The sequence below is a fragment of the Epinephelus fuscoguttatus genome, linkage group LG15 (assembly GCF_011397635.1).
Source record: "Epinephelus fuscoguttatus linkage group LG15, E.fuscoguttatus.final_Chr_v1".
Classification (NCBI taxonomy): domain Eukaryota; kingdom Metazoa; phylum Chordata; class Actinopteri; order Perciformes; family Serranidae; genus Epinephelus; species Epinephelus fuscoguttatus.
The window spans coordinates 38,265,466-38,500,689 of NC_064766.1; the positions used below are offsets into that span (position 1 = coordinate 38,265,466).

At 41.6% G+C, this 235,224-nt stretch overlaps 7 protein-coding genes and 1 pseudogene across 11 annotated transcripts; 5 read left to right on the plus strand and 3 right to left on the minus strand.

Annotated features, from left to right (window-relative positions):
• The first annotated feature begins 79,132 nt into the window (after positions 1 to 79,132).
• LOC125902359 (aquaporin FA-CHIP-like) lies at positions 79,133 to 81,629 on the plus strand. Its single transcript, XM_049598630.1, has 4 exons — positions 79,133 to 79,567; positions 80,284 to 80,445; positions 80,668 to 80,748; positions 81,047 to 81,629. Exons 1-4 carry the CDS (start codon positions 79,205 to 79,207, stop codon positions 81,224 to 81,226), a joined length of 786 nt encoding a protein of 261 aa, XP_049454587.1. The 5' UTR covers positions 79,133 to 79,204; the 3' UTR covers positions 81,227 to 81,629.
• A 5,430-nt stretch (positions 81,630 to 87,059) lies between these two features.
• On the plus strand, positions 87,060 to 88,769 carry LOC125901923 (aquaporin-1-like). Its single transcript, XM_049597942.1, has 4 exons — positions 87,060 to 87,519; positions 88,039 to 88,197; positions 88,375 to 88,455; positions 88,559 to 88,769. Exons 1-4 carry the CDS (start codon positions 87,157 to 87,159, stop codon positions 88,721 to 88,723), a joined length of 768 nt encoding a protein of 255 aa, XP_049453899.1. The 5' UTR covers positions 87,060 to 87,156; the 3' UTR covers positions 88,724 to 88,769.
• A 2,467-nt stretch (positions 88,770 to 91,236) lies between these two features.
• Positions 91,237 to 93,194, plus strand: LOC125902685 (aquaporin-1-like; annotated as a pseudogene).
• A 6,983-nt stretch (positions 93,195 to 100,177) lies between these two features.
• thoc1 (THO complex 1) lies at positions 100,178 to 108,363 on the plus strand. Its single transcript, XM_049597995.1, has 21 exons — positions 100,178 to 100,271; positions 100,505 to 100,578; positions 100,691 to 100,751; positions 100,845 to 100,914; positions 101,537 to 101,655; positions 101,735 to 101,783; positions 101,876 to 101,971; positions 102,135 to 102,217; positions 102,305 to 102,378; positions 102,493 to 102,601; positions 102,716 to 102,850; positions 103,440 to 103,540; positions 103,664 to 103,730; positions 103,831 to 103,881; positions 103,996 to 104,066; positions 104,235 to 104,330; positions 104,773 to 104,838; positions 104,949 to 105,032; positions 106,036 to 106,183; positions 106,292 to 106,376; positions 107,939 to 108,363. Exons 1-21 carry the CDS (start codon positions 100,224 to 100,226, stop codon positions 108,214 to 108,216), a joined length of 1,965 nt encoding a protein of 654 aa, XP_049453952.1. The 5' UTR covers positions 100,178 to 100,223; the 3' UTR covers positions 108,217 to 108,363.
• Positions 108,364 to 108,426: 63 nt separating this feature from the next.
• On the minus strand, positions 108,427 to 117,065 carry usp14 (ubiquitin specific peptidase 14 (tRNA-guanine transglycosylase)). Its single transcript, XM_049597996.1, has 16 exons — positions 116,911 to 117,065; positions 115,859 to 116,004; positions 114,484 to 114,516; positions 114,277 to 114,381; positions 113,119 to 113,222; positions 112,879 to 112,937; positions 112,626 to 112,756; positions 112,432 to 112,512; positions 112,239 to 112,321; positions 111,948 to 112,062; positions 111,668 to 111,733; positions 111,467 to 111,559; positions 111,251 to 111,379; positions 111,043 to 111,106; positions 109,648 to 109,755; positions 108,427 to 109,495 (listed from the first exon to the last, which is right to left on the minus strand). Exons 1-16 carry the CDS (start codon positions 116,924 to 116,926, stop codon positions 109,350 to 109,352), a joined length of 1,479 nt encoding a protein of 492 aa, XP_049453953.1. The 5' UTR covers positions 116,927 to 117,065; the 3' UTR covers positions 108,427 to 109,349.
• A 1,150-nt stretch (positions 117,066 to 118,215) lies between these two features.
• On the minus strand, positions 118,216 to 153,553 carry rock1 (Rho-associated, coiled-coil containing protein kinase 1). 2 transcript variants are annotated; one of them, XM_049597742.1, is made up of 33 exons: positions 152,676 to 153,553; positions 141,112 to 141,193; positions 139,072 to 139,172; positions 138,771 to 138,908; positions 138,443 to 138,618; positions 137,352 to 137,436; positions 137,010 to 137,154; positions 136,062 to 136,200; positions 135,715 to 135,806; positions 134,133 to 134,292; positions 133,647 to 133,722; positions 133,400 to 133,488; positions 132,395 to 132,443; positions 132,005 to 132,140; positions 131,535 to 131,626; positions 131,182 to 131,428; positions 129,887 to 129,993; positions 129,639 to 129,789; positions 128,734 to 128,894; positions 128,436 to 128,620; positions 127,621 to 127,690; positions 127,429 to 127,532; positions 127,122 to 127,287; positions 126,904 to 126,997; positions 126,731 to 126,819; positions 126,434 to 126,625; positions 126,176 to 126,341; positions 123,092 to 123,162; positions 122,868 to 122,956; positions 122,685 to 122,763; positions 122,239 to 122,500; positions 120,496 to 120,703; positions 118,216 to 119,835 (listed from the first exon to the last, which is right to left on the minus strand). In XM_049597742.1, the coding sequence occupies exons 1-33, from the start codon at positions 152,766 to 152,768 to the stop codon at positions 119,832 to 119,834; spliced, it is 4,098 nt and encodes a 1,365-aa protein (XP_049453699.1). In that variant the 5' UTR covers positions 152,769 to 153,553; the 3' UTR covers positions 118,216 to 119,831. The 2 variants fall into 2 exon arrangements, with proteins under 2 accessions (XP_049453699.1, XP_049453698.1); XM_049597741.1 differs by having other exon boundaries at positions 118,216 to 120,302.
• Positions 153,554 to 158,543: 4,990 nt separating this feature from the next.
• greb1l (GREB1 like retinoic acid receptor coactivator) lies at positions 158,544 to 210,068 on the plus strand. 4 transcript variants are annotated; one of them, XM_049598469.1, is made up of 35 exons: positions 178,779 to 179,001; positions 183,578 to 183,689; positions 186,284 to 186,387; positions 186,466 to 186,625; positions 188,414 to 188,587; positions 188,727 to 188,903; positions 189,078 to 189,254; positions 189,332 to 189,454; positions 190,750 to 190,872; positions 192,836 to 192,973; positions 193,094 to 193,219; positions 193,705 to 193,842; positions 194,011 to 194,196; positions 194,406 to 194,705; positions 194,835 to 194,963; positions 195,239 to 195,373; positions 195,732 to 195,932; positions 196,108 to 196,288; positions 196,834 to 197,023; positions 198,071 to 198,207; positions 198,427 to 198,769; positions 199,286 to 199,401; positions 199,792 to 200,024; positions 201,047 to 201,612; positions 201,707 to 201,812; positions 201,937 to 202,083; positions 202,194 to 202,333; positions 202,564 to 202,725; positions 202,895 to 203,099; positions 203,868 to 204,030; positions 204,246 to 204,461; positions 204,556 to 204,697; positions 205,385 to 205,585; positions 206,132 to 206,270; positions 206,605 to 210,068. In XM_049598469.1, exons 4-35 carry the CDS (start codon positions 186,469 to 186,471, stop codon positions 206,766 to 206,768), a joined length of 5,835 nt encoding a protein of 1,944 aa, XP_049454426.1. In that variant the 5' UTR covers positions 178,779 to 179,001; positions 183,578 to 183,689; positions 186,284 to 186,387; positions 186,466 to 186,468; the 3' UTR covers positions 206,769 to 210,068. The 4 variants fall into 4 exon arrangements, with proteins under 4 accessions (XP_049454425.1, XP_049454426.1, XP_049454424.1 ...); XM_049598468.1 differs by lacking the exons at positions 178,779 to 179,001; positions 186,284 to 186,387 and adding an exon at positions 158,544 to 158,694; XM_049598467.1 differs by lacking the exon at positions 186,284 to 186,387.
• Positions 210,069 to 214,304: 4,236 nt separating this feature from the next.
• abhd3 (abhydrolase domain containing 3, phospholipase) lies at positions 214,305 to 233,026 on the minus strand. The gene is made up of 9 exons (XM_049598538.1): positions 232,701 to 233,026; positions 230,491 to 230,654; positions 228,328 to 228,510; positions 226,996 to 227,041; positions 222,607 to 222,719; positions 220,308 to 220,481; positions 219,856 to 219,904; positions 219,599 to 219,764; positions 214,305 to 218,077 (listed from the first exon to the last, which is right to left on the minus strand). The coding sequence occupies exons 1-9, from the start codon at positions 232,860 to 232,862 to the stop codon at positions 217,896 to 217,898; spliced, it is 1,239 nt and encodes a 412-aa protein (XP_049454495.1). The 5' UTR covers positions 232,863 to 233,026; the 3' UTR covers positions 214,305 to 217,895.
• Positions 233,027 to 235,224: the final 2,198 nt, after the last annotated feature.

Here is a 235,224-nt window from a genome sequence, read left to right on the forward strand (position 1 = left end):
AGTTTCAGGCTAAATTGAAACTGTGTTGAGCGCCAATTTTGGTTCTCACTAACTTACTGACCCCATCACTGGCATTTATATTCCAACAGGTGTGTCTTGCAAATAAATATATAAATAAATAGCATAACTCCTGAAATCCAATCTCACTGACCTCCCCAAGAAGCACTCCCATTCTCCATCATCGCCTGGATTTACCACAGCACCTTAATGAAGAACTGACTGGATGAAACTGAGGTCCTCGCCATCTAAATCATGGATAATAGAGGTGATACTTTTGCCACAAGCTGTCATATGACGAGCAAAGCAATTCTGTCTTCCCAATACCTTTGACCAGATGTCATTATTCAGGAGATTCCTCTCCTCGCTTGTCTCAGAATTGAAGACACGCAGGCCAGGGTGCAGAGGAAGTTTTAAAGAGGATTGCTGATAGGAGCACTTCTGGGTGTCTGAGTGGCTGAACAAGTGGAGGAGATGTTAAAAACATAGCGGTGCCATCTGAGCAGAGTTTAAGATGCTAAATCTCCTCACTATTTCTATTATCACCAGAATGATGAAATCTAAATTAGCATGCGTGCAATTGATTTGCATTGTGTTCAGTGAAATTCTTCCCTGCTGAGTGCTATTGTTACTAATTTCCTCTTGTTGAGGCTGTTAGACATTTGATTAAGCAGGTTTTGTTTTGCTACGTGTTCAATTTATGCAGCATTCTTTAAATTGCCCTGCTGTACAATAAGCAAGCAGAAAGAGGCTTTAATCAGAATGTATTCTTGGATCTTGAGTGTTTATCAGCCTGCACCTCTCAGCTAAATACCCTGTCTCCACCCCCACTGTCCTTGATCCTCTCCTGTGCTGTAGATTTAATATTTTTAAGAGCTTCATGGCTACATTGAATTCATTGTGAAGCTTTTTAATATCTCTTCATTCAAACTGTTCAATTATAGATTTCATTAAACACTATGATTAAGCTGGGTATTATTTTATGGCAGGATATTTCATCAGAATGTCAGTACTGAATGTGTTTTTCTATACAAAACATATATCCTAAAATATGGATCATATTCGTCATATAATCAAATTCAAAGGAGTACAATGCATCACTGCACAACCTTGCAATTGTCTGGATCAAACACTATATATAAACCTGTGAAATTTCCCTCAAGCACCATCTATATAGTGTTGGCTTTGACCAACAAGAAAATAGATCTTGTGACAGCCCTCAAGCTAACAAAGCTGGTTTCACATCTCAACTGGGATTTAATCTGTGGCGTGTTTTGTGTGGGATGTGGATGACATCTCAGTGAAGTCTCTAATCTGTTAAAGACTTAGGATAGCAGCCGTTTGTGCTACTCATTTCCACCTTGTATCCAGGGATTGCAAAGAACACAAAGCTCAAGCTGGAAAAAGCTGTCCTCACTAAAACGATCAGGGTCTAAGACAACAATGAAACTATCATACCTGACTCTATCTTTGGCTGTAAAACAGTTTAGAAGTTATCAGTTCAGTTTTTGTAAATCATAAAAGGAAGCCCAAATACAATTGAGACCCTGATATGCAGTGTATCGGACTGTGATCCCTTGCCGTCTGCCCTGTGCTGTTTTGAATGTACTGTAGGTACCACAAGAACAAAAACTCTCTGCCTTCAGGCTTCCGCCTCCCTTGAGATGTCAGGCTCATGTCGGAGAGAGGCTATGTGAACAGAATGCAGCAAAAGGACATATAGTACTGAACTGCTTCCCTCAGGAAGTGTAACATGCTCAACGCAGACTTTTTCCTCTGCAAATAACCACATAATCTCGAATGTGGTTTCCAATATTGTTTGCATTTTTTTTTACATAAATATGTTCTATTAATGGAATTCTGACAGTAAATAAGGCTGTTTTATGTTTGGGGGCAAAATGCAAACAAAAAGAGAAGGCTGTTAGGGATAGGGTCTTTAATTTTTCTTGCCCCAGAAAATTTTATTCAACATGATCTCATCCTACTTGTCATATGTGACACTGAGGCAGAGCCTTATACCCACTGGTATAATGACACTGGGGGCATCGTATCCTAATGCAGAGGGGGTCAGCAGATAGGGATGCAGAAGGAGTCAGAGGAAAAATGCCTGTTTAGGAGGAGATCGTGGCCCTGCATAGATCCGATCCGCCTATCCCACAACCTCCCCCCTTTTTGTTTTCTTTATCTATTCCCATCCTTCCCCAAGGCGTAGTTGTTCTCATCCCTTTAGGAATTTCAAGGTCTGTAGTTTCCTTTTAGATGTTAATCTTTGTTGTTCGACCTATGTCCTCCCTTCCCGCCCACCCTGAGCAGACTACCGTGCTCTTTATACTACTAATGCTGCTTTGAATGTCTAATGATGACGTGGAGGGGTTAACATTGGAGATGGTTGAAAGCCCAGTGCATCTAATACACATGTATTAGATGCACTGGGGGTGGGGGTCTCTGGTTCTGCCTTAACTGGTTTTCATCATACTTATCAAACAGATCCTTCAGTGTTTCCATCAGTGACTCATCTTCTCCCTCAGCTCCCATTTTCTGTGGTATTCCCCAGGGTTCCATTCTCGGTCCAATCCTCTTCTCCATTTACTTGCTTCCGTTAGGCCAAATTATCCAAAAACACAATATTTATTTCTATTGCTACGCAGACGATACTCAGATCTACCTCCCCCTAGAGCCTAACTACCATAACAAACTCACAGACCTCACTAACTGTCTTGCAGATATCAAGTCCTGGATGTCCACAAACTTTCTCCAGCTCAGTGAAAATAAAACTGAGGTTATGTTATTTGGTCCACAGCATCTAACAAACAGTATTTCACCCGATCTTGGTCCATTAGCTCCATCTGTCAAATCACATGCAAAAAATCTTGGGATCATATTCGACCCAGCATTGAAATTTGATAAACAAATCAACCAAGTAGTAAAATCAAGCTTCATACATCTCCGCACCATCTCCAAATTCAAATCATTTCTCAGTTCCGCTGACCTGGAGAAAGTCATCCATGCCTTCATATCATCCCGTCTTGATTACTGCAACTCACTATATCTTGGTATACCTCAATCATCCCTATCCCGTCTTCAGTTAGTTCAAAATGCAGCAGCAAGACTACTAACAAAGTCAAAAAAGCCTCCCTACACTGGTTGCCTGTCACCTACAGGGTTAATTTTAAAATTTTGTTGTTTGTTTTTAAGACATTAAATGGTCTCACCCCCCCTTATATCACCAAACTCCTATCCCCTTATCACACTGCCAGAGCACTGAGGTCTTCTGACCAACAATTACTCTCTGTCCACAGAACAAGGACAAAGTGCTATGGGGGCAGGGCATTCTCAATAGCTGCCCCAAAGCTGTGGAATTCCCTTCCTCCCCTTATCTGTTTCTCCCCCACTATAGACACTTTAAAGAGTAACCTTAAAACATATTTCTTTTCTTTAGCTTTTAACTGTATATAGTGTTTACTTGTTTGTTTGTTTGTTTGTTTGTTTTTCCTTTGTATGTAGTGTAAAGCACTTTGAATCAACCTTGTTGTGTGTAATGTGCTATATAAATAAAGTTGAACTTGAACTTGAACATGCTAAAGGGGGCTCCCGGCATCATTTTAATGATACTGCCCAAGTGGTGTATTGGTGCCCTGGGAGTGAGACCAGGCTGTACAATATAAACATGCCTTTTGTGTGTACTCTTTTGCCATATGCAGAGGACGACAACTGTGACTCAACTCATCACCGAAAGTTATTAGAATCCATCTTCTGGGTACCGTGCATATTTGTACAAATATTGTGCCAATCCATATAATATTTGTTGAAACACTTTACTGCATAAGTGAGCACTCAGGGGATCAACAAAGTCGTTAGAATTCATCCTCAGGGAGCCATGACTATCTGCTGCAAATTTCCCAGACGTCCATCTAATAGTTGTAAAGATATTTCACTCTGAACAACAAATGTCACCCTCATGGTAGCAGCAGGAAAAAACAGTCAGAGGATCACTAAAGTCAGTAGGATTGATTCTCTGGGCATCACGAATGTTTATACCAAATTTTACAGCGATCCATTCTGTAGCTGTTGACATATCTCACCCTGGACCAAAGTGGTGGATGAACAGATGCACTGCTGTAGCTGGCGAGCTAACCTCTGGCAGTCATGATAGCTTCCTGGCATTGTGTTCTATAAAAAGTTACTGAAAAGGGAAAAAAAACACTCCCAGAGCTGGTGAGTTGTTTGCTAACGGTCTATTAACAAGCTTGGAACGCTTCTGGATAATTGCGACCATATGATTGGAATGAATTGATTTTAAAAAGTCAAATAGAAGGTTTGCCCCCTCCTCTTCCCAAATAACATGAACCTATTCCCTTCACTCCTAATTTACTCTGAATCAGGAGTTCATGTAATCTCGCACTGCATCATACTCAAATGTGACTGTTAAAGCATCATTACATCATGATTACCCGACTCTTACTAACCACTTTTGTGTCACCTAAAGAAATGCATCATTAGTTTGTGAATGACACAAGCCACAGACAGCGGTATTCCCCCCTTTCCAACAAGACATATGCCGTATTTGCAGAACGCATTTACATTCAGTTCTTCATCCTTATTCACTTTCATATGTCATGTTGTATTACCGGACTGTGCTGTCCTTTGGAATTCAATCTAGTAGCCTACATTATACGATGACAAGACGTGACACACACAGCAACAATGGAGCATGCTCTTCTTCTTTCTCCTAAGACGTCTATTGAATTTATGATGCTGCAGAGGAAAGCGTAGAAATGATTTTTTCAGGGGAAATTTGGTTCCAGTGTGCACACATTTAATTGAAGAGACCGCAAATACAGTCACACGTTGATTACATAGGAAATTAGTAAACATGGACAATTTTCTTGGTGAATAGCTGAATCAATGAGGCTTGAAGCACTTTGAGAGCTGACTGAAGTTAGCTTTTATTCATTTTTTTCTTCTGGCTTTTTGTTTGTTTCTTTAAACAGCTGTCTCAATTCTATTTTTATCTGTGCGTTGGGGAATACTACAATGTGTAGTAGTAACCAATCTTGTAAATCTGACAGGAAAATCTATACACCATAGCACATCAGCAGCTGAAGTAGGGAAAGTGAATTTCAAATCCAATTATACTGCCCTTAAGAAAACAGTGACGTATGAATACGGGAAGATTGGTGTCACAGAGGTGCATCAAATCCATTGTTTTTAAGGAGGAAGATGATAGTGTTTCAGAAATAGCTTTAATGGACAAGTGTGGAACACTAACCTCACTATAATTTCATGCACTGGAAAAGAGAAACATGAGAAATTCCTCTCAAGATTTTCTCAGAGTCCAGTGAAGACACATGAGAGGATTCTGGGGTTGTTCTACACACCAGATTCTTTTTTTTTTTTTAAGCCAAAGACTGCAACCAAAAAGTGCAAAGCAACAACAGATACATATTGTATTGGGCCAACCTCTTGTAAAAGATTTGTTTCTTGTTTAACTTCATCTTTTGCTGAAAATTCACATAAGTGCCCTCAAATATTCAAGCTGCCACACAACATTAGCTCAGGCTTGGGTTTCCAGTTGCTTTTTAAAAGGCAGTAAACTGCAGGTACATTATTCTGCATGAGGAGAGAGAGAGAAACACATTTTCCACTACAAAAGCATCACATAGGCGACCACAAGCAGGTGGTCCGTGGTGATGGCCGCACATGACAGACTTCAGAGAAACACAGCTATCTGTGACATCACTCTCTTGCTGAAGTGACATTTTGCAGCCTTAAATTTGCACCTTTTGGAGCCAGGTGTCGCCTCAACCTGTCACACAAGGGTAGGATTCCTTTTGATCACCCACAAACTAGAACAAGTTTATATATAAGCTTAAAATGCTGAGAGTTAGATGAGAAGATTTATACCACTCTTAGATGACTTTATGGAACTGCAGCCAGGGGATAGTTATCTTAGCTTAAAATAAAGACTGGAAACTGATGGATATTTCTGTTTGCTTTTGACAGAATTTGGGCCAGCTGTTTGCCCCTGTTTCCAGTCTTAATGCAAAGCTAAGACAACCATCCTGGCTCCAGCTTCATATTGAAATAATAATAATAACTAGTCCATAGCCATTGGTGGCTTTGTCACCTTCTACCTATGCCAATCCTCAATGCCTACGTGGAGTTTCACATAGATTGACCACGTCAGTGAGTAGAAAAACGTGGGACAGACAGAATGACTGACTGACAGAATGACACACTGACAGTTTCCGTGATTATATACTGCATACCATACCATGACTTAGTCATACCAAAAATTTGAAACAAACAACATTGGTCCACAGGGGGAGCCACAGCGATCGGTCGCATTTTAGCCATTTTGAAGCATTTTTCTGTTGTTATAGCGCCACCCAGTTGCCAATTAGAGTTAAATTTGCCTTATAGAAGCTCATTTTGAGTAAGTTTTCCAACTTTTGCCAAGAGGGAACTTTAGATATTGCTCCCTAGATTATGTTCACCCAGTTTCATGCAGATCGCTCAAACTTCCTAGGAAGAGATCCATTTGAAGTGTTTTTCAAAAAATTCAAAATGGCGGAAAATCTATATAAGCGGAAGTTATGGGTTCTTGAGGCAAATGTGTTCCTCATGAGGAGAGGCATCTCTGTGCAAGGTTTCATGTCTCTACGACATACGGGGCATGAGATATGCCCATTCAAAGTTTGACATTTCAGTTGGTTGCTATAGCGCCCCCCTTTGGCCAATTGATGTAATATTGCTTCATTGGCATCCTCCCATGACCCTCTACCACTGTGCCAAATTTCACATGGATTGATCAAGTCAGTGAGGAGAAAAACGTGGAACACACACACACACACACACACACACACACACACACACACACACACACACACAGAGCTTTCGTCATTATATAGTAAGATAATGTATTTGCGGTACGGTGGTGTGGTGGTTAGCACTGTCGCCTCACAGCAAGAGGGTTCCTGGTTCGAACCCAGGGTGGGTGAGCCCTTCTGTGCAGAGTCTGCATGTTCTCCCCGTGTCAGCGTAGGTTTCCTCCAGGTGCTCCAGCTTCCTCCCACAGTCCAAAGACATGCAGGTTAATTGGTGACTCTAAATTGTCCGTAGGTGTGAATGTGAGTGTGAATGGTTGTCTGTCTCTATGTGTCAGCCCTGTGATAGTCTGGTGACCTGTCCAGGGTGTACCCTGCCTCTCACCCAGTGTCAGCTGGGATAGGCTGCAGCCCCCCCACGACCCTCAAGAGGATAAGCGGTTAAGAAAATGGATGGATAATGTATTTCATTTATAGGCTGCTTTCAAAGCACTCAAGGACACTTTACAAGACACAGTTGAAAAACAAGCAGCAATGTATCCATAGATCATAAAATCAAACAATCCCATAATATACAATAAAAGTTAATAAAATGTCCAGAAAACCTCATCCATCGTCTCGTCTCAATCACCATTAAATCCAACCAAAAATGCCAGTTTGGAAAGGTGTATTTTCAAACAGGAGTTGAACATGGAAAGGGAGTCAGTATTGTGAATGAGGCAGTGGCAGAACGGCCGAAAGCTCTCGAACGCGTGATAGTCAAGCAGGCAGATGGTGATGTGAGTTGGATTGCAGAAGAGGATCTGGGAGTACAGGAGGGTGTGAAGATATGAAGGAGGTCAGACAGACAGGAAGGGCCTTAAAGGTGAGAAGCAGAACTTTGAAATCTGTGTGTTATCTAACAGGAAGCCAGTGAAGCTGCTGGAGAACAGGAGTGATGTGATCTGCAGAGAGGGCTCCGGTAATGATACGGGTGGCTGACAAATAACAGATGTGAGAGTGGTTTGAAAGCAAACAAGCACATTTCCTTTTTCCTAATGACTATTTTTAAATTGACACACATTCGAAAATGAAAATTGGCATATTTTGGAAATAGTATCTGCTTTGAGAAAATTCCGCAGGAGTTTTATTGTTGTTGTTGTTGATTCAGGTGGCAACATCTACCACACACTGCTGGCACACAAATCTCAAGACTGCTCAGTATTGTCTTTGGGTTTTAGCCACACAGGTTGGCACTTCTTCCTTCCACTCTCACTGTAACTAAGTTGTTTACCTGCCAGCACCTAACCATCAGCTAACAACTGCAACACTGAATCTGCAACCCTTAGTTTGCTTGTACCAACTGTAAACAATCTCCGAACAGTTAAGAAAAAGCAGATCCACGTGCATTTTAAAGTGGACACGAACTGACAAAAAATGTCTCACACAATATATGCATTATGTTGAATCTAAATGAGAACGGGCTGGTTGAATGGGCAGCAATTCAGCAGCCTCAGTAATTGTTTCTCTGCCTACTTATCTGAGTTCCTGCTTCACGACACACGACACATTGCAGAGAAAATGCAAAACTCCACCAATCTCTTGAAACCTTTTTATCACCCAATAGCTGAATTTGTGTTCAAATCATCACACGTTGCATTCTATGAATAAATCTTTGTAAGAACCAGCTGTAAAGGCTGATCTGCTAAAATAAAAATCTGATAAGAGGCTTATACATTTTACATTTTCACTTAAACACAGAGATGATGCTGGTTTGTTTTCCTCCATATTACAGACAAGGCTCTATCAGTCTGAGCAGCAGGGACATATTCCCTGACATGACTGATACAACCCAGGGTACTCTTTGTCTTCCTTCTATTCATCCTCCCCCTCTATCTCTCACTGCAATGCAGCCATTGATTCATCTCTGAAACAGGAGAGACACCTTTGGCCCTCTGCTCTGGCTCATAATTGAACAATTTAGCAACTAGTGTTTGCACCTGTGAGTAGCCAGTGCAGCCAAATGGTAATTAATTCCTTTTGCATTTTGGAAGGTGGCGCTTTCCAAGTGAACTCAAGAGATGTAAGTCACAAGGGAAGAAAAGGTTGCCGTTGCTTTAACTGCATCTGTTGAGTCATGACATGAAAGATGTTTTCTTTAATACATGAGATGTTTTTTTCAGTCTCAGCTATTTTTATGCCTCTATGCCAGCGGCAGCCGCAGCCTGAAGCATTATGTTTTCTTGTTGTCCATCCGTCCATCCATCTATCCATCCTTCAGCTCCATTTTCACGACCGTGACATCTCGGGAATTCTTCTAATTTGGCACAACCTGGACTCAACAGTGAAATGATTAGGATTTGTTTTTGGCCATATCTCAAGAATTCACACACTAATTCTGACAGTATTTAATTTAATTTCTAATAGAATTCAATTATAAAGTGATGACATTTTAAATCCAAAAGGTCAACACATTCTCCCTCTGACCTCGCAACATATTGACGTTTGGTCATGGGCTTTCCATGTTGCGATATGGCCTGCAAGGTACCCTGGGTGCGTTGGCTGTTGACGTTTTCTTTCAAAATACACTTCCATTTTTACAGGAAATGTACAGTTTGAATAAAGTCTCTATTGGCAACTGGTCGCGTATCATGCTGATGTGATAGGACGGCTTTTCTCATAAGTGTCTGATGCCCAAAGTCACTGACCAAGCGTCCGATTTCAGAGTGAGACTGGGTTAACAAGGTTGATCGTCAACTTCATTGTGACGTCCTGTTCTGCAAAATCACTTTCTGCTACAACTCAAGGACAGAAGGGGAGACAGATACTGAACTGGTGACACTAATCTTGGGTGTCCACCTTGAAACTGAGCTGACTGAATAGATCTTCTGTGCTGCTGGGTTGTAGATGCGTGTGAAACATCCATGTTTTGGAATACTTTCATATCTGAAGCACTGAGTTTGTTTACATGCACACAAATATTCAACTATGATTCAGAATATGACAATATTGTGAATTTGATAGGGGTCGTGTCAGCAGCATATTCCATCTAAATCTTCTGAATAAGGCCTTTTCCCGAATATAGCATTTTCTGATTAAATGTGTGATGTGGGATGTGACGGTGTTATTCAGGTTTTAGGAGCATTCTCTGGGCATGTATACAGCGCATTCAGAATGTGCATCCCAACTGGCATTTTAACAGCATGCCGCCCCGTCTGTGTATGGTCAGCTCTGTGCATTGTACACAAACCATCTAGCCAACAGTTTGTAAGGCTGAGTAGACATGCATGCCAAAAAGAAAATCCCACATTTCTACCAATACTTTTAAACTTAAAAAAAAGACTTGGTTATCAACAGGTTTTTGGGTACGCACAAATATCACAACACCAAGAAGCAAAATGAAAAGCAGCTCCAGCCGTTCCACTTTTCTGTTTTCTGACATTATAAACAACACGTTCGAGCACATTAATCGGTGAATGCACGGCTGCATGTAAACGTTAATATTAATGGAATATTCATTTTCATGAGACGTGTAAACAGCTTAGTAGGAATACCCTCTTCTTTGTATTAAGGGCAAAAATCAGACTGTTTTGTGCATACCCACGTAGCCGCCGTCTTCTATAATATATACAACTTTGTGTTTTGTCCTATTCCCCACAGGCTCATTGGTGTTACTGGTATGGAGCTTCAGGTGATTGTTGTTGCACCATGTGACGAAGTCTGCTCTCCTCTGTAAAATTAAGTCCCTTACACTGCCAGATTTTCCACGAATGTTGGGCCGTTTTGCCGGCAAGCTGCGAGCGTTTATACACACAGAGCCGGATTGGCGAGTTGATCTGAGCTGCCCAATTTTTTGGATAAACAGGAAACAGCTGATAGCAGGAATTAGCAAGCAGCTAGTAGAAAGAGGGAAACACAAACCTGACAGACACTGTAAAGATGAGCAACTGGGGAGACAAGGAATTGCGCGCCCTCCTTGCCCTCACAAACGAAGAGGCCATTAATCATCAGATGACGGGGACGGTGAAGAACGAGCCAACTTATGAGAGAATCGCCAAAGGACTGACCAGCCGTGGCTTCCCTCCCACGTCACTGTTTACGTCACACGCTGAGCTAAACGTTTTGTTACTTGCTCACGCCCCCCATTGCCCCGAAAAAGGCGCATTCTGTATGAACAAAAGTAGGTAGGCGGCATTTTGCCGCACTCCCCGATTTTGTTTTTATACTGCCAATGCTGAAAAAAGACTGATTGGGCTTTCCTGCAGATTTGCACAATTCCTGTCTAAAAAGGGTTTATGTCTCCAAGTGAAGACAGTATGTATCCCACTGGAATCATACATGTCAATGTAGTGACAACCAAAAAGAAAAATGCCAAAATATACACTTAATACTTTTTTAAATAATTACCTTAAAGTCTTCACTACATATGAGTCTGGACAGACATATATACAAATTAGGTGGTTGGCGGAGGCATTCAGCCATGATGCAGTAATTCTACTTCAGATAGCAATCAGTGTGCTGAATGCATATGTCTGTTCCCTTTATGTTTTCATTTCCTGTTGCCTCTTTTGTCTCAGAAGAAACCACCTCTCACTGTGCATATCTTGTACAATGAGAGGTGGGCCACTGATTATGAAGGATATGCAGCTCAGTCCAGTGCAGAATTTTGTTGTACAAATTGAAAATGTAAAGCCCATTTTATAATCATTCTTCCTCATGCATGGATTAAGTGGGTCATCTCCGAAGCCTTCACCTAACCTATGACCTGTCACATTTTAATGGTTATTAGCAGCAAATCCTCCATTAACCTGCAGATGTACATTTTATTTCCCGCCGTGAATTCAATTTTCCCGACTCTTAATCTGTAATCTGACTCTATTAATAATCAGCAAACATGAAAAGCTGTCCAATAATGTTATGCAAATCCAAATTTAAACAGTGTTTGTGTAAAGGTCTTACAGCAATGAATTAGTACAAAAGCTTGTGCATGTAAAAGTAAAGCTATTATTGTAATTGAATTGTTTAATTTGTGCACATGCACTCTAGTGATCATTCTTCGTCGAGATTAATCCCCATATCATGGACCTCAAAGGGGATCTGTGAATCCGCCATATGCCATCTATACTGTACTGAATGTCCCTCTGTCAGGACATGTTTGAGTCATAAAGAGATCACTGTAAAATGCCTCTCAGGCTTGTATTACTTTCAAATGGTTTGAAATCTGTTCCTCTCTTGTGGGTTTAGATAGTATCTTATATCAGTGGTTCCCAACTGGAGGGTCGTGGTCCAAATGTGGGTCACAGGTCCTTTCTGAATGGAGCAGAACAAAACCAAATCCAAACTAAAACCAACCAGGAAAAGACATGAAGACCAGGGATGGATGCATGATGATGGCAGGAATGATGAACACAGACGGTACGCAGAGATACAGAGACAGACTGACAAAGGACAAAGGAAAACACGGGTATATATACGTAGAAGACTAATCGCCAGGACGAGACACAGCTGGAGAAGGAAGACAAGGGCAAAAGGAGTGAAAAAGGGATTGGCTGACAACAAGGGTGGAGCAGACAAGACTGATACTAAACAGGTGTGGCCATAGGCAACAGGCAAGGATTAACGAGAGAGGTGTGACAAAAAACAGGCAGGAAAACACACAAAGACAGGAAGTGAAACCAGACATGACACATGAGGAGAGAATCTACAAAATAAAACAGGAAGCAGATTAAATGAGCTAAACAATATGAAGCAGGGGACACAAACAGAAAACCTCAGAAACAAAGTCCACAGAATATGAAAACAAAACCCAGGATCATGACACTTCCCCTAAAATTAATCATGTGTGGATGAGGTAAAGCTGCTCTAATCATTGCTTTAAACCAACAACGGTTGAAATCAGTACTTATAATGTTGAAAGGAAATGAGCTGATAAACCCATTTACCTGTTGCCCAGATCCGAAAGACCAACTGACGGAGTTAGCGACTAGCTGGTTGACACGGTGGATCATTTAGCACTTTTTCTGAGGAGTTGGTGGAGAGCAAAACGGAAAGTGAAATTGGACTTACATTCCACACCACAACAGCTTTATACTGTAGGGTAATATTATGCCAGTGTTAAAAGACACCTTACTCACAAAATGATCATTTGCATTTCAATTACTCAGCCCATTATTATGTGCATATTAAGGCAGTACAGGAGGAGGTGCACATTAATAATCCTCCAGGACTGTAACATGCTCATGTTTAACCCAAACAATGTGTCATGTGACTGCAAGATAAACTGTGTGGTTGCAATAATAAATAAAATGTGTACAAAATATTATCGCTTTTAAAAACTGTTTTTAATCAACTCCTTAACATCAGTGTTTGAAAACACTTTCTGGTCCTTAACCAATATTTATATTACTGTGTATACTGTGCGCTCTCATGTTTGCTCACCTTACAGGCGTCACTATCAATAATTCAGTACCCTCTCATACACCTCTCCCCCGTCTACAAGTATTAGATGCCATGCTTTAGTATTAATGAGGCCAAGCACTTGATGTTTCCTGTGTCCCCTTCTGACATGACTTGGTTTTGACATCCATGAAATTCTTCTCTTTTCCGTTGCGTGTCACTCTCATACTTAAATCGTCCATCTTCCTGCCTTCTCCCCGCTCCCTGGTTGATCTAAGACAGAGCCCCTGTCCATTAACACTCAGCCATCATCCCTCTAATCTACCTCAGCACCTGTTTCAGATGCCTCTTCTCTTTGAGTGAAGCTTGAAGACACGATTCAAAAGGGTCAATCAAGCAATTGAATGTCACTCTGCTAGTTTTAGGAGTGGAACTGCTGTCTGATCGTTCGTAAATACACTCACATACTCTGCGAGAGTCTTGTGCTTCAGCAGGTGTTATTGAGGTATTATTCTTACAATGACTTTCTCAGCTTTGCTCCGAGAGCAAAAAGACAGCCCCACTGAGATCTGATGGGGGGGAGGAGCACGGATAAGAAAGCGGCTCAATTTACACCCACAGCTTCATTTTAGCCAGTTTAAATTCATTTAGGATCTTTTTGTAAAGCATACAAAGACCATGCTCAAAAGAAAAAAAAAAAGTTTTAATTGGAATTTTATCATGCAGGCTTTCTAATTCCTTCTTGTCGGTAGCCTACTGATAGACTTCTCTCCCTGACTGTGTAATGTTTGTCTTTGAGCTAATCTGCTTCATTCTGAATCCCTAATTTATGTTACTTATGCCCTTACACTGCCACCGTCTCTCATTTGTCAAAGGCTCTCTTCAGCATTACCAGTCCACCTCCACTAATATACACTATTAATCCCTGGCATGTAGCCACGGCAACAGATGCCTCAGAAGTACTGACATTAATCTGGATATTACTGCATGTCTCCCTGCCCCTGCAACTCAAACAAGCATGCACATATATAAGCACACAGCACATACACACACACGTGAGGGGCAATCAGTTATTGTCATTATTTTTTGTTCTTTCTTCCAATTAGTTTCCCTCCTCACATTACATCCATTTTGTTATTTACGTTAAAGACATTTATGTGTCTCTGTCTCTGAGGGCAGCATAATGCACGCCCCGATAATGGATGCTACGTACTGTGACTACAGCAACGTATTTAAGAGCCCTGAAATTAGTGTTTGCACATTCAACTCATGGATAAGAGTTAATGCATTTTTAATATTCGCCGTGAGGAGCTTAAAGAAGTGGTAGAACACAGCGAGTACATAAACACTGGGACTGACCATTATTCAAACGACAAATCCAACATGCCAAGAACATATTTATTATTATTTATTTTATGTTACTGTATTTTATTATCACTATCATTCTCAATTTCTATTTCCCTTTTTAATCGACTGTTTTTATTGTTTTAAATTGTGTCTTGTTGCTTTTAATGTCTCTGTAAAGCACTTTGAATTACCTTGTGTTGAATTGTGCTACACAAATAAACTTGCCTTGCTTTGCCTTGCCATATTTACACATTTACATTTAAACACATGACGGAAATATGGGAATTGATCATAAGTATTATAAACATTTAATAAATGTGTATAAACATTTAATGAACGATTAACATATATGAAATGTATACAAAAAAGCTGGTTAGGCAATGCACCTGCTGAGGTATTTGTAGACCCGAGGAGTTAAGATGAGTTCATGGACTGAACCAGCAGCATGGATTTTTGTAGTGAAAATGTCAACTAGGGCACTGACAGGTCAAAAATGTGCCTGCAGAAAACTGGCTTTAATAGCAAAGTAAATAAAGAATGGCAATGGTTTTCTGCATTTTTAAATAACAAGGTGAAATACATGTAATCTCTGACTTTACGCTTCATCAGAACAATGAGCAGTTTGATGTGTACAGTCTCTCAAAATATCCTCCTACAACGGTCTGTATGATATCTAACGCAGTGGTTCCCAACGAGTCCGGCCACAAGGTCCAAATTTCTCCTTAGTCATTACGTCAAGGTCCACACAGTTTAACACATTCATCGTCATACTTGGGTTCGGCCATGCTGTTGAGCTAGTTTGCTGTCTGTGTCAAGTAGCTGTCCATTAGTCACTTTACAGCAGGAAACGGTACTTCAAAATAAACTTCAAAAATAAGAAATTCACTGTACTAATAAATAGTGTCTTTTATAAACTTGACACGTTTGCAAGTCACTTTCGGTGCGTTCAGAATCAACCCACAACCCATTTTTTTGACCGCAGCCCACCAGTTGGGAACCACTGATTTAACAAATTAGCACCACATGAATGATGTTACGTGCCAGGGCCGATTGCTCTGAGACAACAAGGGAGGCTGAACTTCCCCTAAAATTCCATAGAAGAAATGGTCAAATATGCACTATTGAATTTACATTAAAATAAAAATTAACATTGCATTAAACGTGCGCTAGGATGCGTTTCACATCATGACTATGATGTTCAAACGTCAGCTGTTTATCACCAGTTTTCAAACGCGACCTCCCTGTCATACATTCTCGTGTCAGCACGGTGGACGCAGAGCCTCCAAGAATTCCTATGAGACAGTGCTGAGCAGGTTTTTTTCATGCAGCAAAGCGAGACGGTCATTGGATAAATGCGACAAAATCATCACTTCCAGGGAGGCTCAGCTTCCCTGGGACCTAATGGAGCGGTAGGCGGGAGAGGACGTTCGGTGTCTGCATGATGATTGGAGGAATTGTCTAAAAGGCTGAACCCCTTTGTGACTGACAGCGCTTTCAAAATACACACCGGCATTGTCGCATTTTGAGCTCAGTCCCATGCGGATATTTGTGAGTGGAGTCTTCTGACAGAGTGCCATCCAGAGTTCCTTATTTCCATAAGCGATATAGCTCATTTTCACCGTTTGTACACAGTTCAGCTGTTTAAAGACCATCTGAAAATCTTTGGTGTGTTTTGCTGTGGTTCTATGGCATGAGTGTGGATGATAAATGGTTCAATTAAATGTTCCTTTTATAAGTTACTGCCTCGCTACAATATGACAAATTTTATGATGTAAACTTAAAGTGAGCTTCCCCTGTTTGACAGACAAGCAGCCACCACTGTTACGTAAAGCTACATACTTAATGTAAAGCTACACAGATGAGGTTTACATGAAGTTACTTTGGTTAAGTTTAGGAAAAGAAACATGGTGACAACACACCTGACAATGATTCACTTGGTCTCACACACCGGTCTCCTGGGGGAAAGTCCTGCCTTGAAAAGTCTTGTGACCCTTTCACCATTCCAATCTGCATGTCTACATTGACTACATCCTTCTTGCTACCATCAGCGCATTTATCACATGATTGCAGCCTTCAAAATTATGTGGACTTTGCACAAATAACCGGCTCATGATTTCGTGAGATACATACAAATTGTGGTGGATTCATTTTTGTGGGTATATGCACAAACAGTGCATGAGAACAGTCTTTAGAGTAATTGGTGTGTATTGCCTCTAATGGGAGTGTAGTTGTGTGCATTTTCGGTGTACCGAGGCAAGTGTCCTACCCAGAAGACCTGGACCCATTGGCCACGAGTAAAGTTGGATGCAAGCTGACCTGATGTAGCCTGGTTTCTGAATACCATGGCCTGCATGCGACACTTGGTGATTCATGGGGTCTGCCGCTGCACTTCTCCTATTTGACATGATTTATTGGTCAACGTTAAACCAGTCACAACAACACAGAAATCTCATTTAGAAACAGTCACAAACAAAGATATGAATTAAACTTTTAATTACGGACTTTAGACTGATCAGTAGCTCTTTTAAAATATCAATGCTGTTACATTTCTGAACAAATCCCAAAATTGAACTTGCAGGGCAATTTCTCCGTGCAGCGCTATCATTTTAGTGACTTTTAATGATATGGAGGTGGACTCCAGTACATACATAAAAACTGAATAAGTCTAGAGGGAAAGAGAAGAAAACTAACAAAAACATTCCACTCATATGTCCTCATACATCACTTTACAGAGTCAGATAATCACAGAGCAAGTTCATAATTATGTAGGCTTATCTAACATTTTGATATGAGTCCATAACCAGTCCCAAGGAGGTACTTATGTCTCCTGATTGCCATTTATTCCACTGAGCAAACATTCACAAGATGCTTTTTCCACCATTGCATTAACCCATTCTTTCAGTACTGGGGCCTTTGTTGTCTTTCAGTGTCTTAGAAAAACTCGGCAGACAGTAATTAGACATAAGTAATAACAAAAAATGCACTCTTTGATACGTTTGGTATTTGCAGCTGATCCCCCAGTAAACACAACTTTGGACTTAAAGGGAATCTGAACCAAACCAACAACTTAAAATTTCAAATTTTCTAATCCAGAGCGGTCTGACCAAACGGCATTCCCATATATAGTGCAGGAAAATTCCTATTTCAGTTTTACATTTCCAACAGCTACTGTAATTAAACAACTTCACTCTAGAGTTGTAACAGTGTATGATAATATCTATGCAGTACCTTATATTGCTTCTTTCACATATTTACCACATCCTGACACAGTTTTAGACCATCTGTCACCATCAGTGTTTTCCCCGAGGTCCCTTTCCCAAAATCAATTTCACATTAAGAGACATGTCACACAGGAGGGAGTTACTTACTTTATAAAATTTTGAAACCTTGAGGTTTTCCGGTGGTAATTTGAGATAGTTTATAATTATGTTATCAGCTATATTGTATCTGTTTCTGCCGACCATCATCAACCAGTCAATGATCTCATCCAAAGCATTACTGATGTCAGATATTGGATGGCCAGAAACCAAACGAGAACAAGACAGAGATTTTATTAACAGGTCCAAAGGCTCTTAGACACCAAATTAGCACTTTGTTGTCTCCCCTACTGGCGAAACCCTGTGAGCATGTCAAAAATGTAGGTGTATAATTATTGATGCTGATCTTAACTTTCAAAAACACATTTGTAATATCTCCAAAACAGCTTTTAATCATCTTAGAAATATTTCTAAATTTATATCCTTCCTTACACTCTCAGATCCTGAAAAGTTGGTTCATGCATTTGTTTCCAGTCGGCTTGATTATTGTAAGGGACTTTTTGCTTCACTAGCAAAGCAATCACTCACTAAACTTCATCTTATTCAGAACACTGCAGCCGGAGTACTAACCAGAACCAAAAGACATGAACACATCTCTCCTTTTTTTGGCTTCTCTTGACTGGCTTCCTATAAAACAAAGAATTGATTTTAGAATTTTACTTATTGTTTTTAAAGCCATGAATGGCCTAGCACCCTCCTACATCTCTAGCATGCTCACTGAATATATACCGGAAAGACCTCTGAGATCATCAAGTAAAGGTTTCCTCACTATACCCAGAATTCATCTAAGGTCTGCTGCAACAATATCTTCTTTTAAAAGCAAACTAAAAACATATCTTTTTTCACAAGCTTTTAATCAGATCTAGTGTTTGTTTTATATATTGTCCTATTTTATATGTATAAAATGTTCTTGTTTATTGTTTGAGTTTACACTTGTCGTATGAAATGTGCTATATAAATAAACTTGACTTGACTTGACTATTGTAGGACATAATACAACTTCTTATCTGTAAGTAATTATTTAAAAATGTCCTTTTCCTCACAAATTAAATCGCTCAACCAGATTACTGTATGAAAGGAATAAACCATCCTCAAAAAATCACCAATGGTGGAAAAGCCCTTCTTAATTGTTTTTGTTTTATTTTTTAATCATCTAATCAGAAGTACCCTGGTAGCCCACTCATTTTTATTTCACATCCATTTATCCATGCGTACAACATCTCTAATGGAAGTCTTTTTAACCTTTGCCGCTATTTTTAACACCAAAGCCATAAATACACAGAACTTTACCCAGCTACGTCTATACAAAGCTAAAAGTTCCCTCGGTGCTCCAGTTGGATCCAAACGGAGAGCTGGGGCTAGCTGGGAGGCTAGCGGAGCGTTAGCCGTAGCATGACCGGAGGGAAGCACAACCAGTTAGCCTCCACTAACTCTGGTTTGTTGGGCATCTGAATGAAGTGGAGCCTGCAGAGGATGTAGTAGTATGTGGAAGTGCTGAGATGCTTGGCTGCACTGATAAGAAGTCCCTCGGCTGACAGGATGTACCACTCTCTTTGAAAAAACTTTTTCTTCTTCTTCTTTTTGGTTTATAACAGCAGTAGGCAACCACTACTTTGTTTATCTCATCTCTTCCTCGGATTTCCGGTTTCCCTTTTTGAGTTATTTCCTCTCACGCAGGCCCAGAACGTACGTGCTACTTGGCCGTCGGATGTAGTCTTTGTAGTGTGTTCAAATGCAACTGACACAGGGTGACGTGAGGTGACGTAGACGACGCAACAGTTGGCTTTTGTCGCCGCTAGTTCTTTGATGTCGGTTTGGTGTGTCAGCACGTTTGCAGTCGTTTGTTCCGAGTGTTCTTGAGTTTTTTGATCAGATATCTTGCATTTTTGCATTTTGCTTAAGCTTCAAGCTTTTGGAAACATTGTTAATTTTGGGCTGTGTTTCTGTTCACCGACCTTCATTAAAGTCCTCTTCTGCAGTCTCTTTACTGTCTAAATCTGCACATTTTTTTCAGAAATTCGAGTAACCTTTTTCTATTTCACCATAAGTTTCTAATCGAGACATTTCATCAGTGCTGGATGTGGACTTTCATCAACATCTGTCCCTTCAGCTTTTCAGTGATTTCCTGATAGGACACAAGTGGGCGAAGAAACCAGCAGGAGGCAGGACAAACAGATCACAGTGCAAGGAGCAGCGTGGTCACCTACTGTATGCTTGCAATGATCAGAAAAGAAAAAATAGCGCTGCAATCTTTTTTGAAACACAACAGAGGAAAAACAAGACAAATGCAATATTTTTCATCCTATTTTTAAAACAGAATTAGGTGTTTCCATTGGGCTGCTATACATCCTTCTGAACATCCTCCAAATGGGTCATGCAAACTGAGCTTACTGGGAAAACCAGCTTCCTGGAGGCTTTAATCAAACTATGCCATCAATCAAATTTTTCTCAGTAATCAGGTTGCATGTTGAGTCCATGCTTCGCTTTAATTTAAATGTATTGATCTACCTTCTGAAAAAATCGGACCGCTTTCTCTGATGATGCTGGAGAGTGGAGAGTGCTTTGTGTGCCAGTTCTTTCTGAACAATAGACATGCTGCTTGATTTGCATAGGCTATTTACACTTATCATTCAGCTTGGCAAGCAGCCTTTTTGTTCACGGTTCTGCTGTAGACATTGTTGCCATATGCACCCTGTTGAGCGGGAGGCGGGTAGGTCTCTGCTGCCTTTTCTTACCAAACAGGCCATTCTGATGTTCTAATGATTACCTCCATCGCCCCCACAGAGGGGTGATTGCGCACCCTGCCACGTTACCACTTTAGAGAATCTTCCATGCTGAAGTAAATTCCACTGTAGAGATGTTGTCTATGAAATTTGGCACCATGCAGCCTCAACAGAGCCACTGTTTGGCTGCATATTGCATAGCTGACATTTTAAAACAGATTTATCTTTGGTCATATGTGTACGAGTGTGAATAATATGCATTCAGCTGATGCATTCATGAACGTTGTCCTTGAAATCTCCAAAGCATGTTTTGTATGCAGAGATGCACCTTGGCATTGGCAATTCAATTAAGAGCGTATACTTGTTTATGCTAAATCTATAATTGTGGCAAACAGCAGTCACAAGTGTTTTTGCTAATCAGCTTTCGTGCCTTCAAGAGACAACATGTCAATCAGATTCTTTCTCTAAATTAAATTACGCAGAGGTGAGTCATGTGGGGTAAACCTGAGGCACACACAGGACAGCGCTCTACAACTCATTTTGTGCACTGTACTTGGAGTATCTGCCAGAAGTTTTTTATGCATTTACAGCCCATGGTGAACAAAGTCGGAGCCAATTAAAAACTTTCAGAAGCTGACTGTTTCTCAAATACACTTGGAGCATGGATACATTTTCTGGGAAGCTGCTCGAAAGTGCCGCAAAGAGGATGTGATTACATCTTAAGCTCATTTTCTTTGATCTGAAACACAGAAAATGAACTTTAAATTAAAGTTTACTTTGTATTTGCATTTGGTTTTAGTTCAAATTCACAGCATCAAGCCCAGCAGTAACCACACAGACTCACAAATAGCTCCACTGGAGGCTGGTAGCCTGTCATTCTGCCAGGTTAGAGACATCAGTGGCAAATTATTTCTCACTTCTAACACACTGGACTACGATTAAGGAGTGTGAGGACAGACACCAGCATTTTCAGACATCTTAGAGGAGTTCTTTGGTCCATGGTGGACTTTGATTGGCATTGATCTCCCCTGCCAGCCGCCAAAGGAAAGAACATAAAAAAGGATAAACACTCAAAGGCTGAAATAAAACTCGAAATAGTTATAAATGTGCCCTCAGATCAACTTTCTGCTGCCCTGCACGTAGACACCATGGATTCAGTGAGAAGTATCAGCACAGAGGTTATTTCATCTTTTGTGGAAGTGTTATTTTGTTTTCAAGGTGTTTACAGTCCAATTTTCAAGCCTTTGCAAGCCTCAAGTCACACAGAGCCCAGCATGCCATCCAGCAGTACCTGCATTTTAAAGAGGCAGTCTCCACACAAAGGGCTTGTAATAAAATGTATGGGGATGAGGAATAAATAACAGTGAATGAGAATTTGGCTGCGGGCAACTGGTGGATCAGTTTGAAACATGTGTGTTTGTCTATCTGATTTTATTATGCAACCTGCTCATTACAACCCTCCTCATTCCATTGTCACAGCCAAAAACCAGATAAAGATATGAGTGGATTAGCATAATGAAGTTCTCTCTAATAATTGACTTGTTGTGTGTTAGTACTTGTCTTATCGACGCACAACTGTGTGAAGGCCTGGATAAAGATTAAGGAGATAGTGAAAGATACCTTATCTGAGGGGAAAGTGAAAAAGTCCATTCAAACCCCAGAGAAAATGGCACAAAAACTGGTCCTCTCACTAACCTATCAGCTCCATCTCTAATTAATATGCTAACAAGCCTCGATAAGTTGATCTAATCTCTTTTTAGGTCGCACTGATAGTGGAATTGACCCAGAATCAGGACGTTTCAGGTCATTTAAGCTCCATTGATGCACTGCTCTACAGGGGCAGCAATAATGGGATGGTAAGTAGTCTCCAGAATAATGTGGAGAGTGCTAACACTTGGAGCTGAAAAATTCCATATAGCCATCTAATTTATTCTGCTCTGTAAGAAGAGTACAAGATGTGGGTGAAAGCTCCAGATTAAGCTAATAAGAGAACACTGGAGGAAGATATTTGTCATTATCCTACTGACTAGAAATAAAATGTGATGTTATCTGTCAATCTTAAAAGAGCACTGTATGATATTCAGAGTGCATCTATGATTCAGAGTCGGGGCCAGGATTGCCTGCACACAGCTCTCAGTGTGGAGGTGGCTGAGCCAGCGGCTAGCAGCTAATGACGCTAACAGCATGAACAGCACTAAAGGGAAATTTCGGTTTATTTCAACCTGTCTCCTATCGTCCTAAATTTGTTTCAAGTCACTAGTGACATAGAAATAATAGTTAGCATGTTAGCCGTTAGCCTAGATACAGCCGTAGCGTCAGACCTGTTAAAACGTAATTGAACGGGCATCCTTTCAAGTGCAAAGTTAGTCCACTAAACAAGCTTTTTTTCCACAAAGACCGCCTCATATCGTTAGGATAAATGTCAGAGAACATATAGAAAACGACATGTAAACGTGTTGTCTTACCTTACCGGTGTGCTGCCATGTTTGTTTACCATCTAGCTCTGCTTTCCAAAGCGCGGCCGAAATATATCTGGCAAGCTCTAGATAAAGCCCAGCTGGATACTACTCCAGGTGGAGGTGTCTCGTCCTCCAGACCTTGAAAATAAGGCTGCAACCGGTCCCATTCCTTGCAACAGAGGCATTCCTCTTCTGTGGGCACTGGGGCACAGCATTCACAGGTACACCACCAATCTCCAGAGCTACGCAGCCTTGCAGCAGCCATTCCTCCTCTCTCGTCCTCTACCTGTTGCGCCTCTCTCTCTCTCCTCCTCCTCCGTTCTTCAATTTCACGAAGCTCTTCGTCAGTGTATTCTGGCTCAAGTTCACTTACGTTTTAACAGGTCTGACGCTACGGCTGTATCTAGGCTAACGGCTAACATGCTAACTATTATTTCTATGTCATTAGTGACTTGAAACAAATTTAGGACGATAGGAGACAGGTTGAAATAAACCGAAATTTCCCTTTAAAGGTGATAACGGTGTTAACCGGGGGGAACCAGAGGGTGGGAGATATACTTCCGTGACAACATTGTTCCGATATCAGCAGTAACCAATGTATGAGCACAGTGTAGACCAACGCCGTGTAGCTAGCCATGGGGACACATACATGACGCTGACATGCACACACTAACGTCCAAAACACACCGGCGGTGTGTCATTGACGCAAGTCAAGTGCTGCCCCCAACACACACACGCTGTGTCACGCTGTGGGGCGTCAACCTAAATTCTATTGCACACTCCACTCCGCTAGGTGGCGGTAATATGACTAGCTGGTTGCAAACTGTCAATTAGAATAAAAGACGAGGAAGAAGATGCAGGAAGAGAAAGAAAACACACAAAGGACGACAACCAGACCAGACCAAACAATGACAGCAAAACAAACGATAGATGGCACCAGTGCTTAATTTGAGCCGGAACATACTGGAACGCATACCAGGATCTTTTCAGAAAAGGCCCTGGTGCGTTCCAGAACTAATTTGCATGGGTCTAGAACTTTTCACATCTAAAAACTACATACAGTATTAGCTGATGTCACTAGTGTTGCAGGGTGGAGTACCGTAGTACTACGGTGCCTCATGTACCACTACTGTGGGATAAGTTCAAAGTCCAATCACAAGAGGGTGAGTGTCCATGCGCTGTCCAATAACAGCACGCGCTGGTCAATAACAGCGTGCTGGCCACCTGGCACTCAATATGCTGCTGTAGTGGTTTGTTTTCCAGACGCGAGTATCTTTGAGCAGTGAAAGTTATTATTTATTTCATTTTACTTGTCGGCAGTGATTAGTTTTCCACAGAGCTCTACGTGCGAGCATTTTACTCGCATTTGCAACTAAAAATAGTTTTGTGTGAGCAAAATAAATCATTCAGCACACTGTGCGAGTACAGATTTCAACCAGCAGCAGATACGAAAGGCGAATCCTTTGTGGGTTGAACGGCGGTCACACACAGGAATACAGTGGTCAAATAGCCTACGGTGGCTCCGCGGCGCAAAATAACAGCTTACCGGCGACAGAGAAGTCTGACTCCAGGTCCAGTAGCCTAATTTCCTCTTTCGTTGGCGTCATGACTGCCCAGTGGTACCTGGACAACCAAGCCGTGGCAGCACACAGGTATGTGGCGTGTCAGAGGAGAAACGAGCCGTTCACATTTGTCTTTTTGTGGCAGGTAACAGTCCACAAACCTCACCGCACTTTAGGGACTGTTCTTTACTTGTCAGGGGAGGAGGGTGGCTGGTTGATTTTTATTTTATTTATTTATTTTATTTTGATCCCCCCTATGTTAATCACTTATTGATGCTTAAATTACAGAAAAGTGATTTATCTTTTTATAAATGACAAAAGGCACATCTGCCTCATTTTTGCTGTGGTATCGTGATACTACTCAGAACTTTCACTGGTATCGTACCATGGGTCCCAATTTTGGTACCGTGACAACACTAGATGTCACAACCATTCCATTCGGAGTTGTGCAGTGAGGCGGCTCGGGTGCCGCTTAAAAAACTGTTCCCCCACTTTTGGGAGTGGGGGAACACTGCTCTCTCAGAGGCCCAAAGTGTTCCCCTACTTCTAATTTTACAAAGCACTGGATGGCGCCAAAGTTCTTCTTCTCTGCTCTTCAACAGAGCTGCTACTACGGGAGCTGGGAAGTACAAAATAGGCTTTTCTCTGAAAAAGAAGTGCTTTTTCGAGGGCGGCGATGCTGGAAAATAGGATAATACCGAGAGGTGCCACAGCCATCCCGTCGATGCGCGTCGACACGCCGCCGGTGTGGGTTTGTAAGTAGAGAATAATGGGGGCGTCTGTTTAGATGCACATTGTATGGCGCCGGTGTGTTTTGGCCTTGAGAGGGAGCATGACTTCATTTTGTGCTCAGGATGCCATTACTCCACAATATCTTCAGCACATCGTGGTTTACTGCTTCATTAATGCTCTGAAAATTTTATAGCCTTCAACAGTAACCAACGTAAAAAAAATATATATATATATATTTACCAAACACATAAAATAAATCTTGACCTCTTGACTTACATACATATAAGATACATGAACTTGTAGATAAGTCAAACACATCAAACACCCTTTAAACTATTGTGTATAGTGTATGTATGTGTGCATATAGACTGATGGGTTTTAAACATCCACTCTTAATATCTATGATAACCATAACCAAATGTTGTGAATTTTGCAACAGTCCCAAGAAAACTCTACGTTATTAACTTTATCTCTCACATATGAAGAGTCTGTGCATAATATGATTTTAGAATAATTATAATGTTGCATTAACTGTGATATACTTTGGTAAATTGCAACCTTTCCTCCATCAGGGACTGACATTAGTGTGAGCGTATTTTCTTTTCAGTGATGAATGAGAATATTCAGATCAGATTTGATTTTGGGATGAGGAAGGACAAACACTTACAGACTGTTACACCTCATCGCTTTACAAATTTGTCATCACAGTTGATGACAAATTTAAGCAGCGGGTCACGCTAATGCTCTAATCCTTCATTTAATTGGAAGCTGCTCTTCAAAATTCCTGCAGTCAGATGAAAAATGAAGCAGCGTGAGAGGAGAGGAGCGGAGAGGAGAGGAGAGGAGCGGAGGGGGAGACACTTGTTGCAGGACACAGCTTGGATACGGGCTGCTATTTCACAACTTACGGTTATTAGTTTTTATATTTTGCACTTTTTTATGTTATTTTAGTCTTTTGTTAACTGTTTTGTATCTGCACTCATTGAACTTTGTATTGCAGCTGCTGCATCGCAGTTTCTCTCTGGATAAATAAAGCTCTATCATATTTTTTTCATGCTTGCAATACATGCATTTTTAAACGTGTAAACTGTTTCCAGCCTTTTGCCGTATCCACTTATGATAAAACTGATAACACCTTTTATTCTGTTTAAAATCTGCAGTAGCTGAAAGAACACTGGTGGATTTACAAATGAAAGATTGGCTGGTGTCAGGCAATTACAAATCCATTGTCATCATAATCCCTGGAGAGAACGCATCCTTTATTAGATGCTGGTTTACGATCCATTTAATTATCTTCCTTTTGAAATGAGATCACCGGGGGGCAGTCGCCTCTGACCATTTTTGCATGTTTCTACTCTGTGATAATCAGAACTCATGTTGAGCAATCAACATTTTGACAAATGATCAATCAGCTGAGGACTCCATTCTGTCTACAGCACCCATGAGGGCTGAGACCTGCTCATCTGGCCGAGCCTTTGACTCTGGAACATCGCAAATAATTTGCTTTCATCAGTCATGTGCAATGCTGCTTTGTTTACTTCATAGTAATGTTCAGTGGCCAATGCACCACCTGCAGTTCAGCCTCTCCTCTGAAGTGTCTGTGTTCTATATTCTGACTATATTCACAAAGAGATTTGTTTGATTCAGGGAGAAATCACAGGCTCAGCTGGGAGACAACAGAGCACCCAGCACACTTCAGGGGATGATAAGCTGATTAACTCTGCTTTCTGACCACAAGCAATCCACTTGAGATACGTCAAGAGCACAAAATGTGAGTGGGGACGTGGGTTCAATATTTGCAATAATGTTGCGGTTTGGCATTATACAGATTTGAATTTTAAAAACACTCCCAAAAGCCTGGAGTAACAGCATGGTTATTAATTTAATCATAATACTGTCACTCAGATTTTTAATGCATGTGGCATATTTGTGCTGAACATGTTCCGGTGTTAAAGTTACCTGTTGTCTGAATAGGTATCAAATTTTTACACAAGATGGAAATGTTAGTCAGTCAGTCTGTCCACCACTCCCGTCCAGACTGACATATCTCGACCAGCAACTGTTGTGTAGACTGTAGGGTTGGCCAGTGAAAAAAATTTCAGACATCTTACATACGCATACAATAAAGCCAACAGTAAGTAGCTTGCTAGCGATGATCATTTACCAAAAATGTTCAGCTTCCTGGCGATCTCCTTCCAGTTAGCTGCCTCTGCAGTGACAGAAGGAGGCATATATAAATAATTCTCATTTCAAATTCATGAATCAGCCATTCTTCATCCACTGTGGTCCATTCAAAGTGAGCAACAGGAATAAATACAAGCAGAGTTTCCAACAAAGGATATCTCCTTTGTCAACTTCAAATCCAAAATGTTGCGTTGTGTTGGTGCAGTTTTAATTTTCTTCAGCACTCACTCTGCCTTGTCCCATCTCGTCACCCCAAAAAACACATGAATTTTCTAATTAACCTCCTAAGCCCTATGATAAGCTATTATGGCAAGGTTTAACTATACAGACCAGCAGTGATATTTAACACATCTTTGGGGTCATTAGATGGGAACCTCCTTTCACCAGTGTTTCGTCTGGTTGGTCCCACAACACCTCCAGGAGGCTAGACAGTGATCTCTGGCGTCCCAGAGACACTCCCCTAATGCCAGGTCTCGCTGCTTCCCACACCAACCCAACAACCTCCTTTACCTTACTTACACATGGCTTTCTCAGCCCAAACAGCACTGCCACCTTCAACAAACCCAAGCTCCGTTTATGCGAGCTCCAGGTAGTGACTGTGCTGATACTACCTTTCCTAGCACATTCACCATACTCTATTTCACATGCTACATAGCATAACTCCAATATGAGCTAAAGTTAAAGGAGCTAGAGAAGATAAACTCACAGCCTCTCTCAGCCCAAACAGCACTGCCACTTTCAACAAACCCAGGCTTCATTTATGCGAGCTCCAGGTAGTGACAGTGTCGATACTACCTTTCCTAGCACATTCACCATACTCTATTTCTCACGCTACATAACTCCAATATAAGCTAAAGTTAAAGAAGATAGAGAAGATAAACTCACAGGATCAGCAAACACACTCACCTTGCAGCATGGTCTCAAACAAAAGGAATTCAAATAGGCCACTCCCATACTTAATATATATCACTTAATATACTTAACATATTAATCACATCGTCATACTGCTTTTTACTAATGCAAAACAACTTGGATTTAGCACCATGATGCCATCGGCACAGGTTTCTGATATAGGCTACTTTTAATTTGCCAGACTGTGTCGTAAAGATAAATGGTGGTTCAGCTAGTTTAGATCATATCAAACTGGATTAAACTTATAACAGACCAACAAAACTGGAAATCAACCCAACTCTAATGGACTGGCATAAAAATGTGTACAGATAGTGATGGTACCCAGAGGATGAATCCTTGTGGCTTTGGTGTTCCTGATTGGTTACGTACTGCCAGCAGGAGTGAAATGTCTCAACAACTATTGGATGGATTGTCACGGCACATAAGTCATGTTCCTGGCAGAATTTTTTGAGATTCAGCGGGGGGGAAAAAATCAGGTGACAATTTCACTTTGCTTAATACTTTTGTTTATGACCAAATGCTTGCAAATTCAGTTACATTCAAATCAGCTGCATGTGCACATTGTATTTTGCATTAGTTAGCATATGTTAGCAGGCCAAAATGCTAAAATAAGAAATTTGTAAAAAAAAAAAAAAAAAAAAATTTCACAAACATGATTGTAGGCTCTTAGTTTTGTTACAAACTAATATCTTTTCGTGCATGCATCCTACTATATCACTGCACTTTGACACCTTTATGAGCCAATATGCTTTCTAGTAACACTGGAGAGTCCAGATGTGAATGCTGTGACAACAGCATGTTATACTTTATGTGCTGTGTGATCAGTGGTAAAATGAATTTAAGTTATTTTATAATAAAGATGATCAGATTCATCCACGAAGAGCCCTAAAAGGCTTTGTAACAACCTGCTGAACAGGATTAGATGAGCCAGCTTAGTGCCTGCAGGGAAACTCCATTTTATTTGAACTCTATGTTTTGATTTCATTTGAGTTTTATTAGCTCTCCTGCGTGTTGGCCTGGGGAACTGATAAAAACTACTTTAAGCAGAGCCACGTGTGAGTTGAAGTGAAATAGTAGTTGAAAAATGATTTCCATTACTTTCATCAATACTACGTGTTTCCAGCTGTAAAGATGAGCAGCACGACCAGTTATAATAGAAAATCATGTTCAGTGTGATATCAGATAACACTGTAATTTTCAGAGGGACTATTTTCAGTAATGGAGCTGCTGAGAAAAAAAAATCTAATATTCAGAGAACTGCTCATCACCCAGTGTGATGAAGCTGTTAAACTGTGTGAAAGGCTGTGTCCTCTGTGGGTATGTGATGATTGTTATTTAATACTGGAACGTTATTACAGAGCATTTTGATAATGAATATTTTTATTTGATGTAAATAACTGTACACCATTAAATAAACTGATCTAATGTGCACTTAATGTGAGTTTTATATGGCCTTTGCTAACCTGTTATCATTTCAAGGGCATCAAATACTAATGCTCTGTCATGCCCCTTGGCCTCTCATAGCGACACAGACGCTTAAAGGGGAACTAACGTTTTTTTCAACCTGGGCTGGAAGCTGGAGCACCTGGAGGAAACCCACGCTGACATGGGGAGAACATGCAAACTCTGCACAGAAGCCCCCCACCGGTTCGAACCACGAACACTCTTGCTGTGAGGCGACAAAACTAACCACTGCACCACCATGCTGCCCTGGTGTGTCTCACATAGAGGCTAAAGGGTTCCTTTGCCATCGATATTACATGCTGAGGGGTGTGGAAAAAAAAATCAGTATTTGACAACCTGGGAATGAGAATGGGCTGTCTTTGCACATTGTGTGTGTGTGTGTGTGTGTGTGTTATAATTGTTGGGCTTGTTATAGCTGTTATTTGGAGCATGGTGGACTGAGAGGGCATTCAGTAGATAAAATCCCGCAGTGTGTGTTTTTATGAACAATATAGTCCCATATAGTTATCCCCACTCATTTCCATGAACATTATTTAAAATGTGTTTAGTTTTTCCACCTGGGAGTGGATCTGCCAACATCACAGGTGTGAGCGAGAATAAAATAATAATCATTACAAACCTGGCCAAACACAGCAAACAAAAATTTCAGTGGAGGGCCATGAGTGAGAGTATTATGTCATAATCCAGTTTATCCAGGTTTTAGAGCAAAGCCACAGTTCAGCTGAAGTCAAGCCTCACTCATCTTCGGTCCCTGCTGCCAACATCCGTCCACCGAATCACCCAAACTTAATCTTTTTTTTTCTTTTGCACATATTTCCTTCGCCTCCTCTGTGTGAAATGTAGCATGGATGTTTATTTCTGCTTTGGTGTAATCACTCGTAAGAATTTGTAAACTCACGAAATTCAAGGTGTTGCTTAGAAGCACGACTTTAGACCACATTTATTCATCGATTTAAAATGTGATCCTTTCTGACTGTAAACACTGAAAGATCTGTGTACTGTACGTTGGTGAAAATAGGTTATTTTGTGTTAGGCATCCTGTCTCTGTAGGTGTCAACACACATCCGATCATCTTTTCCCTCTCACAATGCACAATTGTGCGTCTGCGATTCACTATTTGACATTTTTACAAGTACTTTACAAGCCCGATAACTGAATCAGGTCCTGACATGAAGTCTCCCTGAAATAACAGCTGTATTTTTACCGAACAATAACACTATGTTCCCTGCCACATTGTGAACTAACACTAAGTGATTATTAAATGTGTGACATTTCCATTAATCATGCTTGCCACTTGTGTTTTCTGACGCCATTTCCCCTATATTGTGAGTGAAGAACCTCTCATGCATCTGTTTAACGCCACTGGATCCATCCTTGGTGTCCGTGAAGTGCCTTTTTAGAGCTTTTAAATGCATTACAAACAATGATCAAAGAGAGATGGAGTTCACAAAGCTCTGTAGTATGACTTCACATGGAACAAGTAGTTAGCAAGCTGACGTTAGCATTTAATTCAAAGCGCCACTGTGTCTGAGTGCAGACACACAGAGCTGTTGGTAGACTGTAAAAGAAACAGCTCACTAAATCAAAAATACATATTTTCCCTCTTACCTGCAGGGCTGTTTATCAGTCTAGACTTTTTTGGTGTGAGCTGCTTAGTGTTGGAGATGTCGGCCGTAAAGATGTCGGCCTTCTCTCATATATCTGCACTTCATTGTGAATATCGCCTGAAACTTTTAAGTAAAATATTTAGTGGATTAATGAACTATCTACATAAAGAGTGAGCCTGTATTTGGATGTTCAGCCTCACAAGATATCTATATCTGTGTATATAAGATTATACTGCAAATCAAATGCAACATGGGATTCAGTTGTTAATATGACACTAGGGTAGAGACAGATCAAATAATACTGTAGCATAACAAAACTTTTGCCATAGCACTGCTTAAAAAGTGTTTACAGTAGAATTTAAAAAAAAATGTATGTAATTAATTACATTCTTGGTGATTAATCAGTCTAAATTAATCACATACATCAATTTTTGCTGTAAAAGCATTTTTAAAAATTCAAATCAAATGAATTTTGGCATGTGTCGTAGTAAAGCTGCTGGATTTTAGACACAACCCTGTCCTCTACCACCGACACTGGTGTGTAGTCCATTGCAATCCATTTTGTAATAAAGTTAAGTGCAACACACACCATGGCCATACACTGCGCGTCAAACCATCTTCATTATATTCTATGAACAAACCCACACCTGCGCCGGCCGACGCGCTGCGCCACTCTGCTTCATCCCACTGCTCTATTTCCAGCGCGGCTGGCACTGCGAGAAAAGCCTATTATGTACGTCTCGGCCGCTGTAGTATCAACTCCAGTTGCTAGGAATTGCTTCAAATTTTTTAATAAAATGATTTTGCTAAGAAACTCACCCATGAAATCCAAGTTGTTGTTGCCTCAAAGTTTTTCCTCTTCTTCTTCCGTTACTAGCAGTTGGCAACCGTTGGCAACTAGTGTAGGTACAGCCACCTAGCGGGCTGGGGTGAGATATACACTTTAATGTCGACGGTGCCGCTGCGTGCCGCTGGCGATGTGTGTTGGGGGGCAGCACTTGACGCCACACACGTAGATTTATTCAGTTGGCGTGACGAGGCTGACCGCTAGCGCTAGCATCAGAGGCTGTGCTAGCTTGGACCTCCGTCTTCGCTGCTCAATGCTTTGTGTTGAGGTGATATTTCAGGCTTGAAGTACTGATAGTACGAAAATTCCCTACTGCAGAAATTGAAGCGAACAGTGCTCTTATCAACAGTCCCATGCATCGCAGCGTTTTTTAAATGTAAACCTTCCTTTCACAGGGTGAAGCAGCGTCGTCTTGTCTGCCTCCATCATGTGACAAAGCCACTGTGGCCTTCAATGATGCGCCAGGTCAAAGGGCACCACATTAAGTGATTAATCTTTAGAACCCGTTATTTTTTTCTGTGATAAATTAATCAAAATCAATGCATGATTCTGACATGATAGAAGATAAGAATGCAGCCTCCTCTACTAAAAACGCTGTAATTACTTTGTACAAATATCTGATTTGTCGACTTGGCGATCACTACAAATTGCTGGATGATGAATCAGAGTCCTCAGTGAGAGTATAAATGTCAAAACTGACTGTGGATGATCTCCTGTAGTTTATGTATTTCTCATTCACATCCTGCAGACACTGTGGAGAACATCCCCTCTGCCCACAGAGGAGCTGCCACTTTAGTATTTGACTGCATGGTGAATGTGCGTGTGTGCGTGTGTGTGTGCACATGTACGTGTGTCTAATTGCAGCAGTCTGCCGAGCGTGGAAGAAATTAATCTGTTCAGCCGTGTTGTACAATTCTTTAGGTATGGCAACAAATTGGATCAGCATATGATGCAGATTACCTCAGTCATCACTAAAGGCAGATTGGTGTGAAAGTGGTTGACAGACAGAAGCCGACAGTGGGTTGTGATGGAGTCAGACATATTTCAAACTGATTAGGAGTGCAATAAACCAGAGCTGAACTGCAATAAACTGCAGGCTCAATGTGGGATTGAACTTTAAATCTTAGCTAAGACCTAGAAAGAGTAAAAGAGGGAGAAAGTTGGATTAACATGTGCTACAGATTATCCTGTCATCACAATGGAAGTGTTTCATGATGTTTGCCTCCAGTGTTAAACAGAGTTAGGGCTTAGATACATGTAATCCAGCAGCTGCATCACATCACGCACACCAAACATCTCGCAATTAACCTGATACCCCCCTGGTGTTTTGGATGGTCTTCAAGTCTCTTTCAAAGCTATACAGCCCCTTTAGGATTTCACAGGCTTTTTTGGGGATTATTGCGGCCTAAAATGTCTGATTTCATACAAGCTTTTACAAATAATTGCATGGCATGCTGCAGTGTTTATAGGTGTTGTTTTTGTTTGTTTGTTGTTTGTTTTTGCAATAAAAAATTCTGATGCAAGTGTATTTATTAATTTTTATATATAAATAATTTAAAATCAAAAGCAACTTGTTCCAGAGAAAATACAACTGCACTATTCTGAGTTTGGGATTTATCCTACGCTAACATCACTACTGACCATGCAGATTTAATCTAACTCACTTTGATTCTTTTAGCGTGTGCAACACATGTGGATGATTTGTCTTGTCTGTGTCCACATGTTTCAGCCATTCTCCAGGTGTGTTTTGCGGTAAACCGAGTGTCAGTCGCTGTTATTTCCATTTCACAACAAGAGTGCAGAACTGCTTTCCCCTGTTTTCATGCGGAAGATCAGGGAACTACCTTGTACAGTCTGTGACAACATTATTTGCTGGTAAATGTGAAACCTTCAGATCTCACATGTCTGCATCTTCACGTAACAAGGAAGTGAGTTTGGTGATGTTATGCTGGGAACTGCTATGATTAGAAAAGTTGCAGTGTTGGGACAAAGTTGCAAAGTCGTGCAGAAATCACAGGGATTGGTTGAATTTGCATTAGCTGTTGCTATTGCAACATCGCAACATCCTGGAGGGACTAGATATGGAGCGCAGTCTCACTCTGAAGTTGTCAAAATCCAGCACTTGGGTAATGACTTGAGCCGTGAGACACTGATGAAAAAAGACGTCCTTTAAAGGGAAATTTCGGTTTATTTCAACCTGTCTCCTATCGTCCTAAATTTGTTTCAAGTGACTAGTGACATATAATAGTGACAAATAATAGTAATAATAAAATAATAGTTAGCATGTTAGTAGTTAGCCTAGATACAGCCGGGGCGCATAGTAGCGACAGACCTGTTAAAACGTAAGTGAACGGGCAACCTTCAAGTGCAAAGTTAGTCCACTAAACAAGCTTTTTTTCCACAAAGACCGCCTCATATCGTTAGGATAAATGTCAGAGAACATATAGAAAACGACATGTAAACGTGTTGTCTTACCTTACCGGTGTGCTGCCATGATTGTTTACCATTTAGCTCTGCTTTCCAAAGCGCGGCCGAAATATCGCGAGAACAAGCAGCGATCTCATACCGTGCCTGAAATCTCACGAGAACAAGCAGCAACAGCTGGAAGGCAGAACCGGACAGTAGCCTGAAAAGTTCATTCATTTATTTTATGAAAGATTTATAGAATAATGGAATTGGAATGGAATTTGATTTTGCAGAGTTTGATGGCCGCCCTTATTTATTTGAGCCAGAATACACTGACGAAGAGCTTCGTGAAATTGATGAACGGTTCTCGTGATATGTCGGCTGCGCTTTGGAAAGCAGAGCTAAATGGTAAACAAACATGGCAGCACACCGGTAAGGTAAGACAACACGTTTACATGTCGTTTTCTATATGTTCTCTGACATTTATCCTAACGATATGAGGCGGTCTTTGTGGAAAAAAAAGCTTGTTTAGTGGACTAACTTTGCGCTTGAAGGTTGCCCGTTCTCTTACGTTTTAACAGGTCTGACGCTACTATGCGCCCCCCGGCTGTATCTAGGCTAACGGCTAACATGCTAACTATTATTTCTATGTCACTAGTCACTTGAAACAAATGTAGGACGATAGGAGACAGGTTGAAATAAACTGAAATTTCCCTTTAACGTTGGCATTATATGCGGCTGGTCACTGTTGTGATTTAACAGCGCTTGGCGGCATCAGGAGGAAACGTGGTGGGACAAGAATGAAAGTTAAGGCGGCAAAGGTCTGAGTATGATGGGCGGCAGGGGTGGAGGATGGGTCCAACAAACAGACTTTCACACAGGAGAGTGGTGTTCGCATCCTGTAAGATTATAAAGCCCAGCCCTGTTCCTTTTTTCCTAAATCCAACCATGTGTGTTAGTTGTTAGAGGAAAATTTGTGTTGTTGTGCTGACGTAGTGCTTTTATTTTGAAGGAGACTGTATGTAAACAGTAAATTTCCTGTGAGAAAAGAAGTGTTTTTTGAAAGAGGACAATGCATGTAACAGGCATAACTTGACATGGCATCCCAGAACATCAACAACCAATGCACCTGGGGTACCTTTCACTTTGTATTTGGATGTGGAAAGTCCATGACCAAACGTTAATATGTGACAAGGTCGCAGTCAGACTGTGTTGGGCTATGAAAGTCTTCTACTCAGTGCAATATGCTGGTAATAAACAAAAGCTAAATGGGTAGTTTGTCTTTTTTGAGGATAATTATACGACAATGCAGACCCAAAACACCCCCTGCATACACAGTGATGACAGGCTGAATTTTTACAATGTTAATATTACAGTATGTCCTCTGTAGCTTTGGGCACCAACTCTGCTGCTGTGAGTTCGCCAAGCATGTGGCAACAACGCTCTGATCAGCTTGACAGCTTGTGGAATAAACATCATTTTCATTGGGAATATTTGAGACCCACATTAAAAGCTAAAGCATCACAAACTTGTGAAAGGCTATGCATCATTTCATTTTTTTGATAGGCGGATTGAATAGCATTTTGAAGAGTGAGAAAGGCAAGCTGTTGAGCTGTTGCTTCCTGCCTTTGGATAAGCATTGGATATGCTTTTTACAGATCTGTAGACTGGATGTTTTTGCTCTCCCACTTTTGGAGGGTCATGAGGAGGTTGTATATTGTAGGTGCTGCAGTCTGACATCATTGATACAGCTGATGAAGAGGATAAGATAAAGCGGGACTGCACTGTATGCACAAAGACATATTTCATTTGCCTGGAGGGCAGGAGACAGAGCTTTAATTTGATATGATATGATAGGCACAGATATGCACACACCCCACTTAAGCTTCAAATAAATCCTTCACCTAAAGTTCAAATGAATCCATGATGGGATTTGGATTAATAGCTGTACCTGTGTGTTTTATAAACACCCACTCTCACACAGGTGCTTAAATCAAGTTCTTAAAAACCTCTACAAGTCTACGAGCTCTCCATTCCTAAGAGGAGGAGGAAATTGCTAATCTGACCTCTATTTCAAATGTTAAGTCAATTAAAAACTGAGTTTTATTCATGCTGAAGGTCCAGAAAGAGTAGAGATGGGGAATTGGGGGCAAAAACTGGCAAAAGCAGATAGACAAGACAAGAATGCTTGTTGCTGGCAGGAGGCAGCAGGAAATAGAATCAGTAAAGTAGACAGAGATAATAAAGTAGGAGACAGAGGCAGCAAACAGTGTACAGATAACAAGAAATATATGCAAGAACACATGCAAACACATTCATGTAAAGGTCGTGCAAAGGGTAAGAGCAACATTTTGAATGTGGAGAAGAATTTTAAAAGAAAAATGTTGATCCATTATTGCCCTCTGCTGGACGCTGGTCTCTCTCAGTGAAAGGTCCCTGTGTTATTTCATTCATACGTCACAAGACAAAATGGTTAATTGAATTCCTTTCTCCAGTTGACTCTTTTATGTGTATTGAATTTATGTATGCCTTTATTCTTTTATTTTGTCATCCTTATGATTTTGTGTCAGTATTTCTCTTGGGATAAGGAAATCATTGGTGTCCTGTGCTGTGTTATGTGTCATGTCTTGTCCCTGAAATATGTTTTAAGCCCCAAAATGGAGTTGAATTACAGTGAAATACTATTCTAGTAAATATATGCAGTGTTGTGAACTTTCATAATGAAGAAAATTATGCAAAAGCTAAACAACTACAATAGAACAGACAGAAATGAAGGCCATGGCCTCTGTGATTAAAGGTCTAGTGTGTAGGAATTAGTGGCATCTAGTGGTGACGTTACAGAACTGAAAAGTCTCCTGTGTGTCAGCGTGAAAACACAAATGACCCTATCTAAATTTTTCCATACTAGGCTACTGCAGAACCTGTGCTAATTTCATTGATGAAAACTATGACAAAAATTTCAAGTCAACAACCTTTTTCCATGACAAAAACGAGATGACGACGAGCTAAATATAGATCTTGAGAATAAAAAAAAATTGTAAATGTTCGTGGTCAGCTATTGGACATTGAAAGCCAAGAACAGCTCATAGCTATCTTCAAATGCTGCATGAGCGACAGGCTGGTAAAAAGTCTGCGCCAGGATGTTTCAGTAGCCAGCAAAAACACTCACACTGGAGCAGCGTCAGCCGTCGGTGCGAGTTGTAAGCTGTAATTCAGCAGTAGATACTCAGCTGTGCGTGTCTGAAGCTCCTTTTACACTGCCAGATTTTCCACTAATGTTGGGCCAATTTGCCGGCCAATTGCGAGCGTTTATACGTTTAGACACACAGAGGCGGAAAGGCGGGTTGCTCTGAGGTGCCCAATTTTCTGCCTCGTAGGGTAGACATATTGGCGGAACCCTTTACGTTTAAACAGACCGAGGCGGCCTTCCGCAACGGGAGGGGCTGTTGAAGACTTGTGGGAGGAGCTGTTGATGACGCTGTGTGTGCGAGCCACTGGCGTAAGATAAACAGGAAACAGCTGATAGCAGGAATTAGCGAGCAGCTAGTGGCAAGAGGGAAACACAAACCTGACAGACACTGTAAAGATGAGCAACTGGGGAGACAAGGAATTGCGCGCCCTCCTTGTTCTCGCAAACGAAGAAGCCATTAACCGTCAGATGACGGGGACGGGGAAGAACGGGCCGATTTACGACAGAATCGCCGCCTGACCAGCTGAGGCTTCCCTCCCACGTCACTGTTTACGTCACACGCTGAGCTACACGTTTTGTTACTTGCTCACGCCCCCCATTGCCCCGAAAAAGGTGCATTCTGTATAAACAAAAGTAGGCAGGCGGCATTTTGCTGCACTACCCGATTTTGTTTGTATACTGCCAATGCTGAAAAAAGACTGATTGGGCTTTCCTGCAAATTTGCACAATTCCTGTCTCAAAAAGGGCTTGACTGTGGATGGTGGAGCTGCTGAATGACTTTGTGGAGTTTGTTAGTCTCAACTGTGGCTGTTAGTTGCTGTATGGCAGCGGAGCAAGCAGCCACTGGCCGCTGGACTTCACAGCTTCACCCCACAGGACTCCACTCAGTCCGGACTGGAGAAGGTTTCTGGGTTGATGGTGTTTGACAGGCAGGTAGGAGGCTCAGTTATCTGTGAGTGTAGCTGTGCTGTAAGTAAACAGTCTGAACTCAGACCAGTTTTTTCTGACAGCTGAAAGTTAAGTTTTAATCACCAACTCTGTGAGATGACACGACTTTAACCCTCCAGACTAACATGTTGCAGAATTCAGAGAATTCAGGCTTTAATTATTTTTCTGCTTCTTGACAGAGAGATCAATAAATCAGAATTTACAATGAACCTGGGGACAAATCATAGCTGTCTCAGATTAGTAATTTGTGGTGTCAAAGTTTTTGAGAGCATAAATAGAGAGCTGTTGAGCTTTTCAAATGATGATTAGTAAGTCTGAGCTCATAAATCAGCCCTTAAACCTGTCAAACACTTTGTTAGTGTGAGGAAATTATTTGTTGTTGCAGTTAAATATTGTCAAAATGAATTTTTTTATACAACCTGTCACCTTGATTCTAATATCTGATACATGACGTAAGATATTAATTTTTGTTGACTAAAACTAGACAAAAACTATGAAGGATAACAATGAACCAATAAGCATTTTCATCTCAAGACTGAGACTAAGTCTAAAATAGCTGTCATAATTAACACTGTAGGGGCGTCGGTGGCTTAGTGGTAGAGCAGGTGCCCCATGTACAAGGCTGTTGCCGCAGCAGCCCGGGTTCGAGTCCAGCCTGTGGCCCTTTGCTGCATGTCACTCCCCCTCTCTCACTTAACTGTCCTGTCCATTAAAGGCAAAAAATGCCCCAAAAAAATTAACACTGTAGAGCAACATGGTGGATCACATAAAAAAGGACTTGCTCCGTATGTAGATACACACGGCTCATTCCAAGGTAACAAAAACACAACCATTCTTATCTTCAGATCGTTATAAACTAATCAAACATATTCATGATTCTGATAAATCATTTCTGCCAACAGATGCCCCTTAATCCAACACAAACTGCACTATTGTAATGCAAGATTCTCCCAGGAAAAGCAGGAGAAGCATCACTTTTACTTTATATCCCTCATTTTCTGTCAGTGCCTGTGTTCATTAAGAACAGAGAGATGTGGATTTCAATGCAGCCCACCTTCACTCAAAACATTTTCAACAGGGCTGGAGGCGAGTGAATAGTTAGTGAGCTATGCAGCTAAGAAAGAATGCTTTTTAGTAATCACAGCATCAGCAGGGGGACAGACATTTTGTCTCCATCATTGATCTCGCCTCGGTTGTTTGTTTCATTTCTGTTTCCAGCTTTCAAGCAGACTTCTGTCTCATTACAACTCTCAACGACTTGAAACCCCCGTCACTTAAAATCTATGCAGACGCGCTGAAGTCAAGAGAAATCAATTTCACAGTGAGCCGATACAAAACGATACTGTTGGAATGACTCAGCTCAACTTGTGGCAGTGAGATAAACTCAGATTGAGAGCCGTGCAGAGATGTGTGATTAGATCATCCATTTTCCCCTCCTGCTCTGGTTATTCATGCTATTTTTTAAGAACAATGTGGTGGAAATGAAATTTGCATACTTAAAACATAGCAGCAACTGTATTCAAACTAAATAAGTCAATATGTCAGAGAAAGGGTGGGATAGAGACTGTGTGCATGTTTTTAGAGTCATGCTTGCCAGTAATGCATATTAGAAACATCAGGAGCTGAGATAAACATGTCCAAACATCTTCACTGTCACCAGGAGCAGTGAGGCAAAGGGCACTGTGGGACAGGAAGTGCGTAGACGGGGACTTCGACTGCTTGGCATGCTGTTACAAAAATTTCAAAACAGATGAGTTGAATTTGATGAGTTGACATTTTATTTGTCGGACTCACCATTCGTGACATCACTAACTTTAGCCACAAATGAGTGATATTTATGGTTGCTGTATTGCCACATCAGTTCAGCAAAATATTGCATTTGCTCAACATTTAGCCACACCCAGCTACAGTTCCCTCAATGACTGTTGTCTTGCAAGTTGTTTGCAACTTTATGGTACCTCAGGTGTAGGTGCTGTCAGAGCTGATAGCTTACTATGCAAACTGTCTGACCTTTGCTACAGTAAACAGCGCAGCCCAGTTGCCATTTTATGTTTCTGTGGATATGTTACATTTGTACATATCATATCAACGTTTCTTAAGTGAGTATTTGAGCTGACTTCATCTGGACATGAAGGGAATTATGGATGACATGACTCTTAGGCGAGACAGCTGCCCAGCTACAGACACTTTATAAGACCAGCTACCAACACTGGCTGCTTTTAAGCGAGACATTGCAGAGTTTCCAGCAGAATTTGTATCACCAAACATGAGTGTTGTAAGGCAAAACATGATATTTTCTAACTATAACCAAGTGTTTTTTGTGCCTAAACATAACCACACGTTAACCACAATGGTGTTGAAATGCAAAGTTTCAGAGTATCCATTGTATAATAACGTACAAATGTAACAGGCAGGTGATTTGAAGGGGGATGAGGGAGCATTGTTAGCATAATGACCAAAATGTGTCCAACTTGTTAAAGGGATAGTGCACCCAAAAATGAAAATTCAGCCATTATCTACTCACCCATATGCCGAGGGAGGCTCAGGTGAAGTTTTAGAGTCCTCACATCCCTTGCGGAGAGCCAAGGGGAGAGGGGGTAGCAACAGCGAAAGCACGTGAACACACATGAACACGGTGCCCATGTCTCACAGTCTCACGCAAGCGCACACACGTGATCGTGGTGCACAGAGAGGCAGTTAGAGCTGCAGGCTACAATGAGGCTAAAAACAGAGTTCAAATGACGTTTTTCCAAACAACTTTTCATGTCGGGGCTTCAGGACACTTGGATCACTACGGACGAGCAGTATGGAGATATTTTGTGGTTTCAATTATGTGTTTTTGGACGTTTGAATCTGGGGCGCCGTCAGCCTCCATTAGGTGGAGTTGTGTTGCTACCTCCTCTCCCCTTGGATCTCCACAAGTGTTGTGAGGACTCTAAAACTTCATATACGGCATATGGGTGAGTAGATAATGGCTGAATTTTCATTTTTGGGTGCACTATCCCTTTAACCTCCCAAATATATAATAAATAAATTATAGAGGACATTTGAATTTTGATGGAGTGTTTCAGTTTTAATCAGTGCAGCAGTGTAACACTGGTTTACTGGACTCACAGACCAATCGCATGCATTGAATCATCTCAAATCATTTGATGCCAATTAAGTCTATGCATTCCAATAAGCGTTGCAACTCAAGAGAGTGAGATACAGAAGACAGAAGACAACAGCCAGAGATAAGAGATTCAGAGAAAAGTGATTTCACATGGAGTGTTCTAAATAGAGGAAAGTAGACAGCAAACGCTCATATATCCAAACTGAGAGCACAGAAAACAAGTTATTATTGATGGTGAAGAATCACTGAATCACAACGCAAGTTATCATCAGGCCATTAGTCCATCCCTACATTACAAATGAACAAAAATCATCCATTAAATGTTATATATCCCTGGCCACATGTAACAACACCAGCAGAGTGGTTAATGTTAAAAAGTAGCACAGCAGTGGCATGAAGCAAGTCAGTTAGCTGGCTCAGAAATGGCTTCATGGTGGCTTCATTAGCCACCATAAACAATTGGTCAGTTCAGACCAGGGGCGCCGCCAGGAAGTTTGGGCCCCATGAAAAAAAATCACATTGGGCCCCCCCTGCGCAGCTGTTGTCACCACATCTCTAGGACCTAACTGACCCATTAAAAGCTTCACATAACTCTAACTTTGAAGGCTTGCAACTGTCTTGCTTCTTGTAGTTCAATACTACCAATACAATACTTACTGCTAGTTAGTTGTACATGCAACAGTCTGCATACAGTATGCAATTCACTATTTGATGCAAGATTAAAAGCCGCCATAAAAAATGTCCCAAGGGCCATCTTTTACAGTCTAAATGTAATTTTCATTGTAAAATCCCAAAATGGAAAATTCTCTTAACATTAAAAAAAAATAACTTAAATATACATTAACTTTTCAATCAAAATAAATTAAGATCATCACCTCAAAATAATAAAAACAGCAGATTTTTGAACTTAGCTGCACATATGTGCCAACAAGAAATCTAACTGGATTATTTTAATATTGCCTGTAACATTAATACAGGCTGAGTTAGGCTACTTAATGTTTCCAGCTGTCCAGCATACAGTACAGACAGTTGTAGGCTGGTTTTTATTACATAATAATCATTATGCGGAAAAATAATTTGTTTGAATTTCTGTCATAAAAAATATTTCGTTTTCTTTTTTGTAACGGTAAAAAAGAGCAAGAGAGAGAGAGAAATTGCCACAGACTCCCTGCAGTGATGCTAACTGGCATGTCATTCAACACAATGTTGCTCACCTTCTTCACTGGGACGGGGAGGGGTAAAGTTATGGGGAGACAGGGCTGCTGCTGCTGACTCATCTGTTGTTGAGTCTGGTAAAAGGGGCAGGGACAACTGATTTAATATGAATATCCTGCCAAACATTTACCTGCACTGATTAAATGTAGGTTAAAAAGGAGTGAAGTGTAGGCTAACGCTAGTCTGTAGCTAGCTTATTTCACTATGGACATTAAGCTAACAGGTTCATTTCTACCACTCACAGACTATAGGCTACCCACCTTTCTTGGAGAAAAACTGGCTCACATTGACACCCTTTCTTTGGCCTCTCCTCTCTCTCCTTTCTCTCTTTATGTTTTTGAAAACAGGATTTTCTTTTGGTGCTAGCCTAGGTAGCATGATGACTGTCGCGTTCTTGCGCAGCTGTGGCTGACTGCTGCTAAGCACCATCACCGTCAGTGCGCTAAGGCAGGACCAAACCATTTCATGTGGATACAGGGGGGTGGTCAGTCAATATGCATGTTTACTTTTTGGTCAGTGGGGATATTAAACTTTTACTGCCAAACACAAGTAAAAACGAGACCATTTTATTACTATATTTGAGAAAATATATATGCTTAATGATGATGGTTTAATAATTTTATATTAATTTTTTACCTATTTTTGGGCCCCTGTCAGTCAGGGGTTTGGTTCAGACTAAATAAGGCTGTAGCAGCAAAACTCCTGAGTTCTCTGATCAGAGTAACGCCAGGGCCACACTGCCCGCGGAAGCGCAGCGCACCGAAATTCTCGCATGCGCCGGAGCACCTCTGTTCACATCAGACGCGCATTTCTCCATGCCGTCGACAAGCGATTCTGCTCCCAGCTCTTGTTTTTCACTGCCTGGCTTGTCAGATTAGCTCGCGGCTCGCGCAGAAAATAGACCAGACGCCGAACTGATCGCTGCAAATCGTGAGCCTGCCGCGGAGCTTCCCGGCGCGGCGCGGCCAGTGTGGACGACACAGTCGGTTAACATGGGCGCCGAAAGGAAACTGCCTTCTCTTCTCGGCGCTTCAAGGCTATTTGCGGCGCTTCTGCGGGCGGTGTGGCCCTGGCGTAAGGGCTCATTTATGCTCCCTTTACGTACGAAAATGTATACGTCCGTTTGAAATGATGTTACCGTCACTGCCCACATACTTCCACGCGCCCTTTACATTGGCATGGATGTTAACCAGTATATCCACCAGGAGGCAGCCCAGCGTCAAAAGTTTATGACAACAACAAACTCAAAAACAAACATGGCGACTGTGGAGGAGATATTGATAATGTACCTCTTGCATAAAAGACAAAAACAGAGGCAGTGTTGTAGGAGGCGGTGGTGGGTGAGGCCATTAAATACATCGCGACTGGAGGACGGAGAATTCTTTTCTCTAGTACTGCCGATGAGAGAAATTGAATTGTTATTTCTTCTGCGTGTCTCACTAGAGCTACGTATCGGGTAGTGACAGCAACGCTGCCCCCACGGTTCCTGGTGGTACTGCTCCGTTTGGCCCGTATCCGTAAGCTTTATGGAAACGTGCAGAAATACGGACGAAATGAACGCAGAGCACGGACAGAAGGCTCTGTCCGTATCCGGATCCGTATTTAACGTTGAGCATAAATGAGCCCTAAGGGAGCAATCACACCGAGATGAAATGCTAGAAACGTGACGCCAGTAAAACCATTGTTTTCCTATGATACAGCGCGTCTGACCGGCGTTCAGGCATCTTTTTAGAGAGCCATTTTTCCGGCGTCTTTTTAGACACGAGTTTTTAGACACGTGTAGATGCTGAAAAGTTAAAATATTTTCAACTTTTTGAGCGTCAGACACCAGTAGTTAGCACGCATTGAATAAGCGCTTCCAGCGTTTCAAGCGTCTTTGAAGCGTCTCATTTCTGTGTGATCACCCGCTAAGTGTGTTTTATTGCTTATGAATTCAAGTGTCCATTTGTAAGAGGAGTTTGTGTTTAGTCAGTACATTTACATGCACAGTTGAGTTGAGCTACAGTTATAGCTCCACTAGGCCATTTAATTGGACTACTGTCCTTGTCCCAGTATACAAGTACGGGAGAAGAATCAATTTATTGACCAAAGTTTGTCTGACTCCACTGTGGAGATATGCCCCCTTTCATCTTGTTAGTATTGGACCTCTTTCCTGTTGACCTATTGCATCACAGACCAAACAATCAACCAACAAGTTAGCTAGAGGCAAACTGGTACTGGACTTTACAGCTCTGTACATTTCATCCTTCCAAAAAATGCTTGGCTCTGTGTGTTGATTTTGCCATGTTGTTACCAGCTTCTTCTTCTGTTACGCACTAAATGCTTTCGATGCTTTCATAGCCAGGGATCGACACTTTGGAGCATGTGCCAAGCACCTAGGCCAGTTTGGGTCTGATTGACTGTTTACATGCAGGAGGAATTCGACTCCCAATCACATTATCAGGGCATGTTAGTCCAGCTTTGAGAAATTTGATTTAGTACAATTTCATTTGCATTAGCATGTATTTTAAAAGTCTGGTTTTAGCAGACTAGCACAATAAATTGATTTTCTTTAATGTCATGTAAACAAACAAAACATATAGAGTTTTAAGCAACAAAAAAAACATAGTTGAAGAGATTGTGTCTTTGCTGTTTCTGTGTCCGCTTGCTGCTGTTAAATGTTAAGTGTTTCACTGATTGCACCTTTAAGTTGCAGGCACAGCTATGGTGATAGTGTCATTATTTCTTCATGCTAAGAGACCCAAAAGGGAATACATGTGTTGTTTAAGATGCTGGTACTATTGTTAGGGTAGCAGTAACTGACTGTTCCAGCCTAATTATGAAATCAATTCAAGCACCTGAAGAGTTTGTGCATTTGTTCGTAGTTTTGCTTGTTCCCTGATTTTGTGTAATTAAATAAGAACATGTGGCGAGCTCAGTGGGTAGAGTGTGTGCCCCATGTAGGCTGAGCCCTTTGCTGCATGTCATCCCCATTCTTTCTGTCCAGCTGTCGTCTACTAAAGGCAAAAAAGCCGTAAAATATATTTAATTAAGTAAGAACATCACAAGGAAACTAATCATCTCAAGGCTTGAGACTTAAAATGAAGTGTTTCTGATGTTGGTTCGTGCACCAGAGGTAATGTGTTGTCTGCTTTTATAGTAAGAGTTTGGTGGACCTGAATGCTGCAGAGTTTTTCATTTGTTTCTGGAGCTAAAATATGACAGATGCCTGAACTGACAGCCTACAAATTGACCAGACTTTTCTCGTTTATTGTTCACTAGAGGGCAATGATGAGGTGAGGAGATGAGATTCAGAGCAGTGACCCTGAGGTTCAAGTGCTGATCCTTTATCTCATGTTGCAGGAACAAAGTGCATATTTTGTATCTCAGGCTGAATCTGGAATGAGTGGAATTCAGATGGAAATCGAGCAGTCTTGTAATAGCTATGTTGTCCACACTGAAGAAAAGCCCATTGGGAAATATCTATGGATATGTTATGAAGTCGGATGCAATCACAAAGCATAATGCAAAGGAAGTTCAAGCGCACTGCTATTTAAAGTTTTTGCACCACGGTAAACAATGAGATCTATTCAGAGGAAATTGTTTGGGGCATTATGTTGATTTCAGTGGTGATGGGAGTCAATCTGACCTGTGTCACGTGGAGTATGTGACTTCAGGAGTATTGTATCCCAACAGTCTCCCGCTGTGGTCGCACGTTAGACCCCACCTTGTTGCTATAAATGCCTCCATGCACTCCAATGGCTACACCATCTGGTGGAGTGGGGGAACAAATCCCTCCTGCTTACTCCCCTGAGTGCCATTTAAGAAGGTCAAGGAACTGTACATTTCCCTCAGGCTGAAAAAAGAAATAAATTAAGAGAGTATTATATGCATCAGTCCTTCATAATTTGACTTACTTTGCTTTTCAACCAAACCAAGGACAGATACAGCATGTGGGCAGAGGCAGATTCATGTCAGGACAGAATATACAGCACACATGAACTCCTACACAAGGTTGCAATAAAGCAAGTGTGAGGCTTTCTCCCAGCTCCTTTTCGCTTGCATTAGCAGACTATGATGAGGACTCTCGTATCAACACATCTCAAGCAATTCATACCAGTGAAACATTCTTCAAGCTTTAGAGACGAGTCTATTTTGTCAGGTTGTTCTGACCACCCTTGAGAGATATTCAGAGTTGGGAAAACTCCTGTGCACAGAGACCTGTACTCCCACTAGACCTATCAAGCCATAGTTGATAGACCCTACCCAGCAATGTGTGGAATTAAGAAGGTCCACCGACAACACAAGTTTGCAAGTTTGCAATTTAATCTTCTCTTGCCTAATCTGTGTTTGTTTTTCTCCCCTCATCATTTGCAGAGGGGTTTGATTTTTAACTGCACTATGAATGATAAAATATGTTGGCTGTTTTCGCCCTTTGTCAGCTGTCATATAATCTATTCCATCAGTGCAGGATTATTAAGAGCCTTGTCATTAGAAAACAAGCTTACATCAGCCGCTAATAATTACCAGAACGTCCTCATTTGTTTTTTCTTTTCAAACACTGAACCTGTTTTCTGATTGAAAACAACAACAGGGTGATGACTGAGCGTTTCCATTTCATCTTAGGCAGTGATAAACAGCAAACAGCATCCATGCGATACAACAAACCCCAAAATTCCATTAATGAGAACTTCATGGGTGGCCTGTCGGGCCTCTGGTGAATGCAAGGTATGCCCTGATACCAACACAGATAAAGTGATACCTATATGGAGCGCTTGACCTTTGAGGCAGACCTTAAAGGCCCTCCAGAATGTCACAGTTGATATGTAATGGTATATATTTACACTTAATGACTCTGGAGATCATTAAAACTGATACGGGGGATCTACATGAAGCTCTCAGTGATCACAAGGATGTCTTTCTTCCCTCAAATGATCACAGGTTTACCAAAGTTCACAAACCCCAGTCGTTCTGTCCCAGTTGAGTGTGATCTACCAGAGCGCAGATCCAGTAGAAAATATTATTGAATCAGAAAGTATTTGAAAGAAGATTTGTGGTTTTTATGGAGCTTTTTTCCCATCCTATCCCATCTTACAATGGCAGGATACTGAGTTGAAATAACATGCGGCCCATACCTTCCTTATTTTGAGTTCAGCAGAGTGTTATCCTAATATTTGTACAAGTTCTTTGTCAATACTGATGTTTCCTGTCCTCCCATTTTACTTTCCCCAAATAATCTTCATCATGAGACATTTGTAACCAAATCTGAACTACAATGCTCCAGTCAAAGCCACTCTGAGGGCATCGCTTAGGTCAGGGCAGATGCAAAAAGCAGCAATTAACGTCCTACACAAAATGAAAAGTTTGGTTAATCTTTGCTTTTTTGCAGACGTTTTGTCTCGATTGCTAAGACATGCCAAGTGAAACTGGGATCCACTTGATCTTCATCATCCCCTCCTTAGCACAGCAGAAGTCTTCTTTTGCCAATGTGTAAGGATAATTTTCACACCCTTTTTCAAAAATAGTCAACACAGACACACATTTATTCACAGCTGATATTAATTACTTGCATAATAATGAATCTCTAATTCACCTGTGCAGGGTACAAAATAAACAACCATCCACTGGCAAAATGCTGATAAAATATGCAGCCAAAATTGCAGTAGTAATGTATTGTAGTGGCTGGTAAAATCTAAATATTCACTGTACAACCCTTCAATCAGCATCCCTCCTTATCCACTCGTATGGTAAAAAAATGTCACCTCCATGTTGCTTTTGGATGCAGCATGGATCAAAGAGGCCAAAGGAATGAGAAAATGAATAATGAAAGTCATTATATGAGTGATGAAAACTTTCTAAGAAAATATCTCCTTAGTTTTTACAGTATTCCAATAGAACATCTAAAGAAGTGCAAGTGCAGAGTGTAGCAGGGTTTGTTATTTGTTTCAAGTCATGCTGTCTGCTTGCTTGACTTTTCTGACACGGCACAGGGGTCACGGGGGCAGCAGGCCAAGTAAAGTACTCCAGACATCCCTATCCCCAACAACACTTTCCAGCTCCTCCTGGGGGACCCCAAGGCGTTCCCAGGCTAGATGAGCTATGTAATCCCTCCAGCTTGTTCTGGATCATCCAGAGGGATGTGCCCACAACACCTCCAACAGGAGGTGCCCAGGAGGATCCTCATCAGATGCCTGAACCACCTCAACTGACCCCTTTTGACACGAAGGAGCAGCAGCTCTACTCCGAGCTCCCTCCGGATGTCCGTGCTCCTTTCCCTATCTCTAAGGCTGAGCCCAGCCGACCCATGGAGGAAACTCATTTCATCTGCTTGTATACATGATCCCATTCTTTCAGTCACTACCCAGAGCTCATGACCATAGGTGAGGGTTGGGATGTAGATGGACCAGAAAATCAAAAGCTTCACCCTCCAGCTCAGCTCCCTCTTCACCAAAATGGTCCGGTGTATTGCCCGCATCACTGCAGAGGCTGCACCAAACTGCAGATCCATCTCATGCTCCATTCTTCCTTCACTCGTGAACAAGACCCTGAGATACTTGAACTCCTTCTCTTGAGGCAGTAACTCTCTCCCAACCCAGAGGGGGCAATCCACCAGTTTCCAACAAAAAACCATGGCCTCAGATTTGGTGTAATGACGCCAACAGAGCCACATCATCTACGAAAAGCAGAGATGCAATTCTGAAGGAAATCTGTGAAGGCTGGCCAAGCAGGGACCTTGACCAGTCCTAAATCTGTTCAAGGTGGACCACTGTCTCCTTGGGAGGTTGGTGCCAGAGACTGGTTGAGTCGGGTCTGACACTAGATGTTTGTTTGGGATGTCTTTGGATTCCCATTCAGTCACCTAAGCAGACAGGGCATCAAAGCCAGTGGGTGGGGGGTCCTTCCAAATTGGACGTCTAAATCGGAGACAAGCAGGTGGTGGGTTGAAGATGTCGGCGTGGATTGGTAAATGGGGGGAGTCTTTGACCTTTTGGAGCATCCTATAGGTGAGTTCAGTTCGTCTAATGTTGGGGGGGAGTATGTTAGATAGGACAGGGAGCCAGGGGAGCGGTGTTGAACAAATAGTTCCAGTTATGATTCGTAGTTTATATTGAAAGCTGTATTTTGTGTTTTGTTGACCATTGTGTAATGACTGTGTGTTCGAGCATTTTGCAAACAAAACGTGTCATTTCAGCCACCAACTTTCAGTTTAGACTGAACTGTTTTGAAAATGTACAACAGAAAAATGTGTTAAAGCAAATGAGAAAAACCGTAGACAGGCTGAAGAAAAACTGGGAAAAAGGTGACAGACTCATTGAGCAGCAGTTTTACACACATAACTCTATAACAGGTGATAAAAATGGTTCTAGATGGCCGAAAATGAACCCGGTAGACCGAGCTGTTCCCCACTCCGCATATGAAGTCACATTAGGCGAGTCCATTATAGCTTATTCCATTTAATTTATATTGGGCACCATGAATACATAATTTATTCAGAATTACCCAGACTGAGTTGATTTGGTTTCTCAAGCTTCTGAGCATGTTCTTGGGAAGCAGAATAATCAGGAGCAGTGCACTATGGGTAGAAATCAGTTCCTCTGTGTGAAAATGGCCGCATTATCTGATGTGAAGGGATTGTTTTGAGTCTGTTATGGTTGGCCCGGTGCAATAGTGTTGTGTAAGAAAACATGATAATGTTTTATCTGTCGCCTGGATACAAAAGAGTGGAATTGGTTGAACAAGGCCTATAGTTTGTGAGAGAATGTTTCAGCATATCTCTGTATTACAGACCTTTACGTGTTCAGCAATCAAATCCTCACCAAGTTTTCGATGGGTTTAGTAACAACACCTCAGCTGAGTAAGTTGATCTTTTTTTCTTGCAGAAATTTATAAAAACAATTTGTGGATTCTGCACAGGAAGCTTTTCTGTAAAATACACAAGTTCCAAATAAACGCCGACTGGGCTGTGTGCTTGTGAATGGAGCTCACCAGCTACCCACTGGGACAGGATGCATCGAACATATCAGACTTTCCAAAAGAAAACAAGCCAGCCAGTCCAGTCTGGAAGGCATGTTTTCAACTTGGCAAAAGTCTGTCACAATGACTGGCCCTATGCCTGATAGGCCCTGATTTATAGACGACATCTGCTCTGTTGCTACTTTAACTGATTGTGTAAAATTCTCCACGGAATAAGAAAACCACTGCACATGCATGCACACATCCTCAACATGTATGCATAATTTATTGTGAGAGCTCTGCAGTCAGGTTTTGGCATTTAGTGACATTCTCACAGCCTACAGCATGATCTACTGGTCTTTTGTTTAACAGGAAGTGAGCCCAGTCACTATTTAGTGCACTGATTGACTGAGATGTTGCTTAAACCAAATCAGTCTAATTTATTCTGTGTACATAGGGTAAATGGAGAAGTGTATACTGCATGCTCTGAATCAGAATGCCTCTCGCCTCTTGTAGTGACTTTTCATTTTCGCAGACATACGTCACTGAAATATGACAGGGAAATTACAAAATGCTCTAACTGCCCAGAAAGACGGATCATTTCCAGACAATTTGTGGTGACTAATAGGACTTTAATGCTGAAACAGCTGATGATTTTCACACTTATGCCAGCCATGCTGCTGTGCTCATGCATTATCGATGTGTGAAACTGCAACATAGGAATAGACAAAAACGTTTATGCTGTCTGTTCTCCAAGGTTAGTGACGAATGTTTATGTGCTTGGTTTAGTCTTCAGTCTCGTTCACATCCTGAGTCAGAGCTGCTTCAGCAACGGCCTCTTGGCAGTGCTCTCTCATTAACATATAGGTCTGAAACAGCCTTCTGCTCACACATTTGATCCCTTTTCAACAGAGGGGCCTTACACCCGAGTTGCCTCAATAGCTTTTTTATTCCTCACTATGGGGGGTTTGGTAGGAAACTGCATTAAAAACGGTAGCAGATCCTTTCAGTGCTGTGTAGCTGGAGAGAAAGAGCCAGCATCCCATCAGTGGTTTCAATAAAAAAGTAGAAGCGACCTTTTCAAATACCAGGGATTTTGTAATTACACTTTGTGATATTTATATTCTGACCTGCTCTCATTCAAAGAGGGAGAGCGCAAAGGTGGCCTGTAGAGGTCAAAGTATTTTATTCCCTCAGGTCTATTCCAATTGCAGTTTCGTAACCTTGTTCTCTGCAACTTGAAATTAGCACATATCATTTCCACCAATGAGTGCTGTGATTACACGAGAGGCTTTACATCTGAGGGGGTTGATCTGCATCAAGTGATGTGACATTCAAAGTAATGGCTTGAAAACTGCACCTCTCTAACCCCATTAAGCAGGTGGGCAGAGATGAAGATGTGACTATTTATTCATCCGGGGGAAAGATTTGGCATGTGGCTCTCTTACTGCTATGTTTGCTACTTTTTTTGGTGCGACAGTATGTTTTAATGGACAGCTCACAAGTGGTACTGTGGTACTTGAGATTGGTCTTTATCAAGATGAGGATCTTGGTCCCGTCTTGGAGTCAACTGTGTTTTTCATTTGCTGTCTGTGGGTGGTTTTATGGGAATCAGGATCTCTGAGATCAGTTTGAGAAGTGCCTATGGTTTGCATGTTCCATATATTATCTTAGGGTAGTGTGGGACTCGCACTGGTCTGGTCTGGTCTGGTCTTGAGTCAGTCTCAGTGCTAAAAGTCTTGGTCTTATATTGGTCTTGATGACGTAATCTTGTTTTTGGTGATCATGAAACTGCTGTTTTTGTCTTTCTCATCAGGAACCTGGGCTCAGATCTGAGTACACTTTAGCCAAAGTCGAGATTGTGCGATTAGTGTGAACACTGTGTACTGTATCCTGGCACGGTAAGCTGATCTGTGCCTGGGTCCACTTAAAAAGGTGGTCTTGAGTTGGATAGACACAGAGTTGGACTGCTGTTTAAGGTGAATACAACCAGTAATGAAAAAGCCTCAATTTAACACTGATGCCTCTATATCAGATGTCAATGCAGCCCGCTGCAGACAGGCCCGGATCTGGCTCTGCTGCCGCCTTCGACCTCCTGTCCATCGGGAGGCTGAGAGCTCCGCACCCAACAGCAGCTGTTCCTCCTCCAGCCAGGAGCACAGCTTCATCTTGCTGCTACACCAGTCCTTGCCGATGACCGTCCCCAGGGCAGCAATGTCCGTCTGCAGCACCCTTTTCTACACTGTAGCATTGCAAGCAAAATTACCACATAGATGATGCCATAAAGGTACTCAGGTATGGAACAACAATATTAATGTGAAGCTCAATGGTGAGGGAGTAAAGAAGAGGGGCAATTGTACTCGGACACTAAAATGAAAACGCCCTTAGTTATTGGCACTACGCGTGCCAAGCTTTTCACTCTTGCACGTCAGGAAATTTTGAGCTGAATGAACTCCAAACTCTGCAGCCACATACAAAGTATTGCTCATACAACAGTCCCATGCACACAGCTTCACCATGTGGGGAAATCCAAAGCATGACAGGCCTGCTGTCCCCTTGAGAGAAAGGGTTTGAGACTGATGTGGTTGCTGACTGATCACTAGAGAATAATGAGAGGGCACCAGATTTAAGTCCTGGCCAGGTGATAAGAATATCAGCAATAACCTTCAGATGGCTTTAAACAAGCACCACTAATTTGACAATCTAGAAGCATGAGGGAGGGCTGGAGTCTTTCAAAAGATAAATCTAATAAAGTGCACCATTCCCAAGAGAGAAGTCCCCTAAACTCCTTGTGACTGATGGATTCAGCTTGGGTGAACTAGCGTTAAGGGGAAAGTGTTGGTCGTGTTACAAGTCTCTTTTGTAACAAGGCCTAGCTGAACAGCCGCCCATGATTTCATTGAGCTGAGAACATTAATACAGCGTTCACTGTTCAACCTGTCAGCAGCCCTCCCAACATCCTAGCAAAGTCTACTGCTCAGCTCCAAACATTGCTGCGCATGATCAGATATTCAGTCATCCATCTGTTCTCACACTTTTAAAAATTGGACTGAGTGGCGTAGCAGTGAGGCCGTATGTGACAGATAGCATAAGAGGAAAGTGGTGGTTAAAAGTGTCAATGTTGTGATAATGTGGATGTGGTCCAAGAAATGGAAAAGGACATCCTCTGTTCTTCTACCAAGTTGGCATAGTGTGTTTTTTGGCAGGGTTGTTTGCCAGAGGAAGTGAATGGATGGGGCTCTTACTATGCAGCTGCACAACTCAGCTGTTAAATGGATTTCAGGTGGAGGGACAGTCACTATTAGTTGGAGGATAAAAGCTCACCCAGGGATTTTTAAGAGCACCAAATGTGGCAACTCTGTTTTGATGAGTGTGTAGGAAGATACGTCCAAAGAAGGGAGGACTGAACTTCTCATCCATGCACTCCCAATTTAGGGAGCTGTCTTTTGTATTTACACTGACTGTTCTCACCTATAGTTTATAACTAAATACCAGCTTCTTTATAATCTCCGAGGTTCCTCTGTTTGTTTCCTATTAGTCCAAACAATTGATATTCCTAGAGAGCACAAACAAACTTACCTTGAGCCACCCGTAAGCATTATCTCCCTCCTGCTGACTTATGCAGCCTCCTCTCACTAGGGGGAACAATAACACACAATGCAGGGAAACAGCTCTCAAATTATTTCCTTCCCTTGATAAGGCAGTGGCTACTACAGAATCGGAGACAGGAGAGTCCATTCGGCACCCTGGGGACCAGCACTGTGTGAGAAGATCCTGTGACTTTGGAGCCAACACCTGCCCTATTGCCACCCATGAACTCCTGCTTCGGTTCCCAGTCGACCTCCCGCTGATTATCAGCCCTCGCTGCTTTCCACCACACAATGCTGTGCATGTCATATTTAGCACTGACACTCAGGCATCTAGGAAATGCTTGCAATGTGGTATTATTGTCTGTCTGTGGTTTTGGGAGGAGCACACAGAGTGTACATAATTGCTTTGTTTTTTATGCAATCAAGATTGGTCACTTGGTAAGCGCCCAGGTTTCGTAATGAAAGAATAAATTCAAGTGTACTGCTGACGGCCATGTGGACTGAGTTGTGTAGCCTCAGCCTGTCACAACTTAAAGAAATAATGGGCAATACATTTTATATATTTTATTAAAGCAGTGAACACATTCACCCTCAGAGATGCTGCAAAGTTTGCTCAGCATCTCCGAGGTTTGAAATGTTTCCTCATTGACTGATGTCCATAAAATCCTCTGGTCCTGTGCCAAGTTCGTTGCATGCACCTACACTGGAGTTTGGTGAAATCACAGCTAAATATGCTTCCGCCAGATCTTAGGGTGAAGTCAAAATATACAATGGAGTCGCTGTAAATAATAGCTAACTGTGATATATATTTGTTTGCACTTACGTCAGCCCGGGAGCTGGCAGGGATACTGTGCCTTGTTTAAAACCACTTGAGCTTATTAACGTGGATGCTAAAGCCACTTTCCCCGTGCAGTTCAAGGACAGTTCCTCTGCCCGCAAGGCCACTCAGAGGAACCTGAATCCCTAATGTGACTCTCTCCCTCACCCAGGAGCTTCTACTCACAATACTGTCATTTATCATTAACACAAAACTACTTGGACAGTTTGGGACATTGTCCAACTCGCTCAGCGTTCCCCCCACATTGTTCTAGCCACTGATTTTTTAACCACATCAAAGACCCCGACACCCATCACCACTGACTCTCACAGAGACAGGATTTCTTGGAGAAGGTGGTGAATATGGGAAGGGAAAGAGGAGTGCTTTCTCAGTTCCCAGCATGCAGAATTGTCCCCGTGTAGTTAGGAAGACCTCAGTGGAGTCGTGCCGACAAAGGATTTTATCACTTTAACACAGATATAATTACAGCTGCAGCTTCTTTTAAACGTTGCCCGTCATAATGCACAAAATACTTTTTTACAAATTATCAACAGCAGCCACAAAGGTCAACCTGAGGTCAGCCTCACTGTTTTCTGACAGTCAGTATTCCTCATACTTTACCATTAATCATCATAGTCACTGGACATACTCTAACAGTGAGTGACACTGTGTCATATTAGTGAGTCCAGGGGGGAAACCACAGCCCTGTCCAAACATCAACAGTCTGCTAAGTTTAATCTGCATCCTGGCTGACACGACTGACATTTCACTCCATCCTTTCCCCAGATAGCATTCTTTTGTCTTGCTCAGTCTATTTGTCTTGGGTGAGGCTGAGGCAGGGGGTCCCTTCCAACTCTGTTCCTTTTCTTTAAAAAAAAGTACAATCCTGATGCATTTCCACTCAGAGGAAAAAGAGAAACTGATGATGGGATAAACCTGTCATGTAACTTTCTATTGTACTATCTGATCTCTCGCTGCTACAAAGATCACATGGCAGATTGTGCACATCTGCAATTCCTTGTATTGTTAGGGGGCTGAGGTCCTCTCCAACTACCTTCGCACTGACCAACAATAATAAGAGACGTAAAAGCAGCCCTGGCAACAAATTGTTCCAGCTCCCTTTTCTATCCCAAAAAAACATGAGGATGCTTTTTCATTTACTCATGCACCCCTCCTGTGTGCCGTGTCCATAAAAACAGAGATACTGCACATTGCAATTATGAGAAGAAAGAAAAAAGTGGTGAAAATTAAAAAAGCAGACATCAAATCAGCACTAAACAAATCCAGTAAATGCTTGGTAATGGTGTAAGAGGATGATTAGAATTGAATTATGAAGAGCTGAGTGCTGAGGAAAAAAAGAGACCTTGAAAAGCACATTGTTCAGTTTTTTATTACCACATCAGGAAGAAAAACAATCTAATCAAGCACATTACACAATGAACAAAATAATAGCAACTATCAGTCACATAGTCATCACTAAATAGCAGCGTCTGAGAACTGCAAGACTTATGGTTTCTCATAAGATAACAAAAGAAGTTTTCCTAAACTGCCTATTAAATAATAATGATGATAATAGTATCTTTCTTTGTAGAGCACTTTTTGAGCTGAAACCACAAAGTACTTTCCAATGTAAAGAAAATACAAAGCAAAAGTGATACTAATAAAACATAAGCATATACATACCCGAACATCAGAGGTGGGTAGAGTAGCCAAATATTGTACTCAAGTAAGAGTACTGATACTTTAGAACAATATTACTCAAGTAAAAGTAAAAAGTAGTCATCCAAATGATTACTTGAGTAAGAGTAAAAGAGTATTTGGTGAAAAAATTACTCAAGTACTGAGTAACTGTTGAGTAACGTCTGATTTATTCGTAAAATAAGAAAATGAACGTGATCAATCAAAAATAATAATCTGCAAATTCATGTATTTTAAACGATACCCCTTTAACTAAAAATAAATAAATTAAATCTTTACAAACATAACATAAAACAAGGCACAAGAAACACAAATATATTCTTATATATACTGTACATATATATATATATAGAGGTGGGTAGAGTAGCCAAATATTGTACTAAGAGTATTGTTGCTTTAAAACAATATAACTCAAGTAAAAGTAAAAAGTATTTTGCATTAAAACTACTCTGAAAAGTACAATTTATCCAAAAAGTTACTTAAGTAAATGTAACTGAGTAAATGTAACTAGTTACTACCCACCTCTGCCGAACATATACACTTAAACACATATATACCTGTAAGCATGCATACAGGCCCGAGACGAGATTTAAAGACGTAAACGGAGTCAGCTGATCTGACGCTCAGTGGGAGGCTCTTCCAAAGCCGAGGAACAAGAACTGAAAAGGCTCCATCACCCTTTGTCTTTAACCTGGACTCTGGAAGAGTTAAGGTGTGGACACACTAAACTGACATCAAAGAACTAGTGGCAACAAAAGCCAACTGTTGCGTCGTCTACGTCGCCTCACGTCGCCCTGTGTCAGTTGCATTCGAACACACTACATGGACTACATCCGATGGCCAAGTGGCACGTACGTTCTGCGCCTGCGTGAGAGAGAGCGGTGTGAGAGAGTGGTACATCCTGTCAGCCGAGGGGTTTCCTATCTGTGCAGCCGAGCACCGCAGCACCTCCACAGACTATTACATCCAGACGGTCCCGGTGTTTCCTCCGCAGGCTCCACTTCACTCAGCTGCCCGATAAACCCGCTGCTTCTTCCCACTTTAACCTGAATAACAAACCAGGGCTTGGTGCTCCGGTTGGATCCAAACGGAGAGCCGGGGCTAGCTCAGAGACTAGCGGAGGCTAACTGGCTGTGCTTCCCTCCGGTCATGCTGCGGCTAACACTCCGCTAGCTGCTCCCAGCTAGCCCAGGTCTGTTATTCAGGTTAAAGTGTGAAGAAGCAGCGGGTCTGTGGGGCAGCTGAGTGAAGTGGAGCCTGAGGAGGAAGCACCGGTTAGCCCCGGTTTCACTACAGACAGATTCACTCACTACAGGGGCGAGGAAATAAAACCTGAACAACCAATCAGAGTGATCTCTCTCAGCGACAAGCTCCGCCGCTGATTCAACATGCTCAATCGGCCAAAAAGCCTCCGAAGTGCCGACGGTGCAGGACACACCACAAAAACTATGGCGACAGATGCTCACCAACGGCTGACTTTGGTCGACGGCCGACTGTCAGCTTAGTGTGTCAGGGCCTTTAGAAAACCCAGACTAACAGACCTGAGGGGCCTGTTTGAGCAGTACGGTGTAAGGAGCTACATACTCTGGTGCCAGATCTTTGAGAGCCTTGTATGTGTTATGTGTGTTTTTTTTGTTTTTGTTTTTTTCTTGGTCATTTTGCCTTTAATGGACAGGACAGCCAAGTGTGAAAGGGGGAGAGAGAGAGAGAGAGAGAGAGAGAGAGGGGATGACATGCAGCAAAGGGCCACAGGCTGGATTCAAACCTGGGCCGCTGCGGCAACAGCCTTATACATTGGGTGCGTGCTCTTTCCGCTAAGCCACCGATGCCCCATGTGTGTTATTATTATTATTATGCTGTGAATATTCAATATAAGTGTGCTCTCCAACTGTGTGAAATGTGAAACACTCAGCCCACTGTTGGCTTAAAGTGAAAAGATTTGTAGCTTGCTTCAAAACATGCAGATTTACACCAGTTCTGAGACCACTTTGTGGAGGAGTCGTTGCTCTTTCCTCCCAATTTATACAAAGTTTTTAGTGCTTTCCCCCGCAATAAATATAATTCAGGGACAGAGTTTAGGTACTCGAAGTCCCTGACCCAAACCAGGCAGCCTCCATGAAGAAGAAAACTACAAATGTTTAACAACCGTCTTCCAAGTTCAGGAGATCAGTGTTTCAAATGTACAGTTTGCACACAGTCTCTTTCAAAATAAACACACTTCATCGGCACTACACTGCAAATTGATGTTGTTTCCCTTCAACAAAAAACACTAGTGGTTACATTCGGCCAAAACTTGCATGTGGTTGGGTTTAGAAAAAAATAACGGGCTTTACAATCACATGGGAGGCGAACACTGGCCTCCCCGGTGCTGTTAAGCAATAACAATAAGTATGATGCCAACGTAAAAACGCTAACATGTACCTAAGTCCATTTACACCACTGTGACGACAAAAAAAACCGATCTTGTATGAAATCATAATGAGAAACTCTCTCAAAACAATGACTCTGACAGTTTCTTACTAGTTAAGATGCTAACTCATTATTTTGAAAATCTTTTTATTTTCAGATCCAAAGTCAGTGTTTCACGTTTCTCATTATTTTGAGAAATTTTCTCTTTATTTTGAGATGCTAAATTATCATTTTGGGAATGTTTCGCATTATTATGACTTACAGGATGTATTTATATACTTCTTAAACCTTTCTAGAAGAAAGTCATCAATGTGTAGAAGGGGATTCAATGATATAATTTGCTGAAGCATGTTGAGTATATTGTAACAAAGATGTATTATTAATTTATTACAGTATTATATTTCATTCTGTACCTATCTGGCTGGTAGCTGCTTTATCAATGCAATGATCTGTCTTCATCTGTCACTGACTGGCCTCTCTGCTCTGCCTTTATTTCCCTTAAGCGCTCCAGTCATGTTTTATAGCTCTTTCATGTTTCCACAGGCCGTGGCTTCCTCTGCTTCTACCTTTGTCCGTCTTTTGTCCTCTTTCTTCGCAGACTCTTGCCTCCCCGTGGGCTTGCATACACTCTGCCACCATGTGCTGACTCTGTCACTGGTCTTGCGTAGTCGTTTGTTCACCGCTTCCTTTCCCTTTTGTCGTATCTCGATCTTCTGTGTGGGTTCTGCTGATAGCCATTCCTTCTGTTGTTGTTTCCTTGTACCCGGCACTTGTTGATAGGTGAAACCTACTTTACATCCTGCCAGAGGGCATCAAGGTGGTTCTCCTCCTCATATAGCTCCTGATGTGGCTGGAATATGAGGCTGAGTGCCAACCTGTAATCTATCCGGATCTCTGGGTCTTTCAGGAGCTATACATTCAACTTCTGCCTTTTGTTTTACCTCATTGTGAAGTTCTCTGACAGTTTCCTGCTCAGTCTTGCGGTTAGTACAGGGTGGTCTCTTTTTACCACAATGATCTCTTTTAATCACCACTGGATTCTGGTTACCCATTCATTCATGTTTCTGTCACTGAGCTTGACTGAGCTAAGACAGCGGCCAAGCTGCAGACCTCTGATCGAGACCCAACACTGGTTGATTTTCAGCGAGACATGGCTACGTTTCCAGCAGGGACTTTTTGGCAAGTCATCCCTGAGTTTCCAGCTTTTGCCATATTGCCACTTCTAGAAATGCCTTGGCTTCAGAACCAGGTGTTTCAATCCAAGACACAGTCTTTTCCTAACCATAGTCAAGTGGTTTTCATGCCCAGATATAACCACATGTTAATCACAGCGTTGTTAAAACGTTCGCTAAGTTTCAAAATATAATATAGACGTGCAATACCAACATGGGTTTTGTCCAAAGCAGAGGAGTTTTTCTCTTATTCATTTCAAACGTGGTCATTATTGTTGACCTTGGGCCTTTTGTGAACTGCACCTACTGTCAACATAAGTCCTATACTCCATGTTCAGGGTGTTATCACTCTCATGTCCAGAGTACAACGACACCTCTGCAGTTTTCAGCCTGTGTTGGTCTGACTTCAGCCATCTGGTCTGTCCCATAAAAAAACACTAAAGGTGGACGCAGGTACAGCTCAAATGCCTTTCATTAGCACCATTTGCTAGCATATTACAGCACCCTTTCTTGCAAGTCAATCTTTGTACCACTGCTATTTATGCCTTAAAACTTATTAACCCCATGTCACAAAATATGCAGTGAGAGCTGTGCTGGAAGGATGTGGTTTCTCATCAGTTTGACACTGCTGCCAAATGATCCCAGGTTTCTGTGGTGGTTTAGCAAGTGTGTTTTTTTCTCCATGATTAAAGTGCCACTCAGTGTGCGACCTAAACCACCTTTAGAAACTTCACTTTTGATACAGGTGCACATCTGTTCCTTAAAATCAGAGACCACTCTTTACCTTATTGATGGATGGAAAGTTTCTGGGGTTATGAAAAATGTACTTATTGGTACAAAAATGCCCTTTTCCCTTATTTTTTTCTTTTAGTATGTATGTGAGAGAGCACTAAAGGATGGGAAGATAAGATATCTTATCAAGATGTCAGTGGAGGGTGCCTTTAACCTTTTGAAAATCTACAAAGGTATTGCACTACTGGCGGTCCAAGGAAAGGTTATTCGGAGAACTTTGTCGGAGGGATGAAAGACTTCGGTGTGAGACCAGAAGATGAGAGACGAATGCTTTTCTGAGGACAGTCTTGCATAAGATCCTTCCACTTCACATAATCATACCAATCACTGGAGTACAATTCTTCTTCATACGTTAACTATATGTAGACGAATAGACCAGCTATTTAGAAACTTGCAGGCATGGCATGTGGCCATTTGGCAAGAAGTTTTAGGGTTAAAGGATAGACAGGGGTGCCTGCCTGTCACCATTTCTGTTTCTAACCACCACTGATTGGTGAAGACAGTATTCACTATAGAAGAGAGAAGGAATCCAGAACCCTGTGGACACAGTTAAATGACCTGCACTGAGATGTAGGTGAACTTGTCTACACTTTCTCAAAGACACCGATAGATGCAGATGATCTGTAAATCAGTACCACCAATAAGGAGCCAGTCGTGTTAGAGACAACATCCCTGGTATTTATCAGAGTGCAATTGTGATAAGACACTGATGCAGACATGAGGGCAAATGTTTGTTAGAAAACATTAGAAAGTCTAATACGATCAGGCTGCAAACAAAGATATAACCACCTCATTCACACATAAAGGCAGTCTTATCATCCAGCCCAAGATAGTGAAGAATCTCCACCTTAATCTTCTTTAACTGATATGTTTAAATCAGCACAATCAACCAGAGGCTGGCTCACTCTTTAAGTCAGAATCAGTCATGTGAGGTTCATGTCCAGGCTTTTAGCTCATACAGAGCTGGTGACTGCCAGCCTGTAAGAAAATACAAACCTCTATAATAGCTGCCTTTGACTGATTCTACATATCCATTATTTTTACATGCCCTCTGAAACCACACAGAGAGGTGTTTTCCTCTATGAAATCATTTGTCTGTGCCTTCCAAAGCTGTTGTGCTATGACAGGATAACTGTGCAATCAGCAAACACAACACATTTAATGATACTGGGGAAAATGGCATTTAGAGTATTTTCATTTTGAGGATGATGGGTAAAATGTGCGCCAGTGTAATGCCTCCTACAGAGGGAAACTCTTCTTTCCTAGTATCATTGTTCAGTATTGATGAACACCTTAAGGCCCTGACACACGTTTTTGTGGTGTGTCCCGCACCGTGGGCACTTCGCCGTTGGCGGCTTTTCGGCCGATTGAGCATGTTGAATCAGCGGCAGAGCTTGTCGGTGAGAGAGATCACTCTGATTGGCTGTTCAGGTTTTATTTCCTCGCCCCTGTAGCGAGTGAATCTGCCTGTAGTGAAACCACTTCACTCAGCTGCCCGACAGACCCGCAGCTTCTTCCCACTTTAACCTGAATAACAAACCGGAGCTAGCTGGGAGCGGCTAGCGGAGCGTTAGCCGCAGCATGACCGGAGGGAAGCACAGCCAGTTAGCCTCCGCTAGTCTCTGAGCTAGCCCCGGCTCTCCGTTTGGATCCAACCGGAGCACCGAGCCCTGGTTTGTTATTCAGGTTAAAGTGGGAAGAAGCAGCGGGTTTATCGGGCAGCTGAGTGAAGTGGAGCCTGCGGAGGAAACACCGGGACCGTCTGGATGTAATAGTCCGTGGAGGTGCTGCGGTGCTCGGCTGCACAGACAGGAAACCCCTCGGCTGATAGGATGTACCACTCTCTCACTCCACTCTCTCTCACGCAGGCGCAGAACATATGTGCCACTTGGCCGTCGGATGTAGTCCATGTAGTGTGTTCAAATGCAGCTGACACAGGGCGACGTGAGGCGACGTAGAGGACGCAACAGTTGGCTTTCGTCACCGCTAGTTCTTTGATGTCGGTTTGGTGTGTCCGCACCTTTAGATATTAGGTTGCACATTTTACCAACAATGATATTTCTTCATTTAGCCTACTTGTAAGTAAAGTTAACTAAAATCACAATATCAGAAAAAAATGTATGGTGTTTTAGTTCTATTACAAAATGTATATTATCAATCAATCAATCAATCAATCATTTATTGTACTTTAGTCCTTTTTGCCTCCTCTTACTTTGCAGGCTGCTGCTTTATAACTGTCCATGTTTTCGGAGGGTTCTGGTAATCCATGGTTTTTGGATGCTGAATGACTGAAGTGTAGTTTTGGGAACAGTTCCTTGTGTTGTTTCACAAATTAAATCCACCACTGAATCAGTCAATTCATTGATGTCATCGGGGATGTTGACAGTGGTGTCCTGAACGTGCTCCAGACTCTGATTGGCTCCAACTCACTCGTCACTGCGGCATGCACTGTACTTTGTTTACATATCTTGACCTCAACAAGATGGTCACATGGTCGCCCCTGCCGAACGCATGCAGCGCCTCAACTCTGGAGCCGACACTAAACAGCATATAGCAGTGATATAAGGTGTTTATTCCCATTGTGGTGCAGGCGAGCAGGAACAGGACAGCACCTCACATTCCCACTGTCACACATGCCTCCTCCCCTTCTCTCGGCAGAGTCCTCTTCTCTGTCAGATTAGTATAGAAAAAGGGGCACCTGTTCAAATGCTGTCCGGTGTTTCAGGATTTGGCCAAGTTTCTGTGAAACAAAAGCTCCTGGTGTCCGGTTGGAAACAAATGGGGGCACAGAGGTTGTTCACTTTGTCCAACGCTTGTGCAATGGCTGGCAGGATGCTGAAGTCATGACCCCTCTTAATTTGTTTAATATCCTTTTATTTTATTCATAAAAGGGTTGCACAATCATAAATTCACACATACTAAGCATACTGTATAAGAAAGGATCCATTTTGATATTAAAAGAAATCACTACTTAATCAAAATCAATAAACCATATTTATTTTATATAATATATTATATTATATTATATTTTTTGATGATGTTTTGTCCTCTTATAAATATTTGAGGGCAGTCTGAGTTTTGGAAAGAGCACAGCAGGACTTTTGTTGCTCTTTCTCAATCTCAGTTTCGTCAGACGATAACTGCTACATGGGACCATTTTGTTTTCAACTTTGGAACCACAAGGAGGGAAAATTTATGGACCCTACGTGATGGGTGGGACTCCAGTTTGAGCTTCAGACACTCTCTGTGAAATTAAAAATATTTGAGGATCCGTCCTCCCCTGACTGCCGACCATATTTGCAACCATTGTCCTCCGACTACTCTCCCATGAAAACATGGTGTGAACATGTACGCGGGGACCATATGTAGCGTCATATGTGTTCCTCCTTGATTACGTAAACACAGAGTTGTACACTGAGCACAATGACTCGCCCACTGCCTTGTGCAATATAATGCAACTTACTATATGATAAGGAAGTCCGTTTTGTTGTCATCATTTCTGGCCTCCAATTGCTTGTCTCTTAGGACATAGTCTAATTTGGCTTCATTGTTTCCCTTCAGTATGAAAACAGATGGCCTTACACACCCATACACACGCCCACACCAACTCTCTTGTGCATCTACACACAGATGTACTGTATATACAGTAATGTCGCACTGAATGACCCCCCTTTATTCAGACAGGGGAATGAATTTGTCTTCACCTTGTCAGTGGTGGTAATCATACGAATAAGTTGTAGCTGTATCTTTTCTTTTAAACCCGTCGTTGTCGTTGGAGACACAAAATATAAAATGAGTGTAGTGATACTACATTTAAGTAACAGCGGTTGACAAATACAGATGACCTTTTACTCAAAACAAGCTCTAAAGATGTTGCAGCAAGAGGTTAAGTAAGAAGGGAGTCTGCACCACAAAGTCCATAGGGTCAACCGCCCATGACGGCAAGTATCCACCCTCATGTAAGAACACTCTCACTCTTTCAGTGTTGCCAAACGAGATAAAGTGAATAATACTGATGATGTTTTTAGTATCCAATGAGCCTCTGTTACAACATCGCTGGCTCCTTTGTTTAGCATGACGGAGTTAATTGATAGGCATTCTGTGAAATGTTTATCTACATGTGTTAAGCTGACGAGAGAGAGTTTTTTGCAGACTCCGCTGAAGAAGACATCAGTGTTTGGGATCAGTGAGACGCTCCTTTTTTTAGAACCATGAAATTTTACCTTAGATGACACTCACGATGTGTTCACTTTGATTAGATCTTTTCACATTTTCCTCAGTTTGCATCTTCTCTTTAGTTTTATTGGGAAGCACCCAGCCTGGATATCAAATTGTTACGGATATTTTTGTCTCAGTGGGTATGCTTGTAAAATCCGAGCTGATTTGTAAAAGATAATCATTTGATTAGTTCTGCCTGAATAGTATGAAATAACTCAGCCGAGACAGTGGTACCACTGCTTACCCCTGTTTCTTATCTTGAGCATTTTAGAGCTGCTGAGATGGTTTAAAAGAATGAATGTTGTAATGATATATTATATATCACCACTAAGATTTACTATGGTATATGGAAAGGGTCTTTCCACAATTTATCTATGTATATACATGTCGTCATAAATAACTGGTAGTGCTGCTCTCTTTGGAGAAGAAGGATCGCCCTGATAGCGCTGTTTTATTACAAGCAAACCTCACCAGAGTTTATCTGCCATGAAAGCAGCTTAGCATCTGATGAAATAGTGCTTGTTCTAGGAGAGAGATATATTTTTGTCCATAGAATGTACAACACTGTTTTTTTTAATTATTCCCCTAAAAAAGATCCTTTAAGTATTTTCTGTAGTTTCATATTGGATCAAATGACTATGTGTAATGTGACACTCATAGTGACGCACCTACAGACAGTTATCAACATTTCTTTCCTTCTCATTTTAGCATCTTTCAGCTCATTGTTTTGTTTTTACAGCCTGCAGCTTAACTATTTTGGTTCAGTCTCATGGCCCTCATCAGCCTCATTTCCAGCAGCTGTTAGCAACTACCTTTTGGAAATAGTGAAGCACGTCAGCAGCTGCAGAACCATATTTTTTGCTCAGGAGTTGGTGGAGACCAAAACAGTTAAAAGAAGAGATGACTCACGACCGCCAGGTGGACAGAAACACAAACGAAAATGAGTGCTAATGTTGCATTCAATGTCGATTTAAGGGGGGATCAGGAGGGGACGCCATCCTTCTTGTTAGCAAATGACCTAAATGCGTCCCCCTTTGCTAACCGGCCATCCCTCTCCATCCCCCAGGTCCAGACCCAGACATCGTTCTATCAGAACCTGGAGCAATAACTATTGAATTATGGACAAGATTTGACAAAGCATTTCTATTTTATCCTCCTGAGACCTGAACTTTTGTTTGGTATGCATTTGTAATTTCTCCTAGCTATTTGGGATCAGCAGGACCCGATAAGTATAAAAAACTAAACATTGTCAACGATAACAAAGTCCCAATGTCTTAAAACGAGTACTTCCTAATTAACAGCATCTTATCTTTTTACTGTTGCTAAAATCGGCCAGTTTTGTTGTCATATCAAACTACAAACATTATTAATCGTAAATAAACAAGTTTAAACTATAAAATGTTTAAACTTTTGTACCGGGATCATCTGCAGACTGACTCTGCAGAGATGGCCGCCATCTTGTTTTTACATGGATTAGTATATCTAGGTTTCACTACTGTGGAAGCGTATTGCGTTCACTTGACAAATAAAAAAAAAAAAATCTGTTTTATTGAGTCATTTTTTCTGTTTATCGGAGTATTTTTTTTCAGAGCATTTTTTTTTCTGAGTTAAAAGAACAATAGTAAGGTGCCTGCGTAAAGTCGACAAACTAATGATAACACCATCTATATGACTTAAAGACAAGAGTGTCTCCCAGTGTCTCAAACCCAAAACAAAGTAAAACTGGATTAAACTAAACAAGCGGGTCATGTTTGCTTCCATTATATCGAGCTCTCAAGAAGAGAATGAAAGCGTCTATTGTTCTATTGCTCTCTTAACTCAGACAAAAACACTCAGAAAAACAGAAAAAATTACACTGAAAAACAGAAAAATAAAAAAATTACTCTGATAAACGGAAAAAAATTACTCAATAAAACAGATTTTTTTCATTTGTCAAGTGAATGCAATACGCTTCCGTACACCACCACTAGGTGCGACAAAAAAGTGTTCACTAACGAGGACTACAAGTCTAATATAAGTAGAATTTAGCATAAGGTCAAGTAAACCCAAACTGTGATGTCATCATATGAGCACATAGGGTCTCAGGAGGTTAACCAGCGTGGTGTTCATAGCACTGGTTAGCAACCAGGAAACTCACAGATCAATTACATGCGTTGAATTATCTTACGTGATGCTACTCAGCTACTCAGATCTGTGCATTAAGCATTGTGACCCAAGTGTGTGAAATACACACAAGAGAGAGAGACGAAAGACAACAGTCAGGGAAATAAGAGAGTCAGAGAAAAGTAGACAGTGAAAACAGAGCTTCTTATCAAGAATGGACAGACTACTACATGCATACATACGTACATACGTGCATTCTTCTGATAAGCAGTTCAAAACCAGCATGTCTCATCATGCGTTACGAAACTGTGACAATTACTAAAAGCGGCAATGTAAAGCATCACTATGAGACAAAGCACAAAGCATTTTTTGAGCATATACTCTCACTCCAATTTAAACTGAGATGAACAAAAAATGTTTTTTTTATGTGTCACTGAATCACTGACTCATAACCCATGTGAGACATTAGTAGGTGTGTGTGTGTCCGTGTTCAAATCATGCTGGCTGCAATAATAACAAAACAAAAAGTTGGGATTGAATGGAGACACGCTGGAGTGGAGAGCAGTAAGTTATGTGAACCACTGTAAAAACAGAAGAAGTAATATTATCACTCTGGTCTCCCCCTAAATCACAGGAAAATGGTTGCTCCCAGCTGTGTTAACACCTCTATTGCTTACATGCATGCTGAACCTGGTGGCTCGCATTAGTATGCCAAGGCATTCACCCTAACAGAACAAGAGTGTGACAGCTTGTTTCTCTGCCCACAAATGTTATCATTAATGATTTAAATGAAACATGTACATGTAGTGTTTGTGATCTTTGGACTGGAGAGATGTTTGGACGGATATGCACTTCCATATAAATCAATGAAAACAATTTCTTCTCTCCCTGAACACTGTTCCAGCTGTTACAGGGAATGTAAATAAACACATCAAATCAAATTGGCCTCACGGGGGAGTTTAGTGCTAATACTGTATCATTATCCCTTTTGGATTAAAGCCAGAGATGAGCTCGCCGACAGTACGAAGTCCATCCTTATCGGCTGGCACACTAAATTTTATTATTCTATAAACTTGTTTTCATGCCAGAGAAGTTAATGTTATCCGAAGGCATCCAGGATGGCAGCTCGCCATAAAGTCCTAATAAAGTCTCGTGTTATCTGAGAGGAAAAAAAGGTTTTACTGGGAGACAGCTCCACTTTACAGGACACTGTTATTCTACAACGTGTGAAGCCATTGTAAAATAATCACGTATTTTACCCATAATTGAGGGCAAATATTGTGTGTCATTTGTGCCATTAGTTCATCAATCAAAGCTTCAATGATGCCAGATTTCTCACATCACAGTTTTCCTGTTCACAGCGATCAATGTTCAGCAGCAATCCACAGAACTGCTCCTCTGTGCCAAAATCCCAATGTGTTTAGTCATAAAGGTCTCCTTGGTGATCTCGCCACAGAGATGCGTAAAACATGATATGGTCTCCGAAGCGGGAAAGAAGTCTATAATGTTGGAGCTGTTGTCATGGCATCAGAGACCCCCGACTAAGCCTTTCAGAAATGTTTTTGTATAGGTTCTGTTGAGGTGGGGGACACAGGCGAGGGCCTTTACAATGGTAATAAATAGGCAAAGAGCCACATGTAACAATTGAGGGGAACTGATCCTTCTCATAAAAGGCCCCCTGTGTGTTTGTGAGTCTGCTGGTCTTCAGAGGATAGAGTGGAAATATAAATCTCAGACGTATGTAAGCATCAGCCCAGGACCAAATTGCAGAGGCTGGTTGGACGCACTTTATATCAAAGAAACTTGTTACCGAACAAAAATAATTGTTTACATCTGAAATAAATCTTAAAATTCACCACAGTTGCCTCATTTGGAAACTAAAGGAAGCTGCATTTCATCTAGCGAGCTCAAAATCTCCTCAAAGACTAATCGGTTAATGTGTAAAGTTTATGAACCCACTACAGATAAGAGTCTTTGATGCTCTCGCAGCGATATTGTAAAACAATCCGAGGGTGTTGGCAAAGTTATTTGTGGCACTGAGGAGGTTTAAACTCCTTCCCTTCACTGAGATGAAGTAGAAACACAACCCAGGTGTTGGCATGAGCTTATTACATTGATTTATTCACACAGCTGTTACACCAAAATCAATTTCATGAGCTGCTCAGTTTGCCTCAAGGCACTCACAAGCTGACGTCCTGCCAGAATCGCTCATCAATGGCGAGGAGGGACATAGAAAATGTACTACTGTTCCTCTGTCACGAGACACGTGCTGAATAAGAGGATATCCTATGATGGTTGTTGCAAAAATAAACAGTTTCACCTTATAACTCGCTAATTGCATTCCCACTGTGGAAGTCAGATAAGCCAAAAACCATTAAAGCGACATTAGACCTGCTAATGCTTCCTCTCCTGAGCAACCACACCAAACATTACACCTTGGATATTTTATAAACAAATAAAATGACGCAGAGGCAGCATGGAATTTGGGATGTCATAACTCACCTGTCTTTTCTAACAATATCTGGACGTAGCGCTCTTTCACCAGGTTGGCATTGTTGAGAAAATGTGATCAATCATGAAGCAAACAAGCTTAAAAATAGCCTGTTAATGCAACCTGCCTGAGAATCTGAAGGAATTTGTGCACACATTTCTGATCGTGACATTTGAATATAGCAACAACGAGAGGCTAATTTGATCCTCTTTATTTTAAATGCTTAATGTTGGTTACATAACTGAGCGTCCAGTCTGCAGCTCACCAGCGCACTGACCCGGACACACTGCAGTCTCATGATTGTGATTTGCTAAGAAGCTGCTCACCGGTGATGATTTCAGAGTGTGTGTAGGGGTGTGAGAGGAGTGTGTATCTGGAGGTTTTCACATCATAACATTCAAGCACATGGTGAGGAATAAGAGTCCTAGCCAATCATTTAATTTGGCTCTTTTGTCTCTGTCGGCTTGCAGCTAAATTCCTCTCCATGTCAGAGTGAGGTCATCGTGAAGAATGACCTCTCTATTCTCAACCTTACCAAGTGTTTTTTTTTGTTTTTGTTTCTGTTGTTGCCTTCACAAAATGTTTAATCTTTTGTTTTTCTGTCAGAGGAAATGATGCAAGCTGAGATGTGTTTTTGTTTTGCTGTGACGACTTTTTTCCTTTGGACACAAAATACCTTGTGAGCAAACTGTAATTAGATAAGTTTGAGCAATTAGTAAAATGAGTTCCTGACTGTCACAGGCAGTTTCGCGGGTCACTGGATTTTCCGCGTTGTCCGTGGTCCCCCACCTTTAACCCATCGGCCTGTTTGTTCAGCCCACAGTTTTCCCGACAAACACTCGGAGCACGATTTGATTTCATCTGTCTGTTTTTTAAGCACATTGTACCACTTTGAATTGCTGTGGGAGAAACGGTGTGGCAGGAAAGAGAGATTGATGTCTCAAAGTGATAAAGTGGGCCAAAACATGATGACTCTTTCTTGTCAAGCTTTAACTAAATTTGTTTTGTTATTCATTGTGATCCGACAATTACGACCGTGAAAAATGGCTTGAAGCAGATCCAATATTTGGAATGGCATTTCCTAAACTGCAATTCATTCATCATGTACCGCTTTCAGTCACGACTCAGGAGATCATTTATCTATGTGCATCTGTCTTTTGCAGAAAAATTACAAACAAGAACAAGAGCTAATGAGACATCAACATAAATAAAGAACTTAGCTAACAAGCAATAATAATAGATAAACAATAAGAGCAAATTTCATCTTCTTTTTTATATTATTTTATTATATTTTATTTTATTTTATTTCATTTACAGCATGGTGATTCCGTAGACGAGGGCCCTCTTCCTATGTAGATATAAAGTGCTCATTCGAAAGAAACAAAAACACAATTCATATTTTCATTTTATTTTATTTTATTTTATTTTATTTTATCTTATTTTTATTTTATTTCATTTTCATTTTTATTTTTATTTTTATTTCATTTATTTTGTATAGTGCCCCAGACGGCTTTTGCCTTTTCATTTTCTCTTAGTCTTATTCACTCCTATAATGGAGGACCTAATCGGCCATCTATGTCGTCTGCAGAAACAATCACCACTTCTCTTTTGAATAGTGTTTTTACATATTTAGCACATTTTCTTTAACACATTTCTCCATGTTTAACTTTCTTTTCTGTGATAGTGAATAGTGATATTGTATTAATAGGTAAGTGAGCTATTTAAATTAACCGGTGCACTCTTGCATAACTCCATCCTCACACACCCTCACCTCCACCCAACACTACATTTCAGCAGCTATCAGCTGGCAGCAGATTAAAAATTTTGCAGCATTGAAGCAAACAGCAATGTCCTGGAAAACGGCACCATTTCTATACAACCATTTTCGTTTTGAATAAGAAGCAGTTCCACTTGAGTACACCTCACTTTCCAGAAAATGAAAAATGATTTTCCAAAAAGTCGGAGAGAGTTTCAATTTGCTGTTCTTTGCAACTTTTTAATCAATATACAGACTTTTGCTACCTTTGTACCATAATTTATGGCTGTATGTACAATCTGCGTGCATGGTTGGATCTTTGAGTCTTAATAGGAGCAACCTCTGTGCATAGTATGCGTCACCTTTGAACCTAAATACCAAACCAACTCATGTGATAATGAGGCCAACATGATCTTGACCTTCCCTTGACATCTGCTTTCTGCTGTTGTTATGGTTCCATTAGCTGGAAATTTAAAAGGTTTTCTTTTTTCTGAACATTTATTTAAACTCTTACATAAATTACTCACACACAGCTTCTCAGTGTGTTTATACTTTGTGTGTTTTTAAGCATTCTCCGCATTCCTCTACTCTGAGCACCTCACCAGTGGCGTCTCTCCATGAGCTCCAGCAAAGGGATGGTGCAGAGAAAATATCAAAAGCCTAAGTGCTCGAGGAGACTGATAGCATCCAGAGATTATCTGTTGGACGGTAAACTGTGAAATATTTGTGCAAACACTTATTATATGTGTAATGTGGCACTTCAGGCCACACCTGATGGTTGTTGATGTTCATGTTTTGCACTACAAAACTGAGACGATAAGCATGAAAATTACAATAGCAAAGTTTGTAATGTTCATGTGAATGGTTCAGTTGAGTCAAACTGTTGTTGTGTTTTATTTCTGTTTTCTCCAGCATTGTTTTGGTCACACTTAACTTCAGATTGAAGTAATGATAAAATGAGTATTGGAATTATAGAAATGAAATTCACTTTTTATGATTGAAATAAAGTTGAATATAATGGGTACAGGGCTAGAATACAATTGATATGGCATTTTTATTTTATAAGACTTAGCTAACTCACACTTCTACATGAACCATATATAAATAATGCACATAGCCACAGCGATGTCACCCTTTGGTTTGTGCACTGCCGTTTCAACATTCAGCTGTCACCATCTTAGTTTTTTGGAGCCAGAAGTGACGATATTTGGACAAGAGGGTGGAGCTGTGGAGGAGTGGGGGTGGATCTGACTCACAGACTGTGACAATGCCTCACAGACAGCCTGTCACTCAAGCGGCCCCACCCTTGATTATGCATAACTTTGAGCCTTATTAAAATGTAAACAGGTGAGTGAAACAAAAATGTACTTCTCGTACAGTTGGCATTTCAACCATGGATGTATAAAGAGAACTGGATACAGTGTTGGAGACGACACCCGTTCTTTATGAACGTTGCTCAGTGGTGAATGAAGCCAAAAAGCTTGACTTCCATGGTTTTAAATGACCTTATATTATCTTTGACATTGTGGCCCCGTGGAGCAAGAACACTGGAGACTTACAGCAGCCAAGCAGCTAACTTCAGGTTCAGCCCTCCACTAACTTGAATAGGGATAAATTGATTTCATCGTGCAGCTCTTCTAGGCTTTCGAAATGCTATCAGACCTAATGCACCAAATCCAGATAATGAAACTAGTCATTTCAGTCATGTATCCACTGATTTACAGATTTCTTTTTCACAATGTAAGTCAATGGGAAAAAGGCTCTTTGGGCCCCAGAGCATCACGTGATGGACTCGGACCTTGTAATTCTATATTAGGCCACTATTAGCAACCAATCGCCCAGGGTACCATGGAAGTTCCATGACCAAATGTCAATATACGACGAGGTCTGAGTGAGAATGTGCTGTCGAAACCCAGCACTGTTCCCGGGGGCTTAATTTTATCATGGATGTCAATGGGGATTTACTTGCTTCTGGAGCCAGCTTGATCAAACTGCAGTTTTTGGTACTTCCATGGTGGCTTAATGTTTCAGTCCAGGAAGTTGCTGCTTGACATAAACACATATATGCTTTTTTTCAGCAGGACAGTAAAGTGCCTTCGTCAAAGGAAACATGGTTTGTGTTTTTACACTTCTGGGGTTTCTTCTTCTTGGTTACCACAGGTTTTAGCTGCTTGAAATTAAAATTAAGTTTCCATAACCTAGCTCATGACAAAGCTGCAGAAACTTACACTAGTGCTGTCACAGATGAGTCCCAGCCGCTCCTTGAATATATTAAAGCGTACTGTAAGTTACACACTAGTACATTATGTAAGCACACACTTGACATTTTCCAACTTAAATCAGATCCATATTCTCTGACATTGTTGGTATGACCTCAGATGCTGAGTGTTGCCAGCATCTGCCTGATCACTTTTAGATAGCTCGCTTTGCAAATCTGCTCAAAATTCATTTCATTCTTTATAAATTCATATCAGAAAATTCAAGTCGGGTTGCACATAAAAGACTTATCAGATGTGACTGATGAAATGTGAAGTATGCTGATTAATAAATCATTTATTAGCTCTTTTATCAGCCATCAAGTTTTCTCTTTTAAACATTAGCAAGTCATTACCTTTAAACCTTCTCTCCACTGCTTTCAGGTCACCCTGTCGCACACTGGAGCACATCGCTTTTAAAGGGACTGAGAGGACTTGTTTGATTGACAGATTATCTTATGGCTCTAAATCCCAGCTCATTTTGACTGTGCTGTTTGTGTACTGCATTGTAAACGTTCACCCCTCCAGCATACACGCACTGTATTCAGTGTTTCCATTATAACACCATATTCCTCGACCTGGTCCTCGGGCTACACCTGTCCTGGAACTTTTTGCTCCAGTGCCACTCCTGCACGCTAGATCCAGTGAAGGAGTCATGAACACGTGTAGCACTTAACTGCATCAAGTATGCAGGAAAGGACCTGGAACGAAATGTGCACAAAACAAATTTTATCTCAAGAGCTGATCTGAGAAATGTTCCTCTATCCAACCACATCGACCTCTGCAGGTCAGGATTTCACTCTAACATGAATGTCCATGTTTCCAGTTTGAGTGTCGCTGCAAGTAACAGATAAGAGGCAGCTCACTTATGAATCTGTGGCAAAATAGGGTTCGAATTATTGTAGAGTTTATTTACCTTAATCTAATTTCTTGCACTATTTAATTCCCGGCATGCTCCAGTCAGGCCAGACAACAATATGGACTATTTTTTGTTTGTTTGTGTTTTTTTGTTTTTTTTCCCCCCCAGTTTGTTTGTTATTTACTACATTTTTACATAACATCTTCGCTCACAGTGGAGGAAAGTTTAAGTGATGCCAAAAATAAAATTCCGTTTTCCGTCTTCTATTTTGTCGCAGTAATAAAATGCTTCCTGTTGGTTACCACACATCCTGCCGGACATTAACTTACTATCAAAAAATCAGGTAAAACTCGGGTCACTGTGGAAGTCAAACTATCAGCTCCAGCCGTTCTCACAGTAACCACATGCACTGTCTAAACATCTGTAGACTCATCTGCTGTTCGTCAGGCTCTGCTGGATCAGTGCTATCATTAGCACGCTCGTGTTAGCACTGCCATGTTAGCACTGACTTCTCTTGCATTAATATTGATGCTGTCTCAAAGTGCAGACTGATATATGAAAGAAATGTGTAGAGCAGCACTCAACTATACTAATTAAAGGAGCAGTGTGTAAGATGTCAGTTGTTGAGGAGGTTGGTACCAGAAGCCGAATTATCCACAGAGGTCTCTTCATCTCCAAAACAATGGACTTGGTGATTAAACAGGCCAGGCCACACGCGCAGCACCTGCTAATGCGTGCTCACCTTTTTTCTCTGATTACTGAAGATGCAGACTTTCAGGAGATTTTTAACAGGAGCCAAATTATCCACAGAGGTCAGTGACTCTCTAAAACAAACAGACCCTGTGATCTAAACCAGTAAAAACACAGAGTTAAAGGAAATGGCCACTTTAGAATGAAAACACAGACAGTACTTACTGACCCTCATGCCGACAAGAAGTCCAGTGTAGTTTTTTAATTCACAAAACTCGTTCAGAGTATCGAAGGATAACAGCTAGCCGGAATAACAGCTACACTTGAAGTGCATGGAACCCGCATTTTGAAAATGTAATAAAACTCCGCTAATGCATTTCAAAAACATCAGAACAGCTCGAAAAGACTTGACTTGAAAAGACACAATTTACTCCACTTTTATAGCATCATTTCTCACTGTGGTCAGTTAGCCTGCCCGAGACTAGCTGATGGCTAGTGGTGGTGCTAGTTATCGAGTCTCGCGCGTGTTATAAAAGTGGAGTAAATTACGTCTTTTCAAGTCAATTTTGCATGCCGCAGCTTCAGGGTACTTGGATTACGACGGACGAGCCGTTCTAACAGTTTTGATCTGTGCACTTCAAGTGTAGCTGTTATTCCAGCTAGCCGCTATCCTCCGATACCCTGAACAAGTTTTGTGGATCAAAAAACTACACTGGACTTCTTGTCGGCATGAGGGTCAGTAAGTACTGTCTGTATTTTCATCCTAAAGTGGCCACTTTCTGCCGTTTCTTGTTTAAAAAAAAAAAAGAGTGTTTTTCCAATGCTGTTGTTGCGTAGGGGCTTCTAAATATGGTGGTCGATGCGAAAACATGAGTGGCCCTTGTGCCATCATTTAGTGTGTGCATTCTGGGCTACTGTAGAAACACGGCGGTACAGCATGGCGATTTCCGTAGACGAGGGCCCTCTTCCTATGTAGATATAAAGGGCTCATTTGAAAGAAACAAAAACACAATGATTTATATTTTTAGGAGATTATACACTAAAGAAAACATACTTATTAAATTCCATTTCTGCCTGTGTATCTCCCTAAATCATACTGGACCTGTAAGTATAATTTAGTTGCACATTTTAATTTTCTGCTTTTTAATATTGTAACTCCTCAGTATTCTATGATACTGTATTTTTGTACTCACTACTACACTATCACTACATTGGGTTGAAAGCTATACCTGGTCGTTACTCTGCAGAGAGCAAATTTCTCCTTTATCTTGGAATGTAAAATGGCCCCTAAATGGGCCCTAAATGCTTCTTTCATGAACCCAAGAGACTTAAGTGTGCCTGCTAATAACTGAGTGTGCTGCGGTATATCTTACATATGTATTACGTGCTGGACTAAAGAGGATATGTCATCATTCCTTATTGAAAAATGGCCCTTATCTACATCCTTTTCCTGGGCAGCAAAGCGCCCCACAGGAATATTTAAGACAAAAAAAAAGGAATGAGTTGTAGGTGTGTCCTGGTTACAAATTTGATGTGATAAAATGTGCAGTCAAAACAGGTATTTTTATGCATACAACCCTTTGCTTTTTACAACCGTAATGTTGTAATCTCAACCGATGACACAGTACTGATCTAAATGCCATTAGTCATTGTGGGTTAGGGGCATGGAACTGCGAGATATAACGTAGGCTTAAGCAATAGTGTCACTGTCCCCGTCACTCTCACCCCTCAGGAATGTGACGAATATGAGCCCACTGAGCTCGTAAGAGTACAAGCTGGCACAGTTAATAATTAAAAGGTCATACAGTTGTTTAAGGACAGAAACCTTCTCTCCTCTGGCTTTGATGCTGCTTAGAAAAACAACCTGTCCTGCAATGATAGAATTAGTCACAACTGCATGAATATTAAACAGGTACTGTAAATCCTTCAGGCTGAGCTGGCTACATGATGCTGTAGCTGCATTACATCAGTGGAAATAATGTGTTGCGGCAACACAGTTATTGTTTTCTAACTTGAATCAAATCAGACACTTTATATGGTCAGAAAGTAAAAATAATAGTAATATCTTGTTAAACCAGAGCACACAGAGACTTGCAAACATCCACAGTAGCAGCAAAGTCAATTCCATGACATATTTTGCAGTGGCCTGGCTGCTGTTTGTTGACACACCCTCTCGTGTTGGGGCCCAGGTGCAACAGGCAGCTCATTTTCTCAAAGTTGATGTTTCACCCTGCTCCGACTTTTTTTCCTCTACAAAACACCCAATAATTATTTAGCAAACATGCATTCAGATAATGAGTTATTGTTGCTTCACCTATGAGAAATGTGTATCAAAACTAAATTATCTAAAGAAAATAAACATGTTTTCTGTAATCTAGTGCTACATGTGGTTGCTAAAATCTGCCTCATTTAGTTGTCCTGTTGAATATATTCCAGTTTAAGATAAAAAAAAATGAAGGCTTGTTTTTATTTTTATTTGAATTTTTTTCTCAACTTTTATATTGATTCTCTCTCTGTCTCAAAACAGTGTATGTTAGAGCTGGTATGTGAGAGTATTTTGGGTGGTCTTGTAAAAGTTTCAGAACCTTGTCTGTGGAGGAGAGGGTGAGACCTGAAATGACTATTTGGGAGTTGTCTGGCTCCCCTCTGGCTCTCCCTCGATGACCCATGATGTGATTCACAGTCCACAGAAGCACAAAACACACTTATGCAAACTCTCTACAGCTGAAGCACAAACATAAATGGAACAAATTAAAATGAAAGTGCTTATAAATTATCTGTATTTAAAGCAAAAATATGTTTTTTCAACCAAAATGCCACAATCAGAGGCTCTGTAGTAAAATATAAATGCATGCATGTGTTGAAACTTTGCCTTTGGATACAGCTATTTGAGGAACCAGTTCAATTACTCACAAAAGTCCAAAGACCAGAAAGTGGTGCACAGGGAGGTACTGGGAGAGGGGCCGGAGGACAGGGAGAGGAGGAGGGACGGTGAGGGAGCAGAGGGAGGGAAGTGAGAGACCAGTCTTTTGGATTTCTCATTAATTCAGTGTGGCCCTCTCTTTCAGTTTTTTTTAAAGCCCGCCCACTGACTATTATCAGCCCAGGCCTTATATATGCAGCCTGCCGCTGTTGTTTGTGAGTACACACACTTTACAGAGCTCGAACCCACAGCCGGACAGCCACACTCCCGCCACCATGAGAGAGTTCAAGAGCAAGGATTTCTGGAGGGCTGTTCTGGCCGAGCTGGTTGGCATGACCCTTTTCATTTTCCTCAGCCTCTCCGCAGCTATTGGGAACACAAACAACACCCATCCAGACCAGGAGGTGAAGGTATCGCTGACCTTTGGACTGGCCATCGCCACGCTGGCCCAGAGTTTAGGCCACATCAGTGGAGCCCACCTGAATCCTGCGGTCACCCTTGGGATGCTTGCCAGTTGCCAGATCAGCGTGTTCAAGGCGATCATGTACATTGTGGCACAGATGCTGGGTTCAGCCCTGGCCAGTGGCATTGTGTATGGAACACGTCCAGGTACCACTGCTGCACTGGGCCTCAACTCTGTGAGTACATTTCATATAACTGCTGTTGACAGAACATGTGATAAAAGTGCTTTAAAACTGGGAGCTGTAAAACATCCCAGATTACTCAGAAATGTGCAGCACCGCGACATCATGCGTGCATTTAAAGTGCATTTGTAGTTTAAATCTGAAACTTTGTGAGGATGTGAGCATTTCATTTGGCACTGTTTGTGTTGTTCTTTGGACATCCTGTCATTGCTTATTATTGAAAAGTGATGACACATGATTAAAGCACACCACTCTGCAACAGCTGACAGAATCTGCAAATGAAAAAATGCAATGTCAACTCTTTGACATTTCTCCTCAGCTGTTTGGGTAAAGCTGAAGTTTTGCATATTGAAACGCAAAAATAAAACGCTCCTCTTTGACCTTTAATCTGTAACGTGTGACAGCAGCTGTGTTCTTACCCAAAAGCTTGTGAGTGTCTCGGCATGATATCTGCTCACTGTGGAGAAACCGCACTGCCCCCCATACGAGGTGCACCACAGCTAAATTACTCTAAATAACAACGATCAGGTTTTCCACAGATGAAAAATGAATAAGCAATGTGGCACTTTGGAGCCTCTGCCAAATTGCTGTCAGACTTGCAGGGCGATGCCAGCGGCTGCTAAATAGGAAGTGGTCATGACGGGAAACTCTCCATCTAACTGACACACACTGACAAACTGTTGTTTTGGATTCCTCTCTTACTCTCACAGCTCAGCGGTGTCACTCCCAGCCAAGGGGTGGGCATAGAGCTCTTGGCAACCTTCCAGCTGGTGCTGTGTGTCATTGCAGTCACTGATAAAAGGCGGCGTGATGTCACCGGTTCAGCACCCCTGGCCATTGGCCTCTCAGTCTGCCTGGGACACTTGGCAGCTGTAAGTTGCACCTTACAACCATCTCCAAAACTGTATAATGTGTATATTAGGATTAGGCACAGTGCATGTGAGCAATGTAAACAAGTAATAGATATGACAGAGTTTTTGGAGTGAAGGAATTTCATGCATTTTTATTGCTAATCCCCCCTCACCCCTGATTATACCACCAGGCCATGTAGCTGAAGATATCCTCTTATGCTGTCTCTTTGCTGTTGATTACAGATCAGCTACACAGGCTGCGGCATCAACCCCGCTCGCTCCTTTGGTCCAGCTTTGATCCTGAACGACTTCACGAATCACTGGGTAAGTCAGACACAGAAGCGCACAAGCTCTTCACGCATGCTTCACATTTTTCTGCATGCATATTACATGTCAATCTTAAATAATCCAATAACTCCACAACAGACGGATGACTCCATTACCCGTGAATCCTCCTTCACAAGTTAATCAGTGATAGCTATTGTTTTACAGTTAGCACGGCTGTGATATCGACATAAGTAAACCTTTTGAACTTGGATCACTGTGTTGTATCTTGCTGTGATGACAATGACAGGTGTTGACCAGTGCAGATCCAGAGATTGATCAGAGTTACTCATTGCAGGTGTACTGGGTGGGGCCGATGTGCGGTGGTGTAGCAGCAGCCCTCATATACGATTTCCTGCTCTCTCCCAAATTTGATGACTTCCCCGAGCGCATGAAGGTTCTGGTCAGCGGCCCAGTGGGTGACTACGAAGTTAACGGAGGCAACGACACTACGACTGTGGAGATGACGTCAAAATAGTCCCACACAGCCCTGACCACTTAGTTTCATTGTATATGCTCCTGTAAAAAAAAAAAATCTTTTGAATTTAGTGTAGGATGTCAGAGTTTGTGTGCTATTTTTTTAAAATGCCAATGAGGATTGTGGTAACGGGTCACTTAGTGTCTCTTTCTAATTCACTCCTTTGTTCGACCCCCACACACAAGCCGCTCAAGCATACAAGTCAGTGTGTGAGTTGAATCTTGACAGAGCAGTGTGCTGAGATGTTTTCCCATATCAGTATTCTATGATGAGCCATGTTTTTGTATACTCTATGTGCCTGTATCACTTTTTATTTCATATGGTTAATGTATTTTGTGTACCCTCTTGAAATGTCTCTCACTTTTTTAAGTAAATAAAACACTTGTTGTTAACAGCTGCTAAATCATGGGCTTCCTTATTGAATAAATGTTCATAATCTCATGCTGTAGATTACACTGGTCAGCATTAACCAATCAGGCACACAACCCCTTATGACTGAACACAGGAAAACAAGCATACTTCAGAAAAAGAATGGCAAGGGAAAAGCACTAAATCTCATGCATGGAAAGACTTTTGCTGGAAAAATGTATTTTGATTTTTCACTCCTCTTATGACAGCACACTGTGACAATGGAAGTGCTCAGTGCTGGAGGAACTGTGAAACTGCAAACCACTATCATGTGTTTTAGGAATGCCAAAAAATAATATTGGAAAGAAATACACAGGGCAATACAATCCATCTTCACTATGCATATACCATTGGATTTCAAAGCTATTTTCTCTACTGTGTTCTCTTAGATGTTGCACTGAAACATGCAATTTGTGGAGCCAAACTGCTGCAAGCATTTTATTTACTTTGTTAGTAGTTGTTAGTTGTTATATCCCTGTTTCCATAGCCATCCTTTGGAACTGGACAGAAATAGAATGAGTCAATAGAAATGAATAAAAAAACTTTAAATATAGAAAATAACCCATTACATTGTAAAATCTGTTTTATCAAATCAAATTAGATTCATCAGATTCATCCATGGCCAGATTAACCTTTATGGGGGCCCCAGAGACAAACTTAGCCGCTGGGCCTCTTCCTCTGGAGCAGTGATCAGGGTCACATACACCCCGACAAACCTTCCCATCCCGTCAACAGTATATCAGTGAATTAAAAAAAATGTATATATAAGGAGGAATCTGGTATCTGGTTTTTAGGATATGTAGCTTTTTTCTGTCCCATCTTGAAGCAACCCCAAAAACAAATCAGCCCCATTTATGTGCGCCCCACCCGCAAGTATTAAAGATGTTATAAATCCATCTGTCAGCGTATTATGGAAGCCTAATAGTGATGAAACATAATGTGACAAAGCAGCGCTCTGAGTGAGTTATTAATTGCCTAACTCACTCAGACGCTATGTGCAATAATGCACCTTCAACTTTCTCTAACCCTCTCTCTGTCATTCCTCGTTTAACTCAGTGGAGTGGAGTATTTTTTTTTTTTTTTTTTGCTTTGTCTTATTCAATTTAATTCAATGTATTTTATTTTATTTTATTGTATTGAATGACAGTGTCTGCTTTAAAAAACTCTGTCAATAGAAATTAATTTAAAAAAAACTTCAACTATAGAGAATATCCCATTACACTGTAAAATCTGTTTTATCAAATAAAATCAGATTCATCAGATTCATCCATGGCATTAACCTTTTTGGGGGCCCCAGAGCCAAAATTAGCCGTTGGGCCTTTTCCTGTGGCATTTTTGAAGCCTCCGGAGCGGTGATCACAAACTGGTACCCTGTGGGTTACATACAGCCCGACAAACTTTCCCATCTGGCCAGCAGTATATCAATGAATTAAAAAAATATATATATAAGGAGAAATCTGGTATCTGGTTTTTAGGGTATCAAGTATTTTTATCCCATATTGAAGCAACCCCAAAACAAATCAGATGGAAATAATTATCTCAGGAATTATTTACCAGTCTCACTTATGTGCGTCCCACCCAAAAGTTTTAAAGATGTTATAAATCCATCTGTCAGCGTATTATGGAAGCCTAATAGTGATGAAAGATAATTTGACAAATCAGCACTGAGTGTGAGTTATTAATTGCCTAACTCACTCAAACGCTATGTGCAATAATGCACCTTCAACTTTCCTTAACCCTCTCTTTGTCATTCCTCGTTTAACTCAGTGGAGTGGATGGATTCAAAGGTCTTTTCATATTTTAATTTAATTTAATTTAATTTGAATTTATCTTATTTTATTTTATTTTATTTTATTTTGTCTTATTTTTTTTATTTTATTTTATTTCATTTTATTGACAGTGGTCGTTAAAAAACTTCTGCCCTTGGACTAATGTAGTTGCTGACCCCTTCCCTAGAGGTCTGAGGCCCCTGAGGTTCGCCCAGCTGATAATCCAGATAAGAAAAGAGTGTACAGAGGTCTGCATTCCTGAAGAACTTGAGCCAGTCATCTAATTTCTTATTCATTCGCCAACATATTTAAGCTTTTCTATTTCTCAATACAGTTCAACAGAATAAGAAGCTGAGTTATGATCAGAAAAGTGTCATGTGTGGTGGATGCTTCGCTGATCAAATGATGCATGAACAAAGAAGAAAACCAAACCAAGGAAAACTGGACAGGTGACCTGAGGCCGTGCAGGAGAGAACAACGTGAGAGGGCAGATTTCCTCACTGACAAATGTTAAGTGTGTAAATCTGAAGAAATCACAAAACACACAAAAGGTCAACCCGCTAAAAAATGACTACACAGGATGGGAACCTGCTATCACACCCAGACTGATTGACACGTCTTTAATTACACATGCAAAGATTAGACAAGAGCTTAATCTGAGTGATTAACATTAACTGGTGTTAAAGGTTGATTTACTCAAACAAGTCTCTAAAGCTCCTCCAGCTGTATTTGAGTACAACCTAGATAACTAATCTGGGCCTAATCCGCATAAACTGTAAATAAGAATTCTCCTCAATTTGAATTGAGAGGAGGCAGAAAACACGGTCCACTCTATGACACCATCACAGTATGAAGATTTGTTAGCGAAGAATAATAGCCTACATTTTGGCCGTGGATAATCAGCCACCCTTCCAATTTCATTTTGTTTTCTTTGTACCGCCCAGCTGTTGTTGCTGATTGATAGATAGCTTCTCTCACTCGTGTTTTCAACAGATCCGATGGCAGGTTGCCAGGTTGGTGAGAGCTTCTGCCAAGAAATAGCACATACAGGAGGTTTCTGAGTCACTCTTTCTCTTAAAAAAAGTTGGACCTGGCTCAGTTTTGGACTGAAGGCGTTGAGGTGGCCAATCAATTATATGTGAGCACATGGATTCATTTGTATTTCTACTGTTTGCCTTACAATCACCAGGGCAAAGATAGAAGTGTTGCTGTTTTTGTGTCAAGAATAAAGCTGAAGCGACTGTCAGTCATTCTGTTTGCTCCCACATTCAAAAGGCCACCTTGGGATGTAAAATAAATCAAATGACATTACTATGAGTGGCAGGGAAATAAGATGTGATTAAAATCCTTATTTAAGGAAAACCTACAAGGCTCTGGAGTCCTTTTTCCCGACAGACTGGATGAACAACTGCACCTGGGACTGGGATCTTAACTCAAGCTTAAACTACTAGAGTTAAACAGATAGATTCAGACTGAACTCTCTTTACACTACAAACAAATTTACCATAATTTCTTAAAGTCATTTTTGGATGCTTTTTCTTGGTCATACTTGCTGTTTAATCACCATGATTTTAATTCTATGTTTTCACTTAAGTCAAGCAGCTGGGAGGGGAAAACCTTTGAAGCCGTAAGCACCGTTTTACTCTGCTTAACAGACCAGCATACATATTGATTATATACTTGACTTGCTTCCATGTCTGCATGATTAAATTCTCTGTGTTCATCCTATAATCTCTGAGTTAGGTTGAGGTCCAACTCTCCAGACAGACAACAATGAAATCCTCTCCTCTGGGGGCGGGGTGGGGAAGGTTCTTCAGAGTACCTGCATCTTGATGATATTTGTGCCTCTGGAAGACTGGATTCAGGGGGATGGGTTCATATTTGTGTCTTATTTACATACGAAAGCCAGGGGTGTGAACATTATGGGTGAGTAGAGGGCACACGTGATGAGGTGTTCCCACTGGCACAGGATCAAAACAGGTCTGCGTGGGCTCTCAAACCGTCTTTGACTAGATAAAACAGTCAGCTGAAAGCCATCCTTCTCTCTGGTGAGGAATAAATCGTATCTACTTGATATATTAAGGAATAGTGATGATAGTTCTGCAGCTTTATTTTAAGCACTTTTCCAAATATCTTTGAGTGCAATCAGGACTATTGAAAAACTGGTCAGAAGCATGTATTATTCCCTATTGCATAACAAAATTAATGGGTTCTGCAGCCTGCTGTCATCACTGCTGTGAGATGAGCAAATCCTGCTGTGTATTGATTTGGTGGCTGATGTGATAATTATAGTTTAAAGCTCAGGTTCAATCAGACAGCTCACATAGAATAGATTATCATGCACATGTGGAACATGTACAGAGTTAATGTGTGGCATTTGAACCTCAAACCTGGCACAGCAGGGAGTGGGATGAGACAATGACAACTTCCTCCCTGCAAACTCTGAGTCTACAGGTGGATCCAGGGCTGGAAGTGTGGCTTATAAAATGCTCAGTGGCACAGTAGCAGATACGCATCCTGTACCAAAAGGAAACAAAAAAGATGATTTCAGCATATCAAATGGGCGGCAGGAGGGTTGGCAGGCCAGCAGGGTTAGGAAGCATAACCTCCGTCCTTCCCGTCAGTTTTCCATGATTACCTCTCCACTCTCCTGTCACATATACTTTATTATGTGCAGTTCATAATGATACACCTCTTCTATCATGCTCCTCTGAAGTAATAAATCCGTCATCCTCCCAATTATGTTATTATCTCTCATCTTAGATATCTTGGCTGCAAATGCTATAAAAGTATCTGCAACAGGCATCTGTCGGCTGGTTTTAAATGTTAAAAAGTAGAGCTTTTATGGAGGAAAAATGGGGATGTGCTCTTCTTTTAGGGTGGAGCATTGTTGCCCAAGTCAAAGGTGACGCTTTGACAGGTTTCTCTTTCTTTTTTACTGACAAAAAGACAAGAAGCAGCGTGACCCCGTGACCTGTCACTCCGTTCACACAGAAAGGCAGAGTGGGAGGCTGGTTTCCTTGTTGTGAATTCAAAAGGTCCCATTTCCTTCACAGCGGCACATGACTGAAGTTAACTTCAATGCAGGCGGCCCTGCATGACACATGCTCAGAATAGAATAAGTAGATAGAAAGATAGGGAAACCATTGACAAAGACAAGAAGTAACGGGCAGTGAGTGTCCTTCATGCTGATAAATGTCCCTCACACATACAATATCTCATGTGTCTGTGTTCCATAACATTAAGATGCCTTTTAAATTCCTGGATCGTGTGTATGGATAGCCTGTTTAACATTTTATGTTACAGCAATAATAATATAAATGCAAATTTACAATTGGCTGAAGTATGGATTGAATTATTCATGCGAGCCATTCATTGCTGCATGTGTTATTTTGTACTATAATGCACAAAAACCTTCACATCATACAGTTAACACTTCTCCTCACACAGAGTATTGGTCTGGCGCTGTCTTTAATGAGCTGTGAATAACAGAAAAAGCAGCACCGCTTTCTGTTAAACTGGAAAAGTACTGAACAGTATAGGAGACGTTGGAGGTCATTCTCACTGGTTGAAACGCACATCTCTCAGCTGCTCCTAATCAGGCCTGATTTTTTAAAGCCACACACCTGATGAATGCTGGTTACGTCACTCATGATGTTGCTGGTGGAACCAAATCTCTGCCTGTGCCACAGTCCACTGAAACACTGGCCAAAATGTGTTTGTTAGCATGAAGTGGACATAATCTGAGCAGCCATGTCAGAAATTAAAACGTGGGCGTTCTGGATGGCAGTTCTGGCTGAGTTTCTGGGAATGATCATCCTCGTCTTCATCGGCCTCTCGGCTGCAATAGGGGACCGAAATAATTCCTACCCTGACCAGGAGATAAAAGTGGCATTTGCCTTTGGCCTGGCTGTTGCCACATTAGCCCAGTGCATAGGTCACATTAGCGGTGCCCACCTGAATCCGGCCATCACCCTCGGCCTCCTGGTCAGCTGCAAGATGAGTTTGCTCAGAGCACTTTTCTACATGATGGCTCAGATTGTGGGAGCAGTGGCTGCCAGTGCTATTGTGTATGGTATCAGGCCAGAAACCACAGACTCACTCGGTGTTAACAAGGTAAGGCGGAATCCGTGTGTTTGCAATTTTCCCGAGTAATGCTCCCCTTGATGAATGACATGTACTACTCAGCTTGAGTGGCATTCTGGGAATTGCCTCCAGCCTGATGTAGTTTTCTTGTAAAAGCCAGACACTCGTTGTCTAAAGTTTTTATGCTCTAATCTCTAAGACTTCCACATTTGCTAACTGCTGGTGATAAGTTGTTTAATTTAAATGTCAAAATTTGAATCATCACTCCTGGTTTGTGCCTGTCATGCAACAAAGACAAGCCTTCTCTCACAGGGAGTGTTTACAGGATGAAAGCTTGTCGTCCTCTGCAGCAATTTATGGACTGAATCAGTTGCACAACTGAAGCAAGGTCCATCTGCTTTTTTTTTAGCAGCGTGCTTAGTTCCATTTTAAGTTTCTAATGGCTTTTTAATGATGCTACAGATGCAGAAGTGGAGGCAAAAGAACCTCCTAATCATAAACAACAAAAAAGGAAGAGTGCAAACTGAAGTGTTTTTTCCTCTAATGCAGCTGAATGAAATCAGCCCTGGTCAAGGTTTTGGTGTAGAATTCCTGCTCACCCTCCAGTTGGTCCTGTGTGTGCTTGCAGTCACTGACAACAGACGGGATGTCAGTGGATCTGCACCTCTGGCGATCGGACTGTCTGTAGCGCTGGGACACCTCGCGGGGGTGAGTGTATCAAAACATTTCCACGCTCATTAATTTGGTAGATGGTTTCTCCATCCTCGCTGTGGCCTGATACAATGGATTGGCATAGGATGAACTGGCTGTAAATCAAGCTTGCGTGTAATCTGCTGATGTACAGCCAGGGAGGCAAGTGGTGTTTTCCTCTGATATGGTTTACAGATCAGCTTCACAGGATGCGGTATTAACCCAGCTCGATCCTTTGGGCCTGCAGTTATACAAGAGTCTTTTGATGATCATTGGGTATGTACTGGGGAGCTGTAAATCAGATATTTTGTAATTGTCTGACTCATGAGTCATTCCCATTGAAATCAGGATGTGACCGTGTTGCTGTTTTGTTTTCCAGGTATACTGGGCAGGACCACTGAGTGCCGGTGTGGCAGCAGCTCTTCTGTATAATTATCTGCTGGCACCCACAGATGAGCCCCTGAGTGAAAAAACAAAAGTCCTGTTCTGCTGTGGCTCAGCACAGGAAAATCAAATTCATGAGCCTCTTCTGGAGGATGTTTAAGAATAGGAGCAGGTCTTGAGAAGAAATTGCTGCTATATGCTATCCTGCTTGTTTGTAACAATAAAATGCTTTTTCAGAATGACGAGTTTCAGCTACTCTCAAGGACTCAAATGTATGACCTGAAATCTTGTGTTCCTCCTTCATCTGTTTTTTCCTCCTCTCTGCACACAAGCCTCTTCACTATAAATACTGAGGCACTACATGTTGGTTTAAAGGGACAGTTCAACCAAAATCCAAATTATTCTTCCTCATATCTGTAGTGCCATATATCAATCTATATTGTTTTAGCGTTGGAGATATCGACCGTAGAGATGTCTGCCTTCTCTCCAATATCGTGGAACTAGATGGCACTCAGCCTGTGGTGCTCAAAGCGCCAAAAAAATACATTTTAAAAAGTCAACAGCAATGTCTCTTTCCAGATAGCATGACCCATGGCACTCAAGATAACCCACAGACCTTGTTTTGAGCAATTTCATGTAGGAACTATTTTCTTTCTACCAAACTACAGCCATCTACTGTATCACTGTGCAGAAGGAAACGTGCATCTACTCCCTGATAAGACGCTTGTGCTCGTGACAACATTAATGGCATTTTGGCTAAGCTGAAGCATTAGCTAGCTCAGTGACACTAGTGCTGTCTCAAATCGCGTACTTCCGTTCGTACACTTCTATACTTAGCCTATGTGCACTATACTTACTGGTGTAGTGTGTGTGTGAATTGTGACAGGGTAGTGTTCTCTCAAACCAAACACGGCCATTGGGCACTTACCGGAAATGATGACTGCAGCTGTTAGCTAGTTAGCAAACTAGCATTAGCATTCATGTTATCGTTCGCGGTACCAAATCTAGGGTGACCATATTTTGATTTCCAAAAAAGAGGACACTCGGCCGGCCACTACATAGCCTACCTAAATGATACTCGCAGCTTACTCAAAGATGCCTTATCATTTTAATGTATTTAAAATTTATATGTATGGATAGAAAATTCAGTTATATTACAAAATATCTCTCAAAGACAGAAATTCAGATAGACCCCAATAGGGGACACATATACACACTAGAGTGTGGCGATCCGAGCCCGATGGTACCCGACGGGTCAGGCCGGGTTTGGTCAAAAATGTAGCTTTAAATTGTATTCGGGCTCGGGTCGGATTCGGTCGGCTTTCAGTGAAAATATAGTGTAAAAATAAATAAAATCCTATTGTCTGTCCTGTTTATTGCTTGGGTACTGTTATTTACATGACAACACCTGAATATAACGCACACACACACACACATTGGCTGTTTGTTTCTACCTCTCTCCTCACAGGAAGTCTCGGACCTCCAGCCACCCGCCTCTGCCTTGATTAAGCGCTGAAAATAAAATAAAAGAGGGAGACAGGTTTTTCCTATTTTATCTTATTTTGTTTTATTTCTCCCTCTCCTCTCGCTGGAAGCGTCGGACCTCCCGCCTTCCGCTCCCGTCTCAAACACGGAGGTCTCCCTCTCCGCTGAGCACGCCTGGCCTGTAACCGTAACCACTGTGTGACACAAACTCAGTGCTTTGATCATTAAATAATGTCGGGCTCGATTCGGGTTTGGACAGAAATATGCGGCCCGTGCCGCACTCTAACACACACACACAAACACACGGAAAACTGGACATTATCATCAGTTTATAAAACCCCCCCCGGACGCCCCGGACGGGATGTGAAAAGTGGGCATGTCCGGGCAAAACAGGACGTTTGGTCAGCCTACCAAATCATTACAGACTCCTAAATGAATCCAATAAATATGCTGCTAGCTTATACTCGACAACAGTATAGTGGTGCTTGGTGCAAAAAACACGTATACTTGTAAAATGCAGCGACTTTCAGGGTTGCACAGTCCTTGGCCGCTATTTCCAGTTTGAAAAGTGAACTGTCCCCTTCTGCTACGTAGCCAAGATGCAGCTATTGAGGGCGAGGAGTGTCCATAGTTCCACACTCAACTTCTTGACCGTTTTGAGTGCACCATCCAGGTACTCATAGTGTGCTGCCTTTTTCCATACTTCTCAGTGTGAACGCGGTTATGCACTCAAAATATTAAGTGTAAGTACAGAAGTATGCGATTTGAGACACAGCATGGGTGAGCAAGCAGCAGATGCACACTTCCTTCTGTGCAGTGATACGGTTTGCAGGTGTAGTTCGGTAGAAAATAGTTCCTACATGAAACTGCTTACAACAAGGACTGTGGATTATCTTGAGTAACTGGGTCATGATTTCTAGAAAGAGACACTGCTGTTGACTATCTAAAATGCATTTTATTTTATTTATTTATTTTTGCACTTTGAGCACCACAAGCTGAGTGCCATCTAGTTCCATTATATTCAAGAGAAGGCAGACATCTCTATGAGCGATATCTCCAACACTCTGCAACTCCAAACTCCAACACCAAAACAATCTAGCCTGATAAATAGCGCTACATGCAAGAGGAAAAATATTTTGATTTTAGGGTGGACTGTCCCTCAACACCCCAGACAATCTTAAAGCAGATATGCCAGGAATAAAAAACACTGTAGGGCTGTTCCTGTCATATTCTTTGGTATATCTGCTATCTGCTCAGAAGCTGAAGGTGTCGCTGACCTTTGCACTGGCCATTGCCACACTGGCTCTGAGCTTGTGTCACATCACTGGATTGCACTTGAACCCTGCATTCATTTTAGTCTTCCTGCTCAGCTGCCAGATCAGTGCCCTCAGATTCTGGGGCAGTTGTAGCTAGAGCTATTGTGAATGAATGGGCACAATGGATCCCTTGGTATTAACAAAGTAAGGGGGCATCCTTCCTTTATTCTACAGGACGATTATTAAAAAAAAAAGCTTTTGTGTAATTTAAACCACTGCTTTCGTTCTAATTATAAAGTCATTGTCCTTTGCAGTTAGATAAAGGAAGTGTAGGACAATTCGTCATGCAGCTCCTTGCCCCCCTTCAGCTGGCTCTCTGAGTGATAGCACAGTGACTGATAAGCAACAGAGTGATGTTAAAGGCTCTGCTCCACTGGCGATTAGGCTGTCAGTGTCAGTGGGGCTTAGACACTTTGAAGCATATAATTCTGCCGAATCTGTGGTCGAATTTTACAGAAATTTCACCAACAGGAGACAAATGTGTGTGGTAGAGGAGACTCTTAATGGAGAAGGTTAATGCTTCAGCTGAAATGAGTATCCTGGTGATAGACAGGGTTTCATTTGAATAGTAGAGGCTGGATGAAATAGAGGCCGAATCTTTTTTATTGAATTGATTTTCACTGAAGACTGTCAGAGGCGTTGATGCTTGATACTTTTAGAGGTCATTTGAAGTGAATATCCTGTTCTGTCAGTGTTGATGAGGGTCCACTCGAGAGTCCTGGTCCTGTGCCAATACAGTTTTCAATACCGTGTTTGACAGGAGTTGTCATGAGTCAAGACTTGTCCTTCCATGCCGCGTTACATAATTCAGCAGTGTGTGTGTGCCAGCAGATCAGGAAGCATGTGCAGTAAATCACAATTGCAATGACCACTACGCAAGTGTCATGTTAAGGTGAGTAAATACATTCATGTAAGTGTATTTTCCTGGCAGTATAAGGCCTGCCTACGTCGCTGGTGCCAAAACTAACATATATAATGTGGCTATGAAAAGACTTGTGTTACTTGGCACAGGAAAACAGCATCACAAAGAGGAGCAGTGGTCACAATAAAGATGTAATGATGACCAGCTTTAGAAGAGCTTCAGTCAGGAAGAGAACGTTTGCTTTGATCAATCAACACATTTGAAAATCGCAAATTCTGCATGTCGACAGATTTCACCTTGGGAGGTCACCTTGTGATTGCAAGAATGCCCCACACAGTTAGCTTGTCCATGCATAAGCTGCCTACATATTTCCAAACTCCTGACATGAATTATTTCATTCCATGAATACAGTTTGGTGAATTATTTACAGATCAGTTTTCCTGGATGTGGCATCAGTCCCGCTCACTCCTTTGGACCAGCTTTGATAAATGGCAAAATGGAGAACCACTGGGTAATATCATGAAACGCTCTGGAGCTTTTCCTTTAGAATCCCATTTTCTCTATTTTATTTTGTCAGAGACAAATGTAGCTGATCTCTGCTTTCATTCCAGGTGTACTGGCTGCAGCAAAGTGGGGCAGCGTAGCAGCAGCTCTTATCTATGATTTCCTTCTGTATCCATGAGCACAAAACTTTAGTATGTGCAGGAACCTCTTGCGTCATGGTCCAAAAGATGAAAACAATGCAGTTGGACTAACTGGAGAAGGCAACAGCAGCCCAGGGACAAGTCAGAGGCAAAACATATGCAACATTTTCAAGCAAGCTTTTCTCAGTCAGCACAGCTGTAAACAACATCTGATTCACAGATTTGCTTTAAAGGAGCTGTATGTGAAATTCAGAGTGTGTGTGGTAACTTTATTTAGAGTCTAAACCAGGATTGGATAGGACCACACGAGCACGAGGTGGCTGAGCTAGCAACTAGCAGCTAACGATGCTAACAACAGCAACAGTGCTGACAAAGCTAACAATGTTAACATGAGCAGCAGGGGACAAGAGGATGGGTGTCACTGTTTTCAACCCATTTTACACACTGGCCCTTTAACGTTGACATGATCCGCGGCCAGTTGCTGTTATAGTTTAACGGTGCTTGGTGGTGTCAGGGGAAAAAGCGGCGGGGCAAAGATTAAAGTTAAGGTGGCAAAAGTCTGAGTAGGGTGGACGGGTCCAACAAACACTGGCTTTCACCTTTCCTAACACCTACCTTTCACGTCGTATCTGGACGTGGACCGTCCATGACCAAACGCCGGTATGTGACGAGGTCGGAGTGACAATGTGTTGACCAGACCGTCTACCACAAGAAATAACAGGAAGCTCGGTTAGAGCACACTGAGAGGGAATGTGACTGCATTCTCTGCTCAGGACACCATTTCTCCACTATACCTTTACAAAGCAAATAATTGTTTGCTGCTAAATTAATCATCTGAATGGCATATACAGGACCTTTAAATATGGCTATTGATTTTTTTGTGTGTGTGTTTTTGTGGCTGTTTTTATGAATGCATTACAATAAAGAATCTTTTTTTTATCCAGTTTCAGTGTTTTCATCTCAAACTATTTTCTAACCTGCAAAGTTCAAAGCAAGGTCAGCATATCCTTATTTACATTACCACAATAACGCAATGTATATTTAGATTTGCTCGACCTTGACATCAGTTTCTTTATAATGTATCACATACTGTATTATTCCATTCAAGGTGTTTGGCGACAGTCCCAAGAATCGGAACGGTGAAACAACATGAGGATGTGGATCAGGTAATTGCACATAAAAGCACTTTAGATTCATCATATGAAGAAGCATGATTAGACAAGATGTAGCCGTCACAGAGATTTCCTGTTTGGCTGTGACACAAGAATGCCCTTTCTCCATCTACGCACACGGCTCCTCTCACATCCCGTTTTATGGCTTATGAGTATCTAATGGTCCCCACACCCTGGGCTAATCATTGAATAACTGTCAACTGACTTTAAACTCCACAACTGAGCATTTCTTAACAGAGGCCCTGCAGTGTGAGGGCAATCCAGACAAGGTCGTTTAAAGAGACACAAGTGATTGTTAGTTAAGCACCAATCAGGGAGCGGGATAGCTGCTGTGGTTGGATGCACATCTATTCTGCTCTGTGTGAGATGATCATTAACGAATGTCCGTGTCCCAAATAATTTTACAATGCCCTGTGAGGGGGTAAAGGTGTACATTTTGTTATATTGTCAGGTCCAAGTTCCACTTATTGCCACACAGATAGGCAGGTGGAAAATCACTCTTACAAACTTTAATGCAACATTAAGTGTAAACCCAACAGAGAGCCATCCAAGGGGAAAGGCTATAAGTTCCTGCACAGCATCATAAATCAGCATATTTTATTATATTTAATTGCAACAGCTGCTGGAACAATCAGAATGAAGATCTACATTCAGTATATACATCATTCTTTATGGCTTTCCTCCCTTCGAGGAGGAATATTTCTCTGCTCTGGTGAATGTTACCACAACTCTGTCAGCTGGGTTCCACATAAACCTACTAAAGTGCACAGTGCATTTAATTTTATCAATGAAGGATAGCTGCGCTGATGGGTTTATCTCACTTATGTGACATGACAGCTCTTCACATGATTTTTTATGGTGGAATTTCAGAGGCCGGTCATGTGACAGCGGCCAATCTAAAATCCCCTTTCTTTGTGTGCTTAACCTCGGAGGTCAGGGCATTGTGTTTAGCCTCTTGTTTTGAAGTTTGTCCTCAACAACATGGACAATGCTCTTTTTGTTGCCCCTCAGTCATTTTGTCTGAGACTGTCCTTCATCAAATTATTTGGCTCTCGTATTGTGCTTGATTATTCCACGACTTGGCATGGGAGGGTGTTCAGTGGTCCTCTCATTATATTTATCTAGACAAAATAAACATTCGGGGAATGAAGGCTTAACCTGATTTAAAGTGATGTAGGAGTGACAAGTTAACAGTAGAATAATACAATATGGCCTGTCTGACACACACATCCTGGACATTCTTAACAGTTTCCGTGACAGAAAACCAGTGTCATTTACTCTCACTTTTTAAATTGATAGTAAGCGGTGATTTCTATTGACCAAAACCATCAATAAGTTAAATTATAGCATCATCGGCTACAAATTACACTATCAAAAGCACCTTAATGAGCCACACACACACACACACACACACACACACACACTGTCCTCCTGCTAACTAGCTCGACAAATGTTGATTAATGAAAAATAGTCCTGAATAAATGCACTATTTACTTCTGTTTGAGTAATATTCACAGACGCTACAGTGTCCAGCTGTTTTGGAAAAATTACTGAGTCTATTGTGAAAACAAACCCACATAGGGTAGGGCGGGTATGTTTGTAAGAAGAAGGGATGACCTATGAGTCATTTAATACAGTTGTAGTGTGACCACTTCCCTCCTGGCTTTGCATGTGAAATTTCATAGTGGTTTGATGACGTGCAGATATTATAGCCATAACACTGATTTCTAGGTTTTAAAGTAATTTTGTGGTCAAGTCTACGCTTTGGTCAGCACTGATACTGTTGAATTACAAGTATGTAACTTGTATATAACATTAGAGGGTAGTGTCTTAGGTAAAATGTGAGGCATTTATCTTTGCTTATTTCAAATTGCTATGCTACTACAGCTAGCTAAACAAAGGTCAGCAGGGGTGAGGATGGTTCTAACACCTTTTAAAAAAAGTGTTACAACTAACAACAACTAACAACTAAACATATTTTATCTACTAATGTTACTCCTCTTTTCAGCATGCCGGGAGTGTTGGTGAGAGAACTGATAGGGGTGTGCTGCAGCGAAGTCTGCATCAGATGAGGTGAGGCAGATAAAGCCATTATCTGCTATGTGACACTGAGCAGGTACTGCGAGAACTTACAAAACCTCAGATAAAGAGGATCAACACAGCTGCAACGTGCGGGATATCGCAGCAGTCGCAAAGTCTTAAGTGCGCAGGAGGAGGATGTCTTGACTGGTTACTCGACTGAGGCAGCAGAATGAGAATAGATTTTGGACTCACTCTGCATGGGGTACAAAGCACCTGACAGGTACAGGTTAGCAAGTTTCGTATCAGCTTTTTTTAGGTAACTGCTTATCCTGTTGGGGGTCACCGGGGGCTGGAGGTTATCCCAGCTGACACTGAGCGAGAGGTGGGGTACACCCAGACTACCACAGGGCTGACACATGGAAACAGACAACCATTCACACCCACCGACAATTTAGAGTCACCAGTTAACCTGCATGTCTTTGGACTGTGGGAGGAAGCTGGAGTACCCAAGGGAAACCAACAGTGAGACAGGGAGAACATGCAAACTCTGCACAGAGGGCTCCCCCACCCCAGGGTTCGAACTAAGAACCCTCTTGCTGTGAGGCGACAGTGCTAACCACTGCACCACCGTGCCGCCTAGTTTTTTTTTAACATGTAATCTTTAAGCTTGGTAGTGGGGCAGGTTATAACAGTGGAAGTCCTTGTATTTGCTATATTTACATTGCTATTAGTAGTAGACAAAGAAGGGTACTAAGGTAGCTCTAATACAAAAAATCGACAAGTTATAGGTGTTGAGACAAAAAAATAGTTACAACCATACCCAGTCTCCCCTATTTAAGACCTGTGCTTAAAGATTTCAGTCTTAAAAAGGAACAAGGGGCACTGAGTCCTTCAGACAGGGCACAGAAGACAAACATGACTGAGAGACAAACTTAACATATTGTTGGTTTTTGGTCTTTTAATGGGAATTGTTGTCAAAAAAAGAGAAATACAGGTGAACACCTGCATTCAAAGTGGCACACACCAGCTTCTGTAGTATCCCGCAGAACATATAGAGTTACATCTCCGACATATTCAACCGTAACCTACCCCCCTTCAGCTCTCTTCACCCCGTCTCAACATACTGACTGATGCCGGGCTCTTATCTGTAAACTACTTGCCATGTTCACTCCCTCTCTGCTTTTCATCAGTTTTTGGCAAAGTTTCAAAAAACACTGCGTCAGACAGGGGGGGTCATGGGAGGTGGGGCGGCGTCAGATATTTGGAGGACTGTGTGCAGAGCTCTGCGTAAGAGAAACGTGGTGCCAATCAAAATTACTGGGTAAAACACTTCTCACTTCCACTTTTTATGACCACTGCGACCACACTGATGTGATGAAAATGATCTCTCAGCTCTTTAGATGACACTAGTGGCCTACTTTTTCACAGCGTACGTGTTTTTCTCCACACATCAGCTCGGCACCTTTAGGTTCAGTTAACTGCCTTCGTAACGGCAGGGCTGTAAACACTTGTCAGAGGGTGCAGAGGGTGAATGGTCCCACTATTGCAAGCTACTTCAGAGGTCCTGACCCGCAAAACTGCTTGGTAAACACTACCAAAACAGGGCAAGGTGTTCACATTGATTCTGTCAAAGTCAAAGGCAGAGTCCTGGGTTCATATAAATTAAAGGGTCGCCCCAGCAACAAGATTTAAAACAAGGGATTGAAAACTGAAAACAGAATATTAACAGGAGTTTTGAAGGACAGACTAACACTTGGAAACAACAAAATCCAGGTTATTAATGTTTCATGGTGTTAAAGGTGTGTTCACATCAATAATGTTTGTAAATACAGCAAACAAAATTCTTGTACACGTGAACTTGATTAATAAAGTCTGATTTTAAATCTTAAAAACCAAGACATGTCCAACTAAACCTGCAAAATTAAATCAAATACTAATGTGAAGACACTTTAAATTGATTTATTTTAAAAATGACAGATTGACGTCACATTGTAATGCTGTGCTGCTCCTAATGTGCTGTTTGACATTGAACAGTAAATCCTATTAAAAACACACAGACCCTGCAGCTCAGTCATTTTAATTTAAAATGTATGCCCATGACAGGACTATAGCCAGGTCCCTGACAACACAACCTTTACCTTTAAGGACACATACAGTCCAACATCCTCCGTCCACCAATTAATAACTAAAACAATGAGCCTTTTCATTTCAGTGAAGTTTTGAAATTAAATCTAAGAAGTGAGCACAGTTAAATAGACAGAAATGTTATGTCAGCAGCAGCATGTCCATGTTATGTAAAATACTACAGGGATTATCATCAGGAAAGGGTGGATTTCAGGTCTATCCTGCTGTGGGTACAGAACGTCCACACATACACACACAGACGCACACATGATATATTGTACTTTTTGCTGCATTACAATGATTTGGCAGCTTTGATTAGTTTGCAAATTTAGATTTGTGCACACAAAATGTACAATTAGAGCTAACACAACTAGCTGATTCATCACTTGACAAGTAACTATTATTCTGACATTTGCTGAGTCATTTTTCATGCAGAAATGTAAAAACATTTCAAATGTAAAATCCTGCTTTTACATGAATGCATGAGTAATGATATTCTACTGATATAACATGTGGTAGTATAATGGTCACAGGGGACATTGAGTACTTTAAATACATTTTCCTGATTATAGTAACATACTTTTATGTGACATTTTCAGTGGATGACTTTCAGTATATTTAAAGCAGATTATTAGTGCTACACTTAATAAGTAAAGGATCTGAATAAATCCTATACCACTGCTGACACAGGCACACACACACAGACACATGAACACACACACTGACACACACACAGCCGCCTCTTAGTAATTCATGTGTGTGAACAGCACTGTATGATCTGACAGCTTCAGCTAGTGGTCTGAAAATAGTGTACAACACTGCCACCCTCTGGTCTAAAGTAGGTCTAGTTCAGGCCTGAATACTGATGGTCATGCAGTTACACCAACAGTTAACAAATTTAAATTTGACAAATACCCTAATATGAGAATAGATTTTAACTTTCCAAAATTCATTTCTATTTCACGCAGGCCTTTCAAACAGAGCCATATTAACCCCCAATATCACCCTCTTACTGCCATGTTTGAGTAATAGCACTGAGCCCCACACTGACATGATCATTTTAAACATTTTTGATGTTGGGGGGAAAAATTGTAATTGGTTACAGATTACTAGTTACCCTGTAAGAATTGTAATAGCCCAAGTAATTTCACAAATAATTTTTTCAAAGTAGTGTAACTGATTGCATTTGATTTCTTTGAAATAATTTCCTAACAAATGTTTTCAATTGGGCAACAACGATGAAAATGTATGGCAATAGACTTTGCTAAAAAAAAAAAAAAAAAAAAAAGTAAATAAATGAATAAAATGAAAATAATAAAAAAAAAAATAAAAGCAGGCGAAGGGAATGCAACAGAGTGAATGTTATATTCTATTTTATTTTATTTTATTTTTTTAAAGAATATAATTGGATGTAACCCCTTTGTAATCACCTACATTTTGATCAGTAATGGTATGATTAGGAACTGTAATTTAATTACTTTTTTTCTCAGTCACTGTAACTACTTACAATTACATTTATATAAGATAAGAAAAGATAGTACTTTATTGATCCCAAACTGGGAAATTCTTACGTTACAGCCGCAAGCAATCAAACCGTATGTGGGCATTAGAATATAGAAATATAAAATATATACAAAATAAGTAGTACTACAATTTAAAATATACAAGAAATATATAGGAATAAAATAAAAAAAAAGAATATCAAATTGCTGGAGTAAAAAGATCAGACTAATACACAACACAGTCAGAAGTGAGGTAGAGGTTGTAAAAATGTGCAAAATACTGTAATTTGATATATTGTAATTTGATTACTTTAACTTTAACATTAAGGTACTCAGTTCTCTCTTTTTTTAAAGACGCTACAAGCTATTTTGGTGCTAGGACTGTGTTTGAATTTTATTTCTTCAACAAATTAGGTTTATTTATGATGAAGAAACTGTTATATTCCGGAGCAGAGAGCTCCTGAATGCACCCTTCCTCACTGCCGAAGAAACCGGAAGCCGTTAGCGGCACTTCCGGTTGCAAAGGAGTAAAGATGTCGCCGTCCTTATTTAATTTTGTCGAAGCTAAAGACAAATTTACGGTGAGAAATCGCAGAATTGCCTTTCTTTCCTAAAACACGTGTTATTAAATAGTGTTTGCCGCAATTCTCATTATAACAAGATATCAGGGTCATTACTTTAAGTTACTGCTTATTCTTATTCTGTTAGCGGGTAGCAGGTAGCTAATGCTAACTTAGCTAAGCTAACAAAACGCTATCTAACGATGCTATTTCTTCTCATTAATGTTTCCTCCCTCCCTCTCACACACCTACAGGCGTCTGCCAGACATGCTCTGCTTGGGAAAAACGTCAAACCTTTGATTAACACTTTCAACCAGTTCCCTGGGAAGTAAGTGACGTTCATTTATCATCTGCACAAGATATGAATAAACATCAACGTACAAATATTAGTTTGGTAAATCATGAGATGTGTGTTGACTGAACTCCCTCGTGTGTTACAGTGAGACAGAAAAGAAGACCACACTCGACCAGGCTCTGAGGGGTGTCCTTGGTGATCAGATTGTTAGTAATTTAACCTCTTAACTTAATTCATTGAACCTCGTTAAATGATCAGGTTCTATATGAAAACCTGACATTGGTGTGTGTTGTCTGCAGGTTGAGCAGAAGGCCAGCTGTGATGAATACTTGTCTCTCATCTATCTGAGTATTGATGCGGTCTCAGAAGGTAATTCAGTCTTCATACTGTTTGACTTGTAGGAAAGACAACAGTGACTCAAGGAATATTTCTTTCTGCAGTACCCACATTAGGTTACATGGCACATGTGTGTTGTATCGCCCTGATAATACTAGACTGTGAGTAGTTGACCCTCAAAGAAAGACATCAAATACTAAGCACCTTCCTAAATGACAGAACAACACTGTAGGGTGCCCACTAGCTCAGTGGGAAGAGCAGGTGCCCCATGTGCAAAGGCAATGTCTTTGCTGTAGCGGGCGTGGGTTCGATTCCAGTCCACAGCCACTTACTTTATGTCATCCCCTCTCTTAACCCCTTCCATGCCGAACCTTTTCTATCCACTAAAGGCATAAAAGCCCAAAAACATAGTGCTTTAAACAAACCCGAATTGAGACATTAAAAGCTGCACATATTTTAAGGACTGAGTTCTTCTTGTTAAGGCCTTACTGGTTCCATCTAAAGGTAATGACTTTTTAAGTCCTTATATATCCACATTTTCGCACTAGATTTAATTTCTAAGGACAAAACCCAAGTTAAGATGTCTATTCATCTCACACAAAGCTTATGACTTGTGATCAAGCTCGTGCTGTTTTCTTTCACCCTCTCCATGTAGGTATCTGCTCTGCTACAACTCCTTTCCTGCTGCTGGGAGATGTACTGGACTGTCTTCCTCTCGACCAATGTGACAGAATATTCTCCTTTGTGGAGGAGAATGTTTCCACCTGGAAATCGGTAAATAATCTACAACCTTTAACTTTCCAGCATAATAGCGATCATACAATCACCGTGTCTGTGCTCTCCTTTTTCCCAGAACTCTTTTTACACTGCTGGGAAGAACTACTTGTTGAGGATGTGTAATGGTAAGGATAGTTGTTCCTTCTTGTTGTTGAACAGAAATGTTTTGATTTTTAAAATGGGAAGCTGTCTGTAACACACCTCTCAATCTGTGTAGATCTTCTAAGGAGGCTGTCCAAATCCCAGAATACTGTTTTCTGTGGTCGGATCCAGCTTTTCCTGGCACGTCTCTTCCCTCTGTCTGAAAAATCAGGTAAACCCAGTTTTTGTGTCTGTTGTCTTTGACGTAAAAGTGAAATAATACAGCGCCAACACCTCATGGATCTTATGTATGATTGTTTATGATACGTGGCCACCATCTTCTGACCTTCTCCGGTTGTACTTTTTTTAAATGCTGCCAATTGTGTTGATTCCAGGTCTCAATCTGCAGAGCCAGTTTAATCTGGACAATGTCACAGTGTTCAACAAAAATGAACAAGAGAGCACGCTCGGCCAGAAGGTAAAGTGTTGACACCTGATGATGACTCTGATCATTTTGAATTTAATCTCAAAATCTTAATCTTATCTCATGGTTCCATGTTTGTAGCACACAGAAGAAAAGGAAGAAGGCATGGAGGTCGAGGAAGGAGAAATGGGAGAGGATGATGCTCCTGCACCGTGGTGAGTGATGGTCAGCCGCTGAAACACACAGCAAAGCTAAATACATATATAAATCACACTTTTGCCTGTTCCTGTGTTAAAGTTTGTGAAAACTGAGTCAAATTTTACTTTCAGCTCCATTCCAATTGACTACAACTTGTACAGAAAGTTCTGGACGCTGCAGGACTACTTCAGAAACCCCGTGCAGTGTTACGAGAAATTCTCCTGGATGACATTTCTCAAGGTAATGCACCTGACCACAGCAGCAGAGAGAATTTTGTTTGTTAGATCACATTACATACAATAGTAGATGCTTGAAACAATGACTCACTGCTGGTGTGAATTTCTCTTTGTGCAGTTCTCAGATGAGACGTTGGCAGTGTTCAAGAGCTACAAGTTGGATGACATGCAGGCCTCTAAGAGAAAGCTGGAGGAGCTGAGAGCATCTGGAGGAGAACACGTCTACTTTGCCAAGTTTCTCACAAGTGAGAAGGTGAGAAAACTCTTTGATCCTGAGAACACACAATTGTCTGTCCACAGACCTTGTTGTGAGCAGTTTTATGTTAGGAACTATTTTCTTTCTACTGAACTGTACTCACCAACTGTATCAGATTAGTTTACAGCTAACAGAGACTGCTTGCTCACCTGTCGCGTCTGAGCTAGCTAGCATTACAGCCTAGCCGAAGACGCCACTATTAAAGTTTATATCTTGCGTTGTCTGTCAGTAGATGCACGGTTCCTTCTGCGCAGTGATACAGTTGGTGGGAGTGGTTCAGTAGAAATAAACAGTTCCTACATTAAATTGCTCACAAAAAGATCTGTGGATTATCTCGAGTCTTTAGGTTATGATTTCTGGAAAGAGACATTGCTGTTGAGTTTTCAAATGTATTTTTAAATATACTTAAGATGCTTTATTTCTGTAGAATTAGAACTTTACAGTATGTCCATACCTTATTGAACTAATGTGTTCTTGAATGTATTTTTGTGCTCATTGCATCTGTGTTGAATACGTTCGTTTGTATTTATGCGATCATATGGTTTGGACATCACCTCACTTGTATTTTTTTGCTCTTCATCTCCAGCTGATGGACCTGCAGCTCAGCGACAGCAACTTCAGGCGGCACATTCTGCTGCAGTACCTCATCCTCTTCCAGTACCTGAAGGGTCAGGTCAAGTTCAAAAGGTGAAGCATGTCTCTGCTCTGAACACGCAGAACAGTTTTCATGCAGAACTTTCAGTTGTGTGACAAAAAACTGTCATCAGTTGTTGGTGTGTAATATTTTGTTACGCCTCTGTCCTCGTACAGCTCCAGCTGTGTCCTGAATGATGACCAGACTACGTGGATTGAAGAGACAACTAAACTGGTTTATCAGGTCAGTCCTAAATCACACTGACGCACTGTATCTTATAATTGGCATGGCGTCCAGAGAGAAAAAACTCAACATGCAGTAACCTTTGACTGTTCTCTTGCAGCTGCTGAGAGAGATCCCTCCTGATGGAGACAAGTTTGCCAACATGGTTGAGGTCAGCCATGCTTTAGGAGTACTGTTATTAAATATTAAATAAGCTGTGTCTGTACATACATTCGGTCAAGGTCTCCATACATTAGTGACACTAGACATGTTTCATCTCTGACAGCATATCCTCAACACAGAGGAGAACTGGAATGGCTGGAAAAACGAGGGATGCCCGAGCTTTGTGAAAGAAAGGTACAGCAGCCAAGTCTTACAGCATAATCATGGCAGATAATTATTTTAATTTGATTGATTTATATGTTGATAAGTCCATTTCAACAACAAAAGAGTGTGATTGATGTGTGAGCTTCAACTGGCATGCTAAAATGACGCTTGGTCCCACTTGTTTTCCTTCTTTAACAGGACAGTAGATGACAAACCCAAGAGACCCACCAGGAAGAGACAAGCTCCAGAAGACTTCCTTGGAAAAGGGCCGGACCGCAAGATATTCATGGGAAAGTATGTGATGTAACGCATAAATCATGATCAAAAAACATAAATTAAATCTCAGGTTTGAACCCTGTTATAGTGAGCATACAGCAGTTAGATCCGACCAGGCAATCTGACTGTATCCACGGTGTTATGTCATTACAAAGGAGTTTACTGACATGGATGGTTGTTTTTCAGTTATTAGTCAGACCCCATGTATTCCCAGTATTACACTTGAGGGTGAGCTTTACTGTCACTGTTGGCACGACAGTGATGCAGCTGAACCAAGGTGCTTGAAACACGCCTTTTCGTGTAATATTGCTTTAGCGTTCATCCTGTTAAAATACTCAGTGCAGGTTATGTGTTTCTCTGCAATATGTGGATACAAAAACAGATAGCTCTGTGACCGTGCCTGAAGCAAAAGCGGAAAGAAGTTTAATTCCCTATATAACACTCTTGTTTGTTTTGTTAGTGATGAGTTGACCCGGCTGTGGAACCTGAACTCTGACAATATGGAGGCCTGCAAGTCAGACAGCAGGTCAGTGGTTCGAGCAGCTCCCATCTACTGTCACATCTGCCTTTTTGTTTATAACAGTAAACAGGTTACTTTGTAAATTTTTTGTTTTACATCTGATGTGTGTCATTCAGGGAGTTCATGCCATCGCTGGATGAATTCTTCGCGGAGGCCATTGAACAGGCTGACCCTGCTAACATGGTGGAGGAAGAGTACAAGTAAGTTTGCACAGTGACATGTCAGGGTGACAGCACTCTCGTTTTAGTGTTGTCCATCCTTTTTCCAACCAGCTTCAAATGATCCTGGCTGCCTTTCCATGGGAGCCGTGCACGCCACAGTCCAGCTCTGGGTCTAAAAGTTTGCTTTCACTCACCTCTGCAACAGCTTCTCCTTTAAGTCACCAGTCTGGTCTTATCACGTCTGATTGATTCAACCAGAAACTGATCGACTAATCACATCTCCACCCTGCAACTCAATAAACTGCTGCTGCGGGGGAAAAGCTGCATTCTGTCCGGCAGTGTACTCCCTACTCTGCTCCCTGTTCAGGGAAGGTCAGTTAAGGGAACTTCCCTTGACAAAATTCCTCCATTTGGAACATCCTGCAATGTCCCCATCGCAGACATCACTTCCTCTGTGTGTTTCCCTGGTAACATAAACACCTCGGATACTTGTACCTGCTGCTGTGGAAATATTACACTCCTGAGATACAACCTCAATTCCAAAAAAGTGCTTTGCTGTGTAAAAAGTAAATAAAAACAAAATACATTCAGTTCAACAGCACAAAGACAAGATATTTAACGATCAAACTGATGAACTTTATTGTTTTGTTTTTTTTGGTGAGCTGCTGTTCAGTTCTTACCTACACAGTTCACAGTTCCCTTTGAACTGATCATCATTTGTTCCCTGTGGTTTGAAATCCTACTTAGCATGGCTGAATACCCTGTGCAGTCCACTTCACAGTGATCTACTTATTGATAGGGATGCACCCAAAGTCATAAAGGGACACAGAATGATCACAAAAGGACCCACAAACACACACAAAGAACCTGACAGTTTGCTGATGTGCCCAAAACCTTTGAAAGTCACTTTATAAGAACAAAGTCCTTTTTCCAAAGTGTGAAAGAGCTTCTCCCCCAAAGGAGCATTACTGGCCTCAGTCCCAGTTTTCCTCTCAGTACGTGTTTGTGTGACTCTTCTGTTTCTCCTTGTAAATAAATGCAGGGTTGTGCGGAACCCAAACTATGGCTGGCGCGCGCTGAGGCTGCTGTCCAGGAGAAGTCCTCACTTCTTTCAACCAACCAACCAGAAGTTCAAGAGCCTGGCAGACTACCTGGACAGCATGGTCAGCAAACTGGCCAAAGAACTGCCGGTGAGGGTTTTTTCTTTTACTTTAAAAAAAAAAACTGTATTCATCATTTAAAATGGCCACAAATCTGTTGACAAACACTGATATTGTGATTCTCATTGCAACATACAGAAGGATATTCCCTCTGAAGAGATCAAGACAGGAGAGGAGGACGATGACGATAACGGAGACAATCTGCTCAAAGACAGTAATGACAGTGAGTTTGAACACGATATCTTTTTGTTCAGGGTTATAGCCACAATGTAGCCCACCAATATATCCATCATATCCATCTCTTCTAAACACAAAGATTAATTTAATTCAGGAGAAGCGTGAATTCACTTAAATGCCCAGTGTGCACAATTTAGGAGGCTATATTGGCAGAAATATAATATAATAAGTGTGTTTTCTTTAGTGTATAATCATTGGAATATAAGAGTCATTGTGTTTTTGTTACCTTAGAGTGAGCCGTTTATATCTTCATAGGGAGCGGGTCCTCGTACATGGTGTCACTCATGTTGCACAACCATGTTTCTATGGCCATAACGGAAAAACCAAACACTGGCTCTAGAGCCTTTCGCGTCTGTCACTGTAGTAAGAAGCTCCCCTTCTTGATGAGAGGGTCAGAAAGACACTGACTTCTTTTTTCAATCAATCAGTTATTTATTTGTCACATGGAAGTTAAACAAGGAACAACTCCAGTGAAATGTGAACCCATCAGCTCCTTTAATTTTTGCACTGTTAACTAGTCCTTTTTGAATCTTCTTACATTGTCACTGCTGCGTTGTAATTGTCCGTGTGTCCGGATGCTTCTGGTATTCCATGGTGTCTGGTTGTGGAATGATTTAACCGTCCACACATCCTGACTTTAACAAGACGTCCGCAGGGTTGCTCCTCCTGAACACAGTAGCACCACACTGCAGCCACCTTTTAACAGAGATCCACAGCAGGACCAGCCAGGAGTGCACATTTCCCACTGTCACACCAGTCCTTATTCACCGTAAAGCACGCTCTTCCTCCCGTGTCTCGCCAGAGTCCTCTGTGTCACATCAGCACATAGAAAAAGAGCATCCTGGTTCAATGGCTTGTCCAGGATTTAGCCAAGTTGTGGTGAATCAAAGGATGTTACAGTTCCTGATATCCTGTTGGAAACTGATGCAGCATGGAGATGACCTGTTTATTTTCCAGTGTGAAACGGATTTAAATCACCGGGTCTGTTTGTTTTTGAGAGGAAGAGCACTCTGGATTATTTTGCGCTCGGTGAAAACCTTTTGAACGTCTGGATCTTAAGTAAACCACAAAAAAAAAAGTGAGCACACATTAGCAGGTGTGGGCCAGCAGCCTGTCTCCAACATGCCAAACAGCACAGTAACATAAAACATCTGTACAAAGTGTTTTTGGTGGTTTAAATCACCTGGTCTATTGGTTTTGGAGATGAAGAGATCTCTGTGGATAATTTAGCTCCTGGTTAAAACTTTAACAGTGGACACTGAAGGAATTCCTGCGGGAAGTTTTAGGTGGTTGCATTCTGCAGTCCCCCTACACGCTACTAAATCTTGCTTGCTGTTATTTTTTTGGAGCATTTATTTACATGTTAGACACATCACACATCGAATTCACTTGAAATTTATCAGACCTTTTGTTTACCCTTTCCCTTGTTTGACCTCTGTATTATTTTAAACCCGTTTCGATGATGAAATCACCTCATCCTCCACGCATCTATTTTCCACCCTCCTGAGATCAAGTCTATTTTTACCCTCCCTATTGTCTTCCTTCCAGGTCCGAGCATACAAAGCAAGATGGTGACAAACCAGCAGATGGATGACATCGCAGCCAAACTGGGAGCGCAGTGGAAGACATTAGCGTCCCACTTGGAGATGAAGGCAGCGGAGTTGCGCGAGATCGAAACGGACAGCGAAGACGTTGACATGCAGGCCAAACTGCTGCTCGTAGCCTGGCAGGACAGAGAGGGCACACAAGCTACTGTGGAGAGCCTGGTCACGGCGCTTAACGCTGCAGGATTCTCCCAGATTGCAGACAGCCTCAGTGAGGCTTAAGGTAGAGCGTTTGTTTAGTGAATAATCAGTACCTCCATTATTGTTGCAGCGTTCTTTTTCATACCAAAAACAATAACATTTTTGTATGTAGTTTAGGTTGAAACTCAAGTTTTTCACTGTAAAAAATCTAATAAATGTTTTTTTTTTTCTAATAAAACATTTGTCAGACCACTCATTAAGATCCCACGCTCACATTAAAGACACTCACAGTTTGGTATAACAGTTTATTTTCACCACCTATGAAAAGCAATCAGTCAATAACTTATTACAGATTGTTGATGGTTAGGTCTTACACATTGTGGCAGGGCGTTTAGGAGACCTGCGAGGAGAAACAAAGTGAAGCATAGCATTTTACGGGTGGAGATGTCAAAGTCTGAAATCAGTGTCAGCAAAGAACAAATGTCCAAGGCTTGTCAAAATCACCACGGTTGAATCTCAAGTCTTTGACCGCACCACAGTTCATCACAAGGTCAACCTGTTCTAAACCAGTTCCCCACACACTTCCCCCAAAAAAGCATTAGTGAAGATTTGGCAGAAAGAACCTCATCTGTCAATACATTTGAGAACAATTCCAGGAGATGATGCGAGCCAAGCACTTAAGAAAAGACCTGAGATTGAACCCGAGTTTCCCAGAGGGCCAACAGGTGAACAAGGGCAAGTCTTTACAGTGTTAGGTGAAAATCTCCATAATACATCTGAGAGGATACAAGCCAGAATGTCAAACAGCTCGGCTAGGCATTTTTGTACAAGTTGATTAAATGACTAAAGAGAAATATTTTGCTTTTATGATATGAGCACCTTATCAAAGGTTTTAAAAAATATACAATGTGTATAAAACATTTAATGAAACTGCAGAGCTAGACGTAAAACCCTCTTTCGAGGATCCAGTCCAGAGATTGCCTCCTGTCATATCTCCATTTTCAAAGCCCACTTTAGTTGAATATTTAACACCATTTGACAGAATTTGTTTTACAAGCATCCGTGTTGGTTACAAAAACAAAACAAAAAAAAATTAAGGTCATCAAATCTTTAAAGACACCAGTTTTATTGCACATCTATGCAGACAGTGCTTGGAAATGGCATTTTGTACGTGTGTTGGATGTTGTCTTTGTCTTCTAGGAAATCTTCCACAGCTACTGTTCCTCTTCAAGTATTTCCAGCCGCCGGGGGCCATACAGTAGAACGTAAGCTATATGCCAGTCTCCGCCACCAGACAGTCGCAGGATGTCCTCTGGAGACACCAGACTCACTTTGTCATCGTCAAACTTGACCCACTCATCTGACGGAGACAGAGACCACAGGAAACATTGAGATCCTGAACATCTGTGTGCGCTCGGGATAAGGTTCCTGTATGCCTTTTATGATTGTGACTGATCTGAGTTATGAGACGTACGTGCTGAATGTGCCGCGGTGTGAAACGACCGTGCTTACCTTCTTTCCTCTTGACCCATCCCACATAGTGACCTGATGAGCTGGAGCGGCCCTGGTGTGTCAGCACAGCCTGCAGGTCATAGTAGCCACTGTTGTTGGAGCCGAGGTCTGCGGGAGACGTAGCAGCATTTTACAATTTCTTCAACTTCGGTTAATAACTGACTGAAATACCAGTCATTCTTTAAAAGGAAAAGAGACCCTCAAATGCAATTGCACTGCTGGATACTAAGTGTGGTGCTCAGGATAGTGGGTGAATAAAATTTGGTTTGTAAACCTTTAAAAATTTGACATTTAATTTTTATCTCTTAAGTGCAACACACAAGAAAATAGCTATCTGCCTTTTCAACAATATTTTTATTGTTCAACGCTGGAAATTTGTAGGAAATTGTTAAATCTAAATGAGAGCCTTTTTTTCTGATGTTTAAGACACCAATAGAGCGGTGCAGGAATGAGTCCAAAAACCCAGAAATGGCAAAGCATTTTTCAAGAAGATACACTTTACACATCCCTGAAGGGAAATTCAATTTCTTTTTCTGCCGCCCCATTTTGTACCCTCTTCTAGAATTCAATGTTTTTTTTAAACAAGTTTTTGGTTAGATGCCTGAAACTAACGTCTGTGGTTAACACAAGCCTGAGAGATGTTCACGTTTTGTTCAACACCACAAAACCTGTAGGTAAATTCCACAGAAATTTAAAGCTTTTACGTGTTTAAAAAAAGGCAGCTGCTAACAAGTGGCTGAATGAGACAACAGAGGTTGTTGGGGACATTAAACGTCATCACGCCTAACAAGCTTCGTGGTGGTGACGCTGAAGTCATGCGACCGTGGTGTAGTGTGTTTATAACCTAACATTAGCCTTTTACTTCTGGCGATAGCATTTATACTTACAAAATCATAATATCTGTGTCATTTGGGAAGATTATCTTAGCGAACAGAACATGTTATGTGTCAAACTTCTGTTTACCAAAGAGCTTATTTTCTTCAAGAATCCAGAATCCAATGGAAAAATCCCACTGACTATTTTCAAGTGAACCAGTTGGTCTACAAAAAAAAACCTCAACGCGCTTTACTTGATGTTTCAGACAGCTGAACACACGTTCACCTTTTGCCGTTAATCCTATAAGCTGTATTTTAGAATGGATAAGCCCATATTAATTACAGATTTTTATTCTTAAGCATCCGACGGTCAATTTTTTTTTATGCCACACTATCTACAGGTAAAGGTACACATTTTCTCACCATCCTAGAATTGTCTATATTTCCTCAAATGTATATTGTGATAAATACACTGCATGAAAAATGGTGAGATGTATTTATAATGTTTTTGGCAGTATTTTAGTGCGGATTCCCCCTTTAAAAATTGTACAGAAGGTGTCAGTGTCGTGTCCCAACATACCATCACGGAATGAGAAAGGCTCATATTTCACTTCTTTTGCTTTTGCGTCTGGCTTCTTCATCACCTGATGCAAAAAAAGAAAGAGAACATTGGGAGACACTGTGCAGAACTGGTAATGACACTGTGTGATAAGTTGAGTTTTTCTGCTACAAATCAAAGCATGAGAGGGAGCGAGACAATAAAAATGAGAGCTATAGATCAGACTAACCTTTTTCTGCTGCTTCTCTAGCTTCTTGTCCTCCATCTCCTTGAACTTTGACCTGATGGGCAGCATTTTCTCCTGGACCTCCGCAGTGCACAGCTCATAGACATCCAGCATGAGTGGGAACTTGACATCCTTTAAAAGCAGACAGTATGTTAGACTTTGCATTAAATGATTAATTATAGTGAGCACATATAAAGATTATGGTGAATCATGACAAACCTTAAGGACTTTTGCATTAACAGACTCCTTCTCTTTGTAGAAAAATCGGACCATTTGAACAGTCAAGTAGGCAGGGAGACGGCTGAGTTTTGACTGGGATAAGAGAAAATTCATACGTTCAAATTTGCAAATACAGCATTGAACGAGGCTACTTCTTTCAAATGCCTGAGAGAAATAACAGAAAACTTTAAAAAAGCTTACGGATTTTATATACAGGGCATTTCTTTCCAAGGTTGGAGACATTTTTGTGATTTCTTCCTGCAGTCTCTGGAGAGGAAAAAGAAACAGAAGCATGATTTAATCCTCGTCTTTCACTCGACAACTATCCAAGGATAGTTTTAAACAACCACAATACCCAAGGTGCTGCCTTGATAGACACAGTGAGACACTTCTCTCATGAAGAAAACACACGCTCCCGTTTCAACAAATTTTAAAACATATTCAGCTGCTTTTTTTTTTTTTTTTGGAGTCCGATACACACCAGCCTTAGTCCTGTTGCAAGGTATTTGACTTCTTGGTTGATGAAGCAACTGAGCTGGAGCTGGCTTTCTTTGCCCTTGATTGGCTCCTCCTCCTCAGACTCTGTGCATTTCATACTGGACAGGACAGTTAAGAAAAAGACCAGTGAAGTCACACAGCTGGGAGACCTTTGCTGGGTCTCACCTCACGACACACCACTCTTAATGACCAAAATGATTAGAGCAAAACCACACTGAATTAAGACATAATATGTAGAAGAATGCAATCAGCAAAAGACACCCTGCAAGGATACGAAGTTTCGAATTCTACACCGAAATACTGATCGATTAAGTTCTTCTTTGTGGTGGCAGGGGCAGCTCCACTCTCAGAATCGCTCTGAAGATATGAGGACATAGAGCAAAAATTGAACAGATGACTTGTCAGTAAATCCCTTACATGTCATCCTTTCATCATAAACCACAAGGTAAATAAAAAACAGACTTTACCTCCATGGGAGTCTCGGGCTCTAGTGGCTCCAGCTTTTGCTGAAGCACTCTCATCATCTGCAGCCAGCACTCGTTGGCATCCTGAGAGAGAAAACAATTAGCAAGCACTGAGACCGTGTTCTCATATCTTCATTCAGAGTTTATTATAAGAATGTAGGTACAAGATGGTAACTGTGATGACGAGCTGCTCTCACCTGCTGGAGGTACTGTCCCTGGTCCCCCTTCTCAGCAAACTGTGGGAAGGCCATGTGAAGAAACTGCAGCAGAATGATGGGTGGCAGGCTAGATGAGGTCTTGTCCATGGTCTCATACAAGTCACGAAGGGCTGAGGATGCAAAGATAATATTCATTTCAAATGTTCATGTTCATTTTATGTGCATTGGTAAGTTTAAGACATTAATATATGCCTGTGATTTCACTGGATTAATAATTCACTGTGTCTTATACCTGCTGTGATGTACTGTGATGGTGCATTCGCGCCTGAAGATCGCAGAGCACCTGAATACCTACAGGGAGAGAGACAATTTTAGCACCCATCAGGGAAGGAAAAACACTAAGTGAAAGACAAAATGCTGATTTGAAACAATGCATGGTGTAATGTAGACTACTTAAACACTGTGTCTCTTTATATTCAGTGTCTTAACCTTCTCGATATATTGTGAGACTCAGTAATAGAAGAAAACCCACCTTCTGAGTGCAGTTTTGAGCTCTGGCACAGAGCGCAGACACTGCACTGTGGCATTCATGTAACAGGTGTTGCCCAAGTTTGTCAGCCCACAAGGCAGCTCCATCTGACAATAACAAAGAGAGGGATATGGAAAATAAGGTAAAATATAGTTTAAATGTTCGTGGATGTTTGTGCCTAACCACAGCTGTGTGGAAATTATGTGCAAAACTTTATTTTTTCCCCACATTTTATGTTTTAATGTAAAGGACAAGTTTGAAATTCATCTTTAAAAATGTATACAATGCACACTTGCCAGTGAAAGTTAAAGTTAAAGTAAGAGCCAACCCCAGAATCACTCTTGTTTGGCATTTCACCTCGCTGTATTTGCATTTTTCGTTGCTGTGAATCTCAGGTGCTTGCTTCTTATAGTCTAGCACCTAGTCAACACCTTTTTATAAAGCCGCGACCTCACCTACGCTCTGTGGGGATTCAAGAAATACAGGCAGAGTCTCTGCAGAAAAATACACTATTACTCACTTGTATTGGGTCCTAAGTGGTGACAGAGAGATTCATTTTGTACACGTCTATACTTAACATAGACATTGTTGTTTTAGGAAAAGCCTTCACAGTATCTTTAATTTACAGGCTTTATTACAGTATCCTGGAGTTTCCATTAGTGCTGAGTACTTTAAGTGCATGAAATAAAGGCATTTGTGTGAATTTAAAAGAAGAGTTGGCATCATCACAAAAAGTCACATCAGCTACTTTCTTTCCCTTCTTAAGTGAAATGAGACTGCAGACCAAACAGCAGCGCAGTATCAAGTGACACAGCAGTTTGTAGTTGATATACATTTAGTGTCCACTGCACAATTCCTCCCCTCCTCCTTATTTTTTATAAGTGCGATAAATGCATGACAACAACAAAACACTTTGCTGACTGCAGCTTCATATGTTAAAGCACACTTCTGTCAGATCAACACAAACGCTGACCAGATGAAGCTTCTTATTCTAAAAAGCTGATCTCCCGAAAGGGGCATGTACAGTACATTCAGTTTATAATGTTCTCCACTTGGTAAACATCACAGCGAGGAAAACATGTTTAACTGGCCAAGTCTGTGCAGAAAACAGCAATCACCATATTTGATCTAGGCGCAGTGGTAATTTTCAGGCTTACTCACCGCTGAAGCCAGCTGCTCCTCAGTCATGTCCTCCACAAACATGGGCCGGACAGCAGGCTCCTCAGGCAGGGCTTCTGCTGAGCCCATCATCAGCAGAGTCATTCCCTACAAAAGAAATTCACTCACTTATTTGTTAGAATGCCTATGGCAGTAAAGCTCTACGAACGAAACAAACAAAATGCTTCAAAACACATCTTAAATACTCACATTTTTCAGTTTAATGTCGCCCCATTCATCATCCTGGAATAAAGATAAGACATTAGATAGGTTCCTAAAAAATGTTTAAGGATAAGGCTGCTGTTATTCTCTCACTGTCAAAAAAAAAAAATCACATTAAAAAGAACCTAACCAGGAGAAAAATATGTTCAATTATAAAACAGATTTTGACATGTCAAGGTCCTGTATTTCAGTGCAATCAGGGAAAAACTGATTAATAAATAAGATTGGTATCTGTGTAAAATACTTTTCACTGCCAGCAAGAAAGCGACTGCAAAGAACTGGTACAAATCTGAGCCTCTAAGCTTTAAACAACGGATGGACATAATCAAATAGATCTTTAAAATGGAAAAGATGACTTTTTCTCTGAGGTCTAGACAAGCAATATCCCTCAGAAAATGGGAGAAATGTGCTGTCTTTATTTCAGACGACATGGACGCAGCTTCACCGTGAATGTCTGTGGAGGATGAAAGGGCATTTCACACGTGGACTCATGAATACTCAACCGTTGTGCCGCCACACAGTGTTCTCTATGGTGTTTCTGTTTTGACTAAACATCTAAAAAATACTTTAAATTAGGGCTGCAACTAACGATTATTTCCTTTGTCGACTAATCTGTCGATTATTTCTTCGATTAGTCGACTAATCATTTAATCGAAAAATGTGTTAAAATGTTGAAAAATGTCGGTCTGTCTCGCCCAAACCCCAAAATTATGTCATCTAATGTCTTGTTTTGTACTCACGCCAAAGGGTCTTAGTTCACCGTCATGGGAGAGTGTGTAAAGCTGCCAATATTTGAACATAAGAAGCTGCAATAAGAGTATTTTGGGGTACTTTTCTATGAAAAATGACTCAAACCGATTAGTCGACTACTAAAATAGTCTGCGATTATTCTAAGTCGATTAGTCATCGATTAGTCGACTAATCGTTGCAGCCCTACTTTAAATAAACAGTTAAAAAAGAACATAACCAACAATTTGTAAGTACACCTCTCAATACTTTTTGAATTCCCTACCCTGGCTGTGGCATCAGCCCCAAACCCATTTGTCACATAGTTTAATTTAAAATAAAATTATAAAATAAACAGCTCAGCAAACTCCTCTCACAGCTGGGCATTGTAGTTTTTTAAGAAACACTACACAAACAGGAGTAAGTAGTGCATTTGCTGGGTACTATTTACAGCTGTGGATTGACACACATTTAGTGCTCTTCTGAATAATGACAAAGTTTTGGTCTTTTCGTGGGGTTTGTTGACAACAAGAGAAATACAGAATATTAATATATAATCCTCTGACAAAAGAAAACCTGCTGGATTTTCCCATATGCACCCCAGGACCAGATGTGTGACTGCTGTTCATATCAGTACCTTGAGAGTACCTCCTTTCACCATGACCTTCTGTCTGTCTGGCTGAACTCCTGTCAGTGCAAAGAGCTGAGCCTTGAACACCATGGGTGGTTCCTCAGTGTTCAGCTCCACTGCATCAAACTTCTCTTTGCCCCATTTCACATTTACTGAAAGAAAACAGAGGGACAGCACAGACCTACACGTCAGCCTCTCAGTGTGAGTGTTGGCAAACACCATAACTTTGTCAAACTGCTGCCATGTATGACACAGCATCTTGCTAGCAACAGTAGAGTGCTCCATGGAATCAGAGCTAGCCTTAGCGTTACAGCCTGAGTGACTACTGAGCTAGAAACACAAAGTGAAAGCAGACATTACAGCTGCCAATTTAATGAACCACAACGACTGGTTGGCCATTTCAGGAAACCATATATCACCACTATCATGTTAAACCGGCAAACTCTCGTGCTGGAAGCTTTGTTGGTTTCTAAGAAGCCGCAACTGCAGTAAAGGGCTTACAAAGTGTACACTCATGATATGGCTAGCTTGATTAGCAAGGCTAGCTCTGCTACAAAAAAGGCGTCATTCTATATATTTTGTACTGATAGAAAAATGAGAAATGTACATGGCTTAAAGTGACAAGAATACCACTAAAGTGGTTAGGTTGTGCTGCGAAACAATGCCCTTAAATAACTAGTTAAACCACCTAACTTAACTGTCACCTAGCTAACCTAGCTATCTTAACATAGCTAGCAATTAGCAGCAGGGGCTGCTTTTTTGATTTGCGTCAGATGCCAGTTGGCGTGGTCGGCTTCACTCAACACATTCTGTGAACTCCACTGAAAAACAGTGACTCAGTAACAGTAGTGTAACACTGTTGTATGTTCTTGTGTCACGACATATTGTTGACAGGCTGCCTACTACCGTTAGCATGCTAACTGCATACCATGCTAATGCTAGCTAAGTTAGCATGCTAAATGTAATTTACGTTACTGCATTACAACACGTGTAAGACGTTGTGTTTTTACATTATTTTTCAACTGCGATAAACACGCTGTATTAAAGTAGCAACATACCTGTAAACACCGGCATGTTTGGCAACCTTTGACTTCCTCAACTCTTTGTTTTTTCCTGTTTCAATCCACCGGGCGCGAATGAAGAGTTGGCTAGTTCTCAGCCTGAACTTCATTCAAACAGAATGACGCTGCAACAACACGCTGAGAACTTATCGATGCGTGCTGACATCTGCTAGCCATCCTGCCGCAGAAGATCCGTGCACTGCACCCAGACTACACACCCAGATCTCCCAGGCACATTGATTACAGTATTTATGAGAGGCAGGGTTGTTGTTGCTGAGGTTTGCTCAGTCCACAAAACTCAAGGGATGATTTTTTTTTTTCCCCACTTCAACCTGTGTATCCCTGTTCCTCATGCACCATGGGTGGATCCACTTGCTGCATAGGGCCAATATTCAGTGTGTAGTATGTACACTTCACTGAACACTATTTCTGTAATATGTGGGCATACAACTGAGATAATGTTTTCAAAACTAGACTTTAGATTTTGGATACATGCAACCTTCAGACGTGGCTTCAAGCCCACTTAAGCACCCTTAACAAGCACTACATATTCATAAACAAAATCTGCTATTAAAACAAACTATTAGGGGCGTTGGTGGCTTAGTGGATAGAGCAGGCGCCCCATGCACAAGGCTGTTGCTGCAGCAGCCCAGGTTCGAGCCCAGCCTGTGGCCCTTTGCTGCATGTCTCTCCCCCTTTCACACTTCACTATCTTATCAGTTAAAGGGAAAAATGCCCTAAAACTACCTTTAAACAAACAAACCACTATGTACACAGCATGCCTGGTTGGTAATCCAGTTTTGAGATGAACCCTGTACAGGGTGTCTACAACTTTTAACCAAATTTAGAACCGATTTTTGGACAAATCATGCTTTACTTATTGTAGCATTGCAGGTAAGCTTTGCAGGCAAGTAGTGTATATGTGGTCTTATGTCAGAATATGGTTATTAGAGTGAGTTAAGTCAAACTACATGTTGTCGACAGGTAAATTCAAGTATGAAGTAAAATGACAGTATTAAATTTTTTTTAGAGATTTGTAACTGAAATGTGGACTTTTACATAAAAAAGGCTTCACATATTTGCACAAAAAATGGATAAATGAAATTAGATTAAATGTTTGTGGTAGTTTAGACCTCACAAATTCAAATTTAAGACTATTTGATAACTTTCAAGGCCTTATTGTTGTAACATTGATATAAGACATTTTTAAGACATTTTACAGACCTGTAGACACCCTGCTGTAAGCTGCTGATAAAAATATGAAACCCAGGATGGATATCTGCTGCAAAAACTAGCGTACAATTAATGATAAAGATATGTTTATTGACATATCCATCAGTGCGGACTCCAATGCAATTAACCATGCAAATTTTCCAAGACAAGAGTAGATCATAGTTCCAGTGCTTTTTTTTTTAACTGAACAAAATGTTACAAATAAAAAGATTGCGGAGGTATTCCATAATCCTTATGTCTCTCTCATTATATACACTGTGGGGGGGTTTGCATTAACGGGACATTACCATGTTAGAGAAACAACTTGCAATTGTTAACACGGACAATCATTGACACAGGCGGGCTCGCTTAAGGTACACCATCCCAAAAGAATTTGTCTTATGATATGAACCGAGTCCAGGGACTTTTGTTTTTTGACACGCTAACTCTATTGCAATGCGTCCATAAAGAGGTAATCTAATATATATACTTTATATACTCAAACCAGAGAAAAGAAGTTCCAATAAAACCACAAAATGTGTGGCGATTTCTTAAAAATAAATGATGGAAGAGTTAAGAGTTTGTCTTGTTTTGGAGGAAAAGAAAAACAAACAGATATGGCAGTAAAATCAATATCCAAACATTAAGGCACTAGGTGGGCCAAATGCTACACCTGTTTAGTCTTCTACAAATAATTTACAATTCAAACAGTGCAGTTTTACATTTGTTAACTTAATGTTTTCCTTTTGAACCATGTATCTATGAATCAATGTAAGGCAATACATTACAAAAAAAAAATACAAGGAAAAAAAATATTACAGAGACAATGTACCAAATAAACAGAAAAAAATCAATTAAGTTTTAGGACTCCTATATGCCACTACAATGGAATATTCCTTATGGCTTGGAGCAATAAAAATAATTATAATAATAAAAATAATGCATAGATTTAAATGATGATCTTGCATGCTCCTCACTCAATACTCAAAAAACATCTAATACTTATGTCCCAATACTCTGTCCCAAACCTGATAAGTGACTTGCAGAGTGATAGAAATAAAGGCAAAAAGGCCAGAGATATTAGATGAAGGCATCAGTCTTTTTTTTTTTTTTCTTTTTTGTTTATAGCTGAAAACAGAAGTATGCTTGCATTTAGCTCGAATGTGTCTGTCAGGTGGGGGAAAAAATTACAAAATAGATATTCGTTTTCCACCCCTGAGAAACCACCACACACTGCAGATCTGCAATCCCTGTATGACAGTACCTTTAAACTGAACACATACTTGCAGGAGTCCCAGCAAAACCCCCTTTTTACCGTCCCGTTTCCATCATAACTGTCATATAATATGAAACACAGAATGTCTCCATGACATAAGTCCCTCTATCGCTCCACAGTCCATCTTTAGTTCAAGACGAGTGTGCCATCTTCTGGTAGAAATGGAGAGCTGCAAGTTTGATGAGTTGAATGAGGGTTAGCTCTGGAGTGAAGACAGGTGGCAGAGGGAGGGGGGTATCAGGCCTCGTAATGTCCATGATGCCTTAGTCTGACATGTGTTGCAATTTTCCAGCGCTGGATATTTATTGATATATTCTTTCTTTTTCTTTTTTTTTAACGACTTTTCTATGTAATACAGGTTTCTCCGTTTTTGAGGATGAGGAAGGAGGGAAAGTTTAGAGTCCAGAAAAAATCCAAACCGTTCAGATGGTTAGCTGAAACAAAAAAAAAAACAGAGACAGATGTCCAGTAAAAGAGAGATGCAAAGTCGTTACCTTGGTTAGTCACCCATTCTAGGTCAACATATGACAGAAGAGCTGGTTTACAGACACTGCAGCGCCGTTAATTCCTTTGCATCATGTTTGACAGGTAATGTAAAAAATCTTTCATGTGGACCATGAGTTGCATATTAAGTCTATAAGTTAGTTACTGAACCGAACACATTAGTGCCAATTAGAAAAATCCCAAGTGTCAACTGAAAAGAGCCCAACCAAGCAACCAACCAACCAGGAAGTGTCTCGTGTTAGAAACACCCAGTAACAAAATTAATAAATAGACAAGTTTAAAGCTGTAGAGAAAAGTCTAGGAAAAAAAAAAACATCAACACTTTCTGTTCTGAAGAAGTTCCTGTCAACAAGTGCTGGATGTTGTGTCTGCTGCTTGGAGGCTGGACTGCGCTCTGCTACAACACAGGAGACAAACAGCAGGTCACGCGACTGACTTGACCACATCTCAGCCCACCAGATGGGATATAATAAGACTTCTGACTGCAGCACACCCTCTCTCACTGCCTAAAACAATAGCACAGTGCCTTATTGTACGCCGTGCATTTACATTATAAAAGCCTAGACGACAGTCACAAATTGTCAAGTTACCTCAGCTTTCCTGTATTGCTTTTAGGGTTCTTGCGGAAGGACTGGTTTGGTCCAGAGCGAGTGGACATAGAACGAGGTGAGGCTCTTGAAAATGTGGATGGTGGGGTCTTGGGAATCTTCTTTCCGAGGTGGCCGATCCATTTCTTCTGCTCATCCTGGGTCAGGGCCAGCAGGAGCATGTCGCGGGCAGAGGTCACATCGTAGTTTACTGCAGGGGAAGAGACAAGGTGATGCAGATCAAGAATCAGCTCTAAATATGAGCTCAGAACTAGCCTGCATGACGAGGTTGACCACTGACACATATAGAAATAGCTTGTTTTGCTTGATGAACAGACCCAGAGACAGTTCACGACAAAAGATTAATCGACTCATGGTAAAGTTAGTTAAGTGTGTGACTGTGTGTTTATGAACTCACTGATTATACATCTACTCAAAAGCAAATAAACCAAATAAGGAGTTTAATGCACCATTAAGAACATTAGGTAGCAGCAAAAAGAGTTACTAAAGATGCTCTTTAACTAAAGATGACACATTACAAGCTGTGCCAAAGGTATGAAATTCTACTTCACACTTTAAATACTGAAAAAGGCAATGTTTTGTGAGGACAGAAATGCACTCAGCATGTCTGTTAGACCTCAGGAATACCCTTAATGCATTTTGGGGGGTAAAGCGGGATATATAATTATGCATCAGCTCTATGTAGAGTCGTAGCTTACACACGTAGGCATATACTTGTGCGGTGGTGTGTCTGTGTTACTCTGCAGTTACACCTCCAAAACACTAGTCGGCAGCACGGTGTGTGTGAAGTGTTGTCAAGTTTAGTTGATTCAAAACACTCTCAAAACACACTTTAAACACGGCTTAATAGCAACAATTTCAAACACAAGAACACAAATCAGCTTCACTATAACTCGCAGCATTTACAGACAAACAATTGTCTTCATCTGGACACATTTTCCCCACTAATACAACATGCTAATGTTATTAGCACAAGCCTATGGCATTTTACATTAACATAAATTAGCCTAGTGGCTAACTTTTTTCTTTACTCATATGAAGCCGGGGACAACAGCAACATTTAACAAAGGTAACGTTACAAAATTCAGTTCCATTACAACTCACGAGGTTCACCAAAATGTTTTCCAAACTAACTAGCCTATGGCATTTTACAATGTATAAATTAGCCTAGCAACTAGCGGAGATTTCCTCTGCTCATATGAAGCTGAGATGAATCACACACAAGACTTCAAATGCTATTCTGTGGAGGCTTTGTTGTCTTCACAATTTATTGTTTCTTATCTGTAAAATTAAAGTAAATAATCACTCTGTTTCCACTGAGGAGAATGGTTTCAGCTTACAAAAACAGACAGGAGGTCTGCGATGCCGCGATGTGTAGTTACATTTCTGGGGAGGTGCATGTCAAGCTACGGCGTAGGGTACGGCATAGGGTACAGCGTAGATTCGAGGCAGAAGTATAAATCTCGCTTCACACTGAATGTAAAAAGAACTCTGGTCTGTTTACAAGGAAACTCCACAGGTGATCTTTAAGCTACAAAAGCTGCAGGTGGCCCGTGTGCCACATTTTAACTCAAACTCCTCAAGAGTCATTGGGACTATCACCAATGCTCATACATTTCTGTTAAGTACCATGAAAACATTTACAGTTAACGACCGCTCGTCTTCTTGAGAAATAAAAATGTTTATTCATCATAACAGCTTAGACTGCCAAGGACAGGACTTTACCTTTGCAAGGAGCAATAACATCCTCCTTTTTGTCGAGGTGGTCCTTGTGGCACTTGACGTGGCAGCGGCGACACTCCAGGGCCGGAGGCGGCTTGAAGACGTGCCACAGAGGCTTGGCGCAGGCCTCACAGTTGGAAGGGAAGTGATATAGCGTGGGGATGAACTCGTGGCCTTTGTGTGGGAGACAGTTGGTCTTGTCGCCCTGAGGGACTGTTTCCATGTCTGCCTCCTTCCTGCACTCTCCCTCATTGGCATAGAGAATCTGTATACAGACAGAGACAGAGAGAGAGAGAGGGCCTCTGTCAAAAATAATCTGCACTAAAATAAGCATTTCTGAGGCTGGGCAGAGCTCCGCAGAATGACTTGACATTTTGACATCAGACATATAGGCAGAATGCAAATATGAAAATCTAGAGAAATCTCCAGCACAGGCAGGAGCCTCTAACCTGGAATATTCTTGGAATCTCTTCTGTCTCAGCTCGGTACACGTCTCCCTGTGTGACTGGTCTCACGTGAAACAGTTTGCTGCACAAGAAGGCACAAAATTAACAATTAGATATCAGTAACAAAACCCCTGCATCATCACCTCTGTGAATAACTAAAAGGAGCAGACAGAAACAAATACTTACTCGATATCTAGTACCATCGAGGGGTTGGACTGTTCCTTATCCTGCTCATCATTGTAGAACAGAATCTTCTTGCTGCTCACCACCACATACTGCGAGTATAAAAGAGGACAATGAGAGGAAGACGGATATTGTCCCCAAGGGGTTTACAGCATTCTCAACAAACCATAACAGACTTCAACACAATGCAGGTGCGCAGAGGAAGCACCAACTAAAACACGACATACCTGCTTCTTCCATCCGTATCGCTTGATATTAGCACGGTTAGGAATGGACAACCAACCCTCCAATCTGGATTCTGAAAAGCAGCCGAGAAGAAACAGAACTTAGAGAGCAATGCAGTGAATTGAAAGCACTGTGGGGCAACAGGTCATGCAGTGTTTAAATCCAAACTCAACTGGAGAAAAAAAAAGTTAAGTGACAAAGGTCATAATTGTTTCAAGACACCAAGTGAACCCCTGAAGGAGTTCTGCCAGCGTTAAGGGAACTGCACTGGAGTAGGTGATTAGAGATGAGTTTAGATGTCCCATGCTGCTACGACACACTCCCCATGCAGGAGGGTGAGTCCTTCTTACAACATGTTAGCAGAGCATGTAACGTTTTATCATTTCAAATTATATTAAAAGCTCTTTAATAAGAATTATGCAGCAGGAATTAGTATTTTTTCTCAATTAGCTTGATCACTCACTCCTTTCACAGAAACAACCATGTACATTGCAGGTTATATTTAATATTTGGTGGTAAAATTATAATTTCAAGAGCATGCTGCAGAAACAACACAAGTTAAACAGGAACAGTGAATTAAAGGGGGGCTTGTCTACAGTGTGAGGAAGTCTTTGTGTCCAAACGAGCAGTACTTCTAGGTGAACATGCCGACAGAAAAACAATAAGAGTGTCTGAAGCACACAGTGCCATGAATCAAAAACAGCCGTTTCAGTTTCAAGACACGTTTTGAAAGGTGCTGAAAGTGAGGCGGTAAACCCCACACAGGGCGCAGCCTAGTATGATGATAACCTCTGGTCTGATGTGGTTACCTCACTGTTGGTGCTGACCTGGTGACATTAAGCAACTCACTGCTTAACATCCCATTCAAGATAGTCTTACAATTTGGACTGATATTTTTCTCTCCACTCCACTTCTTTCAAAAGTCTTGTTGAATACCACTAACAGAGATGGCTTTCTGAGCCCCGGGGAAAAGAATATTTAAAAATAAAAAAAAAATAAAAAATCAGGGGCAAAAAGACACACAGGCCAGGCAAGAAGGGCTTGTCCACACAGTTACTCACAGAGGGAAAGGAATAGACGTTACAAAGATAAGAAGAGCAAGGAGAACCGACTGGACATGAGGGGAATAAAGAGAGAATGATTTAACCACAGACACCAGCATATATGGAAACATCTAGAATCAGGCTTAACTGTAAATAATGAAATGTGTTAGCAGACGGTAGTACTATGAAATCTGAACAGATGTTAATCATTGTACAGCTGTAAGTATGGCAGTGTGACTTTACAACCTAAATTGGGAGACTGCCTCAGTTTAAAGCTAACCACAGGCACCTGTTGAACGGCACTCAATAAACATCTGCTGCTCTGTCTTAAATATACAAAAGGTTGCTTACAGTGAATCATTCCTGAGAGCACAGATTAAACACTGCTCACGAACAGAATGAAAAAACTGAGAAACAGACTGATGTTACCTGAAAGAATGTTCAGATGTCAAAGGTAACAAAGCTGGGCAAAATATTGACATTATATCAAGATCATTACAAGATACTAAATATCGTCTTAGATTTTGGATACCATAATATTGTAACTGTTGTTTGTTCCTGGTTTAAAAAGCTGCATTACAGTAAAGTGATGTCATTTTCTAAGCTGGCCAGGCCTTTGTAGCTGTTCTATTATTTGCCTTTACTCATTAAATTATCATATCTACATTACTGATGATTATTTATTATAAATCTTGCTGTGTAAATATTGTGTGAAAGCACTAAGTCAACGTTACAATATCGTTGCAACATCCATGTCGAGGTATTCAGTCAAAAATATTGTGGCATTTGATTTTACCTCTATTGCCCAGCCCTTGAATAAAGTACAACCTTTTGTTAATGAGACAATGTACACATGTCTGAACTTGAGCTCACTTAATACAAACATAACCATTTAAACTCATACTTGTGTTAAGCGGACGTTAAACACTGGTCCTTTACATTTTTTTGTCAGTTTCCTATGAGAGCATTTTTAGGAACTTTGTTTGTACCAGCTATTGTAACCAAAACCTGGCAAGTTTACACATATTTGAAAAACATGTTACTACACGGAAACACGAGGAGGAGAGGGGTAAAGTGTGGTATTAACGTCTTTCCTTCTTAAACATGTTTATCATAATTTGATGCTCAAAAACAAGAGGGCCTCTGTTGCTTTCTTTCTCATGACTGCAACATGGATGGCTCACAAGTTAGTGGGTTTTTGCATCCACAAGGTAAAACATATTAAACCCTAGGGCTGCCCCCGACTAAGAATTTTCCTAGTTGACCAGTAGTCGCCATTACTCGACTCGTCACCCGCATGTTAATATTAATGTAATGATGAAATGATATATTTTGGTGGTTTGAGTTGAAGGTGTGAGAAAGAATAGTGTCAGTAACATTGTTAACACTGTGCTACATTACAGAGAAATACAAACCGTACTAATGAACCTTCATTAATATAGGCCTATATTTTATCTCCAAGTGCACGTCACACACTGAGCGAGCCGCCTGTTAATGACGCTGTGGGCTAATGGGCATGTAGCTACTTCCATGTTTCAGATGATACGTCATGTTTGTAGTCGACCAATGAAGATGAGTTTACTTATCACCTTGGGTTCGTCCTTCACCTTCTCAAAATGATCCCACTCTTTGGATTTCCTGCCCGACATGTTATTAACTAGCCTGTGGAATAACCGCAGGTACCAGCCCTGGAAATTAACCTGACTTTTTTTATTGACAAGGCACAGCTCCTAATAGTTTCACGTTTGTTTGTTTGATTCTCTGCGACTAAGCGACCAATAAAATCTTGCTGACTAATGACCTTTCTGGTCGACTAACGTTTGGTCGACTTTTAGGGGGCAGCCCTGTTAAACACAGCTTTCATTGTGTTGAACAAAACACTTTGTGTTTCTATGCAACTCCAAGACTATTTAAATGCCCTTAAATTTCCCAAACTCTTCTCACATAGCGGTCTGAGAGGAATCCTGCATTTAAGACTTGAGTTACTTATGGATAGTAAAAGTACAAACAGCAGTGTCTCATTCGGCCCTGCGGTGACCCTACCTGCGATGTTGCTGTCAGTCTCATCTGTCTGCAAGCTGGTGACACTAGAGTTATCCATGCGCTGCTGGAGATCGTTCAGTTTCTCCCGAAGCTGCTCGATGTCACTCTCCTTGCTGTCCAGCTGCATTTGAAGCTCGTTGCGATACGTGCATTCCTCTGCCAGTTGCTGGTTGTAGAAAAGCCACAATTTGGGGTTAAAACACAAGAGAAATTTTTGATTTTACAGGCCTGTGGTGTTCTGACTACTCTTCAACGTACCGCCTGCATCTCGCTCAACTCCTTCTGATATTTGATGGCCATGTGGTTAAACTTCTCCTTCTCCTGGTTAAGGTCCAGCTGAAGCTTACGGTTCTCCTTCTCCTTCTTCCGCAGGTCGGCAGTGCTGCCCTTCTTCTTCTGGTCCAGCTTCATGTCCTTGCGGTTCATGATTTCAGCCAGCTTGTTCACCGCCTGATAAGTTAATGTAGGAAAACAGTTGGAAAGCATCAGCCACCATTCTCCACTTGCATTATTCGTGTTTGTAGTTACCTTCTGACTCAAACTGTGCGTCTTTACCTGAGTCTTCAGTGTGCGCTCTGTGTTGAGGACCTTCTCATAGTTGGCCTTGATTGTATTTACAATCTCTTCCTTCTGAGCTGCATACTCTGTCGAGAGAAGGAGAGTCAGCCTGTGCAACAACATAATTATAATGCAGCAAAGAAACATGAAGGTCAACAAAGGGGCAGTACCTTCATCCAGAGTACTGAGTTTCTCATTTAACTCAGCCTTCTCTTTGCTGAGGTTCTCCACATCTTTGGTCAGAGTTTTATTGGATTCCTCCAGCTGCAAAAAATGTTCAATATTGTCATTTTTTTTCCCCACTCAAAATTGAGACAGTAAAGTTGCATCTCACTAAACATACAAGGTGGGGGGGGGGAGATAAAATAATGGTGTTGAATTTGCTTACCCGTGCAATAGTAGAGTCCTTCTCCCCAATCTCCTGTTTATGTCTACTTGCTGCCTTCTTGTTCTCCTGGCTGAGCTCAAAGTACTGTTCCTCCTGCAGCGCCCGGGCAAGCTGCTCTGACTCGGCCTTGGTCACTGTCAGATCCAGCTGGGCAGACAGGGAGTCCCTTTGTCCAGGATAAAAGAAATTTGATAAGTTTGCTGTTTGCTCTCACAAGACACAATAAAACTCAAAACAATAGGACACAAAACCATCAGCTTATATTTGGGTGGTTATATCAATAAAGCGATGGCCTGGAGTCTCTTACCTTTCACTGCCTAACTCCTGCACCTTTTTATGAGCCTCTTGTACCTGCCGGTTCCTTTCTTCAAGCTCCTCTTTTAGCTCCTTGACCTGAGTTTTGTAAAGCGTCTGAGGGAGGACGGACAGATAGTTCAGCCAGTGGCATTCACATTAATAAAGAGGACAGAGACATCGAGTAACTGAGATTTATACTTACAGAAAAATACTGTTCGGCCTCAAGCTGGTCCTGAAGTTCCCTCATCTGTCCCTCGTTGCCTCTATATTGTCTGTTGACACATCAACCAAATACATTAAGTACTTCATTTTCATTCATTCTAGGCATCTAGGTAATTTCCCCACACTTTCCAAACAACACTCTTCAGCCAGGCAAGCAAAGCCAGTCTCTCAGCCTGCCCCCTGTAGTAAAATGTAACTAGCAGCACAACCAGCGGCACTGGCTGCAGCACTAGCCAGAGGATTAGCAATGGAGTGGATGGAGCTGGACTCTAAACTCTAATCCTTTGATATAAACACTGTTGCAGAACAGCTTTGGCATAGTCAGCCTCTAAGCTGGAATAATAGCACTTATTGGAAATAGCAGGCAATTGTAGGGCAATTTGCGCCTTGACTTCCAAAGAGCATTACCGGCCGGTGCAGCAATAACAGAAAATTAGTGTTTCTGGCTGGTGCTGCTGCCAGTTGATTTCAGAGTAATATTAACTGGCACAATGGCGGAACTAACAGCAAATTTTCCTAATTTCCTACCACACATAATACAAGTGTTTCATCTAGTGGTCGACTGATAGTGAAGGCCAACAGAATAATGATAGCTTGGAGCAGGAAAGCCAAAAGGCAATCGCCCCCCCAAGAGTTTATTCTATTTATTATAATTTCTATTGATTTTATGCACATTACACAAACACAATGTAAGATGGTAAGTGGATGGACAACATCTGCAACATCACTCAAAAACAAGTGATCAGTTTTACAATTGGGATGGATTTATAATTGTAGTACAGGATGGCCACTCACTTGGTCAGCTGTGCCAGCTGGAACTCCAGCGAGCGTTTACTCTCTAGTGCTGTGTTGATCTCCTGTTTGAGCTGCTTCTCTGAACACCTGAGACGGTCAACCTCCTGCGTGCGGCTCTTCAGGTCGCTCTGAGTCTGAACACGTTTGCTCGACTCCTGTTCTCCCTGTATCCTTAGATTCTTCACCTGGGGAAAGGACAACACAAGAGAGGTAAGATATCACCGATACAAGGCACACAAGTGCTAAAAATATATATATATTCATTAAAGTCACTGCAAAATTGAGAGGGGTTACTTACCTCATCTTCCAGCCTTTCTTTTTGCTTCATCAGCTGCTCCATCTTCTGCACAGACTGCTTGAGGTCAAACTCTAACATCGAGCACTGCTTCTCAACCTCCACTACCCGGCTCTCTGCTCGCATCCTCGCTCCGGTCTCCTCAGACATCTTCTGCTGAACAGCTAGAGTGGGACAGTGACAGAAAAACAGTCAATTCCATCTTCTACTGCTAATAAGACATAATATCAGAGTGGTAACCCAGATTTCACAGTAAAAATATAATCTGAAAAATGTCTGATTATCAGGAGAACAAATGTGAAATACAAAATTAGATTATCAGAAGCTGATGCACATTTTGTCACTATTTTTGATTTCGGCAGCTGTATTTGTTCTACTACTGCAAATAGTGTGTTTTTGGAGCGGCAAACACAACGTGTCAATGCATGGTGGTGTAACATCCAGAAAAACAGGCCTTTAACCTAAATCCATTAATATGCACAATAATGAGCCTTAACTATTATTAGAAAATGAACTTAGTCATGGAATTAAAATCAGCCTATTTCAGCATGAACAAGTTGAAAGGCGAGAAATCACCTGGACAAGTCATCATCCTATTGCAAAAATACTGCTTTAGAGCCTGGCTTTAATATGCAACAAGGCGTTGCCCTGACTTGCTGACTGGCTTACACACCCTGAATTCCTCCCACCCAAACATCCCCTGCAGGTGAGTCTGATCAGATGGTGGACAAAGATGAAACAGGAAGAGGAAGATGAGGTCAGAAAGATTAAAATACAGGTGGAGAGGCAATAAAAATTAAGAGACAGGGAAGTTCAAGAAGGATTCAAGAAAAAAGGGAACCAAACAGAAAATGCATAAAGGAAAAATAAAGTGGGGCAGGGCATGCTCCGACACAAGACCGACATACCATTCGTGGCAGCTGATTTGGCTTCTTCAATAGACTCGTATTTGTCAGTGAGCTGTGCCCGTGTCACCCTGTGCTCAGTCTGCTCCTGCTCCAGACGCTGCTGCAAGGTCTTCAGTTTGTAGTTCAGGTCGATCTCCAGGTTGTTCTTTTCCTGTGAGGAGGGGGAACGACCAGGAAAACAACATGAAGGCAAGCTGAGAGTGGAAGCATTTTCGTACATAAATACTACTTGTACTTTGCATGTATACCTTCTCCAGGTTATTGCTCTTCTCTTGGGCATGTTTGCGCTCCGCTTCCACTTTGGAGAGGCTGTGCTTCAGGTTTTTGTTGTCCTCTTGCATCCCTGCCATCCTCGCTGAGAATGGACAAAAAAGACAAACAGTTATTTTTATGGTGCTTATATTATGAAGCTGGCGTTTCCATTGCTTTGTCTGTCTGTTTTCAATACAATTATCATGAACACTGCTGTGTGCAAAACTCTGGTTCTATCTTTATGGACAATCAAGAATACATATGCAACCAGGGGACAAAGAACACACTGGCACCATGTCATAATAACTTATCTAGAAGTTTCACCACAAAAACACCTAATGCTTGTTTGACAAACTGTTCTGACCTTCACATAATGACTTAAATTTTCCTCCTTCCCCTGTAATGCTGTGACTTTCAGAGGCTTGTTTCTATTAAAAGATAACCAGCTGACAGATAAATCAGAGACTGATCTGACTGCTGTGGGCGTCGTCAGTGCTTGAGCATGTCCTACCTCAGTGTGAGAGTGAGGGATGGCTTTCACAGAATGGGATTTCTGCAGCTGTCTCAAATGTCTTAATTAGATTTTTAAAGATGTATTACGAAACACACTGAGATGGTTTAATATCTATTTAAGTGTCCTGCTTTCTCTTACTCAAAGATCACTACGATATATGCTGCTTTAGATACTTAAAATGAATGCTTTTAAAGACCTTAGATTATACATAAATTAAATATAATTTCTGAGCAACTTTAAGACTCACTGTCAGTGAGTGTCTGTCGCCCTAGTTTGTGTTGTGTGTCCTGCACTGTTGACACTAGTCGACTGTTTTTTTTTTAGCCATTGAGCGAAACGGTTCATAAATGTTTGTGTTATTGTTTTCTAGAGAACAGTACACATCCTTTGCTCTTTGAACATCAGGTTGTGATGTGTGCTAGCTGGCTAAATAGCGTCTTAAATCCTTCCTGTTGCTCTTCCGGTTTCCCCTTTTAAATGACCGATACAGACTACAGCCGCCTGCTGGTATGAAGACTTATTTCCTCTCATGAAGGCGGAGAATATACGCGCTAGCTGACTATTGGCTGTAGTCTCTGAAGTGTGTTCAAGGCAATTTTTTGGCCGAGACACAGGAGACGTGGTGACGCAACAGTCAGCCTTAGTCGCCTCTTTTTCTTTGATGTTGGTTTGGTGTTTCTGGGCCTTAAGACACTTGAAGATTTTTTAAAGACCTGTGGACACCCTGGTGTTGGATTTGCATTTGTCAGCATCCTCATTTGTGTGACAGTGGATCACCTTGCAGCTCCCTGATCTCCTCAGAGCCCAGGCTGTAGTTCCTTCTCTCTGATTCCAGGCTGCTCTGAAGTAGCAGGAGTTCCTTCTCCAGCAGGGCCTTCTCCCCGTCCGCTGCACGGCACCTCTCCTGCAGCTCGCGATTCAAGCTCTCCAACTGGCTCATTGACTTGGCCATCTCCGTGTGGCTCTTCCTCAGTCTCGCCGCTGTGTCCGACTCCGCGCGCAGGAGGTCGTTGGCCTCTTCCATCTGTCAATCGAAACAGAGAGGACCAGAAGGGAAAATTGAGTGTGATGCATTGTCCTCCACTGGTCCAGACTGAGTGTGTCTGTGTGTGTATGAGTCTATTGTTTACCTGATTCTGCAGCTGGACGATCTTGTCATTTGAGGCCTGAGAGTTCTGGCTGATCTTCCTCATATCTTCAAGCTGCTCTTTTAAAGTCGACACTAGGAACAAAACAGATGGGAAATAAATTAGGCAGGGCTTCATTTACGCTCCCAAATCAACCCCAAACAAAGTCACGTCCCCAATTTCTGTAACAGCTTATTGCTTGAAAATCAATAGGAAAGTCAGACAGAGATGTGCCTGGTTTAACAGTTAACTAGATCTGTAGTAGCAGTGAGCAGGATGAAGGTCACACCAGGATGCCAGCTAATGCTTCTGGGGCCTATGTCCTGACCAGATCAAATGATACTGAGAGCATAGGGCATTAACATGCAACAAAACTATGTTCAAATACTGACTGCTTCCGCGCTTCACTCTGCAATTATACTTTAATTGCACAGTGTCTGAATCATACGTCAGCAGCACCTCATTATCTTTACCCTCATTCTCCAAATTGCGTCTCTTCTCCGCCTCCTGGTCAGCTTTTCTTTGGTACTCAGTGAATCTGTGCTGCAGCATGATCTTGTCCTTCTCCAGCAGAGACATGCTGGCCTCCGCACTCTTCCTCAGGTTTGCCTGTGGCAAGGAACAACAGAGCAGCTGTGATGTGGCAGGAAGAATCCAAACCTTAATCTAGCCCCTGATTTTAAACTGTAATTTAGCATCAACATTTGATTCTACCATCACACTTTTTGAACACATTACAAAAACAAAAGCTGTAGAAGCAGTTTCATTTTATAGATGCAATTAAAGCAGCATCAGTATTTTATAATTTGTCCATAAAAAGAATGTTTAAGATGAAAAAAAAAAAAAAAGAATCAGCATTTAACCTCTTCATCCAGTTCTTTCATGATCTTGTCAATCTTGGTGTTTGATGTTCTGTGGAGAACAGAATTTGAGAAGGACACTTAACTTCACAACACTTTACTTAACCAGAAGTGTGATTTACTCTTTTTAAACAATCAGGAATACACATGATGCAACCAGGGAATAACACATTGGCACCGTCTCATATTAACTTCTCTATGGCCCTTTTTGCCTAGAAACAATAAAATGGCTATTTTTTTTCTCTGCGTCAACGTAGAGCCTCAACGTATCCCACGCCGTAGCCTGACATGCACCTCCCCAGCAATGTAACTACACGCCGCAGCAACCTTCAGGGATTTATACTTCGGGATACTTCGGGACTGCTCTTTGCTAGGCTAATTTATACAATGTAAAATGCCATAGGCTTGTGCTAATCTTATATCTGTTTGGAAAACGTGTTTAGTGAACCTTCTGAGCTGTAATAGAGCCAATTTTGTAACATTACCTTTGGTAAATTTTGCTGTTGTCCCTGGTTTCATATGAGTAGAGACGTCCACGAGCTGCTAGGCTAATTTATACAATGTAAAATGCCATAGGCTTGTGCTAAAAACATTAGCATGTTGTATTTGTGGGGAAAATGTGTCCAGATAAAGACAAGTGTTTGTCTGTGAATGCTGCGAGTTATAATGAAGCTGATTTTTCTACTTGTGTTTGAAATTGTCTCTATTAAGCCGTGTTTCATGTGTGTTTAATGTGTGTTTTGGGTGTGTTTCAAATCAACTAAACTTTACAGCACAGAAACCTCTGCCGCTGACTAGTGTTTTGGAGGTGTAACTACAGAGTGACACAGACACACCACCGTACAAGTATAAATGCTCACAACGGCGTAGACCATGTGTGTAGGCTACGGTGTAGGGTCTGCTGTTCAAGTATAAATCACTCTTTAGAAGTAAATATCTCACTAAATCTGTGCTTTGACTACGGATGCAGCTACCTTTTCGTGTATAAATGAAAGTTCGGGTCCATACCTGCATTTCTGCTCCAACTCATCCTTCAGCTGCATCTCACTGTGGAGCTGCTCCTCCAGCTGGTAGATCCTTTTCTGCAGGTTCTCCAACTAAAACACACAATGAATAATTCTTGATCCTCATAGATACAGACTAATATTGAAGACACCTGCATTTAGAGAGTCTGAGGTCATGAGAGGACATGGAAGTATGGCTGTTTCTCCATCTCAAATGACAAAAAAAAAAAAAAAAAAAGTCAGCTACTCACATGACTCTTGTCTTCCTTTGTGGAGCTGCTACGTTTGTCACTGGCCTTTGTGCTGGCACTGGAGCTGCGCAAAAGGCTGGAAATAAAAATCGTTTTATTACTGATACATGATCACAAAAGTGAAAACTACAACTACCACAATTCCCCAGTAGAATAACTATCTGTATATAACAATGTAATAAATTACAGGAGCATTTATAGGCAAACAGGAGCTAATATACATCTGTGACATCTGCTCAGATATAAGTTATTCAAACTATGTCTACTATGACAAATTGATTTCTACCATGAAAACAGTGCACTCTACGGATTGCTATTAAAGTCACGAGTCATTTTAAGACATGAAATATTGACTGAATAATGCACCATGTCATACATACATCACTGTAAAACCCAGCATTTTTATTTGCAAGAAATTATGTGGACAGTTTGGTGCCAAAGTAATCATTCTGCACATTGATTATGAGCACGGTCCGGCAGACTTACTGCTGACTGCTGTAGTAAGTGAACCCTACAAAGGGAAGCTGGTTGCCCACGAAGGCCTTTGGTATGGGGAAGGTCTCCTCCTCTCCCCGATCCTCCTCGATGTCATCAAAGTTACTGGTGTCGACGTCACTGCTCAGTTCAGGCACTACAGGGGCAGCCGCTGCACAGGGCATGAAAAGATGGAAGATTAACGATGATACAAGATAAACAAGGCCATCACAGGTCATTATGGACAATAAGCCCGTGTTTGTTAAAGGCACAGTCCATTTGAGAAGACACTCCCAAAATAATTGGTGAATTGAATTGAAATTGAATACAGGGACAAACACTGGAGAAAACATCAATATAATGTTGCATTCACTGCACGGCACGGCTCTATCAGCCAACACTGTGGGTAGCACCTGGTACTTTTTTTAGTACCACCTTGGTTGTGGTTCCAAGCGACCTGAGCCGATACTAACAGGTGGAGTTACAACACTTCAGACCACTGACTGGTCAGAGGGAATCATCACTTGCACAACAGAGACATCCTGCCAAATAGCGAGGTTGCCATCAATCATGGCCGCAATTTTTTTTTATTCATTTGACCCAGGTTTAAAAAATGGCAGCCCGTAAAGCTACGCCACACAACTGATGAAGTGTAGATGTTCCTCTGTTTGGCTGCCAATGAAAGGATTCATTGAGTGTCACAATGAAAATGATGTCCGTGCAGTTTCATAATGTGTCGCGATGGCAATCAGCTGAGAATTACATCTACAATGAGGGGGAAAAGAAACGGAGAAAAGGGCCCGGTACCAAAAGTTGAGCTGAACTATGCAGTGGAAATGAGGCATAAGCTCATAATGCTCTGTGATGTGAGTTTAAGTTTGGTAAATATCAGTAAACACAGCAGTAAAGTAAGCCTAGAATTTAATTATTAATAATTAATGCAAGTATATCTTTAATCTGTAGGCTCATATCACTACGTTTTTCTCTTCTGCCTCTATTATTTTCACTTAATCTTCTCTTTATGTGTCTGTCTTATTCGTATTTTAAAGTAGATGACCTTCCAGATAGATAAAAGACACAGAAACAAGTGTTTCACTTTCCTCTGCAGAGTTTTTCTGGATCATAGCTCTCTATTGAAACCCTCTTTAAAACAAGGGAACGCAGCCAGCTAGCAGAGCTGTCAGCCAGTGGAACGACAGGGGTGGCCAACACCGAAGTGCTGACTTCAGCCTAGTAAAGTATTAAATATAAAGCCACTAAAGAACTGACTATAGCTCCTGGATTTAGCCCTACATTTCTAATCTCTCTCTGCTCCAGTGTCAATCCCGGCGCATTAACATTTGCCATGGACTGCTTCCCCATTGCTGGCCTCAAAAACGATGTGCTGCCAATTATTCCTCTGAACAGGAATCACGTTTAGTCTTGGAAAGGATACTGAATGAATGGCTCGTCTACAAGAATTTCCTGCAACTGTCTGTAGTAGGTCAGATGGAAAACATGATCGTTGGCTACGTCACTGCAGTAATAGTGAGCAGACTGCCAAATGCAATGGGAGGTGTGAAAGTATAATGAGTAACAGGGGAGGTGTTCTTACTCTCTCTGATGTTCTCCCATGTCCACTGGTCATTCTTGAAGAAAGGATGCCTCTTGATCTCATCGACACCATTACGGCCAAGTCGAACTTCTCTGCGGGGGTCAGGGAGGACATGCTTAGTTTCATTCTTGATCATTTCAATAGTGTGTGATTGTCATAACACCAGTAGAAGCAGTCTTTCAATATCTCCATGCAATGACACACATCTTCTTTGTTATTACATGTCAATCAAGATTCTTTCCACTGAGGGCCCTCTAAACTGGGAAACAATCAATGCCTAAACAAGGCAGGGGTGTAATGATAAGGACCCACTTCAAAATGCAGTGCTTAGCGTGCCACTATCTAACCTGTCAGTCAGGAAAGCACAGATGAGATTCTTGGCGTCATTGGAGATATCGCTGTCGTCAGGGAAGGTCAGGGCATTTTTGTGGTTCATAATTTTGCTGTAGGTCCCCACCAGGGAGTCTGCATAGAAAGGAGTGTCGCCTGTACACAACAGAAGACAAACAAGAGCCATGGGTTACTGATATGTCAACAGTAAGAACTGCGTCACACATAGGCAATGTTTACGCCTGCTATTAACATGCGTCCTGGGTGTTTGGATCACAAGTGGTGAACTCTAAGTATGGGTGTGAATGCGACCTCAATGCATCTTGAGATCTGATCGCTCAGACCACATCTGGAGGTGGTCCGGGCTGCATATGGCCACATTCTTTCAGCAGTGTGAATGCTTACGTGTCCTGCGCCACAATGAAGGAGCGCCTACCCAACTGCTTGTGTTTTAATGTGCAAAACAACAAGACAAGAAGTAGTTTCGGTTAGCCTGGAACACGCCAAGGAAGATGCCTTACCTTTACTGTTTTGATTTTAACCGTGCGCCAAGGTCTTTACAAACACGCATTGCTGCCTCCCACCAGTTAAAATAAACAATGCATTTGCTCTTAGCAAACGTAAATGATGCAGGTGTTTATATGCATATGGAGAGGGGAAGTGATATATGATCACAAGTGGTCACCTGAGACGCATGTGGGGACACTTTCTAATGCCAGGTAAGGCCCATTCTTACAACTGAATCACCTAAGATACATAATACCAGGTGTAAACAGGGCCATACACACTGAACATGGAAAAAAATATGCAGTAAAATTTAATGAAGTCTCATTTTGGTGTTTTATAATGTAGAGAAAGGCAGAAATGATCCTGGGTTTTTGTGATTGTAGGACATTAACTTCATGAAACAGGTATAGTAACATTTAATGACGTCCTGTAGAGGAAATACTTGATCAAAAACTCACCAACTAGCATTTCGTACAGGAACACTCCCACTGACCACCAGTCACACTCCCTGCCATAATAGCCATCTCCTCCTTGGGATTTCAGTACCTCAGGCGAAATGTAGTCTGGAGTTCCCACTGCAGTGTCGCATCGTACCATACCATCCTGAGGAGGGAAAATAATATTTAAAAATCATTACAATTTCAAAACTTTTTCATAGTAATGAATCTGTCAAATTGTCTTACAATGTTTTTCATATGCCTAAATAATCATTAAAATCACTAAAAATCTCACACTTAAAATATTAATAATGTATGTGGTGTGATAACATTTAATATTGTGACAGAAAATAAATGTGATACCTTGTTCATTTTCATGCAGGTCCCAAAGTCTGCCAGTTTCAAGTGGCCTGCTTTGTCTAGCAACATGTTATCAGGCTTCACGTCCCTGACGAGGCAAAAATACAGCGATATCAAACACGTACACAAAGTACAAACAATACATCGAGCATATAACAAGAAAACTAGATTAGACTTTGCCTGTGTACAGTTAAGGTTAGAGCTGCTTGAGGGTGCCACTTGGAAAAATAGCCCTCCAAATTAGAAGCGTGTGAGGGTGCCGCAGTGTTCTGCAGTGCTAGGTGAGATGTAATGAGGTATGAAGGAGGCCGGGGAACTGAGAGAGCAGAATTTATGTTTTCTAAAAATTTCCTTTCGCTACTACTTCCAGCAAGCTAATGGGAAACAGCGAGAGAGCTATTTAATACAAATGTCATGGTGTGAATTTTCCATCATTGCAGCTGTGCACAGAGCTTAGTGTATAGAATACATCAGTAGCCATTTAATAAAAGAAAAAATGTATAGCTGGAGTGTATAGAAAGTATATCATAAAGATGTGGCTCTGTCCAGTGCAGAGAGATTGATCCCCCACTACTCGAGAATTTATTACAGATCTACAGGCAGCATCATGGAGCTGAATAAAGGCAATAGACAATTTAAGTCTCATATAAATCAATGCTAACACAAACAAGACAACAGTGACAGCAGTTCTGAATCACTGAAAAAACACATTATATATGACACTGTAATGCTGGGAAAGCATTATGTCTGAGTCTCAGTTTTGAAAACAAGCAGTAATGCAGCATGGCATCTATAGCTGGAACACTAGCACAGCCCCCTTAGATCACAGGTTGCCACCACACCTTCTGGATCCTTCTGCATATCCCACAGTGGTCAAGAACCATAAAAGAGAAATTTTTACATGTTCACTTTGGACGAGGTTACATAAGCAATTCCCAACAGCTTATGAAACCTTACGGACCTCACTGACGTCAGAAATACTGCAGCGTTTTCCGTCAGAAATGACTCACATCAAGTGTTTGACTTCAGCCAAGTTGAGAGCCAAACCAACAAACACAAACACGACTGGGAACAGGGAGAAGTTTTGCTTTTACCTGTGGATGAAGCCCATGGAGTGGATTCCGTCCAAAGCAAGAACAACTTCAGCTGTGTAAAAGCGGGCCCACTTCTCTGGGACGTCATAGTTGCTCATCAAGTTAACCAAGTCGCCACCTGGCATGTATTCCATCACCATGTAGAGGTAGCGGTCATCTTGGAAAGCAAAAAAGAGCTGCAGAATAGAAAAGAGAAGAAATAATTAATTAAAACAATACATTTAAAAATGAATAATCTCTTACTAATTCATTTCAGACCCACACATACAGCTGGGTTTATGTATGTGTGGCCTACACGCTAGGTTACACAACTGTTAGATCATCATACCTGCACCACCCATGAGCTGTTGGCAAAAGCCATAATGTCCCTCTCCTCCCAAAAGAAAGCAGAGTCCGACCTCTTGATCATCTCAAATTTGCTCAGCAGCTTCATGGCGTATACCTTGGATGTGGCTTTGTGTCTGACCTGGAAAAGATGAGCAGGTGACAATCTAGTTAGGCTCATTCAAAAAAACACTGTCTTGAATAATATATTGTTATTTAACTTTCTAGACCGCGTTATCAAAAAAAAATACACACACACACACACACACACACACACACACATACAAACAAAGTGGCGTTCTTACCAATTGTACTTCTCCAAATGCTCCCCTCCCAATAACTTTAACCACTTCATAGTCATCTGCTTTCATGCGTAGATCACGGATTTTACTAATGGTTTCCTTATCTGGGAAAAAAAACAAGTAGAGACAAATGTTAACAGAAAATAGAAAGTATAGAAGCCAAAGTTGCTGCACTGACCTTTAAGAGAAGGCCTATCCTTCAAGTTGATACAGTATAAGGTGCCTGAGAGACAAGTTTCCAGTGGTTGCATTTTGTATGAAGATCAGCTCAGTGCTTCTCTGATTTTATTACCCAACATCATTTAGGTGTCATGTAATGTCTACATTTAGCAGAGGCTGACATTTGTAGGAACATCCAGCCTGTTGGCAAACAGATCAGAAAAAGCTCACAGCGTCTCTGCACAGCTGAGAGGCAGTTCGGGGAAAGTTTGTTGCTTACTGAGAGTCGGTCTCTCCCTGATGTAACAATACTCGCTCCCCTCTGGGAGATAATATTCACTGTTCAGCCAAATTTGGTCATAGCTGAAACTAGGGGGGATAATTTTCAATTCACATGGGTCACAACTGGCACTGGAAGTCATGGAAAAGGGGGATGTGGGGGCATGCAAGTTCAATAGATCTAAAAATAAAAAGCAAGGCCAGAGTTATTAGAATAAGAACATTTAAGAGTGAGTCATTTCCACTGTGATCACGAAAAATCCCAGAGGACGAAAAAGACATAAACCATGTTTAGAAATGGTACAAATAGGATTTTATGTTGCTGTTACAGAGATATACTGTGCATGGGGTGGAGGATTATTTCCAGTAGGTCCCAGGCAGCACACATACAGTAGAGCAATCAGCTGATGTGATCGGGGTGCATAGCACAATGCATGGTGGAGAGAATTCAGAGTAAAGAGCCCTTCAGGCGTTGCATGGTACTGAGGAATAGCTGTCTCACAAGACAGCTAGTCCATTAGTCTACATCCATCAATGCATTTCCAACACTTGGCTGCTACACACAAAAGTACTGTATCAAGAATAATTGAGGAGATGTGTGATGGCAGTTTTAGCCCAGGGGTCTACAGTGGGCTGGGTTGATGAACAGATATGAAACAGAATTTTTGTTTTCCTCAAACTGATAAAAAGCCCCAACTCTATTGCATTTCTTCTCAGCCATGTCTCATGGAAGCAGGCTGTCCCAACAATTTCATGACCATCTTCACTAAAGTCATTGCAGTTTAATAGATTTTATACCTGATTATTGGAAACGCACTGACAGAAGGCCCACATGCAAAATCTGTGCACATCCTGCTATGGAAGTGCACAGTTTTGTCACAGTGTAAACACAGCTGCAATCATTTCCCCATGAAAACTGTCACTACCTCATCAATGCTGCACATTAATCTCAACAGATTTCAGTGCAACATTTATTTGATGGAGAGGTATTCTTGACAAACAGAGGAAAATTAAAAATGAAGGCTACAAAACATGCCACAAAGGAAGAAGGCTGTGCTCACTTATATCAGAGGCAGTGGGAGTACGCATTTGTTGTTTAGTTTGGTTGTGGATGTTGGTAAATTATATATGTTTGTATATATGTAGCTCAGGAAATTAAAGACACATCTCCAAAATATAAAACTGATGCTCTGCCCCCACTGCAGACATTGCTGGCTGAGATAAACACTTTAATATGATGGCAGCCATTCCCTAAAAATGTAAATGCAAAGAACTATACAGTCATACTAGATCTATCCAGGTTTAGCTTCACTATCTGTTTTGGTTATGGGGTTCCCCAGTCTGAGGGCACTGCGAAAAAAGAGAAGCCATCACCATCGGCATCATGTGGGTCACCAGCCATTTATGAAAGCCCCTTTGTTGGGGACACTAAGCAGCAGACACCTATTGTGTCCAAGCCTACATAGAGGCGGTGACCCAAAAACAGCCTTCTTTTCTGAGCCCGGGCTTAAACCCGCATGTAACAGGGTCTGCAAACACAAATGGTTCAAGTGGAAGACATGGAGAGATCATGGTTAAAGGAAAAGCATTATGTGAGCCACTTACATCTACTCAAAAAGTTGTCAATGCTCTTGTTTTTCCTCAGGGCAGGGAAGTCAAGGTCATACACCAGTGCGTCCAAGCCATCCTGAAGGGAGAGGAGAAAGGGTTAACATGCATGCAGGCAAACAAAGCTACAGTGTCTACCACTGCAGCGACATCACACACAACACGTTAAAAGCAAATACAGTGTCCTGTCAGGCAGCTGGCCTCCGAAGACCAGCTTTACACAGAGTTCTGCAAAAAGCTAGCAGTTAGCTTCCAGACTGGATTACATTAATAATGTCTAGGAGGGTTTTAGCTTGTTACAAATATCCGGATTTTAGTGTGACTGTAAACTTTAATAGTTTATTAAGTGATTAATGACAGATCCAGTGAAGGATCTCAAAGGGCAATTGTTTATTAAAAGACGCCTCAAAGCATGTCTTGCATGTCGCCTGCCATGGACCACCAAATCACTGTTGTAATGCCAGCAGAAAATCTTTAAAATGCATGCCATGCATCAAAAAATGCACGGGAGGAATTAAACAAATATTTCAAACAAATATTTGAATAGGCTGAACTGATATCTCAAGCACTCATTTGTGTTTCTATAAGAGGCTGCAGCATCACTTACTGTAGCAAAGCCCACTGCCAAAAAACTAAGGAAACATATCTGGTTTTACTGTTGTCAGTGTTATAACACTGACAGTCATACAGCTGGAGGTGTACATCTGCACAAGAGAGCATATGCATTCTGAGCAAGGTTATTATGTCTGGGAGCTTGAGTCAGCTGCAAACCAGAAACACGTTTATGAGCTGTACTGCTGGAAAACCTTGACGAGAGAAAACATGGACACTGTAAAAAAAAAAAAAAGAAATCACAGTTCTACAGCTTCTCTACAGTGTATTAAAGGAGCTGTATGTGAAATTCAGAGCACATATATGATTAAGAGCCTGGGCTGGGATTGTCTGCACACGGCTCTCAACATGGAGGTGAGTGAGCAGCTAGTCAACAGTGCTAACAGAACTAACACCGTTAACCTTTTGCACCGGCGCCATTACATATACTTGCTCTCCCACCACCATGGGTCGGGACAGCATTATTAGCAGTAAGGCAGCAATTAGCTAGTGGCTGGATCAGGGGTCGCGTTAACTGGATATTCTCGGTCATTGACTGGTTTTTTACAACAATGACTGGAAAATCTGAAGGCCATCGGTCATTTTGACCGGTTGCAATTACCACCCCTGCCCACATGGCGGCGGAGTGCACAATCAGTGGCTGCCGTTTTCACACTGCAGAGAAAAAGTCATTCATCTGCTTCATGTAGCGTTGTTGAGCCCTGGACACACTGGACGCATTACGCTTGACTGTCCACACAGGCAGCGCATTTCTCCTGCGCTCTCCGCGCCAGTTAAACATCGACTCCACTCATCTGTTCCCGTAAGTACTTGTTTTTTTTTCATTTTAAACATGGGTAACTCCATATTTTAATCATTTTTTATAACGTTATAAGGTAATTACAATTTGTCATTGCATGCCCATGTATTGAGCGTGTTGGATTAACACATTTTCTCCTCACGTTGTGTGCGTGCTGTTATTTTATTTTGAAAATTGGCCGGATTCTCTCGTCTTTTCTGTGTCCGACTTCCTGTTTGGTACGATCCGCTCTATCCAGCTTGACAGAAGCGCTCGCGGCTCGCGTGAAAAATAGACCAGACACCAAACTGAAGCACTGCCTCCGCGGGCGCTCCGCTCTGCTCAGTGGCCTGTGTGGACAGTCAGATAGGTTAACATGGACGCAGACTGAAAACTGCCTCCACTGCTGGGCGCTGCGCTTCGATTCTGCGTCCAGTGTGTCCAGAATGGCACGGGTGTGTGGATGTCTGTTCATCTTTTCGTTCATGTCCTTATTAATGCACACTTTATAACTTGCTTGTTGGATTTATTAAAAACGAATGAATGAAAACTAAATATCTTTGAATATCTTAAAGGAAAATTAAAATGACTGGTAAAAATAGATTATGACCAGATTTTTATAACCCTGTCGGTCAAAATGACCGGCGACGAAAAAGTCTAGCGCAACGTATGGGCTGGATGCACAACTTTTTTCGAAAGAGTGTTTCAGACTTTATGGAACACGCTAGTGGGGTTCACACACGGACTAACATGCACCCGCAGCTGGACCTGGAACCACAACAAAGAACAGAAAGGCTAAGATTACAACATACAAAGTGGGAACTTTGTGAGTGACTTCATTCTCTGCTCAAGACACCATTACTCATCTATATCTTTACACAGCAAATAATTGTTGCTGCTATAGTGATGCTATATTAATGTTAAAAATGCACCTTTAACATAAAAGACGGCTTTTGTAAAAAGGTAAACTTGAAATGGACGATCAAAAGCAAAATCCCCCACCCTGGTCACAAAGATTCTCATACAAGTAACTGAAGCTACGAAATACATTTTGATGACTAGGGCAACAGCGTGCTTAATAAGTGTACCCTGAATATAGTGCTGCAACATCCACTGACTCTCATTAGAAACCCTTTCACGACAACTTGAACAGCATCGTCCCTATTAGCTGTAAAAACGAGTTAAGAACGATGGTGGTGATGAATAACATTAAAAAGGAGCATGCATAAATACCTATTTCAAATTATGATGTTACAGCTACAGCTTTGGAATTCCAAGAGCTACAAACACACATTACAAGATAGATTGTCTCTGGCTAGGCAGGAGCATAAATGCTACTAGCTGGATTTAATCTAATCTTCCATAATCCAGGATGGCTGAAAGAAGTCAGGCACACAAGCATTTGAACACAAGATACTGTTATGCATTCCCTCTGGCGGGTGTGAACCAGATGTTGAAATGAGCAACTCCTGACTCTCTGCCACGGGTCACTTAGCCTACAGTTCTTCAAAGGTAAGAGATAAATGTAAGAGAGAGATAATAGCGCTCATCTGCCCATGAAATATTTAATTAAGAACGTTGTTTCACTTGTTGACATTATTCTCTGAAGTCACTGTTATCTAAAGAATCTTGTCATTCCTGTCTTGTGAATGATGTTCTGTTAAATATTCAGAGGATTCCTTTTTGCATCTGAGCAAAACAATGATGACACATGGTGAATCAGCAGCTCAGACAAGGCGAGGAATCCTCTTAAGTAACTCTGCCGCTTCTGGAGGTCAGGGCCACCCCCCTCACCCATCCAGCCCTGCGGGATGGGTGGAAGCAGGGAAAAAAGCAGATGGGAGGGGAGAAGAAGAAATGGGAGGTGAAGAATGGCGGGGTGGGAAGAACAAAAGCAACGTAGACAGAATGTGGGAAATTAATGACAGGGTAGGTTGTGATCAACGCACATGGCTGAGCTGAGAGCCATCATCTTCTCAAAAAAAAAAAAACAAACCTAAATTAAAGTCAACTTTTAGGAAGGAAAATTTACACAAGACAGACCATAGGCTGGGAGAGAAAAGGGGCCTTGTTGGTCATACAGTATCCAGCCAGCCTGGGCTGGAAAAAAAAAGGCTGAAGAACTGAGTCCTTCAGGACCCTAATCACAAGGCTCTGTGCTCAGCAATGCACGTTTGCATAACTTCCTGCCGCAGAGAACTCTGGACAGCCACAGTAACATTCCTTAACAGGACTGTACACGTCAGAGAGCTATTTTAGGTATGTGGCCAAACAAGTTCTCAACAAAAAGTGAAGGAAGGGAGAAAAAAGTAAAAGAGTACAGAGTCACATAGTGAGCCTTATTTTCAATCAGCGCTAGTGCCTAACGCTATGACGGAAAGGAGGAGGGGAGCAGAGGGCTGGTGCATGTGGGGCTGGCTGGTCCTATAGTAGAACAAATGAAGGAAAAAACAAAGAAAAATCGGAAGACAGCCATGCTACGAGTCCTCTACTGAAACAGCAGTGTGACAAAAGAGCCAGGTTTAGACAGTGAAACACTGCAGCATGGAAACAGAATCACGGATTTAACTGCTGAACAGAACAAATCAAACCTAAGGAACAAACTGTACAACATCAAATCAGCAATCTGATGCAGTAAGAATGTGTAGCATTGAGTGTGATCAGCAGCTGTGCAAGGTTTAAATCTCAGTATTTGCATTTCTGCTGTGGCGTCAGCTATCTTAGTAATATATAGTGATATAGCAAATTTTCTGGTGAATCAGTGGAGAAAGTATTTATAAATAAAGTGCCTGTTTTGGCTATTCCCCCATATTAATAACTGAATTATAATGTTATTCTGCTCATTGACTGGCAATGCCTACAATGGTCATACATAGGTACTAAAGTGATAGCAACAACAGTACAGAAAAATCTCCACCTGTAGACAAACTTACATTGTCTCAGGGTGTAGCCATATTGTCCAACTCTAAGAGGTGTATCTAAATGCATCATACATCAGTCTATCTGTATATTTACCTGCAATATCAAGCAGCAGCACCGTAACCACATAAAAAACTGCACTGTGTTAAAAAAATGCACTCACAGAAAAAGGCAGAGTCATCAGGTTCAACGTATAAATATGAAACCTAAGCAGCTACAGCCGACTGTTTTGGTCATCAAGGTTGAGGGTCAGTAACCAAAAATCATCTGTCACTATCTGCCTTTAAACCACTGTGCCGCAGGTCCAGATAGAGAAGCCAGGAGCACAGACGTGCCTCATCCCAAAATCAGCTCCAGGCTACGCTAACTAATATGAGGCTGACGATCCTGGGATCTCTGACAAAGCTCTCTCTTAGCTAGTAATTCAGCGTAATTTCCAGAGGTGAAACTGTTCCTAGATAAGCACTTCTACCGCACTTCTTGCAACTCTGAAATTTCCAAGGCCCAAGGAGTTTGTCTGCTTTCCAGTCAAACAGAAGGGAAAAAAGGCATCGATGATAAAAATGTGCAGCACAAAATGGAAAAGAAAATGCTACACTAGTGCGGATAAATAGTACCAGGGGTAAATATTAAACGTGTGTGGATCTAGCCTTCAGCCTCTGAGACTGTGGGGACAGCCCTGCATCAACCAGGCAAGAGCATGTGAGAATATTTAGGGTTAAAATAGAACATAAAATATCTAACAATCTACCCCAGTGGTCCTCACCACACAGGAACACTAAGACAGCATTGTTGTTGCACTAAATAGCCTCTTTTTAGTCACACTTACAATTTAGTGACAACATTATTTTAGGAATTGTAAATGACTGCTATTTTTGAAATTAACTTATTAATATAATCTCACGTTCACCCTGCAGCACCCTGGGAAATATATCCATATTATATCAACATCATGATATGAGACAAGATGTCACAATATCAAGTATTGACTTCATGTAATTTTGTCAACTTACCACGCTGCTCTAGCTTTTCTTTTATTTCCCTTTACCCACTTCCCCACCATTTAGTCAGAAGAATAAGGTCTGGAGTTTCTCTTTCACACATGCACCACACACCAGGAGACTGTCTGTGTCAGAAGCGCTCTCACCTACTGAACACACACCATTTGATTTAGGCTCCGGCCTTTACCTATACAAGTTTCCAATTCTCGTCATCTCTCCAGTTAGACATCTTCATTGCTGTCTTCCTATAAATGACCCTCCTTCTTCACCCTCGGGTGTTTGCTGTCTTTCAGTTTTGCGCAGGCCTTTTGATAGGAACGTCATCAACACGCCCACTCGCTCACTGTCAGTTCTCTGGACAATTATCAGCTCTATTCACATATGGGCTCAATCAGACATTACATAGATTTTGCACTAGAGAGCTGGCAGGGTAAAGTCAGTGTAATGTCTGGTCAAACTGCTTCAGACATTTGCGTTCTCACATGCAGCTCCTCTGGATGATGTCCACATAATTCCAGGTTTGCAGTGCATGCGTAAAAGCGGCTTTAGTCATTATATCCACATTACTGATTTCTAAAAAATCTCATGGTGCAATTGTTTTTTAAAGCAACAATAGTCAACCCTTTAAAGTAATCACAATGTCAATATTGAGGTTTTTGGTCAAAAATAAAGTGATATCTGAGTTTCTCTATATTGCCCTGCCCTGCCCTAGGGGCACGCGTATCCCTATTTTAAAAAACACTGATCTACACTATTATATACAGAGTAAAACCATGCATAAAAGTCACTCAAGTACAACAAGCATTGGGTGGTAGCAGTCCACAGGCTATGTTTTACTTTGTGGCAGTCTTGGGAAAAATCACTGGGAAACCAAACCAGGCTCTCAGGACTCAATGTTATCCTATTTCTGCTGATGCTGCTTCAGCCAGAGGGCGACACATCCCTGGGATTACTAAATAATAATACGAAAAACCATCTCATCACCCTAATAATAAAATGTGGTAATTATGCTGAAAAAAAATGTATAGTTATACAAAACGCACGAGCCAGTGGTTGACATTACATATGGCAATTATTTCTTTAAGCTTTAGGGGAGAGAAATCCACACACAACACACAAGCTCTTTTCCAGACATTAAAGTCTGAGTTAAAATTTCCATGGGAGACTCAGCCACATCATCCCTTTCTGCATGCCAGCACAAGGCATGTGGACTGGCCTAAGTCGAGCCCTACTTCTCACTTCCTTTTCTGCCACCTTTTTAAGACAATATGCTTTCCACATGTGAGCAATTGTTCAGACAGCCGTTCAGTTTGCCATGCAAATAAAGGCAGTTCCATCGCAGGCTGTGCCCGTGTAAACACAAATGTGATCATACCATACAAACCAGTGACGCCATTCAAAGCATGAAATACCACAATGCTTCCTCACTGCTAACGTTCAGGTACAGGCACTCACATAGAAATGGAAATATAAGCGAATACATATCCATCTGCGTTGGGATTTAGCAAGTTGTATCCCGGAGAGATTCGCTCTCTGTGATATGTTTTTTTAACTAAGTTCTTGATCCTAACTCCTTTTGTACTTAACGTCTACTGACAGAAAATCCCACTTACCTAGAAAGACTGCATATCTAACAAGTCTACTGGATAAATGGCAGTGACAGTGAACCCAGGGGTGGCAAAACAGGGGCATTCCATTTCCTTATGAGGTCCCAGTGAGCGAGAATCACTGTCACAAATGCTCTCATGTCAAAATATAATTGACTTATTCCAACAGTGTAGAGCACTCACGTGTTTCCACTGACCGGGCTCTGGATTCTCAAGCAAAAACTCTGCTGTCCTGCCTGCTCTGCCCAGGATTTCTGACCTCGCCCCAGCAAATAACCATCTTATTAAACGTCAACTCGGCTCACTTCGACCATCTTTACAGGACAGGGGTCGCAGGGGGTATTTATAAGTTGGACAAACTCACTACGACTGTAGACCTTCAGGAATAAGATGAAAGAACAGCAGGAGGCTTTAAAGTTCAGTGGGTGAATCAAAGGAAAGTGCGTTCCATTATTAAAAGACTGGATCATTTTAGTATGCATTCCTGCACATAATCAGTCAGTTGAGGGAATGCAGAGCTACAAATAGCTCAGCCGATTGTTGTTCCCATAGTTGAATAGCTGAGGAGAGCACTTTACAACTGACAGCCCTGAACCTTTCTGACAATGGGGATGGATCAGATGCAGACAATAACCATTACCACAAATACATGTTTTTCAACTCAAAGACATTTATCATTTAAAGGACCAAAGTAGTAGTTTTCTTTATTTTAGCTATGAAAATCATAGCATGCTTCAAGTAGGTAATCCACCACTTTTACTCTTTATCATTGTTACTGTACATTAGCCATGCAGGGTATGACCTAACTGGGATCAGGGACCATTTTGCAAAAAAAATGGGGGTGCATTTAAGTATGCTGCAACATCCAAGACTCCAGTATGAGTTTACATATCAGTGTTTCCTGGCAGCTGCAGTACCATTTGACAATAACAAGGCTGGGCATGAATATCATAATATTATTAGCCTATATATTTGCCTCAATTATCATAAACCGGTCAGTGTATAAATACTGCCTTGAGTGAATATGTGGAAAAACAACAAAACAAAGTAGAAGCAGGTGACTAAACTGCTCTGTCATAACCTGAAAACAATGGCCGCCTGCACTGTAACTCAACCTAAACAGATTACACTGTCACTATCAGTGCTGACAACACCTTGCAGGTAAGGTTTGTCCATTAAAGGCAAAGGTCACTACAACAAGGGCAGGCACTCTTCGTGGGCAAGACAAGGACTGACTGTACTCTGGCTGTTACTCAAGTTAAGCCACAGCAGATTGCCGACGCAAGGCAATTAGGAAGCACTAAAGTAAAATGGTTCTACATATCATGCAGGCAGTTGTGAAAACTGTCACACCTCTGCCTGTTCAAAAGTTCTCCATGGCCAGACCATTACTTTGCTATATTCCTTTGAGTGCCTCAACTCTGAGAACTGGGCTGAATTTTGCTTGAAATGGAAAACATGGCACATTCTGACTGGGGCAGTGGGACTGTAATTGGAGGTGAAAGAGCAAAAAATGTAACATAAGCAAGTTACGTTTCACACTAGCAATTTTATTCCATTGCTTCTTTGCCACACAGCACCATTAAGAACGGGGTTAGTTGTAATGAGCACCTCCTTCAGTTAGTCAACACAGATATTGTTGTGAGATGAAATCTAATTTGAGTGGCAAATACTGGCAGGCGTTACCCTGCAAATATGATTTTAACCCCTTAGTTAGCCTATGTTATGTATTTAATAAAGCATTTCTTCATCTGTAAACTAGCTCGGAGGAGGTACAGTTCATTTTGCCCTTTTGTATCACAGCAACCTACCACATGCACTGTACCACTTACAGCACTGTTGATTCGGCCATACCAGCTTATTCAACTGATATTGTAAATCACTTAAAAATAACAGCATCCACCCTAACATGTACATGCAGCGTTCACACAGTCAATCACTGTCCACAATCCTGGTTTACTAGACTTGTGGTTTCCTGTAATTACTCTTATTACAGATTTAGAGTCCAAATAGCAGATGAAAGAGGGATCAAAACACAAAGAGGCCAATGCACCCCAAGTGTCAAAGTAAGAACAAAGACAGAAGGCCTTTATGCATCTCAAATAGAGGCAAAGCCCTTGTAAAACAAGTTCCAACATATCAACTCAACAAGTCTAATTTACCAAATAATTACAGACTTAACCACTTAACGACCAAGTGAAAAAAGCAACTAGCAATTTCTATTCAATATTTTGAATGAATTTATAAACACACCATTTCCTCTATGCTAACTGTCAGAATTATTTGATGCAAAACACAGATCGTTGACAAGAGAAAAACTCGCATGGACAATACTCAGACCCTTTATGTCAGTGAGCTTTCCCCTCACAATGTCAAGAATTCTGTCTGTTAGAGGCTTGCCTAGAGCACAATGATTAGGGAGGGGGCAGCCCATCCAGATAAGGCGTTCTCCTCTCCAAGCAGGATTTATTTAGGGGGTGAAGATAACAGCAACAGGGTTGGAATACTGTGCTCAATGGGCCAGCCCAGAGCTGAGTGGTAAGGTGGAGGCCAAATGTCACCATCATGCAACACAGACCAGGCTTCCATAGGGAAAAAAGCGTAAGTCCAACAGCGCTATACTTTAAATGGAAAGCAATGCCAGCTTAAGACTCAGGTACAGAAACATGGCCAGTAAAAGGCTTGCATTGTGCATTCTGATGGAACCTATTACTCATAACCGAGCATGCTGGCTGCTTTATGAGTTAAATGTCCTGATTCACGGCCTTCAGAAACATGAGTCTTCAGTCCACATAATTTTGGTTTATGGGTAGAGAGAAGAGCCCACACCCAGCTACCTCAGAGCTGCCTGCCTGGTCTCAACTCTCTCCAGACGTGCAGAATGGCTTTGGGACACACAGGGAACTCCGGGCCAGTCAAAGACAAGAGGTTATTTGATTAGCATGGAATTTTATTAAGCTGTGGGTGGAGTTGCATGGTGGCAGAGAGAGCCTCAGCAAAAGGCCTCCATTCATTGATCAGGCAAGACTGCAGAAAGGGGAAAAAAGAGGAACAACACCCTTGTGTGTGTGGCTGCCAGCAGGAACAGTCCCCACAGCTTTTTGCCATTAAAAATGCAGAGCGTGTGCACTTTTAGGTGAGTTTAATTGCCTCTTTCTGCAACAGGATGGGAGGTCAACGAGACTAAGCAAGTTTTCTTTTGAAAAGACAGCTATCTACAGCAGCCTATACACAAACACTTCAAGTTGGGTGTGTGGGTGGGGTTTTAGGACAAGCCCCTTTCCCAAAATAGAGTGCTTCCCTGATGTTCCTTTGCTTAGAAAGTCAGTCTGTGTGCTAACACGTCCCATATCATACAGCCACGATACAGGAGTCATTAATCAAACAGAGTAACCTGGTGTGAACAACCCCTGAATGAGTTAAGGCGAAACTACTACTTGAATGAGTTACAGTGAAACTACTACCTGACTGAATTACAATGATACTACTGTATATGCGCTCAGAGCTGCCAGTCATTCCTTTTAGACTCAAGCTGTGAACCCTAAGCAAGAACTCAGTCATATCTACAAATACGAAACTTGTTGCCAAGGCATATCCCTGGAAATCCAGGCCAAAAAGTTCAATCCAATCACATGGATCTTAGTTTCATCACACTAAACATCTGAGCGCAACTATTCCCATGAGTCACTAAGAGCCCAAAACCTTGTGAAAACACTCAGTGCCACTGTCATCCAAGCCGAGAGGATTCTGATAGCAACAAACACTTGACACAACAACATCCCGTTGGCATCCACTCCATGGTGAGTCAGTTCCTGGGATTGCCGCATGTAATAAAAAACCTATGAAGGTGTTGCTTTAGGGGTTAGCACGTGGCAGCAGCCGCCTTCTTTCCTCAGACAGCAGAGTCACTTCATGAATCGTCACCCATAGACAGGAAGCAGCCTGGGCGAACTCCAGCCAGCAGGTGTACCGATGCAGCTGGAGGCCTGCAGGTTACAACAGGCTTGCATGCAACACTATCACTTCAAATAGGGCTTAGATAAGTCAATCTAGACAAAACAGCACACCTAACCAATGATTTCCTTGTGATTTAAAAGCGCACACTGGTGACACCAGACAGCATTATCAGTTTGTAGTGGGTGGAAAGGAAACTAGTACAAGTAACGTGTTTTCTTTTACCTTGCCTGAGCAAAAATAACCTGACAAAGTGTGTCTGTATCGTGGAGAGCAGACACACGGTTGCCATCTGTCAGTCTAGTTCAGTTACCATTGCTTTTTAATTAGTTATTGAAGCTACTTCAACGGGTGCTGACAGTAGATCGCTGTTAAACATCAATCTTACTGCTGGAAATTAGAGATCCATTGTTTTTAGCTGCGAATTTATGATTGCAGGATACCACAGCTTCCAAGTGCTGGTTGTTTTCCTTCCGCAAATCCTTAATATATATACGATTACACACAGGTGTTTGAAGATGAATTAGTGCGTGAGGCAAACCGGCCTGTCGACGTCAATATCGGCACATTCCTACAGTGACAATTGAGACGACTTGTTGGTCTCGGAAAGAATTTCTGCTCCAAGGAGTAGACTGACCCCGAATGGTTGCCTCGCTAGCTGCCTAGCTAGCTAGCAAGCTACAAACTTACCAGAAGACAATCCGTGTTTACTTCTGACTTTGGGTCCTTCAACATGGCATCGATTTTTTCAAACCGAGCCGCCATACTTTCCCCAGCAGACATTTTTGCTGTTAAACTCAGTCCCGGTGTTGGGTTGTGAACAAAAACAGCTCACTGGCGAGGCAGAAGGCTGGCTAGCTAGCTTTAGCAGCCAGCGGTAGCTAGCTAGCCAAATGTTCCTTTCTTCGTGTGAACTTTACAGCGCACTTCAAAGAAAATACATCGTTCTCCTCGAGCTCTCACAGACGATGAAACGTTTAAGGTTGCGTTGAATGTACAAAAGCCACATTTTCAGAGTCCAAAGATGTTTTCCCGGTATGAGAGGCAAACAACTTCAGTGGCAAAAGATAAATGCGGCGACAGATTAGTCAGCCTCCGCAGGATGCCACTGAGGATAAGGGCTTAAAATGTTGGTGCATCCAAACAAAAGGCAATTAAAAGTTAAATGTAACGTCTGTTTGAAAAGCACAGTTTGAGGGAAGGTTAGTCCAGGCCCGTCCCCATAGCTGTGCCGGGCCCTTGCAGAAAACGACAATAGTTTCTGACAGCTCAAAAGTAGAAGTGGTGGGGAAAAAAAACTTCTGCTTCTTCCAAATTTCGACCAGTTTAAACACGGAGTCGTTACAACGTTTAACGGCAGTCCTTCCGCTGCGTCCCCTGCACTGTCACTGACTGTCGACTGTCTCCCGTCCTCGCTTCTTTAGCTCTCAGACGATCGAAGGCAGATAAACCGGGTTTAGATGTGTATTAGTTTTCGGAAAAAAAACAGCAGACGGTGCCCGATTTTCTCCCACAGTCTGACCAACATGTCCGCCTTCCTGTTCAAACACCCCGGAGAAGCAACTTCAAAATGTCAAGTACTGCGCATGCGCCCTGCCGAGGCGCATTCAAAGCAAAGAGTTCACAGAGCGACGATGGCAACATGTTGCTGTTCCTAAATGTTACAGCGTTAGCGTCTCATTGAAAAGCTACAGTCAGAGGGAGGAGAACAACACAATTAATATTTGCAGAGAGGGTTTCCCAAAGTTTAATCTTTAATTCTATTATATTATGTGAAATTATCCACATGGGTCACAAATGCTTATGAGTCATAATCATGCGCAGGGCCTCTCATAAGAGGGAGTAAAGAGGGGAAAGCTTTTGGGGGCCCAGACGCTTAGGGGGCCTAAATATAAGCAATAAAAAGCAAATTTTACTTTAAGCTTTTTTTTTTTTTTGTAGGAAAAAAACACCGGACATTTTCAGAGACCCAGTCATTTTTGTGGGCAGGCCTGATTTATTGTATTGTGTTGTATTTTATATTCTATATTATTCAGTAGCTGAAATTATCTACATGCTTTATGGACCATAATAATTTACAGGGTTGCCCAAAAAGGGGTGAAACAGGAAAGCTTTTTGGGGGCCCAGGCGCTAGGGGGCGCTCATGGAGGCCAACAACATGTATTAATCCTAAATAAAAGCATTATAAACCGAATTTGACTTTGAACCAAAATATTTACCATTACTTACTAAAACAACAAATATAAACATTTAATGTTTCTTTAGTAAAATATACTAATACTATACTATACTAATACTAATATATTAAAGTTCCACATAACTGACTCAGAGGCCTAACGTGTTATATTCAGTAACTGAAATTATCTACATGCTTATGGATCATAATAATGTACAGGGCCGCCCATAAGGGGGTGAAAGAGGAAAGCTTTTTGGGGGCCCAGGCACTAAGGGGCGTCCATGGGGCCTCCAATAATAATCATCCTAAATATAAGCATTATAAACTGAATTTGACTTTGAACCAAAATATTTCCCATCACTTATTAAACAACAAATATAAACATTTAGTGTTTCTTTAGTAAAAAAAAAAAAAAAGCCTGTTTCATAATGACAACCCCACATATATATTTTTTATTTCTTTTATTTTTTTATTTATTTTTTGCAAGGGAAAGGGACCTTTTCAGAGGCCCAGACATTTCTATGGGCAGGCCTAACATTATGCACATGTGTTGCATATGATGCGTACAGACCATATTCATGAACAGTGCCACCCATAAGGGAGTAAAAAAGGGGAAAGCTTTTGTGGGCCCAGCCGCTTTGGGGGCCTAAATATAAGCAATAAAAAAAAATAAAAAAATAAATAAAAAACTTTAAGCTTTTTTTTTTTTTTTGGTAACTCTTGCAGGGAAAAAACACTGGACCTTTTCAGAGACCCAGCCATTTTTGTGGGCAGGCCTGATTTATTGTATTGCACTGTGTTGAATTCTATAGTCTGTAGTCTATATTCTATACTATATTATATTATATTCGGTAACTGAAATTATCTACATGCTTATGGACCATAATAATTTACAGGGCCGCCCATAAGGGGGTGAAAGAGGAAAGCTTTTTGGGGGCCCAGGCACTAAGGGGCGCTCATGGTGGCCAACAATATCATATTAATCCTAAATATAAGCAATATAAACCGAATTTGACTTTTAATAAGTAATGGGAAATATTTTGGTTCAAACAACAAATATAAACATTTAATGTTTCTTTAGTAAAAATAGCCTGTTTCATGATCAGGGCCACCCATAACGGGGTAAAATTGGAAAGTGTTTTTGGGGCCCAGCTGCTAGGGGTGAGGGGGGCCTGGAGGCCAACAATAATCATGTTCAAATAAATAGGTTTTTTGTTTGTTTGATTGATTTTGTAGTTGTTGTTCTTTTTTGTGTGCATAGATATTGATCATATATATTCTATAGCCCCTGCAGTGTCCATTAAGATCTCTAGTAATGGATATTCATTTGTAAGAGTCATTCACCATGAGCTAATCATCTTTACTATCTTATACTGCAGTGATTTAAAAGTTCATCCTCAGATCACAGAGATTTATCCCAGCAACTCTCAGTTTGTAGTTTTCTTTTCTCATTTTGACACTAGGAAAAATTAGATTAATTCTAATCCAGGGTAATATGCTAACATCATTTCCAAATAAGTTTTTAGTCCATGTGTCTTATGACTGTTTGTCACAGTTAGTTCTCTGAATGAACAAATGAAGAACAGGAAATGCTTCTAGGACGTGATACTCCCTTGAGAGTGGTAAATGTCAGCTGGTCTCATGTGTGGCTTATTTCTCTTTTATATCTATTATTTGCAAAAGCTGCACTTTTTGTTCCTATTTTAATGTAACCTTTTAATAATGATATGAGATTAGCAACTGTAAGGACTTTTATATGTGTTTGTTGTCACTTTCTCTGTTTGTCCTTTTCAGCAGTGATCCTCTCCGAGTCTGTGTCTATTCTGCACTTCACCCAACGGAGGGCGATGTTGTACAACTTTTATGACCTAAACTCACTTGTGTTTAGAAACTTTAGGCCTATGATGCTGACATTAACTGTACTGAAATGTCTTAACCTTTACCTGCTGTGTAAATTACACCATTTATTTATACCAGAACAAATTAGCAAACAAATTACTTTATTGTAAAGATGGTTTGTGTGTAACCTGTGCAAAGGCAGCTGAACTTAATGCATCAGTTTTATATTTCTGCCAGTAGAGGGAGACGTTGTAAGCTTAGAGACTGTAGAAATACTTGAGGTTGCTTCATGAGTTTTGTAATTACAATTTTCATATGCAGTTGAAACAAAAATGTGTCTTACAGGTTGACTAATAAGAAGAATAAGAATGTTGTGTGTCTATTTATGTAGAAAATATGCATGTATAGGGGTGGGTAGTATGTTAGGGGTGGGAATCACCACAATCCCCCCCAATACAATATTATCACGTTACAATATTATTGCTATTTTGAATGTTTTGTAATATGCTAAGTATTGTGGTGACATATCCTGTGGTATATTGCAATATAATTACATTTATTCCCCTTTTCAAGTGCAAATTAAGGAAAAACTTCTGCTTTTATCTAATAAGAGAGAGCTTCAGTCTGTTCATCTCACTTTAATCATTTTGATTGCAGGAACATGTGTGTAGTGGAAAAAACAATTGCTTCTATATTCTAGTAGGCTACCAAAAGTTTAATTTGTATTTGCAACATTTATAACTTAAAAAATTAAATATGAATACTTGGCATTTCTATATTGATGCAATATTGCCACCTAATAAATTGCTATACTATACTGTATACATTTTTCCCCTGCCTCAAATGTATGTATGTATGTATGTAGGTATAGGAAGGTACAGGTATGAATGCCTGCATAATATATCCTCATATACATATGTCTTCATATGAGGACATCACATTCTGGGTTTATTTATACGTCATTGTACTTAACTTAGGCCTGATGTCCTTATTTGTGGACAATTTTTTGTGCCATCTAGTGGTAGTAAGAGCACAATACACTAATATATGTAAAAACAAGATGGCAGCCATCTCTGCCAAGTCAGTCTGCAGCTGATCCCCACAAAAGTGAACAAGGTCCAAAACCTGATCACATGGCAACAGTAACAAGCTAAGACGCTGCTAATTAGAAAGTAGCCTACTGATTTGAGGACACTGGGACTTAATTATTGTCCTGTTTGAGGACATTGGGACTTACTCTCTTCTCATTTGAGGACATTGTGATGTAGTCGCGTTTGAGGACATTGGGACTTTATCATTGTCTCGTTGGAGGACATTGGGACGTAGCCTCATTGGAGGACACTAGGACTTCATTGTTGTTCCGTTTGAGAGCGCTGGGATGTAGTCTCATTTGAGGACATGGGGACTTTATTGTTGTCCCGTTTGAGAGCGCTGGGATGTAGTCTCATTTGAGGACATGGGGACTTTATTGTTGTCTCATTTGAGGACATTGGGACAGTGTCTCATTTGAGGACATAGGGACTTTATTATTGTCTCATTTGAGGACACTGGGATGTAGTCTCATTCAAGGACATAGGGACTTTATTATTGCCTCATTTGAGGACATTGGGACGTAGTCTCATTTGAGGACACTGGGACTTTATTGTTGTTCCATTTGAGAGCGCTGGGATGTAGTCTCATTTGAGGACATGGGGACATTGTCTCATTTGAAGACATAGGGACTTTATTATTGTCTCATTTGAGGACATTGGGATGTAGTCTCAATTGAGGACACTGGGACTTTATTGTAGTCTCATTTGAGGACATTGGGACATTGTCTCATTTGAAGACATAGGGACTTTATTATTGTCTCATTCAAGGACATAGGGACGTTATTATTGTCTCAATTGAGGACATTGGGACTTTATTGTAGTCTCATTTGAGGACATGGGGACTTTATTGTTGTCTCATTTGAGGACATTGGGACATAGTCTCAATTGAGGACATTGGGACTTTACTATTGTCTCATTTGAGGACGTTGGGATGCAGTCTCGTGTTAGGGCAGTGGGACTTTATTATCATTAACAGTGTTTAGTTTTTTTTTAAATTTATTGGTTCCTACTGATCCCAAATAGCTAGGAGACATTAAAAATGTACACCAAACAAAAGTTCAGGTCTCAGTGAATGAATAAATCATACATTATTTTTGACTTTGTTTGCAAGTTTGATTTATTTGTTTACTTTATTTGTTTGATTGCTTTCTAATTCAGCCATTTCTACTGTCTGTCCATTGAATAATATAGTATAGGCCTACATGGTTTATACTGTAGTGTAGTGTAGTGTAGTGTAGTGTAGTGTAGTGTAGTAGGCTGTAGCCAGTGTCTCTGTGTTCTCCTGCTCATATTACGTCACAGTTAAACTTAATTTTGGTTGGTTTACGGGTTAATTGGCCAGGTAGCTACCTGGATAAGTTTGTGTTTCCATCGTCTAATCGGAGCAACAAGCTGAACTGAACTTTTCCTCCGCTGAACTGAACCAAACGGTGAGTTACGTACAGTAATTCCCTGACGTCACTTGGCGGCTCTCTCGCGGAGCTCAGATCAGCTGTGGCAGAGCAGCAGCAGCAGCAGGCAGCGGCAGTGTGGACGCAGACCTAACCCACAGACCCGAACCTACGCGGACATGGCCGTGTAACGCGTTTCCGTGTGGATAAAGGTAGGCTTGCTCCGTGCTACTTTTCTATCCCTTCACACTTGGTTAAAAAACACATGTCATGGGGAAGCATGTTGGCGATCATGGACACGATCAGGCTGGTAACACTCTCTGGAGGATGGTCGCGCTGCAGCCTGCTGGTGGCGTGGTGTCCGGTGTGTCAGCGGGGCTCAAACACATGCTTTAAGTTTGTTTAATCAGTGAATTATTACATGTATTAAAGCTCCTGCTGGAGAATGGATGTTTTACAGAGAGGAGTGGTAGTTAAGGTATAACGAGGGGCAACTAATCCAATGACAAGCAACGTCTCTTAGTGAGCCTGCATGCTCTGGAGTACTGCATTAGTGGGCTGTCATTTAAAAAAGCTTTTTGTGGAATATTTACTCTGCACAAATTGACAAGCCTTGCCCAATGTCGTGGCTGTCAGGGTCCAAATGTATGTGCAACCTGACCTACATCTAACAACCTAATTAGCATGTAGAGTATTTAGTAATTAACATCTCTGACAGTGTAATAAAAGTATCAATGTGGGGGTTTACTTCTTATTAAACCTGTAGCAGTAAAGAATCCCAATTCATTTTAGATCAGCAAACAATTTATCTGGACATGTAAAGTGTTTTAGTGCTGCCTTGAAATGCAGATTTTATTATTTTATGTCATCTCAAAAAATGCCACTGTCACTTGTAACAGTCATGTCAAGTATATCTGGAACCAGTCCACCAATTTGCATGTTTGTTAAATACTGTTAGAGTTGCCTAAGGCTCCGTGTTGAAACAGGCTTCAGCAGCTTAGATAAGGTCATATCAGATAAACAGGACCAGGAGATGGATTTGGTGGTTTGTCATTGTAATTACAGGCAAACCAGTCTGTCTTGACTTCATGTAATCTGCCATTCCTCAGGTTTATTGTCCCAGAGTTTGCATTCCTGCCTTCTCCACTTCCCCCCTTTCTGACTTAGAAATGTCATCAGAGTTAATAACAGTGACATGCATGTTACCTGCTCACTGTAACGTCAAACTGAGCAGCCACTTTCCATGATGAAACGACATTTTAATATTGAATTTTTTTCAGTCTGGGTGCATAGAAACTCAGATTTTTGAGCTGTATGCATGACAAGAAATACATCTAAAAGCCAAATTGTTGCTGCATATTTGTGATATCTGACAGTCACTGTTGTCTCTTGCAACTACATCCTCTCTAAAGAGCAACATAGTTTACATCAGACACGTCGCACAGTGTCATGTGAGTGCCTGCTCTGCACCAGGAGTGTGGATTGAGAATTCGCTGGGTGGCCTGTCTCAACCGAGAGCACGCGCAGCCCTGTCAGAGAGGGCAAGGGCTGGAGGGGTCAGGGGGCTCTGAACGCTGACCATCTGGCCCTTGGGGGGCTGGTTTCCTCCCTGGCTGCCTTTGTTCCCGCGGAACAATTGGGAGTTAATCTAGGAGGAGATAAGTAAGGCCCGCTGTGATGCCACTCCTGCGCTCGGACAGGTTTCTCTCCTTAGCCTTGACGGAGACATCTCCCTCCAGTGTTGCTTTGTGAAGGCCTTGAGCTGTGGAGGTTTGGAGGTCATTTCCTTCATGTGAGTGCGGCATTTTTGAGGTTTTATTTCTCAAATAAATTGGCTCTGAGAATATGGCAGGTGAGCTGGCTGTGGTTTTCTGAGCCTCATAATTTCCCCTTTCACAGAAGGTTTGCTGTGAGCTCATAATATCGAAAATGACAAACTTTAACTACACGTCATTGAGAAATAAGCACATGCAGGTTTTCTTGAGCAATCATGATCAACCAAAATGAGATAAACCCAACTAAAAGTCATGTAGTCATTGCTCATCCCTGTTCACTCTTAAAAGATGCCCTCTTGAAATCATACTTCATCCCTTAGCGTGTTGTTTTGTCAGTCTTATACGTTGTTGTATCAATGGTTCCCTTTCTTTTTTTTGCCAAAGTTTAATTCACAGTTGTATTGTGCAGAGGACCTGCTGTGAGGCAGAAAGGTTTTCCAAAAATGCTACATGTCATGTCTTACATGAAAAAAAGCTCAACCAAGCTAAGCTTAGACGACAATTTGGGCGTAAGGCAATTTTCACCAGGGTAACAGATTGACATATTTTCCCTCATTATTCCCCCACTATCAAGACTCCTCTTTTGCTGTTAACGCCTTGTGTCTGCTCAGTTGGCCCTCAGCGTTTCTGCTGATTTTCAGGAGGGAAGAAAGAAGACGCATGCTCATTTGAAACCCAGCATTTTCCCCTCATATGCTCTCTAATTATCGCTCTCTGTTATGACACACTTGCGTGTGATAGATCACTTGGATTTGCATTCGGTGTCATAACATAAAGGCATACATAACAATTGATTACCAGTCCAGTCAGTAACAAAGAGGTCTCAGTTTCTGCTGTGGCTTCAGAGACGTATCATCTTAAATATTAATCAATGAAGCAAAATCATTCACATGAAACACCCTCACGGATCATTCGCAGGACCGATTTAGATCGCAAAAACACCACTGGGACTGGTCAGCAATCGGGCAGATGCTCCTCTTGATCCTTTCAGAGGACCTCCTGAGTGGCTGTGGGCTTCTCTGATCCTGAGTACAGATGGTACAAGGGACTAAATCCCAGCTTCAGAGATCAGTGCTATTGTTTCTCACTTTTTTAAGCGCAGTGTGACAAGACCTAGAAAACAGGTGGTCCTTAAAATACTGGTCATTTATCAAACTGCTGAGGCACAAGTCAGGACCATTTTGGAAAATGTTCCTTGTGCCACTTGCTTATGTCGACACAGAGAGATGATTCAGTCATTAAAACATTCTGTGATCGTGGTCAAATCGATTGGTGGCAGATCTGGTTCAGATCTTATAAAAAGTAGCTGTGCAGTTGTGTAAAAATACTCCATTACAAGCCCGTATTCAAAAACCTATTTACAAGTATTATCAGCAAAATGTGCTTGAAATATCAAAGTAAAAGTATGCATTATGTAAGTGTTATATTGTTGGGGTAATATGGAGAAAATCAAATCACCAAATAGCTTGATATCGATATTGCAGTGATATTATAGGATGGCATATTGGCATATGGCATATTGGTACAAAATATTTACACAATTAGATTTTTGATAAATAATCATCAGGGATGTGGATATAGTGACAGAAAATTACATCGCTTTACTGTATTGCAGCCTTAAAAATTAGGAAGACAACACTTACAATATCAGGATATCCCAAATCAAAGACGAAGCAGTCTTGTATTAATACAATATCAATATATATTGCCCTATTATATACTGTATATATATCATATTATTGAACTATTTTTATGGTTAAATTGTCTTTAATGTTGTATCTGTTGGGAGTGAAGCTAATGTTAACTGTTTTATACAGTGTTGTGTTTAATCTGTGTTATAAAGATTTTATATTGTGTGTAAAATATTAAGCTGCAAAGTATCTGTAGCTGTCAAATAAATATAGTGGATTAGAAGTATGACGTAGCATCAAATGGAAATACTCAAGAAAAAAGTAGGGCTGGGATCAAATTTCACAATAGTTTTGACCAAATACGTCGATGTCGATATGTGACAATATTGTAGCTTAGGCTATTGGTGCTTTTGCAAATTATTTACACAGTTAGATTTTTTGATAAGTAATCACCAGTAATGTGGACATAATGACTAAGTCGATAAAGGTAAAAACTGAACAGATATTACTGTAACACAGCCTTTAAAATGAGGAAAACACAACATATCCGAAATCTAAGATGATATCTAGTCTCTCTTTTTTTTTTTTTTTTTTTTTATCTAGACGTTTACTGATCAGGGACAAATGCATTAAACATTATTTCATATAAAATACAAAACAGATGTCATGCATACAAGTTTCTAGCTGAAGCTAATTCGCAACCCCTGTCCCTGGTTAGGCTTTTGCTATTAAAACAGAGTTCGTGTGCAAAGTTAAGAACAGTACAGAAACATTAATACACAAAACATATACACAAAGACAGAATCAGGACATAAACAATAAGCAAAAACACAAAACAGTAAAGGGCAGTACGCTAAATGAGTACAATAATATATAAAAGTCAGTGTTCACAGGCTTGTTTCAGTTTCAGCCGTTGTTTTAGTTTTATGTTAAAAGCCTTGAGCTCTGTCAATGTTTTAATTTCAGATGGTAACGTATTCCATAGTTTGGTACCTATTATTACTGAAAAGGATGACTGTCTGAATGTTGTCCTGCGTTTCGCTGTTCTACAATTACTGCTTGTTGCACTCCTAGGTCTAATTCCACTGTTATGTTTGTTTACCAGTTGGCAGAGCATTTCTGGGGCAAGGTTGTTCACACACTTGAAAATCAGTTTTAAAAATGAGAGGCCTAGAAATCACAATATCGTGGAAATATTGATGTATCTTGATGTATTATCTGCTCTTATGTACTATTGAGTTAATGTACTTTGTGCCATTCACAGTAATAGAGATCCAGTTTACACCGAACTGGATTATACGTTATGTTTCTGAGCAGGGTGTCTGAATCGCTTTAGTAGTAACAGTGTCTAACATATAAATCTGAATTATTCCGTGGCTGCTCAGAATCTGTATAGAATAGATTATAATTGGCTCATCACTCCAATGAGGTCATCAACTGTTTTATGGTTGTTGCCAGAAATAAAAGAGCATCTCCGTGCTGATCCGCACAGCCAAATGTGTTCCGCATGGATGCCAGTAAACTTTTAACCTGTCCTTTTTTCATTGAGGGCCAAGAATGTCAGGAACACGGTGTTCACTGGTGTTTGCTTTTATATAATAAAGAAAGAAATATTCACAGACTGTTGTGGGAGTATTGGGGTTTTATGTTTTTCTTTCTGTAACAGGGAGTCATATCGACACGTGGTTAATGTTTACTCAAGGGCAGTAATGCGAATAGTCTCCAGTTGAGAGGGTTTATTGAACCATTCATTTAACCAAAATCACGATATTAGATTCATGTCATGTTTTGCCTCGTCTTCATCAACGATATCTTAGGAGGTGGTCATTTTAGATTTCAGTGATCCAATCGTTGTTAAAAGCATGAGAGAGGAGGGAGGGAAAGCACAGATAAGGTCTGCAGGGGAGGCTGAGGAGGGGAAGAGATGGGAGAAGAGGTTAGAACAGATGTGGGGGTGATGAGGAGCGAAACAAGGCAGCTGGATGCAGACAGCAGCTGATATACACGGCAACATTTTTATTCCTCACACTTGTGGCTGGGCTGTTCAGTGAACGGACACATAGTTTGGTCAGAGTGTGCGCAGAGTGGAGCACAATGTGACCCAAACTGTATGTACTGTAAGAAGGTGCATGACACAGTCGACAATTGGATCATTAAAGCCAATCTCACAAAGGCCTGTGCCCCTCCCCCGGCTGAAAGGAGATGTCAAAGGTCTGTGACCTCTTCCATTTATGTGCATTGATCCCTCTGGTGGGGGAGGGGCTGCCTTCTCAAGCCCTCCGCCATCAGCTGTTACATCTTAGTTTCACCTGCAGGAAGCTGAACAGTTATTTTGTATTGTTTTTATTTCCCTCCCTTTAAAATTAGCTTTGTAGCTGTGCCATAATACACTATATTAACCATTTAGGTTAATTTGGATAAAACAAGTGATTTGAATAGGTCCGAGGAGCATGTTTCCCCCCCCAATTTTTGATATGGTATAGACTATTGAGAAAATAGTAAAATGAGTTCCACAATCCAGCGCACAAAGTAAATGAACCAGCTAGTCGTAGTTGGAAAAAAGCAAAAAATTAGATGTAGATATCAGTGCTATAAGTCAAGGAACATCTTTCAAAAAACATTAAAGGAATACTCCACCCCTCAAATGAGCATTTGTATATCAATTACTTACCCCATGTTATGTTGAATTCGTGAGGACAACTTTGTCTTTCTCACATGCCTCTGTGGTGAACGAAGAATCCAAAAACGGAGAAAAATTCTTGATGAATTGATGTCTTAGGGGTCCACGTTTCACAACAGCAAAACTATATCAAAACAAACTAAAACAAATGTTACACACTCTGATGCAACAAGTGCAGTATAATCTGAGTCTTATTTATCCAGCTGTATGCTTAGTACCTCCCAAACACAAACATTTTCACTAAAACCTTAATATTTGAAACACTACCTCATAAACATTCTCCCGCGGACGAGTTGCACGCTTGAAGGGCGAGAGTTTGTGAACAGATGTTTTGATATGGTTTTGCTGTTGTCAAGAATTTTCTCTGTTTTTGGATTCTTCGTTCACCGTGGAGTTTTCTTCCCAAATTCAATATATCACAGATTGAGTTATTGATATACAAACGGTCATCAGGGACCTGAAAATTTTCACACAGCATTTTGCCTCCTCTTTGTTTTGACTTACTGGCTGTAGTTATTTTAAATGTCATGGTGCATGCTAATTAGTATGAAGTATTGACTCATGGTTGATAAGGAAACTGGGGTAAAGTGCATTTGAGCAATACAGATGTACAGTACATTTCAAAGAACAAACACTTTAAACATGAGATTGAATTGACGTCTTTTTTTTTTTTTCCTTAAAAACCTACAACACATTTAAGATCAGACGTTAGTATTCAACACACATCTTGGTCAGTGGAGACCCATACTTCCTAAAGACGCTGCAGCAATACATTAATCAGTGAGTAAAAGCTAGAGCAAACATCTCATCCCTAATTGTCTGACCATGAATTTGTGCTGTTGGTTGTGAGCCTACTTCGCACCTCTGTGTTTATGGCCTGTTTAGGAGTGAAGGGGAAAGGGAAAGGTTGTGACGATGAAATTCCTCTAAGACAAGAAAATGGCCTTCTTTCTCACAGCCTTAGACTGTGGGTTTCAGTGATGGGTGAAAGGAACTGAGAGTCAGGAAGGTGGGACATGCAGTATGTAGGAGTGCAGCCAAAAAGACTGGCCTGAACATCCTGCTCTTTGTCACAAGGGAGGCTTGGGATAATAGCTGTGTGTGTGTGTGTGTGTGTGTGTGTGTGTGCGCGCGCATTTATACAAAAGTAGAACACGACCTGAGTAGATTCAACTTCCTGTTGTCCTGTCTTTTATCTCTGATTCCGACATGCATGGTAGCCTCTTATCTGCCACTGCTGTATTGTCTGATAAACTAACCGACTGACTCACTGAACCCATTCCCTAGTTCCTTTATGCCTTCTGTCTCTATAACACAACAATATTTATTCCTACTCATACAACTACTCTGATGGCACTGTTACAAAGTATTTTGTATTTTGTAAAGGCAGCAACATACAGACCTGAAACAGTTGTAGGTGGCTCCAAAGCTCTGTTTCTCTGTACTCCCAGGCCCAGATCAAAGTCGAAATAGCTCCCTGACAGAAATGGATGGAACTTATCTGCCTCCAAGTCGTTCGTCGGGAAGCGTGTCCGGAGCAAAGTCAAAGGGTCGCCATTAAGCGGGGGCGTTTGTGTGTGTGGGTGTATTTGCAGGGGAGTGATGGCATGTCAAGGTGAAGGAGGAATGTCAGTCTTTTGTTCCCTGAGTTGAATTCTTGCATTTGCAGCCCTAATAAACAAATGAAGTTAATGTCCCCGACACCTGAGCCCTTTCATCTTGCATTGCATCACAGCAGGATCGTGGCATGAAGGGTTTATCTCATGTCTACAGTGTTCCTCCTTTTTTTTTTTTTCATTATTATTATTTTTAGATCAATAATGTCTTGGATTTCTGTGGGCTCTGTTACATCAGTGTAAGCTCATGAGGAGCAAAGTGTGCATGCAGCTCAGCGGAGAGCTCACTGTAATAATATATCTTTATTCTTGCCACTGAAACCTGGAAAGTCTCCAACTGACAATCTCTTTTGGCACAGCACTGGAGGAAAAGAACAGTTCGTTCTCACAGGGTGTACCGAACCCCCCCCCCCCCCCCCCCCCCAACCCCTCCAACCCCTCCAGCACACAGATGCCAACCCCAGTGGAACAGAACCTTTAGCCAGACATGACTTCTCATAGCTTACACGTTCTTTTTAAAGAGTACAGTGTGTGCTGTGCCACAAGTTAAATCATAGTGCAACAGTCTGATGGAGTTAATGTTTTTACAGGTTGGGTTTAATTGTTTGGGCCTTGGCTACAAGTGTCAAGATTGTTTTTGCAAAGGTATACAATGTTTGATTCATCAGCATATTGGGTTTATGTTTATTTATTAACGTGGCAGTTTAGACACATCGGTGATCATGCTGTGCATTTACTATCATACTCTCATTGTGCTTTAATGCATGCCAGCTGCAGCCCCTCTCATTTCTAGAAAGCCTGCCAAAAATAATATGAATGAGACAACCTGTGGTATACTGAGATTGGAAACAGGGAAGATACAGGAAATAACCAAATATTTACCCTATGCATAATGTGTGGTACCCTTGCCTTTCTCTCCCGCTCCTTTTGAGTTCTTTTAAACTTCATATGTGCAAATTCTGACCTCACCTTCATAAATTTTAGCACTCATGTCTGTATTCTTATTTCAGCCTCGTAAAATGTTCCTTCCCATTGATGATTAGGGTAATAAATGTAAGATTTTATTGAAGGTTATCTGATACACGTAGTAGAATATGACTCATCCTGCAGTGAGGTGTGTCTCAGTGTTGTTGTTGTGAAGGGACAGGATGTGCGCTAACAGCTAACAGCTAACAGCTACAAACACCCAGGCTTGTAGATTTCTGTCATCACCACAGCAGCATCATTGCCTTTCCCCTGTACTCCCTGCCCACAAACACACACAAATGCACAAACACCATCACAGGGCATTCACTCTCTCTCCCTCTCCCTCCCTCCTCGTATTGAAACACAAGGTCAGCGAGTGTTGATGCTGCCAGGGTTTGTGGGGGAGAGGGCTGTCTGCAGCAGCAGAAGGCTTTTCCATAGGCTGTCACAGATTGTCCAAGGCTACGGTGACCAAGACCCAGCGCTGTGCTGCGAGGACTCAGTGTTCCTCTGTGGAGGTCATTCTATCTCTTTGTCCCTCTCTTTTCAATCTCTCCGTGTGCACATTTGCAACCCAAGCTGAACATGGAAAAGTATCGGAAATGCAGAATTCTTCATTGATTTTCTCTGTAGATCTGTGCACTGCCTTGCTGATAAAATCAATAGCATTAAAACACGGATTAGCATTTTTCATCAAACTAATTCAGTGAAACCAGTTTTGTTACATGTCAATAGAGGGCCCCAGGATGACGTTTTTCCTGTAGGTTGACATAGAAGTTAGAGTCGCGTAGCATCGTCAAAAAGCCATTGGTATTTTTCCATTGGATTTTGGATTATTGCCAAAAATAAGCTCTGTGGAATGAACACCACTTTCATGATTGAAGGCTAAATGCAATCACCAGAAGTAAAAAGCTAATGTTAGGCTGTAAACAAACCACACTAGGGTCAAACGCAATGACGTTCTGTAGTCTCATTTAGCCACTTGTTAGCAGCCAGCCAAGCTTCGACACCATAGCCAACATTTGTATGTGGGGCCCATATTGTCCACAGGTTCCATATTGGCCCCACATGGGTATGTTAGTGTTACCTGGGCATCTTAGCTGGGGCCCACTTGGATAACCCACCCATGTGGGCAATTGGAACGGGACCAATATGGAACCCATGGACAATCCCATTGGGGGCCCATTTTTCAGCTCACTTACCCTCATGGGACTCACATACAAATGTTGGCTGGGACATAGAAGCTTCAAAGTTCTCTGTTTTAAAATGAAACAGTAACATCTATTAAGCTTGTGTTTACCACAGACCTTATTTCAGGCATCGAAACAAAAACCCATTGACTCTGAGGCGAGGGAATCATGAGTGGTAAAATGCTAACTCTTTTCCAGGTTTGAGGGCTCATTCCTGGGGCACTCTGTTTAAGCCTTGACCTAGAAGATGAAAGAGGGATGTGTGTGTGTGAGAGACCTGTTGACATACAGTATTAGGGCTCAGCGACATGTTTAAATGGCCTCCGCTGCTATTGCCAGACATAGCACATACTTCAGTTTCAGAGAAGAGAGAATGGCAAGCACTGGGTCTGTGGATGAAACACAATCTGTGCTAGGCAGGAGATGGGTGTCCAGCATACAACTGTGTAATACAGAGGGAAAATGAAGAAGAACCGAGTATATGGCTGGACCATGCATGAAACCCTAGAGGGCTTTTGATTTGGAACAGAAAGCGATGGCATTCACTCAGTCACGGACTCTCGACTATAGCACTGGCTACGCTTTTGCAATCCAAGCCAAAAAATTGTATGTAAATACTTGTTAAAATGAAGAGAAATACACTTAGGCACACTCAGAACCCACCGATTAAGCTATTTTCTCGTTATAACACACGAAGGAAGTGTGCATCTACTGCTAGCTCACCTAGCACTAAGGAGCCAGCTAACTTTACAGCTTAGCTGAGGAGGTTGCCATTAATGTTTACATCTCACACTGCCATGAGCCTCTTGTCCATGAGTAGATGCACACTTCCTTCTGCACAGTGATACGGTTGGTGCGTGTATTTCAGTAGAAAGAAAATGGTTCCTATGAAAATGCTCTCAGCAAGGTCTGTGGATTATTTTGAGTAACTGGGTCATGATTTCTATAAAGAGACATTGCTGTTGAGTTTTTAAATGTATGTTTTTGGCGCTCAGAGCACCACAAGCTGATGCCATATCTAGACTGATAAATAGCAGGCAAGAGGACAAACATGCGCTTAGGATTTTGGGGGGAACTATCCATTTAAGCTAATGAGTGAAGGTGGGTGTGTTAACTGTCTTGCTAAGCTAGGATTGATAAAAGAAAGGTTATTACTCACAGCCCAGACCAATTGGAGAGTGCTTCCCCTTTGAAATCAGGGTTAGGAAAATATCTGGTTTGGACGAAGTCAGTCTGTGCTTAGCATGAACGATATTACTTGCAAAGAAGAGAAATACCCATGCTTTAGAGCATGACTGATAAGTAGGAACATTTTGAAATTTGCTTTTTCAAATGGCCCACTTACCATGTAACTTCAGCATCCTGGCTGTTTTAAGGACTACAGCTGAAGAAAAAAGAGGAAATTAATTTGAAATTGAAACATTCTTTCATTCAACATTTCTATCACTTTGCACCTGAGTATGGTGTTAATTGTTATTTCTGGCCAGTACACCACATTGTCCAAGGTTCCCTGTCTTAACTGGCACATCTGCCACTTAGTGAAGTATTTCGTCTCATCAGAGGGATCAGTGCAAGATGAAGTGCACCGGGCCTGAATAGGTTTACTGTCACTTTTTCTCATCAGCACAGTTTGTGTGGGGGGTCAAGCCCTCAACAAAGGTTGGCTCTGCTTCCATTGTGTCATTAAGACAAAAAAAGAGAGCCCTGCTGATGTCGTGGCTCTTGCTGCAGTAAGGAGGACTGATGGGATTTAAGTGTGTGTCCTGTCACCGAGGGCAACCTGGTGCTTATTAATCCGGAGGGTGGGGGGTAATGGAGGAGATGTGGTAAGAGAGGGAGGGGGTTAACGGGGGTGGGGTGCTGCTGATGCAGCAGTGTCGCCTGAGGTCAGGAAGAGCGACATGATGGATACAGCTGATCGCCCGGTAAGGAAGTTTTGAGGGAAAGGGGAGGGGGCACCTTCGTCGGGACATTGAGAAGCCTCTTTGTCACGGTGTCACTCAAATGGATTCAAGGTGGCTGGGACTTTTTTCCAGGAAGGAAAAGAAAGGAGAGGTCTTATTGTGAGAGGTGGGTCTCTCTCTGGACGCCTGATAAACACAACAGACCTCTTTCTTATGTCCTCTCCATGAGTGCTCAGTGCTCCGGCGTGGCTAAATTCACTTAGTGTGTCAGCTCTGTGAAGGTTCAAGGAAGAAATCAGAGTGAGTCGGGTGTCTTTTGTATCCGTGCCTTTCATGTGTTTTCCTTTATTTTGAAAAAGGTTTAAAGTATCAAAAATGTTAAGTGAAGCTCTTTAAACAAAAACAAGTGACGTCTTCATCCTAACGTGTCTTGAACATGTCTAATGAGTAGAGCAGGGTTCAAACAATGGCTGTTTTCATCACTGATTAATCTGTCAGTTATTTTCTCAGTTAATGAACTAATGATCTATAAAATGACAGAGGATAGTGAACATTTCCTAACGCTTATTATCACAGAAGGCAACACATTTGAAAAGCTAAAAGAAGCTATTATTGAAATAGTTGTCACTTTGATTCATTTTAATTCATTTAATCGATTACTAGACTAATTGTTTTGTTTTAGGGTACTCTTATTATAATATATAAAAAAAAGAGTATTAAAAAGCAATCATATTCATGGTCCTACTCAGCTTTTCTTTCAAAGGAATTTCAATCTTCCCTTACGACTAAATTACATCATTCATTTTCTAAGAAAAGTTTAAAATTGGAATTGAAAGAAAAAGTGGAAATGATCAGGTAGGGGTGTGAAATATCATCTTGTTCATGATAATACCGGTATAATTTTTAATATCATGTGAAAAATTCATATTGTGATAATATATCGATATTTCGACTTGTTGACATATTGACGTCATACTGTTTCCCACGGCAACAACAAGCATGACTCCACGGTGGTTCCAAAAATGGCCGCAGCTTCAGTAGTGTGGAATAAACTGTGGCGTCCTGAATGTTTTACTTCTCAGACTTTTTTTAGTGACTTAACGCTCAGAGGGAACTCATTCAGCGGCTCCTCTGACAGCAGCACAGCGTCTCTTGCTGTGCGCACATGGGAGTCGGTTTCGTCAAGTGATTCTGTTATAAACTTTTGGTAACGTAAACCTGCGTGACGCTTGCAGCTCAACAAAAAAATACATATATGTGAATGATTGTGGTATCATAGCAGCCTGTCACGGGTTACAGTGTGATGATTAGAGGAGCAATGGCAGAGTGTAAAGGTCCAGGTGGGAAAAAAACAAAATTATTTAGGATTTTACTAAAAGAAGGAAATCAGCTGTTGATTTATATTTATAGATCCCAGGGGACATTTTTTGTATTTGGGAGCTGTTTAAATGTGTAATTTGTGGTAGATTTTATTTAGTTGTACTATTAATATTGTAACAGAATCTGAATCTCACTCTGAGTTACTGTTGTTGTTCACAAACTAAAGAAATGACAGATCATTTTTGTTTAGTTTTTACTGAATATTTGAAGCCAAACTGTAAAACTATATCTTTTATTTTGTTGCAATTATTTTGTTTTTTAAATTAATACTAAAATATTTTTTGCTAATTTGTCATATCGTCAAGAATATCGTTCTCGCAAAAATACCCTGAAATATCCTGATATTATATCAGGGCCGTATCGCCCACCCCTATTACCAGGATTACAATCATAAAATACCATCAACTATGAACCATAAAATAAAGTGAAGAGAGTAAAATGCAGTTAAAGTTAATCAGTGTATCTTGAGTTATTAGTCACACATAAAGCTTTGGTATTCGTACCACAACTGAGGTGTCGTATTGGCACACATCTTGAAAATAGTCAAACAATATGAAACCCTCACACGGTTTTTGAAAGGTTACTTACTAGACACCATCATCTCTTAAATCCCCCATGATCATCTTGCCCTCAGCAGCCTCAGTGTGACTGAGGTGATGTGGAGGCAGGCTGCAGTGCAGCCCCTGGAAACAGAACCTGACCCCTTTGCTCGTTCTGTCATCTGATAAGAGCCAATGTTTTGATAGTGTTGGTCCTCTCAACGTGATCCATGGCTCTCCTTTTACACCCCATAACAAACAGGGCTGTCTAAACAACAGTTTATGGCCAGGACAAGGCCTGGTCAGCCATCATCAAAGATCTACTCTGGGATGAGCCATTAGGTGAGGACCAGATGTTAGAAGAAGCTGAGGTGATGGTAGAGGATCGATTTCTATCTCAGAGTAGAATAAAATGCTTCATGTGAGTTCATATATGATAAGTTTAATTTGATCTTTTTTAAGATATATGAGGTTAGGGGGTGATTTTTGTAGTCTTAGAATAAAAATGTACATCTTTAGAGAATGCATTATGATCAGTTAAAATCCAGTATCTGCTCTTGTTTTTAAGTTCTTTTCTCCTTCCGTCCTCGTGCCCTTTACCATTGACCGCCGTTTGACCGCTGCTGCTGACAGCTTTACAGTATGAAATAGAACTCATTGTTGTCTTATTCAATATGGCTTTGCTGAATAAGTCCATAAATGCATTAGGGTCCTGTGTCTCTCTCTGTTGTTCCGACTTAGGTGAACTGACGTTCAACCCGGCAGCGTTGTAAAATGCAGATTGGGTTCACTGACAGGCCTTCCATTTTATTACACAGTCATGAGCGGCGTTGTAAACCGTCACTCGTCCTTCACTTTCATTCACTTATTCTATCGGAGATAACGGCTGTGAGACCTGACCTTTCTGTTCACTGGTCACATTATCAAAGAGCTCATTTTTTGTGAAGACTTGTTGGAATTTGTTTGTTACATTCTTTAACATGTGTAAAAGGTAAAAATATGGGTTTCGATATTTATGGGCGAGATGCCTAAAAATCAGTGTAGATTACGTTTTTATTTTTTAGCAAACGATAAAATCGAGAGAAAATTAGAAACGTGATCAGTTGCTAAATAAATAATAACAGCTGTCGAGAGGTTGTAATAAATAATAAAAAGATTTATGTTTTAACTCCAGTCTCATTGTGTTGGTCAGCTGTGTCCAAAACTTTTGGGCATTTGACTGAGTTGAGCTGAAACAATTATTTTATTAGTGCATCAGTCGACTACGGAAGCGTATTGCATTCACTTGACAAATAAAAATAAAATCCGTTTTATTGAGTAATTTTTTCTGTTTTTTTCAAGTAATTTTGTTTCTTTTTTTCGTGGTATTTTTTGTTTCGTTTTTCAGGGTAATTTTTTCTGTTTTCTGGGTATTTTTTTTCTGAGTTAAGAGAGCAATAGAATAACAGACACTTTCATTCCTGTCTTGAGAGCTTGATATAATAGAAGCAAACATGACCCACTTGTTTAGTTTAATCAAGTTTTACTTTGTTTTGGGTTATGTGTTCAACTGATTCTGGAGAAACACTGCAATGTCCAGCAGATCTGAATGGGCTTTTCGTCTGAACAACCGCTAAGTCTTCAGGTGCCTGCGTAAAGTCGACTAACTAATGATAACACCATCCATATGACTTAAAGACAAGAGTGTCTCCCAGTGTCTCAAACCCAAAACAAAGTAAAACTGGATCAAACTAAACAAGTGGGTCATGTTTGCTTCTATTATATCGAGCTCTCAAGAAAGGAATGAAAGCATCTGTTGTTCTATTGCTCTCTTAACTCAGAAAAAAATACTCAGAAAAACAGAAAAAATTACCCCGAAAAACAGAAAAAACTTACCATGAAAAACAGAAAAAAATTACCATGAAAAACAGAAAAAAATTACCACGATAAACAGGAAAAAAAATTACCACGAAAAACAGAAAAAATTACTCAGTAAAACAGATTTTTTTTTTTTATTTGTCAAGTGAATGCAATATGCTTCCGTACAATACGCTTCCATATTAAATAAAATGTATTAATATTGCAGATGAGAAATAAACTTTTGTTAACCTACTAAAATAATATCTATCTATCTATCTATCTATCTATCTATCTATCTATCTGTAATATTTTATCATGCCTTCAGTACCGTGGTAATATCATATGGTGGAGCCTCTGGTGATTGCTGCATCTACAATTTTCACGAATTTATGAAAATTATTATCCAAAAAGGAAAATAATTAGTTGCAGCCCTGTTTTTGAGTATAAAAAGAAGTTTTAGGGGTTTTTTGTCTTCATGATTCAAACACTTCGGCTACACTTAAAGGTCAGTTGAAAGTATATATATGTCTCATCTGTATTCATTAAAATTTATGTACCATTAGATGATTGGCATGTATTGGTAGCTCTGCACAATAAATAGAAATATTATGTAAATCACAATATGGCCAATTGCAATGTGCAAGTTAAAATGTGTCACAACATTCTATTAAAGGTGATGTATTGTGGTGCTACAAAGATGCCCCGGCCTAGAAACCATATAGCACACATAAGGGAACATTTGTTCAGCAGGCAGACCCAGGCAAAAGCCACATTTTAATTTTTCTATGTTTTTTTGTTTTTTTTTTCAGAGAAAATGAAGTGCAAAAATTACCATTCCCAGTAAAATCATGACTCATATCGTAATCACAGTATCTGTCACAATAATCCTAATATCTTTTTTTTTTGCATGTCATGTAGCCCTACTTGTTTGACTTGTTTGACACGTTGTAGTGGTGGAATATCAGTTACAGTATTTACCGTAGTTTTACTGTAAACTAAAGCGTTTGCCGTGTTATCCCTGAGTTGGTTACGTTTAACAAGGTTTGTTTACATTTGTGCTGCGTCAGTTATCTGTTTGGTGGACCCGTGCCATTAAATGATTCTGGCCTTTGCCCGTGGCTCAGATTTAGTTTAAGGTTAAAAGCCTTGCCCTTAAACTCATCCGCCGGGCCAGAGTGTGTGGCAAGGTCACCACTCCAATCAACTCCTGTTAACACAAAGGCTGCTTGTCCCCCTAATGAATTAGCACTACAGTCCCTCAGCGAGTCACTACACCGCCCTCCAGCCCCTCGCAGGCCAACCCCAGCACTGCTGCCCTTTCACACGCACCCCCTAGCCCCTAATTTTGAAATGAGTTTTATAACTGGACAGTAAACTTCCAGTGGCTTAATGATGATGACTTCTTCATCTGCCCAAATGCTCCTTTTGTCCACCCCTCCTCAGTCCCTGTACCCTGCCCCCGTTCCCTCTGGTCACACCAGGCCTTAAACCCTGGTTCACCCCACTTTATAGTTCCACAGATAATCCCCTAGAACACACACACACACATGCACACATGCACGTGCATGCACACATACACCCTGGGGCTATTATCTCCACTGAGCCCTGCTCTGTCTCCTTCTCCCTCTCTTTCTCTCTGTTGCTGTCGACTTCAGCAATGGCATTCAGCTGGAATGTTTGCCTTTGTTTGTGTGGCCCACTGGAAAGCCATGAATGACCTTAGCTCATCTGCTATCCTCACTAGCACTGATTTGCACTTCAGGGCCCAGCAGGCAGTCCTGTGGAGCGGGGGTGAGGTGGTTTCGAAGAAGCTTGTGGGGCTTTTATAAGGAAATTAGAGCCGCGGACTGCCACCCGGATAGTAAACAGCAGTGCGAGTCTTAGCACCTTCGGCGTCAGGTAGCGCACGTGAAACGGGTAGGAGAGGGGATTCTGCTGCGGGAATTTTCACATGCTGGCAGTTTTGTTTTCTCGATTTGTTTTTTGACAGTTGAGCTGCAGGATTGTTTTCTTATTATAAGAGTCAGACGTGCTACTTAGCACCTTGGTTGCTGTACTTCCTCCCCACCTGATACTCATCTCTCATCTCTTGATTTGTCGGTTGTTGTCCACAGAGCGCTATCAGAGCCTCAGCCTGCTATGTTCTAATCAATAGAAGAGCTAGGTTAGACCTGTCGGTGGGTTTTTCACTCCAAACAACTGTCTAGAGTTGCTGAGTCAGCGAACACAAAGTCGTGGCGTTCCTCCGAGAATCCTACCCCCTCCGTATTCAAGAATCCCAGATCTCCCAGAACCCCCCGCAGCTGATCATGTGACTCATCTTTCCTCAGGTGGTGGTAGGGATACTTCCCCTTTGTCAGGGACTTTAGCGGGAGCTCAATGCAGCGATGAAGGATGGGCTGAGGGGCGGGCAAGCTTTCAATCCACACTCTTTTGTCTTTTTGCACGGTGTCCTTTGAGGCCAAAGAAAATGCTGGGTTTACTCATTATCTCCGTTCTAAATGGGCCATTTAAGACAGGCCACGTCAAAGTCAGGGGCTTAGACATAAATCACACTGACAGCTCTTTTCCCCCAGTTGAACTTGTGGCTACGCTGCTTTCAAATGGATCATTGTAGAGGTTTCACTTTTGTCACACCTGATAACTACAGTTAATTTACAATATCTTGACCGTGTCAATCCGAGGCACTCCTGAGACCCACTGATATGTCCCCATGTGTGGTCTAAACCAGCAATAGCCGGACACATTTCACAGTCAAACTCAAGCCCAATGTTTAGACAAATGTGGCTGATGGAGAGAAATGAGTGCATGAAAGCTCCGTAAGGACTAATGGACGCCCTGATTGGCCCGCGAGGTGGTTTACAGCAGCCATCGCACTGACTGCACCCCAATATAACCATTGGAGAGGAGGTGAGAAGAGCTGCACGTGGCTTGATTAAAACAACTGTTGACTGTGTGTCTGTGGTAATGAACTGGAACACCAGTCACATGGCTCAGTGAAGCGAGACACTTGGGCAAGAGAGGGAGAATTTTTGACAACAAAAATATAACCAGGGTTTATTGTAATCATTCATTACTATTGTTTGTCTGTGTTTAACTCTGCCTATTCTGTTAAAGTTCATCTAAAAACCCAGTTTGGAGACAGTGTTGCATTCACATTGTTCGTTCTCTCAACTTCATAAAAGCAATTTCATGAATTAAATCGATTCATCCGAGGGGTAATATTAGTATGAAAGAGAGACCTAAAAATGCCTGCTCATGGGAAATGGCGAGTGCATCATCCCCGCCATCAAGTAGATGAGAGTTTACTCAGACCTACTGTTTACCTGACAAATTCTTGCTGACTTTACTTGGCATTAATTAGTCGGCAGGAAAACAGACGGACAGGAGTCTTAGGGTCTCAGCAGAGGCAGATGGCCGCTCACAGAGAGTCTTGGTTTTTTGCCTGTCCAGTGTCGCACTAGGTGCTTGCTCTTGGTGGGAATTCGTTTGAATTGTTGGGTCTCTGTTAATAAATCAAGTGTGATCTAGACTTAAAGTGTCTTGAGATAACTTTTGCTATGATTCTGCACCGTATTAATACAGTTAACTTGAGTTAGGACGCATTGCTGTGACTTTCCATGTGTCAGGAGGCCACGGTAAATTATTAAGTTACGTTCGATACAAAATTTCAGCAACCTTGAGTAGAAAAGGTTGAAGATTTAAAATGTTTTCATTAAAACTGGATTGTGAATCCTAAATATAGTGTCAAAATACAATATTTTTTGTGAGGACTCAGGAAGAGTGATTTAATTGGTCTCATATTGTGAAGTAAGTTTAATATTTTGCTCAGATGTTGAAGATAATTTCAGCTGCATACATTTGGATCACTCTGGTGGCCATAGGTGTAGATTTCAGGGGGACACGCCTCCCTCAATATGTAGAACATGCATTTGTTGCACCCAGTAAAAAAATTAAGCAGCAGAGGACTTTACAAAATTAAGACATTGCCACCATAAATTGATACATAAAAGGCAAAGCATATATCCTGCACAATGTTAAAATGAAACCTACGTCCTCGTTGGAGCCCCCCCTCCATTTAGTAACATCATGATAAGGTACTAGCCCTGATCACCAGACTGTGATGATACAGAATCCCTAACATCTGCCAGAGCCTGTTGATTTGCGGTGCATTTCCGTTTATTTATTTTGACCAGATGAGCCCCTGGTATTTATAGCGGGAGTAAAACCCCAGTGTGGGGTCAATCTTGGGCACAAAATGCTCAAGCTGACCTGACATTCTTGTTCCCATTTTGCTGGGGACGGATTCTCCTGTCTGCTGAATTGGCCCCCAATAAAAAAGTCAGCAAGAGGCTGAACCGAGCGTGAGAGCGAAAGTTTGATTTAAAGATTCACCCCCCACCCCCTTTCTCCCCCCCCCCCCCCCGAAAACGAAAACTTCCACCTGACACGGTGTCAGCGCCTTGACGTGCTGGGGGTCACGCGTGGCAGGGCGCCGCGGCTGTGTGGCAGCGGGGAAATGCTGGATCTTCTTCTTTGTTTCCCCCCACAGCTCCGCAGGCCTCCAAGAGCATCTGTCACCACAGGGGGTCAGCAGGGCCATGATGAATGAGCCCCCGGTGGATTCCCTCCCTCCTTGGCAAATGGCACAGGACAGAGGAGGGCATAGGGGACTTAGGGGGAGGGGTCTGTGTGTATGTGTGTGTGTGTGTGTTTGTTTGCATGTGAGGGAGGGAGAAAGAGGGAGGGTTTCTGCTGCTCTGAGGGAAGGAGTGGGATTCCCATTTCTCTCCATAGAGTATCATGACAAAGGTGACTTGAGACATACCAGAGAAGAGTGAAACTCCATATGCTGCCTGGATATCAACAAATTCTTTCCCCGAGGATTTATGATCTAAAATGGACTTCATATGAGAGAAAAGCTGCCTTTACATTTGGGATTTACTGCATTTGATTTTGGATTTAAAGAGTTTATCCGCTGGTTGAGCAGTCATGGAAGGTACAGGAGCTTTCTTTTTGTTACTGCTTGCTGTTTGTTGCGTGTGGCTCTGACGTAACATTAATGAGATGGGCTTTTAGCACCTAATTTAGAGAACATGAAGAGATGTTTGTCTTTTTTTTTCCTCCCCTCTTCATTTCTCACCCCATCCCCCTTTCTCTCATGTCTGATGGGCAGTGTCTCCTCACCACAGCTTTTCTGATGTTAACAGTGTGCTGAGCTCTCTCCCGCATTTCAGCCTTAAACATTAATGTATAACAATGAGGTGAAAACACTTTAGATATTTATCAAATTTTCATTAACATTTTATCTCCAGGGATTTTCATGACTTTCAGTGCAGCCACCAAATCCTGGATTAGCTCATTCTGACTTGCAGATTTTTAATGCCTCAAGTTTAACTGTATGGACAGTTTCAACATCTCCCTACTTCTGTTTCTCAAATATTTACATGGAATGTAGAAAAACAGGAGAGGGATTTCCTCACATTCATTTGGAAAAGTCTTGGCTTTGACTTGCAGGATCTGCTGAGTCAGAATCTGATGAAACCAGGTCAAGAGGGGAAATAACTTTAATCCTGCCTCTCGCTCTCTATTGTAAACACTGTAATGTAATTATGCAGCTGAGGGAGAAACGAAAGGAGGCAGAAAGAAAAGTTAAATATTTGAAAAAATGTTTAGGATAAATATCTGTCATGAGGATTGATTTACAACATGTGATTGTTGATTCTCCTCTTACTTGCAACATCCACATTCACGTTTCATTTATTTCAAATACACCAGTTGTGCTTTTTAGAAAATGTACTGAGAAAACTTACATCATTTTTGAAAACTGTTTTCAGTGTAAAAACAAGGGCGTAGCTTTTGTTTCAACATTTGGAGGGGATACATGTGACACAGACGGTTTAGGGATCATCTGCCAGAAAGTTGGAGTGTAAAACACTTGGTTTCTGCATTCTGGTGAATTTTTATGTGCTAATATTTGCCTTTGCTGCATCAATTAATAGTGTAAATGTCATTAATTATGTCAGAATAAAACACTGAGGATGACTTGTCCACTGCGTCCCCTCAAAAACAATGCCTATGATGTAAGCACAGATGACTGTTTATGCAATTTCATGGTTGCATTTGTACTAAAATGTGTTTTAAAAATTCAGTAGATTAAATAAAAAATTTGATTTTTCTTTACTGCAGCATTATCACAATCTCAGCTTCTCCTTTCTTCATGCATTTTTGTACAAAGTACATTACACATAACCATAGCCGTACATGATGATTTACATATGCTGGGTGTGTATGCACATGCAGTTGCACTTGCATTTCAAAGTGCCTGTTTAGTTAGGCCTATGTGTGTGTGTGTGTGTGTGTGTGTGTGTGTGTGTGTGTGTGTGTGTGTGTTCAAGCAAGGCCTTGGCTCCAGCCTTTCTCCAAACCAAGCCAGCGTGTCGGCCTATACATTCTCTCAAATGTCATTACTGGAAAAACAGGACCTGATTAAGCACCTCGGGCCGGGCTCGTGTTGATGTCTAGATTTACAGCTCCTTCATCTTCATCTCGGGAGCCATCTGCGTCTCCTTCTGTGTCTTCTAACCCTTCGCGACGAGATAAGCATCAAAATATTTCAAGACTCTGCTCCTTGGGTATTTAGCAGAGATTTTTGTGAGAACATCAGGCAGAGGGTAAAGCATGAACTTGTGTCAGGATAGTACATCTAACACGATCAATGCTACGTTAAATTCAGACATGATTTTCGTCTATTTTAAACAGAAATTTCAGTGAGTGATTCAGTCGCCCAGGAGGTAGAGGAGTGCAGGTTTCTGTCATATTGACGTTTTTACCTCTTTGCCTTGATTAGCTGTATCAAGCTGGCTAATCATTGACAAAACAGGTTACTACGTGGTCAGTAAATGCAAGTTGAACCAGCTTATGTACATTTGCCTTCTGGAGGACTTGGACCTCAGATCAACCTCCCTCTTATAGAGTCGCATGACACAGTCACAAGTGATGATGCGGCAGATTGTGACTTTTGAGGGGAGCTTTGCTTATGTTATATCAGGTCCTGAGTGACTAAACAATACTTTGTCAAAGGGTCAAAGTAACTGCCAGATCCATTCAGAGGAGACTGAGTGTGTGTGTGTGTGTGTGTGTGTGTGTGTGTGTAGTGAGCGCGGCTACAAACTAAAACACCCAATTGTGTTTTATCAAAATAGCCCCAGGGCTGCAGTGTCACATAACGCGTTTCTAGCCACACAGTAGTGAGTACATATGGTTTGAGTCGCTGTAAATGTTTGAGTGGCTGTAAGTGCACCCATTCATTCTGTGAATGCTCTCAGTCTTTGGACCGTGAAGACCTGGAGTGCCAGACTTTCTGGAGCAGATGTGTTTCAGTAAACAGTTCTTGGCTTTCCATGCTTTTGTACATTATCTCAATGCTGATTTTTATCTGGAGAAATAACACTTAAGCATACATACATGAGATATGCTGCTGCAAATTTGTGGCTTTACATCATATTTTGAGAGTGTCTCAATGAGGCTGATGTCTTGAGAATTTCTGTAATGTGAAAATGCAGTGGGAACAAGTAGAATTTGACGGTCAAGCTCATGTTTATATTAATGTCTGGGGAAAAAATAAGTCTTTATGAGTCAGTCAGAAGTCCATTCATTTCTATGAGAATCTCCGTGATCTCTGATGTGTTTGATTCCTTTTGTGTATTTTTTCTCCACTGCAGAATTTGCCTGAAGTACGTTGAAAAGATTTAACTTTGCGGCACATTTCGGAAAGACCTTTTACGCACATTAGACTGATTAATGTAAAGCCGCTTTCCCATTGCACAGAAAAACTCACCTGCTAACATCTGGCTTTTGTATGTAATGGGAAAGGTTACAGTCGGCATTCACTCCCGGGTCACATGACTTTGCAGTAGTCATGGGTATTTATCGGCTCCAGCTTCCATCTGCAGTGATGGAAATACAGCACCCGGGTGGACGTGCTAATTTTAGCCGCTTTACCACGTGCAACCACAAAATACTCTCCATCGCCATCCGAGCAGCACTCAAACATCGTACCAAATGATTCTGCATTGAGTTTAAAAGAGCGACTGAATAAATAAAAGATTTAAAAAAAAGAAGTAGCCTTACTACTGTAAAAACGGTTTACTGTATACTAACCTGTCCATGACGTCGAATGTGCCATGAGCCATGTAGATGGCTCCAGCCTACTGGCAATGGGAAGCGAGTCTATAGCCGGTTTAGCAGTTTGTTTAAAGCATGCAAACACAGATTTTGGTGGAAAAGGGATATAATACAGCTCTAGTTATACATTTTTTACAAGTGAAAAGTTTGATGGCATGTTTAGCTAGCTAACATTGGTAGCATAGAGTGCATGCATAGTGGATCATAACTAGGGCTGTTTCAAACACCATTTTTGGGCTTCAAATCTTCAGTGAGAAATCCCTACAAATGTCCGAAGCTTCGCCGAAGCTCAGCCGAGGGGAAGCAACACAAGCTATCATAAACTTTGCGTCTAATGACAGATGAGGACTTCAGGAATTTTCCTTTTTATTGAAGTGAAAACGGCTACAAAATGTGCAGTGATGACATCAAATGAATTGCTGCCACGCCCCATAAAAACAAATTTATTGGCTCATATATAGGCCTATAGACAAATGAGTGAATAAACTGACTGTAACCTATGTTAGTGTTGAATAATGTTGGATTACCATTTATGTCACGGGCCACTTGAGAACTTTTGGGTAATGTATAAGTTAAAAAAAGAAACCCGAAGCATTCAAATACTGATTTGAATGTTCATTACCATGGCAACGATCCTAATCATACCGTTACGACTTTTAACATAACATTTCACAAAACTGTCTGCACATCTGACAGGCTAACCTCCTCACATATTTGTCACCATGCAATATTGGTCGTGTCTTTGTGTCCATGCTGCTTCATGCACATATTCCACAAGACTGGACGGTGAAAAACACTCAAAATGAACTTGTCTGCCAGTTCTTCAGTGGCATTTTTATCCATTTGTAAAGAGATGCATTTCCTTGCGTTGAACACTTGGGGCATACTCCATACACTATACGGAAATCCGGACACAAAACAAATCTGTGTGGAAACGATGCATTAAAACTGAATCTGACACTGAATTACTCTTTATGAGGACTGTTTGATTTTGTTTTTTATTTTAGCCATAAATTTGTTGTTCAAAATTGGAAGCTGTTTGCTGAATTTTTATTGACTTGAGATGAACACAATCATCGGATGTATAATACTGGCTCCTTAGAGAAAACCTAACTCCAGTATGCTACAGCAGTGGCTCTCAACCAGGGGTCCAGGATCCCCAGGGGTCACTGGGGGAATTCCAGGGGCTTCCCAGACAGATGGGACATAGTTTATAGTGTTAATTCTGTGAGTCATAAGAGTCACTATTCTTTTTTCAAATTAGGGGTCCTGGACATAAGAGGTTGAGAACCACTGTGCCGCAGCATATCTCTCAGTATATATAAAATTCGTTGCTGTATCGTTTACAGGCAGTTTTTCACATTAAAGATCTGTTTGCTCTCCCCCAGGTCTTGAAGCACTGAGTGAAAAGTCTTTGCTGACAGTTCCTGCAGAGTGGTAGAGATCCAGCATGTAGCAGAGGCAAACAGGTCCCTTCACGCCTGGGAACAATCTGACAACGTAAGTCACCTTGTTTTTATTTCACTGCTCATCTGTTGGAGATTGCCTGTGCTCCCATATTTGCTCTGTCTCTGGTCCTCCAAAATCCACTGAGTGAAGATTATACTTACTTTGACCCGGGGTCACATTCACACAATCTGTTGATGCCACCCAGGAGCCGAGGAGTGGCCTTGACTGACCATCTGACCGACTGAGAGGCAGTTTTAAGTCACTACTGGGTGACATGAACTCCCCCCTTTTCAGCCATTAGTCTTCACACATTAACCTGCGTCTCACTCTCAGTAGAGTCCACTCATTATGTTTGACCATCCATCAAACAGACTGCAGCCACTGACTCACCTGAACCCCCCCCACGCCACTACAACTGACCTTAGCAACCATCTGAGTCACACCTCAGAAACATCCGTAAAGCGACCTCTGCCACAGTCACGCTTTGTTTTAAGTTGCGCAGGTGATAAAAGGTCATTCTCTATGTTCACCTCCGGCCTGCACAAGGTTAATGACAAATCTGTCCGCTGAGGCTCGAGGGTCAGCCAGCCGGCCTCTGGAGTCTCCTTTGACTTCACAATCTAACAGGCAGCGGCTGCTTGAAACTGCCCTCAGGCACTCATTTCTCCATTCTGTCTTTTTCCCACCCCCTCTGTCTTTGTCTCTGTGCAGCCACCTTCCTCCATCAGTTAAGCAAGAAATACTGTAGCTTCATTCTGTTAAGCTGCTTATCTCTTTGACAGCACAGTCAGGCACTGTTAATCCTGTCTTTTGTCTGGGTTGGTCAGATTCCTCCCCAGGAAGGTTGTTAGGTAAACATGGGGTCTGGAACCTGTCCAGGCGTGGGCTAAAGGAGACCTGGGAGGAGAAGGCAGCTCCAACTTCGTTCCCACCCTGCCCAGTATTGACAAAATAAAAAGGTTCAGGGTTTCTGTCTAGCCAAAAGGCACTCTGTATCAGGTAGATATTGATTCTCTGACTGACATGTTCAGTGTGTGGTACAGACATAGAAATCATTGATCTGATTGCTAGGAAAGAAGAAGACAGGACCTCACATAGGGAGCTTTGGTGGACATTATTCACTGCTTTCTGACAGGAGAAAAAATGACTGATTAATTAAGAAAATAATCACAAGATAATCAATAGTTGCAGCCCTAATTACAAAAAAATTGGTGCTGTTTATCAGTCTAGGTTGTTTTGATGTGAGTCATCGAGTGTTGAAGATATCGGTTGTAGAGATACCTGCTTTCTCCCAAATTTAATGGAGCTAGATGGCACTCAGCTGCTGGTGCTCAAAGTGTCTGCGGAGAAGGAAGCGTGCACCTACTTATGGACGAGTGGCTCATGTTTGTGGCACTGCGAGATGTAAACATTAATGGCGTCCTCCAGCGTGGTGCTAGGTGAGCTAGCAGTAAATGATGGTGATGTGGTAAAAGTTTTATTTCCGTTCAGTTTCTAATTCAGCCTTTGTGCACCTTTGATTTTTTTGTGTTGGAGAGAAACCCTCTGAGGCCAGGTTAGTTAAATCATTACAAAACTCTGAGCTCAACTTGATGTCACTTATACAACTGGCTATCGTCAAAACTAAATATAACCTTGTCAAATCAGTGCTTCAGCAGCTGCACAGGATCTTTATTTAGACCTGAATGAGGAGTTTGAGCTTTTCCAAAACAGCTGAAGTCTTCAAGCTGGGTCTCCACTCAGCTGCTGTAGTGTTGATGAACCACAACACTGGTCTGCACCGGCCAAGTGAAGTCCAAGGACAAACATGGACGGTATTTCAGGCCAAACTCATGTCAGGAAAGCGGCCAGCACTCCCTTTATTTCCCTTGAACACTCTTGATTACTGGCACGGTATTAAAAACCAATTGAGTGAAATGTTTTGACAAACTGAAACATGGGAGTTTGAGTAGGAAGCTCCATTGTGTGTTGGATGGACACCATGATGAAGCAAAGGATTGGTCAGCGCTGCTCTTTCATCACATTCGGGGTGCTATCTTCTTCTCTTTCTTTCTCCCCACTCTTTGTCTCTTTTTTCTGTTCTTTGAGACGACGTGCTCAGCCCTCTGTCCAGCTGCCAGCTGCCACCAGAGAGCCAGCCAACCTCAGGCCCACACAGCCGACCCCGGCAGATGTCCCAGAGTGGACACTGGGGTGGAGGGGGCACGGGGGCAGAGCAGGCAGAGTGACACAACAGACAGAAGGAGACAGAGCCAAAAAGTGGCCTTGGCCATTATGTTTGGCCTGACAGAGAGACTGTGTGTGTGTTTGTGTGTCTGTGAAAATCAAATACCAAATACCTCGATATCAATGTTGCGACAGTGTTGTAGTTTTGGCTGGTATCGATTGATATCGCAGAATGTTTACACAGTGAGATTTCTGATAAAGAATCATCAGTAATATGAATATAATGTTAAATGCATGTGCATGCTGTTACTCATAGGAGCTTGCAGGTGCTCATCATTGATTATATTTATGATTATTTCCTCGATTTAATGATTAATAGTTTGGTCTCAGACTGAAAAATTCCCGCCACAATTACCCAGAGCTAGCTAAAGCTCTGCTTGATTTCAAATTTCAAATAACCAGCCAATTGATGTACATAGCCGAAACCCTCAGAAGGATACAGCTGCGTTCATTTGAGAACATGAATGCATTTGTGTGAGACACCTGCTGCTGGTCGGCCATCTGCAGCCCTCGCTATTCTTATGTAAGGAACAAATCAATAAGCAGAGATTACAGTGCCATGACTGTGCATTATTGCTCATGTTCCTCTTTGCTCTCACAGATAATGGGGAATTCTTACGCCGGGCAGCTGAAGTCTGCTCGATTTGAAGAGGCTCTCCACAACTCTATTGAGGCTTCGCTGCGCTCCAGCAGTGGAGATCCACAGCCAATTTTCACACAGCTCTACCTTGAGCCAGAGCCGTATCCTGGTAATATGGATGGTAGGTGACGCACAGGTCTGCCTGATGGTCATGTGTATATTACTGATGATTTATTTTGGGACAATTTGTAAAACGACACGTACTAGTCCATACCCATTGGTAGCTTTGTCACCTTCTACCTTTGCCAATCCTCAATGCCTATGTGCAGTTTCACATAGACTGACCACGTCAGTGAGTAGAAAAACGTGGGACAGACAGAATGACTGACTGACAGAATGACACACTGACAGTTTCTGTGATTATGTACAGCATACCATACCATGACTTAGTCATACCAAACATTAGAAAACAACACCAACATTGGTCCACAGGGGGAGCCACAGCGATCGGTCACATTTTAGCCATTTTGAAGCATTTTTCTGTTGTTATAGCGCCACCCAGTTGCCAATTAGAGTTAAATTTCTCCAGTCACCTTGAGGCGTCCTGTTCTACATATCTACCAAGTGTAGTAAAAATCCATATGGCGGTTAGGCCTAGATAAGAAATTAGCTCTCTAGCGCCCCCATTTTGTTTGATGGGCTCAATAATGGAGGGGTCCCCTCAGATTATGTGTGGTCATATGCCTACAAAGTTGCGTGGTGATGGGTGAAACCCTTGAGATGTTCTACACCTTTATGTGATGAGCCACGCCCTCCGCAATATTCATTGCCTTATAGAAGCTCAGTTTTAGGAAGTTTTCCAACTTTTGCCAAGAGGGAACTTTAGATATTGGTCCCTAGATTATGTTCACCCAGTTTCATGCAGATCGCTCAAACTTCCTAGGAAGAGATCCATTTGAAGTGTTTTTCAAAAAATTCAAAATGGCGGAAAATCTATATAAGCGGAAGTTATGGGTTCTTGAGGCAAATGTGTTCCTCATGAGGAGAGGCATCTCTGTGCAAAGTTTCATGTCTCTACGACATACGGGGCATGAGATATGCCCATTCAAAGTTTGCAATTTCAATCGGTTGCTATAGCGCCCCCCTTTGGCCAACTGATGTAATATTGCTTCATTGGCATCCTCCCATGACCCTCTACCACTGTGCCAAATTTCACATGGATTGACCAAGTCAGTGAGGAGAAAAACGTGGAACACACACACACACACACACACAGAGTTTTGGTCATTATATAGTAAGACAGTAAAGCTGTCTAGGTAGAAGCTGGACTCGTCTACTCCTGCAGGCTCTGTTCATCTTTTGTTATTGAAGTTTTTTATTTCATGCATATAGTTAAGCATTTCCTGCTAAAAATCCTTTACATATCCCACCTACATGATAGGTATTCCCAGAAACACCCTCAAAAAGCTATGAAGTAAAAGGAGCAAAGAAAATAGAAACCAAAGGACGAGGTGAACCGCAACCAGGACAATTGATGTTGGACAATTGTTTTCATCATGGAAAAGTGCACTTATCTTGTATTTATCCTGGATTATGACACCCTAGAAGTGAAACAAAGTGGTTTAGTAGTTTGTTTAGGAGCTCAGACCTTATCAGTGTTCACCTCTACTTGATAAATGCTACTGGAAAAATGGAAAGTGGAAAAAAATGAATTTCTTGTAAAGAATACCTCAATTTAAAACCACGTAAAATGAATTCATGTCTTATTAGAACTTCATTTTTGATTAATGCTGAATTGTACATTTGGACAAACGCCACATTTAACAAACCCTAACCCTGAGTACGTTTTTTTTTTTTTTTTTTTTTTTTTTTTTTTTAAGGAATTTGTGGACATGTAAAATACAGTGTTACTCATAATTCTAATCCAGCTCAATAAATTGAAAGTAATAGGATTCAAAATGTTCTTCAGACATGAAGGCGAAAGCCGACTTCCACGGTGGGGAGCCGCCAGGCCACGAGCTTATAAACGGCCACTCTTCCAACGATCTGGAGGAGCTGGAGGACGACGATGACTCAGACAGCAGCAGCCCTCCACTTCCCTACCTGCAGGCCCCTGTGCCCGACGGCTGCTGCACACTGGACGGTAACACCAAAAGGCTTTGATGTGGACTGTTAAATATAAACTAAATATAAACATATACACGTTTGTCTGAAGTTCGTCTTTGTTTCTTTAAATGTCACATCTGCTTCATCCTCTGACGTAAAACACTCTTCCTCCTCAGGGTTCTGTCAGGCCGGCAAGGACCTGCGCCTGGTCTCCATAGCAACCGAGCCCATTGAAGTCCCAGCAGGCTTTGAGCTGGTCGGCGCCAAGTCCCCCAGCGTCCCCGAGCACATCCTTGTGTGTGCCGTGGACCGACGCTTTTTACCTGACGAGAATGGGAAAAATGCACTTTTAGGTCAGTCTGTTCTCCTGGTCTGAGGTCAGAGTGACGGAGACAGAGCAGCATCATTTTATGCTCCTGGTAGATCTAAATCTGTGCTGGTCACACTCCAGACTGGACTGTAAATACTGGCTCATAAATGTTTAGTAAAATGAAACAATAACTCCATTTTTGTTCCATTACTTCCAGGTTTTTCAGGAAACTGTGTGGGCTGTGGGGAAAAGGGTTTCAGATACTTCACTGAGTTTTCCAACCACATCAACCTGAAGTTATCCACCCAGCCCAAGAAGCAGAAGCACTTAAAATACTACCTGGTGAAGAATTCTCAGGGTGCTCTGTGCAAAGGACCCCTCATCTGCTGGAAAGGTAAAAACCCCAGCGTGCACTGATTTGTTCTCCGATGATGTGCTGTTTGTTTATCATTCCTGTCTGTTTCTTCTCAGACTGTAAAACCCGTCAGTTCTCCAGCAGCGCATCCACATCCAAACCCAGCTCGTCCTCCTCTCTCAGCAGCAAAGAAAACGGAGGCGCTAGTGGACACAGCTCCTCTCCCTTCTCCCTCTCAGGTGAGGCAGCGCGCAGCTCAGATAATACTGCAAGATTTAGAGAGCCACTTCAGGATAACATGAACTTCTGTACATTTATCTAAAGTTATGTCAAATTTATTGCCTCCATTTTTCCTAAAATGTCAATCCAAAATGTATATATTTCACCAAAAAGAGTCACTGTGTCTGTAGGTTTATGCTGTTGCCATAGAGACAGGTGATGGCTAACTCTGAAATGTACTATTTATATTAGGTGAGCTGATGCTTGAACGACTACACTGCAATCAGCTGTTTTATGAATGAGTTTGTGACAAAAAGGAGGTTTGGTGTCTGTGTTACATCCCATTTTGTAGCGGTAATGAACCTTTTCACTGTATTTTTATTATTGTTAAAAGGGGTGGTTGCAGTGTCTGATAGTCAGATTAAGATTGAGAATACTTTATTGATCCTGGAGGGAATTTGGGAGACTTTGTTGTTGCTCTTACACAATACAAACATAGGGAAATATAAGAAAATAGAAATAAATAAGAAGTATCCAGGGGAAAAAATTGCAGTATGCTACAATTTATAACAGTATTTACTTTTAAATATAAAATTAAGAAAAAAAAATCAGAAAATATAAAAATATAAGAAGAGATATGTTTTAAAATAAATAAAAATATACAAAATAAATCAGTTTTCTATGTCGTATTGTAATACTTGTAAGCCAAAAAGGAAATGTTATACAATTCAGGCGCATAATTCTTTAAAAACACAGTTTCATTAATCATTTCTTCGACCAATCACTAAATGCGATATGGCAGCAAGATGGATTCTTCCTCTCTTTGAGGAGATGTTTCTTTTCTGACCTCTCACAACAAGAGTGCTTGTTCCCTCTTTGATTGAAAATAAAGCTCCCGGGCTTACGGTATTGATTTGTTCTGAACCTGGAAGCTGCCTGTCAGCAGAGATCTCACACAGTAATGTGTTAGACAGCTGAGCCGCGGGGCTCGTTGTCGGCGTAACCCTCGCCTGAAATATCCGGACTAGTGAGACCTTCAGGTACGTCCTGCTCCCAAAGAGGTCGCCAACGTTTTGCGAGCCAAGAGGTCAGACACCGTAGCATGCACCTCTCCACCTGCACTCCAAATGACTGGTTATCCTGAGATCATTAATGAAAAGGAGAGTTATGGTTAGTTTTTATTCATGCAGATATGGATACAGAAGAGTTAGTGTTTGATTGCAGCCCAGACTGCGGAGCAGTGGGTGTCCAGGCTGCAGGGAGCTGCTGAGTGTTAATTGTATTTTAATGATAATTTATCATCTTTCACCTTCAGATTCTCCACCCACAAGAACGACGCAGGTATCCTCTGTCTTTTTCGGGAGTCAGGACATCGGCAGAGACTGCAGTTTCCTCAAACCTCTGTCATCCACACCTGGAAACAAGACTCTACCAATAGGTGAGGCTGTTTTTCAGTGCACCTCTAATTGCTTGTTGCTTTATCAGCTAATCACCTTGTCAGTGTATCTCCCCTCGGCATTGTGCTTTACTTGGACTGTATTATTAAGTTCCTAAGGTAGATGACACCAGAGACACACACAAAAACATCACATAACATTCTCGGTTGCATCCAGGCTTTGGTATTTGCAGGGATTTTGTTGCTGGTACGCCTTGGCCTTTATGTGAGTGACACTTCAATGGCCTTGTATTTATGCTGAAAAGGGTTGCTTAGCTACACTACGTGGTTCAGCATTAAGGCAGATGGAGCCTTGGCTGACCGTGGAGCCAAGATTAACCTCTGCTACAGCTTGCTTAGACACACACACACACACACACACACACACACAAACACACACACGTGACATGCACACACAAACAGATGCACGCGTGTGTTCTTGTATTTACACACCAATCAATACTAAAGGAAGGAATGCCGTAATGACTTTTTAAGGCTGTGCTATCCATTAGCTCCTTTACAAGGTTGTGATATTGACAGGCAAACGCTACACACACCAATCAATGCTTTAGTGTATTGCAAACACAGTGAATATGAGATTGTAAAATGTCCGATCCGGTCATTGGCGATTGACGTTCATGTATCGGAAATCAATAGGCCACTGTTCGTGCTGACTCATTTTTATGTATTGCTCAGCAGACAGTTACAGATGCCAAACTATTTATATATTTATAGCTCAACAACTGTCAGATGGATTGCCAGGAAGATTTTATAGACAAGCACAGTGCCCACCCAGCGGATGAATCTAATTATGTTGATGATCTGATGACTTTTAGCGCCATCGTCAGGTCTAAATTCCAACTTGCCCAAATGGTTTATTATTTATAGTTACTTTAAAAAATATAATTAAATTCTTGTCAGTCTCAACTGTACTTTGTTGAGGCTTGTGTTTTGAATTAATGAGCTAATATTAGCATGCTTACACTACACTAAGTCTGTGGCCATGGTAAACATTGTGTGTATGTTAGCTTGCTGACATTAGCATTGAGTTTAAAGGGATGGTTCACCCCAAAATCAAAAATACATATTCCCCTCTGACCTGTTTGTGCTATTTATTGATCTAAACTGTTCTGCTGTGAGTTGCAGAGTGTTGGAGATATCGCCCGTAGAGTTGTCCGCCTTCTCTCTAATATAATGGAACTAGATGGTATTGTGCCAAAAACTACACTTGAATAACTTAACAGCAGTGTCTCTTTCCAGAAGTCATGCCGTAGTTACGCAAGATATTACACAGACCTTGTTGTGAGCAGTTTCATGAAGAAACTATTTTTTTACCCCGAGCTACACCCGCCAACTGTATCACCACGAAAAAGGAAGTGTGCATCTACTCATGGACGAGAGGCTCATGCTCAAGACAGAGTGATAGTAAACATTAAGGGCATCCTCCCCGGCTGAGCTGTAACATTAGCTAGCTCTGTGGTGCTAAGTGAGCTAGCAGTAGATGCACGCGTCCTTCTGCGCAGGGATACGGTTCGTGGGTGTAGTTCAGTAGAAAGAAAATAGTCCCCACATGAAACTGCTTACAACAAGGTCTGTGGATTATCTTGAGTAACTGGGTCATGATTTCTGGAAAGAGACATTTTTCAAATGTATTTCTTTAGCGCTTTTAGCACCGCAAGCTGAGTGCCATCTAGTCCCATTATATTGGAGAGAAGGCAGAAATCTCTACAGCCGAAATCTCCAACATCATGCAGCTCACACCAAAAGAATCTAGACTGATAAGTAGCGCTACAAGTAAGAGGAAAAATATGTATTTGTGATTTTGGGGTGAACTGTCCCTTTAAAGCACTGCTATGCCTACTAAACTCTTAGTTTTGTTAGTATGTATGTTGTTAGTAAGTATAAAGTCTTAACTGTCTCTGGTGTGTTAATGTGTGTATTCATGTGCATGTATGTGTGTCTCTAGTACCGACAGCTCTGAGGGTAAACGGGCCGACAAATGGCCTGGTTGTTGATGGCCGTCCTCCTTTACTGAACCCCTCCCAGGTCTCTTTGGGGCCTCAAGGTCAGGGGTATCGCACTGCTGACTTAGGAGACAGCCCTGGTAAGGATTTCTCTCTGAAGAGAAAATTAAGTCACATATTTTCAGAAGCACATTGTGTTACATTCATTATCTATTTTTTTTTTCTCTTGTCACGTTCCCTGCATCTCTCTGGATGTTCAGTACCCAATGCTATGAACTCGGGTCCTCCAAAGAAGCGGCACCGGAGCTGGCATCCCAGCTCGTTGGTACCCGTCCCACCCACAGCCGTCCCCGTGCCAGCCATCCGGCCGATAGTCTGCTCTCCAGGTCAGTTCATGAACCAATCAGGATGGCTTTTTATGCCGTGTTGTGATGAGTCAGCGTGAAATGGGTTGTAAATCGACCCACGTGGCTTCTTTTTGGCTCATTTCACTGTGCGTGCTTACGTGCCTGTGTAAGCATGTGTGTGCAGTTGTGTGTTTTCTGTGCCCTGAAGAGCATGTGTTGTTTATAGCACCCCCCATCCTCTGGGTTGCGGATGAGTGTGCCACGTCTCTGACGTACCTCTGGTTGTTAGGATGATTCACCCACTATCTCCATGGAGATAGTGCTGGAGAGATTGTTGCAGAAATAGTTAATAATAAAATTGCATGATTGAGGAACATTTCTGCCATGTCATGTTATTGTGGGTATCTGTGCAACCATCATTTCAAATTAAATTGTTAAGTTTTTTCACAGTACAACAGCCACTGATATTACTGCAGTGTTTTCTAGGTAAGAGTACGGACATGAATCTTTTTATTTCCATCCAGGTTCTGTATTAGGAGTGTCGCCTCCTCAGCCACCGGTAGCAGGAGTCATTCAGCCTCAACCTGTCACTGCTGGAGAGACGGTCATCGTCCCCAACAACCTGCTCAACTCCTCAGGATTTCGCCCTGTCATCCTCATCGGTATAAGCTTCATTTTAGTCACCTGCTGTTTTTTAATCCTGCAAATTAAATATATTAAATAGTTTTACCAATAATTTACTGTTTCACAGCAGATCAAATGTTAAATTGTTGTCCCATATATTGTCCCCTACATGTTTCAGTTTTGTCTCATGATAACTGTCCTTTCAGGGCATGGCACTTTACCTTATTTCTATGGGAACGTTGGGGACATAGTGGTGAGCCCCCTCCTGGTCAGCTGCTATAAGAGCAGCCAGCTGACAGAGAAAACCCTGGAGATGTTGGGCCTCGACAGCAGCCAGCGTCTCTGCGTGGAGACAATGACCCTGCTCACTTTACAATATCTTGCACGTTTAGGTAAGCAGCAAACACTCAGCTCAAACACACAGAGAAGCTTCAGTGTCACTGGTATGTTTGCTGTCATCAAACACACGGGGTTGTGGGGTGAATGACCTCAAGGTGCTGGTGTCTCATACAAATATTTGTCTTGGGTTGATATTTTGTTACATGCACGTTTCTGCTGTATATCAGTATTTTTGTCTTTTCATATTTGATTTTTCTCACAGGCTCGGAGCAGATTCCTCTGAGGGAGGAGCTGGAGCAGATTGTTTTAAAGGCCATGCTGTGTTGTCCCCGGGGTCCTGCCATCTCCCCGTCTCAGCTGCCCTGGTTGGCTCGGCTGGAAGCCAGCGTCTCAGGGGGCAGCGTCCAAGTCGTGGTTACCCATAACTCTCTGGGAGAGGGCATCTCTGAGTCGCTTCGGTCTCTCAGTGAGGGTCCTCACCATCAGAAGTGCCTGCCCACATATGTAGTCATTATATGTGCCTCCAAAATGAGTGGCAACGAGTTCTGCGTGCTCGTTTTGGGTGAGTGTCGCCACCTGGTTTGATTGGAACTCATTTAAGCTTGTTGCTATGTTATGACTTTGACTAGTCTGTGCACAATATGGATGTTAACGGTGTAATAATGGAATCTTTACGTGTTATGTGACACAGGAAAGTACCAAGCACGGGCCTTAGCTGAAGGCATGCTGACAACAAATGAGTTTCTGAAGGAGATCAGCTACGAACTCATCACAGGGAAAGTCAGTGTCTTGGCGTCTCACTTCAAAACAACATCATTAGGTGAGAGCTGCGTCCGTACAACATGTGTTTATTGTTCTGTTGTTGTAAGAATCTTTGGGAGAAAGAAGATTAACTGAATGTTACACCTATTATATGGACTTAAACGTGTTTTGTAGGGGTGAACTGTCCCTTTAAAGCCGATGTCAAGGACTTAAATAGAAATGGTGTTACGCATCAGTTCAATATGAGTGACTGTAGAGAGAGTATTTGTGTCACAGCAGCTTGTGTGCCCGCCTCTGTGTCTTTGTGTGACGATGGTGACTGGTTCATTTTAGGGGACAATCTGGACAAGCAGCTGGTGCGATACCAGCGCCGACGGAAGGGGCAGGTCATCCAGCCCTTTCAGGGCGATGTCACTGACCACATCCACTCCCAGGAAGCTGCCAGCATGTCACCACCCTCCGACAGAGGTTAGAGAGCGCTCCATCGTACTCACTGAGCTGCTTGGCTCTCCTGCAGGGCGAGAATTTCTTTTCTTTTCTTTTACCATCCAACAAAATCAATATATATTCTACCTGGACTGTAGTTATAAACAGTATTTGTAAATCCGATTAATTTATTGATTTATCTTCTATTCAAATTTAAGACTTTTCCTTTGTTCTGCAGTAAATGATCATTCTTTTGTCAATAACTTACAGTAAATTTTTATCTGTGTTTGTCACCGGTAGCAGTATACTCTACATTATTAAATGTTTCACTCAAGGTAATTCTTATTTTGTTGCACATTAAATTGACATTTATGCTTTCTCCCTCTTTGTTTTCCTGCAGCAGAGCTGTTAAGTAAGGTTTTCCAGATCTATCCGACCCAGCTGAGCGTCGCTCGGAGCCTCCTCTCTCAAGTCTGCTCCATCGCCGACTCAGGAACCCAGAATCTCGATTTGGGGCGTTTTTGTAAAGTGGACTTTCTTGTTTTGGTGCCTCCATCTCACATCCTGGTGCACCAGACGGCACAGCGCATCCGACAATCAGGTTTGTGTCCAGTGGTGTAAATATCAGCGTAATAAAGATTCAAGATGGTTTCTCCTCCTGCTTAGATCTTAAACTTTCAGAATTACATAATTAATAAATGTTCTAGCAGTGTTGTTCCACCAAGTTATGATAACAAGATCATATCAAATATTCATTTCTTTTATGTTTTGCTCAGGAGTACTTGTCGACCTGGGAATCGAAGACGCCTGCTCAGCCTACCAGAAATCAGACAAGTACGTGGTGCGTCTGGACGGTGACGTTCACACCAAAATGGAAGCCTTCATGAGGAAAGTCAAGCAGAACCCCTACACCCTGTTTGTCCTCATCCACGACAACTCGCACGTCGACCTCACAAGGTAAGACGACCCCACTGACACCGTGTTGCTCTGTTGACAATCCAAAGCCGTGTGAAAAGATGAGTTGTTATGGCTGCAAATGTAGCCTTGTCCTTCTGACACACTGAGTACAATGCCGAGAGGAGAACAGCTGCAAGCGAATGAAAACAAACAGCACCGAGTATCTGTAACCTTGGACTGTGATGAAATGTAGACCAGATACTTTGAGACCCCTGATTTTAAAATTATTTTTAGACATATTTGTTCTTACGTGAAATTTTGTGTCAATGCAGTTTGACAGTTTATATTCCTGGCAGCCAGTCGCTAAGATCCTATTCAAAGCAATCTGCTGTTGTCATTGCCAGAAACCTAAAAAAAGATCACTTCCTGTGTTCCACTGGGTTTTTCTTGGGAATGACCTACAACACACTGGGCAGTTAGCGCAGCAAATGCAAAATCCCTCATGAACCATGTCCTTAATCGGGTGGTTATTTTTGTCTGTGTTAAATGTTACGAATCTAGAATATCCATCCATATTCAGACACTTTGCCCTACTCCCTCTCCAGTGCTCTGTCAGGCTCTGTGTGCCACGGCGAGCTGCAGGGTTTGGCTGACCGGGTGGTGAACTGTCAGGAAGTCCTCGATGCCATGAACCTCCTGGTGCTGCAGGTCAGCTGTTTCCCGCACACGCTGCAGACCCGCCAGTCCCGCATCAGCATCCAGAACGAAGTCCACTGGCCCTCCAACGAAAGTCTGGTGAGTATTGGTGACCCAAGAAAAGTCTTGGAAGTCATTGTGAAAGATCAACTAACACAACATTGGTGCAAAGAGGGATAGTTCAGTGAGACATCTGAGCTATTTAACTCTAAATGTTAAATTTCAACATGATGGCAGCATGCAGAGGCCAGTTTGTAACACTTGTGGTTTAGCTTCTCCACCTGGTGGACGTAAAGTGCACCTACACTAACCAGAAGGGCAACTTAAACTGTATTGACTTTTGAGATATTAACTGAAATATAATTTTCTGGGGGAAACTTTTGCTTTAATTTGATAGGTGTAGAGTTAGACAGGACACATGGGGAGAGAAAGGTATACGCCCTCAACTGAGATTGCTGGGGCACCCTAAGATATGACTGTTTTGACATATTTCTGCTGGTGATAGATCCGTCATACCAAAACTGTGTGGTGCTACAGAGTCTTCAAAAATAGATTTGTTCTGGTTTCAGGTCAGTGTGTGTGGGTTGTAATTCTGTTTATACTTCCTGCATAACAGGGGTTTAGGTCAGTCCTAATGATATTTAAGCTTGTACTCCTCATTATTTGAATATAAAAATAGGACTCAGAGTTGCAGAGCAGAGGAGGGATGTTAAGGTCAAGCTGTACTAGTCCTTCTCATCATTATAATGACCTATCGCCCAGATGACATTATTTATAACAGTGCTTCCCAGTTAACAGGACAGCCAGGCAGGTTTAAAAATGCTCCACAAAAACATTTCTTGAGAATCACTGCATGATATTAAGGCCTGTTAAAGTCACGCCTGTAACCCATAGACATATTCAACTGACACATTTTAAGTGGAACTCTTAATTTCAGAGGGCAAATAATAACGAGGTGAAAGCACTCACTTAGCTTTCAGGTCAAGCGCCATGCAGTGAAACAAGACTAATTATATTCAACACATTAGTTCCTCTTTTAAACGCTGAATTTTACGCAGTGTAGTTAATGTGTAAATGGAGGGAAAAACTAACAGCGTTGACATTTAAGAGTATGCTGTGTTGATCTGTGCTGTATTTGTCATCCAGCAGGGGGAGCAGTCTCCTAATGAGTTGCTCTACTTTGGCCTGAGGGACTACAGCAGCTCCCTGCAGTGGGGTGTGGCCAGCCCCATTCTGCGCTGTGATGATGCGTTTGAGAAGATGGTCCACACACTGCTGGAAAGGTCAGTGTGGTGTCATCACTGAGCAATCATCAACGTGTATTAACGTATTGTGATCCAGTATGTGATCATATAGAGGTGTGTTTTCTGTCAGTTTTAAAAAGGGCATGCACTGGCAGTGAGTGGGTTAAGACGCACAAATCCGGGAAAATGGTGCCTGTGTTGATAAAAGACATCGTAACATAAAGCTCAGACTAACAAACTCCCCTGTTTGTGCCCCAGACATCCGCACCTGCACAGCATGGTGATCCGCAGCTACCTGCTGATTCAGCAGTACACAGAGGCCATGATGGCCCTGACCTCCTCCCCGTCCCTGAGAGACCACATCACCCCAGAGACCCTGGCCATGGTGGAGGACCTTATCAACGCTCCAAGCAGAGAGGGCTCCCAGGGTCGGGGCCACATGCTGCTGGTTCGAGTCCCCTCGCTGCAGCTGGCGATGCTGGCCCGGGAGCGACTGGAGGACGTGAGGGACAAACTGGGGCTTCAGCTGTGCTTCGCCGTGCTGCTAGGAAGCCCCGCCTCCGAACTCAACCTGCCCAGGAACTTCACCAGCCGCCTCAGGGTGAGAAAGACATAAAACCACAGTCATGAGTCTTTTTATTGTGTTTTCTATTACACACTTTAAATATTTATACAGTTTTACTGTGGTTTATTCAGGCAAGCAACACGTTCATCAATATTTGAATAGATATGAGGATGTGAATGAAATTGGGTTTTACAGAGAAGTCTGAAGTAATTATCAGGAATTTGACTTCTTAGAACTCACTTATCTCTTTTTCTTAGACTTTTTTTTTTCTTGCAACACAGAGATTAATCTTAAAGCTCATTTTAAACCTCCAAATATCTCCACTGAAACACAGCCAGTGAACGGTTTTAGGATTTATTCTCAGCTCTTAGCTCTAGTCTACACAGCTGGCTTAAAAAACAACACTATTTTGTGTTTGATTAAATTTGTACCACTGAAAAGGAAACCTCACCCTTAGATATCCTATTTGATCTCTCGGTCCAGTATCAGCCTAATATGCAAGTTTTGTTTAGTAAACAGTAAACATTATGTAATAACTGTGTTTTGCTGTAGGCGTGGAGAGGCTGTGAGAATGAAGACTGGGTACCGCACACTTATGAGGATCTGGAAGGGCTGCCTTGCATCGTCATCCTTACAGGGAAGGACCCTCTTGGAGAAACTTTCCCCAGGTTAGTTCATACGCCACAATATTCCTTATGACTCATAATAAAGCCTGAGAGTAAGTTGTGCAAAGTATAGTACTTTTAGCTCATCTTTGATTCCTCTTGATGTGCTGCTGCCTTGACTTCTTTTACCTTCCAAGTGTTATCTTACACATCTGCATTCACAAAGTGTGGGTTGTCTTCTCTACAACAGAGGTCCAGTTACATTCTGTCCTGCACTCAGTGTGCCAGCCTTGGGTTGTGTGCTGTGGAGTCTAATTTTCAGTATCATTTGGACATAAAATGCATTTTCAAAATTAAAGATCTTTGGGAGAGAACATAGAATTCTATGAAATGAAAATCCAAGTATATTACCTTTTCTCAGCAACAGCCTTCATCACAAGTTTACCCCACCAGGTCTCTGAAATACAGCGACCTGCGTCTGATAGACTCCAGCTACCTGACTCGCACAGCCCTGGAGCAGGAGGTGGGTCTTGCCTGCACCTATGTGTCCATGGCCGTGGTCCAGGAGCCCAAGAAGGCCTCAGCTCCTCGGGAATCAGACGGAGAAAAGGCCACCACCAGCTTGAATGATGGAGATGAGCTGGAGAGGCCTCAGAGCAACGGCAGCGCTGCAACCAGAACATCTGGTGAGTCCCTGACCTCACTGAGATACTAAATCTTAGGATTAAAGATGCAAACACCAGAAGTTTAAAGGCATGCTTCAGCCCCATTTGTATATTAATTACTCTCCCTGTGTTACCTTGAACTAGTCAAGAAAACGTAGTTTTATATCCAGATGTAAGCTCAGTCCATACTATTTAAAACACTTCTGCATACAAGTAGCACACCTGGGCACGCATTTGAACTCTGCTCCTGAATTTCATCAGCCTCTTTTACACAGTGATCGCACTACAGAGCTGCTACAAAATCCCTTCTGTATGCTCCCTTTGCATTTTTACTCAGAACCAAGAGACGGCTGCATCATTCCTCCCCTCTGTGTGATTATACACTGCATCTTGGCATCCAGCAATTCCCTAGTGACACATATAACATGTGCATTTGCAGCCCTTAACGAACAATAACAATGCCATAACATGTCAATCACAATCATTTACTTTCTCTGATGTATGTCGGCTGATCTCGTCCTCTGCTCGGAGGGTAAAGACCTGCCAGATCTCATTTTTTTACAGCACCATTCTTCTTCTTTGAGTTAGCCGCTAATTGCTAGCAGCTGCTTTGTAAGTCTCCCGCGTGCAGTCGGCAACAAATACGTAATCAAAACATCACACCCCCGCTCCACTCATGGTCAGAACTTTCCAGCTTTACAGTTTACACAGACCTTGTTTCACGGCCGTTGCTACCTCCGTTCCTGGCTCAGCAAGGTGGCATAATGACGCAATATTGCCACCTTGAACAGGCAGTGTAAAAGTGTCTATTGGTCAGGAGCTCTGCTGTCACTCAGCCATGCCTGTTGTTTCCTGGCCAGTGAACGAGATGCTGGGCAGGAGCAGAGAACACATGCACCTGCCCAGGCACCAAACTCATCCATGCCTGAGATTGTTGATGTATGATAAAAATGATCATTAAGAGGGTGAAATATTTCTTTACGTAATATAACGTTAATTTTATTTGTATTAATCTATTTTATTCTCTTCATGTCTCCTCTCAGGCTCTCTGGCAGAGAACGGTGTCAGTTCATCTGACATTGCCGACTCCGCCCAGAAGCCCTCCACATCCATCTGCCCACCTGAAGGTGTCGTTACCTCAGACATAGGCACAGTAACACAAAGGTTTAAGCAAGAGTGCGATTCCATCGGAAGCCAGCTCCCCTCCAACCCCTCCAAAGCCTCCAAGGCCCCTCCCTCTCTTTATTCCAGTTCTTCCTCTTCCTCGCCCTCCCCGTCGTCCTCCTCCACCCAGAGGCCCAGCCAGTCCACGCAGTGTGGTCGAGACACTAAGCCCACTCGGGTGTCCCCACGGACAGTCATCATGTCGCGGGCTGCATACAACCTGCTGGCGGGGGAGTCGGGGAGTCAGCTGAGCTCTTTCTCCCTCCTGCCTCATGCAGATGTGGCCTGGAGCAGCCCACTGAGGCCCCCTGTCAGTGTCAACCTGCAGGGGGCAGAGCAGAGCATGTACTACCGCCAGTGGACCATAGCCAGGCAGCATCATGCAGATTATGAAGCTCCGTCTGTGCCACACCCACGGCGCCTGCTACTCAGTGGACCCCCACAGGTAACACAACACAAGTGAAACTCCCCCTATAAGTGCATATACATACTATCAGCATCTGGACTGAAGTGTCACTGCAACATTTCTCCTTTACTAGGTGGGAAAAACTGGGGCCTATCTGCAGTTTCTCCGTATCCTATTTCGAATGCTCATCAGACTGTTGGAGGTAGATGTGTATGATGAGGAAGAGGAGGAGGAAGGAGGTGAGGATCACTAGGATTTAACTGAATCATTTATTCTGACCTCATGGTTTTAAACACACTGTAGATGTTATGACAAACTAAATGTCTGATGATTTGGTTTCTGTTCTCATGCTTTAATCTTCAGAAACATCAGAGGTTACAACTCCTGTAAATTCCCAGTTGCCTGACATTGAGGAGATTCGAAAGCTGCCCTTTGACCCCATCCCCCGGCACCCTAAGTTCAGGAATGCCAGCCCTGTTTACAATGACAAGATGCCAAAGTCCTTAACAGGTCAACAGAAATATGCAAACACACTGTATTTCAATCTACCGCTGTAAACACAGCACGGATGCTACTTTAATATAAACTTAAACAAGCTGGAACACGTTTGGTTTTTGCAGATTGTAAGCAAGAAGGCGAGAGCCAAACACCAGCAAAACGAGAGACCAAGTCCATACGTCTGAGCAGGTTTGCTGCCCACAATGCCTTTCATCACTGTGAACAGTGTCACCACTACTGTGAAGCGGGCCCTGCCTCACAGGTGAGTGTGCACGGGCTTACATCAAACATCTGAGTCACTCATCTGCTGCTGTGTTTGCGCTTGATTAACTTCAAACATTGCTGACTTTGAGATGCAAAGATATCCTGTCAAAATACTTTGACAGTTGAAAGCTTGAGGGCATTTATACATGATGTAGTCACACGTAATGGCGACCTCTGTGTGAATAATGCATGTGTGTGTGTGTGTGTGTGTGTGTGTGTGTATTGTAGCTATCGGAGTGCACCTTCCATGCTTTCACCTTCTGCTCGTCCATGCTGGGGGAGGAGGTCCAGCTCCAGTTCGTCATTCCCAAAGCCAAGGAGCAGCACTTTGTCTTCAGTCAGCAGGGCAGCCACTTAGAGAGCATGTGCCTGCCTCTGGTCTCCACCAAGGTTAGTTTACTGTATACATGTGGGAGTATTTATGGTTGTGTAGGTATGTGTGCGTCTAGAGAGGGTGGGGGGATCATCTCTCCCTCAAAACTGAGCCATAAACCAATGTGATAAATATTTTTTTGGGTCACAACTTTACTGTTTTGTTTTACTCTGCGTCTGCCTCCAGGACCCCGATCTATTAAAGAGTCCAATCTTCACCCCGACCACAGGACGACAAGAGCACGGCCTGCTTAACATTTTCCACGCCATGGAGGGCGCCAGTCATCTGCACATTCTGGTCGTCAAGCAATTCGAAATGCCGCACTACAGAAAATACTGGCCCAACCACATCCTGCTCGTCCTGCCGGCTATGTTCAACAACGCAGGAGTTGGTGAGCAGCTTGCTGATTTAATTAAACCTAGATGTCTGCGTAAAAATGTGATATTTCAAGACAAACCTGTAGCTCACTTATTAAAGCATGTGCCTGAGTTCTTAGCAGTGACCTAGGTTTGATTCTTACCCGCGGCTCTTTGCTGTACCTTGTCCAGTTTTTCGGTCTCCCCCTACTTTTCTGTTTACCCTCAGCTAATGCTATCTATGAAAGGCAAAACAACACAAGCCCACTCATAAAAACATTGCTCCATAGCGCTACTAGTGGTACCTTTAAGTCAGTACATGAGCGACCCTGGTCATATATTTATCACAGTCAATCATCTTTGTTTACAGTAGTTAACAGGTTAAATGTTGTCTTAACCATTTGCAGCACTAAAGTCTGATTTGTTAGGAAGCTGATAAGGTGCATAATTTGTGTCAAATAGGTGTAACTAAACTAAATTGCACCAAAACACATGATCACCCTTTCACCTACTTTGTCTTACCATGAACCTGACAGTCAATGTGGCTGCCTGCCAACATTCCTGTTCAGTTTAGACCCAATACACTCAGTGCTGTGTATTGAACATGCAGTTTCTGAACTGTTGGAGTTCACTTTTAAATTTGCAATGCATAGGCTACACATACAAATGTATTGCTCAGCTTTTACATTTCACTTGCACTGCTTATTACCTCCTGCAGCGCTGTGGCTTTGCTGAAAGGAACTGTAGGTGTTTTGAGAAAGTATAAATGGAAAAACTGACACCTGTGCTCCCGTCTTTGCCAGGTGCGGCCCGCTTTATGATCAAAGAGCTGTCATATCATAACCTGGAGCTGGAGAGAAACCGACTGGAGGAGCAAGGTGTCAAGAGGCAAGATGTATGGCCTTTCATTGTTATGATGGACGACTCCTGCGTGCTTTGGAACACCCACCAGACAGCAGACAGCAGGTAGTAACTGTTTTTGATTTGCAAAGTTGTCACGGAGAGGAGTTGCTGAGTTTTGCGAGTAAAATTTATTCTCAGTGATTATTTTTCATGTTAAGCAACCTCTTAGCTTTTGTTACCCCATTACCACGGCTAAAAATATGTATATTATTTGAAGACCTTTGTTAATGTGTGTATGTGATGTGTGTCATGTGTGTCCTGTCCTTTTTCTCTCCTAGTGAGACATCAGAGGGAACTAACGTGTCTCTGAAGACAGTGCTGCAGCATATGGAAACCACTCCAAAGATCTGCCTGTATGCAATGTGCGGCACACGCAGGTGGAGCAGCAGCCTGGCTCGCAAGTCTCCCAGCCACCCCTTCAGCCGGTGTCACCTCCACGACTTTGCCATGCTCAATGTGGACCTGACGCAGAATGTTCAATACGACCTCAATCGGTAAGTTAGTAGAGGATTGTCAGTTAAGTTACACATTTGGTGGCTTGTGCAGCGTCTTAATCTCCTGGTGTTGCTGTTTTGGTGCTGTGTGCAGGTACAGCTGTGAGGAGGTGGACTTTAATCTAAGGGTGAACAGCAGTGGGCTGCTGCTGTGTCGCTTCAATTACTTCAGCCTCATGAAGAAGCACATTCCAGTCGGGGGAAACAAAGACTTCCTGGTCAAACCTAAACTCATGGTGGGTGTCATGTGTGTACTATAAACTGTTTTAAATAGTCAAAGTAATGTACCCCTTTTAAGAAGGCAGCATTGATGCCTTTAAAAACACTGCAACGTGTGGACGGAGAATTCTTTTCACAGTATTATTAATTTGTTCCGTTACACCAGTTTTGAATGTCTTCTTCACCTCCTGAATCTTTCTTGAACTACACTACACTGCCCCCACAATCCTTGGTGGTACAGCTCCATTTTGTCCTCATCAATAAGCATTCAGAAAACATGCACAATTATGGACTAAATGAACACAGAGTAGGGACAGAAGGCTCCATCCATGACGAGCATAAATGAGCCCTTAGAGGGTCTTTTAGTACAACCAAACACTGGCAAGACTATTTAGGTGACCAGAATGTTATGATTATATATACTCTGAAAATCTGGGGTCATGCCACATGGTAGCAACTGTCACTCAAAGCAGCCTCGCTCTTAATTATGCATGCAACTTAAAGTCTTAATAGCATCTTAAGAGGTGAGTTACTTAAAAATTCATCCGCCTCCAGCTGTCATGAATGTTGAAATTAGCTAAGACTGTTTTTGTGCCAGGCTGTTGTCGGACATTTTAACATGAGCTATGGACTCCTGTAAGTGGGTTTCTAGTGAATTCATTAGAAACACCATCTAACACTAAGCTGCCCTCTTCTCTCCCCAGGAAATAGAAAACCCCGCCCCAATCAGCCCGTCACAGTATGTCTGCGCCCCAGACAGCGAGCAGACCCTCCTGGACGCCCCGGCCCAGTTCTTGCTTGAAAAGTTCCTGCAAAGCTGCAGCCACAGACTGTTCCCGCTGGCTATTCAGAACAGAAAAAACCCAGTTCTGTCCATCGATAGCTACCTCAACATCAGCCCGGAGGTGCGAGCTCCCAGGAGGTTGCATGTGAAAGCAGCAGAGCAGACTATTAGCATCATTCCTTCAACTAAAGTCTTCGTGGCTTAACTGTTGTGAAAACCTTTGCACACACTGTAGTATAGTTTCAGGGAAACCTCTAACTGTGACAAAAATAAGCTGCTGACTGAGTTCATTTCAAATGTTTTGTAAGCTTAAAGTTTGTAGAATTTTCCGAATCCACAGAGAAACATGTTGCACAATTTCACCATCTGTTTTGCTGAGAACATTGTGACCTGGATCCATGCACGTGTGCAAACACTGAATGCTAACAGTGCATATTGTACTGTATATTTGTGCATTTGAGGTGACGCACTCTGCACAACTTCATTATTTAGCATGCCTAGACACATTTCTTTTGTTTTTTCCTGTAATGGAAATAAATCATGATGCACAGTTGCTTATTTTGCTCGTAAAGCTGACAGGGATTATGGAGGTTTCATGAGGATAATTTCATTAATTTTATGTTTCCCTCAGTTTGCTTAGTCTGTCTTTTCATGTCTTCTGTCACAGATTTCCGTGTGCTACATCAACTCTCGTCCACACTCCACCAATCTGAACCATCAGGGCCTGCTGTTCAGCGGTCTGCTGCTTTACCTCTGTGACTCCTTTGTCGTCTCTGGGCTCCTCAAGAAATTCCGTTTCCTCAAAGGTGAATCATCAGTGCAGTTATTGCTGCTTCTGTTGCTGTTGTCACACTTTTTATAACATCTGCTTACCACAGTGGTAAACACAGTATGTGACACTATTGTATGTTGCCACTGGGGCATGCTTGTCTGTGTGTTCCTGTGTTTTTCTGTGCACGTCAAACCAATAAGCACCAAACAATTATTGGTGGACACTTAATGCATATTACCAGATAGATCATTCAATTAGAAAAAAAAATCATTAGCCTGATTTAATAAGCAGCACAGCCTCTTAAAGGTTATGAGCAGGGCTTTTAGACTCCGGTTCTGATTTATTTTTTACCGTTACTGTGTCCACAGGCGCCACTCTCTGCGTGATCTGCCAGGACAGAAGTTCCCTGCGTCAAACCATCGTCCGACTGGAGCTGGAGGACGAGTGGCAGTTCCGCCTGCGGGATGAGTTTCAGACAGCCAACTGCAGTGAGGACCGGCCCCTCTACTTTCTTACCGGCCGCCATGTTTGAGCTTGAAACACGCTGGACCCACTGCTCTGCTGCAGAGACACAATCAGAAATGAGGATACATTTGATTCCAAACCAGCCAGCAATCACAATTCTTGCCATTCCAGTGGAAGGTCAGAGGGGATATGCTGGAGCACACGATCCAAAGTGCCCCGCAAGTGGACACAAGGACCCTCATATGGCTTTTCCTTTCATCTGTACTGCCACAGTGCACTATGCCTGGCTCTGGCTCTGAGGAGGGTCAGTGCGTGTTTTAACTCTTGCTTGTCGCTGGGCTTGCGTTCTACTGAAAAAGACTTTGCTGTGGGGAAAAAAAAGCACAGCTGAAACTGAACTTTGTTTTGTTTGCAAAAACGGACAGTCTCTGATCACTGATGTGACTATTTGAAGATTGTATGTGTACATGGACATTGACCACAGTGTGTCCCATGCTGGACATGCTTGTTTATCTCAGGGTTTTAAAGGGAGATCCAAGGGACGTCGCTTAAAGGGGTAAATCTCTTCTCCAAGTTCACCGTGTACTTTTTGCATTGACTTGTGTTGTGCACCAAAGACATCCTCAGCTGCCCCTCGCCTTTTCCTCCTCACCTGCTCTGCCTCTCGAACTCCACAAGCTCACTGACTATAAAATGTTAGCTCACTACATTAAAGGTAGAGTTCACCCTCAAATCAAAAATACATATATTTACTCATATCTGTAGAGATACTCATCAGTGTTGATTGTTTTGGTGTGAGTTGCCGAGTGTCGGAGATGTCAGCCGTAGAGACGTCTGCCTTCTTGCCAGTATAATAGAACAAGATGGCACTCGGCTTGTGGTACTCAAAGCACTAAAAAAATGAAACAGCAGTAGATGCATGCTTACTTCGGTGTGGTGACACGGATGCAGTTCCATAGAGAGGTTTTCAAATGTACTTTTTTGTACCACATGTACCACAAGCCGAGTGTCATCTTGTTCCATTATATTCAAGAGAAGGCAGACATGTCTACGGCCGATTTCTCCGACACTTGGCAACTTGCATCAAAAAAATCTAGACTGATAAATAGCACTACAAAGACAGAGGAAAAATATTTTCTATTTGGGGTTGAACTGTCCCTTTAAAGAAATGTTAAAGGTATACTATGCAGGATTATTCTTAAAAATGTGTAGACTCATACAGTCCCTCTCAATTATTACTTATGAACCACTAGAAATGTGTGGCAATGTATTGATCTGCCTCTGTTGTGTTTTTATTTTGCTATGGTCGAGACATTTATGGGCATGTGGCCCCCAGCTAACACAGTGCACAGGTAAGATAAAAAAAAAAGATAGTAACCAGGTAGTAGCAGCATGCATCCAAGAGAAAGCTCGGAAAATTGTGGACGCACGAAATAAAGCAAATATAGTGAGGTGAAACACCAAGCGGACAAAGCTCATTCCAAATCAAGAGTGAATCTGCAGCACTGAAGAGGAGACTAGGGATGAAGGGCGACGCAGAGCTGGCCTGTTTTTGTTGGGCAGGTTAGTGCAGGCAGTTAGCTTACTTAGCTTAGCTTGCTAAAGTATTAGCTTTTCCATTACAACATATGTAACATTCCTACAATAGTGCAGCAGCTTGCAGTGTATGGTAGAGCACTGTAGGTTGCAATTCCTGCATTGTATACCTTTAACACTGAGTTTGGCCTGTATTAGATTTCTATCATCAGTCATTTAAACTGCAGATCCTTTTCTCTTGTGCCTCTGAAATTATTTATGTGGCATCGATAATCCTTCTGACGGGGAGCTGTACGAATGTGGTGTTAGTCTCTTAGTGACTTACACATTCATTTATCCAAAGATTTGCAACTAAAGAAAAGTACAAGTTGTGTCCTCTCAAGAATGTAGGCTGTTAATGTTCCGTTATGGCTTGAATATATAACTATGAAGCAGGTCTGTTGTCCAAAACACGCATCTGACTTTCCACAGGGTTTTACTTTTACAACTCATCTGTTAATGTGCAACGCCAATCAGACGGAGCAACGACCGGTTTACTGGTATGCTCTAAATGACTTTTGTATTTAGGCATTTACTGACTTAAATACTGTGCATTTTAAGCATAATCACATTACGTCAGTAAATGCAATATATATTTAGAAAGCATCTTCACTGCCAAATATTCTGCTACTGACTGTGCCTGAGATTTCAGCTCGTGTTACAATGTTCCTAGGGTGATTGTACATTGATGTCTTGGCTACCATCCACATGTTAAACTCACAATCTGCCATCTTTTGTCTCCAAAGCAAATGGTCATCAATGAAAGGGTTACACGCTGTCCAAAGCAGCTGACCAGATCATTACATATACTTGAAAGTGGAATGTTTTTATATGTTTCTGCACAGGGTTGTCCAAAGAATATGCCTTAAGTGACGTTTCACACAGTCACTGCTCAAGTCACTAATTTTTTCGGACCAATGAGAATGAAGAAACCATTTAACTGTGAGGCGAAGGAATGTTTGCCTGAATGAAGCAAAGTGAAATAATTGGATTTTGGACTACTGTACTGTTTAAAGCTTTGTTTACATTATTAATATATTGTATCATCCCCTTAACCACTGAGGGTTACTGATGTTTTTTTTTAGTCTTGTGTAACTTTTGCCAGCATATTTTGGTCATGAATGTCTTTCTGCATTTTATGTTATGTTGCAAAGGCAAGAAGAATCTACCTAGATGTGTCCTTAACCATATGTCTGTATCCCTTCCTGTTCTTGTGTTGGATTTTTATTGAAAATGAAAATCAGGTCCACGAGGGATTCTTATTTATTTGACAAGCCTTTTGGACTGATAATCATATTGAAGTGTAATATTTGATTGCATGCTAAGCTCGCTTAAACCGAGGGAGTGTGTCCTCTTCAAAACCATCCATGAAGGCTTTGCACAAGACCCAAACGAATGATTCTTAGATCTACTGAATGTCACTGGGGGAAGGAAATGTGAACTTGCACTATACAAGTTGCCAGCAGAAAATATATATATATATTTCCCACTGTTAAATTAACCCCAAATGTAGTCCAAATATAAGACTGGTGATCAAAACTTTAACTTAAACTCCAACTGTCCGTAGAATGTGTCTTTCTTTTTAATAATTGAACACTTAATATGCAACTTGCTCTCACAATCTTCACTGAAATGTGTTAAACGATAACCAGCCCAGTGGTAGCCTTGGTGTCTGGGTGATCTACCTCATGTTTACCATTGTGGTTGCGGGCTGTGAACATATGACATTAGAGCCATGCTATTGTTGTTGGAAATTTATGAATGTAATAAAATGACTTCTAAAATCATTTTTTTCATCTTTTTTTTTTTTTTTTTTTACTTTCAGGCTTGAATATTTAAATGGCGTTTGCCTGTGACAGTAGCACAAATGCAGTGCAACAAATAGGACTAAGTAGTTGTCATAGAGTACTCTGACAGAAATATATAATCTAATTTTTAGTTATTCACTCTGAATGTATTCAAATCTAAGCTGTGCTGCCAAAGATTATTAAAAAATGAGGGTAAATGTGTATCAACAAGACATTCAGGATTTATGTAAAGCTGCAGCCAAAGAAAAACACATCTTGTAGGGTTAAATATTTTGCTCTTTATAGGATACAGTATGATACGATAAGATATACTTTATTGTCCTTGTGGGGAAATACAAATATTTATCTCGAATAATACAACAAGTGCAAGATTCTGCCAAACAGACTGGAGTAAGATGATTTTGACAGCTTTAAAGCTACTTAAAATTTAAAAATTAAAAAAAAAAAGCCAAACAAGTCAAGATTATTATCTTTAATTCTTAATGATTAGCCCATTTTTTATTGAATACATCTCCTGAAACATTCATAACTTTTCCTGGAAATCCCTTAATGATGCTTTCTCATTTCCTTAAGGATTAATTTGTTGTTATACCTTTTTTTTGTTTGTTTGTTTAAAACAAGCAACCTTTGCCATAATGTCTTTCATGGTTGCATTTTCCCAGGAAAGTCTGAGTTAAGTTCAATTCAAACAAGAGTATGGTATGTCCCACTTCATCCCAAAGCATCTAACATGGCTGTTTGATGGTTAAAGAGGTAGCATGGCCACCTCCATGTTGGGAAGCGTGTGCAGACAGCCTGAATCAGACTCTGAATCAGTGCTCTGAATACTCTGTACAGTTGCTTTGTAAATAAATGGTTGCAACTGACCCTTCGCTAAGCCCCGCCCCTCTGTGATGGTCCAACAAGCTGTCAGAATAATAGGGAATTTATACTTCTGTGTTGCAACGACGCCATAGTTATGGCTGTAGCCTGATGTGCACCTCCAAATGTAACTACGCATCGCTGCGACGCAGACCTGTATATTTCTGTAAGCTGAAACCATTTCCCTCAGTGGAAACAAAGCTTTTACTTACTTCAGTTTCACAGATAAGAAAGAATAAATTGTGGAGACATTAAAGCCTCCACAAAAATAGCATTTTAAGTCTTGTGTGTAATTTATCCTGGCTTCATATGAGCAGAGGAAATCTCTGCTTGTCGCTAGGCTAATTTATACAATGTAAAATGCGCTAATAACATTAGCATGTTGTATTTGTGGGAAAATGTGTCCAGATAAAGACAAGTGTTTGTCTGAATGCTGCGAGTTATAGTGAAGCTGATTTGTGTACTTGTGTTTGAAATTGTCTCTATTAAGCCATGTGTACTGTGTGTTTAATGTGTGTATTGAATCAACTAAACTTTACAGCACTTCACAGAAACCTCTGCCGCCAACTAGTGTTTTGGAGGTGTAACTGCAGAGTGACAAAGACTCACTACTGCACAAGTAAAAATGCTCACAACGGCGTAGGCTACGTGTGTAGGGTCTGTGCACAACTATAAATCCTCTTTGACAAGTGTCATTAATACACGGCGTGCCCCAGGCACAACATTTAGCCCCGTTATGAATGGCCAGTCTGCGTATGGGGGCGGGACTTAGCAAAGGGTCAATTTAAGCAGCAGACACAGATACCCTGACTTTTAGTCTCTAGTAGGCCTATAACTTAAAATGGCTGGACATATTTCCCACATTGAAACTTGATTGCTTTTTTTGTTACAACTCCTCGCTACCTCCCAGTCACCCACTTTTTTCAAACTCCACTCCACACTGTCCCCTTTAATATCTTATTCCTCAGTTTATGTCTCAAACCCAAACCAAGATAACCCTGGTGGGGTGCCCCTTTAATCTGTGTGTTGCAAGTGCATTAATACAAATCTCAAGCAGTGTTGGTGACACACACGTGCAGCCCTGTCTCCAGCCTGTGATTAATAATCCTCTCACCCTCTTCAGCATCCATTCATCCCAGATCTTTTTATACTGTTTAAAGTAAACATCAGGACCTTGCTTATTCCCAGTCGCCTCCTTTTCCGATATCCGTCTCACCTCAGCGCCTTTAGCAACGCTGTGACTTTGCACAACGACCCTCTCATTATCAAGAGCAGGAATGGCTTCTTAATGGATGCTATAGGATCTTCTCTGGCTTCACTGTAAGGGCACAGGGGCATTGTTGGTCCAGGGACAGTACTATTTCAGCTCCTGCACAGTAATATTAGAGCACACTTTCCATCAACCTACAACCCCTGTGTGATATAACACAGGGCTATTTTCAGCCAGCTGCAGTCAGGACAGGATAAGGAAGAGAGGGCAGGAAAAGAGTTGCTGGCGTGCTGATTCTTGCACCTCATAATAGAAAAGCAGAAAGATGTTGTGCGTGAAGCCCAAGAGATTGAAGATGTCCCAGAGTGATTCATTTGTGACAAGCTGGAGAATCCCCATGCTTTAAAAGAGGCCAAAGGGTAATTGACTGTTTTATGACTACAACTATCAAATATGCAAAGACTGGCTTTCTCTGGCCTCTCTCAGTCAGAGTCACAGATCAATTTCATTTTCAGATTTGTTCTTCTAGCTGAGATTACAACAAATCCTTTCACGGAAAAAAAGAAAATGTCTCCTGATAATTCTGACATATTTCTTTCAGTTATGGAGTCCTCGGGCATCGCAGTAATTATGACTAAACTACTTTCAAACACTGACATGATTAAAAGTATCACTGCACCACTTATGACACTGTTCACTGATCTATAACTATATAATTATGCAGCGTACATTCGCACATGAGCAGATATCAACATTTATAATAGAGGGATTGCTGCCACATAATATCAATTTTCGTAGATGGTAACCAACAGTGAATCACTCATCCCTCTTGGCAGTCTACTCTAATTACTCTCAGGCTTCCATAAACCATCTCACTAAAACCAAAGCTCATCTGTCTGTGGGCTTACTGGGGGGTTGGGGTGAAGGTAAGTGGAGTGGCGGGGGATTACAGTTTGCCTTTGGTGGAACACATCCACGACTGCAGCTATGCATATCCTATCAGCAGCTAAGCCCGTGAGTGCGGAGTGAGTCAATTCCAGGGAGCACAAACTCTATACTGTGATGTGAGAAGGAGAAGGAGGGAGTGTGACCCCGCAGTGACACGCTGGTCATGCTGTAAGCCAGCTCAAGTGGTAGACTGTCAAATGACTTGGCTTCAGGGGACGAGTCTGTGTGAGGGGAGGTGCAGGCCTGGGTGACACCTCACGAGACGGATGAGAGTCTGACCGAGCAGTCCGGATATTATCAGTGTTTAGCCAAAGATAGAAAAGTAAAAGACAGCTAGAAAAAAAAACTGAGGAAAAAAACTTAGGGATAGACAGAAGAAAAAGAGCAAGAAAGACACAGAGAAAGAAAGTAAGACAAAAACAAACGAAGGAAGAAAAAAGTAAGAAAGAAAGGAAGGTTGGAAGGATGAAAAAAGACAGAAAGAAAAAAGACAGAGAAAAAACAAAGGACAAAAAAAGAAAGAAGAAAAAGGAAAGGAAGACAAAGAAAGACAGAAAAAAGAATGAAAGAAATATACGAAGGACAGTAAGAGAGAAATAAAGAAAGAAAGAAAAAAGGAAAGGAAGAAAGAAAGACAGAAAAAAGAAAGAAACAAAGGATGAAAAAAGACAGACAGAAAGAAAAAGAGAGACATAGAGAGACAGAAAAAAGACAAAGAAAGAAATGAAGGACAAAAAAGACAGAAAAATAAAGACAGAAAGAAAGGACAAAAAAGACAGAATGAAAGAAAGACAGAAAAAAGAAAGACAGTCAGAAAGAAAGATGAAAACAGAATGAAAGACAGACACAGAAAAAAGAAAGAAAGACAGAAAGAAACAATGGACAAAAAAGACAGAAAGACAGAAAAAAGATAAATAAATATAGGAAGGACAAGAAAGAAAGAAAGAAAGAAAGAAAGAAAGACAGAATTAAAGAAAGACAGCAAGAAAGAAAGTCAGAAAGAAAGATGAAAACAGAATCGAAGGACAAAAAGACAGAAAGACAGAAAAAAGAAAGAAAGAAATATAGGAAGGACAAGAAATAAATAAAGATAGAAAAAGAAAGACAAATAGAAAGACAGAAAAAGACAAAGAACTGAAGACAGTGAAAAAAGACAGGAAGAAAGATAGAAAGAAAAAGAGACAAAAAGAAAGAAAGAAAGAAAGAAAGAAAGAAAGAAAGAAAGAAAGAAAGAAAGAAAGAAAGAAAGAAAGAAAGTGCTGACAAAAGACAAACCCAGTGAGTTATTCTAACCTGCAGCTCACGGTCAGTGGAGCAGTCCAATAAACTCTGCTGAGAAAACGCATGAGAAGCAGAATGAGGAGACGCAGCAGACGAATGGACCGAGACTGTTTAATAATTTATTAAATACAGCATATTACACTCATGGTGATAATGTGCATATACTGGTAATTATACTACAGAGACCATTTTTTAATTTAAAATCTTATTGCTGCACACATTTTTTCTTCTTCTTTTAATGTAGTGTACAAAATGAAATGCAGCATCTATATGAAAAACAACCAAACATGTCCTTTGTGCTACAGAAGTGGTGTTAAGGTGCAGGACATGATGACGCTGATGAGACACATGCTACTCAATGGACAACTTGGCAGAACAAACAGACACCAAAATTCCACACGAACAGGAAGTCAAAAATCCCTCGTGCGGTGCATTACTGAAAGCCTGGCTGCCACGCCGGATCTGATCGTTTCATCGATGCCAACTCATGCACGGTAGCCAGCCCCTTGATCATTGTTGGCGAAACAGAACCAGAAGCGACTGACAACCAGGTTTCTTACCAATACTTTGCATAAAGCAACATCCAGCACTTCAAACAGCCACATATGTACACTCTCCGTCTTCCTGTGTACATTACTTCATTCACATTACTGTATCTAGCACCCTCGGACTTACTTACAGAACTAACCACCGACATTTTCACAAAGAAAACCTCATGGAATTCATATACTGCTCTGTCTGGCCTTTGGGATATACTTTCATATATCGAATGAAATGAAGTGCCTGGCATTAAGGAATTAGAGGCATGGTAGTATCAACTAAAATAGTGCAATTTCACATTCCTTGTCATTAATGAATTATTCTCCGTATAATACATTTGTAGAACTATTTGGTGTGCGTAAAGGTAGAATGTGTGAACATAAAAGTGCATGCAGAAGGTTAATGGAAGGAGAAGATTGACATTTTGGGGAATATGCTCATTTGCGTTCTTCCGGAGAGCTGGATGAGAAGATTGACACCGCTCTCACGTCTGTACAATAAATATGAGACTCTATCTTAGCATAAAGACTGGAGGCAGAGGGAAACAGCTCAGCTCTGGGGTTAAAAAAAAATCTGTTTGTAGGTGGATTTTCTCATTCATTCATTTTCCATAACTGCTTATCCTGTTAAGGGTCGCGGGGGGGCTGGAGCCTATCCCAGCTGACGTTGGGTGAGAGGCAGGGTTCACCCTGGACAGGTTACCAGACTGTCACAGGGCTGACACATAGAGACAGACAACCACTCACGCTTATAGTCAACAACTGACTGAGAACCCGAAGAAAACCCACGCTGACTTGGGGAGAACCTGCAAACTCTGCACAGAAGGGCCCAAGCCGACCGGCCAGTTCGAACCTGGAACACTCTTGCTGTGAGGTGACAACGCTAACCACTGCACCAGAACGCAGAATCTGAAGGCAAGTGTTCGGGTTTCTGTTCATAGTCAAGAGTAGTATCAAACGATCGTTAAGAGGCTTTTGGTTGCATGTAGGTAAACAGAGCACATGAAGAAGAAAAGGTGGGCAGGAGGTGGAATGCACTGGCCAAAGTGCATCCATCCATCTATCGAAACTCATCGGCCACTGTCTGACAGGGATTTACCTTTTTAAAAAATCTATCTGCATTCATATTCACATATCTGTTTATAGAGATCATCCATTTTAACTTTTAAAGTTAAAAGGCACAGAGACAATTTTACATGCCTTCATCTCTTCTCACCTCGATCACTGCAACAGCCTCTTTTCTTGCCTGATTTAAAAATCTATTACTCGACTCCGGACTGTACAGGATTCAGCTGCCAGGCTTTTAACCAGAACCAAGAGACGTGATCACATCACTCCAGTTTTAGCCTCTTCACACTGACTGACTGGTATGTTTTAGAATAGATTTTAAAATTTTACTGATTACTTTTAAGGCTCTTCATGGTCTCTCTCCCAGATATATCTCCGACCTCTTAGTGCCGTACACGCCAGGACGTACTTTGAGGCATCTGCTGTCAGGGCCCTGAGGCTCTTGAACAGTCTGTCCGAGTCAGTGATCTGTTGTAAGTCCCTTCTTAAAACAGACTTTTATCAGAGGGCCTTTTCTGATTTTATTCAAATTTTATTTTCATTTAAACTGTCTTTTATTTCCTCTGTTTTTATACACCAAAGTGTTTTTATCAGTTCTTTTAAAAATTCTTGTTTTCATGTCTTATCCATTTTAATTATTGACACGTAAAGCACTTTGTAATTCTGTTTTGAAATGCGCTTTCTAAATAAAATAATAAATAAATAAAATAAATTATCATTGCTCAACTCTAACTCCATTCTCCATTGCTAATTGGACAGTAAAGAATGACCGGTGCACGGAGGACAAAGTCTTGGTACTGATCCAAGCCTATATTAGCAGATATATTTTCCAGATATCCGCTGGCTACACGCTGGCTGGAAATATTGGCTGTTGCCCCCAGAGGCTAAATCATGATAAGCGCATGGGTTCCCTGATTGCCTTTAGACAGAGCCAAGCTAGCTGTGTCCCCTGGTTCTAGTCTTTATGCTAAGCTAAGCTGCCATGAAAGTGGTATCAACCTTCTTATCTAACTCTCCGCAAGAAAGCAGATGTGCGTTTTTCCCAAAATATAAAACTATTACTTTAAAGAAAAAAAACAACTGTATGTCAATAACACCTACCTTTAAACAAGGAAAACACAAACTAAATGAGACTGATTGACAAAGCAAATTTACACAGGAAGTTATGAGTAAATAAAGAAAATCCCTGAGGGCTAAAATCCTACTGCTATAAGTACTACAGGTTCATGAACAGAGATGATTGGAGTTTCATGTACAGTACTTGTGTTAACTTCAAAAGAACATTATTGCACAAGGTAATTGCAGAATTCTTTAGCTAGCTAATGCAACTAAACAAGATGGGCACAGATTCAGCTTTTCAACAGTGACATGAACAGCTATGCTCGTTTTTTTTTTTTTCTCCAATAAGCATACCACTGAGAGCATGATTACATACAATGACCTGTTAACTGCATGGAATAAATAAATGAACGTTGAACGCAACACAAACGCTGCATTCATTAAGATGTGCCCTTCAAATGAGAAAGAACATTTTTTGTTTTTTGCTTGCGGCGGGAGGAAGAATGGGACGGAAGGACGAAGGGCAAAGATAAAATAAAGTCAATGGAAGGAAGGAAATAGGTAGAACGGGATCAGGTAGAGAGGGAAGGAATAGAGGATGGATGGAATGCAGAAAGGAGGAATGAAGGGCAAGGGTGACAGAGGGTAAAAGGTCAAGGAAAGGGGTGAAGAAAGAAAAACAAAGATGTATTGAATAAAAATGAAAGGAAAAAAACATGGAATGCAGTAAGTAAAGATGGATGGCAAAAATGAAAAAAAACATTAAAGGAAGGAAGGAAAGAAAGAAGAAAGGCATACGAGAGAGAGGAAGTAAAAGTAGAGGAACACTTTGTTAAGTTCTCTTATCACGAGAGGTCTTGGAGTCCGCTGCCTTTTTCGATGACCGCCTTAGCAAACTGCTTGAAGACTCGGTCCATGTAAGTGCTCTGTCGAGGCCATAGGCCCTCGAGGAAACCAATATGGCCGCCGTGGCAGGTAATGAGCAGGGCCAGGTTGGGGTTCTGCTTCACTGCCTCCACTGGAATGGCTGTAAAAGAAGCAAAGGATTCAGGTGCTGTTTTCTTCTTCGTGGATTAGATTCTAAGGTACCCAACTCCAGTGGAGTCAGCTTTGGCTGTTCAATACTACAAATATTCAACTATTCATTCTTATTTTCCCATGTTGAGCTTGAGAGCTTGAACAGGGTTCAGCAGGATGTTCAGGGTGACACTGAAGTTCATGTAAAAAAGTCAAGTTAACCCTCACAGGTACTGCATGCTAACTATGTTATCAACGGATTGGAAATGTGCAACAACACTTGATATTAAACAAAAGCCAAAGACTGAATTGAAGTTGCTGTGAGCTATGAATTGATAGAAGATTCGGTTTCGTAGCCTAGCCTGACTGGACAAAGTTCCCGTTTATACGACAACGATTCAACTGAAAACGGTAAACTTTAGTTGCGTTTTGGCTGATCGTTTACAGAACAGCAGCGTTTTGGGTGCCTGAAAACGCAACGTTTTGAAAAGGGGTTCCAGAGTGCAATTTTTTGGAAACGGCAGCGTCTCCATTGTCATGTAAACATGCAATAAGCAGTTCCTCTGAAAACAGAGACTTTTCGCACATGCTCATTACGGTTCCAGTCACTAGGCATGTGCGAGAAAGTCGACCATCACAACAACAATGCCGAGCTCTGTTTGTGCTGCTCACCCTGTTGATTTTATCAACACTTCTCCAACAAAGTGTAGATCTACTGTAGCAACTCCACCTCATAGCGGTCCTCTCCGCTCCTCTTACCCACACTTGAGCACCCGTTCCGGCTTGAGGACTGCGGAGGTCAGGCCGGGCGGGCCCACACTGTGTATCCCAGAACAGGTGCTCAAGTGTGGGTAAGAGGAGTGGAGAGGACCAGCAATGGTAATGTATAGTTACCTGGGCTTCATCAATCAAATTACGCGTTACTACCCAACACTGATTATAACTATTTAATAAGAAAGTAGTATTTGGGTATAGCAAAAAAAAAAAACAACTTCAAGTTGCAGCCTCCGACCGAAAATTAAACGGTCCTGTAACTGGTCCTGAAACTGCAGCTTTACTTTACTCGATTTTGCGATAATTTCAATAACGTCGTCATATAAACGCGGAAGTTTTCTAAAACGCAAAGGACAGACTTTTACGTTTTTTAGAGAAACCGCTGTCGTCTAAACAGGGCCAAAGCCTCTCTTCCTCCTGGCAGCTGCCTCCTTCTCACTTGGACTCACCGTGAGTCTGTGTCTGCAACTGCCTGTACTGGAGGGCAGCGTGAAACCGAAGAGTGCTCACTCTGCAGCTAAATGTGGGGACCAAAACATCCCTAGATGTACACCACACACTGACGCAACCCAAAAAAAAACCAAAAAAAAACACACAACTGCTCGACTTGAAGAATCTCAGTCAACTGAGGGGTCTCCAACCTCTGATTTGAATCTCTGACTTTGAGCGGGCAGTCATACTAGATTCTTGATGCCACCATATTAGGAGTGCCAGTAAAGTCAGACTGCACAGAAAAGCTGAGGTTGCTGGGACTCACCATGAGATGGGGAAAAGACATCATCAGCGGCGTTCAGACACAGCATTGGCACCTGCACAGATTTCAGCCTGTGGACAGGACTGGCATCATGGTAGTAGTCATCATTGGTAGGATAACCAAACATTATGGAGGTGAACCTCTCGTCAAACTCACGAATGGTCTTTGCCTGTAAGGAGCGAGTTAAGGGATTCAATTTTGGCTACTTTGTTTAACTATGATAGCATTTATAGCAAAGTGTTGCTAAAAATAATCCCGACCTTCATGACATGATCGATGTCGTAACACTTTTCAAGCACTGGTCTGTGTCTGCGGGGGAGATTGAAAATAAAAGTGTCACTGACTAATGTTAGGTGAAATGATTTGCATCTCAATATGTCCCTCGAAAACGCTGACAAGGCTGTAACAACATAATGAAACAACAATGGAGCTCAACTTTCAAAGTAGTACTACAAAAGCATTACTTTGCATTGACATCATACACAGATTGAAATATATCGAAGGTATTTTCTAATACACTGTGTTCGTCAGATAACAAATAAAAAATATACACCAGCAGTCAAGTGTTTTTGCCAGGAACTGCAAAAAGCAAACCTTTGATGAACACATAAAAATAAATACGTAAAACCCAGTTCAAGCTCCCGAGATGTTCAGCCTCTAGCACTAGCAGTGAGTTAGCGGCTGCGTTAATCCCGCTGTGGCCCCGGCTGACCTGTGCACAGAGGCTTGTAGGCAGCTGGTGAGGTAGGAGTTGAAGAGGAAGCGGTCCAGGGGTTTTTCCAGTGAAGCGGTGCACTCAAACACATCCCAGCCTGCTGAGAAGACGACGACCCCCCTCAGACAGGTCTCCCGGCCCTTGCGACCCAAGTAGTTGGCAAGCATCATCCTGAACATGGAGGGAGGGCGAGAGGAAGGGACAGATGGGGGGAAAACAGGGATTGGAACATGTTCCATTTCTGACCAATCCTTCACTTCATGGGATTAATGCAGTGCAGTATAAAAACACCTTCTTTGGCATGCTGCACTGAACCACCGGGGCCATGATAAAGCACTGAATATAGCCTAAACGATACTGGGTTTCTGAGGCCAATACCCAAAATAATAATGAAAAAAAAAACTGAAATGAAATTCTAATATCAGGTATTTTCACTTCTATAAACCCGTACGAATTGTGACAGTAGAATATTTATAGCAAACCCCAAACTCTATGCTGCACAGAGAGAAAGTTAGACTCACTAGAATTACATCTTCTGCCTATCTTGTCCTTCAGGTGACATTTTGCATAAACTAATCACAAATAAGCTGAATTAGAGAATGTGAGTGAGTTCTGAGTAGTTTCCTAATGCTGGATTATGTTAAATCAGGGGATTTCTGGGCATTGCAGTTCACATCTTCTAGTTGCAAGTTGCCACTGAGTCACCAACCGAAGTGTGTAGTTGTCTTGTAAAGCTTCGAAGGTTCAGTAGGTAACTTATATAAAAATAACAGTTTTGTCATATTTGCTGTCGCTGTATCCGGACTGTAGTACATGAGACAGATAATCTCTGAAAATGAATCATGTCCCTCTGGCTCCTCGTAGTGATCCTAATGGCATTTGCAAGAGTCCGCCACGCCTGAACGAAAACAACCAATCAGAGGCAGGAGGAGTCTTTTAGGACGTGCACATGCTGCATCTTTAACCGCCTTGTAAAACATGAGGTCGGGCGCTAGGTGTTATTTTTGTGTCTTTTTTGAGCCAGCTTTTAAGAGCACAGCAGCAGGTTGTGTCTGAGTTTGCAAAGCAACCTTAACAAGCACCGCATTGTAGCCTATCTACCTGGAATCCTGAGTGCAGAGCTGATCTTCTTCCAGGTGCTCTTTGCGTGTAGCCCTATTGTGTGTGGGCATATCATCTGTTAGGCTCGCGTGACCAGCCTCCCTTACTTTGGAATGGGAGTCTGGGGACATTCATCTTTCGTTTTGTAATAGAAATGGGCGGGGATATCCAGACCATGTGACGGCGTTGCCATAGGTGTGGCACGTGTGTTACATGTAACAGAGACGTTGCAGCTCTGCAATATAGCTGAATCAAATGAAATCATATCCATTTTAATCTCTTCTTGCGATGCACTGAACACTTCCTTTTCTGTTGTACTACGGACAACAATTTGGGGAACAGCAATTCCAGTGTAGGCGGGTGTAAGGCAAAGCTAATCAGCCATTGGTCAAGGAAATACACGGATTTGGATCCAATCACATCACTGCTGCTGGGAGCCGCGCTAGTTCTATTACAACTTTCCTATGGGAATGTCCACAGACGACAGAGTCAGCCAGGGTGCTGACGTCATCGGCGTCTGTGTAAGAGACTAATCGTCTGTGGGACAGATGAAAAGCTTTGGCAGCCCTGCACCAAAATGATCGACTTTTCCAAATTTACCACAGACTGATATTTACAGAAGAAGGGAAAGACATCTGGAAGCTGTGATTGGTTGATCCTGGTGCGCACTGCTGCGTTCCAAAAGCTGAACTCACACAGCTGTTGTTGAAAAATAGCCGCTTGGGAACACGTGCACCTCAACGGTGTTGCTCTGGCGTTTGAGTGCACCTGCCACACGTCCTCATTGAAAACAATGAATTTGAGCGCACAAAAAACGCAGCATGTGTAAGGCAGCTGTCAATCACTTCTTATGCACATTCTTTGCTTCCAACAATAGAAGAAGACCAAGGCCAAAAAGCTTGCTTTGAATTTAACTTTTACAGGAGCAGGCCGGCATCGTTCCTGATTGGTTGTTTTCATTCAGGCGCGGTGCATTCTTGCAAATGCCATTAGAGGCGCCAGGAGAAGTCAGAGGAACATGATTTGCTGCAGATTTTCTGTCTCGCGTACTACTGTTAAGATTTAGTTACATTTTCAGCACATATGAGAAAAAGTTATTTTTTATACCAACTGTGGCTTTAAGTCTGAGATTTGTTAGCAGCGTCACCGCCAGTACTGAAATATCCAGTCAGCTGTTAGTGAATGGCTTCATTACCCGCCCATTGATACTCCAGCAGCCATGATTGGAGCAGCTTCATTCGTCCTTTGGATGTGCTCAATAACAGTCTCCAGATCCTCTGTGTTGGCTGCACAGTAGGTCCTCGGGGTCTGGGTGAGACAGTACGACAACAGAGTCTATGTTAAATGTTAATAGCTGCAAACATTGCACTGCATTTTCAATTAACTTGCTGCTTTATGCTTTTGTACCACATTGGGTGAATATTAAAAAACTAACTGTAAAAATCTTTGGCGAATACGACATAACATAAGTAGACATGTGTGAGACACAAAGATACGACACGTGCAGTAGATAAAGACAGACATGCACATGTAGACACAAAGAGCTTACAGATTAATGTGTACCAGACAGTCTCCCTGGGTAACACCAGGACCTTTGTTATTTACAGGGACAGATAGCAGCAAAGACAGCAGACATATAGACTCTATCACTGTTGCTACACACGTGCCGTTTTCAGCTCGTGGTATTTTCCATCTTTTGGGAGGATCAGTTTTTGTTATGTGCTGGTGGTGTACAGTAATGCAAGGTGTTCTGACAGAACTCAATCAAAATTTAAGGCAAATCAAACTAGAGCTGAAATGATTGGTTGATAAATTGATTTGGCGATGTACAGAAAATAAATCTGCAACTATCTTGGTGGCCGATGAATCATTTCAGTCTTTTTTTTTTAACCAAAACTGCCAAATATTTACTGGTTTTAGCTTCTCAATTGCAAATACTTCATGTTTTCCTTAGTCTTGTGCATTAAGCTGAATATCTTTGGGTTTGGGACTGTTGTTCAGACAAAACAAGGTATTTAAACATCTAGCATCTACAACATCCAGCAGGGACGGAACTCCTTTATGATTCCTTGAATCTACATTGCACAAAGGCTGCCATCCCAGTCATAAAGTAGAAGGGATCACAGTGTCATTGTTTCTAACACTGAGGACTGCCTGGTGCAGACTGGCTCCCCGGCAGCTGCACCAGCTCCACTGCTTTAATGGATGAAGGATTGGCTTTCTACGCAAGGGATTGTGGGTTTAAGTCCTACGAGGAGTATGTAGCAGAGTGGTGCAGAGAAAATGTACTGGGCTCATAACCATGAGGTTGATGGATGGAAACAATCCTCTGACATGTCATTAGTCTTTGGGTTTTGGTTGGACAAAACAAGATGATTGAAGACGTCACCTTGGGATCGCAACAATAATCGTTAGGTGTAACCCTGAGCTTCAAACAGCCAGTACAATTCACTATACCGCCTTTAAAATGCAAACAGCAATTATGCAGTTGGTAATTTATGTTGTTATGACGATATGTTTTGCTCCAAGTTGTGTTTTACACTGTCAGAGGTGTGAGGTATCACCCCAGACATCCACCGCACTGCAGGAGTGAGGCCACACTCATTATAAATCAGTGAAGGTGTGGACAGAGGATTTATTTTTAAGTCTGTAACTTGCTGTATATAAATGGAATTGTTATTTTTGCCGGCACAAAAGAGTGAAATCTTTGTCTAATGTTGCAACAGTATATCATTATTATTTATTCAGGCTCTGATGCTGATGAACACTGAACACTGTTCTGTGATTTTTGGGAGAAGGGGGAGAATCCATTTCAACTTGAAACAGTTTGTCAGGCAGAGCAGGTTACTTAACATTACAAAACAAAACCAGCTCCAACTCAAAGGAGCCCATTTAACAAGTCCAACTTCTCAGGCTGCAGTTGACTCCTCAGCTCTCCAAAACCCTTCATTAAGATTCAAGCAGAAACACAGGCGAAGTAAATTCCTGTTTTCCTACTCTCTTACGGTTCCTCTCATCGGCCTGCACAACTTCTGGACTCCGCAGTCAAACAGCTGAACTTACAAACTGAATTATACTATGTAAAGATGTTTCAAAGAAAAATATAATACCAATAGCTGGGGTAAATATTTGAGCAGACCTAAAGTTCTGCAGTGCAAAGCTACTCCACAGGAAAGTGTAATGTAATTGGCTTTTTACGAGTTCTAGAAATAGGGCACTAGCACTCAGGACAGTCTTTGAGGCAGGGGGCATCTTTCACACAGCGGGTCATTCTAAACTAAAGCACTGGCCTATTTAAACAATGGACGATATTCACACTAACTGGACACGGAGAAAACACTCACAGGAGCATACAAATGCTACACCATTTGCATAGAATATAGCACAATTCCCGAGTGAAATGAGGGAGAAAAGTCCCGTCTTACCCCCACCACTTGGTGCAGTGCCAAGGTTATTGAGTTTAAACTTCTTTTTTTTTTTAAATCAGTGGACAGCTGAGCCAACTAAATTCTGGCTATGACCTAGAATACAGGTTTGAATCAAACTGACACTGGACACTTTGCTTTAGTGTCACTTTTACCCTTTTTTTATGCAGCTGAGACAGAATACGACAAAGACAACAGCAGGTCACAGATCAGCAACTGATTCAGATTTACATCCACTAAGAGGAACATTAGATTGATTGTGGGCAATCCCTGCCTGTAATGAAACACCATTTGTGCTATGAATGAGATCTCTGTATGGTGGCGAAGTGGTATGATTAGATCAGGGTGATACAGGCGTCCGTAAAGAGCATGCCTCTGTTCCAAAGACGTGAAGAGAGAGAGGGGGAGACATAAAACACAGCAGGCACGCTATGCGCTATCAGAGCCCAGGCCCATTTTGTTGGCTAAATATACCCGGGTGTAAGAGGACAGATTAAGCCAGGTGTCAGAACAGCACGTGCTTGATGAGGTCATATTTCTGTGGATCGGCATTAAAATACAGTATCTGCCTGCAACTTAATCCCTGCTGTGCAACAACATTGTCTGTGCAGCATCCGCTTAGGCTCCCTGTGGGCTCTGTGACACGTGTGGAATAGACGTGCTCTGCGCTGGCTGAAGCAGTGAAAAGGACAACTCCACGGGGAAGCTGTCACACTGACAAATGGAAAAACCAACTGGCCCTCATCCTTTTTATCCTGTATACATGTCTGTCTTTTTGAATATGGACAAGACAACTGTAGACATGAAATATCAAAGAATAACAGGCTGAAAACAAGCAGCAACCTTGGACACGGGAATGTCCAAAAACTGCAGTTCCTCTAATGGCCACTTGGGGCTGGCTGCAAAAGTGAGTCAATCCTCATTGGCCTCACGTTAAAATGCCAAACCTTGCAGCTGAAATTAACATGCTCACAGCCTGGTACAGTAAAGGTTTGGTCTCTAAAACTAATTTCGCCTTTCACGACAACTGGAGTGGCGTGAATTTTTTAATAACTCACCCATTTACATTTTATTAGGGCTTGAAGTTATGCAAATTAACGACATGGCCCCTCTGAGTGAAAGTTGGGTGCTGTCTGTAACAAGTCTCTACCAAAGCGACAATGTTATTCAGGCAATGTAACCATGGCGTAACCCCGGATTCAAAGAGTATTGGCGTAGCTGTAGCTGCTGTCGTTATTTCAGCATGTTTTCGGTTAATTAAAGTTAATTGTAATATTTTGCTCACCTGAAAAAGTCTTGTTCGGAGTTTAGTTTTAATAAAAGACCCTCTAAGGGTCACATCCTAGAAACACCCCTGCATTCAGCAAAGGCTGAAAATACGCAAGTTGAGTATCTCTGCCCAAAGAAGTCAGATGTTCAATTTTCCGGTGCGTACATTTTGTTTTATCGGTTTTAAGCCAGTTATTTGGAAGTGGAAAATAGTATTAGCATAAGCATTATTGCAGTTAACCACAGACCATTAATGCACCATGCTAACCAAGGTAGCAGTTATCATTACGCCTCGTTTCCACTTAGGTATGTGACTGGTGTCTGTAGATCTGTAAATATGCGGCTGATGCTTCTAGTGTCCAACGCAAGCAAGTGCATTTCTTTACGTATGGATAGACAGCTGATAGAAACTACATGTGGCTGTGGCGAAGGGGCTAATTTTGTCTGTTTTTTGGCATCCAGTAGTTTGAATATCCGTTTGGATTTCCGTTTTCGACAATCAACACAGGCATCTGAACTGAAGGAAATAGCCAGTGAGCCAGTTAGCAGCCTGTTAGCTAAGTTAGCACACTGTCATACTGTCTCTCCAAAATCCACTGCAAAAGTAAAACATTTTTAAAATACTCCGGACCGAAATATTACAAAGGAGAGGAGCATAGGAATGAATGGATTGCGGTTGCCTCGTCTCCGTACACATAAGTAAGTGGAAACAAGGCATTAGGGTTCATCCAAAAATGGTCACTCCAAAGATCCAAGTTTCCACTGCCAAAATGCCAAACTCAAGGCTTCAAAATGGGAGTCCACAAACAAATGGGTAATGTCACGGTGGCTACGTTCACTATTTTTATACAGTCTGTGGTTAAAAACTATGACACAGGTTAGATACTTACCAGCAGCGTTTCACCAGAAACTCCTCTGTTGTTGAAAACCACGCATCTGAAATACACAAAAACAGGTACTAAATTATTACAGTCTCAGACATGAGTCCTTTAACCACTTTATATATTGACTGTAGCTACAACAAGTTCAGATAGAGATGAAACAATTAATGGTGGTCGATCAACAGAAAATAAATCAGCAACTTGTATTTTCTGCTTTACTTTCATATATAATTACAAACTGCATATCTTTGTGCTTCTGACTCATGGACAGACAGAACAAGCAATTTGAATATATGTTGCTCAAGAAAATAAATGACAAGTTTGGGTTTGCTTTTTAATCAAAAGCATGTGTACAAGGAAGGAAACATTTACCAGCTCTGGTGAGCTTACGCTTGTTTTTTTTGTTGTCATTACAAGTTACCGACCTCCATGTTCAAGGAGCACGATGGCCCAAATTCCTTTAAACAAATGTTCCTTACTTAAAAAAAAAAAACAAAACACTGAAGTGGGGAATATGATGAGATGTGCAGAGAGGCACAGCCGTGTGAAGAGCATTCTGTTTGTACTGTGGAGCAAAGGCATCAGCATCCCTCCTCTCATCTGTTATCTGGAGTCAGAACTGCTGTTTTGGTCGGCGTAACTCAGCAGCAGGGTGGGGCTAGATGGGGTGTTGGGCAGGAGGACAGAGAGGTGTGTGTGTGTGTGTGTGTGTGTGTGTGTGTGTGTGTGGGTGTGTGTGTGTGTGGGTGTGTATGTGTGTGTGGGAGGTTGCTTAAACACACACTGCAGCACAGACTCGGAAGCTGGTCTGAGCTAAGCTGCAAAGCTTGTACCGGGATAAGCTGTAATTCATTAAGCTACACAGACAGGGGTGAGGGGTGGAAGATGCTGAGTTTGCCGGCTCTCTTCCCATGCCTTCCCAAATCTGGGTGAAAGAATGAGTGCAGAGACACAGAGAAAGGGCCTATTGGAGAGGGAGAAAGGGGGGAAAAACTGCCTCACTCTGCAACTCTTCGAGCCTGTGCTACGTTTGGCTATTTACAAAAAAGCAGCTCTTGACACAGAGCTTAGCTGCCCACTTTATTTGTGCACTTCACCTTAAATAACCCCAAGTCCCTGGCACTCATGCACCCATTATATAAAAGTTACAAAATATTCCCAAAGTGGATGTCAGGTTTTATGTTTTAATCAATATTGGTGTGGTACTCTGATTTTGATTGGATGCTAGATGAATGGTGAATCGTAGCATAAGGCACAGAGAGTGTCAGTTGTGTGATTTAGTGCCCTGAATATGTGCTCAGTGCTGGACCGCCGCCAGGTTATCCAGCCAAGACCACCCACCTATAGCCCAGATCCCGGCTCTGTTGGACCATGTGCAGGATGTAGGACTCTCGGCTGGTGCCGGTCAGACCGGGGAGGAGGAGGACTGTGGGCCTAGTGGCCGGGTCGGGATGAGAGAGGCTCTCGTCGTTGTCAAACCAATCCAAAGAGATCTGTCCTCCATCTGCTGCCTTAATAAGCTCACTGCAGAGACAAGCGAAACACGCAACTCAGCAACGAGGATCGTTCTGAATATTACCCTCTGCCTGTATCTCTATGTATCTATTTATATGTCTCATTCAAACACGTGCAAACACTCAAGCACACACAGGACAACACTGATATGATCTGCTCACTGAGTGGCCATTAAAAACTGTTAACATTTTCTAGTTTTAATCTTTGCACAATTAAAACGTTCTGTTCAGTTGCAGGTAAAGTGACTACCTCATCGTATCCGTCACAAGCACTCCCAAAGGGGAATTGGAGATGTGAGTAGAACGCTCACTTACAGCTGCCTCATTTCCCCTGTGATTATCTTGTCAGTGTACTTTGCAACACACAGCAAGTTAAGATAAGGAGGAGGGCACTGCACCACTGGGTTGTTATAGTCAATCAATTTCTGGGCTATACAACCCTAGCCTGGCAGATGAGGTCATTTAGTCCCAGCGCTAGTGCATTTTAAAACCTGCACTGCACACACACACCGCGGCCAGTGAGCCAACTTGGCTGGCCGGCGGTAAAGACATCAGCATGAAATTACAGAACCTCCATGAAATATGCACCTGAAGCTAGACTTTAAAGTCAGCGAGGGCCAATCCAGAGTGACCAGCACACAGAGTGGGAGGAGACCCGCTGCTAATCCTGCGCTCGGACAATGAGATGAGTGGAATTTCACCCTGACAGCCGACGACAAATAGGACAGTTTTCACAGTGTCCGTCCTTGGGGCAACCTTGAGTAACTTCATTATGGAGGTGGGGCGTCCTGTTGTCCCCGGAGGAAATGTGATAATAATTTCAGTGAATGTGACCACCAGTCCTACGGTGCATAATAACACACAGCTGGACTAAGGTGAATACAGTCCCTTTGCATGATGGGAATATTTGTCTCCTTGACGAAGGAGACCATCAAAAGCAGAGGCAGTGTGAATGTTACTGGGACAGACAAATTATGCGACTAATAATTCAACTGAAGAACTAAAAACTGCCACAACAACAACAAACAACAACAACAACAACAACAACAACAACAACAAACAACAACAATCCTGATCCAATGTCTCAATATGATCAAGTGTATAAACAGGAAACACAACAAAACTCTAGTTAACAGATCCAGCATAGATTTATTCCAGCTTTGGCTGATACTGGTGATTCAACAGTGCCTAACTTCACTGATTTTTAAATAATCAGTCTAAACTTTCATGTTAAGGTTGCAGTTAAGGTGTTACTTTCTCCAACCTAGCTGACAAACAACTCACACTCACCACACATAATACATGCACAAGTTATATTGTATACACACACACATACATCTAGCCCAAAACAAAGGCCATGGAAATTAAGGAATGTTTGAATACATGAAACACATTACATGAGAGTGTAACAATGAAAACTAAGTCTCTCTTAATTCATTTTAATCTCCTTTATGTCCGCAGCGGGCAAGGAATGCAGTGGCAATTAATCTTCGACAGAATGTACATTATCAAGGAGCAGGGCGGCAGGGCGGCAGGGTGGCCCGAGCCAGCATCATGGCACAAAAGATCTCTTTTTCCTCTGAGCCTCCGAGTGTTGCCTAAGAACAAGACTCGGATTTGTTACTTGGATCTGCAGTTGTGAAACAAGTAAGCAAGAAATCAAGAAACACGCAACGGCAGTTTTTTCAGTGACCAATCTAGTTTCTGAAGTTTCTTAATAAAGCGTTTCACTGCATGAAAAGTTCTGCGGCAGCATTTAATTTCTCTAGAGTGTCACAATAAGAGAGCAAATAAAAATGCACCTGCACTGTACTATGTCAATGGTGAACTTTCTAGTTTGCATGACTCATATCTCGTCTCTCACTTATCTCGTCATGGATATGTACTCTTTGACTTTTTTATGACTGCAGATTCAGGTAAGGTGTGTCTGCTTGCACGTGGAATAAAGCTTGTGTGTTGTGTTATTATGTCAGTCATAGAGAGGACTTACTTTCTGTAGACGACTCCAGGTTTGGCTGTGACAAAGGGTCTCAGCAGAGTCTGGATGCGGCTCTCCCAGCACCAAAAGGTGGGGTAGTAGGTCTCTGACACTACCGGACATTGCTCCCTCAGAAAGTGGTAGAACTTCTTGCCCCCTGAGATGAGCTGTGGCTTCTGCAAAAGACAAGTGAATGAAGTGTTTGACTAAAAAGTTACTTGTGTTTTTTCATTATTGTGACGTTATATAACATGACTCAACTGGTCCATCACTGTAATAAAACACTAAGTCATGTTTTGTTACATCATTTTGTAAAAACTATCTGCATTAAAAAGGTTTGTAAATATAACTGGTGTAATTTAGGTGAAGTTGAGAATGAGGTTCACTCCTTGTTTCACTGACTTGTATATGAAGACATAAGGAATGTAAGATGACCTCTATTTATGTATAATTTCTTTTGGGTGAAAGGTCATGAAAAATTTGAGTTTTGTTTCAGAAAGGGAACCTCTTTTGTGGCTCTTTGCCAGATTATTCTGTTTCTAGACTGAGTACTTAAATAACATGTACTTTTGATTGTTACATGAGGGCCAGGCACATGTAAGTGTGCAGGTCACAAATAAACATCAATGAATCACATAACTATTAGTCTTAAAAGTCAATTACCTTGAAAGATTAGAAAATATAACCAGTAGTCTTAAGTTATGTTTACTTTATATCTAATTAAGTTCACTTAAAATTTAGTACAGAACTACAGAACTTATATCTTACGTCAATCACATGCAAAATCCTCTCTGTCATGATCAAGTTAAGTAACTTGCTTTACTGAAGTTGCAACACAAGTTATTTCACTTGTGATTTTAACATTGCAGCAATTTCACAAAGTAAATAAAACAATCAGATATAAAGTTAACATAACTTCAGAGTAGGGCTGCAACTAATGATTATTTTCATTGTCGATTATTTCTTCAATTAGTCGACTAATCATTTTATAGAAAAATGTGTTAAAATGTTGGAAAATGTCGGTCTGTCTCTCTTTCATACTCACACCACAGGGTTTTAGTTCACCGTCACAGGAGAGTGTGTAAAGCTGCCAATATTTGAACATAAGAAGCTGCAGTAAGAGTATTTTGGGGTACTTTTGTAGTACTTTTCTATGAAAAATGACTCAAACCGATTAGTCGACTACTAAAATAGTCAATGATTATTTTAATAGTCGATTAGTCGTCAATTAGTCGACTAATCGTTGCCTTGCAGCCCTACTTCAGAGTGATAGTAATATTAATCACCTTTTTGAAGGCAATCCGTTCCAAAGATTTTACAGTGCACATCTCAAAACATACAAATGAGATGATTTCAGTTGTTGTGCATGATTAAAATGTCACAGACAGCAAGGTTGAGGCTAAAACACATCTGCATGCACCTGCATTTAAGGTCTCTACAATGCTAAATGATAATAACTCATGCATACATGCATTAGCTCTGCATAGCATATTATGGCATGGTGCTTTGTAAATTTAACAATATAGATTTGTTGCACAATTCATGCTATTAGCCACCCCTTTGTTTTAAATCATCCCACTGCAGAAAATGTTGGTCTGATGTTAATGTAGTTCATTTAATTGTAGTTTAATTCACACAGATTCAGTATTTACACCGTATGTTTGTTGTTTTGTTATCTTGATGTTGAACTCATGCATAATAAACATATTAAACGGGTGATTTATTGTTACATAAAGCCAACAATGTGAGTCTCTGCCAGCTATCACAGGATGTCACCTGAACTCACCATGCATCACACACAGAGCCTGCAGCCGGCATCTCTAGCTAACACACAGACAGTAACCGTTAATGTTAGCTTAGCTTAGAAAAAGCCGACATTAACTGTACCTGCTTCCGACGGATGGATGTGATGTAGTTACATAAGTGCAACACAATGGTGCAGATATGATTATTAATCAGTTAAATACGCTGGTTGATGCTGGTTAAATGTGCCTGACAGCCACCCCACATGTGTAAACGTTAGCCCACCGGCGGACAGATGCAGCCTAATCGAAACCTCCATCAGCAAAAGCACCGGTGGAGCATCATCATCACCCGCCTGGTGGTGATGATGATGCTCCACCTTGAAAAGCACACACACAGCGGTTTGGCGTGCACACACACGGCTACGAGGCGAACAGCAGCCCCTTTAAACGCAGGTTATAAAGCATAAGGTTACTTACCTTCGCTACTGAGAGCAGATAGTAGCAGGTGTACGCTGCGCTAAAGCCCAGCACCAGGGACAGTCCCACTCCCGACCCGAACAGCCCAACTTTCACTTGATTTTCCAGATAATGCGACAGGTCCCGAGTCAAAATGTTGAAATTGAAGTCCAGCGAGATCATTGCAAGCTCCCTGTTTGCCTCTCGTTACTGCAAGGACAGCGGCCAGCTCGGGTGAAAGTCAGCTGTGTCTGCCTGCGAGCCCACTGTGTGAAGGAGACAGTCAAGGGGACCTGATGTGGGGATATATACCGAGTGTGTGTATGTGTATGTGTGTGTATGTGTGTGTGTGTGTGTGTGTGTGTCAGCGAGCGGTGGCGCTCTTTGACCAGCTATCAATGGAGCCGCTCAGTCAGTCAGTCCGGCTATCGCCCCCTGTAGGCCACAGGTATGAAGTGCGGAGCTGCAGTTTCAGCATCATGAGCCTGGGAGCCATCATCCCCTTCAGTGGCATGTAACTCAGCCAAGAGACAATTAAATAGATATTTGCAATGACAGCATGAGCATCATTGGAAACATCCAGCTTTCTGAAAGATAATCACGGTGGTAGTCCACTGGAAAAATTGCATTCAAAGCCAGGAAGAGCAGGCAATTGCCCCAGGGGCTGCAGACCCACAGGGGGCCCAAACACTAGGTTCACCATGTGGCAATTAGACTGTGGTAATTTAATTAACTGGGATTGTGTTTGTTAGTACTGTATGCACCAATAAAGCACATTATAAACAGAAATGAAAGGCGCCTAAAGGCAACACCTGTAGCCTCTCATTCCCCAATCACGGGCTTCATCTTGTAGAAAGGCCCATGAGTTAAAATCTATGTTTACCCCCTTTTTTAAAAATTTCATTTCATATTGGACTTAGATGGAGCATTTTACCAAGTGGATTTCTATTTAATGCTTACAAAATGCACAGAATTAATTAATTTATTCTAGTTTACAGGCCACATACAATCTGATTTGATCGCAGTTGGTCTGGACCAGTAAACCCACTGCATAATATCCTATAAATAACAAACACTTCCATTTTCCTCCTTTTTTGTTAAAAAAAAGTACATTTTAATGATGCTAATCAGTGTACAAAACAGATGACAAACTGCCTGTGATGTCGTCAGACTGCTCACTGTCATTACATGTGTATTTTTCTGTACATTTCCACTCCTGTGTAGTACTCCTGACATCACCACACCAAGCTGTAAAAGGCCACTGAAGCAGCATACAAGAAGAAAGCTACTCAATGTTTAATTTACTCCTGAAACCTGGCACCTCTAAGCCTCCACAAGTGCATCACTATTAGGTGTGCGAGGTCACTGGACACTTAGGCGGGCCGGTTCTGGCCCCCGAGCCTTACATTTGACACCCCTGGTCGATGCTAATACAAGTCCACACAACACTACTGCAGTCTGATTTCAGAACTAGTCTACCCTAACCTTGTAAAGCATGTGCAGTAGGCTATCTGGCAAGTCTGATATTACCACAGATGCAAATTATCTATATATCTAACTCTGGCTCAACAGCTGTGCATGGCCCCATGACCAAACTGCACTTGAAAACATTTAAATGGAGTTAACATTTGAATTGTGAGGAGACGATCAATACAATCTTGCACAATTTGATTCTAGATGAACATACAAGCAGCCTTGTTCAAAAGCACATGCCCCGTACACAGTGCTGGCAGTCCTTATAAGTTGCAGGTGATGGCAGGAAACATCAGACTGATAGTAAATGAGCAGATACACTGCACACACTAGGGCTGAGTTGCTTCTTCTTTTAATGTAGTCTTCTTTGAAATGTTACAAACAATGTGTTTCACCCATGGCCTCATTCGGTTGAGGTTGAACCCGTATCTACTTGTTTACTATAAATACAAGTGGCCTTGTTTGTCTCATCTTCTTGACTTTGGGGTCAGTGGCTATAAATCATTGCAGCATCCCTTAAGTATTTATTAATGGACTTAACGGTCTTCACTGAGTAATGCATCTGTAGCTTACATTTGTTTTTGTCTTGTTGTGCCACTGGAAAAATCACAGACAGATCAATTAGTAAATAATAAAAAAGAACATTCAGTATGCCAGTTAAGGTATGAAAAACAGTTAATAACTATATCAAGTATGATTCATTACATTGCCTTTAAAAAAGAAAACACATATTGTCTTTACTAATAGCAGCTGATGGCCTTTGACACACTCATGCTGCTCCTGTTTCTTCTCTGTGGGCTGGATTTTATTTAAAGATGAGTATCTGAATTAATGTCAGCCTCCATCAGCTCCGACAGCTGTAATGATACCACAATAAATCTGTGTGCAGTATAAGCTGTATAGGCAATATCTCTAGTAGGTGTATGCATTCATATGCAGAGGTGAATTTATTCTCATGTATAAAGTATTAATTAGTTAATCAGTGTTGGTTTATATAGTGTAGCCTATGTCCCTATGCCTGGACAAAATACATGTACATTTTCTATGTAAATAATGTAGACAATTTAACCTT

Excerpts from the sequence above, each read along its gene's own strand:
- LOC125902359 (XM_049598630.1), top strand. The coding sequence starts at position 79,205 with ATGAGAGAGTTCAAGAGCAAGGATTTCTGGAGGGCTGTTCTGGCCGAG. Across the intron at positions 79,568-80,283 it reads CTGCACTGGGCCTCAACTCT|CTCAGCGGTGTCACTCCCAG; the intron begins GTGAGTACATTT and ends TTACTCTCACAG. Across the intron at positions 80,749-81,046 it reads ACGACTTCACGAATCACTGG|GTGTACTGGGTGGGGCCGAT; the intron begins GTAAGTCAGACA and ends TACTCATTGCAG.
- LOC125901923 (XM_049597942.1), top strand. The coding sequence starts at position 87,157 with ATGTCAGAAATTAAAACGTGGGCGTTCTGGATGGCAGTTCTGGCTGAG. Across the intron at positions 87,520-88,038 it reads ACTCACTCGGTGTTAACAAG|CTGAATGAAATCAGCCCTGG; the intron begins GTAAGGCGGAAT and ends CCTCTAATGCAG. Across the intron at positions 88,198-88,374 it reads CGCTGGGACACCTCGCGGGG|ATCAGCTTCACAGGATGCGG; the intron begins GTGAGTGTATCA and ends TATGGTTTACAG.
- thoc1 (XM_049597995.1), top strand. The coding sequence starts at position 100,224 with ATGTCGCCGTCCTTATTTAATTTTGTCGAAGCTAAAGACAAATTTACG. Across the intron at positions 101,656-101,734 it reads ATGTTTCCACCTGGAAATCG|AACTCTTTTTACACTGCTGG; the intron begins GTAAATAATCTA and ends CCTTTTTCCCAG. Across the intron at positions 101,972-102,134 it reads CCCTCTGTCTGAAAAATCAG|GTCTCAATCTGCAGAGCCAG; the intron begins GTAAACCCAGTT and ends TGTTGATTCCAG.
- usp14 (XM_049597996.1), bottom strand. Across the intron at positions 113,223-114,276 it reads AGGAGCAGCTGGCTTCAGCG|ATGGAGCTGCCTTGTGGGCT; the intron begins GTGAGTAAGCCT and ends TGTTATTGTCAG. Across the intron at positions 111,107-111,250 it reads TAGAGAAGCAGCAGAAAAAG|GTGATGAAGAAGCCAGACGC; the intron begins GTTAGTCTGATC and ends TTTTTGCATCAG.
- rock1 (XM_049597741.1), bottom strand. The coding sequence starts at position 152,768 with ATGTCTGCTGGGGAAAGTATGGCGGCTCGGTTTGAAAAAATCGATGCC. Across the intron at positions 126,998-127,121 it reads AGGACTCTACTATTGCACGG|CTGGAGGAATCCAATAAAAC; the intron begins GTAAGCAAATTC and ends CATTTTTTGCAG. Across the intron at positions 126,626-126,730 it reads AGCGCACACTGAAGACTCAG|GCGGTGAACAAGCTGGCTGA; the intron begins GTAAAGACGCAC and ends TTAACTTATCAG.
- greb1l (XM_049598468.1), top strand. The coding sequence starts at position 186,469 with ATGGGGAATTCTTACGCCGGGCAGCTGAAGTCTGCTCGATTTGAAGAG. Across the intron at positions 193,220-193,704 it reads GCCGATAGTCTGCTCTCCAG|GTTCTGTATTAGGAGTGTCG; the intron begins GTCAGTTCATGA and ends ATTTCCATCCAG. Across the intron at positions 201,813-201,936 it reads GGAAGAGGAGGAGGAAGGAG|AAACATCAGAGGTTACAACT; the intron begins GTGAGGATCACT and ends TTTAATCTTCAG.
- abhd3 (XM_049598538.1), bottom strand. The coding sequence starts at position 232,862 with ATGATCTCGCTGGACTTCAATTTCAACATTTTGACTCGGGACCTGTCG. Across the intron at positions 222,720-226,995 it reads TTTCTGGTGAAACGCTGCTG|ACCCCGAGGACCTACTGTGC; the intron begins GTAAGTATCTAA and ends TGTCTCACCCAG. Across the intron at positions 220,482-222,606 it reads GCTGGAGTATCAATGGGCGG|GATGATGCTTGCCAACTACT; the intron begins GTAATGAAGCCA and ends CTCCATGTTCAG.